Below are 281,345 nucleotides of genomic sequence, written 5' to 3'. Positions count from 1 at the left end.
AATATGATAAAGCTTTCTAGAAATAAGTCACCTTCACTACACTAATCCCCCCACACACAATGCACCCACTCACCTGCATGTGCTACATTTTTTTTTACTTTTGCCATGTCAATGTTTTAACAGCTTTGTATTACATTCACACACATTTATATGTAATCACAATTACAATAGACACACCTCACCATTGCTCTGTATGCTCTGCAGAGGCACCAAGGTTTGGATGAATAAGTATTCTGAACCCATTTAGGACCCACAAAGAGGCAGTATGAGATATTCTTACTTCAACTCCACAGTTCTCCACTGTGGTACACTCAAAGCCTGAAGTCACACAGCTGCATATGTGCAACTCTTAACACCAAGTTCTATACATGAGAAATATGTAGCATAAAAAATTATAGATACACCAAAAGCTATTACTGTTAGGGAACGCACAAATAAGTAAAACGTGAAATGCAAAACAGGAACAACATTGTTGTTCCCATGCTGGGATCGCACTGTCTCTTTTTGCTGGCTGTGGCTGTTGCTGGTGGTGTGTTAAAAAGTGGGGAGCAGAATATTTACGAATGGGGCACCAGCCACCTCAGCAATGACATTTTTGCAGTCTACAAAACAGACTGCCTGAGTCCATCACCAGAACCCGAAGGAACACGAATAGGATGATTCAACCACCTAGAAAAAGCCATGGTCCATCCAAAAAATGGCAACCCAGGAAAGCCCCAGAAAATGCACTGGTTGAAGTGAGCCACCCAAAGCCCTCTCTCTGTGTTACTTGGGGTAAATCACAGAACTGCCAAATAATGCTTATTCAACTGGCTAGAGCTCATGTTATTGGCCTCACACCATCGCACTCTGTGGTCTGTAGAGAGGCCAAAGTTTAGAGGTGCATGTAGTCTTATCACCTTTAGGTCCCATTGACAGACACTGAGGAAAACAGGCACTGCATTCTGCCTCAACTTCTGAGCTCTCAATCAAGTTCCATCATAAAAATGCACCACAATTTCTTCTCAAGACACCTGAATGCAACTCAGTTCATAGTATGCACTGTACATGTCATATGCTGCATAAAAAAATACATATTCACATCACGAGGAAAAGAAAATCCTTTTAGGAAACAGATGATGAAATAAAATGTGAAGCTTCCATGTGCCTCAGTGTATTTTGTTTTAAATGGACTGGTAATGGGGAGACAGACGTCATGCAGCTGCCTTGAAACCACAGTTGTTCCTATGGCGAACAGCAACATAATGAGCAAAAAATGCACAGTACAATGTGCTCAAGAAAATAAAACGCTTGGAGCTATTAAACAAAAAAAAAATTAATTCTCATGCTTGTGCCTTAGTAAACGTGTAAGGTAGCTCAGGCGGCTAACGCCACCCACTGCAGCGATCTGCAGCTTGAAGACTGATAATGTAAAGATATCTTTTAAAATGCAAACGATCCGGATCTTATTTTAGTAGAAGTGTCCCCTCCTCTTCCCAGAGAATCCTGAACATCACTTGGATTACAGTATAATGAATACAGGGTCTGGTTATTTTTAACATTTGATGTTGTGTTCTATTTTTGAAAAACTCATACATTTAAATAAGCACATATACTATACAGTGTTTTTAAACCCATACACATTAAAATCTACTGTTACTGCTACCTTTATAAAGCAAGCATCAATGCTAAAAGTGTCACTTTGCTCGAGTTTTTGCACCTTTTTTGTAAAGACCAGGATGCCGAGTGGTAATGAACAAAGTGCATCATCTCTTGCATAGTACATGAAAACAGTGAGGTAATGTGTTTTGAAGAAAGTGTGTGGGAAAACAAATTCCTTGGTAATTCAAACATAATGGTAGCGACAAATTAACAACCAGCCTTACCTCTTAAAACAAACTAGAAAAACAAGTTGGCACCAGTGAGGGAGACAGGTTAAATGTCTGTCTTAATCAGTAATGTGGAAATATTTTAAAGGGCTGTCACACCAGGGTTAAAGGACTGTAATTAGGGTAGTCACCTGACCTGACGTGTATTTTAATGCCATGGCTGCAATAACAAAATAGACTATCACAGAACCCTGATATCTTTCCACCATATCAGTAAACACTTCAGACAGCAAATATAAGAAGAAACACTATACAATGTGCTCTAGAGCTGCATAATGATCAGGGAGGTTCCTGCTAAAGAGTGGAGGAGCGTCACACACAAATAAAATGGCATAATCATGCCATTTTATTTTGCCACCAGCTTGTGCTGTGTACAGCGCGAGTGTGAGGGCAGGGGGCAGGGCTGAATCCTGCGATTGCAGGCTGACTGCTTCCCCTTTCAATGTGCATGTTGGGTTGGCCAGATGTCTTGCTACAGCCAGCCCGACAAGCTAGATCCAGCAATCCCAGGGCTTTCAAACAACCAGGGGATTGCTGACACAGGCCCCTAGCCTTGGAACGCCCTTCCCTTGGAGCTCCGCTATGAATCCTCAGAGCGACTCTTCAGGAAAAAGCTCAAAACTATTCTATTCCGTAATTAACGTTGATCCCCCTACCTATTCGTGTCTTTCGTTGCTTTAGCTCTGGGATGCCCTTGGGTCGCTATGCGCTCTATAAATTCTAAAAACTAAACTAAACTAGCCTCAAAATGAGTGTTGGGTTAGCTTGCTCCCTCCACTCCTGGATCTCCTCTTATGCTGAAAACAGCATGAGAGCAGCTCCAGGATTGGTTGAAATTGCGTTCCACTGAGCAGGAAGAAAGTCCTTCCATTCCTGCTCGTGGACCAGGGGAGAAGTCCTGCATACGGGGGGAGCCACAAATATGGTGAGTTTGGCCCCATTGTGCCCCACCATATTTTAGTCCTGCAGGCCGCCACTGATAATGATCCCTGATTGAAAAGTAAACAAAAGCAGAAAAGTCCTGTTACAAATTAACATGGACAGTTCAAATTACGTTTTTTTTAAACACCCCGTCCAGGCCTTTGCCGAATTGAACATGACAAGTTTCCAAATTGCTAAGAGATCCTTATTTCGCCAGGAGTGGAACAGAAGCCCTTGCTGCAGGAGTATCTGCTGTCTGCTCATAAATCACATACACTTAAAAAAAACAAAAAAAGGTAAAAAAATCAAATTAAAAAAAAGGACGTGGTCTGCAAGTCACTCGCTAAGCAATACAGATTGTGTGGCTTTTTAAATATATTCGTTCTCATGAAAGCGCCAGTCATGCTTCCAGACGGCGCTGCTGTTATGTGGCTTTTAAATATATTAGGGATCATGAAAGCACGTGCCATGCTTCGAGAACGAGTTGCTAGTGTGTCGCTTTTTAAATATATTAGTGCTCAAGAATGTGAGATAGCACCGCAGTATAGAGGCATGCTTTCATGATCTCAAAAAAATTTGAAAAGCCACAAATTAGCAGCGCCGTCTCAAAGCATGACATCCACTTTAATATTATGAATACTATTTTTTTTTTAAAGCCACATAATCTGCTTCACAAGCCCCACTCCTATTAATGAAAGGAATGCAGCAAGTGGCAATTGCAGGAGCCACATGCTTCTGAATTTATGATCACTTTAACCCCACAGGTTGCCTTGGAAGAGGAATGCGTATACCTGCTGCTCGTGTTGTCCTCTTCCGCGGTGGTCTCTTCCTCCTCCTGAGATTGCTGTGACTGTTTCCTCGTAGCCCGCACCAAGGAAATGACCGTTTTTCACACCCCTTGCATTTTAAAAGCAGCAGCGTGAAACCGTCTCTCGTGGGATGTGATGTGAGATGTGTGCGTGCTTCAGGCGAGATACTGTGCGATTGGGGTAGCATAGGTTCACACCTTACAGGGAACCGTGGTTAGGACCTAATTACGATAGATCAAGCACTTTTTGGAGCCATTTGCCAAATCTTCTTCATCCACCTCAGCTCCTTCCTGGAAAGTTTCAAGGTGATCTGTCATGTGCAGCACCAAGAAAAAAAGGAGGCCCCAAAATACAATTTCCCCATTCTTCTTCCCATAGGAAAACTGAATAGTGATACCACGAAAAGTTTGAACAGAATTACACTAAGGCCCATATTTATACTCTATTTGGGCCGAAAATGCATAAAAAATTTTGATGCAAATTCAGCGTAAACCTAACACCATATTTATACTTTGACGCCCGACCCCGCGAACGTCAAAATTCAGCAGTGTGCGTCATTTTCTGGATTAGTGAAACCGCCTTGCGTTCCCGTCCAAAAAATGACTTTAAGGCATGTGCGCCTTATTTATACTCCCGCGTCATTTTGACGCACAGGAGGGAGCGGGTCTTAAAAAATGGCGCACAGCCTGATTTGCGCTGCTTTTAACGCCTGGGTGACGGCAGGCGCTAAGGGACCTGTGGGCTCATTTCCATGGTCTCTGACCATGGAAGCAGTCCACATGTGCCCTTCCCTGCCCCCAGGGACACCCCCCTGCCACCCTCGTCCACCCCTGGGGAACACCCATGGATGAGGGGGACCCATCCCAGGTAAGTACAGGTAAGTCATTTTTTTTTTTGAGGTGGCATAGGGGGGCCTAATTTGGGCCCCCATACATGCCACTGTGCCCAATGACCATGCCCATGGGACAGAAGTCCCCTGGGCATGGCCATTGGGCAGGGGGACATTACTCCTGTCTTTGCTAAGACAGGAGTCATTTCAAAGGGGGTTGTGCATCAAAAAATGGCGCAAGTCCGGTTAGAGTCATGATTTCTGACTCTAACCTGACTTGCACTATTTTTGACGCACAACCCCCATTCTTCCCTACGCCTGCATTGCCCGGTTAGAGTCATTTTTTTTTTACTCTAACCAGGCCGCAGCGCCGGCTAACGTCAATCCATAAATAAGGCGCCCGCCTGGTGTGTAGGAATGGCATTAGCCAGCAGTAAATCTTTTGGCGCAAACCAGCACCCGCGCTGGTTTGCATCATAAAGTATAAATACGGGCCTAAGTTTGGAAGAAAGCTTGATCTTGGTCCAGAAGGGGTGCTTTCTAGGTCGAGCCTAGACAGCACCTGTGCTGTCGCTTAGCGACCTGTTGTATATGGTCTGTGAGGTTCAACTCCACCCATTGATTGTCATTTGTTGTCATTTGTCTATCAGTGTCCTTAAAAATCCTTGTTTGCTAATGGGTAACCCCCCTTCCTTGTCCCCATTTTTTTTCTTTTTGTGTCCTCCCATGGAGATTGGACCAAATATTATATAAATACACTGCCCACCATTTTAAGATGTGTTCAGGGACTACTTTACCCTTTCATCTAGAGTACTGAGAGGAGTGCTTGTCTTTCAGAGCTCTGCTGTAAACAGGACTGTAAATCCTATATGGCTGCATTTGCTGTGCATTCAAAGACTTCACTCCCTCCTCCATGCCCCCTCTATGGCTCCTGCAGCTTCAATCCCTTCACTTAAAGCCACACTAGACCATGCCCTCTCCCTCTCTTCTTGTACTTCCATTACTGCCCCACTGTTGCACTCCTTACTCTCTCCTCTCCAGCCCTCAGAGATGAACATTGCATGTGAATATGTGATCCTTTGCTTTCCTGGCACTGTGTTCACTCTTCTGCATTGTTCCTCATGTGTTCTTCTAGATACAACCATACCAGTAACACTTTGTAAGCAAGATTACTACAGCCTGTGGCTCTTGTACTGTACATTTTTAGTGGTACTCCTGGGAGAAAGCTGCCCCTGCATGGAGGCCTACTTGCGAGAAAATATTGAGTGTGGATGATCTCTTTACTTAACTTACTAAGCTTGTGCTTGCTGGTGCTATGTGAAAAGCCTTTACTGTTCAAAGAAAGCCTCACTTCACAAGCTCTTCCTTAATCCCCAAACATGGTTGAGTTCGTAGCAAATAGCACGAGTAATGACAGACCTTACTGAATCCATCTGATTATTTTATTCAAGCATAAATCTACCACTAGCTCCTGCCACAACATGTATAATAGGATGTATATACTGTGCCCACCGTCTCTTGCGTGTAAGCTGACACCCTATCCATCTGTAGTCGATACTTTAAGCTAGTGGTGTCCTCTCTTTATAACACAAGAGGAGCTGAATACACATCAGCCAGTTTATGTGTTGGTGAATGTCCAATTTCTCACTCCATGTATGTTGATACGTTGCCAATTGTCTAACAACTATCTTGGATACCATGGTCAATAACACCCCTCCAGCTCACAGGACCTTATGAGAAAGTTCACATCCTGGTGTTTAGGTCCTTAAGATTGACTGAAACAGCAAGACACACCGCATTCACATATTGACCACAGTAGATGCTATTATTATGCTTCCACTTGAAACACAGCTTTCTATAGGGGTGATTAGGCCTTGTGCTGTGTGCTTAATGCCTTTTATCTCCCCTCATGTTACCATTCTAGACATCACAGAAGCAGTCTTTCAGTCATAAACACATATTGATAGTTCAGGCCTCAATAATGCTCAGGGCACTCTAGAGATCTCATGTAACGTGCTGTTTGATGAGAGTTTCATCAATGTGATGGTCTGTATGTGAAATCTTGACGTACCAGATCTGCTGAGACCCCTGTCCCTCGTCATATATTGCACCGTGTTTTTTATGCATATTGCATTGATCAGTCGACATTTACAGTAGGCCTTCTGGACCAATGACTATTTCAGTTCAAAGAACGCTGTTTGTAAATCCAAACAGCAAAAACTGTAGAGCACAGGCTGCCCACCTTATAGGTCAATCCCAAAATCGGCCTGAAAGTTATGGAAAAAATAATAACAAACACTTCATAGGCCAATAATTCACTGGCGTTGCAGACCAGCAGACATTGCCATAGTAAAGCTATTTTACAGGTCATGAATTAATACTGGGTACAGAATTACGTTGTGCTAAGCTAATCGAATATATTAACTCCCTAACCTGATAAGTGGCATAAAATAGGCAGGAAGTGCTGCACGTTCCTGTGGCAAGTAGTGATAAATACTGTAAACTCTTGTTTGCCTAGCAAAGCTAGGGGCTCAGAGAGAGGAGGCGAGGTATTGGACTGACAAAGGTTCTTTAAGCAGCGGTTTGCCAAGTACTTAATGCTGGAGCACCAGGGCAGGCACATTGGGAAGTGCTTCCAATAATTAAACCAGCACAGGTTTTTTGTAACTGCTCTCCACAAAATGAAGGTCACCGAGAATTCAGTGTTTCAATCGTAGTTGGACAGGGGAGAAGAGACGTGTCAATCTCGCCTTCAACTCAACATAGGTAACTCATGAATGATCACACTAGGGCCCTGATTTATACTGTTTTTGCGCCACATTGCTGTAATTTATTGACGCAAGAGTGGCGCAAACTTACAGTGCCGCTTTTACGTCAAAAAATGACAGTAATGTAGCACAAACAAAAGTATAAATCAGGGCCTAGGTATTTTATGCCTTCTTATGGAATGCTGACTTGAGAGAAGACTATTTCCAAAAGGGAACAGTTACAACATGAAAACAGAAAAGGACTAAACATTTCTTTCCTGATTGGAGGATGGACCTGGTCACTTTTATTTTGAAAACTACATACGTACTGGACTTTAATACTTTTTAGGTCACAGCCTACCAGTCTGGCTTGTAAAAGACAATTTGGAGAGTTTTACAAAGTGGACCTGGGAATGCATTCTGCCCTTTGTCCCACTGGCTTTGGTGTTTGTAAATCATGTTTTCTTGCTTCTGATTTGGTGGCTGAGGGGTCTCCAGGTTCACTTCTTCCCTCTCATGCAAAAACAGCAGTTAAAATATCCTTCCAAGCGCGCCCTTTCTGTAAACAGGCTTGTAAATCTAGTTTCTTACCTGGCCACATTTCCTGTGCATTCAAAGACAAAGGACAAATGTCAAGCTCTGTCTTCCAGAGAGCTCGGTATTTACTTTGCCTTCAGCCGACTTCAAAGTGAGAGCGTTAAAAGAAATGCAGATCTTTTTTTTAAGGCATCGAGAGATAAGTGTCTTGTATTGTGGGCGCTACTTTTTAGGTCGAGCGTAAGCATTCAACGTGTGGTACACTTTTAAGTATACTTATATTGTGTTTTCCAGCGCTTTCATTTGTTCGTGGCAGTGTCCTTTAAAAATCCTTGCTTGCTAGTGATCAGTTCTGCCTCTTTGTCCTGCCCTTTTCACTTTGAGAGCAGCACCAAGTGTTGTATAATTACCCTATGTCCTGTTTATGTCTTCTGTAGGGAACTTTTTTCTTAGTATTTGCCTGTTTGTCTTACACTGTGGGTACATGTTCAGTCCCTCCTCCCCACCAGCTCCCTCTGCAAACATAAAACACCAGCAGAGGGAGGCTTTTCCAGGGCCAGCTCGCCCACATTTTAATTTGCAACAAGCACTTCCCACAAATGAGAGTGCTTTGTTTCCTTTGATCAGAGGGGCGACCGCTTAACGACCGCCACGCTTCCTCTGCTATCTGTGCATGTTTCCCTGCTTTGTTAGTCTCCTGCTCGTCTTAATGAGCTCTTGTTTTTTTTTTACCACTAGAACAAATAGGGGCATATTTATACTTGTTTTGCGCCGAATTTGCATTATTTTCTTTACGCAAATTCAGTGCAAAACCAACTCTATATTTATACTTTGGCGCTAGACCCATCTAGACCCAAATGTATGGAGTTAAAGCCATTTTTTGGATGTGGAAACCAACTTTGCGTCACTGAGATGCAAAGTAGGCGTTCCCCTGCAAAAAATGACTCTATGGCCTTAGTGCCATATTTATCCCCCGTGCTAAAATAATGCACGGGAGGGGTCAAAAAATGGAGCAAAGCTTACTTTGCCCTATTTTTTAATGCCTGGATCAGGGCAGGCGTTAAGGGACCTGTGGGCCTATTTCCATGGTGGAACACCATGGAATAAGCCCACAGGTGCTCTACCTAGGCCCCAGGGACACCCACACCACAGGGACAGCGGAAGATGGGGGACCACATCCCAGGTAGGTATAGGTAAGTATTTATTTTTTTAAGTGCCACTGGGTGCAATGGCCATGCCCAGGGGACCCTGGTCCCCTGTGCTGGCCATTGGGGTGGTGGGCATGACTCCTGTCTTTTCTAAGACAGGCGTCATGTGGTATGGATGGTTTTGCGTCAGAAAATGACTCTAGGCAGGTTAGAGTAATTTTTTTTACTCTAACCTGCCTAACATCATTTTTTGGTGCAAAACCTCCTTCTTCCATACCGCCAGCCCCACCCGACTAACGTCATTTTTTTTAATGCTAGCCTACACTTTGCACCGGCTTGCACTATTCCATAAATATGGTACCCGGCTGGTGCACAGAAATGGTGCAAGCCGGTGCTAAATTTTTGGGTGAAAAACTGCATTAGTGCAGTTTTGCATCAAAAAGTATAAATCCGGACCATAGTCTTTACGAAATGCCCTGCGCTGCGGATCTTATATTATCTCCTTGAAAGAGAGTGTTTATGTTGTCTTTTATCTCCTTAATGAATCAGAGCTTGTTCAAACCTGACAATAAAATGAGTGGATGGGGCTTGAATAATTAATAACCTGAAACAGAAGAGCAGCTCTGGGTCCCACAAGGCTATAGCTGGCATTGCCTCCTTAAGGGGTCCCTTGAAACCGCCCTCGCTCTCTACGTGTTGTCCTTCCTGTCCTCCAGTCCCTGCTGTTTATCTACACTATCCCACTCTGAAACATTCTTCCCAGTAAGCCCAGTTCTTGTACTGCACCTATTGCCCTTTTAATTTCCCTGATGACAGAGTTTATTCTGATTTAAAAAATGCTTTTTTACATCCATGTTTTTTGCTTTTCGGTGTTGACGAATATTACTGCATGTCCTTTGACAAAAATGAATTGCACATAGTTTTAATTTAACAGATGAACGTGCACCAATGCTTGGGTGCCTGTTGGATTTTACGATAAACAGGCGAATACTTAGTGCAGCATTGCATTCTTTAAAGCATCCGCATTGTAGTGGTGGCCGTCGGTTTGCTTATGTGAAACTGTTTTTCTTTTCATTTTCAATTTATGTGGCAAGAAAAGTCCGGCTATGAGTTTCCAACACTAATATCTTTTTTTTTTTTTTTTTTAATCAGCTGCTTTGCTTTCGGACGATGTTATGATGATGTTCAGTTCCTCTTTACTGATGTGATAACAAGGAGACACCACCCATTTTAGTTTTTACTTATCCTGAAAAGCAACGAGTGACTAAAGCGTGCTTGAGGGTGGTGTGCAGTGTTAACTGTTTAGAATTAGGTGCTAAACCAGCATGTAGGGATGCCAGACGTGCTTGCGCTTTCAGCTGTATTTGCCAGAAGCTACACTAATCCACTTATTAATGGGCACATGCAGCCGGACACAATCAGAGCCTATAGCCAAGTGTCTCAGCCATGCGTCAAACCGCATTCATAGATTCAGCTACTTTACATTCCATTGCAAAGTTTTTAAAGCCTAGGTTGCTTCATGGCACTTCTTGGAAGTTCTGAACGGGAATGGAGGGGGCAGAGTAGGTTAGTTCAGAGAAGTGATGCACTTTGGATGTGAAAAAGGTGCAATAAAATCTATGTGTGCGATGCAAGGTATGGTCAGAGAGCTGTAACTCTTGAGTTACTTATATAGTTTTTTTTAACCAACATTTAGCACGTTTCTGTGCGTACTCTCAATTTTCGGCTCTCGTAAATTGTCTTATCGGAGATAATGTATCACTTCCTCACATGGTCCTGTAGCCTCTTCCTGGCTCACAGCTCATTGCTCCCCTCTCGGACTTGTTCGCTGTTCCCTCTCCCCTGTATCGTTCATTGCCGGTGCCTTGGTTCTTTAATAAATACTGTTTTTTCTCAGTAAAGTTGTCTGTTACAAGTGACGCCTGTACCAGTGGCCTGCGCAGACCTATTCTGCTTTCACGTCTCTGGATATTTTTTTTCGTGTGAAAAATCAACAATATTTTAATGCAAATCATTTGAAAGTCACACGTCATGCTGCACTGTAGATATAACGTAGATGAAGCAATTATTTGAACCATTAGTTACTTTGTAAAGAAAAACATTCCGGTGCTCAGAACTTTCCTCTGAAACTTGCTGCTGCTGCTGCAATTAAATGTGCAAGCACAGAATACTGAGGCAGCGTAATCCTAAAGCCATTTTGAGACTCTAATCCATTTACAGCTACTCCCTGCCTCTTCAGCTCACTATTGCAGCTTTCTGCTTTTTCCCTTCGTGACACTTTTTTTTTATTTTTCTTTCCCTCTGTATTTCCCATACGTGTCTTTTGCTCAAAGAAATGCCTGATGCAAAAAAATAAGTGAGGGCCACCAAAAATAAGTGCCCCTGATCAGCATAAATTTAGCACTGAATTTTGAATGTAGCTTTGTCTATGGAGCTGTAGAGATAGGTTTGTATGAGTAACAGCATGTGTAGCTCACATAATTGCTAAAATAAATAGAGTTTTTGGTGGTTGTTTTGGCTAGGGATGCGTGCATTGCTAAATCTCACACCCCTAGTCCACTGGTGCTAAACGTGTAGCTGTTTCACACATACACATCTTCCATTTTCAGAATCTACAGCTGGAATGCAGTTGCATGCAGACATAATTGCCCTTGCCTAGTCACGCACACTTTTACACACGCACTCAGGGTACGACAGCATCTCAAATATTCAGAAGGGCAAATTGCTTCTAGAGAAGATGTGGCATAATGGCCAAAGCTGCAGACTAAGGAACTTCGAAGTCAGGTTTGAGTCTTGGTGTCCACTTACTATCCTGTGATTCTAAGCAAAACACTTTAATCTCCCCATATCTAAAGTCAACAAGCATTGCCAAAGTCAAAAAGTTTCACCTATGCAAAATCTGTAGTACAATTACTTATTCATTGCCCCGAGGGCAATGTCACCTGTACCAACTGCCAAGTAAATACTTTTTGCACCTGGCAGTAGTTTGTGTTTTAAGGGCCTTTGTTAAAAAAAATATTCCAGTAGGCCAATTAGCCCTTTAGTTATATACAGGGCTACTAAAATCATGCGGCAGAAAGGACCAAAATATGCAGCAGGGTTGATCTATTAACATGGCAAAAAAAAGTCCAGTTATGCATTTACAATGCCAATAGCTCAAAGTAACGCGAGACCTATTGCATTGCAAATGCTTGTTTTCTTTTGATTCTGCATCTGTTTGGGAATGCGGCGTGGACACCTTTCAATACGCAGGCAGCGTGTGATGGCTTTCTTTTGTATATTTAGTTCGGCATTTATTGGTTTATCTTTTCCGTGATTTCTACTGCTCCTCAATTATGATTCTACCTTTATTTATTTTCTTCTTTATGAGAAACAACACAGCATAGGCACCTTGGTTACTAGGACGGAGTTTATAGGGAGAGCACAAAGCTTGAAGAGGCTGTTATGAAAAATGTTTTCTTGAAAAGTAGCTTGCCTTCGCTGCAGGGAAAGAGGCGATTGTATTTCTCATTACAAAGGCAGCACAGTCACCTCTGCTAGCAGACGGGAATGTTTATTTTAAATCCGTGTCCTTTCACTGAAGGGAAAGGATAAGATTGCATTTGAAAGCAGTAAAGTAATTGCAAACTTTCAATAAAGTGCAGTTCGAGATTTCATCACTGTTAATTATCAGCATAAAAACTCTGAGGGCATAATTTAAAATTTATGTTGATGGCCCACCTCTCTTGCTGCATTAAATAATGTGTTATATGGTGCGTTATACCACACTTCTGAACCTACTATACACAGAAAATAATAAAAGAAAATATATCACCCAGATGGGCATTTTTAAAGATATTTTTAAAAATTACAATTAAAGGCAACAGCCACAACACATGCACAAAGAGGAGTTTGTGCTTTGCAATTAAGTGTGCTCAAGGTAGCCAAAAGGCTTGGTGTCATTCAAGGCTCCAATTCAACCTACAACCCCACCCCCTCCTTGCCAACTGCATCTACAAAATGCCAGTGTTCCAGCAATGGTAAACAGCAGCTACTTGATAAAACACGTTTTCATTGCATGAATAAGTCACAATGGTGTTTTCAATACATTCAGCTTCACTGTCTGCGAATCAGTTATAACTTTAATCTGGTGCCAATTCAATACAGGCACATTCCATTGTATCCAACACTCCTATGCAATTGGACTTTCATTTCCTGTGTATAACTGATTGATTTGTGCGCTTCTCGTTTAGGATATTGGGCATGGATGTTAATAAGGGCTCAATTGGTCCATTTCTGAAAATGTGAAAGCAAATTTCCAAGCATCTCATAATAGGCCACCCTGTGTGATCCTGGGCACATCTCTGTTTTTTCCTAGTGTCCTGTTTTGCAATCAAATAGGAGTAATAAAAAACAGATCCAATATAACTAGGTTTCTCAGACTAACAACAAAATATAATGTGGTATACAGGTCTCATCACTCAGTCACCCATCGGCCAATATATACAGGTCCCATGACTCATTCATCCATATTATATACAAACAAATATCCTGTTGCTTTTAGTAACCCACAACCCTTTTATGTCATTGTGTGCTTGATACTGAGAAAAAATGTATTTGTCGTGTGACATACCATATTTCTACACTTTCCACATACAGTATACAGAAAGCTAATCTAGTACACAATAAAACTCAAAATTCCGCTCCACATAATTCCACTCCATACCACATAACTCCACTACAATCTACGACAATTCCACTTCACATACTTCTGCTCAATCCATGCTACATATTTCCACTCCACTCAATGCAACACAATTCTATGCTACACAATTCATTGCCACATAAATCTACTCAACATCACATCATTTCATTCCATGCGACACCACATAATTTCACACCATTGCAGATAATTCCACTCCACACAATTTTACTCCAGGTCACTTGAAGCCAAACAATCCCACTTCACCCAATTTTATGTCTCACAAATCCATGCCACACAAAGTCATGCCACTCCCTACAATTCCATGCAAAATAATTCCACCCCATGGCAAGTAATTCCATGCCAAATAATTCCACTCTGCTCACAGAATTCCATTCCACTCCACATAAATCCACTCCACAAGATGACCGCTCTCTATTCTTTGAAACCGCAGATGCCACCTGGGAATGGCTAGAATGAACATACCCTTGGGCACAACACTGAGAGAAAGATATGGAAGCCCCACGCCATGCTAGCAGTAACCCTAGACATCGCAAGCGCCAGCAGAAAGGAGCAACAACATCAGCCCCCTCACCCCAGGAGGTTTGTGAGGGTAGGGCGGAGGCACTACAGTCGGTAGAGAACATAGAGGCCCGAATCAACTGGTTGCCATCACGACATTCTACTACATCCTTGTCAGATGAGGAGTCGGACTCCAGTACGGCCCTGATCCCCTCAATCCCCCCACAGACCTCTTACACTATTATCTGACGAGTCTGGGGCCCCGCTGTGAGATCCCCTGACTAATACATGGAGCTTCAAGACATGACGTCATTCCCAGGGAGCCGGGGAAAGACCTCTGAACACTTGCCTCGGAGTCCATGCTGGAGACGGTCAGAGAGCTCTAACTGATGTGGGCTCTCTGGTGGGGTGGCCAGGGAGCTGGCTTACGGTTAATCCCATCATGTGCACAGTGGAGCTCACAATGACCCTGCCCCCATGGGCAATTGCATCTATGTTTTCACTTGTGTGGTTATCGAAGTTTTGATAATGGTTTGGTCAAACAGATGGTCCATGTTAGACCTAAAAGTTGGGGTATACAAAATGTTGCTTTGCTGCAAAAAGATGCTCTGCCGCGATGGAGGGGGAAGAGGAGATCATAGCTGATCACTAAATAGTAAGATGGCATCAACGCCATACCAATATAAAATAGTGACATGGAATGTTAGGGGGTTGGGGTCCGCTCAAAAGAGGCATAGAGTTCTAGTCCAACTACATCGCCACAAAGCATCTACAGTCTGCCTACAAGAAACTCATTTGGAGAGGCCAAGTAATAGCCACCTCCTATTCAGGGTTTGCCAGGGGCACCGCCATCTGGATCAGAGCAGGAGTCTCTTTTTAGATTACACACCAGAATAGACACGCTTGGTAGATATGCTTTAGCACTGGGATGTTTGGATGGAATACAGGTGGTACTGGGGAGCATATACAGACCAAGATATCTTCTTGCAAGGCCTTTCCAAAGTACTAGCAGAATGGGCGCATGGGCCGTGGGTTATAGGGGGGAGACCTTTAACGCAGTTTTAGATATTACATTAGACCACTCACATCCACCACCTCCTCACAACAATCCAGTAAAGCAGGCGCAGGCCCTTACAGAATGGACGGTCCATTGGGCACTAGCAGATGTATTGGGAACACAACATGAGGGATTGAGGGAGTACTCCTTTTTCTCCCCACCACATGGCTTACACACCCGTCTTACCCTCATCCTCTGCTCAACCCAGTTGACGAAGTGATTCACAGACACTACATACTTTGCTAAAACTTTTTCAGATAACAACCCATTAGAGCTTTCGCTCCAATGAGGCAGCGTGCAGGCACTGATCCCCACATGGCGCAACCGACTCAACTTGAGGATGCGCCATTACGCAGAGCTTTGAACACTGCTATAACTGAGTATTTTACTATAAATGAGGGTACCGTCTCAACCAAAGTAGTAGAACGGGACACATTCAAAGTGGTTATCAGGGGCGTAGGCATTAAAACCATGGAGGAGGCTTGGAGCCAGATACTACATGAATTGATAGCTATAGAGGAGCGATTGAATAAGGTAGAACGAGAGACTATCACGGACCCTAGGCGCTCCCCTGAACTACTGGCAGCTAGAAAACGTCATGTAGAGTTCGTTGAGCAACTGGGTGTATATGACTATAGGACCTACACACACTGGATGCACACAGACGGGGATAGAGCGGTGGCTCTACTAGCACATATAATAAAACTGCCTAGGACCTCTGTACCTGTCCTTCAGGTGTTATCGCAAGCTGGTAGGATGAGTTCCACTCAATTAGAGGTAAATAAAACATTCCAAGAATATTAGGGGTCTTTGTATGCCGCTGCACCAGCTCTCCCCCCTGCGCTCTGTTCAGAGTTTCTCAAGGATCTCTGACTACCACACCTGTCGAGAGAGGATCGCACACAATTGGCAAGGCCCATGACAGAAGAGGAAATACGTCAGGCTATCAGGGAGATGCCACACAATAAGTCCTCAGGAATTGATGGGTTGCTAATTGAATTCTATTCTGCATTTGTATCACAGTTCACCCCAAAATTGGTAATAATGTACAAATCAGCACTAGAATGCAGGGAACTCCCTGTAACCTCGAGCCAAGCACTAGTCACTTCATTATTAAAACCTGGCCGAGAACCCACCAAGCTTACCTCTTATAGGCCGTTGTCAATATTAACCACTGATTATACAATACTCAGCAAAGTGCTCGCACGGACTTCTCCCATACCTTCCTCAGCTAATTGACAAGGATCAATGTGGTTTTATACCTTGCAGAAGTGCTTCATTAAACATTGGCCGCCTGTATCAGGTGATGGAGGGATCGCTAGTGGTCTATCCAAGAGCAGGATGCTATTCCCTAGATTTGCAGCAGACGTTCAATTCATTTGACTGGGAGTGCCTATTCGTTACTCTCAGGAAATGTAGTCTACCGGCTGGCTATTTAAGATAGATTAAAGTATTGTACTCTTGCTCTACAGCCAGGGCTAAGACAGGGGAGCATATCTTGCCACCCTGTCAGATCTCCCGGGGCACTTGACAGGGCTGCCCTCTGTCCCCATTACTGTTCGCTCTTGCGATGGAACCCCTGGCCCAGAGGCTGAGACAGGAGGTGGGAATTGGGGGATTCCCGACGGGGGTCAAATGCATACAGTGTCTCTGTATGCGGATGACATGTTGCTATCTATGTGTGCGTGACTTGAGCATGAGCTGATTGGCCACACCCTAGAACAATTTGGCGCTACCTCAGGCCTGAAAGTAAACCATTCAAAGTCAATTGCATTTTCATTCCGTGAAGGATTACTCACCACCGCCACAGTCCCACTGGGAGTGCTTGAGGTCTCCGTAGCCCAACAAACATTGAGATATCTTAGGTTCCAAATCTATCCCTTCCCAGATGACCTACTGGAAGGTAACCTGAACAAAGCGATAACAGCAATGAGGTCTCAGACCTAATTCTGGGGCTCCCTGCCCGTCAGTGGCTTGGTGCTTGACATTAGCCAAGATGGTAAAGCTTCCCAAATTATTGTATTTTTTTGTGAATCTCCCAGTTCGAATCCCAAGGTCAGTTTTCAAAACACTGAACACCTTACTGACCGAGTTAACATGGGCCACAGGGACTCGCCGATTCAGTCTTCAAAAACTTCAATTGCCCACAGGGGAAGGAGGGTTGTGGGGGCGCCTGATTTTCTGACATAGTGTATTGTGGCACAACTACAATGACTGGCCTACTGGTTAGTAGAATAAACCTACAGGAGATAAATTACACACAGGCACAATTAGAAAGTGGAGAACTTCAATCCCTGCTGTTGCCAGTGAGATGGCAACACACTAAGCAGCTATACCTTCTGTTGCAAAAGTGCTGCGGTATTGGCGGATGGCGCTCAGGTTGACCAAGACCACGGCCCCATACGCTCCCAACATCCCCCTGTGTGGCTTTCCCACCCCTGCTGGGGTACTATCTATGGCAAGGCTGAGGCAGTTAAAAGAGAGTGGTTTCTCGAGCTTGGGGACCTCTTCACCGAGGGCCACCCCTCTCCCATAGAGAGCTTATTGCCCAAACCCAACTACCAGGCACCCAATTTCTATTGCAAGCCAATTTATTACATTATATATGCCACCAATGGACTACCTCCGGGACGGAACCCCAGACTCATTAATATATAGACACTCTACGACATGGGGTCAGGGAGGCACTTGATGAAATGGGTATACAAAGCACAACGCACGCACTATGGTATAGAGCTGTCCCCTCTGCTAGAAAGATGGGAATCAGACTTAGCGTGCCCATTGCCTGAAAAGAAATGGACATTTCCTTAAGGAGCATGCATCCCAGATCCCCGGCAATACACAATTTAAATTTATCCAGTTTAGCATCTTTCATAGAGCCTACTTGACTCCTCAAAGAGTACACTCCCTTTTCCCAGCTGCCCCCGGTGTCAAATAGAGGATGCGGACCTACTCCATATGTTGTGTGCCTGCCCGTCCTTGAGACAATACTGGAGTGGCGTCAGCAGCAGACTCTGTGACACCACTGAGCTCTTTTACTGGGACACAGCCGACCTAGCTAAACGGTTAATTACAATTCGCTGTAATGTAAACTGAACTATTCCACTTGAATAGAGAGGAACACAGAGGACTAAGGAAACGCTCTGTATCAACGGAGTGGCAGATGTTACTGGAACAACTCCAACAGAATGAGTTGGGGGACACCCAGGAGCATTTAGAGGGCACATGCACCAACCGGCCAAACTGAGTTGGGACACTCTGGGAATTCTTCTAGCGGACCCCATAATCACCCCCACGCCATACCAATTCTAAGGTTTAAACGGGGAGGTCTCCCCACCAGTTGCATTCTCCCTCCTGTGCCCCCCCCCACCTCGCAAAACAACACAGATGTTGCCATTATTCTGGAAGGAGTACTAGGCAGGTAAGGCAAGTTTGGGGGAGGAGGGGGGTAGAGGGTTGTTTAACATAGAGGTAATTAGCTCAGATAATGTTCTATGTCATTATACCTGGGGTTGTAACATATCTAAACAGCAATGGGAAAATAATTGCTCAGTACTTAGCTACATATTGAACAGCAGAATGGAATCTTAGCACAGATTCACGCTTTATTGGCTAATGAAAAACATGGGAGTGGTCACGCATGGGGAAGCAGGTATAGGGTACACCGGTACTGACAACTGCTGGTAATTGTGTAAGAAGCAGAGACTATAATGTCAGTAGGACAGCCTCAGTCTCTGAGTCATGTACTTATTCTTAATACTCTCGCTTGCTTCAAACATGCTTAGCTGACAACTAAGTATACATATTTGAACAGCGTCTTTATAATAGCAAATATAACCTATGTACTGATGTATAGAACTGTTGTGACTACAATGTAATGAAGGTGCTCCTACAGGTTTTATAATAAAAGTGTTTGAAAAAGAAAAAAACAATCTACACCAGTCTGCACCACTCTACACTACTGAATTCTACACCACTGCAATGTATGCCACAGTACTTTATGGCACTATACTCAACACCACTATTGTCCACTCTGCACCATTCTACTCTGAACCACTGCACTCAATGACACTACACTCTGCACTCTACACCTCTGTGCCACTGCACCCCTGTACTCTACGGCATACACTTTGTGCCACTCTACCCTATGCCACTGTGCACTGCACTGCTCTGCAATGTACTCTACACCACTGCACTCTACACTTCTGCACTGTACACCACGCCACTCTACGGCACTCTTCAAATTTTGATTAACTCACACCATCACTCATGACTTAGTAATGAAACAATAATAGCCATTTCATAGCAGTTAATACATTTGTAAACATACTGTAAAACCACAGTGCTGTACAACATAGCTAAAACAGACTTAACCAATAACTCTTGCAGATGCAAGACTTACTGTCTTTGCCACAGCTGGTTGTGATTTGGTGTAAATTCATTCAGTAGTTTAAAAAAAAAACGAAGTTTAAAAAACTTTGTATATCTAGACTGTTAGGCTGAAAAAAAAAATGAAGATCAATGGTTAGGCTGAGTGGGCTTTTTCAGAGGCAGCACTGACTGGCTTGCCACAATTTCAGCCCGAGGCCCTACATTTCCTGGGGCCTGGTGTACTGAGGGGTGTGTGCCCCCCACCAAGTCGAGCTTCAGCCCTGGGGACCTCCTCCCTTTGGGTACCCCATACCCTGGGGCTCAGCTTTCTTTCAATGGAAAGTCTGACCTATTACTACACAGCAGTAAGATATATATATATATATATATATATATATATATACACACACATATATACACACACACACACATAGATTTAAAAAGCAAAGATTAAAGTGACATTATAGTTAGATGAATATGTCAGTGACAACACTAATTTTTTAACACAAAAAAAAAACCACGAAAATTCACCAGTTATATTTATCAGAGCTAACTATAACTTAGGGCCCCTGCCATGTACTGCTTATGACCTCACATATTACATCACGCATGGCATGTTCTATTACATCATTTATGACATCACTGATGTTATCTGAATCATGACAAAAAAGTGGTTGTTTTTTTTGTTTTGTTTTTTAACATGTGTCCCCAAGGCAGGTCCTCTAGGTCCCTACCACAAGGCCTTGGGTGGCAGGGTATCCCTCTCTTGTCCACTTATACTATTTAGTTTTTAACTTCAGGACAGGGAACTAATACCTAGAGTACTGTGATGGCTGACAGAAAAATGTTATCATGTTGCTAGCAGCCAGTCAGAGCGCTCACCCCCGTGGGAGTTTCTCTCCCATGAGAGCAACGTGGCCCAAGTGGGAAAAAAAAGGCTCCCTGGGCCAATCAAAATGGTTTCGAGGGATTCTTGCGAGAGTCCCTCAAACCCAAGAGTCCAGAGACACAAATATTTTTTTACCTTAATTTCCCAAGCACTAAAGATTGGATTTACACCAATTCTCAAAAAACACAATCTGTGGACTAAGATCTAGCTTCCTGGCAAATTTGGTAAAATTCCATTCAGCAGCTTTTGCAGTAGTGCTTCTTAACAACGTTTATGGAAAATGCACAGGGAAATATGCGTTTAAGACCCCCCTCTTCTCTTAGCTTTTTCTTGATGGATCACCCTGAAACTTTCCAAGGAGCAAAGCTTAATTTGCTTTCTTTTGAAAGTTTTGTAAAAATTCATCAAAATGTATTAGGAAACCAAAAACGCCATCTACGAAAAAGAAATCCTAACTATGGTGATTATATATAAATATATCATCAAAAACTCAAAGGTTAGTGGGACGTTATAGTTAGGTCCTGATTTTCTAGGCACAAAATTTGACTTATTTCAAGTAACTATAAATCAGCCCCCAATGTAAATATAACTCACGCCCCCGCCATGCAGTTTTTTCATCAATAATTTTATTGCAAATGTTGCAGTGATAATATCAATGATGGCTTAGGAGATGATATGAATGATGTAAAATGCGGGGTAATTAGCTGTGCATGGTGAGGGCGATAGCTGGAGTTTGGCAGTGGAACTTGGTGAGGTGACATTGAAGTTTGTATGTTTTGACTCAATAGATACCACGTTACTTCAGGATTCTACGTCTGTCTTCTTTAAAACACTGGCAATGAGGGTGGAATCACTAGCTGTGCAGAGGACAGTAAAAGACATCTCCACCCTTGTGTATCTTTATGGCCACTCACAGTGCAGCAAAGCACCTATGAGTTTGAAGACCTGTCAGTCATTGGGGGGGCTACCAGCTCAAGATATCATGGAGCACCAGAAGGGCTACTGTTGGCACTTCCTTACCAAAGAAGTATTGATAAGCTGTATGCATCACGCTGAGCAACTGTTTCCTCCAGTACACAGTACTGTAAAACTATGCCCGCTAGCATGTTGCTTAGTCAACTCCCACCCCCACCCTGAGTGTCATGTACCAAGAAGTGCAAGTTATTTCTCTGGAAGACTTACTTGTGCAGCACATTTCTATTTTTTCCCACTAGTTATAGTTGGATCACAAAGGCCTCAGAGACTACTGTATACATTTTGGAGTGGTCACTTTAGAGATTGTTTTTTCAGCTTCCAGCTGTGCTGAGACTTCTGCCTCCATCAACTGTTCTAACGTATCCAGATTATCTTTGCCAAATTTCTACCCTCATTTGCGCGGTCTGTCCCGGCCCGAGTACAGAATGCTGAGGAAACGGTGGCATCCTATCAACATTTTGCATAGAGGTCCCTGTCAGCGAGCATTCTATTACTTCTCCTGCCTGCCCGCCCTCTTTGCCTCATGCACACTCTCCCCAGTGGATAAAGTTGTCAAATAAAAGGAAAGACAGACTGAAATTTTGAGACCCACATTAGTAAACACAGGCGCTTCTCCCTTGCTCTTTGACAACCATATGAGGTTCCAGTGAGTGCTGTGCTGTGGTGTATTACAGCTATACACGTCTGTGCTTGTGGACACACTGGAGCTCCCCACTCTCTTTGCGACGACTGGAGGAGGATTAGGTGTTTGCTGTGCACACATGCAATCTGCTTGCTACAACGCCGCTCCACAGAATCATTGACACATACTGCACACAAGTTACAAATTTTTAATAAACTTTATTTACCAGGTTCGCAGTGAGAGATCCGCCCCAAGGAAATCCACCTCTTCAATCTGTGTTTCCTCCCTTCCTCAGAGTGTACTTCCTCCCTATTTAAGGGAGCACTGATATAAAAATAGGCTTGTCTACTTACCAAATTTAACAGCCTTTTCTGAGTAACTAAAGAATTTATATCTGATTTATATTTGTTTTACTTTCATAGTGTGTAACTTTTACAGGATATTACTTTATTTACAAGGTTCTTTAACATTTTTGTGGTACTGTATTACTTGAAAATGCCATTTCAATAAAACAATTAAAGGTTTTTTTGCAGGTTTAGTTGAATTCCTTTTAAACCTCCATATACTTACACATTTTTTTTCAGATTCCATATACATATGTTGTTTGCCAAGTGTACATATATGTAATAGTAAGGCTACAATTTTATTGTTCCAGTCAACATAATGGCAACAGTAAGCATGTGCCAAACCCCTTCCATTCTAATGACATAAATGATCCAATTTTACCAAGGAAAGAATGGGTGAAAATTGTTTGAGTTGTATCCTATAGCCATAGGAGGAGAAAGGTTTTCACCTTATCGGAAACAATACATTCTTTTAACAACATTTAGGGGTGCAAGGGAGGAAGATTCTTAAGACCTTGTGTGATCCAAATGCAGGCAATGAGGAAGATGATGTACAAGAATTAGATGTATACCAGATAACATTCAGGAAAATAGAAGAACATGTTGAACAAAAAAAAAATAATGTTTTATTGGAGAGGCATAAGTTTTTCAGTAGGCACCAGAGAAAAACTTGAAGATAACCAGTTACATTTAAGTACTTGGAAGGCTTTCTATCACATGTGACTTGGATGTGCTGTTTGTATGGAGCATACTGCTGAACGTATAAAAGCCATGAACCAACCAATACACAATAAGGAAATACATAAAACTAAAGAAAGTGAAACAAGTATAATGGAGATAAATAAAACAAATTCAGATACTAAAACTAAATATAAACCAAAAATGAGCAAGGAGAATTTGAAATTAAAATGTTTTAGGCGTGGAAATAGCAACTACATAGCTAATAGCCCTAATTGTGCAGTGCGATCATGTTTGTGCAAGAAATGTCACAAAAGGGGACATTATGGAGGAGTATTCAGGAACACAGAAAATAGAGAGTGGAAATCAGAACAGAGAAACACGTCTCTTAAATTGATCTGCTATTAGTAATGTATACAATTTGTAGCCTACATATAAAGTTACCATGGATGTGAAGGAGGTAAAGGTTTTTGCAGACCCTTTCTTATACATTGATGGAAAAGAATGTATTTGACAACCCATTTTCTAGTAAAGAATATAAGTTACAAGAAGCAGATATCAAACCAAGTGGGGACAACAGGGATCCTATTCCTTTATTGGGTATAACAACAATGTGTTTAAGTATTACTAAACAGTTGGAAAACGTTATGGTCCAGAACAAGGTTCTAATTTACTTGGATGGCGACACCAGAAGGAATAAGGGATAAAATTAGACCCCAATAATCCTTAACAAGTTCTGCTATGTGAAAGATCATACACCTTTCAAGAAGTGTGTAAGGAATTTCCTGAACTTTTTGATGACAAATTAGGCCTCCACATGATTACGTACACAAGATAAAATTGAAGTACAATGCCCGTCCTATAGTACATAAAGTTAGAACCATTCCTCATCTCATGGAACAGGAGGAAATTAAGATAAAAGAGAAAGGGGTAACCAAACCCATAGTAAGTTCAGAGTGTCTTGCTCCCACTGTGGTAACTAACAAAGCAGAAGGAAAATGGATATGCTTATGTGTAGACCTCAGAGATTTAAACTCGAACATATGGGTGGATTGTTTTCCCCTCCCCAGGATAAACGAAATGTTAAGTTGATAAGTATAATTGGTAAAGGGAGTTGCTTCAGTGAGATTGACCTATCCTCAGAGTACCATCAAGTGAAACTCCACCTGAATCAAGGTAGTACACATCTTTTATCAGACCATTCGATGTACTGCAGAATGCCTTTTGCGTTGGCCTCCGCTGCTGCAATATTTCAGAGAATTATGAAGAAAGTCTTGAATGGATTAAGCAGAGTTGTGTTTTCAAGACAATACCCTAGTTCATGGCGGCACTGAGGTAGAAAACACAAACTCTAAGAGCTGTCTTTTCAGCATTAAAGAAGGCTGGTTTAACTTTAAAGTTTGATAAATGCCAGATTGGGGTAGGATCCATAGAGTACTTAGGACACACGATTTCTAAAGATGGCATAAGCCCCAGATTGATCTAGTAGAGGCAGTTTGTAAAGCACCTCCGCCATCCACCAAATACGAACTTCGATTGTTCTTAGGGTTGATAGAATACATGTCCAAATTTCTAAAAAAAAAAAACTTTTCAGACAAACTATCACCCCCTGAGAGAATTGATGAACAAAAGGCTGTCCTTTTCAATGGAATTCACAGACCCAATCCAAATTCAATGACATCAAACATGCCATTATTACTGCACCCACATTAGGGAATTTTAACGTGAGACCCAAGACAATCTTGACTACAGAGGCTAGTACCAAAGGTATAGAAGCCAACCTAACCCAAATAGTTGACATTAAAGAAAAATTGATTGCTTTTGCCTCCTGTGCCCTTAAATGTTCATAATCGAATTACTCCACTGTTCAAAGAAAAGTGCTAGGTTGCAATTGGGCAGTACTGCATTCAAAATTGTTTTGTGGGGCTTACTGTTCCCCCTGTGAACTGATCAGAAACCTCTGATTCACCTGTTCATCCTAAGGAACAGAACAAACTACTCCACGCATTTCCAAATGGGTCTTAGGTAAAAAAAAGAAAATGCAATATGTCCCTGGAAATAGAAATTTAGCAGCGGACTGTTAGTCCAGGATGCCTCTTGTGAAAAATGAAACTTCCTTGAACAGCCAAGAGAAGTCTGTACTCTCAATTGATATCCCGGGTATAACAAACGAGGAATGGGAGGCAGGTACAAATGATGATGAAACATTAACCATGGTCGTGGAAAGAATAGTCCAGGGATGGCCCAACAGACAATCAGACCTTCCTGAGGAACTTCAAAGCTTTTGGGATATCAGACAAGAAGTAAACGTTGATGATCTGGTAAAAAGAGTATACAAATTACTTCCACCTAAACATTTGTGGGATAGAATTGCCAAATTAGCCCATTGGAGTCATCTGGGAAGAAATCTCAGTAAAAGTTAAACTAGGGCTCACTATTGGTTCCCCTGTACGGGCTCTTTGTTAGAAAACAAAGTAAAATATTGCATAAATTGTGCCCTCAGGGTTAAGGCTAAAATCACCAAAAAGGCTCTGATATCACCCACTTGTAGAAGTTCCCCGTAAACGCTGGGATAATCCTGCACTAGACATTATTGGGCCTTTCAAACACAACGCAGGGGAAGGAAGGTATGTGCTTGTTTAAGTGGACTATTGTTCCCACTGGATTGTAACCAAAGTTCTAAGTTCCATTGCCACAAACGTGCTTTTAGAATTCCTCACTGATACACTTTGTACTGAGGGTATTCCCAGTACGATAACAGACAATGGTGTATAATTTACATTACAAGAGATGAAGGGGGCTTGGCCAATCTAGCCATCAAACACCACAGAACAGCCTTATGCTGCCCTAGAGCAATAACCTTTTCTGATACGTCCTCAGATTCTGATCTAGATACACAAGGACCATCCTCTGCCGCACAACCTTTTTTAGGCAGAGGGGGCTGCAGAGGAACAAGAGGCGGTGGTCCCCTGAGAGGGCAATTCCAAGATCAAGGTTTTTTCCGTACCAGGAGGAGAGCTTACAGGAGATAAAAAAAACAGATCAAGGTTTTTTCCGTACAAGGAGGAGAGCTTACAGGAGATAAAAAAAACAGAAGAACTTATTCCTATTTACAACTTGTCAACATATCCACTTCTTCAAACAGAAAGACAAATACTGAGTAAAGGGCTTTCTTTTGTGCCTATTAGAAATCAATATCCGATTGACAGCAAAATAGAGGTTCTTAAATTTCTCCGTAAAGTTAGACTTAAAGCTTTCTTTAACTCAGTGCCCCTACAGGAAGAAGCTAACAAGAGTGGACTAAGACCTAAATCCACTTTCTTGCCAGAAAGAAATGACATGCCTTTAGAGGTAAAAGTCTTCGAAGATATAGTACTTAAAGAATTGGACTTACTTAATACTAAAAAGATCTACTTTAAGGATAATTGTTCTAAAGTAGAAAAAGAAGCCATAACCAACTTGGGCAAGAAAAAAGACATCATAATTAAACCAGCTGACAAAGGAGGTGGGATAGTCATTTGGGACCTAGAACAATATAATGTAGAAGTCATGAGACAACTCAGTAACATATTACACTATCGGGAAATTGAAGCTAGCACTCCTAAACAAGTCAGATCCCAAATTGAGGCTATTACATCTGAAGCCAGGGAACAGAGATGGATCAGTAAAAAAAAGAGTTCGCATAACTTAATCAGAATGAAGGTAGAACTCCATGTTTTTAAATCCTGCCCAAGATCCACAAGAATTTAGAGAAACCCCCAGGCAGACCAATAGTGTCGGCCTGCGGTTCTATTCTTGAACCCCTAGCACAATTTGTTGACGTTTTCCTAAAACCTTTTGTGACCAAGACTCTCTCCTATGTTCGTGACTCAATGGATATCATTAACAAACTAGAAAATCTGCCTTTTGATGAAGATAGACAACTATTGGTTACTTTTGACATGAAAGGTACATGTGCAACACGATTTCTCTAACTGTAATACAAAAAATTTAATTTATTGGATAAAGTGCCCTTGTGACAAAGCCTATATAGGACAAACTTCACAACCGGTTAAAACCCGCATTCTGCAACACCGGTCAAGAATTAAATGTGCTAAAAAGGGAGCCCCCTAGGTGGAACATTTCATGGAGTGCAAACACAAAGCAGAAGACATTCGATGGACAGTACTGGCTGTGGTTCAACCCAAATCAGATGGATTGTCAACAACAAATAAACTTCTGAAATTGGAAGCCAGGTTAATAGAAAAATATCAAACAGCCCGGGATGGGCTAAATGATATTGACGAAACTTGGTCATTGATTAGATGATGGTGAAATAACACGCCGATGGGAGCACCTAGTATTCTAATGATTCTGATGTAGAAAAGAGACTTTGTAACATGTACAAATATGTACCCAGTATGTGCTCGTTGGACAAAGCTGATGTAACCATCTTTGTGTCAAGGAAATCTTATATATTTGGGAGGCATCCAACTGAAGAGAATGAGGTTTTGAATGCGGGCAAATTGTGATACATGGTGATATACTGTACTGCTTCAATTGAAATGTGGGGTGTTTACATATATATACATCTAGCTTTTGATGCTGATTTTAAGGCACTACTTAATGATACGTAATAATGTGACACATCAAGTATACTCTGCACAATTAAATACTTAGAGCAGTGAGCAAACTGTAGCGTCTGGCGAGCAGGATTATATAGAGTGAGCCTAGAAATCCATATCCGGTTACTTTAAGATGGCCGCCGCTTAGCCCCTTGCACACACTTAGATTCGCCGGTCCAGTAGCCGGCCAGTTTCAAATAAACGCGAGTGACTGTGCGCGGCACTTGTTTGGGAAGATACATCGCCTCAGCTAAGGCGCGGTGTAGCACGGTCAAGGCAGAGACGAAAGCGGTATTTTTACTGTACAGCTGGATGAGAAGCACCCACTCTGGAATCTCCCCTATACGCTGAATCCACGCTAAGCAATTAAGTAAGTTCGGGACATAGCTGTGTTAGGACTATGTTTATTTGACGAGCTAGTAGTTGTTCCCTGTTTGAGTCCTATTATGCTTCTATTTTGGCAGCCTGCCCTTATTGCAAGCGTCACGGACGGGCGCATGGTCTATGTATAGAGGCACACAGTGCTTCCCGCACCTGGTGAGACACAGTGAGTCTCGAGTCTGATTAGCTCTCAGTACTTTCCATTAATTGGTATTCCAACACATGGTAATGAGGGCCTTGTGTTTGCTTTAATTTAGCACCGGTATTTGATAATACGCAGTGCCTTTTGACGGAGAAAATAGCCATTACCGTTAAAAGGTATCTATCAGAGTTTGTCTTCTGACGGTATCTTCATGCGCATGCTTGCACGTAACACGGGTTGATATTTTAAGTGGTTTACATCTACAGTGATGGACACAATTTTGGTGTCTTAGACATTAGATTGGAGCATTTGTGGGTGCCTCACTGTAATTAATAGTTCTGTGCACAGGGATTCGGTGGTGATAATCCAGCACTGCTGTACATAGTTTAGCTCTCTTGCGTAAGTCATTGTGTAAATACTTTTTTAGTTAGTCTCCTTGTTTTTAATCTTTGTAGAGGCGACGTTGCCCCTTGATAGTCCTGATGAGGGCCCGATTGAAGAGGCCGAAACGCGTTGACAGATATACCGGCGAGATTGTGTTCTCTAAATTGAAATCAACAGAAAAAATGTAGATAGGTATTTGACAGTTGTTTGTACGGGAACTATCAATCATCGCAACAGAGTGGATTACAATCATAACTTTGAAAGTGTGACCGCCAGTTTCTTATAAAGAAAGGTTGTCGGGCACAACCCTCTACTGACGGTACGGCCAGCCTCGAGGCTTTGAGCAGCTAGATGCTGGCCTGAGTTGAACCATGTAAAAAAAAAAATGTGTATTTGATTTCATGTGTGTAATGTTTTTTGTTGTAAATATTTGGTATCTTGTATAATTCACCAATGAGTCATTTTTTGCCTTGCATATAATTAGTTGAAATAAATATTGGAAAATAAGTAATCCATAAAGACAGTATTGAGCACTGTTTTTCTAAAATAGATATTTAATCTATCCCTACCTTTAGACCATTCCTTTGTTTATATATAGCCCTAGAGCAAATGGCCTAGTGGAGCGTGCAAATACAATGATTAGAGAATGTGTACAATTGGCTAATGTTTGTAGAGAACCACTGCAGAAATCCTTACGAAACATGTTATGGTCTTAACACACAACACATAGTGATGTCACAGGAGTCTCCCCATTGGTATCACTCAAAGGAATCACCTAATTGGTTGGGTGGTGGTCAATCAGTATGGGTGCAGAGAGAAGTGAGTGAATGCATTAAGCAGCACTAAGAAGATTACAAAATCCAATGTAACAAAAGACGTGGTGTAGCAAAGAAGAATTGGGGGGGATTGGAGGTATAGTGATGGTTAAACTTCCTAATCTCCCTAAGAGTAAAAATAGTTATTCTAATCCTAAGAAAATAACACAAGTACACAAAAAAGTCGTGGTTTTGGATGAGAACAGGACATGGACAGATTGTCCAGACAACACGAAATACCAGAAAAACAACGTAATTTTTTTGTACTGTTTGAAATTCCCAGGAACTCCTATGCAAAAAGATTTCTTGACAGAGTAAGGAGAGTACCACACTGGCACAAAGATTACATTGTTAAGTGATGTGAAAAGTGGGAAATGTTACTTACCCAGTAGACATGGTTTGTGGCATGATGTGTTGTAAATTCACATGCTTTGCATAGGTCCGCTATCTAGTGTTGGGCTCAAAGTGTTACAAGTTGCTTTTCTTCGAAGAAGGTTTTCGAGTCACAAGATCGCATCACTGTATAATTTGTGTGCTATAGTTAATTAAGCAAATTTATCAGTGTGTACTCCTTGAGGGTGTTGTTTCTTTTCTCTTTATATAGGAACATGTTGTGACCTAGTTTCTATATAAAAAGTTTTTTAAAAAAAAACATTTTTTGACTTGCCTATATCTTTGGCACCAGTTGAGGAATCTTCCCGAAACTTTCCAAACTGATTTGACTCTCACTTCAGCTGCTGTCTGGAAAGTTTTGGAGTGATCTGTCAAGTAGGGGCCCAGAAAAAAAAAGGGGGGGTCGCAAAATGTGTTTTCCCCATGTTAATTCCAATAGGGTTTTTGAACATTACTACAGCCCAAACAGCTGGATGGAATTACACCAAATTTGGCCGAAAGGTAGCTCTTGGTCCAGAAAGCGCCCTTTTTGTTATTTGGTTTAAATCCGTTCACTCATTTTTAAGTTATTAAAAGAAACACACATTTATTTTTCTAGGGATGCAGCTGCTCTGAAGATCCAACAGTCCCCCGCTCAAATGTGAGTGGCTGCCAACATTTCAACCAGGAAGTGTTGGCAGCCATCTTGGGACAAGGCTTCAGCTGAGCACCTGAAAAAACATTAAAATAAAAAAAAGAGCAGGGAGGGGGCAGGGTAGAAATACCCTTATCCTTTAGCTTTGGTACTGGTGTCCTAGAGGGATCCAGGACTCCAGTGAAAATTAAACAAACAAAAAAAAAAAAAAAGTGTGGGCTCCTGCACTTGTTTTGGAAAAAAAAAACCCAGCTGAGCCACGTTCCGGAGGCAGTAAAAAAAAAAAAAAAAAAAAAAAAAAAAAAAAAAAAAAAAAAAAAAGGAGGGCACTAGGGGCTCCCCTCCTGAGGCTCGTGGAGCCCTGAGGCCCATCACCTCACTGGGACTATATTAAAAAAAAGAAAAAAAAAAAATAGAAGAGAAGGTGGCTCTATAAGCCCCAGGGCTGAATCAGCAGTAATGTGGGGGGCGAGGGGCTGCGTAGACCCCCTCAGCCCCCCCACCAGCCCTGGGAACCACTATCTCCCAGGGGTCAAATACTTTTAAAAGAATGGGAGGGGAGGATGCATGCCTCCGCCTTGAGCCAATAATGGCCCTGAGGATCACCACCACCCCCCAGTGCCAGTTCCTACTATGTCCTGGGGTGCCCACCACCAGGACTTAGGTGTTTGCTTTTGCTTGGTAGGAGCGGAGAGCTCCCATCAAACAAAAGCAAACAAGCCGGTTCCAGCGGGTGGGAGCTGTCAATGTGCTCCACCCATTCCCTTCTGGAAGCAGAGGTTTCATCTCTTTTCCCTACCATGCGGGCAGGGAAAAAGATGATACTGTTGCTCTTGCACACAGGAAGCTACATGTTTAGCAGCTCCCTGTGTGCAATAGCAATGCTGACTCCCGCAGGAGGCAGGGAGCCAGCTGGGAACACAGAGGCCTTGATGTGGCCAAGCCCTGGACGAATGGGGTCCCCAGGGCTGAATTCAGCCCAGGAAGGGGGGCCATGCCTCCTCCCCCATTTGTTTTTGGCTGGGCCCCAAATCGCCCTGGGGACCCCCAGCCATGCAATTGTTCCGTTAAATTTTGAGTGCTAATGTTTCATTGATATTTTTATTGATGTTATAAAAGTTGTCATGAGTGCTGTAATCTAAGGTAATTAGCAGTGCATGGTGAGGACGCAAGTTATAGTTACATGCAATAACTAACTGCTGAATATCTATGGTTTTGTGCAAGCAGATTCAGAACCTAACTATATTCTGTAACCTTTGGTTTTATAGGGAAAAGGTCACTTACCCAGTGTACATCTGTTTGTGGCATGTAGTGCTGCCGATTCACATTCTATGCATATCCATTCCGACATCTAGTGTTGGGCTCGGAGTGTTACAAGTTGTTTTTCTTTGCTTCGGAGTCACAGGATCGAGTGACTCCTTCTCTTGGTTCCACTGCCCATGGGCATCGACTCCATTGTTAGATTGTTTTCCCGCAAAGGGTGAAGAAAGGAGTGAGAGTATAGAAATATAAAGAGATGTCCATGCAAATGTAAATGCATATACATATGTACAAATGTAAAACTTAAACGACTACAGGCTTCCGGGGAGAAGGGAGGGTGCATGTGAATCTGCAGCACTACATGCCACAAACAGATGTACACTGGGTAAGTGACATTTTCTGTTCGATGCCAAGTGTAGCTGCAGATACACATGCTATGCATAGACTAGAAAGCAGTTAGTCCTCCCAAAAAAGCGGTGGCTAGCCTGTAGGAGTTGAAGTTGTTTGAAATAACGTTTTTAAGACAGCCTGGCCAGCAGAGGCTTGTTGCTGTGAGAACACATCAACACAATAGTGTTTTGTAAATGTATGAGGGGCTGACCATGTAGCTGCTTTACATATATCAACCATTGGAATGTTTCCTAAAAAAAAGCCATTGTTGCACCCTTTTTCCTAGTGGAATGTGATTTGGGAGTGATCAAGAGTTACTTCTTTGCCTTGATAAAACATATTTGTATACATCTAACAATCCATCTTGCTAATCCTTGTTTTGATATAGGATTGCCTATATGTGGTTGTTGTAAAGCAACAAAGATTTGCTTTGTTTTCCTAAACGGTTTCGTTTTGTCTATGTAGTACATAAGAGCTCTTTTGAGATCTAGGGTATGAAGAGCTCTTTCTGCCACAGAATCTGGCTGTGGAAAGAAGACTGGCAATTCAACTGATTGATTGATGTGAAAAGGAGATACCACTTTTGGTAGAAATTTTGGATTTGGTCGTAGTACAACCTTATGTTTGTGCACTTGGAAAAAAGGTTCCTCAAGAGGGAATGCTTGTATTTTACTAACTCTTCTTAAAGAAGTAATAGCTACAAGGAAGGCAACCTTCCATGTTAAAAATTGAATTGGGCAAGAGTGCATGGGTTCAAAAGGTGGTCCCACGAGTCTGATAAATACAATATTTAAATTCCATGAAGGAACAGGTGGGGTTCTGGGTGGAATAATGCATTTTAATCCTTCCATGAAGGCTTTGATAACTGGAACTCTGAATAGAGAAGTATGTTGAATAGGTTGTAAGTATGCAGATATTGCACTAAGGTGGTTCAGATGCATTCCCTACCTGCTGTTTTTATTTTTCTTAGATATTTTTAAATAGAAATGTCCTTTTTATCTGATATGGTTTGCCAGGCTTGTATTTTATTCTTTTACCTATAATGTGTTTTTACATAACTATAAGGTGCGATTTTCCATGAGGGAACTGCTTATGTGTAAATATTTCTCTTTTCTTTTTTCTCTCCTTTTCAATCTTTTATGACTTAAATTGTTGATCATGTAGCTTGCCGTTCCTTTTTTGTGTGATGTGCTTTTATGGTATTTATATTTACCGAAATAAAGCTAATAATGAATGAATGAATAAGCCAAATTTGATTTTTGTAAATGAAGCAAATAGCATACAATATCTTGTAGAGATGCTGTAAGTGGATTAAGGGTTTTAGATTGACAATAGTAGACAAATCATTTCCACTTATTTGCGTAGCACTGTCTAGTAGTAGGTTTTCATGCTTATTTAATTACTTCCATACATTCTGATGGAAGATTTAAATAACCAAATTCTATGATTTCAGGATCCAAATCACTAGATGGAGAGCATTGGGGTTTGAATGCCTTATTTGATGTTTGTTTTGTGTTAACAAATCTGGTCTGTTTGGGAGTTTGGAGTGAGATACTACAGATAGATCTAATAGTGTTGTGTACCAAGGTTGGCATGCCCATGTTGGTGCAATGAGTATCATGTTGAGAGACTTTTGACATAATTTGTTGACTAGAAATGGAAGGAGTGGGAGAGGGGGAAAAGCGTAAGCAAATATCTCTGACCAATTGATCCATAGAGCATTGCCCTTGGATAGGTGATGTGGGTGTCTGGATGGAAAGCTTTGGCATTTTGCATTTTCGCTTGTTGCGAATAGATATATGTCTGGTGTTCCCCATTTTCGAAAGTACTTTTGAAGTACTTGTGAGTGAATCTCCCATTTGTTCCTTTGTTGGTGATTTCTGCTGAGGAGATCTGCCAACTGATTGTCTATTTCTGGAATGTGTTGTGCTAGTATATGAATTTGATTTTGACTAGCCCATTTCTAAATTGTTTGGGCTAGAAGAGACAACTGAGATGAATGTGTCCCTCCCTGTTTGTTGAGATAATACATGGTTGTCATGTCTGTTTTTATGAGAACATTCTTCTGTTTCAGAAGAGGTTGAAATGCCTTTAGGGCAAGGAACACAGCTAATAATTCACTGGTTTATGTGTAGCTGTTTCTGTTTGGCATCCCATTGACCTTGAATGGTTTGATTGTTTAGGTGAGCTCCCCAACCGATCATTGATGCATCTGTTGTAATTATGGTGTGAGGCGCAGGGTCTTGAAACGACCGCCCCTTCATTAAATTGCTGCGATTCCCCCATTGAAGGGACATATGTGTTTGGCGGTCCATCAACACTAGATCTTGTAGTTGACCGTGTGCTTGTGACCATTGTTGTGCTAGGCACTGTTGTAAGGGCCTCATGTTTAATCTTGCATGTGGTACTATTGCTATGCAAGGTACCATCGTTCCTAGAATCTTCATGATAAATCTTACAGTGTATTGTTGATTTGGCTGTATGAGAGGTATTAAGTTTTGGATAGCTTGTATTCTTTGTATATTTGGATACGCTAGAGCTAGTTGAGTATTTAGGATAGCACCTAGATATGCTTGTAGTTGTGCTGGTTGAAGGTGTGACTTTTGGTAGTTTATAGAAAGCCCTAGTGTGTGGAGAGTTTCTATCACATAATGAGTATGGTTTTGGCATTGTGTAAGATTGCTTGATTTTATTAGCCAATTGTCAAGATATGGAAAGACATGGATGTGTTGTCTTCTTAAGTATGCTGCTACTACTGCTAGACACTTTGTGAACACCCTTGGAGCCATTGTTATGCCAAATGGTAACACTTTGAACTGGTAGTGTTTTCCTGCTATGACAAACCTGAGGTATTTTTTGTGTGTTGGGTGGATGGGTATGTGAAAGTACGCATCTTTGAGGTCTACAGCAGTCATAAAATCTTGTTTTTGCAGTAGTGGAATAACATCTTGCATAGTTACCATGAGAAAATGCTCTGACAGAATGTATAGATTGAGGGGCCTGAGGTCTAATATGGGCCTGAGGGTGCCATCTTTTTGGGGAATTAGGAAGTATAGCGAGTATACTCCTGTTCCTTGTTGGGACTGTGGAACTAATTCTATTGCTTGTTTGAGTAGTAGAGATTGAACCTCTTGTTGTAACTACTGTATGTTCTGGGAACAACTTGTGATATCTTGGTGGAATGTTTGGAGGGGTGGTTATCAATTCTAGGCAATAGCCATTGTGGATAATTGATTATACCCAGTTGTCTTTGGTGATATTTTGACAATGAGAGTGGAACTGCTGTAGTCTTCCCCCCACAGGAGATGTGTGGAGTGGAAGGGAGGGAATTAAGTCACTGCTTAGGTTGTGTTGTTGTTTGTTTAGAGGTTTGGAATTTACCTCTATTCCTAAAGTATTGACCTCTATATGTTCCTCTAAACCCACCTCGTTGATACTGGGTTTGAGGTGGTTGCTTTGTTTGTGAGGTGGAAACCTCGGAGGATTGTGCTTTAAAACCTCCTCGAAACTGTGGTCTGCAAAGTGAACCTCTTTATGGTGTACAAAGTGCCCATTGCTTTTGCAGTATTAGAGTCCTTCCTCGGTTTTTCAATAGTGGTGTTTTTATCAAAAGGCATGTTAAGTACAGCCTGTTGAATTTCTGGTTTAAAACCAGAGGAACGCAGCCATGCATGTTTTTTTATTGTGATGGCAGTGTTTATGCTCCTTGCAGCTGTATCAGCAGCATCAAGGGCAGATCTTATTTGATTATTACTAATGGCTTGCCCCTCCTCTACCACTTGCTGTGCCCTCTTCTGGTGTTCTTTTGGGAGTTGCTGTATAATATCCTGCATTTCATCCCAATGGGCCCTATCAGTGTGCTAGCAGTGCTTGAGAATTGGCAATTCTCCATTGATTTGCTGCCTGTGAGGCAACTCTTTTCCCCGCTGCGTCAAATTTTCTGCTCTCTATCAGGAGGAGGTGCATCTCCTGAAGACTGGCTATTTGCCCTCTTTCGCGCTGCACTTATTGCCACTGAATCTGGAGGCACCTGATGAGTAATATAATCCGGGTCAGAGGGTGCAGGTTTATATTTTTTCTCTATTCTAGGTGTGATAATCCTAGATTTTACAGGCGCGCTAAAAATTTGGTCAGCGTGTTTTACCATGCTTGGTAACATTGGGAGACACTGGTACTTGGAATGTGTTGAAGATAGTGTACTAAATAAATAAAAAAAATCTACTTCCAATGGCTCTGAATGCATTGTTACCCCTTGGTAAGCTGCAGCCCTGGATATGACCTAGTTGTATACAGTGGTATCTTCTGGTGGAGATGGTTTTGATGGGTATCTGGGTCAATTATCTGAGATGGGATCAGGGTCAAAAAGATCCCATGGGTCTGCCATATCTCCTTGTGAATTAAATGAGTGTGTTGGAGAAGGAATTGGTGGAGGGCTGGTGTGAGATGAGACAGATAATTCTGGAGAATGAGGAGAAGTATGAAGAGGTATTGTCTTCTCCTTTTGCACCTTTGCTGGTGGCTGCACAGTGTCCAGTTCCTCTTGGAAAGCCAGCTTTCTTTTTGTTTTTAAAGGAGGTGCAGTAACAATCCTTCCTGTGTCTTTATGGATATGTGTCCTGAATTGTCTCATATCCATAATTTGTACAATGGGCTGAATGTCCGACTCTTCCTCAGAGGTTTTATGGGTTTCTCTCAATTTTTTTTGAAAGGCATTGTTCCTCTGTATATAGGATTTTTTCAGTTCCGAAGTTTTTTTTTTTTTTTTCCGGTACCAAAAATGTTGTGGAAGGTCTCGTCTCCGAAGCCGACTGCCGAATTTTCGACTCCGAAGATTGTTTTATTTTTTACTGGAGTCCAAAATGGAGCCTTTGATAGATTTACTCGACTCCGAAGTCGATGGAGGAGTGGCCTTTTTCGGCGCCGACCACGATGGACGGTCGCCGACAGCCTTTTTTCGGGCTGAACCAAGGCCTTCTGGCAGCGGTGTACCCAAAGCCTTAGAATGTTTTTTGTGCAGGAGTGTAGGGGCAGACGTGCTCACATGCTAGCCAGCTGTGATGGGTCTGTCGTCCTCGGATTCCTGTTCGGAGTCTGTGTCTCGGATGGAGGCTGCTGTCTGCGCCTGCTCTTCTTCAGCAACGTTAAGATGTTCACTGCTTTTCAACACCATTTCGAGTCTTCGGGCTCTGCGATCTCAGAGTCTTTTTTTAACGAAACGATCGACAGGCCTCACAGTTTTCCTCCCGATGGTCTGGAGAAAGGCACAAGTTACAAACGAAGTGCTGGTCTGTATAGGGATACTTCACATGGCACCGAGGGCAGAATCAGAATGAGTCCGATCCATCAGGCTTTCCATACGGTAGGCCCGAGCTGGGCGCACGTGCCCCGAAGGGCGAAAAAAAAAAAAGTTTCCGACTGTACTACCGGTTCGATGCTAGATGGAGAATGCGATTAAAACAATACTGACGAAAAGAAAGGTTTTCTAAGGTTTTCCGAATAGAAATCTCAGAGCGAGAGGAAACGCATCCGAACCCGACGGCGGAAATAAAACAATCTAACAATGGAGTCGATGCCCATGCGCAATGGAACCGAGAGGAGTCACTTGATTCCGTGACTCCAAAAAGACTTCTTCGAAGAAAAACAACTTGTAACACTCCGAGCCCAACACTAGATGTCGGAAAGGATATGCATAGCATGTGTATCTGCAGCTACACGTGCCATTGAATATATATATATGTATAGATATGGATAAAGACTTTAAAGCCAATGATATAACCTATTTCGTAACATGGTATCTTCCACCTCTCCTGCTCTCCCCGCATACCTCCCCAGCAGGAATGATCCAGGTATCCCTGACAATTGGAGTTTGTTAGTGGAGCTTGGTGAGGTGACATTGTTGGTTGTATGTTTTGACTCAATAAATACCAAGGTACTTCAGGACCCTGCATCTATCTTCTTTACAACAGTTTCCATCTGTATCAAACCAGAAGGGAGGCTGAGGGTTCCAGATAGTACAAGGAGACAAAAAAAATCATATCTCATCATGCCCTAGAATGAAATCACAATCTGGGGCAATAAGAGTGCGTGGGAAGGGAAAGTAGGAGGTAGGGTGGCAGGGAGGCAGTGGTGGTGGTGGTGGTCGTCGTCGTGGGGATGGGACATGTGAGGAAGGAACAAGTACTACAGTACACCAAGGATTTGTCTCAAACCTCTACAATAAGGGAAATTCCATGTGGGGAAACATATACATACTAGTCTTTGAAATACTCATTAAAACACCAAAATATTTGAAAAGATAGACTAGTGAAGGGCTGTCCCTTTTGAATGTAAACATGGATAGAACATAATACTGCTCGGGACATTGTAGGGCAGGTAGGAAAGGAAAATAAGAGTATAGGGACACCGTTTCTAAACTTAGTAGAGAACGGTATGAAACAATGTTATGCAACCGAAAGACACTGAAATCCCTCTACTATTTTGCGAGCCAATAAACACTATAATCGTGCACTGAAAATATGTTTTATTAAAAGACATTTGCATTTTTCAAAACAAAATGAAAAAAATATTTATTGAAATCTATTTTACATTTGGTTGTGCATCTGCGAAGAGTTGCAGCACCACGGTGCTTATCAGAAGTAGTCCCCAATTGTCAACTAAATTCAAAATGCCTCTCAGTAGCTGTCCCATGCATAATTACATCCGTGGACCATGTATCACTGACTGATACAACAGAATACAGCAGCTATAAAGTAAACTTGTGCACACTTAAAATACATTGACTTAAGCAGCCAGGTTCTCAAGAACTGTTAGGAAAAATCATAAAGGCAAAGTCAATAAATCCTTTAAGCAAAAATATTACCCAAAAAGTCCAAACTATGTTTTTCACAAACAAGTGAAGAACAAAACGTAGGAGCACATTAGCCAAAAGGACAGCATAATCAATAATCAATGCTCTTGGGCTCCTACAGGTGTTTTTTTTTGTCCTTGAAGGAGATAGGGCCAATACTGTAGAGAATATTAGCCTTCTGATAAGTAGGTTTTAAAACACAATAATTTATAATGCATGTATGAAATGATGTACCCGATGACAACTACATTTTGTCGCAGCTCACCCTGGCACCGAGGGATGCTAACAGATCTTTAGAAATAACAAGTTAGAAGTACTTCAGTGTCTACTTTTTGCCTGCCCCCTTGTGCATGTTTATTCTTATAGCTCTCCTGGGCTCTGAAGTCAGACCTATGGAATTGGGCGTGGCGATAATTTAAAAAAAAAAAAGAAAAAAAAAAAAGCACACTGAATCCGTTTCCAATTTCTTCAAATTCATCTTAATGTGGTGCCTGCAAGCGTTCACTCATGCAAAACCTCAAAAAGGGGTGATTGTGATGTGTCAACTGAAGATCCCTCCTCGGACGTGGACGGTCTCATTTAGTCCCTGTTCTGCAAGCTTAATGTCCTCTAAATCTTCTTTTATTATGCCAATCAGATGACTAAGACCTTCTTGCTGATGCTTCAAATGCTAAAGAAAAACAAACAAAAAAAAAACAGTTGATCAGGCAGGCAGGCATTTACAGGTGGAAATGTATATTATGTGTAATGGGGTTGTCAGTCAAAGGGGCTTATTGCCGTAGGTACAAGTATTCATTAGAAATTCACTTCAACAATCATTTATTTAAACACAATCTGGTAGCTTTAGACTTGTCTTCTGATAACAGACAAGCAGAAATACAAAACATTTCAGGGTCAAGGGGTAAAAATAAACATCTGGATTACTAATTTTAAAAAGCAAAGTGTTCAACTTGTATTTTAAATTCGAAACATGTCTGCAGAGAGAGAATACGTAATTGTGTGCAGCTGCTTGTATGATATAACCAGGCATGCCTAAACCAAGCATGCCTAAACTATGTGGTCAGAACCACGACTGCATCATTACCACGACTGCGTTTTTACCAGGTATACCTATACAACACATTTTGTTGTAAAAGCATGATTGTTAAAGGAATGTGTGTGGTAAATTGCAAACTGCCCTGACCCCTAAAACCAACCCTGCCCTACCCATTCCCCTCCCCCACCTGAGGCCTAAAACTCTTACAAAAACTACCCTGACCCCCAGCCCTGAGCACCAAGTCTGCCCCCACCACTAAAAATGGACCCTCCCCCCACCCTAAAGCCTTGCAACCTGCCAACAAATAACTACCCCGAATGCCCCTGCACTGAGCCCTAAAACCGACCCATCCCTAAAAACTACACCCACCACAAACCCACTTCATTTAAAAATTAGGATTGTGATAATTCTTACCCCATGAACCAGAAAAACATGGTTTGTGAACATTTTTCACTTTCCTAATGATTGCAACTGTAGTTTAGTGCCAGCCTCAACTAAAAAACTAAAAAAAGTCACTACAAACATGTAAGTGACACTTACATAATGCAAACACTTACATTGGAGACACAGAGGTAGACTCTTAGAGGCGTGAGGCTCAGGCCAACTCTCAGGTCTCTCAACATAGGCTGAAGTTCGGGCTTTTTCAATAATGTCAGTGTGTTACTAACGTGGCACTTGTTTAAGGCCTAATGGGCATACTGCACCGGCATACTGCACTTAGTACCGGTATTGTAAAGTTTCTATTGGGCTTCCACCTCAATTACGGAAAATGATTCAAGTATGCGGATCAATGAAAGATCCAGTGCTGGCAAAACACTAATTTCACTGTTACTTAAGCATGACGAGCTTGTCCATTTTATTGTTCCCTCTCAGTTATCAACTTTGACACTCAAATCCACACCAGTGTTTTTGCTCATCACTTACTCCCTCTCATGCACTTCTGGTTCTTTCTGATGAAGGTGGATTTATTTGTTGTACAACTTGCAGAGCCATTTCTGCTTGACAAGCGCCTTAGATAGTGATTGAGAAATAGAGCCCCATGTATACATTTTCCATCAATGTTTCCCACTCTGCTAGTCATTCCTTCCTGGTGAACTTTCCCACCTTCAAGTCAGTTTACTTCTCTGCATCATCTTCACTTGTTTCCTTTCATCACAAGCACCATATCCATCAACCTCTTCATCTTCTGTCTGCCTTCTCCAACTCAGTTGTCCCATTCTTCTCATAATTCAGTCTAGTTACCATCAGTCATCTCATGAGTCGTTCCTTTCCCACAACAGACTTTCATTCTTTTCTTTCTTGCCTTCTGTTGCTCACTCTACTTACCAAGTCTCTGAGCCCTTCACGCTCTAATGCAATTTTTCTCACATTCTCTCTCTCGCATTCGCTATCACTTACACCCACCCACACCCTACTTTGATATCTTTGCCCACATCTCCCTTTTGCTTTCTCTCCAAAGGATTGTTTCATTTCCTTCCAACTCTGCATCCCTTCTTTCTGTCGGCTCATCTCTTACTCTCTTACCCATGCCCCCTCCCTTTCTCCTGTCTCTCACCTTTTTACTCCCATCTCCCCACCTTTTTCTGTTCAACAATCTCAGATATTTCATGTCTCTCCTCATCTACTTCCAGTATTCCCTAACCTCCGCATCTCACCCTCTGTACCTTCTTCCACTCCATGTCCTGCTCACCTTTCTGGTCTTATTCTTGGCTGGAGCTGCAGTCATTCTTTGGCTGGAGTAGTATACTGCTGGAAGGTAGGGAATATTGAACTGGACACCAGGGAAACTTACCTTAGTTCATCAGGAAAGAAAGAATATCTACTAGCTCCTTCGTTTCGTGATGTAAATGGAATAAAGCTGTCATAGTGCGTTTTGGGGAAAAGGTAGCTTAACCCTGTAAAGGAATATTCCTGCAGCTATGATGCCGGTTTAATGCCGCGTTCATACACAATGAATTTGGTAAGGTAGTGGTGCAAACATGTCATTAAATACACTCCATTCCAATGTTCATTACCACATTATGCTACATTGTCCCAAATTAACAACAGAATACATCTTTTACCTGCTTTATTTCCCTCAAGAGATCGGCATCGACATAGTAACGCTCCTCTGATCTCACTGCTCCAAAGTGGTTCTGCATTCTGATCTGTGACATCAGCTCATTAAGTCTGCCCTGTAAAAAGGGCAAGTGGTTAGGTTCTATAGAGCGGACTAGAAAAAGGTCTGCATTAAGAAATAGGATAATACCCCTGAAAGTATCCCAGTAAAATGTAAATATGCTGTTCATCTGATGATATCCTATCCACCATGACTGTTGGCGTATATTGTATTTGGGGTAGCTGCATGTGAGATGCGTAGAACAGCTGTATATAGCAACAAGAATACAAGTCTTGCACTTAGGATAAAAAAAAGTAACACAAAAACGTTTAAAATGCAAAAAGGTGTAAATAAAATTGAATGTCAGCAGAGGTAAGCGAGGGGTGAGGAGGGAAATGTCTTTAGTTTACAAGAGATAGTAAGGTGATGAAGAGGGGAATCTTGACTTGATTTATGAAGCTCTTCAAGGACGAAGGAAATCTTAGTGGTGGGCTGGGATCACTGTGTAACGTAGGAACTTAGCCAGTTTGTGGATGTAGCCATGCTGAGGGGTACATGTTTATACAGTTGCTCTTGAGGTGTGGAGTTGATTTACTAGGTGGTAGTCTGTTTTATTTTAATCGACAGCTTTGCAAGCTACAGAGCACAATTTAAAGTGGAGGTGACCCGAATGTGGGAAACAGTGTAGCTGCTTTTAAGCTGGGACAAAGTGATAACATTTTCACTGGCTAGCGATCAAGCAGGCTTCTGAGTATTATATAGTAAAGCAGTGCAGGCAGTGTTGGGTAAGCCTATTAGTACGACACTTTGTCTTGCTGATGTGAAGTTGTTTTGGGGGAGAACACTCACCAATGGAAAATAATTTCATTGACATTTTCAGCTATGTTCAAATTAAGAAGTTTTGTGCAGGGTGTAGGGAAGGTGAAAAAACAATATCGGATAAAATTGGTAGATCTTATTTTATCTCCTTGATGCAGAGTATTGGTAACTGGTACCGAGAACTGTTCGAGCAAAAAATACGACTGGTTCTGCAACACCTTAAGCAGATAGCAAATGCCACAGGTTGTCAGATCAATTCCAAGCAGTGGCAATTTTATAATCAGATTAATTGTAAGGTAGTCAGAGCGGCCAATCTGAGGAGAATTGCATTATTCATTAAGTGGATGATATACTATACCTCAGAAAGCTCCATAGTATTTACCCTGCGGTGTCCCCACTATGTTTCAGTTGTGGTCAGTTTACAGGAGACTGGCAGCATGTGATCTTTACATGCCCTCTACTGAAAGAGTTTTGGGAGGATATCTTACAGGAATAAGAACTTAAACTGCAGTTCACCCTTCCTCCTGATGTCCAGTTTGCACCTTTCGGCTGGCCAAATGTTACCTTGGGGTTGACTATTGAACGACAGCAGCTAGTCTTGATTGCAGCCTTAGTGGCTACATCGTTGGTGCTAGGCAACTAGAAGTCAACCAAAATTCCATCAGCCACGGACTGGCAAACAAAAATTAATAGAGTGCACTTTTGAGAATCACTGCATGCTAAGAGAGTGGGATCAATTATTAGATTTAATAGGATTTGGAATGATTGGCTAAAATAATTCATTGATCTGGTCGGGAAAAACGGGAGGTATGGGTAGTTGCTATACAGCCTAGGATAAGGTTCGTCTCACCTTAAATTGAGTAGGTGCATTGAGTTCACACTGAATTGTGTCCAACTGTACTCGTAGCTGTTCCTCGTCTGCCTGAATGGCATAACCACTTTTTCTCTGAATCTCTTGTTTAATTAAAACCTGCAAATTATGAAAAACAAACAAATGGCCAAACGACCATGAGAGTTATCACACCGTTAATAGATCTTACGAGGCACATTTTACATAGTCAGGGATGGAATGACAATACAATTTGTAAATCAAAAACCGTCAACAAAGCAAAAGTTTAAGAAGAATATTTTCTTTAACAGATGTTGTAACTTCTTTTGCGATTGCACTTCAACACTTTCCATTCTCAATTAAAAATGTAATCACAAAGATTAACATGTAAAGCAAACTTCTAAAATATAAACACAATTGCTGTACTTACCAGAAGTGCTCTATGTGAAAGGTCCATCAGTTTCCTCTTATACTGTGCAATTTTTGCCATTGTTGTGGCCTGGTTTTTCTGCAACTCACTGATATCTTCGGATATAATCTGAAGAAAAAGATATTCATAACCTTGTATCATTTGTTTCAACATTAACCTCCTTCCTAATTATTTTCTAAAGGAACACCTTTCAAAAAATGTACACTATGCCATCCTAAGCTATAGATAGAGTAATGGAACACAAAAACCGACTGGAAGTGGCATCCACGTTTCCCATTTATGCAACAGGGGCTATTCTAAACTGTATGCATGCTTTCACCTGGTTTGTATAACCTATGTTTCGCCAAGTTAAATATCGTGCAGACCAACTTTCCGACCTCTTTAAAAAGGATTAATGTATCCCCCACCATCTCTGCTGAGCAGTCACTGCATGAATCAAACACCCTTTCCGGGAAAAAAAACAAAAAATGTTTTTTTTTTAAACTCCTGGCTTTGGTTCAAGGCCCCTAAAGTGGTCCAAAAGATTTTTCGTTGAAAGAATTGGTCTTGGAAGATATACATAGATGCATCATTAGGTGTCCAATGTCATCTTGCCTTTTTTTTATTTTTATTACCTGCTGCATCAACTGTACATCTCTGTGTAATGCATGTATATTCTTAATATGACTACACCTGATTATATATGCACATGCATTCCTTGTGGGGGGGGGGGGGAACCTTTTAAGGGGAGATGATATTAATGGGGGAGTAATTCTGGCAACAGTACAAAAATGAAAAGGATGTGAAATCCAAAAGGTATGATGATACTTTAATTTTAATCCCTAATCCCATTGTTGACACAGATATGCTAATTGGAAATTATTAATGAATGTTTATGTGTTCATAGAGAAACTAATTGTAGAGCAAAAATGCTTAAAATGATGAAAATGTGTAATAACAATGTAGTAATGTGCCATAATGAGATGTATAACCTATGTTTTGCATTATATCGTAGAGATAACTTAGCCGAAGTTGTGGCCTAGTTTTGCCAGGCTTCATGCAGAAGCTGAATTATTAGAACATGATGGAGTGAAGTTGAAATGCTAACCTGACCCTGAACCACCCAATGTTAAAGTTTGCTTAGCTAGAATTTTCTGCAATGTACCAACGGACAGGAGATGATGGAATCAAATTGCTACAATTATGTGTAGAGTAGGCAAGATGTACCTTCCCAGGACCCATAAAATAGAGACACTGACTGAAGAGGAAGATGCAACATTTTCGATACCTGAAGAGCCGGATGATGAGGACATCGTACAGTGAACCAATCAATGAACTGAGAATGACGAAATACTAGAACTCATAGATTTGTAGAATTAAATGTATTGGGTAGCGTCACATATGATGATTAATTGACCAATTAGGAATTAGGGGGATGGACTGAAAAACTCTGATGACGTCGAGAGACGCGGTTCGAGATTCTGTTATTGGGCTTATGCGCTGAGAGCCTGATGCGTTGCTGATCTACTGATAACCTGAAGACAAATATTGACTTTCTTGCTGTTCCATTCTGTGGATAGGTAGCTATGACAATGTGACTGATTAACTTTTGTGCTTTTTCTTCTAAGTACCAACTGCGCTGTTTTATAGCTTCTATTAATGCTTCTAGCTAGATGTTTTCCAAATTCATGTTTTCCTAAATTGTTTTCGCATGAAGTCCCACATGCTGATGCTAATCTGGGTTAGTTAGGGTTTCTCTGGGTGACGTTGACAGTGACAAATGATTGACAAACTGATTGCTGAACACTGCTAAGAATGTCAATATATTCTTCTTTTTTGGCTTATGCTGAAGCTTTTGAGCACGTTTTCTCAAGTTCTGATTTGATCGTGTTATTGGTAGTTGCTAATAAACTAATTCTGAGCTGATTGAATAAAGTTTGAGTTAACCTTATGCACTAGAATTGTTAACTAATAGGGAAATAAAAATTGTTAAAACGTATATTGAGTTGTGGTTATTCATGAGATGTTGCTAATGATTAATGATTCTCTTAGTGACTATTGATGAGTTATATTGAATATTGATAACATTGGTCACAAAATGGCTAGGATACTCCATGAGATCCAAAAGGTTCATCGGCTTATACGCGTCCCCTTGTAAGTTTACTTACTGAGGACCAGGCGCGCCAGCACCACCATACAATGTTGTAGCATGCAACATGTTTTCACTCATGTAAGTGGAAGGTTTGACAAGACCTTAATCGTAGATCCCACTCTTGGGGCATGGCTTGCCGTACGTCAAAATGGTTGCGTTCTGGTAAGACTCCTGCACCTACTGCCGATTCTTGCAATCTCCTGTAGAACGAAGGCTCCTTGGCTGACTGAAAAGGCAAGTCCCTAACCTGGGGACTGAGACTGTGCACGCAGGACAGTTAATCATGCTGCAGTGGGTATTGCAGCCTGTGTAGCGGGCCTTTTTTTCAGGTGCGGTGTGGCTTTCAAGTGGTGCTTGGCAGGCACAGGAGATAAGCCTCAATGCACCAGCAGACCTGGAGGATGGGAGATCCTGAAATTACTTCACACATTAAAGATGACAAGACCAGCCCAGGGGAAATGGAGAGTTAACATAGATAACCACGCTCCATTGTGAGGCATGGCCGACACAACAAGACTCCCCTGCTGAACACGCAGTGCAGCTCCGGTAAGGAAACGCCGAGGAACAGAGACACATCTTTTACTGCATGACAGGCTGAGCACCTATGTTCACATCGCAGGCCCAAGAGACAGTGGAATCCTGTTGGGTGATTGAGTGCCAGTTGTGGTATGCTGGGAAACCCTTGAGAAGACCAGATAGGACATGGGATGGGTTCTCCAGATTGTTGGGGAGCGCAGTGGCAGGCTCTGACGAGGTGCTGCCTCCCCTTTAGCTTGGGAATGGTGCAAGAGCTAAGCCACCTCTCTCCAGCCTGAGAGCAGCCGAGACTTGCACTCACCACTTCACGCGGTGCAGCTGGGGTGACCCAGGTATGGACACCCAGGTGCTACGGGTCGCACTAAAGCAACAAAGAATATCCTGGCAGAAGAGCGCCTAGGAACCTTTGGAGAGGAGCAAGGGGAGCGGGGGTAGATCCACTCCGCTGACCTGGCCCGCAAGATAAACAGGATTGGACTTTGAACTTTAAACGCTCCCTGGGATGGACTAGAGAGCAAAACTGACAAGGTCTCTGTCGACTTAGGCATCATCTGAGACCATCATTGCAAGCTCGCAGACAGGGTGAAGCAGAATGCAGAGACCCTTGAAGTGGTGGGCCCCACTGTCAAGGGCTTGCAGATTAAGAGGACAGAACAGCTTTGCATACAGACCTCCTAGAAAAGTGTGCTGAAGATGTGGAGGGGCAGAGATAACGAAACAATAGGTGGGGCTGCCTATGGAGACAGAGCGAGCAAACATGTTGGCTTATTTTGAGTCTTGGCTGGCGAAGGAGGTTGTGCCCTAAGGACTGTTGCAATTTTTTTGCCCTGGAAATGGCACACATGGTCCCCACGAGGCTGCCACCCATTACTCGATAGTAGCCCATCTACTACATTATCGGGACAAAGACCTGATACTACAGAAAGCATGGAAGGTGTGCAGCTTCCATGTTGAGAATGCCTCAGTGGTTATTTTCCAAGACTATATCATGATGGTTCAACAACAAGATTCGTTCCTTGCTGTTAAAAAAAAGAGACTAGAGGCTGGAAAATGATAAATGAGTATGTACGCTGAGCCCCCTCCCCTCTAAGGCCCTGTTTGGTAGCAACATGCTGTTCTTTAATGACCCACTGATGATGTTTTACTGGCTGGAGGCCTACAAAGCTGTACTAGAAGGAGGACATAGCTGAGAAGTGCTGAAACCGAAACACCATCACGTGGATGCCAGGGGCTAAAACCCAACTAAGAGACAAAAGGAGAGGGAAGCCGCAACTGTTGTGGCATCCTCCCCAAGGACCTCACTGAGACAGTCCCCGAAGGACCACTGCTCTATGGCTTCCTCTGAGAGGTTGGACTCTGACACTCTAACTGCTAGGGCAGGGCCTGTGTGCGCAGTTTTCTGCCACAGGGACCTGGCATCTAAACTTACTTGCCAGGCCCAGAACTCCCCTTTTACTACATGTAAGTCAACCCTGAGGTACGCCCTAGCTAGCCCTATGGGCAGGGTGCCATGTATGTAGAAAGGCAGGACATGTGCCATATTGCATGGCCTGTCCTAGTAGTGACAAACAGCCTAACTTGGTGTCTCACTGCTGTGAGTGCTGCCTTCTCATAGGATTGCATTAGAAATGCCCTGCCTTGTGTAAAGGGTATTGTCTGATTTATGAGGGGTAGTGTAGGCGTGTTTGGTATGGTTGTGATGGTGATAATAAATACTGCTTACTGGTGTGGGTGTATTTTTTATTACTATCACAGAAATGCCACTTCTAGAAAGTGCGCATTTATCTGTGCTTAGGACTCTGGTGTTTTGCAGCTTGACTCCAATCCACGTCTGGGCAGAGTGACAGTTGGGGCTTTGTGCATACTTTTCAGACAGCCTGTACACAGGGAGGGTGGAGGTGTCACAGAGGTGCATCTGCATACTGAATAGTCTTCCTGGGCTGAGAGAAGGGAGAGGCGGGGCACACCTGCATTTGTAAAGACTGTGCCCTGGCCTCACACAATAGGGTTGTTAACCCCCCACTGATGTTTGGAGCCTGTGCTGAAAGGAGAGAGGGGGCACTCCCAGAACCAGTTGTAACTGGCTGGAACCTCCTCTCCCTACCATTGTAAAACACTGTAAGAACTGACTAAGTACAGGGGAATTTTCCCCACAATTTGGAGACTCTTGGAATCATCTTGGAACTGGACACCAAAGGCTGAAAGGACTCACCAGGAACCGCCATGGACTGCTGCTGTTGTGCTGACCTGTGACCTGCCTGGTCACTGTGAAGGACTTGCCACTTGCTGCCTTTCCCTTGTGCTGGCCTGTAGCTGGGCCCTCCACCTGAGGACCTTGTCTTAAGATTCTGCTCCCCAGGGGCAGGGTGCTGTGGCCCCTGACCCCTGCATCCATTTCTTCACGAGGGGGGCTTCTCCGTGGTTGTGGTTGCGGTTGCCATAGCGCTGATTGCATCGCGCTTATGGAGCCTTGGGAGCTCGTAGGCTCCTTGCTGCATTGTGCCCCTTTAAATAAGATCACCGCAGCGGCCCGGGAAGCTGGAACAACACTCGCGCACCGCATCGGGTGCAGGCGAGTGTCTGCTCGGGCCCCAGGAGGGATCCGGTCTTCTTGTGGCTTCACGGCAGGACCAGGGGAAGGCGCGGGGAGTGCCCCCTTCCCCCTGGCCTCTGCGTTAGGAGCAGGACGCTCCTTTTCTGCTGTTAGGTAAAACGGGCATTATTGTGGCCCCCCACCTTGGTAGAAGGGCCAGTGGAGGCCCGGGGGGCCCCCCCAGAGATCGTGGGTCCCGGGAGGGGCCTGTCATTAAACCAGAGGGGGTGCGTGGTGCCCCCCTCCTGCCCTAAGTTGTTTTTGCTGGCTTTGGCCCCCCTCGTGAGGGCCGGTTGAGGCCCTGGGGGGCCCCAATAATCTCGGTCCCCGGAGGGGCCTGTCTATAAAAGAGAGTAGGTGCATGTCGCCCTCCTCTGACCCCAGAGTATAAGGGAGGCCCCCGTTTTGCACATAGGAGTGCCGGGGGCCCCATTGTTCGCCTTCTAGGCACTGGAGGTGCCTTCATCCAACCAGGTACTGTTTAAGGGACCAATATCGTTGCAATCCAAAGTTCTTTCTACAGACTTTTGTTTGATTCATATATTACCTACCTGCGTTTGATGTTTTTACAGATGTGTATGCAAATGTTCCTTTTATGGACATGCTTGCTAATATGTTTTTCTAACTTGCCATATGTTTTCTAATGTTCCTACTATTGGCATTTTATGATATTCTTATGACAAGTGCTGTGATGTAATACGTGTTTTCCTGACTACTGCTTATGTTGCAGAATACTGAGTAACCGGTGTGTTATGTGTGACTACTGCTAGTTTGCAGAGTAACTAATGTGTAAAGTTCTGACAACTGCTAAGGTGGCAGGACAGTACTGATATGTGATGTTTGGTCTGATAATTGCCTTGTGTACAATACAGTATATTTTCATATAATCTGGTGTTGTGTTTCCTTTGTGGTGGGGATATTGCGTCACGTGTGTTGTGCAAACGCTTTACACATTGCCTCCGGGTTAAGCCTGACTGCTCGTGCCACGCTACCAAGGGGGTGAGCAGGGGTTATCTTGGATGTGTAACTCCCTTGCCCTGACTAGAGTGGGTGGGTTCTGCCTGGCTGAGGTGCATACCTTAGCCAACCAGAAACCCCATTTCTAACAGTGGGTATGGGCTATCCCATGTAGTGCACGACTGATAGTGTACCTAGAAGCTCTTTTCTCATTTAGTATTTTTCTTCTCAGTCTATGGATTTTAGGATCAGATATATTGAATACATACAGATACCAATCCTGGTAAACTCTCCAAATGTTGTGTACTTTAAATATTACCATTACTTAATTCAAGAAGTAGTAAATTTTATACAAAAATGCACGTGTTCTCACAAAATATGGAATCACGCATACAGACAACATGTATTTTTATACATCCACCAGCCCAAGAGATATTGTTATTTAACTAATTCAAGATAACTGAACCTGTGAACTACATTCTGACTGGATGGGATATGTTTTTTTAACCCTTGAAGAAACTAATCTGGTCTACAAGTGTACCACTCAACATAAGTTGGTTGACAAAAGCAAACTAATTCTCCATAATAGGACTACACTAACGGAGTCACTGTACAGTGCAATTAGCCCTAAACAGAATGTGAGAACTAAATATTATGTATTGCTGGACACCATTAAATTAAAACTAAATCTGGAACAACTACAATGTCTTTTGGTGCTTATGCTAACTGTAACCAAAGGAAATTACAAAAAGGCAAGAAGAACTAAGATAAAGATATTGGGAGCCCAAAACATCTGTGGGACATGCAGCCCCATTTCTAACACTTTAAAAGGTAGTCACAATTTTTCAAGTTCAAAAAAATATACACACTTTTTCCAGTTTGAAAGAAAGACTGGTCAACTCATTACATCCAACAATGTCAATTTTGAATTTTACCTGCACTGATTTGGGTCTTTAAAACTAGGCCAATCTCATGATAACTGAAAGATATTAACTGACTGTTGCAAGGTCTATGTATTTACAATGTGTATGCAGGTCACCCACGGTAGATTTGAAATCCCTCCCACTCTTTATCCTAGTTTTGTGTGTTGTTATGGCTCTTACATCTAATCTAGTTTGATGCTGTTTCGTCATCTGATCTTGAACCTTCAGTCTTCTCAAAAGCTCACGGAAACCAACCATTGGGACTGGAATGAGCCTGAGTAAACAGATAAAGATGAAAACAGAATATTGAACAAGACTTTGTCACACAATTGCAACATAGGTGCTAGATTATTAATTTGTTGATCAATTTCACATTACTTACAATTTCAGTTCTGATTAACTGTCAAGCAACCACGAAAGCAATACAGAAAGGTCAACATTTAGAACGTAGTTATGAACAACTAAAGACCATTTTGTATCAAATGTGGGGATTGTAAACATTCTTGCTTCTGTGGACCCTAACCGAACCATTATTGGAATCTGGGAACCCCAAATGAGTTACAACTGAAAGATGGGGGCCCTGGATTAAGCAATATGGATGATTTGAATTTTAAAACAATACACAAAAACTGAGAAAAAAAGCATTAATCAAACAAAAACACAAATTACGAATATTTTATTTAATTCCCAAACAACAACAAAAAGAAACAAAAAAAATCAATTTTAATGGGAAGAATGTGTCTCTACTAAGTTAAATTCAGGCCACTCATTGTCCATGCCATGTTCTGTTTGATGCATTTGCACTGTCCTCACAAATGAAACTGAGGACACCAACGCAATTTTCAGCCTCCAATCATAAATTCCTTCACACACTGAATTAACTGTTCAAAATTTGTAATTTACATTTTGCTTTTTTATTTACATACTTTATTAATCTGTTAACATTTATTTTTAAGTAGTCGCAGACCCTTTAAATAAGTGTCGCGGAGCCCCAGGGGTCCCCCTATCACAGGTGAAAAACCACTGATCTAGGGCATCCTAATGATCTGACCGATTGTCCAATTTCAGTAACAAGCTCTAGATCCATTCAGTTTGACCCCCTGACATGTTCTTTACGGCATCACTAAGATTCAAAAGAATGCTAAAGAAACCAAACCTCTGTAGTGATATTTGTATTTTGACTACTTTGCACTTAGCTTAGCTGTCCACTGTCACATTTGTGATCATTTGTTACAGACTCCATTTTGTATTCAGCTTAGCCTTGGCCTCACTGCCATGTTAATGGTACAAGTAGTTTTCTGTACAAACGTGTTTTCTATTCTGCGTGTTGTCTTTCTCACCGAAGAGCTAGGACATATTATCGCCGAAGACATAATATGGAGGAGTCAGTCAGTTCGATAAGGATGTACTATACTGATGTTTATGGTACAGCAGGGAACGGCTTAGGCTTGGGAGACACACCTTGGAAAACTGGCCAGTTCCAACCGGTTTCTTTCAACCCTGACCTAAAATAGCCAGCATTTTTCAATACTTCTTGAGCAAGCATGAGAGCTTTTCCAGAATGCTCCTTCCTCATATGTTTAAAATATGTAAGAGATCCAGATCGACAGTGGGAGATTCAGAGACCTCAATCAGTATGTTAGACGTTGAATGCCTGATATATATTTCCTGTGAGGGTAGAGTTCTCTCTTTCTTGCAGTCAGGAGAAAGACGAAGTACCTGACAGGCCCTACGGTGATGCATTTTTGTTAATTATTTGCTTTTCATGGTGTATGAATATATATACATATCTCAATATAAGTATTTGTATCCTTGCATGTATATATTTGCTGTTTATAGATTGAAGATTGCTTGTACATTGTCTTACTTCATTGTTGCACACTTTAAAAGTACACTTTAGATTATTCAAGCCTTTCTTCCCGAGCCTTGTGAAAAGCTATAATAAATGAATTTGTCAGATTAAGAAGTGCACTCCAGAGAATCTTTTCGACTCCTTTCAGTGTGTGTATTTTGGCTCAGTCAAAAGTAAAGCAAAACAACCTCTGAAACATGAAGGCCAGTCTTTTATTTCAGCTTGAGAAGCTATACAATATTTTGAGAGCCTTTAACTCACGAGGAGAAGAATACAATGTGAAAATAAAAAGTGCACCAAACAAACTAGCAACCTCTCAAAAGGACAGCTGCCAGAACCACGCAATCAAGCAAAAACGTAGTCAAAGGAAACCTGAATACCCAATGGTGAATAAGCAGCTCCACAATGCCTCTTTCAACAGCACCAATCAAGATAAAACACAAAAGCATTGAAGGCATATATTTCTCTACTATCTGAGTAACTCAATTTTTACATTTTTACCCTGCTTTGCTCTGAACAGCTGGTATTTTGATCTCAGATATGGACGCAAACTTCCAATTAAAAACAGTCACATTTGATGTGTTTAAAGCTGTAAATTTTTAGGTCTTACGTATAGACATTAACAATTAGGACCAATCACATTTGATGTGTTTTAAGCTGTACATTTTAGGTATTACCTATAGACATTTACACTCTAGCAAAACCTCTTGCTGCCATTAAAAACACACAATTACGCATTCATAATTGGTTTTTCGACAACACCTGCCAGTCATTGACTACTGTGGTTCAGCTGCCTTTACCCACTGTGTTGACAGGGTTCTCCATCACCCTTATCATCAGCCCACGTATATCGCGGATGTGAACTACTGAGAAAAGTAGTTCATATGGCAAAATGCTAAGTTCACATCCACGATATCCCCTTTTGACCCCCAAACTCACATCTGCATGACTTGTTCCGGCTGTCTTTTACCCTTCAAATCTCACTCTTCTTTTTTTTTTTTTTACATGTTGTGTTTTTTTTTTTTTTTTTAAATTGAGAACACTCAAACTCAGGTGGGCTGGTGCATGCAGTAAGCAACCAAATAAACTGCCAGTGCTGCTACTGGTGTGAACAGCAAATAACCAGATCCAAGATAATTGCCACATCTGATGTCACACATTTAAAAGGAAAGTGCATACCGTAGACACACACATCCCATCCGTTTTGATTTAATGCCTCTTCAAACTCATACCTGTAGGAAAGTGCCCCTTTTGACAAGGTTACCCCTACTTTTTGCCACTGGTACTGGGGTGTTTCGAAAAAAGGGCACTGAGTTCCTGCTAACTAGGTCCCGAGTGTCAGTGCTCTTTCCCAAAAACAAGGTAAAAGGTCTAATAGTGTACAATTAGCACACACTTTAGCACTCCTGCAAGTCCCTAGTAAATGCCACCCCTGGTGCCTAGGGCTTGGGTAGTAATGAGGGTCTCTAAGGGCTGCAGCATGTATTGTGCCAATCTAAGAGACCCCCTCAAACCCCCCCCAACAAACTGCATGCAGCCTGCCATTGCAGACTGCGTGTCATGGTGCAAACCATGAGTGAAAACACAATATGACACACACTGTGCCATGCTTAAGTCACTGCATCTAATTTATTTAAGTCACTCCTACAGCAGGCCTTCGAGCCCTAAGGCAGGATGCATTATATTTTATATGAGGACGTATCTGCAGTCTTCACATAAAATATAATGCATCCTGTCTTAGGGCCCAAGTTGTGTTTGGCATCTAACACCTCATCTTAATAAATTAAGACTGATGCCAGTCTTGGATTGAATATAACATGCACCCAGAGGGCACCTTACAGGTGCACCTAAAACCTAGTAGCTCTATTGTGTGCTGGCTGACTGGTATGGACCACCCTGCCACCAGACAGGTTTCTGATCCCCTGAAGGTGAAAGCTCATGCTCTCAGAGGCCAGATTTAATGCCCGCTCTGGAGGAAGATGTTATCACCTCAGCCAGCAGGGTGAGTAAGGAATCTGCCTACCAAGGCTAGGGATTTCAAACACCCTGCTGCCTTTGGTATGTGACCCTGGCTTCCCCCAGACCTGGGAGTTACCAGCCCCTGCCCTGAGGCCCATTTAGCACCAAGACAGGCTGGAAATGAGCTATGCAGGTAGGCATGGTGCACTACCAGGTTTGTCACTCTCCTAGGGTGGGCAGCCTGATGTGCTCCACAAAAGAAGGTTTCCACCATCTTGTTTTTGGTTAAACTATGAATTCTGAGGCAGAGTTATGCTCACTGCCTAAATGAAGTGGTCATATAGATGGTGTAGTCACCCCAGAAGTAAGTAGCTTACTGGCTACTACCCTACACTCCTCTAAACACCCCTAAATTGAGTATTTAGGTGGCCCCCTGAGATCAGAAGAACAGCTACATCTGACAAAAGAAAGACTAAGAAGAGCTGAAGAAGCAAGAATGGCAGAGTGTTGGTGACTTTGGCCCGAAACTCTGCCTGCTTACCTGCTCTTGTACCAACAATTGCGGTAACCTAACTCGTTCTGCAGCTGTGCATCCTCCAAAAGCCTTGGAGGGCAACCAGCACTTCACAAAGCTGTTAGCATATCCCTTGCAGTCTAAGAGCCACTACCCTGCAAGCACCAACCACAACGTCCGGTTCACTGTTCTGTTCACCACAGGTCCACCGACGCACCAGCCGCCCAGGAGGACGTCACCAACTTCCAGAAGGACTGATCCACCTACCCACCAAATGAGATGACCCCAGGACCTACCGGAGCTATCCTGCACCAATACCCGGGGTACCGGACCCCTTGCAGCAACCAGTGCTTGTTTGAGTCCAGTCCAGACTCCAATGCAGCAACCAGACACCAGCTGCCGAGGGATGGCACCATCGCAAAGGCCAGCACCAAGAGTGGACTAGCTGCCCTGTTTTTGTCCTCTTCCTGCAGGTCCAACCAAGAACTGTATGCACCTTGACGGAGGAGCAACCAACAACGAAAACTCACTGCACCCGAGCTCCACGTTTTGGGCCCCATGACAACCAACGGTGTTCCCTTGGTCCACCAGCTTCCGAACTCGCCCCCAAAACTAGAAGCTCCCGGACTTGTCCCATAGTCCCCCTCTGCAGCGTATTTCCACATGGCCTTGCTTCAAGCCAACTGAACAGTGCATAAGGTACACAACCTATCCAGCACCTCTGCACCTGGACAACCCAGGACAGGTAAAACTGAACTGCTGATGTTTCTTGTGACCTGCTCCCCTAGTAACCTTTGACCTAAAGAGGACCCTGAGAACCAAATACAAAGACCCCTATGCAGTAAAAGCACATGACCCAAAGGAAGTCCTTTACTGTGTAAACCGCATTTGAGTGAATCTTTTACTTACTTGCCAAGAATTCATACACTGCAACAGTACTTACCTTCCTTGAAGTTACATTCTATAAAAATAACTATATTTTTCACAACATTGGTCTCAAGTTTATTTTTCAGTGTGGGTCACATTTATTGACTGTGTGTTCAACAATGCTGAGCACTGTCCTCTGATAAGCCTAAACTGCTCGCCCACACTACCACAAGAGAGCATTTGGGATTATTATTTTAATTCCAGTAAACTAATAAGGGTCATCTAGACTATCTGCATAGTGTCCACTTACATTCGGTACACTACATAGATATCCAACGTACTACATACCCTCTAACGGGGAACGTATTACCCTAGACTTCCCATGCCTGATGTTGGCTGGTCTGAGAGATTGGAGGGGGAGGGGTGGATTAGACATTAATAAAGCTACAAGCTGTTAAGAGGATTTTGCAATTATCTTTAAATATTTCAGACTTCAAGCTGTGGAGATCTTAAAGTTGAGCGATTACTTAAGCAAAGTCAGACCCACTGAAACTGCATAAGGCCACCAGAGTCCCTGCAACTAGTCAAAGACCTCAGTACAGCTTCACCTGGAGCCTCAAAAGCATGTGCACTTTTTGCACACTGAATTGATCCTGGCTGGACCTGAAAGGTAAACCTACTGTTCATTTTGCCTTCCCCGAGATTCAACCACATTTGAGTCACTTTGCACACAAGACACAGCAATTGCAACACTACCTTGGTTATTCATTTTTCTGCCAAAAGACTCAACAGTGAACTCTTCATCTCACTAAAAGACTCAAACATAGATTTGCCTTTTCGGAAATTCAAACAGGAGGAGTAAGAAACCTTACCATTCTGCAAAAATAAACAGTAAAAAAAAAAAAAAAAAAAAGGTACAGACTCCAAAAAAGCAGCTTCTTATACCCTCGAAGCCCTGCAATTGTTACATCTTCATTTTTCCTACTGATCTGTGTGTGGCTTCACAAGACAAGCTATTCCGTACTGCAAGGCACCCTTCCAGACCTTCCAAAAATTGGACAGCTAACCTTATCCACCATAATTCTTGATTTGATACCAGGAGTCCTAGCCAACTTACAGTCCACATCACTTTTCCCTGAAAGGCCATCAAAACATGGAGTCACCCATTCCATTAATCATTCACAAGGAGTCTTTTCTTTGCCCTCTATCAAACAAATATCCATATGGATCACAAAACTGAAACCACCACCTTCAATGTACCTTGGGATTTTAGGTGTACTTGGTAATGGGGTTCTTGCCCTTTCATCATTCTTCATCTCCTGATCTAACATATGATAGATCACTGAAGCCTGGCTCAGACACTCAATTTGCAGATGTACTTTAGTTGTATCCTTCCCAACCAACACATAACATCTGTCCAGGACAAGAAATGGCAACCATGCACTACCAGAATTGCTTAAAGCCTTTCCAAGAGCTTCATTATAGCTCCCAGTTGCCACTCTATTCATACAGTGTATCAGCTTTTTGGAGTACTAATGGATGCGACGAGAATTACTATTGTCCAAGATGCAGACGACACCCTCTTATTAATTGAGGGTATTACACATTAACAACCTGTACCATCAAAGGTCAAGTTTGAGTAAATCCATAACTGGAATTTCTCCAATCATCCTCATGCTCCGCTCTAACAAGAAAGAAAACACAGTTTTCCAAACTTGACAATATGTGGCTCAGAGTTCGAAATCAATAGCTTTTCCCAAACCTCGTTTGTCCCATCCAAAATCCTTTAACATCTACCCTGATGTGACAAAATCAACAATTAATTCCATCTAATGAAAACTATTAAGCTCCCGTCCCCTTTAATGAAGGCTGTACAGTAGTTCAAGCTCTGATGTTGTGAACTGGTTCTGGGAGTCCCCTACTAGCAGAATGACCTATATCCTTTGCTTCAGTACAAGAAAACGTAAATTCAGTCAGGCTCAAAATAAATCACTCACAATACTCTGATCCTCAAGGAAAAATGGGTACCTTCCGGTAGTCCTAGTTTTGCATTCAAGGAATCTTCACTGAAGGCTTAAACATCAGAATACCCAATGTGTGCTTGGACCCCAGATCGGCTTCTATCACCAAATATATCCTTACAGAGTTCAAACTCCAAATGTCTATACAGGCAAGGGTTTCTGAATTTTAGAATGTGTGCGCCACCAAAATACATTTCTTTAAACTATATTGAAGCACCCATAACCCAAAATGCTGCTCACGTTTCTAAGCATGGAGGAAAAATGTAGCCAGATAGACTTACATTTTAAGGATGAAAAAAGGCTCCAGGGGTTTCCATTACTTATGGTCCTCAGAATGACAGTTTCTTCAAAGAGTTGCATCTTTTTGAAGCAAAATGTGGACACTAGGTCAATAGGATCCTCACTGTCTTCATGTTTACGGGCAGCATCAGGTTGGATGACAAATCGTATGCTCCAACTTAATGGGGACAAAACAGAAATGATCTTAGGCCATCACTCGGATCCAGTTAACAATTCCCAACTACCTTCCCTTTTAGGGGAGTTGCCTCCCCACAAGAAGTACATTAAAAGTCCAGGAATCTAGTTAGATTCCCTTCTCACCCTAGAACATCATGCCAAGAAAACCTCGGCTGCCTGCTTTGGATCACTAAGACTTTTAAGAAAGGTATTCATAATACTCCCTCCTCTTGCGAAAAGGCTTATTGTTCAGGCAATTATGTCAAAACTTGACTATGGCAATAGTCTGTTTCTTGGTTCCCCCAAATATGTGATTAGGAAATTACAGGTGGTCTAGAATGCCGCGGGATGCCTCTTATTAGACATCCCAAGGCATACCTCGGCAAAACTGGCCTTGGCCTCTCTCCACTGGCTTCCGGTGGAGCAACGTATAAAATTTAAAACCTTATGCATCATCCATAGATCACTACATAATGGGGACCTCATTTGTTAAAAACCCTGGCTACTTTTTATAAGCCCACCAGAGTCCTCAGATCCGCTTCAACATCATTGGCTATACTATCTAAAATTTAAAAAGCCAGATGGGGCGTCGCTACGATGGGATACTTGGGGGCCAAACTGTGGAATTCCCTTCCTCTCTGCATCCGACTAATTAGCCATGAACTTGATTTCCGAAAGGCAATCAAAACCTGACTTTTTTTTAGGCCTTACTGTCCCCTCCATATAGCTTTTATTGTTGTCCTTTTAGCGCTGCGAGGTCTTCGGGTAGTTAGGCGCTTTATAAGTTCAATTAACAACATAACTAGAGTTACATTTAGGATGTTTTTATACCAGATGCACAAGCAAGGATTTGGTTGTGGGGAGGGCTGTTTAGGACTTCAATGAAGATTCCCAGGATACAGTAAAAGGACTAGGAAGCACCCATTTTTCCTCCGTCATAGGACCAACATTTATAATAATAAACATTCAAACAGAATAGCAAGCTTAAAAACAAAAGTCATAACTCACAGGTCTTGGTCATATAGGACATAAAAACTATCCATAAGAGAAACTGAAGGAACTTTGAAAACTGGCTCAAAAGAAATAGCTTTCTTTAGGTACCCTGAGCAAGACTAGAGTTACCTTTTGTATATACATCAAGGCAACAGTGCTCTAAGAAGTGCAACCTTCAAGAGAATAATTGTTTTGAAGGGGCTAGACCTTGGTGAACATGAACGTAGCTCATAAAAAGTTTTGTTTTGTGCGAGGGTACAGTCTTGTCTAAACAGATGCCAAGAACTCTCCTGAAGTCCTGAGTGTATGGCATACTCTACCGGTGAGGATAGATTACTAAGAAAAACTTGGGAGAATGACGGTCGAGGTTATAGGAAATTCTCTCATCACTGTAGGGAGGAATGAAGGATGGGTACTCAAATATTCAATTAAAATGGGAGACCATGTAGAGCTCAGCTGCTGAAAGGTCTTTTATCTCATTAACCCTACAAGAAAGAGAGAGAGAGAGCGAAAGAGAGAGAGAGAAAGAGCGAAAGAGAGAAAAAGCGAAAGAGACACACACAAGTGTAAACGGTCTTCTGTATAAATTTGTAGCTATTTATGGAAATCGTTAACCTCAGATTTAATAAATGTTTCAGGGTCCCGAAATGCAGGGCAAGGTAGTCAGTGTTTATGAATTTAATGACAATAGCCTTGATAGAGAACTAGGGTCCAAGCCCAGCTTCAGCACTTGACAAAGAAAATCATGCCATTATTGGCAAATAACTACCTCCATCAGTCCGTAAATGAGAGTATGCAGTATGTCCTCTGCTGCTTTCACTAAGTGAAGATGTATTAGTCTCTGAAATTTCCGACTTCCGATTCAGTGGTCAGCACTGGGGGCTTCTCCATTGCTGGAACAGCTGCTCGGGTATTTTAGCTATTGAAATTTTGCCATCATGCAAAGTCAGCCCTACCTAACAAGCTCCTTTGAAGAGCAATAATGAAAGTGGAAAGTCATGATGTCAGGAATTACATCACAGAAAATATACAAGTAGGAAGACAAATGAGAAAAGCAAGTTTTACATCAACCACAATGCAATGAGGCCTTAATATAAGTATATACCTGTGAAATATATTATGAAGCCTTAATCGAGGCCACAACTGTTTTGCCATCTCAAAAAAGCTAGAATATACTTTTTTTCAAATGATATGGTTTCAACCCTTCCCACTCACATTCAAGTTTCCTAACAGGATTTACTGAAAACCACCTACAGATAGATATACATATATATTAAGGTTCTATAAACAACACCGCACAATTGCAAAACATCTAATACAACAAAAATGTTCTTTGTAAAGTGTTCCACTCACTCTTCCTTGGCATTTGGGCAGCACAATAGCAAACAGCTAAAACTAAACAGGAAGAGTTATATTCTTTTGAGTACATGCTCTGTAAAACTAAGTAGGTGTCACATCCAAGTTGCCTTCTACAGCAAAAAGAGTAGATAGTGGGTTGGCTGGTCTTCTACAAGAGGTAAGCACTAACAGGATGCCAGCTGAATTGACAAAGGGCATTCACATGCATTTTCAGAGGAAAAAAGTGGTGCATAGCCGAGCTTTCATAAATCAGCTCCCGTAAGCAGTAGCCCACCTGTGACAAGACGGAAGAAGGCTGGCAAAATTATCTGCTGATTATCGAGGAGCAGAAGCAAATCCTCCAACTGTTGGAGGGCTTGCCCTTCTGCTAAAGTATGACGTAGAAGACACAGAAGAACATCTAATATCTGACAAATAGCAAATACTGTCCACAATGAAAATCAACTGCAAGTAATAACTGGTAAATGTCCAAGCACCAGAAGAGTCATCCTATCCCTATTCCTGAAACACTTTTCTCTTGTTAACGAGTGACTAACTCTGGGGGTGATAAAGCAAAATAGTAAGTGAATGCTGAGTGGTCATGGAAAGATGGCCAAAGGCAAAAAAAAAAAAAAGCAAGGAAACTGTTTTCTGGAAGTGGTTTTGGGGGGGGAGGAGTGAGGGGGCGTTACAAGCGAAAGATAAAGAGAGGCATATTGCTAGTTAAAGGTACAAGATGTAACCAATAAAGAAAAAGTGCTTTGTACATTCAGAAGTCCCTAAAGATACAATTATCAATGAAGGAAAATTTGAATCTTATGATCTACTATAAATGGTAAAGCAAGACAAGCACATAACCTAAAATGAAATGTTACATTTCCACCTGTAGACTAAACACAAATGTGACATAATTATGCTTGAAAATATAGCAGCCAATTAGGGGGCACAGTCTTACTTCTCTGCATCAGGGTTGTCCACTTTGGCCTGCTCCCAAATAATCGGATCAACTCCTGCAGATGAAATTAAAAACGTATTAAAACCGGATTGCTAGGAAGTACTGGTGAAAATAGACAGCCTTATTAAGCATCACTTTTTTTGTTTACTTTATTTATCACGTACAAAACAATGGTACCTAAACAGGTTACGTATAAGTAATCAGCAAGAAATACAAAAATATACATCATGAAAATCTGGCCAAATTAAAGTTCAGAACTGTTTACTTGACAAACTACCAGTTTACATCCATTCAGGTTTGACTCAGATTGACAAGTTGTCAGTTCGTTTGCTTATGTGTAGCAGTGAGGTTATCTTGCACAAGTTCCCGGCTGATTCTGCCACCTCGTTGTGCAGCTTGATGAAAATTCTAGCTGCTTTTTTTCAAGCCTCTGAAAGTGTTAATAGTAAAACCTCCAAGTCCATCCTGAAATTGTTTATTTCTCAGAGTGGCATTGAGTCTTCAGATAGCAGACATGCCACTACAATTTGTTCTTTGGTAAGACAACCATCTAAAACTTTTGCACCAGAGCAATCACATGATGTGGATTCTGGAATCAGTCTGGCTAAGTCCTTGCTGAGAAACCCTCCCATGTCTGAACTTCTCATGCCCACCCATAATAAGTGTGTAAAGAAACGTTTAAGGCCTGCTTAACTCTCACTCGCCCCACACTACGGAAAAAGGTTTTATTATTAGCAGCCAATGCGGATTAAAATCAGCTGCTTTGGCAACATGGCTGAGCTTAAGGTATAATATTAGAATAGCAGTGCCATCCATGACCAAGATCCCAATTCAATACGCAACATTAGAGGAAAGGATTTTGAAGAGACAAAGATTTACCCGTTTTCCCCATCACGAGATTCCTTCTGATATACATTTTTAAATTGAAAATGATATCACAAGAACACATGACAGGAGCAAATCGTTTTCAGACCTTTCTAAAGTACCTAAGCCAGTTAGCCAAATCAGTCCTAATAAAATGCATTAGCTGAAAACACGTAAACATCGGAAAAGATCTCGTATGTAGACTGAACACGTTTCCAAAAACAATTTCTGCCATTTCACTAGTAGCTGTCCTAATCTATCATGTAAAGTTGGGCGTCTGTCAGGATATTAGTTATTTTCGTTCACTTAGCAAGTATTAACCCCTTCTGTGCACAGTGCTCGTGTGCCCAGGACATAACAGAGCCCAGAGGGAGCGCTAGCACTCCCTCTGTGGGATTCTCCCCCACCCCCTGTAACGATTGTCAGCAAAATATTTTGGGAATAAGTTGCAAGGCATAATAACAAAACGCACTACAATATGCTGGTCAGTACATCGGAGAACTTATGATAAACAAGGAAACGCCCTCTACTGTTTTCATTTAAAAAATAAGAAATTAAACATGGTGAAAATCATGGTCCGGGCAACAATGAGTGCACTTTAACCTGTAAGACAAATCAATGGTTTGATACACCCACTGCAAAATCAGTGTGAAACTTACATACCACACGTGCAGATTCTGGTGAGTGACAATGAAGGCTTCCATTATTTCAAGATGTTAGGGAGTACCCTTGAGTTTTGCAATGGTAGCAACTGCCCTTCCTGCTGTTGGATCACTCAGTGTGATTTAAAACACTATATAAGAAACCAACATTGTTATTATCCAAGCTATTGCAGCCCCTCTAATATGCATGTCCCTCTTAAATATGATAACTCGTTGTTTTCTTCCCATAGGAATGGTAAAATAGTTGCAAGCAGGCAAGAATACCATACTCTGGATTCTCATTTTGGACAACAGGAAGGAATATGGAAGCCAATGGAAGACGACCTTTATATGAGAGAGCAGTTTGGTCTCACGTCTATGAAAAACAGCTGTGAAACAGTGCTCCTGCTTGTTCCTGCAGTTATGGGGCAAGTCAGAAAGTGAACTCCTGCCCAGGACATAACCATGCTACTGTCAATCAGTAAAACAGAACTTCGAACAAGCATGCAACATTTGCTCAGAGAGAACACCACAAATAGGGAAAAGAAAGAGGAAAAGAAAGACAGAATGATATTGACAAAGAAAAAAACGCAGGTATAAGAAAAAAAACCTGAACGTTTGTGATAACAGGGCAGGGTGTGTTGGATGGTGAATGAAAGGCATGAGGTGGAACCAAGACCACATGGCTTTCAATAGCACCACTGTTGGCTTCTAAGCAAAACGTTGGGCAACAGTACTCATTTTCTTTTACATATTAACCACATATTAAATAAAGCTTCAGAAAGGGAGTCGTCCCTCACATGGAGCTCCGACTGCCCAATAAAGTCTGCCACTGTAAAAGTTAAGTCTTCCATGAAGGTACTTAAAATAGTTATTGTAATTGATTCACTTTTTATAAAAGCCAATTCCTTAAAAATTACAACATTAGAAAGGTTCTTACCAGCAGGTGGATTCTGTAAAAGTTGTTTGATTTGTGCCGGAGAGAGCTCCGTCCTAGCCATGGAAGCTGTAACTCCGATCTGCTGCAGTGTATTCTTTACGTTGGCTTGCTCAAAGTAACTATACAGAGTACTGGATGGAACTCGTCTTGAAGTACCATTTGGGGAACGTTCTACTACATAGATGACAACCTCTGTCCTGAATTTAAAAAAGGAAAATGGTTGTCAATTATAGGTTCTCTTACATTATTCACTCTAACAGTCTTACACTGTGACGTACTGAGACAGAAAGAATGGAAGTTACTAATTCAATTGCTAATTAAGCTCATCTATCATCTGCAACTTCGCTCCGACTCACCTGTTGCCTAAATCTTGCTCTACCCCACCCTTCTATCCATAAAGTCTTCCAGTACAGAAGTACAAGGACAAATAAGGAAGAACATCCTTTGCAGCCAGTAGCCTCATGTATTGAACTGTGCTGTCTATTGACCCGAAGAATGGCATATTAGAAAGGCATGTGAGAAAAAGCTAAGCATAGACTTAGTTCTGTGGCATCATATTAAAGGCACAATCAGTTCAAGAGCTATAACAAGACATTTGGTGAATATGCTTCAGGTGAGGCAACTCCATAGCAAAAGGAATAAAAACAAGATCTAGAGTCGTGACATTTATGTGGAAATTCAGCTTTTTGAGTGTTCGCCCCCAAGTTTTGGGACTGATGCTGCTGTTTTTTTTACTTTGAGAGTGCACTGAGACCTGCTAACCAGACCTCAGTGCTAGCATTTGAATCCCACACAAAAGTGTGTTTAATTGGCTACCCCAACTGGTAAGCACTGCCTTACATGTAAGTGCCTACTATACAGTACCCAGAGCGTGTAGGGCAGTGTCCACACAGGACTGCAGCACTGGTTGTGTCATCCTGTGTGTACAAAATATGAAAGACACCTCAGCCTGCTAGAGAGAGAGTGTGAGTGAGTGAGAGTGTGTGTGTGTGTGTGTGTGTGACAGAGAGGGAGAGAGAGCGAGAGAAAGAGAGAGAGACTATCCTTGTAAGGACTTGGGTGTGATAACACACTCACGCTGTGGGGACTTGAACTCTGGTCCCCACAAGTTAATGTCTTCTAAATGATTTTTAAAAATGGCTTCAGGAGCACGTGTGCCAATTTTTACAACTTTTTTTAAAATCGCCTTGTGGGGACCGGTGTTTCATCAAGCGTGTTTATATTTTTGCTCAGCTCTGCACCTGTAGGCAGGAGGCGGTACTGCGGTCTTAAACACCCTGCATTTAAACACACTTTGCTCACCAGAAAGTCACACTGACAGCAGAAAGGACAGACATTTCAAAGCAAAAGCTGCATAACCTGGTCTTTGTAGATCTATTTTTTCATTCAAATTAACTTTTTCTCTTTTTATTAAAATAAAACTTTATTTACATGATGATTATTGAACTGGTTTCATCATTTTCGGCAAAAAAACTTAGTGGCATCAGTGCTCATTATTACATTTTAATGCTTGTACCAGGAAACCAGAGTCTTTATGTTGCTTTGCTTTTGTTTACATATTAACATGCATTATGTAATATGTTCTTTTAGATGATGGCTAGATGGGAATATGCCTTTACAATGTTACCTTTAACATGCAACGTCTTTTCTGCAAAGCCTTACTGTGCATGCATCTACCACACATGATATACAGTGGTAAAGGGTGGTAAGGGTTATTTTGGGGTTGGGATGGGTAGTGTTAAACGCTAAGAGTAATTTTAGGTGTTATGATAGGTAGTGGTAAAGAGTGGGTAGGGTATTTATAGGGTTTTTGGTTAGGTAGTGAGAAAAGATGGTAAGGATAATTTTAATTAATTTGTAGGGGTGTGGTAGTGGGAAGGTGTGAAAGGTAGTAAGGGTAATTTTAGTGTGTAGTGGTTTCTAGAGGTAAAGGAAGGTTGCACCTACTTAGAGGTGAAATATTTAAAAGTAACTGAGTTCGTTTTTTGAGGAAACTACATTTATCATGATGCAATGAGGCAGATTATTTGCTGGGATGTTAGGCAGGTGCGCTCCTATCTGTTTGTGACTTTAAAAAGGCTCCCTTGAGCCACTGGGCTGACGAGCTCTGGAGCAGGCACTGCATGCCAGTGAAGAGGTATTGAAACCGGATGATTAATGGCAGCATTTCCAGCACCCCGCAAATTTGTTCTCTGCTGAAGAAGGGATTAACCCAGAAACACATGTGTCCAGAGATGCACAGCAAAGGCTGCACCTACTTAGAGGTGAAATATTTAAAAGTAACTGAGTTCGTTTTTTGAGGAAACTACATTTATCATGATGCAATGGGGCAGATTATTTGCTGGGATGTTAGGCAGGTGCGCTCCTAACTGTTTGTGACTTTAAAAAGGCTCCCTTGAGCCACTGGGCTGACGAGCTCTGGAGCAGGCACTGCATGCCAGTGAAGAGGTATTGAAACCGGATGATTAATGGCAGCATTTCCAGCACCCCGCAAATTTGTTCTCTGCTGAAGAAGGGATTAACCCAGAAACACATGTGTCCAGAGATGCACAGCAAAGGCTGCACCTACTTAGAGGTGAAATATTTAAAAGTAACTGAGTTCGTTTTTTGAGGAAACTACATTTATCATGATGCAATGAGGCAGATTATTTGCTGGGATGTTAGGCAGGTGCGCTCCTAACTGTTTGTGACTTTAAAAAGGCTCCCTTGAGCCACTGGGCTGACGAGCTCTGGAGCAGGCACTGCATGCCAGTGAAGAGGTATTGAAACCGGATGATTAATGGCAGCATTTCCAGCACCCCGCAAATTTGTTCTCTGCTGAAGAAGGGATTAACCCAGAAACACATGTGTCCAGAGATGCACAGCAAAGGCTGCACCTACTTAGAGGTGAAATATTTAAAAGTAACTGAGTTCGTTTTTTGAGGAAACTACATTTATCATGATGCAATGGGGCAGATTATTTGCTGGGATATTAGGCAGGTGCGCTCCTAACTGTTTGTGCATTATGCAATATGTTCTTTTAGATGATGGCTAGATGGGAATATGCCTTTACAATGTTACCTTTAACATGCAACGTCTTTTCTGCAAAGCCTTACTATGCATGAATCTACCACACATGATATACAGTGGTAAAGGGTGGTAAGGGTTATTTTGGGGTTGGGATGGGTAGTGTTAAACGCTAAGAGTAATTTTAGGTGTTATGATAGGTAGTGGTAAAGAGTGGGTAGGGTACTTATAGGGTTTTTGGTTAGGTAGTGAGAAAAGATGGTAAGGATAATTTTAATTAATTTGTAGGGGTGTGGTAGTGGGAAGGTGTGAAAGGTAGTAAGGGTAATTTTAGTGGTTTCTAGAGGTAAAGGAAGGTTAAGACTAAAATAGAGAGATAGATAGATATAGATAGATATGTACAATGACAAAGCCAAATGGTTATGGAGAAGTTCTACTTATTAAAACTTTATTTATTGTTTCTATGCAAACACAACTTAAATGATACGAACAGTTGAAATTCTAGAGTTATATTTATAACTTGGATTTATAATTTACGCACCACCTTCAATTTATTAATTTACTGTAATTCATACACAGTCTTGTCACCTCGCTGGCCACACTGCATTACCTATAACTTGCGCCTTTTCCAGTCACTGTATATATCGTTACATATTACATGACTTCTAGCATGTGAAATCGTAGCATTCTCTACCACACATATGACATCTGAAATGAAAATTTCTGAGAACGGGAGTACATGGGAGTGGTGATTTATAGGTAATGTAGTGTGGTGAGTAAGGTGACAAGGCCGTCTTTGGAGGTGTGCGATTTATTGTAAATTGAAGGTGGTGCGCACATTATCAATTTAAGTTATACATGTTGTGGCATGTCAAAGTATCAGAGTGGAGTACAGTGGTGTGCTAAAGATTGGATTAGAATAGCCTACACTGGAGTAGCGTGGAGTAGAGGTGACTGTGTTACAGTATGGTCGAGTGGAGTGGCATGAAGTATTGTAGAGTTGAGTGGCATAGAGGAGTGTAGAGTGGCGTGGTGTAGACTGGAGTAGAAGAGTACAGGGGAGTAGTGTGTTGTAAAATAGAGAGCAGTAAATGAGGTAGATGGGGAAGAGAGGGAATGAGATAGAGTGTCACACAGTGGAGTGGTGTACTGTAGTGTACAGTGGAATAGCGTAGACTGTAGATGCATAGAATGGAGTGGAATAGAGTGGAATATCATAGAGTGGAGTGCCATAGAGTGGGGTGGCATGTCAGATTGCTGGAACGTGTCGGGGGGGGGGGGGGAAAGAGTGTTGTAGAGTGGCATATAGTGTTGTAGAGTTGAGTGGCACAGAATGGTGTGGAGTGGCATTCAGTGGTGGTAGAGTACAATGGAATAGAGTTTAGTAGTCTGTCAGAGTAGAGTGCAGTAAAGTGGTTTGTAGTGGCATACAAGGAGTTGGGTAGTGTGTTCTAGAGTGTTGTACAGTAGCATATAGTATAGAAAAGTGGAGTGGCATGTAATGGGGTAAAGTATCGTATAGTGGAGTGGAGTGGCATTGCATAAAGTTGAGTAAAGAGTCAGAGTGGAGTGGTGTAGAGAAGAGTGGGGTAGATTAGAGTGTAGTAAAGTGTCACAGAGAGGAGTGACTTTTTTGTTAAGTGGAATGGTGTGGCATGTCACAGAGTGTCAGAAACTGTTGTAAAGTGGAGTGGCATACACTGGAGTACAGTGTTGTAGAGTGAGAGTACACAAGAGTGTGGTAAGTGGAGTGGTACAAGTGGAGTAGTGTGTCAGAGTGTAGTGGACTAAATTGGGGTGTGGAGTGTTGTTGGGTAGAGCGTCATACAGTGGAATAAACTGTACTAGACTGCTGTACAGTGAACTAGACTTAAATACAGTGTTCTACAATTGAGTGGCATAGAGCGGTAGAGTATACTAGACTGGGGAGGAATACAGTGTAGTAGATTGACATACACTGCTGTAGGGAAGAGTAGAATGCAGTGACAAACTGGAGTAGCCTGCAGTGCCATGTCATACAGGGTTGTGTTGTGGAGAGTCGTCTAGTAGAGTATTGTGGTGTAGAGCGTCAATTGGTATTGTATTGTGGATCTATGGTCCTGGTGGCATTGGTGGTGTTGTGGCGGTCCCACCACCAGCATCCTAATCTGGCGGTCGGAGCACCAAGGATGCAGCACTCGCACCGCCACAGGAGGTACAGCGGTCTTATGGACAGCCATACTCTTAACCAGGCCCTTAGTTTGACCACTGAAAATGTGATTATCCATTTTAATATTACTAGCAAAAACATTTGGCTGAGCAATACCCCTTCTCATGCATTACTAGGTTTAAGTCATGCTTCCCGGCCGAACATCACTGCAAGCCTTCTCCATTGTTCATGCTAGCCACCATTCCCAGTATATGATGGTTCAATACTTGCAAGTTAGGTCATGGCAGCATCTGTGAGGTGGCTCATTGCTTTAATCATAATTTTTACAATTGCTCCTATCAACTAATTATTATTCCCACTGAAGCTGATTTTGACAGTGTCTTACCACATGCTGACACAGAGTTGCCACAATGTGTTTCTCAATTACCTTCTACTCACAGGCTTTAAGCAATTCAATTTACATACATCTTGTTACAAGGATATGCATTTATTTCTACAAAGCTTGTAGTCTTTCCTACCAAGGGTCTCATCACTGGAAATTCTCAACTAACCTAGGGGAGTCTGCAGAATTCATGGCATAATAAATGAGTGCCCAGTAGATTTTGAGCTGGTCACATAGATGTGTGATGATGCGGTTGTGATATTAAGCAGCTAGAATGCTGTTTTGATGTTAAGCTGCTGCTCCTCTGCCCAAAACAGCAAATTTCCAGCATTTTGCCAGAGTAACGTGGCATAAACTACAGAGCCTCTTTGGTGAATCTTCCTGCCTGAGACATGGGCAAAACGGATAATAAACAAAAGAAGATTGAACAGTTTGAACATTGCACAACAGTACCCACAACAGCTTGTAGCAGACAACATTGCTGATCGGGAAGCACAGCCTACCTCACAGCATATTTATGAACACCACTGGAATACATCACACTGCTGGGTCAAACGAGAGACATGAAAGCTATACCGGCTAACACTGTGGAAATAGTTGATGTAAACATGGACATAATGCAGACACATCAAGATTAGATGACCGGCAGAAGTATAAGTATGAACATGGAGGGCAAAATGTTTACAACTGAGCACAGAGTGCATGCTTTTAAAGAATGGGTTTTGTTGCTATCTCAGGACTTCAAGACCATGCATGATAATGTTTAAGACTCTCAGCAATAAGACACGAAGAGTCAACTGAAATAGCGTTTGATTGTTGGGAGTGTTGGCATCAGACCACATGGAACATTCTAGGCCTGATTCAACTTTCAGGGAACGGGCTACTCCGTCACAACAGTGACGGATATCCTGTAAGCCAAAATACAAATCCCATAGGAAATAATGGGATTTATATTTCAGCAGGCGGCATATCTGTCACTTTTGTGACAGAGTAACCCGTCTGCCAAAATCTAAATTAAGCACTTAGTGGAGAAAGCTGTTATCAGATCTTATTCCAGAAACTTCACTGTCTAACTTTTTTTGGTTGAAGGAGCAGACAGATTTCTCTGTTCCAAGATGAAGCATGGAGATAACCCCAGACCAAATATTGCAAGCATTCAGACCTATAGGAACCAGGACTCCATTTTAAAAGCTTAACAAGGAATATTTAGAGTTTAGAAAGAGGCCAAGAAATGAATTCTTTGTATCTAATTCATGAAATTATACTACACAGGCAAAAAATAGTTTTTAGAAACAGTTAATGTTTTACATGAATGGTAACGAGTAAGGAGATGTTCCACAATATAAAAATCTGTACAGTGGTGCAGTGCTCCTGAGGACTGAGAGATAAGTGGCCAGAAAGTGAAAGAGACAATCCTACCTAGTGAGATTTCAGTAGTATACTGGGCAAATTAAAACATTTTTACAGCTTTGCCAAATTACAAACAATACATCTAGGCATGAATACTATTACGTGTCAGCGTTTCAACTTGTAAAATATTCACAGCTTGGGAAATTTGTTTTTGCAAGGACTAAAATCTATCAGAGACACTCTCCAGAATGATAGGGATGGAAAAGGCAACAGAAATGACAGCCATGTGGGGACTCAGTAAGCTACACAATTTCTTTTTAAAAAGGGGCCTGCTTGGAAAAGAAGTCAATCGTTCTCCCAAATTCTGCCAAATGCAGTAGTGCATCTGCTTGGTTGAGAATGAAAGCTGCATCGTACTGCATGCCAGGCCTATTTACTTTGTTAACGCCTGTTAGCAGTACTGGAAAAATGAGTGACAATAATGACTTATGAATAATTAGAGTTGAAAATGTTTCAATTATAAAAAAATGAAAGCATGAATTAAAAAAAGTAAACATTTGTAAAATTTGTGGAAAGGGTAGTAATATTCAGAGTCTCTCATTCAGGCCCGTTCTCCCCTGAACACAACTTTCTTCTGTAGTCTCTCACTTTGTCAGACAACCTTTTTTTCTTACCACAAGTTTTTGAAACCATCCAGCCTGCCAATCTTGCGCATCATACTACCTTATTTCTCTTTTTCACTCATTCTTTCTGAATTTACTTCCTTCCGCCACCTCCCCTACTCAATGCCTTCTCACTCACACATATAGTCTCACTTTTCACTTGTAAACATAGCATGCCACTGGCAATACCTCAACATCAATGTACCTTCCTCACAGTTTCGTATAAAATGGTAATTACTCTTGTGACACCAGTTCCCATCGCACTGTGTGCTGTGCAGAGGTCAAGCATTAGATCAGCATGTAGTATGTACACTTGTATGACCCAGTGCCATGCAATGTGAGAAACTTAAACTGACTTCATCCTCAACCAATGAGCCATTAATAGTGCCCCATTATGAACTGCCACCCACAACATAAATTCACTCAGACACCTATAGTCGACTCAGTTCACAGTGTGACAAGAATTCTATGTTGCATGAAAAGAATCTACCGAAAAAAAACATCTGGTAAACTAAATTGCACTCGTGGGAATGCAGCATGAAGTAAATGTGAAATGTAAACTGGTACTGCATCGCTGACATAAAATACCGTATGAGTTTTATAAACATAATGGAAAAAACACCTGTAAAGTTACATATGAATATGGGGTCAGATAAGGGCCGGTTTCTAATTCAGTTTCAAAATTCTGACTTGGTCTAAGTATTGGCAGGATCCATCCACTTATAGCCCTAACAATGTATTTTTCCAAGTCATTGGCACCCTGGTATTGTAAAGACCTAACCAACAAGTGCACCATCTACAAAACGGAAGAAAAGCAGTTCCCGTGACAACCCCATACTGCTAAAATGCATGTGTGAACACCAACACCATCAATGAGGCAGCGCAGTAAAAACAAAAGGCTTTTGAAGATAATGCAACGTTCCACCAAACCATTACCATATCAACTATTCCTACACTCAGCAGGTAAACACAATACCCCAAACTTCTTTACTGAAAAAATACAAACGATCTGACAGCACACAGGCCACAACCGAAATCAATGCTGTAGAAAGTTGCTCTCCCCAGACTGAACCCAACTGTCGAGCCTACTAACCTGCTCACAAACTGTGAATATGTTCTTGCCTTTGGCCATGTACTTTGCTCTGTTGCCTCTAAATAAATATCCGTATTCATACAGCTCTGACGTTTTTAAAAAACAGCATGCACCACATATAATTTTTGCATGTTGGCATTTTTTGTCCTGTGTACATATGTTTTTTTTGCATGTTGCTGCTTTTAGTCCAGTGTTTGTAAGTGCAAAAATAAAGATTGCGGAATGAAAAGACCAAAGGTATAATTTGACAAACTACTGAAAGGTTTGCCTTTAGAGACTGGTCTACTTAATGAAGCAGAGTAGCTTGATAGGACACGATGTAGAGCAGTTATGCTTGCATTACTTAATGGAATATCTTCACAGTTTACCTATGGAACCTATATTAGGAGAAAAATCACACACACATTCAAACTCATCCACATTCTGTGTATTTCAATAATACCTTTTTGCTAATGCAGGTGTAGAAATAGCATTATTTTCAAATAACTTTAGAAACACGGAACCTTTTGCTTTACGTAGGAAGGTAATTTCATTTCATTTTTAAAAGTGTCTCACAGTTGCAAACCGATTGTTATACTTTTAAAGAAATCAAGGTGAGCAAAGGGCTATTTTTTTTATTTTTTATTATTATTTATTTATTTATTCATTTATTGTAACATCATACAACAAACGAACAAGGTTGCCTCTTCAGCCCACACAGCATGGGAACAAATGCATTGACAACCTAACTTAACCACGAAGTCTCGCCAGGCACAAACAGTGCCAAATGTCTCTAAGCATCCATGAGGTTCTAGCAGGCAGAGTCCAGCAGCGATATCAAATGTCCATGTATATACAGCCTACAGCCGAACCAGTCTCAGTAGACCGCCAAGCCCAAGGGGCGAACCCAGAAAAACAGTCAACAAAGGGAAAAAAAAAAAGAGAAGAGAAAAAACAAACTAGGAGGAGGCCGGAAGGAACCAGTCAGCACCACCAGCAAGCATCTCACTCAGTAACAATGCACAGAAGCGAGGACCTAAGCAATGTCTCAGGATATCCAGTCAGCAAAAAGGCTCCTCATTTAGACTCAGACGCAAGATAGGATCGGAGGGGCGCCCAAATATCTCGTGGTCTAGAGCCCTCCGGCGCCAGTTCCCAATAAATTGTCGATTGCTCCTGGCAAAACGCAGCATCCCACAGCCAGTCGGAAATTCGAGGAGGTCGACCCCGGCCCCAGCAAATTGCCACCCTGCGCTTTGCCAACAGTAGCAGCATACCGACTAATCGCCTCACCGTCAACGGCACTCCGCTCACCTTACCCAGCAACACCACCGCAGGAGACGGAGTAAGCTCCAGTCCAGTCATCTCGGCAAGCACACGAAAAACCTCCCTCCAGAAGTCATATACTTCCGCACAGTGCCACGCTAAATGAAGAAAATCAGCGTCCGGAGCCCGGCATCTTACACAGGCGTCCTCCGCTCGCAGCCCCATAACGCACAGGTTTCGAGGGGTATAATACAAGCGGTGCAGAAACTTAAAATGAATAAGGCGCAACCTATAGTTGGGCGATAACTCCTTCATATGCGCACAGCACGCCCTCCAGACATCCTCTGAAATGTCCTCCTGCACATCAGCCGCCCACTTCGCCCTTGCAGCCAGCCCCAGCCCGCCCCCCCTGCTCCTGTATACAGTCATACAATTTAGTAATAAGCTTCTTCGGCGACTGCACACTCCACAGCACCTCCAACGCACGGCAGGTCAGCGGAATATCAGAAAGACTAGGATACCGCGCACGCAGCATAGCACGTATCCGCAGCACAAACAAGTGATGCAGTGCATTCATAGGCCCATCCACCAGTAGCTCCCCCGGAGACATCAACCTCCCATCGACAAACCAGTCCCCCAAGGATACCAAGTCAGAAGTACGAAGAAAATTCTGCAGCTGCGAATCATGGAACATCGCCTCATCCGTCACGGACATAGACGGCGCAGCAAAGGCCTATTTTTAACAGGGTTTGGGAATGGAAGTTTCCCTTTTCGTCGTCTATGCTAAGTATAAAACATCCATTTAACCTACTGACTTGATTTAAATGAATGTAGATTGGCACATGCTTTTAATGTGCCAATATATAAGTGCTTTTTCATCTAAACAGAAAACTTTCCCTGTCCCAACCTTTGCTACATCCCTCCTTCCTCCATACTACGGCCCATATTTATGGAAGGTTAGCGCCGCCTTAGTGTCATTTATTTTGACGCTAAAATGGCGCTAACTTACCTCCATATTTATATTTTGACTCTAGACCCGTCTAGCGTCAAAATATTGGAGTTGGCACCATTTCTAGGAAGCACCAACCCACCTTGAGTCAATGAGATGCAAGGTAGGCGTTCCCTTCCTAAAAATTACGCTAGCCCCCCAGCGCCATATTTAACACCTGGCGCAGAAACGGTGCGCAGGGGGGAGGCAGACATAAATAATGGCGCTAAGCCTGCTTAGCGTCATTATTTAGAGCCTAGTCAGACCAGGCATTAAAGTGCAGGTAGGCCCATTTCCATGGGGAAATACCATGGAATGGGCACAAAGATGCCCACCCAATCCCCAGTGTTGGACTTTTGGCCATACGCATGGTCATCCCTAGTCTTTTTGCCTCCTTCCTCCTGGTTTTTCTGACCTTTCGCTGTTGGCTCTAGGACTCTGAGCACTTTATCACTGCTGACCAGTGTTAAAGTGCAGGTGCTCTCCCATCTAAAGTTGGTATGATTGGCTTATACCTGATTGGCATATTTAATTTACCTATAAGTCCCTTGTACAGTGGTATCTCTATACCCAGGGCCTGTAAATTAAATACTACTAGTGGGCCTGCAGCGCTGCTTGGCCCACCCACTGAAGTAGACTTTCAAACCTGTCTCAGGCCTGCTAGCGCAGGGCCTGTGTGCGCAGTTTTCTGCCACAGGGACCTGGCATCTAAATTTACTTGCCAGGCCCAGGACTCCCCTTTTACTACATGTAAGTCACCCCTAAAGTACGCCCTAGCTAGCCCTGTGGGCAGGGTGCCATGTATGTAGAAAGGCAGGACATGTGCCATATTGCATGGCCTGTCCTGGTAGTGACAAACAGCCTAACTTGGTGTCTCACTGCTGTGAGTGCTGCCTTCTCATAGGATTGCATTAGAAATGCCCTGCCTTATGTGTAAGGGGTATTGTCTGATTTATGAGGGGTAGCGTAGGCGTGTTTGGTATGGTTGTGATGGTGATAATAAATACTGCTTACTGGTGTGTGTGTATTTTTTATTACTATCACAGAAATGCCACTTCTAGAAAGTGCGCATTTATCTGTGCTTATGATTCTGGTGTTTTGCAGCTTGACTCCAATCCACGTCTGGGCAGAGTGACAGTTGGGGCTTTGTGCATACTTTTCAGACAGCCTGTACACAGGGAGGGTGGAGGTGTCACTGAGGTGCATCTACATACTGAATAGTCTTCCTGGGCTGAGAGAAGGGAGAGGCGGGGCCCACCTACATTTGTAAAGGCTGTGCCCTGGCCTCACACAATAGGGTCGTTAACCCCCCACTGATGTTTGGAGCCTGTGCTGAAAGGAGAGAGGGGGCACTCCCAGAACCAGTTGTAACTGGCTGGAACCTCCTCTCCCTACCACTGTAAAAACACTGTAAGAACTGACTATAAGTACAGGGGAATTTTCCCCACAATTTGAACATTCTTGGAACTTGAAACTGGACACAGAACGCTGATGAATGGACTCACCAGGAAACCGCCATGGACTGCTGCTGCTGTGCTGACCTGTGACCTGCCTGGTCACTAGGAGGAACTGCCACCATCTGCATCCTTTGTGCTGGCCTGTAGCTGGGCCCACCAGCCCTGTACCTTTTCCTTGATTATTGTTCCCAGGGGCAGGGTGCTGTGGCCCCTGACCCCTGCACCGATCTCCTACAGCATTGCCTTAGCGCTTAGGAAAAGCGCTCTTTCTTAAAGCTGCTGCAGAGGATCACCGCCGCAGCCCGGGCGTCAGATTTGGCCTTAGCGCTGTGCAGAGCGCTTTATTTTGAGCCCAGATCACCGCCGCAGCCCAGGCTGCATAATTTTCCTAAAGCGCTGTGAAAAGCGCTTCGATGAAAATCACCGCCGCAGCCCGGGGAAGTAAATTCTGTGAAGCGCGAGGATCGCGCTCAGCTCCGTGCCCTGGGGCGCGAGGAAACCACTTCAGAAGTAACGAGGAGCAAGCCTGCTCCTAGCGGTGCCCCCGGGGTAGGGATCGCTACGAGGAGCGCCCCCGGGGCACCGGCTGGCCGAACTGGTGCCGGCGTTGTGTTCGAGCAGGAGGGAGAGGAGGACGCCTCTCCCTCACCTGCTCCAGCCCCGGAGGGCTCTCCCCGAACGGTGCAAGCGGGGAAGCAGCCTCATCGGAGGCTTGCCCTTGCCGCCAGCTCTCTGGTGGGCCCCCTCGTGGGCCCAAGGCAATCGGGAAGGGGTCTCCCTTAGTGGAAGGGCCCCCGGAGGCCCAGGGAGACCCCAGAAGTTAGCGGGTCCCTGGAGGGGCCCGTGTTTCAATTAGGAGGGGGTGCGAGGCGCCCCCACCCCCTTTTGAGGTTTCCCAGACCTGGGCCCCCCTGGAGAGAGACGGTGGAGGCCCGGGGGCCCCCAGTGATCACGGGTCCCAGAAGGGGCCCGTCAAGAATTCAGAGAGGGTGCGTGCCGCCCCTCTCGGTCTGCCATGTTTAAGGAGGCCCCCATTTTGCGCAGAGGAGCGCCGGGGGCCCCATTATTCGTTTTAGGCACTGGAGGTGCCTTTTCATCATTTTCAGGTACTTTAAAAGGGACTAATGTAACGTTGATTTAAAGTTCTTTTTACAGACTTTGTAATTATGTTATATTGCCTGCCTGTCCTATGATGTGTTTACATATGTGTGCACATGTTCCTTTTATGGGCATGACTTGCTAATATGTTTGCTTAACTTGCCATAGGTTTTCTAATGTTCCTACTATGGGCGTTTTATGATATCCTTATGACAAGTGTTCTAATGTAATTACGTGTTTCCTGACTACTGCTTATGTTGCAGAATACTGAGTAACCTGTGTGTTATGTGTGACTACTGCTAGTTTGCAGAGTAATTAATGTGTAACGTGTTCTGACAACTGCTAAGGTAGCAGGATAGTACTGTTATGTGATGTTGGTCTAATAATTACGTTGTGTACAATACAGTGTATTTTCATATAATCTGGTGTTGTGTTTCCTTTGTGGTGGGGATATTGCGTCACATGTATGTGTGTGTTGTGCAAACGCTTTACGCATTGCCTCCGGGTTAAGCCTGACTGCTCGTGCCAAGCTACCAAGGGGGTGAGCAGGGGTTATCTTGGACGTGTAACTCCCTTGCCCTGACTAGAGTGGGTAAGTTCTGCCTGGCTGAGGTGCATACCCTAGCCAACCAGAAACCCCATTTCTAACACCCAGCAACACCACCACCCACACCACAGGGACACTACAGAAGGAGGAAGCCGATCCCAGGTAAGTTGCAGGCAAGTGTTTATGTGTGTGGTGTGCCATTGGGGCCACTTGAAGGGCGGCCCCTCCTGGCACTGGGTATGTAGGGCTTGCCCATGGGACTATGGTCCCCTGTGGTGGGCATTGGGCTGGGGTAATGACTCCTGTCTATACTTAGAGATGAGTCATTTTCTGGCTGCTTGTGAATTACAAAATGACACTAGCACAACTAGAGGCAGATATTTTGGTGATAACCAGCCTAACGTCATTTCTGACCCACTAACTCTATTTCCCCTACCACCATCCCTCACTGGCTAGCGTCTTGTTTTGAGACGCTAGCCATTCCTTAGGGCGTCCTGAGTCCCTCAGGGCTCAATGCTACCTCCTTTTTTTTTTTCAATACTTCATATAACTCCTCTAACCCATTTCACCCAATCTTTCGAATTCAACCTTTTCATGTGTGCAGACACTACATAAGTTGTATTGAAAATCTCATGGGACAAATCACTTGTTGCACCATCTGACTGTCTTACTATTTGTAAAAGGTTGATCTAAGGTGTAGCTTAGTCAGTGAGATTAGGGTTGTGATTCTCAAATTTCCCAACTACAAAAGCAGTGGGCCACGAGGTAAATGGGTGAATGACCAAGGTTCAGATGGAATGCTCCACGAGGAACAGTGTCAGTACAGATTTGAATTGGGCGGGGCTCTGAGGCTGAATTTGAGTATGAAAGACAGGAACTCAATTGCAATAACGATGGAGTACCCTATCAAACTCAAGGTCTGCCCACCTGATTTTGTGTCGGGCAGACCGCAAATAATACTTTGGTAGAGTGAAATTTACTACATCAGTGTAAAACTTTCTCTGACGGTCAGGCAGAGTAGGTGCCATTGGAGTAAAGCCACGTGGACAGCTGGATGTTTTTTAATTTTCACTGTCCATCTTCCCCAGGTATACCCTGGCAGTGAAGAAAGAAAAATAACCCTCCTTCCCCCACACCATGGGAGGGAACGCCTATAGTGTGAGGGTCATTAATTATTTTTCAAAAAGCAAATACCGCTTTGGGTGTTTGCTTTAGAAAAAACAAAAAACAATGGAATTGTTTCACCACAAGCCATGATGTTTGACAGAGCCGTATTTCAAACTTTTCCTACACTGACAGGATCTGCTATGATTGTGGTTCTTGCTGTTTACAGAGAGGTGCACAGGGTTGGCGAATATCTCGAAATTTAGTAGGAAAAGTAAAGGAAGGATGGTTGACGTAAAGTCCTCCATCACCCTCTATGTCTTTATTCCATCTGGCAAATCAGTTCCTCTGTCTAGACTGGCACAGTAGGCAAAAAATGGTTTGAGATTGGCACAGTTTACAAAGCCTACTACTGTAGATGTTTGCAAGTTCTAAAAAGTAGTAAACTTGAATCCAATCAAGGAGAGCTTCTATGAGTGCAGATCTGCTACTGTTGTTTTGTAAACTGGTCACTTGAAGCACCTGATCCCAAAAATGAACAAGTTAAAATGTGTTAGTGAAATCAAAAGAATTAGGAAAAACAAAACAGACTTAGCAGATCTGACTCAGCGTCCACAGACCCAACAACCAAACCATGTATGCATTTATTTAGAAGGAGTCACACCCCAAATAACCCCCCTGAAATTACACTCCTGAGGATGATACATGGATATGTTTCAACCATTTGAAGCTATATGGAGACAAACTGAGATCCTATGGCTCAACTACCTTTCTTGTTGAACCCGTCAAGTAAACTCTGCAGTCAACTTTGTTCATTGAAGCACCAATTCCAGTTCCTCTCCTTGCCACATAAATTACAGATTGTTAATGCCTTCAGATCAGATTGCCTGAACTACTACAAGCCACTGTACTTCGATTTACTGTCACGTAATGTTCACAAACAGTAGCTCATGAGAAATTACGCTGTATAGCATTCTGCAGCACCCATAGAAAGTGAAATATGCCTCCAAGGACTATGTGTGAGGGTACATATCCTTCCTTCACAAAAACAATCCTGCCAGTAACACAGGCACTCATGCACCATAGTGCAAGGTTGCCAGTGTTGGTGCTGGTGCTGGGCTGCACACAGTGTGCCAGCATTAGGAAACAGCAGGAATGTGCCATATCTTTGTAAATATGGCATATTTCTACTGGCTTCCTTCCATGCAGCATAGCACTGCACTGTGTGAAATGAAAGTACAGGGAGTGCAGAATTATTAGGCAAATGAGTATTTTGACCACATCATCCTCTTCCTGCATGTTGTCTTACTCCAAGCTGTATAGGCTCGAAAGCCTACTACCAATTAAGCATATTAGGTGATGTGCATCTCTGTAATGAGAAGGGGTGTGGTCTAATGACATCAACACCCTATATCAGGTGTGCATAATTATTAGGCAACTTCCTTTCCTTTGGCAAAATGGGTCAAAAGAAGGACTTGACAGGCTCAGGAAAGTCAAAAATAGAGAGATATCTTGCAGAGGGATGCAGCACTCTTAAAATTGCAAAGCTTCTGAAGCGTGATCATCGAACAATCAAGCGTTTCATTCAAAATAGTCAACAGGGTCGCAAGAAGCGTGTGGAAAAACCAAGGAGCAAAATAACTGCCCATGAACTGAGAAAAGTCAAGCGTGCAGCTGCCACGATGCCACTTGCCACCAGTTTGGCCATATTTCAGAGCTGCAACATCACTGGAGTGCCCAAAAGCACAAGGTGTGCAATACTCAGAGACATGGCCAAGGTAAGAAAGGCTGAAAGACGACCACCACTGAACAAGACACACAAGCTGAAACGTCAAGACTGGGCCAAGAAATATCTCAAGACTGATTTTTCTAAGGTTTTATGGACTGATGAAATGAGAGTGAGTCTTGATGGGCCAGATGGATGGGCCCGTGGCTGGATTGGTAAAGGGCAGAGAGCTCCAGTCCGACTCAGACGCCAGCAAGGTGGAGGTGGAGTACTGGTTTGGGCTGGTATCATCAAAGATAAGCTTGTGGGGCCTTTTCGGGTTGAGGATGGAGTCAAGCTCAACTCCCAGTCCTACTGCCAGTTCCTGGAAGACACCTTCTTCAAGCAGTGGTACAGGAAGAAGTCTGCATCCTTCAAGAAAAACATGATTTTCATGCAAGACAATGCTCCATCACACGCGTCCAAGTACTCCACAGCGTGGCTGGCAAGAAAGGGTATAAAAGAAGGAAATCTAATGACATGGCCTCCTTGTTCACCTGATCTGAACCCCATTGAGAACCTGTGGTCCATCATCAAATGTGAGATTTACAAGGAGGGAAAACAGTACACCTCTCTGAACAGTGTCTGGGAGGCTGTGGTTGCTGCTGCACGCAATGTTGATGGTGAACAGATCAAAACACTGACAGAATCCATGGATGGCAGGCTTTTGAGTGTCCTTGCAAAGAAAGGTGGCTATATTGGTCACTGATTTGTTTTTGTTTTGTTTTTGAATGTCAGAAATGTATATTTGTGAATGTTGAGATGTTATATTGGTTTCACTGGTAATAATAAATAATTGAAATGGGTATATATTTGTTTTTTGTTAAGTTGCCTAATAATTATGCACAGTAATAGTCACCTGCACACACAGATATCTCCCTAACATAGCTAAAACTAAAAACAAACTAAAAACTACTTCCAAGAATATTCAGCTTTGATATTTATGAGTTTTTTGGGTTCATTGAGAACATGGTTGTTGTTCAATAATAAAATTAATCCTCAAAAATACAACTTGCCTAATAATTCTGCACTCCCTGTATATATGCCCCCTGATACACTTCTCAGGCAGATCAAAATTGCCTTGGTGTCAGCTATTAATTAGCTCCCTACTGTACAAACCAAGAAAACCTTGATAAATCACACACAATTACCCATGTGCATCCATTAGATAGAGAAGTCTATCTAATGCGATGACCATATGTCCTCCTACCATGCTGACCGACAGGTTAAGTTGCATTTCAGACGGACACCTATGGTTGTTCACATGCCCTCACCATCCTGGGCATTCAAGTGTGTTGCTTTACTGCGTAAAGCTGTAATGTTGTACTCCTGGCATCTTAGGTGATGGACCGCTTCACTGGATGACTGCCAGTCAATCTTGACTGTCCATCTACTATCAACATTTGTAACTTTTTTTGCTCTCCTTTCCGTTTCCCCGCCCAAAGTGCTGATGGCGATATATGCAGCACTTGGCAAAAAACAAACAAATAAAATACATTTACATAGTTCTCCCTCAATTTTATTTATACATTAATTCATTGTTTTTGTGAAGCTCTGCAAATGATCTTGCAGTAGCCTCAAAGCGCCTTGGATGAGATACTTACAGGGGAGAATAGATCAGATTATGGTTAGTAGCAGACATCTGTTAGAACGGTATTATTCATCTACAATATTTGCTTATATGTAGGTGGCAAAGTACTGGTGAAGAGCGGATAGGGAACAGAGTCTGTGGGGGATTAAATGACAGATGCCTTTCTTAGTCATCTAAAGCACTCATTGCAACAGCATGGTTGTCGGTGTTTAGTATTGTGCTTTCTGTTTTGAGCTCATTGAAACCCATGCATATAGAATATCTGGGCAGCGTTATAGGTTTAGGGTTCTCTCCAGAGAGCTGTGTTGAGTGTTTGTTGTTATTGCTTAGAGGAGAATACCACACACTTGGTTCATGCATATAGTTTTCATGCACTGCACACAGGTGTTTCATGGCTGTTTTCATGCATCCATTACATTTGTGCACACTGGTTTTATGCACCGGTTCTGCCAAAGTACAGACTGCTTTCATGCTTACGTTCTGGCATATACACATCTATTTCATCGACAAACGCCTGTTATGCGCTAAAGTTGTTAATATAAACACTTCTTTCATGCACATACTCCAATCATAACTGCATATCATTAATGTACACATTCTTTCCTAGACATGCTCCATTCATCCACACACATCCAATGCACTCACTTTGTGAAGGGACACAATTGTCTCTTGAGCACACTCGTTTTATTCACACATACTCTTCATGCACACGCACTGGATTTGTGCACAAACTCCTTTGTCCCAAAGGCTTTTCAAGCAAACTGCATTTTCATCTGCACACTGCTTTATGCATACTCTCCTTTCAAACACACATTATGTGGTGTAGTTAAAAGGAATCTACACTATAGAGACACATTTATGGATTCCCAGAGAAAACTAAAGCTCACAAATGATTTCAAAAGGTTTAGTACAGCGTGCTTCTGCAAGGCGTAAACTTTACAACTGAGAATCAGATCTACTGCCTCACACAATCACACGGACCTTCCGATGGACGAAGCAAGAAGAAAGGATAGTACTGGTGGGAAACACCAAAATCTCAAGGAATAGTAGCGCACAAAAAAAAAAAAAAAAAAAAAAAAAAAAGAACAGCACAAAATCAATACCCTAGCTTCTTGTATACATTTTAAAGAAGACAGCAGCTTGAGGAAACCGAGATACGAAAGGCTCTCTCCCATCAGACCCTGGAGGCTGAAAGAGGCCCGACACGAGCTCAGTTTGGGAAATTCAAGGTCTTGGTGATGCAGGGCTGAATAGAGCGCTAATTCACACCTCTTTCTCGGCCACGGGCATTACAATAGAGGCTGTGTTAGTCTGTGGGGTCAACACCCTGCACGCTATGAGGGTGGGGGCTGCTAATCAGGTCATGTTAGGAAAAGCCTACTTTCCAATGAAGAAGAAACAAACATCTGCAAAGATACATTAATGATTTGCGTTGCCATCGTGAACCACAAATTACACATGCTATCCGTTATCAGTGAAAAGGGGGAAGTGAAACGCCATTCTCTGGCCTCAATAACCGGTATTTCTGCACATCTATACCCAGGCTTTAAATTCTGTTTCACTATCAAGCAGCATTTAATCAACAATATAGGTAAACAGTTACGGGTACATTATTAGAGGAATGTAAAATATTTAATTTCATAACTATAGAATTCTGTACTTGTGCATTAGAGAGAAAGTACTTTTGAAAAGCCCAGACTGCAAAATGCTCTGTATTTCTTTAGGTTTATCCCCAAAGTCGAATCTAGAGGTAAACTGTCCGAATTTGTTTACATTTGCCCTTGATGTGCTGCAGGACTTCTTAATGCTAAACAAAAGCAAGCCTCAACTTTGTATATTACGATTGATGGCACATAAAGGCTTCTTAAAGAGTAGTTCATTAAATCCTCTTTACTTTTGCATTCTCAAACTTGCAGAAAAAAGGCTTGGTTGGTACTTGATATTCACGATGACCACAAAACAAAAATGTAATATTCCACAATCATAGAAATAGAAGTATGATTTTGCATCAACAGAGGGGCACAGAATGCCTTAAATATCAGTGCTTACCAACGTAGAAAAAACATACCACATGGCACAAAAGGGAACTCAATGAAACTGGTAAATTGTATCTGTGTTAACTAATTTCTTTATACCAGGGGCTGCTCACCAATTTTGCACTGGAACACATGAACAATTGCACTCCTTGTGTTGTGGCCTTCTCAATACAAGGAAAACGCAAAATTTATTGAAATGTGATGGGGCAGATGGTGAATAATCAGGACTGTCCAGACAAAAATCAAGACGCCTGTTAACCCTATTAATATTGGATACGGTGATCTATGGGATAAACATGCTCGCTTAACTGATAATCTGACTCTCAGGTTAGAATGCCAGTAAGCATGACGTGTGTGCGTGTGTGCGTGTGTCCAGCCTTGGCCAGTGGTGACTGGTGACAATTGAAAGTGGTGGGGTGTAAAAGTTAGGTATGAGTTTTAGTTAGCGAGCAACCACTGCATTTTAGTTTATTTTCACCTTGTCGTTATTTTGAAAACTGTGTACCCCCATGATGGGGGCCTCATCGCACCCATTTTCATTGGATCCCAATTACAACCGAAATACATAACAACTGCCCTGTGCGCTCAGCAGACAGGCGACTGATTGGATGACCATGTATTCCAAACACCTTTTTGGTCCACTGACTGACCCTATGGAAAACTCACAGTACCTTCAACCACAGTCCCAGAGCTCTCAATCAAGCAAACAGGTCGGGCCACTCAGTTCAAAGTATGCACTGTACAAGAGTAATGTGCTACATGAAAAGTACAGAAATAACATCCTGGAAGTATCTAATATTAATTTACATTATCCTGCATTTTCAACTGGCACCCATGCAAAACTGATAGCGTACCTGAACTACAAAGTTATCCGGTTACTGCAGATACCTAGCTGTAGTCCAAAGTCACCTTCAGACACTCATGAAGATCACATGGCCAAGTAATGATGAATGCAAAAGAATCACTGTCGGCCACCTATGATCAGGTACCCAGGCTCTGCAATATAGAAGGTGAGAGAGCAGAGCCCCGCAGCAGGAGCACCTAAGTGCATTATAACAGCTATTGGTGTTATAAAGCAGGAATTCAGTTTGGTAGCTCTCGAGCTGATGACAATCTGGGATTTTTGTTCAGCTGAAATTCTCCCACAGAATGAGGGATTAGCCTAACAGTGAAAGAAGACCAACAAGGAAAAATCCAACCGCTGTTGCAATTTTTTGTGCTAATGGTATACACATTATAAAAGGAGCTGGCACATTTGCTGTGTTTTTTATTCTGAGCCCAGTGATTTAAAAAATATCAGTTAGCCCTGTCTATGGAAGACCTGCTGGAGAAGGTCAGTTTGTTTTTCTACAAGAAAAAGATTTATCAAACAATGTGGGGCTTTCACTAGACAGTAGTGATGTGAAACCTGAAGGTAGTACTTACGCTCATGCTCTGTCTTTGAAACACTTTCTCCAGGATGCTTTCCAGGTGCACATGTCCTTGTGGTGCAATGTCACTGGAAGGGAACTGGCATTGCAGGCTGAGCTGTGCTTACTGCAGCCAGCTAACGGTGGGCTGGGCTGGCAGAGCGCGGGGACTCGGAGTGTCGGGCACAGAGGTCGCGCCAGGGGCCAGGCCATGCACACCCTAGCACTCCTGTCTCTCTCAACGACGCATGTTACCATGAAGGACACCTACCATTGCCCAGTGGCTGCCTCTCTCCACCAGGGACCCCACCATCTTGCCTGCTGCACAGCAGTGGTGCCTGAGACGCGCTACTGGTTTTCCTTGAAAGGCCAGAACGGCTACGTTCTGGCTCAGTCGGGTTCTTACTGGACACTGTGAAACGTGTAAAAAAAAAAAAAAAAAAGTTTTTCCCTCTTTGCTAACCACTCTGGAACGCACCAGCCATATGTGCCCATGAGGTGAAACACTGGCTGCAGTGATAATAAAATGACACAACGATAAAAAGTCCATGGCGTGCATCAACCTGCTCTAAGCTCACAGAGTATAGCATGTGGCATCCGATCTAGCGCCACCATTTCTTATGCTGTAGAAATAGGCGCAGGCATGTAAAAGACTTATTTCTAATTATTATTCATAAAGTGAACCAATACATCATAACGCTAAAAACATTAGGCAACTAATGGAGCATAGTACACATGGAAACAATTGGAAACCAGAGGGATGGCGACTTTCAAAATGTAATCGGGTGAATTAACTTTGCTGATTGAATTGCAATGAAGACAGTATAACAGTTCTTAACCTAAAACAGCTGGCAAATCAGAGAGTAGGAGCGGACAGGTGTCTAGGAGGAACAGCAGTAGAAAATGCAATGGAAATACCTCTTGTCTGTTCTGAGAACAGCCGTCCAGCTGAGTCATTAAGTTGGAAATGAGGGGAAAATGAAGGAAGGAAGCCAAAGCAAACCAAACTAATCCTGGAGCAGCTCCAGGATTGGTTGGAGCAGGTTAACCTAGCATTGTTTTTGAGGCTAGGGGCCTGTGCCTCGGATTGATGTGATCTGAAGTGCGCATGTCGGGATGGCTGTGGAAAGGCAGCCAGATAATCAGACATGCACACTCTGCACTGGACAGTCCCAGCTGTGACTTCACAGTGCGAGTTGTTTCACATGATTTATTTACATTGCTATTGGTCATGCATTAAGAGGTGATGAATCACTCATGCATGAAACACTGGTTATATATTGCTGTCAATTTTCTTGATCTTTGGTTCTATATACTATTTGACAACATACCTATACCGTTTATGCTAACATTCTATATCAGGTTTGTTTGTAATGAGATCAATGCTCCAATATGGCGTTCACTGTTCGCATCGCTCTGCAGTCCTTTGTTTATTTTTATGTATTTTACTTTATTTCACTTTATGATCGCTTTCACTAGTCACAGTCACTCGTGAGTAAGACACGTGTTGTGTTTAAACACGTTGAGTGTGTTGTCTCAAATTAAGTTTACTGGATGTCACCTTCACCAGGAGTGCACATGATTATCTTCCTTATTTTGACGCCTGTTTTTAAAAAAAAAAAATATATATATATATATACACACACACACACACACACACACACACACACACTACCCTGACCCATCCCTAATCCCAAAAATACTAAAACCCCTTACATATCCCTAACTTAGAAAACATCTTTAAACCCCTTTGACATAATAATTATGATAGTTAAAGAAAAGTACTTACTTGCAGACTAAAGTAACAAAAAATGCCTGCTTGGTTCTTACCTGCACGATAAATAATGTGTGGTAATGTCCTACTGGGTAACGTACGCAGAGTAAAGGTTTGGTAACTCACTCACTGATTTTCTGGGGCTTGAACATACTATAAATATACTATACATCTGTGGTGATGTGAAAGACACCTGCATGACCACACACAATATTTGTGTGACATGTACATGCCTATAATCCCACATTATTTCTGGACTTCAATATCATATTCTTCACATACTATCTGTATGCGACACCTCTGCGTTATTATCTGTCTGAGACACACTCTGTGTGGTGACTTGAACATCAACGTAACCACACACTGTATCTCTTGGGACTTCAATATCGATATAATCACACACTATCTCTGTGGAGACCTGAACATCATTCTGTTCAAACACTATCTCTGTGGGGACATGAGCATCATTATAGTCACATACTAACTTTGTGGGGACTTGAACATTGCCTTTAAACTCTATTTCATTGGGGACCTGAACAAAATTATCTCTTCCCCCATGTTCAAGCACTATCTATTTGGGGACTTGGACATCCCCTGTAATTACACACTATGCCTCTGGGACTTTAACATCCCTATAACCACGCACTGCCACTGTGAGAACTTCAACAGCACATTACTCACACACTATCATTGAGGGGACTTGAACATGATTACCTTCACATACTATCTATGTAAGCACCTGAATGTTCATATAATCACACACTACCTCTGTTTGGACTTTAACATCCTTACCTTCTCACTTTATTTGTGAGTAGACTTGTACATTGTCTTTACATGCTATTTCAGCAGTAACATGACAACATAATCTTTACACACTTTGGAGGGATTTGAACATCACAATAACCATGCATCATCTTTGTGGGAAATTGAACATTGCTATAATACACTATATGTTAAAGGGATAGGTACAAGATTTCCTTCACACACCATGTCTGTGAGGGTTATAACATCCCTAAGAAAACACACAACATCTATGTCAAGGCCTGAACACACCTATAATCATTTTCTATTTCTGTTTGGATTTGTACATCCTTATCTTCATACACTCTCTGAATGGGACTTGAATAGTATATTTACTCACTATTCCAGTGGTCCGTGAAAATGCTTATCTTTATCCACTACCTCTGTGGGTACTTGATCATTCATATAATAACACACTATCTTTGTGCATATTTGAACATCAGTATTTCCACATACTCTCTCTGTAGAGACATGAGCATGGTCCTTTCATACTATTAAAGTGGTGGCATGAACATGATTCTCTTCACATTCCATCTCTCTGGGGACAGGAACACACCAATAACCATACGTGAACGTCACTATGATCACAAACTCTTTGTTGGGACTCAAACATCACCATAATAACACACCATCCCTGTGGGGACTTGAAAATCACTATAATCACACACTACCTGTGTGGGGACTTGAACATTCCTATGATTAAACAATCTTTGTTTGGACTTTAACACCATGATCTTCACACTCTCTGGTGGGGACATCAGAATAGTCTTCACACACCATTTCAGTGGAGACTCACGCACGGACATCTTCACACCATCTCTGTGGGGACTTCAACATTCCAATATTCACACACTATCTTTGTGGGGACCTGTACTACTTGATCACATTCCATCCCTGTGAGCGTTATCACACACCATCCATTCTAGTGACCACATACTACCTCTGCAGGCATCATCACTCACAATTCCTTTGTAGACATTTACCATTACATGCATTCCAAATAGTTACTATGACACTAATGCTAGCAATAACTGGGTTTCACTTCACCATATCGTTTGATTCTATCTGTTAATTTGTCTATGCCTTATTTCCCCTGCCACCCACGATTTTGAGTACTAAGCTAAAAGGTTAGATACAGTTTTATGTGCCTTTCTGTAATCATTATTTATAGTATTTTCTGACACATTAGTGTAGGAAGTTGGCTCTGTATGCACTGTAAGGAATAGTATGCACAGAGTCCAAGGGTTCCCCTTAGAGGTAAGATGATGGCAAAAAGAGATAATACTAATGCTCTATTTTGTGGTAGTGTGGTCGAGCAGGATGCTTATCAAAGGAGTAGTGTTAAGTATTTGTTGTACACACAGAGGCAATAAATGAGGAACACACACTCAGAGACAATTCCAGACCAAAAGGTTTTTTGTATAGAAAAATATATTTTCTTAGTTTATTTTAAGAACCACAGGTTCAAATTTTACATGTAATATCTCAATTGAAAGGTATTGCAGGTAAGTACTTTAGGAACTTTGAATAATCACAATAGCATATATACTTTTCAAATAAAACACATATAGCTATTTTAAAACTAGACAGTGCAATTTTCACAGTTCCTAGGGGAGGTAAGTAATTGTTAGTTCTTGCAGGTAAGTAAACCACCTACGGGGCTCAAGTTTGGGTCCAAGGTAGCCCACCGTTGGGGGTTCAGAGCAACCCCAAAGTTACCACACCAGCAGCTCAGGGCCGGTCAGGTGCAGAGTTCAAAGTGGTGCCCAAAACGCATAGGCTTCAATGGAGAAGGGGGTGCCCCAGTTCCAGTCTGCCAGCAGGTAAGTACCTGCGTCTTCGGAGGGCAGACCAGGGGGGTTTTGTAGGGCACCGGGGGGGGGACACAAGTTAGCACAGAAAGTACACCCTCAGCAGCACGGGGGCGGCCGGGTGCAGTGTGCAAACACACGTCGGGTTTTCAATTGGAATCAATGGGAGACCAAGGGGTCTCTTCAGCGATGCAGGCAGGCAAGGAGGGGGGGGGGGGGGGGAGGGGGCTCCTCGGGGTAGCCACCACCTGGGCAAGGGAGAGGGCCTCCTGGGGGGTCACTCCTGCACTGGAGTTCCGATCTTTCAGGTCCTGGGGGCTGCAGTGCAGAGTCTTTTCCAGGCGTCAGGATCTGGGAGTCAGGCAGTCGCGGTCAGGGGGAGCCTCGGGATTCCCTCTGCAGGCGTCGCTGTGGGGGCACAGGGGGGGGGGGGGGCAACTCTGGCTACTCACGGTCTCGTAGTCGCCGGGGAGTCCTCCCTGAAGTGTTTGTTCTCCACAAGTCGAGCCGGGGGCGTTGGGTGCAGAGTTGCAAGTCTCACGCTTCTGGCGGAAACGCAGTTGTCTTTAAGTTGCTTCTTTGGAAACAAAGTTGCAGTCTTGGGTGAACAGGGCCGCTGTTCTCAGGAGTTTCTTGGTCCTTTTAGAGGAGGGCAGTCCTCTGTGGATTCAGAGGTCGCTGGTCCTGGGGATAGCGTCGCTGGAGCAGTTTCTTCAGAATGGGGGGAGACAGGCCGGTAGAGCTGGGGCCAAAGCAGTTGGTGTCTCCGTCTTCTCTGCAGGGTTTTTCAGCTCAGCAGTCCTCTTCTTCTTAGGTTGCAGGAATCTCAGTTCCTCGGTTCAGGTGAGCCCCTAAATACAGAATTTAGGGGTGTGTTTAGGTCAGGGAGGGCAGTAGCCAATGGCTACTAGCCCTGAGGGTGGCTACACCCTCTTTGTGCCTCCTCCCAAGGGGAGGGGGTCACATTCCTATCCCTATTGGGGGGATCCTCCATCTGCAAGATGGAGGACTCCTAAAAGTCAGAGTCACTTCAGCTCAGGTTGCCTTAGGGGCTGTCCTGACTGGCCAGTGACTCCTCCTTGTTTTTCTCATTATCTCCTCTGGCCTTGCCGCCAAAAGTGGGGCCGTGGCCGGAGGGGGCGGGCAACTCCACTAGCTGGAATGCCCTGTGGTGCTGTAACAAAGGGGGTGAGCCTTTGAGGCTCACCGCCAGGTGTTACAGTCCTGCAAGGTGGAGGTGATAAGCATCTCCACCCAGTACAGGCTTTGTTACCAGCCACAGAGTGACAAAGGCACTCCCCCCATGTGGCCAGCAACATGTCTCGAGTGTGGCAGGCTGCTAAAACCAGTCAGCCTACACGGGTAGTTGGTTAAGGTTTCAGGGGGCACCTCTAAGGTGCCCTCTGGGGTGTATTTTACAATAAAATGTACACTGGCATCAGTGTGCATTTATTGTGCTGAGAAGTTTGATACCAAACTTCCCAGTTTTCAGTGTAGCCATTATGGTGCTGTGGAGTTCGTGTATGACAGACTCCCAGACCATATACTCTTATGGCTACCCTGCACTTACAATGTCTAAGGTTTTGCTTAGACACTGCAGGGGCACAGTGCTCATGCACTGGTGCCCTCACCTATGGTATAGTGCACCCTGCCTTAGGGCTGTAAGGCCTGCTAGAGGGGTGACTTATCTATACTGCATAGGCAGTGTGAGGTTGGCATGGCACCCTGAGGGGAGTGCCATGTCGACTTACTCGTTTTGTCCTCACCAGCACACACAAGCTGGCAAGCAGTGTGTCTGTGCTGAGTGAGGGGTCCCCAGGGTGGCATAAGATATGCTGCAGCCCTTAGAGACCTTCCCTGGCATCACGGCCCTTGGTACCAGTTACCAGGGACTTACCTGGATGCCAGGGTGTGCCAACTGTGTAAACAAAAGTACAGGTTAGGGAAAGAACACTGGTGCTGGGGCCTGGTTAGCAGGCCACAGCACACTTTCAAATTAAAACATAGCATCAGCAAAGGCAAAAAGTCAGGGGGTAACCATGCCAAGGAGGCATTTCCTTACAATTAGCATAATCCATATTTTGTATACTCCTAGGAGATGTGAAGCAATTAATATAGTAATAGATTGTTATTTGCGTATATTGTTAAGAAAATAAATATTTAGCCATTTGCCCTTGCCTGTTTTCAATCACAAATGGTATTTGTGAGTAGGTCCTCACAAGGACAGTTCTGTGCGCACAATTAAATAACAATACATTTGTAAATTTGAAGCAGGATCCTGTATCATGATTTTTTTCTTATATTTCTGTTATTAGTATACTTTAAAAACATTGGGAATGGTTGGTGCGCGTATACACACACACACACACACACACACACACACACACACACACGTGTTTTTATATGACCTTCCAGAAACACTTCCAAATGGTTATTTTGCTCCGGAAGGTTAGGGGCCCCATTGGCTAACACAAGGTTAAACAGTTTAAATGTAAACACGTCTAACTTCTGAATGGGACCACAACCAGGTCAAAAGTTATCAAATTAATGGGAATATTAAACCTGATCTGATAGGCAGATCGGATTCATGCAACCATTAATTCTGAACAACGTTTAGAAAGTTGTCACCTTGCATTTCCAGCTAGGACATTCCCACATACTGGTTTCTGACCGCTTGGGGAGACGTGTGAATGACTCCCAGGCCCTCGGACAAAAGCATTAGCCGTGGAGAGAGGTGTGACCTCCTCCCCCCAAGAAGGCAGCTGCAAAGGGCATTAGCCCAAAAGCCTGTGAAGGGGCGCTGGCAACACCACTCCTGAGCAGGAGGCCTTTTGTTCCTGCAGACACTTAGGAAACAGGGCCAAGAGTGGGGAAACAAGTCAGAACCAGTGGGCTTGTAGACCACTGGTAGCCACAACCAAAGGGTGGGCTACCTTGCTCCTCACGACCAAGGAAGGGATGTGTCATTTCATTTTGAAAGGTGGCAAGAGTGGGGCACTCTGGGGTAGCCAAGTGCCACACATCATAGGAACCTAATCACTAGAGAGCAGGGGACCCAGAAAGCCCACTGGCTACTGACCGCGTGGTCCCCTGAGGGAATGGTTCAGGGATAAATGGGCACCCCTGGCAACCTTACCCTTAGTAAACGGCATGTTTTGGGGGGGATAAATAAAGCACCCCTGGCACCATTACCTTTAGTTCAAGACTGGAGAAGAAGAGAGGACCGAAGAAGGCCTGTCCTGCTGGCTTTTGATTACACAAAGAGAGGCTGCACTGAAGAGAACACTGCACCTGCTGCACTTTTGGGCTAGTGAGCTGGGAACCTGCCTGTGGCTTCTGATCTCTGGAAAACTTGATTTCCCACCTTCACTAACTCCAGTGACTCTGAGGATCAAGAAGTTGATTTCCTGCAACCCCCTCAAGGGAACCGAGAGCGGAAAGAGCCCAAAAAGACAAAGTGGTAGCCACTGAGGAGGTTTTGCTGCTACCAGTCACTGGTCGTACCAACAAAGGAATCCGAGATAGCCAAAGGCTGCACCACAGTCTGCATGACCCAGGAGAGCTGTCAGAGACTGGATTAGTTGGACTGCAAGGCTACAAGCCTCCATCCAAGGTTTTCGTCCCACTGTGGTGTATTGTTGCCAGGAGCACAGCCACCACTGTGCATCTACTGTAACAAAGAGGACCTAGAGGGGAACATCAATCTGTGTGATAAGGATCGCCCCATATCACCTGTGGACCAAGGAAACCTCGCAGAGGCACCCCTGTTGACCGCATCACTAGAACAGCATCCTTGTGAGCATCTTTGCCGGTGTCCCTCAGCTTTAGAATCATTCTATCGTTTCCTGGGGAAGTTTTGTTGTACAGTTGGGAACTGGCCTTAAAAAAAAACAAAATCGCTCTAGTGGCCAGGTAACTGTGCACAGTATCCTTTCTGGCCCCCCAGAACTAGTCCCTGTCAGATTTGGTCGCCTAAGCGGAGCCGGAATACTCAAACTAACTTTTCAAACTTTACATTTACCAATGCTTGTTTGTGGTTGCATTTAAAAGTAGTTAAAAGTTCTAAAATCTGTAACTTGGGAACACTCAAGCCGATTTTTGATGAGCAGGTACTCTAAAAATTCATAAAAATACGCTCCATTTTAAGGTCATGCCTAAACAGTGCTTGTGCCATTGCCTCACGACCAGTTGTAGATGGTTTGTGAGATTCAGCTTAACCCAGTCATTGTGATTTGTGCATGCTAGCATCCGTTAAAAATCCTTGCTTGCTACTGGGTAACCTTACTCTTTGTCCCACCTTTTCCTTTTTTGTCTCCTCCCAGGTGATCGGACCAACTACTATCTAAATACACTGCTCACCATTGTTAGATGGGTTCAGGGACTACTTTAGATTTTTCATCTGGAACACTAGAGAGGAGTAAACATCTTTCCGAGGTCTGCTTTAAACAGGGTTGTAAATCTTATCTGGTCACATTTGCTGTGCATCCCAAGACTTTCCTCCCGCCTCTATTCAGCCTTACTTGTTTGTTTACATTGCAGGTCTAATTATTGTTTTACTTTGGAGGCTGTGCTAACATGTCTGCTTTCATTTTCACAATCGCTGGTTGCTTCCTGCTCGTGGCGCCTGCTCTCCCTGTGCAGTGTCTCATGTTTTGGTCGCCATTTGCAATGAGGGTTTTGCGCATTTTAAGAACACATCGCAAGTTGTTTCCTGATCATGACAGCCTGCTCTCCCTGTGCCCTCTCTCATTTTCTTGGTGTATTACATGTAATTGTTCCACCTTTGTGTGTCTTGTTCCCTCCCATGGCGATTTCACTTACAGTTCCTTTTAGTCATCCTTCAGGAGAAGGCAGTGCCTTGTGGGTGGGGGCCGGGCTTCACACACTGTTCTTCGGTGCTCTGTGCACTGCCCACCAGCTTGTTTACTTTTAGGAGCCGTGTTTGTGTTTTGGTGGCCATCCTCTCCCTGATAACTAGTGCAGCCATTTACCATGCCGTCACTTAATCTCCCTGTGCCATCCCCAACTGCCCCTTCAACCCTCCCACAACACTGCTTGCCTGCCCCCAGCACCCCTCTAGGGTCTCTGCTTGTTTTTTTTTCTTCTTTTAATTAAATATAAATTACTGCTTCATTTGCACTGCTGTCACTTAAACTCCCTGTGCTGTCCCCCCTCCCCCCACTCACCCCTCTCCCACAACACTGCTTGTTTTATGTATGTTTCTTTCTGTGCACTCTTTTAGGTTTGCTGCTTGAATCGTGTATCAGCACAGCACACGATTCCATGCTTAGGTGATGGGATTATTCCTCCTCACTTGCTGAAAACCATGACTTCAACAAACGTCTCTTAGCCTCTCTTTCCTCTCCTTTCCTTTATTTGTTCCCCTGGGAAATGGATCCTAAAAAGAAAGAACACTTTGCCTGCAAATGTCATCTTTATCTGACATTTTTTCTATTCCGATGAGCAGCCTTGGGGGAAAAAAAAAAAGGTTTAAAAATACCAAAAAAATAAACAAAGCAAGACAGAGTGGTTGCAAAGGGGGCAGATTGGTTATATTCACAAACACACACGTTGGCACCACTTTACAGTGTTTGCCAGTGAAGCGCTACTTTCGTTTTCTCGTCTTTCTTTGAACAACATGGTTTTCCCCGTCAAGGGACATGCACAGGCCTAGAGGTACTGCAATACCTGGATGATGCGTACAGTGGAAAACGTTTAACTTTGCTCCTCAGCTCACCTTTGGTCCACCAACAATAAATCCAACAGACTGCGTAGGGGCCCCTTCTGAATATGATGAATCCCACCACCTCCCTCTCGCCACACCCATTTCACACCGCCCACCTCTCTACAGTGTTCTAATCCAGCAACTGCCACCTCTACCCTCTTCCACTTATTCCCTCTTTGTCTCACTCCTCCTCCTCCTCACTTCCTGAAAACCATGACTTCAACAAACGTCTCCTACCCTCTCGTTCCTCTATTTGTTCCCCATGTGAAATAGATCCCAAAAAACAAAATAACACTTGGGCTACAATTGTCGGCTTTTTCTGACATTTTTCTATTCCGAAGAGCAGATTCCCCCTTATGAATATGATGAACCCCACCCACCCCCCCCTCACCACAGTCATCTCACACCACTCTCCTCCTCACAGTGTTCACTTATGCACTGCCACTGGCAGCTGCCCACCATCTTTCGTCCTCTTTCTCTTATTCCCACTCGTCTTTGTCTCGCTCCTTCTCACTTGCTGAAAACCATGACTTCAAGAAACGGCTCTTACCCTTGCTTTCCTCTCCTTTCCTTTATTTGTTCCTCTGTGAAATGGATACAAAAAAAGAAAGAAACACTTTGGCTGCAAAAGTCGTCTTTTTCTCAGGATGGACAGAAAAGAAAAAAAAAAAAAAAATACAGAGGGAAAAAAACGAAACAAAGCAAGATAGGGTGGTCACAAAGTGGACAGATTGTTTTTTGTTCACAACCACACACATTAGTGCCACTTGGAGAGTTTACCAGTGAAGTACTACTGTCTTTTACTCCTCTTTCTTTGAGCAACATTTAGGCCTACTTACATGTCCCATGCGCTGCTGGTAAGTCACTTTTTCCCATATCAAAAATTGACGCACCGGTGGGGCAAGGTGCTTGTACATAACCCCTACTGTTTTCCCCAGGTGGAGAATTGCACCACTCCTGGCGGTACTGCAATACCTGGTTGATGCGCAGAGTCAAAAACTATTAACATGATCCTTATCAGCTGTTTTCCTTATTTTAGTTCATAAAATGTGCACTGCGGCTCGGTGTTCCGGGATGTGGTCTTTTTAAACCTTACTGCTTGTGTTATGTCCGGATATAAGCAATGGACATTGAAACAGGTCCCTTCTGGGCCCTATAGTCATGTCCTTAAATTTTCTGACAAAAACACTCATTGATTTCTGAATAGTAAGTGTAAAAGCATTAAGGTAACCATGTTTTTCCTGCTTACATTTCAAATGCTTTACTTAATCCGGCATTCCCTATGAGTGTTTGCATTTTCCAGGTTGTTGTTATTTTTATTTTTCAAGCCAGCATGTTACTCGTCTCCCCTCCTTCATAACCTAATTCCAATTTTCTAGTTCTCCAGTGCAGCAAGGCCATACGAATGGCAATAGCGCTATGCAAATATCACCACCCCATAGAATATAAAAAACAAAAGTGGAAAACACTGTCATTTTCAACACCACATGCTCTAACTTTCACAAATGCAAGACTGATTGCACTGCAAATGCTTGTTATAAATTGGTATTGTGTCTTTTTATTAATGTCCAATTTTCTTATTTTGCTATGTGGTGCTGTTAAATGTTTTACATCAAGATTCTTTGCTAAGCCTTACTGACTGCAGCCGCAGCTACCCAGCGTTCAGCTAGAGGTTACGAAGACAATACTGTTCCTTCCCAAAAAGGTCCCTGGGAGTTTACTCCACAATAAGGCTACCCATCCCTATCATAGTACACCCACATCCTCACAATTTGCAAGTTATCTACAGTAATTCAGCTTCATTACCACTAATGAGCACAAGTAATCTGCTGAAAAATGGAAGGTGTAGTTAGTGAGTCAAAAGCAAAAAACATGCAGAGTTTGGGCAGAGAAATCTCGGACAATTGCCACCGTGGAAGGACAGCGGAATAGCTTTATAGGCTAAGTATCAGAACCTTGCAGAGGAGGTTTTACGATCCCACATAACAAAGGAAGGACTGTAAAGCAAATAAGGATAACTAAAATCGGGACAAAAGCATAAAGGTGCACTTGCAGGCTCATTTGTTGACTAGCTAAATTATTGGTTTCTAGGCACCTGAAAATGCATACCTTACTGAGTTATTCATCCAAGCTGATATTTTTGGGCAACTGTACCGAAACAGGAAAAAGTTTGGGTCCTGAAAGGTATTTTCCTTATCAACAGGAGAGGCAGTCTTTGGGGAAAAAAAAAGACAAACCTTTTTATTCCTTGATTTCCAATTTTATCCCACATGTCAACTCTGATTTTGCTCTGTTCATCCATTTTCTTTTTCTAAAGTCATAAAAATGAGAAAAGACTCCTACGGTAGTCTCCAGTGTGAAAGGAAGCACCACTTTAACAGATCCAAACGTTTTCAGAGTAATTAATATTAAAGTTCCGGTCCCACATACTTTCACCTCAGTGCAAAGAAACTTGTGATAGATCAGTTCAGTGTGTCTGAAGAGTTCAACTGCAGGCCTATGTGCCTCTTTGAGCTATTTGCCCCATAGAGTGTGATCTACTCCAGGATGTGCAATGACTTAAGCAGAGTTCCGACGTACGAGCACCCCTCAGCTGTATCTTCCAGATCAAGAGACGGTTACCCGGTACCGTAGGAGGCTAGGTGTTTCCAAAGCTTACTGCTAAAGAATTATGGCACAAGTCTTACTTGTACGGGCTTTGAAGACTCTGTCTCCACCCCATGTACATAATTACTAACTGTACATGAAAGCCTTTGCAGAAAACATGCCTGCACATCATCCAGACACGATTCTTCTGCGCCTACCTGAACACAAACAAGACAGAATTCCAGTTATTTGCCCAGAAAATGCCAAGAAAAACAAACAGTACAAACCAAGTTCAATTACATGAATCTTGATGGCTTTGAGTCACAACTTTTACGGACTGCAAAGTCCCTTGTATTCACCCTGGACAACCTCGTCGAAAGGAACACATTGCCAAAAAAACACATAGATAGCCAGGTACCAGTTCAATCTTCTCAAAGGAAAACAAAAAAAAAGTATTTCTTCCAGAAAACGACTTTAGAACTGCTGTTAAAGACGTTGTACATTCACATTTGGATGATGGATTCGCCCTGCTCCATGACTTCAGAATCCACAGTGGTACACAAGAGGGTTCTAAATGCCACATGTTGAAACTGCCATCCTTGGTGTGGCTTCCCTCTAATGTTTTACCTTCAGGCCTCCTGTTTTTGCTGACTTCGTTTTTGTTGACCTTGGATTCTGTGAACTTTACCACTGCTAACCAATGTTAAAGTGTATGTACTTTTTCCCTAAAACTTATTAATATTGGAATATACCCAATTGGCATATTTAACTTACTTACAAGTCCCTAGTGAAGTGCACTATATGCGCTCAAGGCCTGTAAATTAAATGAGACTGGTGGGCCTGCAGCACCGATTGTGCCACCCATTTAAGTAGCCCTATAAACATGTCTCAGGCCTGCCACTGCAGAACCTGTTTGTGCAGTTTTGAACTGCCCTTTTGACCGGGCAAAATAAACATTTTGCCAGGCCCAAACATTCCTTTTTAAAACACGTAAGTCACCTGTAGGGTAGGCCCTGGACAGCCTAGAGGGCACAGTGCAATGTAAAAAATAGAACATATACTTTTAAGACTTATAGGTCCTGGTGGGAAAAAAAACTCTTAAATTAGGTTTTCACCACTGGAAGACCTATATCTCCCATAGTTGGAATTGCCTTATTACACCTTATAAGCGTAATTTCTAAATGGGAAGATATGCCCCCTTCAAGTTTGGTGTCTCCGGAATCACAATTTAAAATCCTTGTAGTGTAGTCTGATTTTCAACTGCAATTCTGAAAATGCCACTTTTACCAAGTTGGAATTTTCTTGCCTTAACCATCTGGTGCCTGCAGCCTGTCTCTGGTCTCATGACTGGTTGCAGTTGGGCTTTGTGAACCACACAATGGTGGCTTTGGTGTGACTTGGTGGGTCATCCTGGGCAGGATGGGAGGGAGGAGCTGAACACAGCCTCACACCTGAATAGACTGTGTCCTGTTCCCACACAAAGGACTGCATATCCCTTGTAGTTAGCCTAGAGCCAGGGCAGGACATCTATGCACTTAAAAGGCAGGTCTTTAAAATATTCCAGGAGTCAAAGGCATCACTAGGTATAAGAACTGAACCACAAACACCACCACTTGAGTACACTTCTGGACCCGTAGATACTCTGCCAGGAAGAATGACTGCTGTGCTGCTGAAGGACTGCTACTCTGTTAAACTGCATTATCTTGGACTTGTGCTTTGCTGTGCTGACCTGATCCCTACTGCCCACTTGCCTGGGAGTGAAAAGGACTGGACCTGCATCTCTCAAACCTAGAAACCAGAGAGGCTCAAAGAGCCAACTAGCCAGCCTCCTGATCTGAAGTATCAGGAACATAAACGACCACCTTGCTTATGTACCTGGACTGTGACATTAGTGAGTGTACCCTGTCAAGTGGTGCTACCGCAGCACTGGACCCTTGGAATTGGGCCTAAGCTGCTTACCAGCTGAACCTACATACCCTCTTTGCTGAGCATTACACCCTCGAGCAGAACAGACACATCAGTACTACTGCATGGATGGGATCCAGCACAAGACTAGCATTGCCGTGGCACCCTGCATTTTTTGGTTCGATACATCACCTCTGGAACCGGTACACGACTTCCACAGAGTGGATCCTCGCATCTTTCGTCGATAGCAGCCTGGACGACGAAGCTCTGCATCCCAGCTTCATCGCTCACTGGAACCGATGCTTCACCTCAGCTGCGCAAAGCATCCCAAACGCCAGCCCTTGCAATCCAAGCCCAGTCAATGGGACCCCTGACGCAACAGAACCTTGCACTGTAGCTTCGCCACATCTCGGAACCTACGCATCTTTGACTCAGATCCACGCAATGCTCCACAACCAGGATTTAAGATACTTTGTTCAGTGGGGCTAACTGGATCCGGCCCGCGCTACATCTCAGTCTGCCTGAACTTTTGAAGGGTTGGCAAGGATGTCTGTACTCCTCCGAACACTATCTTATGTGAACAGGAGTACCCAAGTAAATTAAGTGCTAGGACTTAAAGATCAATATGCTTCTTTTGAGGTGGTTTTGTGGGAGCCAGACAAAGTTATAGCCTATGCTTGTCAAGCAAGAATCCCAGTTTCCACTTTAAAAAATGTAAAAAATAAACAGCGCTCTATACCATGTAAATTATGTTGTTATGTCGCGAGCTTTTCAGTGGAATTAACCAGTATGCACATGTGGCAAGCTGTTCTTGGCGCTGCAGGTAAACTTGGTGGAGCTTGCAAGTGCCAGCGGTGGGGTGGACGGAAAATTGGAGTGGAAACTGAAGAATATTTTTGTGATAGTGCTACATGCAGACACCGCTGGTTCTTTCTGAAGAGAGCACAGAGTTATGAAGAAATCAACATGAACAGGAGATTAAAATTTAGGAAAAGCAGGTTCTGGATGGTCTCGGTCAGTCCAATGAGACTTGAATTTTGACCTCACCTGGTGGTGTGAAGGTTTATTGTGATGCTACCTTACTTCTCATCTGTCAGATTTAAGATCTGAACGAAGCAGCAGGTATTCAAATGTTCCTGACTGCAGGTAGGCAGTTGCTTAGGTGTGAGGGGAGACTTTGTATAAGCAGCTTTCAGGTCAGCACTGCCAGGAGTAGCATACACACAGCCTACTTGAAAGTACAATGTGCAAAGCATTGTAACATTCACGTCATCTCCACAGGGATCAATGTGCATTATCGGCTTACATCCTCTTCACTGTGATCAGAGATTACGGACATTTAGTACAGTGAGTGCAAAGCATTCCAGTTCTTGCCTAGTAACTGGTATAGCATTTGAAGAAGCATTTCACAACATTCTGGAATTTTTGCTGAATAATGATTTCAGTGGCAACATTTAAAGAGTGGCAAGTGTGCAAAGAATAAAGATTATATGAACACCACATTGATGTAATCTTAAAAATAGGAACTAAAGGCAAATTAACTAACAGCCATCTATACCTTGCTGAAGTATAAAAAGTCAAAATATTGTAAACACAAAAATTGCACCTACTGATCATCAGGCATTGCTTTGACCCCATCGACATTCACACACAGAGTCTGGTTTCCTCCCAGAACTCTGTGCAGCGATTCTACTAACTGCTGTTGTTGGCTCCGGATATCAGACTCCTTTTTATTGAAAAGCAAAACCAGAAGGCCATCTTCATCTTTATTGTTAGGAATACAGCTGTAACCAACAGCCTGGAGAAAGACAAATGTTAACATTTTAAAAGTATACGCTGAAATCATCTTTAAAATACAACCATTATCCCCAACATTCTATACAAAAAACAGACTTACATTAGGCCGTAATGATCAATGGCTGACAATAATGGGAAGGCAAAGTTAAGAAAAGCTGGCACGTGTTTCTAAGTGCAAAACAAATACTGAGAAGCCTCTCTTTAAATTTACATGGCTGTTTAGTGCCTGTGAGTTCTGAACGGATGGGGAAAACGACTTACAAAAGCATAACAATGGTGAACTTTCACATAACAAATGGATGAAATGATTAGAATTCTCCCGAATGCAAGTGAGATGATGAAGCAAACAAAAATCTAAGTTTACAGTTGCTCCTTACGAACTGTTGTCTGTGAGCTGTCAAATTGTCTCTGACAGTAGGAATCAAAAGCACTGGGATAAAACATCAAAGATTTAAAGTTTTGAGTCTGGGTGTTATGAATGAATGCTCCACACAGGTCCAGATTAGCACAGGTTTTATTTCTTATAAAAGGGCTTAAGGACACGGCGTGTACAGATTCCATCAGCTACTCCAGCCGTCACAGAATACAACAAATTCACTAAAAATGGGGACCAAAAGACGTCAAAATGCAAAGGAACAGCGCTAATCTCAATGTAAGATGGCCACCTGAGGACTTCAATACGCTGTGATTCAGCGTCGTTACTAACCTGACTTAACATGGTCGTCAAATGCCAAGCGTCATAACATCACAGTTTTCAATGCAATTGTTCATAATTCACACAGAAGCTTGCGCACTTCATCCAACGTGCTTGCAGCGCTTGTTGAGCTTAAGCATTTTCTCACACGCTGTACTAAATGCACAAGTCTATCGCAGTCTCAAATATACGATCTTCTTGGTGGCAATACATATACAAGCATAAGTTACTTACAGCTTTCCACAACTCGTTTAAAGAAATAACTTGCATCTACAATATTCTCTAACTGCTCCTTTAAGTTTAAATGCTGGTTTCTACGATGTCCGCCACTCGTCGCCAATTTTGTTATGAATGAACGCTCCACACAATCAACGTAGGTTTAAAAGAGCAGACAGGTACTGGTGGCACAGATTCCATCAACGACTCTAGGCATCTGTCCCACCAGTCCTCCACGAGGTTCCAAGTTCTACCCTTCCCTCTCGCATTATATCAAGCAACATCACACATGCATTCCACATTCCACTCGTACAGAAGATTACTAATAACTTGACATAACACTGGATCCCGGAGTTTAATGTGGTAAACTGCATGGCTAAACAGACAATTTGCAAACTAGTAGGAAAGACTGTGCACAAGTGCAAGTACACTATCTTATGAGAATGTATTTGCCCAGTTGATAACACTTCAGCAAACTAGTATAATCAACTCAGTCCACACAGTGACTTTATAAAAAATAAATTAAAAAAAAAACGTATTTATTGATCATTTTAGTAGAGTTGAAGTCAGTACATGAAAGCACACATCAAGCACAGCTTGTCAAGACTGGTATAATGACATTATAGAATACTACAGTACACAAAGAAGCAAAATAACAGTACCAGTCCCATACAGCTTCAGCCACAACAAGAGGGGTAGAAGGAAGTGGGGGGGGTAGGCTGCCCATCATTGTGGGACCAGCAGAGGATGGTTATGACTCAATAAGGAAAGGTTTTGCTAGGTCCCAGTAGGAGGAGATTGATTATATGCCATTTGGAAAAATTTGGAGATTTATTTTACCAATGCTTGTTTGAAAATTTGAAATTTGGTTTTGCAAATGATTACTGGGATGGAATAGATTTTGCCAATGCTTGTTTGAAGATGTTCTCAGCGTTCCTAGTGTGATTTGTGATTGAGTTAGGGTTTTTGCGCTTGCACTGCTTAAGTAAATCGCAAGTGAATTGTGATGTTAGTGAGAATTAGGGAGTTGGCGTAGTCCAATGTAGTTTTTTAGGGAGTGTACGTACTCCAAAGGGAGCATGTAGGGAAGTCGTTGAACTTCAATTGTGTGTGGCGCCTTATGCTCACAAATTGCCCAAGTGGTTGTTGATGTCCGGACCCTGCATGGTCTAAAACTCTGGAGTATTGATACAAGTACACTTGGGTTTTTGTTGTAACTTGTCTGTTTTAGTAGGTCGATCGGGTGTGATTAACACATTCTCCAGGAATTTGGTCAAAGGGGAGTGTTAGTTTGACCAATACTGGCGATTCCTGAGTGCACAGGGAGGATCTACTATTTGGTCAAGGGTAGAATTTGCTGGTCGAAGTTTCCTTGCAAGTCAGAGAAATCTAAAGTTGAATGAGCAGTTGTTAGAGCTAAATGCCGCAATCGAAAATTCCGTGAGGCTTTTGAAGTGTTTGTGTCCTTTACCTGTAGCAAGCAGACAAGTTGGTATGTTGATTATTCTTTATTAGTGCTGGCAATATTTTGCATTTGTTTTGTCAGATTTTAATTTCGAGAGGACAAGACGCTATACTGTCAGCTTGTGTGCTTAAGAGTGACGTTACATGTGTCCGCACTGAGATAAGTCGACTGGCGAAAGGGAGCTCGTGAACAGATTGATGGACAACCGTGAAGGGCTATTGGTCGAGAGAGGCAAGTGAAGAGCATTTTGGGATTGAATTACTCGCGGTTTTTAATTTAATTGTAGTTTTGGGTCAAATCTGAGTAAAAATGAAAAATTTCAAAGTAATTAAGAGTGCGCTAAGGGGAGATGAATATATTCCAGCTAGAGTAGAATAAATTCGCCCGCCAGAGGCACTCCGGCATATATCATAATTGAGAAAGGTACAGGAGCATGTCTTTGGTTAAAACATTGGTGCAAAATTACAGAGATGGAAGAGAGTTTAGAGTTTCCTGTCCATGGAACTTTTAATATGAGAATTTTACAAATTCAGAAAAGTGCTTTAAGATTTAAAACCTCCTCCGAGACCAGCACAATTTGAAGCTCTAGCTATTTGGGAATTAGTGGCCAGACAACCAGAGAAATTAAAATTTGAGAGAAGAATGAGAAAAGCGAAGAACACATTAGCAGAAGCTAGATGGGACAATGAGCTAAAGTTTTGGAGCACAGAGACTTTACAGGGAATTAAAATGTTTCCTGCAATTACACAAGAGAAAGGGAGCGGTGTCAAACAAAAGACTAAAAAGAAAAATAAAGACTCTTCTGAAGAAGATGAGTCGAAGTCAGTTAAGGCTGGAAATCATAGACTTATGATGATGAATCAGATGATGAAGAATATATAATGCAGTAACTGAGAAATCGTCCTCCACCATATGCAGCACAAGAGATAAGTCCAAGTACTAGTACTGACTCAAGTGCTCCAGTAAAACAGAGTGAAGTACAGGTCACAACTAATGTCCCTGCTATTACTGTTACTCAGACACCTCTGATTCAGACTGTCGCACCTGTAATCTACCCTACTGTTCCTGTTGTGAGTTCCGCGCCGCGTATAACACGCACGTCTATTGTACAGTCATCACAGGCATATCAGAAACCACTGATGGTCCAGACAGTCTACACTTAGTTTAGTGTCTCCAGTACCGCTTCAGAATATTCAGGGGTACACACCTGTCGTAAGTTCACAGACGAGTTCTTCAACTTTGACAGGTCAAAATTCAGGAGTAATATACTCAAGAACTCAGAATGTTCAGACGGGTCCAAAAGCATTGACAGTACCTGTTACTATTGGGCCTGTTGTACCATTGTTTTCCCAGGGAAATAACGAGAAAAATGTACAGAATGTTTTCAATTCAAATGCAGAAATGGAGAGATTGAATGTTCACACGGGAGTCATGTCTCCAATGAACCAGATTTTCGACAAGACTAATTGATTTGAGTTGTTCCAGAAATTCACAGATTTCAGAGACTCCATGTATTATTTCACAGGGCACACCAAATGTAAAACAATAACATACCAAATGTAAATAATAATAATAATGTTTCATTACAAGGTTTGACAGCTCAGCAGTTAACAGACTGGCTACAAAAGACAAGTGGAACGAAGATGAAGGCAAATACTGAGAGGGAAAATTCACTAAACCTGGCAATGCTTGAATTAGAAATAAATGAAATAATTGAGGGAACAATTGATGTGAATAGAATAGATTCAGATAATGAAGATGAGTTACGCTTCACATGTAAAATTGTTACACACAGTGCAGGATTGGTACACCAGAAATTAGCAGACCTTGCAGAGAAATAGGATATAGATCTTAAGAAAACAAAGCAACTGAGAAGTTACAGGTTAGAAATTCATTCAAAAGATTTTGAGAACATGAGAATACCAGGAATGAAGATTCATATTAAAGAATTAATTCAGAATATCCAATTATGGGGAGCATTAGATAAATGGGAAGCAGATGGGTGAAGAAAGGAGATTAGAAGAAAAAGGAGTCTGCAAATTTGAGTACTAATGCACAAAAGACTGATAATACAGTAAAAGTATTCCAAGTAGAGAAATTCCAGGAGGGAATTTTGTGCATGTTCCTTGGAGCAGAAGTGATATTTTGTTGTTTACAAATGACTACCTGAGATTGAGAGAGAAACCACTGGAATGGTACCAGCAAACAGATGGGTTTGTAAAGCTTTCAAAATGCCAGTGGGAATTCTTGACTACCCTGCTAGAAATAGTGGTTCTGGCTGATTTATGGGTTGAATGCAAGAGGAGTGTAGACTGGCCAACAACAGAGCCTCCACAAGATCCAGTTACAGGTGCACCATCACCTGATGTAATGAAGTACTATTACAGAGTGATCGAATTTTTGAAAACAAGAATTCCACTCAAAATTATTGATTGCAGAGAACTGATAGGACAGCACAGGAAGCAAAATAGTTAATACATGCATACAAGAGATTACTGCAAGCGTTTAAACATTACATTGGCACAGAAACAATTGAGCCAAAAGACGAGATTCATTTTGTGTTTAGATTTGTTGAAGGTTTGAGGCCTGAAATTGGACAGATGCTTAAGAGTAATCTGATTTGTTTGCAAGCAAAACCGGTTGATGAAGTATTACAGTTTTGCGAAATACTGATAGTGATGAGGCTGAAATGAAGCAGAAGAAATTGAAGGAAAAGGCGATGGTGATGCAGATTAAAGCAGCACAATCAGGGATGCAGGGAAATTATTCTCAGCAACAGGGAGACCTGTTGTTTCAGAACCAAGCAAAAGGTAGAGGTCATGGTGGAAATGGAGGTGACAATCGCATCAATCCAAATCTGATGGTCAATTTGGATGATATGCAGGCAATAAAAAGGATGTTACCTTTTCACAGTTGCGTTTTTGGGGGCATTGAAAGTGTGCGTGTCCAATGTTGGTACAAGAAGGCATGGTTATGCAGATAAATGAAAACAATCAGTTTCCAAATTTGAGAGGTCCTAATTTGAATGTCCAAAATTATCAGATGCAGATTTCTCAGCAAATGCAAAGTCCTCAACCAATGCAGGAAATACAAATGCCACATTTCCAGGTGCCACAGTCACAGTTAATTCAGCCTCAGGTACAAAGGTACCAAAGCAACAAATGCAAATACCTCAAGCTCCAATGGTGGGCAGCAGATGAGGCTTTCTCAGCGGAACAGGTCAAAAGTTAAATCACAGTAATCATACAGTTCAACAGTTCACACTTCACAGCAAGGATGAATCGAATGATGAAGTGATAAATGATGGAATGATGGATGTGAGTGAAAGTTCGGATAAAGAAGAATGTATGTTAGCAGCTTCATTAGAGGTGGTTCAAAAGGATCCTTATGTAAATAGAAAGTTAATGAGTCATGATGTTTCATTCCTAGTTGATACAGGAGCTACACATTCAGTAGTGAGAAAAGAAGAAGTTCCTACTGTGCCACTTTCTAGGAAAACAATACAGATTGTAGGAGTTACAAATCAGCTTCTGACAATCCTGATTACTGAACCAGTCCCTGTTAAAATTAGAAACTTTACAGGACTACACAAATTTGTTTGATTACCTGTTCAAATGATGGAATTGCTCCAGATGAATAGTGATGATGATTCATCTATGCAAACTGAATGCGATTCAGTGAATGAAAAGTTAAACCTAATGTAGTTTTTCCACAGAATCTGCAATATCACATGACACCAGATATAACTGAAGGAGTAATTCCTTTAATTGAAGACTTTGTGAAACAGGTAGATCTTTCACAAGCATTTTTCTCTGTCCTTCTTTATGAGGACAGTCAGTTTCTTTTCGGTTTTAAATTCTGTAATAAGGTCTACAGTTGGTGTAGAATTGTACAAGGTTTTTCAGAATCACAGTCAATATTTAAATCAGGTGTTGGAAAAGAATTTGGAGCCACTGGAAATGCCTTTCCAACCAGCATTAGCTCAGCACGTTGATGATCTTTTGGTTGCTTCAATGACAAAAGACGTATGCAGGCAAGATACAATTGCTTTGTTGAATCATTTGGGAGAGAATAGAGATAGAGTGTCCCCAGCGAAATTACAGTACTGTCAGAAAGAAGTGAAATATTTGGGACACCAAATAGAAAAGGGTGTGAGACACGTTTTCAAAGAGAGGGTTACAGCTATTTTGCAGATGAATCCTCCAGTCACACAAAGAGATGTCAGGATGTTTCTGGGAATAGGGAGTTATTGTCACCAATGGATTCCCAATGTTTCTGTATTTCAAAGCCATTATAGAGACTGACCCACAAGGACATAACAGATCCAGTACCCGTCAATGGAGAGTGCATGAAAGCTTGTACCGAGTTGAGAGAGTTTGTGCAGAGCACCAGCTTTGGGAATGCCTGACTACATGAAACCATTTACACTGTTTTGTCATGAAAAAAATGTATGTGTATGATCTGTTCTTACACAGGTACATGGTGGCGTAAAACGCCCTGTAGCATATTTTTCTGCTACTTTGGATCCAGTCGCCGCAGCTTTACCTGGCTGTTTGCAAACTGTGGCAGAGGTTAGTACCTCCATATCACAATGTGAAGCTATTGTGTGTGACATCCTTTAACTGTTTTGGTCCCTCACTCTATTGAAATTTTGCTGACCTGTACGAAAATGTTGGTTTAATCCAAAGTTTAGACTGGTTGCAGTAGCAATTTGTCACAGGCTCATCACCTGCCAACACAACAACATGGGAAAAAGAACTATTGTCAATTTGAGTCACATTAGAAGAACAGGAGGGCCATTTAACAGAATGCAAATGGATATCATTGAGATGTCTGTGCGTGGTGGTTTGAGATATGTGTTGGTGATTGTTTGTATTTTTAGTCACTGGATTGAAGCTTACCCTACCCTTAGAAATGATAGTCTCACAGCTGCAAAGCTTTTGCTTAGAGAATTGATACTAAGGTTCGGATTTTCAGCTTCTTTAGAATCAGACAGAGGAAGCCACTTTAATAACGAAGTGATAAAATTACTATGTTCAGTCTTAAACATTGAGCAGAAGTTGCACTGTAGCTATCGACCTGAAGCATCTAGATAGGTAGAGCAAATAAATGGCACAATGAAAGCACATCTTGCAAAGATGTGCGCATCTACGAATCTGAAATGGCCAGATGAGTTGCCTTGGGTTTTGATGAGCATGAGAAACACACCTGATAGAATGACAGGACTGTCTCCCCATGAAATCCTCATGGGTACAGCAATGAGGATGCCAGCGGTTCCTGCAAATGCTCTTGTGAATATAACATATGATATGGTGCTGGATTACTGCAAGAATCTAGCTGATGTGGTTCGCTCTTTCTCTCATCAGGTGGAAGCGATAAGTGGGCAGCCATCCCAGGACCAGTGTCACAGTCTGCAGGCTCGCAACTGGGTGGTGGTCAAGAAGCATGTGAGAAAAACTTGTCTTGAACCTGGGTGGAAGGGTCTGTATCAAGTTGTACTTGTGACTATGACTGCTGTGAAGTGCACTGGGATGCTGAACTGGATTCATGCTAGTCACACGAGGAAAGTGCCCTATCCACTAGAAGATGAAAATGAGTTGTTGAGAGTACTGACAACTATTGAGCAGTGTCAAGAAGCAAGAAGAGACTGTGGAAACAAAAACAGAGACAGTGCAAACTGATGAAGATCCAGGAACAGCTCTGAGAGATGAAATAGTGGTTCCTGAAGTTGCTCAAGCATCAGCAAATGAAACAGGAGGGTGAAGTCGAAGGAGAGCTCTCCCAGAAGCAGACGAGTGGGAAGATCAGTTGAAACTAATTAAGTTTCCTGAAGAAGCAGCTGATGAAGGAGTTGAGTTGGATCAAAGTCATACAGATTTGACTCCTCCTGAGTTGGTGAATGGTGCAGGTACATCAAGTCAAAGGGAAAATCCTGCCGAAGCAAGAAGGGCTATAAGTCTAGTTTTGCAAAAGACGCTGTCAAAGAAACTTGTGAAGGGAGACAAGTGGTTTGAATTATAGACAAATGAAAAAGTTCCAGATGTACTGCAGACATTAAATGAAGAACCAGACAACAACAAGAGCTAGCACAGATGAAGATCTAAGTGAAGGAGAAATAAGTGCAAACCGAAGATCGAAAGGGAAGAGAGTTGCAAGTCGAAGATACTCTGGTCCTGAATGGGCATACTGTGCAGTAGATGAGTGGCAACGATAATTTTTGTCATTTTGTTTTGATCTTCAATTTCCAGATCAAGATTTTGGAACTTGAATTTGTTTTTGATTTGAAACTAAAGTGCCAGCTGAACAAGAAGAATATTACATGCTATAAGTGCATTTTACAATTGTTGTTTGTAAGGAAATGCCTCCTTGGCATGGTTACTCCCTGACTTTTTGCCTTTGCTGATGCTATGTTTTGATTTGAAAGTGTGTTGAGGCCTGCTAACCAGGCCCCAGCACCAGTGTTCTTTCCCTAACCTGTACTTTTGTTTACACAATTGGCACACCCTGGCATCCAGGTAAGTCCCTTGTAACTGGTACCCCTGGTACCAAGGGCCCTGATGCCAGGGAAGGTCTCAATCAGCACAGACACACTGCTTGCCAGCTTGTGTGTGCTGGTGAGGACAAAACAAGTAAGTTGACATGGCACTCCCCTCAGGGTGCCATGCCAACCTCACACTGCCTATGCAGTATAGATAAGTCACCCCTCTAGCAGGCCTTACAGCCCTAAGGCAGGGTGCACTATACCATAGGTGAGGGCACCAGTGCATGAGCACTGTGCCCCTGCAGTGTCTAAGCAAAACCTTAGACATTGTAAGTGCAGGGTAGCCATAAGAGTATATGGTCTGGGAGTCTGTCAAACACGAACTCCACAGCACCATAATGGCTACACTGAAAACTGGGAAGTTTGGTATCAAACTTCTCAGCACAATAAATGCACACTGATGCCAGTGTACAGTTTTTTGTAAAATACACCCCAGAGGGAACCTTAGAGGTGCCCCCTGAAACCTTAACCAACTACCTGTGTAGGCTGACTGGTTTTAGCAGCCTGCCACACTCGAGACATGTTGCTGGCCACATGCGGAGAGTGCCTTTGTCACTCTGTGGCTAGTAACAAAGCCTGCACTGGGTGGAGATGCTTATCACCTCCCCCTTGCAGGAGCTGTAACACCTGGCGGTGAGCCTCAAAGGCTCACCCCCTTTGTTCCAGCACCACAGGGCATTCCAGCTAGTGGAGTTGCCCGCCCCCTCCGGCCACGGCCCCACTTTTGGCGGCAAGACCGGAGGAGATAATGAGAAAAACAAGGAGGAGTCACTGACCAGTCAGGACGGCCCCTAAGGCAACCTGAGCTGAAGTGACTCTGACTTTTAGGAATCCTCCATCTTGCAGATGGAGGATCCCCCCAATAGGGATAGGAATGTGACCCCCTCCCCTTGGGAGGAGGCACAAAGAGGGTGTAGCCACCCTCAGGGCTAGTAGCCATTGGCTACTGCCCTCCCTGACCTAAACACACCCCTAAATTCTGTATTTAGGGGCTCCCCAGAACCTAGGAACTCAGATTCCTGCAACCTAAGAAGAAGAGGACTGCTGAGCTGAAAAACCCTGCAGAGAAGACAGAGACACCAACTGTTTTGGCCCCAGCCCTACCGGCCTGTCTCCCCCCTTCGGAAGAAAACTGCTCCAGCGACGCTTTCCCCAGGACCAGCGACCTATGAATCATCAGAGGACTGCCCTGCTCTAAAAGGACCAAGAAACTCCCGAGAACAGCGGCCCTGTTCACCCAAGACTGCAACTTTGTTTCCAAAGAAGTAACTTAAAGACAACAGCATTTCCCGCCAGCAGCGTGAGACTTGCAACTCTGCACCCGACACCCCCGGCTCGACTTGTGGAGAAACAACACTTCAGGGAGGACTCCCCGGCGACTCCGAGACTGTGAGTAACCAAAGTTGTCCCCCCTGAGCCCCCACAGCGACGCCTGCAAAGGGAATCCCGAGGCTCCCCCTGACCGCCTGACTACCAGATCCCGACGCCTGGAAAAGACCCTGCACCCGCAGCCCCCAGGACCTGAAAGATCGGAACTCCAGTGCAGGAGTGACCCCCAGGAGGCCCTCTCCCTTGCCCAGGTGGTGGCTACCCAGAGTATCCCCCCCCTTGCCTGCATCGCTGAAGAGACCCCTTGGTCTCCCATAGATTCCAATTGAAAACCGAACGTGTGTTTGCACACTGCACCCGCCCGCCCCCGTGCTGCTGAGGGTGTACTTTCTGTGCTAACTTGTGTCCCCCCCGGTGCCCTACAAAACCCCCCTGGTCTGCCCTGCGAAGACGCGGGTACTTACCTGCTGGCAGACTGGAACCGGGGCACCCCCTTCTCCATTGAAGCCTATGCGTTTTGGGCACCACTTTGAACTCTGCACCTGACCGGCCCTGAGCTGCTGGTGTGGTAACTTTGGGGTTGCTCTGAACCCCCAACGGTGGGCTACCTTGGACCCAAACTTGAACCCCGTAGGTGGTTTACTTACCTGCAAGAACTAACAATTACTTACCTCCCCTAGGAACTGTGAAAATTGCACTATCTAGTTTTAAAATAGCTATATGTGTTTTATTTGAAAAGTATATATGCTATTGTGATTATTCAAAGTTCCTAAAGTACTTACCTGTAATACCTTTCATGCAAAGTACTACATGTAGAATTTGAACCTGTGGTTCTTAAAATAAACTAAGAAAATATATTTTTCTATACAAAAACCTATTGGCCTGGAATTGTCTCTGAGTGTGTGTTCCTCATTTATTGCCTGTGTGTGTACAACAAATGCTTAACACTACTCCTTTGATAAGCCTACTGCTCGACCACACTACCACAAAATAGAGCATTAGTATGATCTCTTTTTGCCACTATCTTACCTCTAAGGGGAACCCTTGGACTCTGTGCATACTATTCCTTACTTTGAAATAGTGCATACAGAGCCAACTTCCTACATTGGTGGATCAGCGGTGGGGTACAAGACTTTGCATTTGCTGGACTACTCAGCCAATACCTGATCACACGACAAATTCCCAAAATTGTCATTAGAAATTGATTTTTGCAATTTGAACTATTTTTCTAAATTCTTAAAAGTCCTGCTAGGGCCTTGTGTTAGTCCCTGTTAGCTAGGGCCTTGTGTTAGTCCCTGTTAGCATTTCTTTTAGAGTTTAAAAGTTTTGTGAAAGTTTGAATTAGATTCTAGAACTAGTTTTAGATTCTTAAAAAGTATTCCAACTTTTAGAAACATAATGTCTAGTGCAGAGATGAATGTGGAGGAACTCGACCTCACACCTTACCTCCATCTTAAGATGAGGGAGCTAAGGTCACTCTACAAACTTAAAAAAATCACAATTGGCTCGAGACCCTCCAAGCAACAGCTCCAGGAGCTTTTGGCAGAGTTTGAAAAAGCCAACCCCTCTGAGGATGACAACCCAGAGGATGATGATAGTGACTTGGAGGAGAATTCCCCCCCTCCAGTCCTACTTAGGGAGAACAGGGCCACTCAAGCCCTGTCTCCAAATATACTAGTCAGAGATGCTGCTTCCCTCACAGGAGGGGCCAGCACCTCTGAAATCACTGAGGATAACCTCAGTGAAGAGGACCTCCTGCTAGCCAGGATGGCCAAAAGATTGGCTTTGGAAAGACAGATCCTAGCCATAGAAAGGGAAAGACAAGAGATGGGCCTAGTTCCCATCAATGGTGGCAGCAACATAAATAGGGTCAGAGATTCTCCTGACATGTTGAAAATCCCTAAAAAGATTGTAACTAAATATGAAGATGGTGATGACATCACCAAATGGTTCACAGCTTTTGAGAGGGCTTGTGTAACCATAAAAGTAAGCAGATCTCACTGGGGTGCTCTCCTTTGGGAAATGTTCACTGGAAAGTGTAGGGATAGACTCCTCACACTCTAGAAAAGATGCAGAATCTTATGACCTCATGAGGGGAACCCTGATTGAGGGCTTTGGATTCTCCACTGAGGAGTATAGAATTAGATTCAGGGGGGCTCAAAAATCCTCTAGCCAGACCTGGGTGGATTTTGTGGACTACTCAGTGAAAACACTGGATGGTTAGATTCAAGGCAGTGGTGTAAATGATTATGATGGGCTGTACAATTTATTTGAGAAAGAACACCTATTAAGTAATTGTTTCAATGATAAACTGCATCAGCATCTGGTAGACCTAGGACCAATTTCTCCCCAAGAATTGGGAAGGAAGGCGGACCATTGGGTCAAGACTAGGGTGACCAAGACTTCCACAGGGGGTGACCAAAAGAAAGGGGTCACAAAGCCTCCCCAGGGGAAGAGTGTTGAGACATCCAAAAACAAAAATAGTAAAGAGTCTTCTTCAGGCCCCCAAAAACCTGCACAGGAGGGTGGGCCCAGAGCCTCTTCACAAAACAATTTTGGGTACAAGGGTAAAAACTTTGATCCCAAAAAGGCCTGGTGTCGTGGCTGTAATCAGCCTGAACACCAAACTGGAGACAAGGCCTGTCCCAAGAAAAGTACCACTTCCAACTCCACTCCAGCTAACACTGGAATGGCTAGTATCCAAGTGGGATCAACAGTGTGCCCAGAGCAAATCAGGTGTCACACTGAAGCTACATTAGTCTCTGAGGGTGGGGTGGATTTAGCCACACTGGCTGCCTGGCCTCCTAACATGCAAAAATACAGGCAGCAGCTCTTAATTAATGGGACAAGTGTAGAAGGCCTGAGGGATTCAGGTGCCAGTGTCACCATGGTGACAGAGAAACTGGTTTCCCCTGGTCAATACCTGGCTGGACAAACTTATCCAGTCACCAATGCCGACAATCAAACTAAAGTACATCCCATGGCTATGGTAACTTTAGAGTGGGGAGGGGTCAATGGCCTGAAACAGGTGGTGGTCTCCTCAAATATCCCAGTAGACTGTTTGCTTGGAAATTACCTGGAGTCCTCAGCATGGGCTGAGGTAGAACTGAAAACCCATGCAACCATGCTGGGTATCCCTGAACTGATGTGTGTCAAGACAAGGGCACAGTGCAAGGCTCAGGGTGAAAAAGTAGAGCTGGAGCCTGGAAAAAAGGGCCCAGCCTACCAAGAGGAAAGGAAAGACAACTGGGAAACCAGCTGCAACACAACAACAACAAAAAGAGAACCTCTCTTCTCAGGAAGAAGTTCTGCCCTCTGAGGGAACTGAGCCTATGGAGTTGGAACCTTATCAGGTTGAGCTCTTAGGCCCAGGGGGACCCTCAAGGGAGCAGTTGTGTAAGGGGCAAGAAACCTGTCCCTCTCTTGAAGGCCTTAGGCAGCAAGCTGCTGAAGAGTCCAATGGCAAGAGAACTGGAACACATAGGGTCTATTGGGAAGATGGACTCCTGTACACTGAGGCAAGAGATCCCAAACCTGGTGCCACTAGGAGAGTGGTAGTGCCTCAGGAGTTCAGAGAGTTCATACTGACCTTAGCCCATGGTATTCCTCTTGCTGGGCATTTGGGACAAACCAAGACATGGGAGAGGCTAGTCAACCACTTCTACTGGCCCAACATGTCCCAGAAAGTCAAGGAGTTTTGTGTCTCCTGTACCACCTGTCAAGCCAGTGGTAAGACAGGTGGACATCCAAAGGCCCCCCTCATTCCACTTCCAGTGGTGGGGGTCCCCTTTGAAAGAGTGGGTGTGGACATAGTGGGTCCACTTGAACCTCCCAGAGCCTCAGGGAACATGTACATACTAGTAGCAGTGGATCATGCTACTAGATACCCTGAAGCTATTCCCCTTAGGTCGACTACTGCCCCTGCAGTAGCCAAGGCCCTCATTGGTATCTTTACCAGAGTGGGTTTCCCTAAGGAGGTGGTGTCTGACAGAGGTACCAACATCATGTCAGCATACCTGAAACACATGTGCAATGAGTGTGGAGTGACTTATAAATTCACTAAACCCTATCATCCACAAACTAATGGCCTTGTTGAGAGATTCAACAAGACATTAAAAGGCATGATCATGGGGCTCCCAGAAAAACTCAAAAGGAGGTGGGATGTCCTCTTCCCATGTCTGCTCTTTGCTTACAGAGAGGTGCCTCAGAAGGGAGTAGGGTTCTCACCCTTTGAACTTCTGTTTGGCCATCCTGTAAGGGGACCACTAGCTCTTGTGAAAGGAGGCTGGGAGAGACCTCTTCATGAGCCTAAACAAGACATAGTGGACTATGTACTTGGCCTACGTTCAAGGATGGCAGAGTACATGGAAAAGGCAAGTAAAAACCTTGAGGCCAGCCAACAGCTCCAGAAGTTTTGGTATGACCAAAAGGCTGCAATGGTTGAATTTCAACCAGGGCAGAAAGTCTGGGTTTTGGAGCCTGTGGCTCCCAGGGCACTTCAGGACAGATGGAGTGGCCCTTACACAGTGCTAGAGAAGAAGAGTCAGGTCACCTACCTGGTGGACCTAGGCACTAGCAGGAGCCCCAAGAGGGTGATCCATGTGAACCGCCTAAAGCTCTTCCATGATAGGTCTGATGTGAATCTGTTGATGGAAACAGATGAGGACCAGGAAGCTGAGAGTGAACCTCTCCTCGATCTCCTCTCATCAAACCCTAAAGATGGTTCAGTAGATGGAGTGATCTATTCACTCACCCTCTCTGGCCAACAGCAATCTGACTGCAGGAAGGTCCTGCAACAGTTTGCTGAGCTCTTTTCCCTAACCCCTGGTCAGACACACCTGTGTACCCATGATGTGGACACAGGATACAGCATGTCTGTCAAAAACAAAATATTCAGACAGTCTGACCAAGTTAAGGAAAGCATCAAGGTGGAAGTCCACAAGATGCTGGAATTGGGAGTAATTGAGCACTCTGACAGCCCCTGGGCTAGCCCAGTGGTCTTAGTCCCCAAACCTCACACCAAAGATGGAAAGAGAGAAATTAGGTTTTGTGTGGACTACAGAGGACTTAATTCTGTCACCAAGACAGATGCCCATCCCATTCCAAGGGCTGATGAACTGATTGATAAATTAGGTGCTGCCAAATTCTTAAGTACCTTTGACTTAACAGCAGGGTACTGGCAAATCAAAATGGCACCTGGAGCAAAAGAAAAGACAGCATTCTCCACTCCTGATGGGCATTATCAGTTTACTGTTATGCCCTTTGGTTTAAAGAATGCCCCTGCCACCTTCCAAAGGTTGGTGAATCAAGTCCTTGCTGGCTTGGAATCCTTTAGTGCAGCTTATCTTGATATTGCTGTCTTTAGCTCCAGCTGGCAGGATCACCTGGTCCACCTGAAGAAGGTTTTGAAGGCTCTGCAATCAGCAGGCCTCTCTATCAAAGCATCCAAATGCCAGATAGGGCGGGGAACTGTGGTTTACTTGGGACACCTTGTAGGTGGAGGCCAAGTTCAGCCACTCCAGCCTAAGATCCAGTCTATTCTGGACTGGGCAGCTCCAAAGACCCAGACTCAAGTCAGGGCATTCCTTGGCTTGACTGGGTATTCCAGGAGGTTTGTGAAGGGATATGGATCAATAGTGACAGCCCTCACAGAACTCACCTCCAAGAAAATGCCCAAGAAGGTAAACTGGACTGTAGAATGCCAACAGGCCTTTGACACCCTGAAACAAGCAATGTGCACAGCACCAGTTCTAAAAGCTCCAGATTACTCCAAGCAGTTCATTGTGCAGACAGATGCCTCTGAACATGGGATAGGGGCAGTTTTGTCCCAAACAAATGATGATGGCCTTGACCAGCCTGTTGCTTTCATTAGCAGGAGGTTACTCCCCAGGGAGCAGCGTTGGAGTGCCATTGAGAGGGAGGCCTTTGCTGTGATTTGGTCCCTGAAGAAGCTGAGACCATACCTCTTTGGTACTCACTTTGTAGTTCAAACTGACCACAGACCTCTCAGATGGCTGATGCAAATGAAAGGTGAAAATCCAAAACTGTTGAGGTGGTCCATCTCCCTACAGGGAATGGACTTTATAGTGGAACACAGACCTGGGACTGCCCATGCCAATGCAGATGGCCTTTCCAGATTCTTCCACTTAGAAAATGAAGACTCTCTTGGGAAAGGTTAGTCTCATCCTCTTTCGTTTGGGGGAGGGGTTGTGTAAGGAAATGCCTCCTTGGCATGGTTACCCCCTGACTTTTTGCCTTTGCTGATGCTATGTTTTGATTTGAAAGTGTGCTGAGGCCTGCTAACCAGGCCCCAGCACCAGTGTTCTTTCCCTAACCTGTACTTTTGTTTACACAATTGGCACACCCTGGCATCCAGGTAAGTCCCTTGTAACTGGTACCCCTGGTACCAAGGGCCCTGATGCCAGGGAAGGTCTCTAAGGGCTGCAGCATATCTTATGCCACCCTGGGGACCCCCCACTCAGCACAGACACACTGCTTGCCAGCTTGTGTGTGCTGGTGAGGACAAAACAAGTAAGTCGACATGGCACTCCCCTCAGGGTGCAATGCCAACCTCACACTGCCTATGCAGTATAGATAAGTCACCCCTCTAGCAGGCCTTACAGCCCTAAGGCAGGGTGCACTATACCATAGGTGAGGGCACCAGTGCATGAGCACTGGGCCCCTACAGTGTCTAAGCAAAACCTTAGACATTGTAAGTGCAGGGTAGCCATAAGAGCATATGGTCTGGGAGTCTGTCAAACACGAACTCCACAGCACCATAATGGCTACACTGAAAACTGGGAAGTTTGGTATCAAACTTCTCAGCACAATAAATGCACACTGATGCCAGTGTACAGTTTATTGTAAAATACACCCCAGAGGGCACCTTAGAGGTGCCCCCTGAAACCTTAACCAACTACCTGTGTAGGCTGACTGGTTTTAGCAGCCTGCCACACTCGAGACATGTTGCTGGCCACATGGGGAGAGTGCCTTTGTCACTCTGTGGCTAGTAACAAAGCCTGCACTGGGTGGAGATACTTATCACTTCCCCCTTGCAGGAGCTGTAACACCTGGCGGTGAGCCTCAAATGCTCACCCCCTTTGTTCCAGCACCACAGGGCATTCCAGCTAGTGGAGTTGCCCGCCCCCTCCGGCCACGGCCCCAGTTTTGGCAGCAAGACTGGAGGAGATAATGAGAAAAACAAGGAGGAGTCACTGACCAGTCAGGACGGCCCCTAAGGCAACCTGAGCTGAAGTGACTCTGACTTTTAGGAATCCTCCATCTTGCAGATGGAGGATCCCCCCAATAGGGATAGGAATGTGACCCCCTCCCCTTTGGAGGAGGCACAAAGAGGGTGTAGCCACCCTCAGGGCTAGTAGCCATTGGCTACTGCCCTCCCTGACCTAAACGCACCCCTAAATTCTGTATTTAGGGGCTCCCCAGAACCCAGGAACTCAGATTCCTGCAACCTAAGAAGAAGAGGACTGCTGAGCTGAAAAACCCTGCAGAGAAGACAGAGAAACCAACTGCTTTGGCCCCAGCCCTACCGGCCTGTCTCCCCCGTTTGGAAGAAAACTGCTCCAGCGACGCTTTCCCCAGGACCAGCGACCTCTGAATCCTCAGAGGACTGCCCTGCTCTAAAAAGGACCAAGAAACTCCTGAGAACAGCGGCCCTGTTCACCCAAGACTGCAACTTTGTTTCCAAAGAAGCAACTTAAAGACAACAGCATTTCCCGCCAGAAGCGTGAGACTTGCAACTCTGCACCCGACGCCCCCGGCTCGACTTGTGGAGAAACAACAACACTTCAGGGAGGATTCCCCGGCGACTCAGAGACTGTGAGTAACCAAAGTTGTCCCCCCTTAACCCCCCACAGCAACGCCTGCAGAGGGAATCCCGAGGCTCCCCCTGACCGCGACTGCCTGACTCCCAGATCCCGACGCCTGGAAAAGACCCTGCACCCGCAGCCCCCAGGACCTGAAAGATCGGAACTCCATTGCAGGAGTGACCCCCAGGAGGCCCTCTCCCTTGCCCAGGTGGTGGCTACCCCGAGGAGCCCCCCCCCCCTTGCCTGCATCGCTGAAGAGACCCCTTGGTCTCCCATTGATTCCAATTGAAAACCCGACGTGTGTTTGCACACTGCACCCGGCCGCCCCCGTGCTGCTGAGGGTGTACTTTCTGTGCTAACTAGTGTCCCCCCCGGTGCCCTACAAAACCCCCCTGGTCTGCCCTCCGAAGACGCGGGTACTTACCTGCTGGCAGACTGGAACCGGGGCACCCCCTTCTCCATTGAAGCCTATGCGTTTTGGGCACCACTTTGAACTCTGCACCTGACCCGACTCTTTTTGCCACGATCTTACCTCTAAGGGGAACCCTTGGACTCTGTGCATACTATTCCTTACTTTGAAATAGTGCATACAGAGCCAACTTCCTACATTGTTTAATAGACTATGACATGCTGAAAGAGACTTTGAAACAGATTAATGACAAACTGAACTGTTGAGAAGCTACTGAACAAACATTTTTGTCAACAGTTCTGAAGAAGAGTCTGAAAGCTGTAAATAACTGCAAAGAAAATTATTTTTGTTTTTGATTCTTTGCTTCATAGTTGAATATTTTTCTTTTCTTCTTCTTTCGGATTCATTACAGGATGGAAAACAATCACAACAGAGTGAAAACTAATAGGTGTTGTAAGTGGATGTGTATTGCTTTGGAAATTGTTTGTGCGCTAGTGTGTTTGTTGTTGACTGTGATCATAAGTATTCATCACACACCTGAAAATAGTTATATTAGTTCTCTAGAGACAACTACATTTTCAAAGTTAGAAAAGTTTAATAGTGATGATAAATACTTACATTTATACCACTGACAAGGAGATCCTTTTTCTAATGTTTTCTATTGCTTGTTATACGAATATGTTGAGACAATGAACGTGAGAGTGTTATGTTTGTACGCAAATTCCTTCATCAGTGCCAGAAGGAATAACTTATCATAGTTTGCCTTTAACCTATGGAATTAGTTGTAGTCTTCTACTAAAAAGGCTTTATAATCAGGAATACATTCAGTATTGCTATTGTAACCTAGATGTTGTATTTTCTTTAATTTCCATTAATTAGCATTTGAGGAACATTGCCAAAGAAAGAGATATTGACATTGTGAGAGGTTTCTTTGATCCTACACTAATCTTTGGGACTGCCTATGCACATAACCTTACATGTTTGCTTTCACATGTAAAAAAGTCCTTTTTAGATCAAACTGATGCCAGAAGAAAAACTTTTAAGAAGATAGAGAAAGGGTTAGTGAAGGAGACATTTAGAAACTACTACGCATTTAGTGAAACTAAAACATAAGGTAAATTAGCTTTCGATGCGCAACCTGTAGGAAAGCTTTGCATTTATAGACCACAATCCAGAACTGATACTAACTTTGTTGGAACAAGTGAATGCAGATATATGTATTTCAAGAATACATGGGACATTATGCTAAATGACCAGGACCCTGTTATTCCAGGAGTTTATTACATCTGTGGAAAGAATGCTTACTATTGTCTCTCATGGGGATGGTATGGGACTTGCTATTTGGGAGTTGTATTCCCACAAATTTACCAGATTGACAACATAGATGACACATATAATTCGAATGAATTGCAAAGACCAAGACCAAAAAGAAAAACCTATTCTGAAATAATTGAGGATATATTTGGGGCAATTATTCCTTCGTAGGAGTTCTTCTGAATGCTCTGAAAATTAGAAAGTTGTTTACTATTGTCGACAAAATGCTAACTGATTTTTCTGGAGCTGTAGTTTTAATGGATACTGAAATGACTGTGGTCCATTCAATGTTTTTCAGAACAGTCTTGCGTTAGATATCATTTTAGCAAAAGAAGGCAGACTCTTCCAGATGCTGAAATCAAAACATTGCTGTACATCTAGCCCTGAGAATAGTAAAGGAATTAGACATTTTATTAAGAACCTCACAAATTCAAATTCAGACCTAAAAGAACTGAAAGAACCAGGGTTATGGAAAATGTTGGAAAAAGTGTGACAAATGTGAGAAATTGGTTGGTCAATCTTGGCAAAGGATTGTTGTAAAAATTCTGAGACCATTATTGATTGTAATTACTTGTGTCATTTGTACTATTGGATTTTACAAACTTTATAAAATGATTAAGAGAAAACAAATGAAAAATGATCATAAGGAGGGAGGAATTGAGACTTGAGAAACTGAGAAGCAGACAAATTTATGATTTAAGACAAAAAGAAAATTGGAGAAATACAAGAAAGAATAGATGTATTTGAGAGACTAAGTTTTAGGTTAACAAAAAATGAATTAATAAATTAGTTAATATAGTTTTGTGATGACATATATAGTTATCAGAGGAGGGATTGTTAAAGTTTGAAAAATTCTAATAAAATTGCGTGATTAACTGAAAGAAAATGTGCGTTTAAAAAGTGTAAGGCTGAAATGAAAATGAGGCCTACACTGATAACTGACACAGAGATTTCAAAATTAAAAATAAATCACTGTCTAAATATATTTTATGCTTACTAACGGAGAGTAATGGAAAAAAAATAATTACATGTTTAGAAAATGAGTAGTTTGAGTTTTATGAAATGTTGTAGTGCACATTTTACTGCATTTTTAAGTAGGCTTATGTTAAGTTAATTCAGATGAAATAATGTGAAGCTTAGAAATGTTGATGGCAGTGGAACGTTTGTCCTTTCTGAAACATCCTATGTGATGATCTAATGTCCGAAAGAAATGTTCTTGTTCTGTAACATTTTATTTAACTTCCTAATAGATAATGTTCCACAGAAAACAATGGCTTTCAGTAGTTTTATGTAACTTGAAACATTTTATCTGTGTAACGGAAAACTGGTGACGACAGAAGAAGCCGCCGAACCAATAAGAGAGAAAAATGAAAACAAGAATGTAAGGAAGAAGCATTCTTTTAATGTAATTGGTTCTGTCCCAACCATCTCATAAACTGACCAAAGTTAGAGTAGCTATTTAATTTCTGTGGCTTTAATACAGCAATGTTTAGGTGCTGTTAGTTCAGACTTAATTTTCTTCTTGCCCAAGAGCAGATTTCTTCTTTCTTGCTTTTTTAGCCACAGTTACTGTCTGTGCTGTATTAAAATGTGCATTTATTTCTGCAAGTAAATAATGTGCTATGTGCCACTTACAGTTCTGATGCATTAAGGCCGAATATTACTGAACTGTTTCTCCATATGTAGCTGTACACTGAAGATGACCATAAGATGCTCAAATGAAGACCTTGCTGAACCCATTAAGGAGAGGTATACCAAAGATATCTTGTCTTTTTTTTTTTTTTGCAGGTTTACATGTTTTCATGTTTTTCTCTTCTAGAAACCCAACCGCTATTTTTGCAAATGCCATAGATAGATCTTTGCCAAATTAGCTTTTGTCTTCTTTTTCTCTTGTTGCATGAAGACCAACATGCTTATTCTAATTAGGGTAATAGTTAGAATGTCACATTCTGAATTTGGCTGCACACAATCACGGATTGTGAATAATAACTCTGTGTTAACTCAATGTATTCAATCTCAACTGTGCATTTGATATTGCTGTTATTCTGTATTGTGATTCTTGAGTACCTAATAATTCATATTCTGTCAAAGCCGAGATTCTTTAGAAGGTTTGGTCAACCTGTGTTATTCATGTATCTTTATAATAATTTGGTTTTGCTCTTGATTTACAGGATCTTAGAATTGTTAAATCTAAAGGGCAATAAATGTTTGAACTTTACTAAACTGGTGTGGGGAATCATGGCCAAATAGTTCACGGTGCGTACAAATTATTGACTCTAATGTTGATTAATGATGATATTGTTTGGTTTTGTTTATTGTTGATTTAGTTTTGTTCAGAGCCAAACACTCACACCTATCTGAGTCCAAAGGTTCATTCGAGCGCATGAGGGTAGATGGTTTTCTACCCTTACGTGGCCCCTTATCAACGAAATATCAAAACACATAAGGTAGGACGTGCCAGCAGCCCTACTCAGAATATTTGACATGTAGGTCCTACTCGTTCATCAATGAATAGTATTTATCTTTCACACACGTGGCCTAAACATCTATGCCATTGAATTAACAGTCATCAGCATCCGCCTCGCTGGGCCCTCCATATAGGGAAGAGAAATTCTTCCTCACCTGAATTTTTTTTTACTAAAATTAGATATGTGCAGCAACCATTTTTAGTTCCTAAAGCCCGCTCATGATTAAAAATAACATACCATGTGCAGACAATTTTAAGAAGAACAGCTGTTCTTTTTGAGATGTGTGCTATACACAATAGATAAAAGACAAATTTTTCAGATCCTGTTTGGGTGATGGTTCCTCTCTCTCTCTATATATATATATATATATATATATATATATATAGAAAAGTTGCAGATGATGACAAAGTAAGCAAATTGGTGAGAACCTGCCAATGGCTTCATTGTGGTTGCTTACGCGAGGCACTTCCCATATCTTTATGCATCTTTACATTTACCTTTTTTATGTATGGTTTATACTGAGGCGCAGGATTTGTCTTGTTAACTGTAAAACCCTTACTAGGGGCATTCCTAGATAGATACTAGAACTGTTTCTGCCCTAATGGAAAATCAAGGGATGCCATGTATTAAGAAATAGGTGTGTGAGACGTAGCAAGGGCTTTTGTAATGACCAATTAATAGTTATGTCCGCCATACCTTTCAACAGAAAAACATTCGCTGGTCACCTGGTTCAAATTGTCCAGAGGATTTTTTTATATAAAGGGTGACACCATCTGCATACATAGACACAAGCACTTAGCTGGGCATGAACGCAAGACTACACTGCGAGTGGTCATGTTGAAGCCGGGCCACCAAGAGTTCCATAGTTATGACAAATAGGTTGGTTGATACGGTACAGCCCTGCAGGGTGCCGGGTAATATTGGAAATGGGTGGGTAATCACTCAATTCAACAGCAGCCAGGTAACTGGCTGGGCGCAAAGAAGACCAATCAGGCAGATGAAATGGGACTCATTCCTAGACGTGACAGCGATGCAAAGATGTATGATCACTCGGGTGAGACAAATGCCACAGCCACATCTATAAAAAAAAAAAAAACTGAAACTGCTTGCAGAGCCGGGTCAATGGTGCGCAGGAGCACGAAGAAGGTGAACAGATTGTGTGCCGTCGACCTGCCTGGGACTAACCCAAATTGGGGCGAGTCAAGAGTGGTAGGAGCGGGAGCAATCTAGATGCTGTCAGCTTGGCCAGTATTGTGTTATCCATATTGATCATGGACAGCCGTCTGTACAACTTGCATCGCTGTGCGTCTTTATGCGGTTTTCGTATGTTAACAATGAGAGCCTCCTGTAAGGATGGGGGAAGCACACCTGTCACCAGGGATTCCTCATACATGGCAAGGAGTTTAGGGGCAAAGAGTTGAGTAAACTCTTTGTGGAAAGCAGCCGTGAGGCCGTGTAAACCGGATGAATGGCAGTGATAGCCTGCATGACCTCAACCGTAAAAATCTCATCTTAAAAACATTCAGCGTCCTCCTTCTAGCCCAAGCAGCTGCACCGTATCCAAGTGGGCCACAAAATTACAGTGTTGTTCAGGCATTCGGGACATATAAAGCGTAAAATAAAAATTGGCCATCTCTTTCTGTACTGCCCTGGTACCGACATGCGTGTTTGATGATCCTCACACAATTCGACTATGTAATTGCTCACCCACAGTCTACACAGCAGGGCAGCCAGCGTCCTCCAGGCTCTCTCGACTTCACCGTAATGGTGGGAATGGGCCTTTCTGCCCAAAAAATAAGTTTTGCCCTGCACCAAGTCTTCAAATTCTGTGAGCTTGCCGGGAATGGGCGCAAGCATTGATGCCTTACAATCCGCTAAGTACTGTAGTTCTAGAGATTGAATTTCATTCTCTATGCGACTAGGATCTTCCCGCAGGACGGCCAGCACATTTGCCTGCTTCGCGACACACACGCTGTGAATGACAATCTTCCCATAAATTGGACTGTGAGGTCACCAAGTGTACATTTAACTCAAAGTATTCTACAATGGCCGACTTGACCTCGTCTCTAAAGACCGGGTCGTGTAACGAGCTAGCTGGAAGTTGCCTCATAAAGGCCTGCATCTTATACTAAGGCGAGGCCATCTCCAACAGGACAGGCGTGTGGTCAGAAAGTGTGCAGGGCCGATCTATGATGCAGGTCATCCATGTATCAACATCGCATGTGGTCAGCCAATAATCTATTTGTGACCAAGTGGTATGTGTGGTGGTGATAAATGTGCCCTGTGTGCTGGCCACATGTCGGGAGTGCCAGATATCAATGAGATCATTGTCCATTATGAGTCGTAGATGCACAGCGGCTGTTGGGGGCAGAGTTGTCTAGTGTCACTGGGTCTGTCGGCAAAGAGGTCTAATGCTATACTGAAGTCACACCCCTCCATAGCTGCACCCCTCGTCCAAGCGTATGTGCAAGCCTCCAGTTTTCAGCAAAGAAATGGGGGTTGTCTACGCTAAGGCGTAGATAACAAGAAGCCTAAGAAGGTGACCCTGCAATGTCCCCGAGAACATGACGCATCATCCAGGGCCCACACAGTGACCTTAACTTTAATTATTAGATCCACAGTCTTACAAGTTCCACAGAGCAAATCTTGAACTATTTTCTTAGCGAGTCCAGCATTGTGACTATTAAAAATATTCTTCTTGCCGCCTTGTGTCGTTTTTCACTTACCTCACTCTAAACCTAGCTCAGATATTACGCTTGTAACTTGCAACTGTGCTCAACATAGTACTGACCAGCTGGGGTCCTTGGATTTATCAACAAGTCCTCTAGATAATAACTCTGGCTTGCATTTTCTTAAAAGCTTACCACATTCTGAGTAAGAAGGGCACGAACATTAATTACAGAAAGTATGATCTCTTGCACAAAATATTTTTGAATCTTCAACTTTTCCAGCACAGTGGAAGTTGTACCTTAACTAAGAATCCTTAGATAACTTTAAAGTAAATAAATAAAAAATAAAAATTACCTTCATACGTACAAATCGACTTTATGCCAGGCCTGAAATTAATTCTATTAAGACAGATGTGACTTGGCTTCTAACAAGTCAAATCTAACTTTCAAATTGCTCAGTGAAAATTTTTTTTAAAATGTTTTAACCACAAGTTTCTACCATCATAAGCCAAATGCACAAAGCATTGTGACTAGTGTCTCTATCTTCAATACATACAGCTGCCAACCCTTGCTCAGGAACCCATTATCACTTCATTTTAGACCGATATCATTTCTAACTTCTGGTGCTAAACTCAAGAAGTGCGTTGTATCAGACCAGCTAAGTAATTATGGTGAATAACATGCTAAATGGGGAGATTCCAAGTGGATTTCCGTTCCGACCAGTTCACTAATTCATTTATGATCTCTTTTCTGCCTGACCTACCTCTGACAAGAAATCTAGACACAGCCAAACTCCTACCTGCTGCTCGGGCTAGGCTTTTACTTGGTCTCCATGGGGTAGTACTCTGAATCAAGGTCCAAGCTAGCCATACCATTTTCAGACGTAAGGGATGAGCTGCAGTCACCCTTATTTAGGTCGCAGCAGCACAGTTTGAGTTGCAGTCACAGTTCGGGGTGTAGTGGCCCTGCTTAGCCATCATTCTGAAGTTCCTGCCCGGAATTGCAACCAGGAGATTATGATACCCACTAACAACAGGGGCACGCAATTAGCCCTCGTCCTTCCTTCTGGTAGAAACCACAAGCACCAGGGTCTTTGTTCTTCTGGCTGTTCCTGGATAGTCACACATTCCGCAGGTTCTTTCCCTCTCTCAGCAGAGAGTTTTGATTCGAGGCATCTCATATAACATGAAGATCTTCCAGCAAGACTTAAGGTGATATCCACTGATGCCAGGGAATCCGATTGTGATAGAGACACCATCCCTGATTGCACAGCAGTTCTCCGAGTGATCCACAGAGCACACCCTTCCTTGATCAGAGAACTCAGAACTGCAAAAATGTCAGTGTAGGAAGCTGCCTCTTTATATAGAGGACCAAAACTCGGTACAATGTGTAAAGAGTCCAGGCAAACCCCTACTAGTTTACAGAGGCACAAATGAGAATACTAAATGCTCTCTTTTGTGGTAGTGTGGTTGAGCAGTTTAGGCTTACCGGAAGGTAGTGTTAAACCTTTTTTTTCCACTCACAGAGGCAATACGTGAGACACACAATCAAGAATAAATCTGAGACCAATTTAAAAAAAAAAAAAAAACACGTATTTTTATGTAAATTTTCATAACAAGAGCTTCGCTATCAAGTAAGTACTTTTTTAAATATTGATTTTTACAAGTAGGTAAAATGTTTACTTAAGTGTCTTTAAGCAGCAATGCTCTGCAATGGGGAAAAGGGCATATGTTGCATACATTTGTTTACAGCTGGTTTCTGGGGGTTTCCTTCGGGACTTAGGGTCATAGGGGGCTGGCTAGGGAGCTGCAAGACAGTGGATTGGACTCTGCTGCTTCAGTGCATGCGGACTGAAGAGGAGTAGCTCCTCTACTCCAAGGGAGATTCTGGAGATTTTCAAAGGGCTGGCCGTCTACTAGGGTTCTTGGCAGATGCTCAGCTGCAGGAAGAGACAGTCACCATTGTCGAGAATGGTGCAGGCAGGGCTTGGTGCCAAACGCCCACAGCAAGTCTTCTGTTCTTGCGGCTCTTCTTGGTCTTCTTCTGGATCCATCGAATTTGAGTTCCTGGCATCAGGGGGTGCCTCCTAAATACTTAATTTAGGGCTCTAACGGGAGTGACATGTAGTAGCCAATGGGCTGCTTACCTTTAGGGTGATTACACCCACTATATGACCAGCTCTGTGGGAAGTGGGCATAACCTTGACCCAGTGAGCCCAATTCCACCAAACAGAAAAAATGGTGGAATTCTAAATTTCGTGTTCACATCAGGTAGCCCACCTTATGGGTGGAACTAGCCTGATAGGGAGCACGACTCCCCACTAGCTAATTTTCCCACCTGTCCTGATGCCAGTGGGCCCAGGGCGGGGGGGGTGAGAAGGGGGGGTTGGCATGTCCACTGACTGGGGAAGCCAGGGGTCACATAACAAAGGAAGCAGAGGCTTTTTAAGGTCTGCTGCTTGATATGCTGATAACTAGTGATCCTGCTTGTAGGAGGTGGTAAGATCTCTGCCTAGAACAGGCTTTGTTTCGGACCTCAGAGAGCGTGGGCTCTCAACTCCGTGGGGTCAGAAACTAGTCTGTGGTGGTAGGCTGGTCAGGACCAGTCAGCCAATACACTAGTAGATAGTAAGTTTTCAGGGGGGCACCTCCAAGGTGTCCTCTGGGTGCATGTGTTAAGAAATCCAACACTGGAATCAGTGTGGGCTTATTTATAAGAGATGTTTGATTTCAAACATCTTGGGTTTCAGTAAGCCACTGTGTAGCCGGGGAACTTGTAATTACCAGAGTACAGTACATGTACTTCCCTGTCCACTTGTAATTCCTAAGAATCGAATTAGACATCACTGGGGTATATCTGTTTTGAGCAGATATGTAAACACATGCAGTATAGTGACCCTGGTTAGCTGGAACCCAGTGCACTTTGGTCACAATTGCATCAAATACCAGACAGAAAGTGGAGGTGACCACATCCAAAAAGGGCACTTTCCTACAGGCAGTGAGTTCTACTTTTATACAGTCAAAGCAGACCAGACAGGAGAGGTAGAGCCACTATACAAATTCAGAACCAGTCTTTTCAGGGTCCTAAACAGGCTGCTCTCAAGGCAGTCTTTGTGTAGTGATGCCCCTCACGGAAGGTTTGTCTCCAGCCTGGATCGTCCACAATAGAGGCACATAAAAAGTGACTTTATGCAACTAAGAGTGAAGTTTCACCCTTAACTCCCATCATCTATCAAACAGAGTATTAGAGGATGGCCATTCAATAGCTCCTCTCAGAAGAGAAAGCCCAATTGAAGTTCTAAAGGGGCCTTGTTTCATCTGATCACTTGAGAGTCTGGATGGCTGCTCTCCAGCTTCAGACATGTTAACAGTACACTTTCACTATCTGGGAAAATATCTTGTGCACATGCCCAGGCCTCTGGCTTTCAAAGTAGGTCCCACAGGCCTCAATTACTCAGGCTTGCCTATATACACAATGAATGTAAACAGACCACAAACACACATAACATACAGTTGGGGTGTTAGCTCTAGGTTCTGGGGAAGCACACCTAAGTGAACTTTACACGAGTCAGCTAGTATGCTTCCCCTCCAGGGACACAGATAAAAGGATTTGGTCACAAGTGTGGACGCACAGAACATGAAATGTGTAATATGGAGGTTTGCCTGGTATGCACCTCAAGATGCAGAACCTCACTCAAGCTAAGGGACAGGCCTCGGTCTCTGCACAAATACTAAATTAATGTGAGGCTATGGCTCAAATTAAAAACCAGGATAACAGATGCATGCAGTTGGGCACTTATGGAAGCAGAACATGACTACATTGTTCTGACAATATTACTGTCCCAACATCTACTTTTAAATGTATGCATCTAACAGACACAATGTTTCTGTCCGTTGTAAAAACACCACCCATACATGTTGGAGGTCAGTGACAGAGGGGAACTTATGTTAAGTCAGACAAAAACCAACATTATGGGAGTAAACCCATTTTGAAAACACTATCTTGATGCTTACTGGTAGTATTTTGGCAGTAACAGAGCTGGTTTGTTCCCCTGATTGTTGCACTATTTTGCTCTCTGGTTTCTGCAAGGACCTACTACCAGCTACAACTGGTTGCTAATGGGACTGCAGTCAGTTGTTCACTGCCCACCAACATAACCATGCCCTTTCCTTTTTTAGCAAACCAAGAACAGGGGCTGCTTGTAAGCAACTGAAACCATGGACTAAAATGTAAACAGAGATTCCAAGCAGAACCAATTGCTTTGAACACACAATCTGTTGTTACTTTTTGTATAGTATAATATATATATATATACACATACATACACACACACTGCACAGCTTTTACCCTTCCACGGTGTGGACACTTGAGCACTGAGTACTTTATGGGGCAGTAAATATTTGTTATAAGCTTCGGTTTGTCTTTGTTCATTTAAGATGCACTGTAAAGTGACTGACATTTATTGGTGAGTTCAAAGCAATTGGTTCTGCTTGGAATCTCTGTACTTTGACTATTTTCTTTTTGGGGGTGGGCTCCCTGCTGTGGCCAATAACACTTTCAAGGCATTTTGTATGTTCTATAAAGCAATTTACAGAACTTCTCCTAACAAATGTATCCTCCACAAGCTGGGTTGACGGCTATAATGTAAGGCCTTATGTAGGGTGATGATGATAGTGGAGTCTAGAAGGGTCCTTAATAGTAGTTCCTAATCAGTTATTACCCTGCCGTTGTTGAACACCCGTCCTATCAACCACCAACTGATTATAAAAACTTTCTACAATTCTTGAAGTAATAAAAAAAAATCTCTGTTCACTGGAAAACTTTATCCTGATCTACTTAATAAAACTTATTACTGAAACTTATGTTGTGCTGAAAAACATCTCTCACCAGTGCAGGGAACCTGTGCTGGTGTATATGTGTCTTACAAAAACAATTCTTAACTACCCTCTGAAGTTGAATTCCGATCATGCTATACATCCCTTTCCTAAATTTTCATGGTCATCTTGCATAGAGGTGGACATCTCAATGCCTCTCTGTTTGTTTAAATAAGGTGTGCTGCAGTAGAAATGTGGACCTTTGGGTAACGAAGGAGAAAAAAGTTTCATACCAAGGGACACTGCTTTTCAAGCTAGGAAAATGATAAGAACAATCTCCTGGCTCCCATATAGCAACACCAGGAGTTTGCGCAAAACTGGAACAGACTAACTGTACTTTTATCATTCTATTATGAAAAGAGATCCGAGGAGATGCTATCTTCAAAGATGACCCTCATGCAATTGGAAGCATTAACAGTGTCAGGAGCTAGGGTCTAGTAGGCTGGGTGAAACCAGGTGCATGTGCTGGCAGATCTGTAGAACAAGGTGAGGAGACTTGGGCAAAATGTAATTAAATCAGTATACATTGTGTAAATCTAACATTAGTGGTCTTAGTTTTATTTAGGAACTGGTCCCTTAAAACAGAAAGAAAGACACACATTACAGAATCGCTGCAAATGAATCACACATTCTTTACATAATTTACACATTTTGCCAATTCAGAATTAAATCCATCCACTGCTATTACATTATAATCATCCTAAATACCACATTGATAATAAATGAGCCCATAAATAATCTATAGCCTTCCATATGATGCATATCCCAACCTCCAGGGACAATTAAAAACTTTGGCCACCACAGCCCTTAAAGGTCCTTCATATTGACTCATATTGCCTACACATACATTCAACTACATTTGCTTTTCATCCCAAATGTAACATAATAAACTAATCACACAAAAAATCCATCCAAATACTATTTCATCATAATAAAACTATCTAAAATGCCAAATCCGTTATGAATTTACCCTGGGATATCTTATTACTTTCTAAGTGGTTTATGCCTTACCCTCCATGTACAATGCAAATATTTGGGCACTGCAAACACAATAATCAACAGAGTCAGACTTTAAGCTCTTTAGTGCTACCGCATATTGTTGTACACTCAGCTTTATTCAAATAGGCAACAACCAGGATCTCCTAACACATGCTACTCACACTAGTCTCCATGAACCAGCTTTCATTGACATGCAGCCAATAATTGTTTTTCAGTTGTTTAGCACCCCCTTCTTAATGGATTCAGGATTGTTCCATGTCTCTCCCATGCCTAGTTTGTAAAACCATGATTGAACATAAAACCCAGGGAAATTTGGATCCCAGGTCCAGTTTTTTTATTTTAATAAATGCCATCTTACGGGGACCCAAGTCCTTGCTGGACCAAAGCCTTATGCAGTATAATAACTTGCAGACTTGCAAAACGAACAATGCTTTTTAGGGCCCAATCCTTATGTAATAGCCTCAGAGGGGCACTTTGCAAAAGGCTGGAAATGGATCTCATATCTATCTTCTGCTGTAGCTAGCTTTGTTAAGTTACATGATCCCCATATTGCAGACCCATCTAACGCAGCCTTAACTGCTTTGGCACAGTAATCTCCAAGCCAGGCAATATAGAGAGAATATAGGGCTCTTGTTATTGTAAATGCTCTATGCTATCTGTGCTGACAAGGACATAGAACTGGCCAGCTGTACCCTATAATAAACCGCTTAACTCCCTCCAAGGATGTTTTCCACAAATACATTTTTTCCCCTAAAGGATCCATGGGCATTAAAAGCCGTACTTTTTGTTTTGCCTGCATTCATTTCTAGTACATAGTGGCTACAGTAACTGGAAATTTATCAAGCAAAGTTTGCAAATCCACAGGGGTTCTGGATATTAATATTAATTTGTCTGCAGAAGATCTTTTGAACAGCATCAATTAAACGAATTGGTCTACAGTTGGCAGGTTGTCCCTATCCCCTTTCTCAAATATCGGCATAATTTCTGCTCCAGGTATCTGGGACATCTGCTCCTGCCACAACTGCATTTGCCAGCATCTTAATGTATGGCCCAAACTGAGACAGAACTGCAGCAATATTATCTAAGCCGGTGGTTTTTCCGACTTCATGGAATCTATAACTGACAAAATACTGTCCAATCTAAAATACACACAGTGTGTTCGATTTTCTTCATGTGCAGGAGGGCACTGGTTACTCTCATTAAGGAATCTGAAATTTGGATTTTGAGCCTTGTAGAGATCTTTGAAGTGTTTTGACCATACTCCGGGTTGCATATAAAATTCCTACCTAGGATTCCCTTGATTACCTTGGGGAAAAACCTGCCAAAATCCCCTACTTTCTTTGCTTTTTACTGTAATGACCAAATTCTTCCACTTGTCCTCCTCCCACTCGCTCTTGCTCACGTTTTGTACATGCGTGTATTCTTTCCCTGCGGCCACTAGTACATTTTTATTACCCCCTTTGACAGCCTTGATATACTTTGCCTTGGCATTTCTGCAAGAATTGTAGATCTAACAGTACATAATCAATATTACTTGTGGACTTACTCCTCTTAAAAGTATATTTGGCACCACAGACAGATGAGGAACATCCTTTGCATGCCCGCAACTCGTGCAAGAGAGAGGGATGCTATTTGTAGAGCCACCGAAGATACTTTTATTTTTTTTATTTTTAGGATAGTGGTGATTATTTTAGGGATATGCCATTCCTTGTACTCATCTCTCATTGATACATACATTGTTGTCTGAGGTTCAAAACTCTTATATAAATCTCCCGCAATTAGTAATGGGCAACTTACATTGTCCAGTTATTCGGCCAGGGTACAAATAGTTTTTTTAATCGTTTCCCTCAGTGCAGCGATTTTATAAGTGCTTCATAAATGGCTTCCTAGAGGAGGAAATAAGGAGCCCTAATTCATCAGGAGATGGTATATCATGAAGCTTAATTAGCCCCCGGGATAGGTGCTTTGATATAGACTGGACTGCTTCCACACTATAATTTAAATACCCTGCTCTATGAATGGGTGTTACTGCCTATATTTCTTGGAAAAGTCATACTTGATACTGATCAATACAATCGTCCCAATGGGAATCCGTAAACTTAGATCTCAAACCTCCCACGTTCTCAATAGTAACCTGATTATGTTAGAGTCTAGTACTGATACGATCTGGTTTGGAATGAACTCCAGATGTTGGGAAATCATCTATTTTAAGTCTAAAATACTAAACCCATTAACATTACTCCTAATACTTCTGACTTCCGGGCCCTCTCAATGAGTAACAAGAGGCTAATTTCCACAATTATGCTACTTGTGTAATTACGCCACAATCTGTGGTAAAGTTAGAGAACAGGAGCAGAACAAGACATCCTGTGGTTTGCAGCAATAGTTGTTTTCGCACTTTTTTTAGTTCACATAATTATATGTAATTTTCTGGAAATTTTGCAGAAGTGCATGAAAGCAAGTTACGCGAGTTTCAAGTAAACCTAATGGTGAATGTAGAAATTTAACAATATAGAAAAAAAAATCTTATCTACAGGATAAGATGCTACAGACACCCCTTTGAGAAACAATCCACGTGTTCTAAATAACACACTATGGCAATACTGTTGTTATATCAGAGCTCTCAGAATACCAGCCTACGATTTTAGCAAGGGGACATATTCTGCCTGTCTGATGATGCCACTTCCCGATTATACCAGACCCAGAATATGAAACAACTGTCAATGTCTCTAAAGAGGGTCTGTTGAGGCCAGAGTTTGATGTGAGATTATTTTTTTTTTTTTTTTAACTGTACTCATTTTAATAAAAACAAACTACTTCCACATTTGTAAAATACGTGATCACTTCGCAATTTATCTTATGAGTTACAATGTTTCTTCAGCCATCATCTGAACCTTGATATGCCTCCCTCTTCCCCTCCTCTTTTCCTCACTCCACCCACCGTCATCAACTAGTCTGACTGTTGTGTACTCTTTGGCAAACCCATTCAACTCACAATGTTCTCTTTTTGCCAAACTGTGAGGATTTACCAAGCAAGTGCAATGCTTGTAACAGTATTCTACTTTTTTAGATTGCTGGCCTGATTCAGTATCCAGAGGTGTGAGGTGAAGGTGGACTGTAGCCGAGGTGGCAGAATGGCAGGCTAAAGGATAAAGAAAGTGGCCCACTGAGTTGATAAGAGTGGCAGATCTTGGCAATTTTGAACTTGAAGTTGACGAGGGCTTCAGAATGTCATGGGGTTGCTCACAGGTAACTTTTCCGAGTACTGGGAAGAAGAAAACATTCAGCCATCACTCAATACTTCTACAAGAATATGGCAGACCTTTCACTCCAGTAAGCAATTATACCTCACCTAGGGACTGACTAACCTGGAAAAGATATCACAACCCATGAACATGAATCCCCCCCCCCCCCACTCCCTTCTGTTTCGTTTCATGTCTATTTACATTAGATTCATCCTAGATTCTGTATCTTCTCTTGATTTAAGGCTTTGGATGTCTATTAAATAAATCTACAAATTTCATTTTGCAACTGTAGGCAACAGAGAAGCAGCAGCATTCAAAGTTGTTGGGATATGGGAGATTGTTTTGTTTAGAACTCTTGGCCCATATTTTTCTTTTGTTGAGGACAAAAAGTGAAAACGTGGAATGGAGAATAGTATCTAAACAGAGACAAGAGATGTGAGAACACTTTTCAGCATTGTATTGTAGATATAATTAAGAACTTATCATCGTACCTTAAACCTACAAAATGGATTTTCCTGTGTGAAGTCCACTGGTGGGATGCTGTTGTTGAAGTATCCCTTGCCTGTCCCCCAGAAGGCTTGAAGCTGGTTCCATTTTGCTAGAATGGCATCTCTCTCATCTCCCAATAACGTGGGTGCCGACAGGGCACTAGCTGTGTTTATGAGCTGATTGGATTGGGCAGGATTACCACCCAGCTGATTGAATAAAGTGCCTAAACCTAAAAGAAACAGAAAACGGGTTTAAATAAGAACATAAATCTCTTCCTTTGAAATGGTTTAGTAACACTGTCAGACGAAACAAAGCTCCTATGTCATAAATGGAATGAAAACAAATCAAGCAGCTGGTGGGTCTTTAACCTATGGGTGCTAACCGCGCAGTAAAGTTTAGTAAATGGCCCATGCGATATAAACTCATCCAACTTGCTATCTTCTTAAACGCTGTCCCGCCAGCTATCCAATTTGAAATTGTGTGTGTTTTCAGGACTCATTGAAATCTGAATAATAATTTACACAAGTAATTTAAAAACCATAAGCCTCTGGACTTCCCACTTCTAACAAACTGTTTCTCAAGCTCTCATCTCTGCCCAAGTAGGCTAATTCTTCTTGCTTGAGCTCACAGGTCACCCATCGAAATTACCAATCTAGAAAACTTCTCTGCCCCAGTGCGTCATGCAATCTACATCCTGGGTAAGTGACTGCAGCTTTAACCTACTCAAAAATTCAAAACATATCACCATGCATCTATGCCATTTTACCCTACTTCAAGCCAGTTCTAACTACACGGTTGTGGATACCATTGCACACAAAACTGAAGATCCACCTGACTCATGTAGTCATTTGGATCGTCAAACACTTGTTACTTACCAGTAGCTACTCTGCCATATTCCAGATTGCACACACTCTTTGCCCATAAAGCTTCCCAGAGCGCTACCAACAACTTCGGCAGTTAGTAGAATTTTGAATTTTTAGCCCCACACGTCCCCTTTTTTTATATTTTCACTTTTTCTGAGCGTCCATGCTGCCTCAATTTTCTATGAGGCAGCTCCTTTCTCTGTAATGCACTTTCATACTTTTATGTATTATATAATTTACTGTGCCAAGATTGGCACCCACCATCTTGGACAGTTAATTCAGAAAAAAATATTCAAAAACTGCAGCTGCAGCATACTAATATATACAAGCATGTACTTCATCACTCTGGAGTGGCCATTTTGGCTTTTTTGCCAATGCTGTCCAGCATCAGCCACAACCTTTTATTCTTTTTTTCGGCAATGCTTCTCAGCTTCGGGAACACACACTGGCAAAGCCGAAAGACTAGTAGGCGCCTTTCGAAGGGGAGAACTACTAGTTTTGCTAATGCCTGTTGGGTTTTATGCTTACTTGCAATTTGTGGGTTTGTTGGGGTGAGAGGAAAGATACAGATTGCTGAAAAGTAGACAGAAATGTAGATTCAACTGGACGCATTTGTGTAACCTGCTTGAGGATGTCACAACAAAATCAATCTCATTCATATAGTAAATATAAGTGCAGAGAAAACAGAGCTATGGGTACCAAGTTTTTAACCTGTAAAGTTCTGCACAAAAGGCACAGTCACAAAAATATTATATCATTTTGTTTGCCAGAGTACTCCTTTCACAGCCATGTGCAGTGTTTGTAGTTTTCTTTTAAAACACTATATCCAGAGCCAGCAATCTATTTATGATTTTCAACCGATTTGATTGAACGTATCATATGCTAAAGAAAAATCTCATGAATATAGAAATTGGGAAAAAATAAACGACAGGCCTTTTTTAAAATGTACCAAAACCTCAGATTTTAGGGTTAAGGGGCATTTGCACCTATCTGCTCTCACGATTACCATAATTCCAGGCAACTCTGCAGAAGTTTTTTTTCCCCCAAAGAGTGTTTTCTGAAGACTGACTTATAAGACATCTAAAATGTAGAGAACTTCAATAAATGACCTCCTATTCTGCATTCCCACACTCTTCTTATTTAAACAGTACCACACAAGCATGAGTGACTACTGCAACCAGGAACATGGGAGTCCCAAATTTAAACTGTGGAAAGCACAAGGCAAAATCTTAGAGTTAGACTAGATTTTGTGATATGGATAGCTGCTATATTTAGGCTCGGAGTCAACAAGCAGCTAGGGAAGCCTACTAATCCCAGACATTTCTGAAAGCCAGAATCCCAGTGACTCCGGAGTAGGAGGCATGATAGGGCGCCACCACATTTTCTTCACCACAAAGCCTACAAAGGTTACATTTTGGTTAAAAACAGAACTACCTAATGTGTCTGTGAAAGAAAGTTGATGAATTTTATGGGAACCAGCGAATGTTTCACCACCTCATGTTTCCACATTCCTGAGTATTAAAGCAGTATCTTACGCATATGGGTGTACCCTTCTACAGAGAGGAGCATGCATAACCTGTGACCATGAGAGGCCAATTTACTGTCACTTTGGTCTTCACATGCTCAGTAAGCCCACACACAGCTGCATTACCATTTTTGTAAGAAGAAGTGTGAGAACATTGCATGGTAGGACTTTTGCTGTGTGAAGAAGGTCTGGAGTCTTCAGTCACAGAAAAGCGATTTTTTTTAACCCATATTTTGTTATCTCCAGGGGATTCTGTTTAATAAGTCATGTCGAAATTCATGCAAAATATGTTATCCTAAATTCACCCAGATCTCTAATTTTCATAAGTGTCTAGAGGTTTTAGGTTTACTCAGATGTCAGCCGACCTCTGGCAAAAATACTGCAGATCTCAACCAGAAAAGCTACCTTCAAACAAGGACATTCCTTGTTGTGCTGAATTCGGATGAAGCAGGAGAAGTAGGTGAGGCCATGGCAGGGATATGCTCTTGCCCGAGGAAGACTGAAAGAAACCACCATATGCAGAGAGATTTGTGGTCAGCCAATCAGGGTGAGAGAAGTCTGGCATCCAGCGAGAGAAAGATTCCATACATATGCACAGTAACCCCAAGCTCAGGAGACCCAGGAAAACACAGATCAGGGTCAAGTGTTGGCAGGGATAGGATCCTGTGTGAAGGAGACTGAAAATAATTTTCTTGGTTTGCAAAAAAAAATTGCGTTAAAAAACATAAATAAATTGAAAAAAAAAAAAAAAAAAAAAAAAAAAAGGTCATCACATTCTCCAGGCCATCAAAATATGACGATGGACGTCCAGATTGCATCATTATATTCCTTAAATTGAACAGAAAATGTCGTTTTTATACTTTGAATTCAGTCCAGAATGCGGCACTGTGCACCAGGAACAGCGATCCCGTTGCAAATGTATTACATAATTGTGCAACAATATTTTCTAGAAGACCAACATATATTTGGTATTGTCAGACTGCAGACATTTAGGGCAACAGATTCTTGGTTACTGTTTAGGTTTAATTCAGAAATGTAAAAGATTAATGAGCATGCCTATCAACAAATAAAAATATATCCTCATTTTCAAAGATCCAATGAGATATGGATGTAGAGTTTACATCAATATCTAGTCCTGAATGTACCTAAAAGAAAACATAAACAAACATAGTTTGTATAGGTCAATATGTTTGAAAAACCTAACACTGACTTCCTGAGAAACTGAGAGGCACAGACACAACAGCTTAAGGCACTATAACATTGCATTAATTTCCTATGGACCTACACTTCAGTTAAATAATGGTACACGAAGGAGAGCAAACATGACAATTATTTTTACATATTTTACATTGCTTGCTTTTTAAAAACACTTCAGCGAATTACACTTACCAGTTTGATGTTGCTGTTGTTGCTGCTGCTGCTGTGTGTTAAATCCTCCAAATTGTAAACCTCCTCCTAACGTACTGCCCAGACCAGTACTGGTACCTACTCCACCAAATCCACTACCAAGTGCAAAAGATTTATTTTGAGTTCCACCAAACAAACCTTGAAGCAACGCAAAAAAAACATGAATTAAAAGTAATACTATTTTCTCTTCTGAAAAACGTAAAACAAGCAGTTACTGATAAACGTGTATGCTACTCCCAGTCTTCCTTGATAATTTTTCAAAAGAAAGCAAAAAACACATTCAACACACATTGTAAAAGTCTCCAGGTGGCTACTTATTATGCATTATCATTAGATGTGAGAAGATGCAATTTATCCTCTTATGAGGCGTTTCGCACAGCGCTAAAAGTGTAAGAAGCAAGAGGTATGACACAAATTTACAGTTTTTAAGATTTTAATTGCCCCACCCAAAGGTTATCTGGGAAAAATTATTAAACTTAATCTATTTAGGATGCTGCAAGTATCGGCTTGAAGGTAACCTGATTCATTCGAGATCTAAGAGCAGGGTACACATTCCGTTCATCATTCAAAAAAGATCTGCAGAAAATAATTTTAGGTAAATTACTCCAGATTTGGGTGCAACTGGATTTAGTTTGACAACTAAATTAGTGTGCAAACATTATGCCGTCTTTGTTAAACAGGAGATGAGCCACTAATGCAGAACATAAATATTAAAAACAAAGAAATAAGGTCAGCAGATTTAGGATTTGGACATGTAATTTGTTCACCACATATGGTTGCCAAAATGATAACTGTGTGTCAGAATGTGACACAAATACTATGATTTTGTATCATAAAACATACTCTGGAGTACAACTTAATACAGATGGCATCAGAGTACTACATTAGAGAAAGAGTGGTAACTGGCAATGTGACATCAGGAAGAAAGATGAAGAACGGCATATTTATTGATGGAGGGTTGAGTGTGTTATATTTTTATGTTTTTATGTATTCCTTTAAATTTGCAAGTACGGTTATTTTATCATATTATCTTATGTTTAAGCCATGCTATGCCACCTTCGGTTCAGCCAGTTTGGATCTATACTGCTGATGGAATGTTGAGGATGGGGATTCTGAAATAGATGGGGAGAAATAGGATTGATGGATGTCAGGAAAAGAAAGAAGTTGGTTATATTTTCGGTATAAACCTATTGTTTTTCTCCCTGGATCTGTCTTCATTACATAGAGTTACGTGAGAGCCACATGTAATGTATCAAATTGTCTCAGGAGTACATTTTTAGGTCAAGCTTGCAAGAACTTTTCGAGCTGTTATCTATCTGTGGGCTTTTAACCACGCCCATCTCTTTCACTCGTTTGTGGGCTTGCCTTTAAAAAATCCCTTGATATCATTGGTAAATGCGTTACATTTGTTCCGCCTTGGGATGGTTTTATTACCCACTTGCAGACTGACCCTGTTGCATGGATTATTGCACAACTGCCCATGTACTTCAGCGTGGGTGAACTATATTTTTCTTTTCTCTCTCCAATCCGTACTTCGTTGGCGCTCACAGCACGAACTCCATCGGTGGTACTGAAATGCTGTTTTTTTTCCCCATTGGGAGGGGCAGGCCGCCACTCCTTTCTTTTTCATGTAAACAAACATGGCGTCCTGCCTTCTGGGAGGATTGGGGATATCCCCAATGCACAGGACTTACGAAGAGTCGCACACCAGGTTTTACAGTTGTGATGGTCTCCAAAATGGTCTATGCATGTGGGGCAGCCCACCTGCCATCACAAACACACGCAGACTTAGATAAAACACTGGGAAGATGTGGTTGTAAAGGCAGGCTGGGAGAGGGGCTTCGGTTACCTAAAGACTTTTCTTTACAATGCAAATGTATTATCTGTTCCTGGGTTTTCTAAATACCTCTCCTGTGATAACCTTCTCTCTGACCCTAGGTATGACTATAGGGGTGCAAACATGCAGCTGTCGGGCTGGGGGAGACATTTGTTCTTTAATGACTGCTCTTGAGATCGTATACTAACTGACCGGGGCCTTGTTGGTTTGGGGTGTGAACGTGCATCCGCTCAGGTGGTATTTCAGGAGTTAAAAACTTCAGCGACAGTGAGTACAGACAGTTTCTGGTTTTACCAATGTCTCGGAAGTCTGATTGGTTTAGCTGACAAGTTTCCAGGTCCACATGTGACTATGTCGTCCAGGCCTATTGTATCCTTGAGTTCTGGGACTTGTAGTCCTGGCTTTATACAGGTACTTTAAGAAAAAAAAGAAAAAAAAAGGAACTGGGCTAACCCAGCACACGCTGCCCTGGGAAACTTGGCATCTGTGGATTGAGGGGAGGGAGAGGGGCATTCTGTCTCCGGGAGAGAAGACACACTTTGCTTAAACTTTATTCAAGTATAACGTTGGTACGTTCTGCTTTGTACGTGCTGGCTGAGCACTTTGAAATAGCTCTCAGACTACGTTGCAACGCTACAAAAACATAAATAGTTCTTAGTATTTTATGTTCTGTATATTTGTGGAAGGGGCAACTAATTTCCCATGTTTTTGTTTTGACGGAGAGGTGACATGAGTCTTTAAGTCTCGGGATGCTGTAGTGGGCGGGAGAGCCGTGAGTGACATTACATTTAAAGTGTTGTGATGGCTCCATCCGCCCACCATCCCGAGAGACAGCTCTGGTTTCTGCTGCCCGGAGCCTAGTTAGGACACACATGGTCTTTGAAGATGATCTCGGATTCCAGCATGTACAACAGGTCCCGTACGTGTATCAGGCCTCAAGCCTGCCCTGTGGGCTCCCGCAACTTCTCCAATTACCGCCCTGCATAAGGGTCTCTCAGCGCTTTTGGTGTTTCTGTTGCAGCGGTGCTTTACAGCCGCACACCACCACCTATGTGTCACCTTGGCTTCAGGAAGGTTGAAGGCACAGCAATAGTTGCCTCACTGAAGGTGATGCCTCTTGTCCACAAAGGTGTCCAAGTGCATTATGGCTCTCAATGACCATTCTTTCCTTTTCTAAGTTAATATTTTTGGTACTCACTTTGCCCCCTTCAATCCTCTACGGTTGTCACATCTGTCTCCTCGGCTGAAAGATTTTGAGGTTTGTCAAACTGAACAAGGATTAAAAAGGTGTGGATTTCATTTTCAATTTTAACAAGCACAAACTCAGTAAAACCCGTATTGCAGAGACTGGTCACAAACCGGGCACCCTGGCTGCAGATGCTGGGCTCACAGTTGCCTGCAGCCTTCAGGGTAGTGACCATTGACCTATATCATGGACTGCCAGCACCTCTTCCCTGGCACTATTTCTGCAAGTTTCTGCAAGTTTACACCCGCAAACTGAGCAATGCTAAAGGAGACACGTATGTAAGCCAATTCATACATAAACACATACCCCATCCTCACTCCCAGTGCTGTGGAGCAACCATAGGTAAGGCTTCCGCGCACACCACAGGCACAGCGGTGCACCAGAGACATGCAGCGCAGCAGTATGGACAGAAGATTCAGTGCAAGCATCCTCCCTCACACACCATGGACAGCATGGACAGGAGCAGTACGTACACTTCATTCACTTCACAGAAAATCACCAGAAGCAGCAAAGCAACTAGGCTTTCCTCATACACTGAACAAGCAAGTTTTTTAAGTGAACTAATGTGGCGATACTGGTTTCTACCTAAGAGCATGAAAGGAAGTATATGTAGTAATATGAAAGTATTATTCTGTCCATCTGTGGATCCCAATTTGTAAAACATTGTGTACGATCTTTAGATACTCAAAAGATCATCTCTCTAAAGAAGGGAGGTAGGAGCAATTCAGCTCAAGCTGAACATTAGTTATGGTGCAGCCTTTTCTATTTTTTTAGGAGGTAGGGAGTACAACTGATGTAACACACTGGCAAAAAGCACATTTCTGTAATCTAGCATTGCATAAACCTCAGAAACGGCTATTGCGTCCCAGTGTTTTTTGTGAGGAATGACTGTGTTTTTAGGAAGATCAGTGTACCAAGTAACCAGAGCTTGCAACACCCCATGTATGGCTCTCATTTAACAGGAGGAGTCAAAAGATACTGTTGATTTTTACGTTTTGTGCGAAATCTTGTGGTTTGAATAGTGGTTGAGGGGCATGTGCAAGATGGTGATAACATTTGCTAAAAACTGTTCAGTAGCACAGAAAAAAGCTTAATGCAGCAGTGGCACTAAAGACAACAACTGATTTGAAAAATCTAATTAGCCACTGATTGTGCAAACACACAAGGGACGGCTTTATAGTGCACAATATGGAAAATCCTAAAAAAGGCAACTACCAACTCTTGAATCAGCCTGGCTCTACAACATGTCCTTAATTTTACTCCATTGAATCAGAATGTATACAAATATTTTATCAAACTTTTTTTTTTTTTTTTAACCTTTGGTGCAGCAGTGTCAGTGAAGGGATGGATGCCAAATATTAAAACAATTAAAACATTACCTTGAGAAATCATTGTTTTTTTTCTTCTTTTTTTAGTTCTGTTGTATGGTGCTTTGCACTCACTGTAGGATCCAAAGTCAAACAATTTTCACAAGGCAATGACATTTAAAGGGAAAAGGAGTTGGACTGTTATCTTTTAAATACAATCTGCACTATTTACAGCTCTTACATGAATTACTTCGGGAGAAAAATCAGCTGCTGAAGGAACCACATGAAGGTTTGAAACAATGAGTCCATGTGACACTTTCTTCTATTATCAGTTTACTGACGCAACCACGAGGTGCTAGCCAGAACATCTAAGATGGAAGAGCAAGGTGTTTTGCAAAATGGATGCTTGCAGTGTTGCATATAAAACCCAAATTACGGGAGCAATTCACAAAAAGTAAAAACATGTTAGGGTGCCTTAGTATTGGTTTACAGATATAGAAGTTCCCATCTGGTTGGGCAACTGCAAACACCCGTTTGCACATGTGAATGCATCTAGAAAGCTACTAGTTTTTTCAGGATCACACATGATATTGTCTACAATCACGTGAGAGATAGATCTGATTCACGCTTGGGAGCAATTCTGAAGGAACAAATGCCATACTTTTTTTTCAGAAGCCCCTATAACCTAGGCTGCACCATTAGTTAAAGATATAATGAGGAAGGAGAAGTGAAAGGCCAGTATATCAGTGCCGATGCCTTACCTGTGGTTCCCGTACTGGCAGGAGTAGAAAAACTAAATGCAGAACCAGATGGTGCTGTAGTAGTGGCTCCAAATCCTCCAAACCCACCTAGTAAACGAAATAGCAAATGCATAAAGTACAATGACATGGCGGATGTGGATGGAATTTTATGAACGAGACACAACTTTGTTAGCTAAAGGTCAAACGATTGATGTTTTTTGTGCAAAGTTTTTCCAAAGTAATATTCAGATGAGTAAGGTGAATGCTCTAAAGGTTGCATGGGTTGTGGACTACGAGTGCATCACGTTTCTTTCTTTTTTTCTTTCTCTCTTTCTCGTTAACAACTCCCACTGCACTACTACATCTCATGTGCCAGTATTCTTTTTGAGAGGCACTCAAGACAACACAGATTGTACAGAGTTGCACCTGCACTCACATATGTGCAGTTTTACACCTCAGTACATTTTCTTGTTCTAAAAGCACGTAATACATTAGGTAGCTTTGTAGGGAAGTTGAGGAGTGGGCACACAGCAATCAATGTGCAACCAGTTGACAAAACTCTATCATGATAGGGGTTCACAGTCACTACTTGATAGAATAGAGTCTTATCCCGATATGGGTTGCAAAGCCTAAGTACATACTAGAGAGAAAACAAGAAACAGCTAGAGGACATGGGCTTTACATTAAGGTTAGCTGGGTCTGATTGTAAGTAAGGGTTTAAATTGTGAGCATGGCCTAAGTGGAGGAGTTGTGTTATCACAGGTAATTAGTATTTGACAACAGGATCACATTTTGGCCTTTCATACTAACGCTAAATCAGTGTTCACTGCTTTTGTTTTACTACAAAACAACAGGATTTATTCTTCGTAACTGAGGTTATTGTTTGAACGAGAATTTTGCAAGTGTGCAGCTCCTATAATAATTTCCCAAAAAATAAGAAAAGACACAAGTCAATATCATGGCTGCCGGAAGCAATACCCACAACAAGATGATAAACAGCAAAAAAAACTCAATCTGGATAGTCACCTTATTTTGCACGCTCATCGTATTGCAAGGGCATCACCTGGCATTCCCATTCATACACAGGAGGACAGCATTTGTAACCTCTTGCCTTCACTACATAAAAAGCCATTGCCATTATATTCCACAACGACACACAGTTATGAAATGTTACACTATTGTATTAATGTTTAGGAAGACAACAGACAAGTGATATTCACTGCTTGAAATGAAAGGAGTGGGGTACATGCCAAGACAACAGGCATAATAGTTCTTGGTCTATGGTGTGCGCCATATAAAAAGCTAAATGTATGGTCTGAATCTCTGGAATAGGAATCTTGACTTGGCAACAATAAAGCTACCCACAGCCAAGTAGTGTGCTTGATGTGCCATTTCACCACGATCTGGCGACTTGATGCTACAAACCCAAACTTAACGTTCCAGATACAGCATATCTCAATAGGAATAAACAAAGATTTTAAATCTGCAATTATTTTGATAAGTGAACCAAAAGGAGCATCGAATGGGAACCTCCCTGTGCATGGTTTTAACCTCAATCAGAAATGAAGGACAGGCAAAGGTGCAGTAAATACGTGCAGTGGGGGAAAGCAGGTGTATTTAAATTTTTTTAAAACATGACTGTTCATGGTGAGGATATAGAGTTGTGTACTTGCCTTCACTCTTCGGTTGAAATTAAAATTATGTAAATATATCTACATACCCAGCTCTTTTTTTGCAATGTTGACAAATTATGTGTCTTTTTCTACACAGATAATTTGTGCTTCGTCACTGTGCAAACTGCACATTTTTATGTCTCCTAAGTTAGGGCCTAGTTATTCATTCTCCGAGCTTGCAGAGTTGAAGGTTGGCAGAAACATTACGCATTACAAATGTGTACATTTATGCATGCCTGTGTTTGTAGTTCTTATAATATTAAAATGCAGTGATGAGCTGATTTTATATTAAAAAAAAATAGTCCACATACTCATTGCATATGCTACTTGTTTATCTTTGATAGCCCTAATCAGGACCATCAACTGAAACGAGTCGTGTTCTAGTCCCCTGATGCTGCCTACGGTTGGGAACCTGACATTTGCTGACTGCCCTGGGGGTCCACATGGCCGTGTGGAAGAGTCAGTGTCTTGGCAGGAGTTAAAATAGGGGCCGGCTGATAGACTGACATTTATTTGTACCCCCATAAACAGTCATCCTTAGTTGGTCTTGCCGATTCTGATGAAGATAGAGCGGTTGAGTCCTGTGGCTTGGAGACCTAAGCAGAGGGTAACTGTCCCCACCAATGGAAGTGGACTGGCGGCTGTTGTGCGCTTATATTGTGGCCTACAATCATAATAGGAGCAAGTGCAAATCCACTGTGGAATCGTTCAGCTGAAGATTTCGGGCATGATCACTCCTCAGGATATACAATGTCACACAGAGGCTCGGCATGAAGATTTAGCTGTGAAGTCTACACTTGAATAATTTTGAGTCTGTTCTCTCAACTTGCCATTTTACAGCAAACCAAAGACGCTCTGGGAGAAAATAATGGAAAGACCAGCAGCAGTAGGCCCTTCAAAGGCAGCCACTATTAACAGAGATTACTGTTTTAGTCTCTTTCAGACAAAGTTGGCCTCTTAAGCAAGGCATTCTAATTATCCTCTGTGCATAATCTGGAACATGGGGGTATTTTAATTAGGAGTGAGTAGATTGTTTCATTCTGCACAAGTAATTAGCAGGAACTGGCGACTCCTCGTTACTTTTCTAGCCTGGAGTTTCAGGAACCAATCGCTGCACGGCAGAATTTGTTACCTGTTAGGCTCCAGAAATGTGAGTGCTATCTGGCATCTAGTAAGCAACTTTCAAACACAGGCAGTTGCAGTCAGAGGGCTGCCTCTCACACAGATTTGCTGCTGCTCTAGAACTTTTTCTACTCAAACAGCAGCAAAATCAACTCAAATGGCTACACGCTCTTGCACACTGCATGGTGCTGTTCACCCAGATTTTCAGCTCTGCTCGCATTATTGGTGCTAAATGGCAGTACGAGCAGCAAGACATGCATATTTTCTACCCATTGGTGTAACTCTGCAGAAACTTGCAGAGTTTTTAATATAACTCTGCGAGTTCCGCCTAGTCCTAATTTTAATTCTACATGTGGCCACCCACCTTCCATCCAATACTGGACTCTGATTTGTCTCCCCATTCATGGAGATGGCCATCCGAATGGCTTGCTTCTCTGCTGCCTCAGCTCCTGCAAAAGCAGAGGCTACCAAAATCATAGGTACTGTCAAGCCAGGATCTACAAGCAGAGAGAAAAGGTTGAGCAGTGTATTCGTGGGTAACTCAAACCTCACTAGAGGTCAAGACTAGGCCATGGCTGAAAGCAAAGAATGTTTTCCTTTGACAACCACAAGACCCATAGAGGTGCCTGCATTGCAGCTTCGTCCACCTAACTTACGACATTGAGGGGCCCATAAAGCTTGGAAGCAAATATATCTGGTAGAATCAAATCTAAAACACGTTGGGTTGTGGATCAGTCAGACACTGCCAGTACACTCCACTGTCTTCAGATGCTTCAGCGACAGATGAGATGCAACCCGCCCCATTGCAGCTTACCAAACAAGAACCTACTATAGCTTGGTGATTAGACAGAAAAGCAGAGCAAGGATCATCTACCCTTTCTACTCACGCCCAGACTATTACAATAAAACAGAAGATATTCCACCGTTATCCAAAATAATAAGCAATTATTTTCACTACTGCGTATCAAGCCTACAGATGCAATTAAATTTAAGTGCAAAAACAAATTTGTTTAAAGCATGTTTTAGAAGGCCACATAAAAAGCGCTACCAGCAACAGGACAAAGCATCTGAGCTTATACTTGGTATGGTTTAATTCCTTTCCATATGCTAGTGACATGTGGAGCTGTGAAACGTGGGCTTTGCACTAAGATTAATAATGTGTAAAGTGTTAACAAAATGTTTATCAGGTATATTTTGTATTCAATGAGTAAACGGTATGTGAACAACAACACATACCATTTTCAATTCAAAGAGAAGGTGCTGCCCTGAAATGACAGAGGGTAATTACAGGTGGTAAACTGTCTCAATTCTTGGAAATCATTTAAAAAAAATGATAGTAACCAATACATGGAAAGCGGTTTCACTCAACGGCAGAACGTAATGTACACGTGTGGCAGTATCAAGTAGTAGAATATATGGGCCAGAAAAAAAGGGAAGACTATGGATAAACTGAATAGTTACCAGTATGCCAGCAGGACTAAGGCGCCAGATCATTCTAGAGGTCTCCAACTTAAAGGAGCTGCACAGGATAATTGTTTACATAGTACAGATAACAGACTCAGCACTTCGATTGGAGAAACCTACTGTAAATTGCACATGCAGTTTTATCATGATTATTTCAGAATACAATATAATTCAGGAATGTCAACTTGAAAGTGAAACTAAAGGATTTCTAGAGTTACACCTGCAATAGGAAGTTGTTTGAAGGTAAAAATGTTTTGTTTTGGGGTAGGTACAGTAAAATAGCTCTGAACCCATGTGGAGTCAAATCATTCTATTCCCGCTTATCTAAATTAAGGAAGCAGCAAACTAATGATTCATAGTGTACCTTTCAATTGGCAAACAGTGGTAGTCTCATCTCAAACACGGGTTAGGTCTCACCTAGGCAACTCATATAACACATGCGCTGTCTCTTCAAGACATGCTGTATGTACTCTGTGGGCTTTCATCACGCCCATTGCTTTTTATATGTTCCTTTGTGTGCCTTTCTAAATTCATTTCTTTTCATTGGTGAAACGTTGCAGTTTGTCCCACCTTTGGGTGTAATTTTCACTTTCATGGCTATTGCCCCTATTACATGTCCCCGCACTCTTGTGTTTGTTTATAGTTTGTTGGGTGCACTCTCTCCTTGAATTAGTCTCCTGCCGTCTAAAGGATGTGTTCAGCTGATCCTCTACACATGCACCCGACAGGTGTTCAACCTTTACCACTATGGGCTGGCATTTGTAATTTCGTTTCTGTTCCGTATTTTGTTTAGATTCGCCAGAGATTAATTTTATTTATTCCAATCGGCATGTTTTTTGTATTTATTTGTTCTGATCGGTATGGTTTTTGTAGGCCTTGGGAGAGCAGAAGCCGAGACTCCAACACTGTTCACCAGCCCTAAAGTCAGCAGCTCTGTATGTTACCCCACACCCTGTCAGACCACTAACTTGTTTAGCTATCACAGTGTTTATACAGCACATGTGGACTAAACAGCCAATAGGCATGTCCCAATTCTGTGCAACGCATGTGGGTTGGCTGTGGTGACCCCAGTGATCCCATCCTACACTGCAGAACACATTAGGAGTCCATCCCCGCTCTTCGTTAACTACTAGCATTTGTTCACCCACCAGAATGTCTACAAAAGCTCCTGTGTGACCCAGAAGTTGACGCTATGAGTACTCGCACATTACAGTTATGACTGACTGAGTGCCAGGATAATGTGCTGCATTGCTAAACACTTACAAAGTCTAAAAGGTGAGACCTCTTGGCTATGCAAATGTTTGCTATAAGTAGGAGCTCTTCCCTCTCTCGAATGAGGAAAAGAAAATCATGCTCATGTTTTTGCACACTGTATACTGAATGGTTTGCCATACAAAATGGAACCTTCATCAGTAGAAATAAACAAGCTTACCATCCAAACCATCAATTAGGCTTGCCAGAGTTTGTATTGTTGAGTTCCACATGATGGTGCTGTTGAGAAAGCTATTAGAAACAATATTCACGCTCAAAGAACAGGGCGTGCAACAATTTTACCAGCTGCGCTGCTGCACTTTCCAACAAGCACCAAAAGAAACATATTGTTTTATGATATAATGTTCTGATAAATTTAGAAGGGATACAAGCACTTTAGTACTGTTCATATATTGTAGGATGTTTTTCCAGAGGTGGAAATGTGGTGGTATACATAAATCACAAGATGGGGACCATGGAACAATATGAGTGGTATGGAAAAATATGAGTGCAGCAGTCCAGGAAAGTAATTGGAATGAGTTGCAGATTATTCAATGGTGGAAAGGTCAGCAATTGCCAGTCTTTAAGGGAAGTTTACCAATACCTCTCCATAACCCTGTTAGATTGCAGTGAGCACTGTATAAAGTCAAAATTATCTTTATATTAATAATAATTCCCCCGTGCTATAACAAGCTGCAAGATCCAGATGAGCTGGATCAATTGGAAGCCACTCATGAAAGTTATGTCAAAAAACGTGCACAACTTAAGACATATTATATTTTAAAATAACTATAAATAAGTAGCTACATTTCATTATAAATGGGATGCAGATTCTATGTTTTAACATTTTTGTAAAATCAAAGGCATAAATGAGCTGCTTGGTATGACGTAATTTTAATGTGCCTAAAATTCTGTGAGCATATTCGTGGACTGCTGCGATTCATAGTGAATTTTAATGGAGCGCTTACTTCACATCATCTACCTGTACTCGCAAGGCCATTACCAAAATTGAATGGTGGTGCTGTAGTAGTGGAAACACCGAAACTTCCAATGTTAAAGTTCAGTGCTGGGTTGACGGTTAATCCAAAACCCCCAAAATTAAACCCACTCGTAGCAGAATTCGCACTTTCAAGCCCACCAAATCCTGGCGTGCGGCAAGCATTAAAAAAAATTAGCAAGAGTTAGAAAAATGTAAGGACCAGGAGAGAAAAGAGGACTTTGCATAAGATAGAAATGCAAGCAAGAAGATACAAGACATAAGAAAAGAGAAAAGTCAATATCAGCAAAAGTAGATCAGTATTCAGCAGAAGTAACGACCAGCAACTATTTAAAAAAATATCAGCTGTGTGAGTTTCAATCAAAAGGTTTTGACAGTGCATGTAAAAAAAACTAATAAAAATAACACAAAGAATCTCATTAATTAGATAAGCGAATTATATCAGAAGATAATGTCATGGTTCCATTTCCAATTAAACAGTGGTATGAGAATGGAGAAACAATCTGGTAACAAGCATAAATAAACTGCAAACAATGCTGAAAACCATTTTTTTTGTAAAGAAACTATAGGCATGACAATTGTCCTATAAGAAGCGGCATACAGTACAGAAGCAAAATTCAGCTTATCCTTTGCACAAAAATTACCCATTGGAATCTTCCTCTTGTCCATTAAAAAACTCAGAACACCAGCATTACATAAATATGGCAGAGGCTCCAGGTACCACTGTGCCTGGGATCCAGAAGGGGTGACCACCTCACTCCATTCCTAAGAGAGCTTACTCACTTCTAGAATTTTCACCTACAAATAATTACTACGAGATATGTTAGGGTAATTAAAAACAAGCTTTCAACTTTATTAGATTCTCATAAACGCCTTGGACTGGACACAGGGCTTGGAGTAATATGGGCACCCTACTTCCAGAGTTACAATTCCAGTAACTTGCTGACCTGCACTACCTTAACACTCACTACGGTTGAAGTTTTAGCTATAACAGTACTTATGTTTTAAAACTAGAAACTTTCTTCAGATTACCATGCAGCTAAGAAATGTTTATTTGAGGGATAGGGAAAAGTGTCATGCACCATCTCGAACAGACACAGCGTAAAATTAATTTGCTGTATTCACCTGCCATGGTCCTTTGGGAAAACACATGTGCACATTCAGGACTGGTGACAGCATACTGAAAAATTAGTAAGGCAAAATGTTCCCAAAGGCAAGAAGCATAGCAAGCTTCTGTTCTTGTTATTTTATGTTGCTCTCCTGTGCAGTTATATCCAGAAAGCCAATTTGTTAGACAACACAGGTCATGCTAACAGGAAGGAACGACTAGACTGCAGTTGAACATTCTGAAGCTGGTGGGCAATATCGTAGCTGTAGAAAGGTTTTGTGGTTTTTAGCAGGCTGTTTTGGCTCTAGCTCAACAAAGCAGATCTCAGCAGAAGAGCGGAATGCTATAAAGGGAAGACGAAAGCCTTTCTAAATGATCAGGATGCACTTCTCTTCAATGCCGCCTGGGACTCACTTTTAGTATCCTCATTTCATAACACCAGAACAGTTCTTAACGTCTAGTGTTTGTTTAAGCTCTCCGCAACCTTCGAGAAGTGGCAAACAGCAGCTTAGTGGAGCAGATCCCTCGTGGCACATCGAAAGGCGTACCTACAGTGTATTGTTCAGATGTAGCCTGTTCCGACAGTCAGTGCTTTTGCAAATATCACTGTATATGACTGTCGCCATTGGTGGTAGCGAGGAACATAACACAACTGATACTCTTGTTCATTCAAACCCCAATGTTAACCACAGAATGGCTTACAACCCCTGTACGTTTTGCTAAAAGGGAAATTCAAAACGGTGTACTTAACAGCAAGTGAACAGACCCAGATAACCGAAGATATAACAGAAAGCTAAAAAGCAGCAGTCTCCAACACCTGGAGTTCTCAACTCCTATTTTACTTTGGGAACAGCGGTATCTGAAAAAAAGCTGTGTGGCACAGTTAAAAATGACAACGTTACCTCCAAATGTTGATGCTGCAGTTGTTGTTGCTGCTCCAAATCCAAAGCCTGTAGTAGCTGTGGTTTTGGGGGTAAACGCACCCAGTGAAAACCCAGTAGCCGCTGTGGAGAGAAAAATAATTATGTAAATAAAAACCGAAGGACATACGCATCAAAGTAACTTTGTAAAAACAATGTTTGTAGTGCCAACACCAACCCGTCCATCGCAAATCAGTTTTATCACAGAGCATCAACCACCACCTCCAATACATTTTTGATGGGAGCCTTCTTTGGCAAAGTGTTGTTTAGCGGAGTTAAAGGCATTCATTTTTTTTTAACACATACCAAGACCTCCCCCCCCCAAACCCATCTCACTGCACAAATAAAATGGCATTGGTCTCAACATCCGTGCTTTAATAAAAAAATTACAAAAAAATTACAAAAAGTAAAATAATACAAAAAACAGACTTTAATACTAAGTCCACTGGAGAGTCAGGCGAACCACTGTAAAAGAAATTGAGTGTATGTGTGTCACACTCTAGTTGCTTGCTTGATGGTTTCAGAAGATTTTAGTAGTTTACTCTCCAAATACAAAACTACTGAACCGCTCCGAAAAAAGTGAACACTACTGAGTGTGCAAAATATAATGCCATATATATGAAGACCTGGACAGTAAATGACAGCACATTCTGCAAGGGAAGCTATGATGCAAGCCTTACCTACCCAACTTAACTCAGCACGTTTCTTCATGTACCCCCATGCAACAGATGACTGGGCCTGGGAAAAGGGTGTTTGGGAGCCATCTAAATCATTTCTTATTCCTCTCAATGTCATTTGAAATATTTTTAAAGGACTGTGTAATTAATCAAATTGTCAAAGAAAGGAAAATGTTGATCCCTTCACCTAAAACAATAGTACTCCTCTATCCATATATATATATATATATATGGTGTTAATTGTTAGCAGGGAAAAGTTGCCTAGGTGTGTAAAAAGGGATTCTGCGTGCAACGAGGTCACGCTTTGTTAGGTTTGGGGCATGCAAGGTACCAAACCACAATGCAGAAAAGTGACAGTGGAATCCAATTGCCAACCGCAATATCAAGACTGCAAGTCTCTGCAAGGCATAAGACAAAAAAGATGGCAACCTTTGTGCTTCACGAAGAAACGTATCAGAGCTTTGTCAGTCGGTTGCCATTCATAAAATGGAAGATGTCCACAATGGTCAGCATCCACTGTATGTAGCACAGCTACCAGCACTCAGGAGTGGTTGGTTCAGCGGTAGACAGCATTTTACAGTGTGTCATTTAGAGACAAAATGTCATCCCCAGGAGAAAACTGCATTTGCAGCTGATCACAAATATATATTATATATATATCAAGCTACCTAGGGAGCTTCATCAATATCTATCAACGCCCTGCAGGAATGCAGCAATCATGCTGCTAAGGAATCATGAATGTCTGCAGTGATAGAGTAAGTAATGCTAAAGGTTATAGCTAAAACGTTTTAAATGGTCTTAAATGTATATTTTTTTTGTATATTTGTTTGTATGGTATATTTAAACTGCTGGTAAACATTATTTTTAATAATAATAATAACTGGCCAATCACAAGTACATATATTAGTACCAACTCTTCTAGGGAGCAATGCAAGTCATCAATGAGACCTAGGAAGAGGATTCACGATCAGGTTAAAATCGTACAGATTTTTGGCCAATTGCTAAAGCGGAGATTAGAACCCAGGTCTCCAAATTTCAAAGTTGATTACTTAACAAGCAGGCTACATCTCATCCTAAATACTGCACACCACGTCCTTATGCATGACTAATAATGAGGCAGGATTTTGGAGACTCCTTGGGACATGCCTGATCTGCAAATCACAAACATATATACAAAGTGAAGCTAAGAAATACTTTCACTATCTGACAGACCTTAGGTTTTTCACCCACTAGGTCACTCTAGAAAGACTGCCAGTGGCAGTCCGGGACCAGTGTTAGTGACCTACAGCGTGCAATCTATCCATCCATCAAGCACTGTATAAAATATCAATAACCCCCAAACCACAGGCCATGGGTTTCAAATGGAGCTGATAAATAACATATCCCCAAGTGGAGCACGTGTAATGAGGGCCTTCATGTTTGATATTTAAATCATGACGAGGACAGATCAAACCAGAATACACCGTGACCATCACAGCGGGGTTGACAGTCACCGTAGTCAAAGAAAAAAACCTTGAAACTTGCATCTTTTGTATAAAACTCGGCCACCCATACTCAGATAGGCTACCTTTTTAGCCACAACATGTCAGAATTCTTAATCAAGCACAAGCATGAGCAATGGCTTTAGCTGTAGTGCTTGCATCGCCTCTCATTCCCTCTAAATGTTTCCCATACTAACCATACTCAGTTGGCCACAGGTAAAGGTATCTTCAGTTCAGGCCATGAAAGTGAAATACTAAACCACGATAATAAGAGCACAGATACTGAACCCATTCAACTATCAGAGAGTCTTTATTTTATTTTTTTTGTTAAATAAGATTTAATTTTTCTGGGATAAAAACAATTTCACTTAGACCAGCTGTGTTTAATCCGAGTAGGCTTTTTCCAAATCTGCATATGAAAAACTTTCTCTGACCTCTGAAACCAAAGTTAACCAAAGGAGCCCCTCAGGCAGGATTTTCGCCACCTTTAGTAATTTCACCCAACTTTTTCCGTAGCTAAATCAGGAGTTTCAGGCCAGGATTTCACATGCACATCCACCCTTACCAGTGCAGATAGGAAAAATCTTGAAAACAAAATCAACTTATTTTGAATCACCATCAATATTCCACTTTTACGTGTGTGTTTTGTACCTTCTTTACCGTTTTTTTTTAATTAGCTAGAACAGTCAAATGGCTCCAATCAGATGGTGCTAAATTAAGATGTGCTGTTTTACTTTCAACACGCACTATCGGAAACCAAACCATTCCATTTGGGTTTGAATATACACTTGCTGAAAGTTTGCTTTACTGGGGTAAAGTCACTCCTCTCTAGAATAACCACAACACACGCGGCATGTGAATGAAGGGCCAGGGAATTGTTCAGTAAACAATTCGTGCAAGCAGCGACTTTCAATAACAAACTGAACCCGAGCGCATAAGCATACAATGAAATGAAAACTACTTCCTCATTTTTGTTCAACAGCAAAGGTCACAGTTTGAATTTGCAATGAATGACATGTTTGAAGTGGAGCGAGTCGGTTTCAATGGGAAACTCTTGAGAAATACTGAAGAATCCCATGCTGGAAGATTACTTATGGCTAATGTTCACCAAAAACCCAAGACAGGTTTGTCATCGTTTAATTTCTTAAAATCATTTAGTGTGAACTATAGTTCAATCTAATTGTATTGTGAAGCAGCCAACACCAGACTTTCTAAACTTAGCCCATCTACCAACATGAGGATTTACATAGTAACTCGAGTATGAATTAAAGCCTGTTCTGAAGGATCTCTCGGGAAAGGCCAAGCCCCTGTAACACTACCTCAGGGTGATACTAAATTGGTCTTTGGCACTGGTGAAAGGCAGTCGACCTCTCATCCCAAATTTTCAGCCTTAAAATTACACCAGTTCTAGGAAATCAAGCCACAAACCCTTCACTGGAATGTGGACTGCGAAAGGTAGTAGGAGAGAGACTTTTTTCTTAAATAAAACTGTTTCATTTATCTTTGACAGTTACTTTTCCAGAACTAACCCACTCATCTTTTTATTCGTGTACATGTGACCCTTCGACCTTCGAAATCCCTTGCAGTCTCAGTGTAGTTGGTGTTGTACTTAATCCCCTAATTTTACTGTGGAGAAGGACACATATTACAGAGGAGAGATTATGTTAAACAGTGGACAAGCTGAGTCACTATCGCAGCTATAACCATTCCCAGCATATCCAAGTGCAAGAAGAGTCTTGAGGATTCTATACCAATCTGTCTGTGTGCATTTAGCCACCTCACTGAGGCTGGTGGAAGATCTAAGGCGAATCAAACAGATTTACCAAGTTCACACATTGCGGCTCCAGTAACAACTCCTCACTCAGTGTGTGTTGCAGGTGCTTGGCATTTGATTTGAATAACTCTTTTCCCTGCTATGTTTTAAACAAGTTGTAGAAATGATAAAATATCCTGCCACATTCCAATAATGAGCGACAGCAGTAAAATGAAGAAATTAGAAATGTGATTTCTACCTTGCTGTCAAATAACCAACCAATCCAAATGAAGCTGGACGTTTCAAAATCGGAACCGACCTGTTTATCTCCTCTTCTGCCGTCATGCTAGCACTGGCTGGTTCTGAAGTTACAATTGGGTATAGTAAGTGAACAGGTTTTTATTTTTTGATTGAGCAGGTAGAAAAAGTGAATTACAAATACCCATCATGATTCAAGAATTCACTCATACACAAGAAATTTTACATAAATCCAGCAGAAATATAGGAAAAGAAGAAAAATATAGCCTATTATTAGAAGCAGATCATCAAAGAAATTTAAAAAGACTGGCACAGCTAGAACACCAGTTAAAACCCAAATGCAAGATGTTCTGGCTAAATCGAACCTGTTGTACCAGATCTCCCTACATACACAAAGCACCCTTTCCTTGTGAATCTTTTGACGGTAACACACCCACTGTTTGTGAACTGATCACGATTTTAGCCTGAGTCTTCTTGTATAGATTTTCCAATAAATGTACATATATCAGGGGGAATCTGAAGTTCAGTAATATGACAAACAGGACCTCCCATTGTACTAGGTTGAATGTCTTTTCAGCATCAAGCATAATAATGGCCGGATTTACAATATGGTTTGAGTAATAATATCAATGGCCTTTTGCAGAGAATTGGATGTTAGATGAAGTCACCCTCGCAGGTAAAAGAACACTTTGGTCAAGGTGTACTAAAGTTTGTGCTACAGGGGCTAACCTGGCCGTAAAACATTTTGCAAAGTTTTTTTAAGTCACTGTTCAGCAGGCTAATTAGGTGATATGAGCCTGGTTTTTCAGGAGGCTTATCCTTTTTAAGGAAGCTATTAATCACTGCTTCCGTAAATGAGCCAGGTAAATCGCATCCTTCTAGAATTTAATTTAAAAGGATGGTAAACTGTGCTTGTTTTTCTGATTATTTCTCACCAAACAGTTAATCAGTCAGCACGATAAGAGTGTACCAGACTTATGTTTTCTTTTTTTTTTAAACAACTTTCAGTGCAAGGAACGGTTTGGCCTTGGGAGGAGAGCCTTGAGGTGTTAGCCAGTTCTCAAAACGCTTTTCCTTACAATTCTGACCTACAGTAGCCAGCATGTTTGAATATTGCTCTTTCATGGGAGGGGTTTTCTCCAGAAAGCCCTTTCGTTTCTTTAAGATATAAAAAGGTGGCCCTCCTCAGTAGCGGTGGAATTTCCTAGACTTCGGTCAGGATTAGACGTCAAAAGCTTGACATTTGTCCTGTGAGGGTGGATCTCTCTCCCACAGTTGAATGGGGTCATCTTCTTGCTGGCATGAGAAAGATGAAGAGCTTGGCAGGCCCTAGGGTGATGAATTTTTACTTTATTCTTTGCTTTGCAATTATGATATAATATAACCACATGTATTTGCTGTGCACATTGCAGTTGAGAATCATTTTGATATATTTTCCTTTAATTGCTGGGACTATTTTTTTTAAATGTGTGCTTTCGACCTACTAATCTCTTTTTTAGGAACCTCGTGGTGAAATAATAATAAATGTCTTCTTTGAACTGAGAAGTGCATTCCAGAGATTTCTGTCAGCTCGGTCATTAGTGAAAGCAAAACAGGTGCACAATTACCAAAATGTGCAGGATAAATACACTGGACAAGCTATATGAATTTACTTATTGTGCACTTATGTAAATGCTATTTGGAACTAAAATGTAATATTTGCATTGACCTAATTTAGTGATGTGTATATTCTTGTATTAAATAAATGGCTAAAACTGATAAACGACTGGTCCCTATGAAATGTGCTGCAAATTTACTTTACTTGGTAATGCACAAATGATATTCACTGAAACCCGATTTCAACACATTATCATTTGTATCTAATATAGCTTTATCAGTGAAGCAGAGTTTCTGTGCAAATTTAGTAGCCGTTTTTAAGGAGATTGTGCTGTTTGAAAACAACATTACATGATCACATGATACTTTAGTTACATTTTTTTTAAATTGCTATATCACGTCCATAAAAGCTTGTAGGTCACAAACGTTGGTTGTTCTGAAAATTGGATCATGGTTCCAAAAAGTTTAGGAAGCACTGTGTTAAAACATTACATGTTGGCATAAAACAAGGATGACCTAACTGAACATTGGCTCTTATTGTAGTAGAAAGCTGAAGAAGCAATAACAACACAAGAGACATAGGACTACACGTGTGATGTATAAATCTACTAAAAAGGCTACATGTAATAAACATAAAAATACTGTTTCAGAGGTTGTGCACCTCACTCCATTTCAAAAATGTAAGATGCCTCTCATCGCCTGATCATCTTTGCATTTAGAGACTTGTAATCTTTATATAATAGTAAAACAAGTTTACAAGCACCTGAAAGCAAATGAAACAAGCATTGGCAAAACCAATAGGTTTCACCTTTGGTTTTGTCAATTTTTTTTTTTGCACATCACACAGCAGCTAAAAAAATAAAAATAAAAAAAAAAACACACATACACACAAAAACGCTAGATTGCCACTTCTATGGGGTGTACAACATGGTCCAGGTGTTTGAAATCAAGGATGGCTATTTATTTAGTGACTATAACATTTTGCCATGTAGTAGGACCTGGGATCTGAAAAGGCATACAATACAAAAACGTGTGTGAAGAACCTGTGTTGAGTTAGCTACAACATAGAGTGTCACACAACTACATCTTAGCCCGCGTTGAGCATTGCCCCTATAACAACAAACCCAACAGCTGGTGTTAAAATCCTGCGCTACCTTCACCAGCATCTTGCGGTAGCTTGGCAGACTCAAATCCCTGTCGTCAGGCCCATAATATGTAACATTTGATGAAAACCAGAAGCCGCATACATTCAGTGGATCTTTTTTTCTGCATTTCTTATACTAACCTTGCCAAACATCTCTTGGGAAGTATTAGAAATTGGGTCTCTAGTTGGAGGTGGTTTTCAAGTAGGGACCCTCACTCTAGTCAGGGTAAGGGAGTCATACAGCTAAAACAACCTCTGTTCATCCCCTTGGTAGCTTGGCACAAGCAGTCCAGCTTATCTCAGAGGCAATGTGTAAAGTATTTGTACACACACACACACACACACACACACACAGTAACACAGTGAAAACACTACAAAAGAACTCCACACCAATTCAGAAAAATAGCCAATATTTATCTGAGTAAAACAAGACCAAACCAACAAACATCCAACATACACAAGTCAAAATATCTCTTTTTAAAAGTGTAAGCAAGTCTTAATACATAAGAATCAATGGGCATATATCTCTTTAGCAAAAAGTACCTGGGATGTGTCAAACATAATTTTAAAAAAAATAAGACGATGCAGGCAACAGGAGAGGTGAGGCGCCAGAAAAGCAAAGCGGTGTGCTGGTTCCTTACAGCGCAGGAATTGATGCGTTGATTCTTTCCTCACGGGTGAGACGATGCATAGATTTCCAGACATGCGGCCTCAGTTCCTTAATGCAGTGTCGATGAAAAATTGGTGCCCCGGGGTGATGCATGGAAAATCCAGATGCACTGTGTTGAAGGGACCACAGTGAAACAGGCACTGGTCGATTCTCCAACCTTGAGACAGCAGCTGTGTTGATTCCCCAGCCGCGTGGCAAGCGCTGCACTGATTCTCCAGCCGCGGGGCAAGCGCTGCACTGATTCTCCAGCCGCGGGACAAGCGCTGCACTGATTCTCCAGCCGCGGGACAAGCGCTGCACTGATTCTCCAGCCACAAGACAGGCACTGAGTCGATTCTTCAGGCACAAGACAGGCATTGAGTCGATTCTTCAGGCACAAGACAGGCCCTGAGTCGATTCTTCAGGCACAAGACAGGCCCTGAGTCGATTCTTCAGGCACAAGACAGGCCCTGAGTCAATTCTTCAGGCACAAGGCAGGCACTGAGTCGATTCTTCAGGCACAAGGCAGGCACTGAGTCGATTCTTCAGGCACAAGGCAGGCACTGAGTCGATTCTTCAGGCACAAGGCAGGCACTGAGTCGATTCTTCAGGCACAAGGCAGGCACTGAGTCGATTCTTCCAGCGCAGCGAGTTGATGCGTGATTTTCTACTTCAGATCACCAGCTTGCACTGCCAAGGGACAGGAGTTGGTACGACTTGACAAGTTAGGACCCTCAGCAGAAGAGCCCAGGCACTGGCAGATGAAGTCTTTGATGTCCCTGAGACTTCATAACAGAAGGCAAGCTCAGTCCAATCCCTTGGAGAACCTTTAGAAGCAGGAGGTAGAAAGCCAAGTCCAGTCTTTTCACTCCCAGGATAGAAGCAGCAGGCCAGCACACCAAAGCAATAGGCATAGTGGCAGTCTCTACAACAGAATCCAGCTCTTCTTCCTAGCAGAAATTCCTCAGTCCTGAAGGATTCTAACTATGTGGTGTCAGCAGTCAAGTACTTTTATCCATTTCCGTCTTTAAAGTAGGCAAACTTCAAAGAGAAGAGTTTTTAATGCACAAGACCCTGCTTCTCCCTGCTCTGGCCCCAGACACTTTTGGAGGGCGGGTGGATGGAGGGGGGGAGGTGACTGTTTTTTGTAAGGACAGACACAGCCATATTCGGGTACAAGTGTCAGCTCCTCCCACCACTCTAGCTCAGGAACACCCATCAGCCTGGTGATGGGCCATCTGGATATGCAGGGCACACCTTGACTCCCTTTGTGTGACTGTCTAGTTAATGCACAAACAGCCCAACTGTCATCCTGACCCAGACGTGTATGCAGCATGCAGGTGGACGCACAGATAGTTAAGCCAGAAAATGCCCACTTTCTAAAAGTGGCTTTTTCAAACTTACAGTTTAAAAGCCAACTTCCCCAACAAATGTATTTTCAAATTGTGAGTTTAGAGACCCCCAAACTCCATATCGCTATCTGCTCCCAAAAAGGGAAATTACACTTAAAAAACATTTCAAGGCAATCCCCATGTTACCCTATGGAAGAAATAGGTTTTGCAATAGTGAAAAACGAACTTAGCAGTATTTCACTGTCAGGACATGCAAAACTCACCAATACATGTTCTACCTTTTAAAGAAACTGCTCCCTGCCCATGGAGCCTCCTTAGGCCTTCTATAGGGGTGAATTAAATGTAGTAAAAGAGAAGGTTTAGGACTGGCAAGTGGGTTCACTTGCCAGGTTGACATGACAGTTTAATACTGCGCACAAAGACACTGCAATGGCAGGCCTGAGACGTTTGCAGGGCTACTCATGTGGATCGCACAATCAATGCTGCAGGCCCATAAACTGAGACACTTAAAGAAACATATGGGTCTTTGTCAATGCCAACCTGACTAGCAGATTATAACTTGGAAATTCATATGTATAACCACATGTGGACATTTTAGTCTGAAAACTATGTGTTTGTGATGCCATGAATAAATGAATAACAAAAGCTAAATATTACTGATACACGGAAAACAAATTTGTTTCTAATGAAAAGAAGACGGGTATATGTACCTACAAGGAAGCATTTTTGTGTTAAAATAAATGCAAAATTGAATACAAAGTGCACAATTGCTAAACTTTGCAATATTTAAAAAGGTGATTAATTCATTTCTTCATAAGCAAATTTATTGTTGCGTCTCAAACACATTTTACGGTGTTTGTTAGAGGAGTGATTATTTAAAAGGTATTGATCCTGTTTCTCAATCCCTGTTAGGTTGCAGTTTTTGCTCCAGAGAAGCAGAAAATGCAGGAGCACTCCTTAGATATTTGTTCCTTTGCAGGCCCATTGGTAGCATTTGATTTACAGGCAATACATTTTAGACAGAGAAATATGCACTTTAGGAATGGTTAGCAGTGGTAAAGTGCCAAAAGTCCGAAAGCCAAAAAAAAAGAAAAAAAAAAAAAAGAAAAAAGTAGCAGGAAGGAAGCAAAAAGTTTGGGGATAACTTTCCAGAAAGGGCCAGGTCCAATAGGAAACATTTCCATTCCCCCTTCCTGTCGCCATGCGTCCCTAGGTAATAACGCATTGGTAGCCCTAAAGAGATACATATCCCCATTGTTTAACTCTAATACATTTGTATTATCTGCTTGCTTCTTCTTGCTGCCGGAGCCTGCATTCCTCTATCTTCCCCTACAGCTTGGAGCATATGAGTTAAGGTTTCAATGGCAGCCCAAAGAGGTTTCTGCGGGTTCAACTTACAGCCACCAGCTAAGAGGGCTTTAATTATATAAATGACCCCTCCCTCTACTTGCATAGTGTACACAGAGCCAGCAACCTCTAGCATCCCCCCCCCTCCCCCCCCCCCCCCCCAAAACCAGCATTTTGCACAAGCATAGCACACTTTCAGCCATCACCGCCCCAGGCATCCTCGCAAGAATGAAGGCTGCAAGCAACACACACTTCAACCATCAGATTCCATTACCCTCTGTCATAGGAGGAACTACCAGCTAAGCGGGTGTACCAAGCCTCACTAACCTCAGATGCAAAGGTAAATGTAATGACGTGGGCTTACTCTAGGACTTGTATCATAAAGCTAAGTTGTAACAGCTATTAGAAATAAAGGGAGAACTACAGTGTGCATACCGCCGTCAAATTAAAAATATGCAGTGGTGTTTACATATTATGATGGCTCTCTTGGTGTTAAATAGATTTTAGTATCTTTTAGTGAAAGTTGGTCTGTCTTCTCCATGTATGAGCGTATTCATTTTAACCCCCTTCAAGATCCCTGTAATGCTCCATTGTAAAGAAAAACAAGCGCAAGGAAGGACACTGGTCATCAGCCAATAGCAAGTGACTGGAGCCGTACTTAGCCCAGGCTCCACTCAACAGCATTGACACAAAAGCAGCGCAGGAACTGAAAGCCGACGACGTGCTGGCCAATGAGAAGCAAGTAAACGAGATACACATTGGAATGAACAAATGGTAAGTTCAGGTAAGTAAGGGCCCAGTTCTAAACCCCTTTTAAGATTTTTTTTCCCTTCACAAAAGATTTCGCAAGCACAGCATGCTTGCAGGCGAAACCTAAAAAACAGGATGGGGTAGCTTTAATTTATGTCTTTAGATTATTCCTGCTCCCTGTCACCCTTGCCCCGCTACTGTCCGATATGCTTTTACTGTGCCAGACTGACGTTTACAACATCACATCACCATAATGGGAGGGTCTTGCTGTTGGAGCTGTGGATTCTGATTCACCCCGGTTTAATTCTTGCTGCGCTGCGTGAATGAGGCAGCACAGCAAGCGAGCCTTCCAACCACAGAACGTCTGTAGCTGGCGCCACACATGTACACGACCACCCGACCCTCATCAAAACCTAGACATGTATACATATTTACAAAAATGTGTCGATTCTCCCGAGCAGTCCTGGAAAAACCCTAGACTGACAAGTGAAATCCGTCTGGCCATCCCACCTTAAGCATTCTAAAATCCCCAGTTAATCGGTCTTTACCCGGGGTGGCGCTTGCTGCGGGAGCGGCGCCCCCGAAGTTGAAGGCCATGGGTACAGCAAGCGTCGCTGGCGGGAGAAGACCAGGTAGTACGGCAGAACCAGAGCACACTTGAGCAGCACAGACAAAATTCCGGATGGAAACAGTTGCCCGAAAACGAGAGTTCCGATCTTCAATAGGAAAGAGGATAGAAAGAGAAGAGGGACTACAGCTACACGCATCACATTTTGGAGAGCAGCGACAAAAAATATGGACGATAATTACACTCCTGCGTGAAGTCTCAAGACCAACGTGGCAGCCATCTTGAAATGAACAATGCCCTAGTCTGCATGTAGAACATGCTTAAATAATACAGTTTTCTCTTTTTTTTTATTTTTTAATCTAGAGCAGCGCGATACTTAGACACTGGGATAATAAAGATTGTAATACAGGCAGCCCGGTCAGAGTAGTATTTTCGTCAACGGTAATTGGCATTACAATGCTACCAGATTTAGGCGTGGAAGTACAAGTTCCGGAATGCGATACAACTTGGCTGTAGTAAAGACAGGAACGGCCGGTGGTTACGTATAACGTGAGCACCTAGCAGGCAATGCTATTCCTTGCTTCTGAATATGATTAAGAATATATCGTTTCGTTAATTTAAGCATTTATAAAAATGAAAGTAATATGTTTTAAGTATTATAAGATTTCCAAGATCTTGATTCTGACAAAACTGGCCAGGCCGATAAAAGCAGGTGAACATTGCACACCATCTACTAATTGTGTGGTTTTGGCCAGTTTGCAGGCACATAATTTGAGTCCATTAGCACAGACATAAGAAAAGTGCATGTTGTTCCTCCTCTTTGTATTTGGAAACAGTACGTGTGATGTTGGCTCTTTACTAAAACATTTACAAACTGTTAGTTGCTGGGCAAAACACCTACAATTTGCACAACAAACATGATACGCATCCTCGAACTGTCTTTCATTTAGCATATTTTCTCTTTTTAAACGCAATTCTGAAGAGAAAAGGGCATGTCTGTTCTGCTTAGTTAAGATCTCGTTAGACTTTGAGACTTATAGTAAGGTATTCTTGCCGAAGATCTCTACTTCTGTCTTGTAGTTGTCATACATGCCAACATTTTGGAAGACGAAAGTGAGAACTTTTCAAAAAGTAATCTGAAGAATGTGTTTCCCCCATTGACTTCTATTGAAGGAAAGGAAATTTCAACGAGGAGACAGACAATATAAAACCTTTTTTTGCTTCAAAACTCAGGAGTCTTCAGCCTGAATCTGGTTTATTGGCATGTATGTGGTGCTGGGCTTGAGACAGTTGGCCTTCCTCCAATTAGCAACTTCGTTCATGCAGGTGGTGAACTTGTTGGGGTTTTTTTTCCGGGAGGGAGAGTATGTATTGCGTCTTGTCGGCGTAGAAGAAAATGTCTTGCCGGAGTCAGACTCACACCTACACCCAGCATCCATGGTGGGAACTTTGGGTTAATTATTGACAGCAAACTGGATATGACCGCACAAGTCAACCCATTCACTACATCCTGTTTACATACCCTGAAGATACTGACGAGGATCTTCAAATGGCTCCCAAGCAACACTAGAAAATCTGTCACTCAAGTCCAAGTCACCAGCAGATTGGTCTACGGGAGCACCCTCTACACCGGGATCACCACACAACTCACTAGAAGGCTATATGTCATCTAGAACTTGGCAGACTGACTCTCCCTCAACCTCCCACACAGAACACACATCACACTACACCCCAGGGGAGCTCGATACACAAACGCTCTAATTAAATACTCTTCACACATGCATTCAAGGTACTATATAACTTAGGCCCCATCTATCTGAACAGTTGCATCTCCTTCCACCAACCACTGAGACACCTCCGCTCCGGAGGACTCCTACTCACACACATACACAGAACAGGAGGACGGGAGTTCTCTTACATTGCTCATAAAGCGTAGAACCACCCTCCCTCCACATCAGAGCCTACTTCTCTCATTTTGAATTCCACAAGAAGCTGAAGATCTGGCTTTTCAAATAACCAACCTACTATAGGCAGGGCTGCACACACACAACTGCTCATTTCCAGGATACACTGGTGGGTGATAGTGCAGTTTACAAATACACATAGCATAACAAATTTGAGTTTTGATAAGGGTGCGACTAAGCTACATTTCTGTCAATCTGGTACTGAGGTTGGTGAGATGCTACTGTCTAATGGGAGCCACAACATACCTTGTCCTGTTTTTTCCTGTCTTTGCCCACTGAGTGCTTCCTATGAGAACCATGCATCTGCAGGCCATGAGTCATTGATGCCTTGATCTCCCGGCTACTGCCAAATCTGCTGCAACATTGTCTTCCAGGGCCATTCCTCAATGCACTACCATGTCGACTGGCCGCCCTTGAAGCCAGCATCAGTTGTTCCTGCCTCGGGCCGCTTCTCAGGCACTGCAACCACACATCACAAGTCCTCATCGAACGTTGCCTCAGTCGCCTGCCTCCCACCTCCTGACAGTCTGTGCTGCCTCACACTCAGGACGCTTGGAGGTATGAGATCATACAGTAATCTCGCAGCGCACATGTGTGGTGCCAGCAGGGCAGTCTTTGCTTTCCATGTCTGCTGCTTGTCACCACCTTTTGACTTGATTCGCCTTACTATATCAGCCTTTTGAGGTGAATATGTTATACTTGTACAACCCTGCAGTGGGTTCATTGAGACACAGTTTTCGTACAATTGTTCTTCCAGGTGCACTGTGAGGTAGTAAACATTAATAGGGCTGATTTGCTCGTATTTTGTTTTTATCATCGTGTGCCCTGCTTACAAAATTTATAGAGTATTGTACTGTGTGCGCTATTGATGTACTACCACTTACCACCTTTTGCATTTCAGTGGCACATGCAGTTCATCCATCCACAAAACATTTAGCAAAGTAAAGGAGAACCTCCTGTGCCATGGAAACATTGGAAGGAAGAATTCCAAACCTATCTGGTAGCCTCTAGTAGCCACTGATGCCAATAAAATGGCTGTTGAATGTACAACTGGAATTTTGCTACATTTTCAAAGGGCCAGAGAGGCGGGGGCAGGGGTGCAGAGATTGCGGCCTGCAGCTGTAGAGAAGGTATCAAACGGGAGTCCCCTAAGGCACCTATTTCTCTGTGGCTTGTGCTGGGACCCCTTGTGCGTTTAACCACCATTCATTTATGATCATAAGGTATGAGGTAAATCTTTTGATTAATTTTTAACAGCATTGATAGGGTTATCTACAACTTGTACCTTTGGCCTATACACTAATGAGATGGTTTGTAATCCATTAATGGTAACACCAACAGTGAGTGCATACAGGCGAAATTGTGAGTCATAGGGGATCCCACACATAAAGTACTAGTTAAGTCTGCTAAAGTCATTGAACAATCCATCTCATGGGTACATGAAGTAAATGATGAAAAGTAAGCATATAAGTCTGAGATGTATAGTTTTACTAATACGAATAATAAATCTGGCACAAGTACAGAAGGAATGAATCTAGATTTTCTTGTTTCTGTTGTGGAAGTCTTATGCATGTTGCGTCATTCAGAAACTGCCCAGATATAGGCAAATACTGCTATATATGCAGGTGCACCAAGTATTTCAGCAGTTTGTCATCTGCATAGGTCCAGTGTAGCCCAGATTTCCACAGACATGCCACTTAATGAACGAGAAGCAGTTGTTGCACAAAATTAATCCCAAGGAATGGTTTTAATTATTTGGAAAGTGGAAGGCATGCATGAAAGATCCCTAGATAAGCCACCTGTACGTCCTGTACATGTAGTGAACAGTAACCTAGAAGTTATGGTGGACTCTGTGTCACCATATACTATCATCACAATGGAGGTCTTTGAGGTGAAATTTGCATCCATAATTAACAACTTAACTAAAGCTGTAGTGTGGTGGCATTTGATGGAACACAAATTGACTTTACGGAGTATTTTAGCGCTGATGCCCATTTCAAAGGTAGAAGTTCTAATATTAAAATTTATGTGACACAGAAAGGAGTCTGTTTTCTGGGTTGGCAGGACTAAAGATCATTTTAAAGCCTAATGCCCATGACCCAATCCTAGCCATTCAGGATGCTGATTTGGCTTCTACAATTGTGGAAGAATTTCCAAAGACTTTAAGTGAAAATTTGGGCAAATTGGCGGGTTTCATATACCATATCAAATTGAAGAATGAGATTGTGGTTGTCAGGGAGAAGTTAAGGAATGTGCCCTTACAGGCGAGAAAGGAACTGCAGCTTTCTTTACATGTTCTTCTTGCAAACGGTATTATTGTAGAAGCCGAGTCATCGCAGTGGGTGTCTTCTATTGTTTAAACTGCGAAGAGCAATGGTAGCCCATGCCTATGCATTAACTCGAAGGCCCTTATTATTTTTAAAGGCTTTTAATAATGCATTAAAAAAAGCGAATAAATACATCTTAAAGCAAATAAATCAGTTTCCATGTACAGCAGGATCAAAGCATATTAAAATATAGTTTGGTATCATTATGCACAAAGATTTTATTCTGGTTCACGATTGCTTCTTGATGCAGACTGGTCAGCACACAGGTGAAAAGTCGTCAATATGGTCCGTTATGGTAATACCTCCCTGCTTTTGGCCCCTCCAGCCTACGCATGCACCCCCTTCTTTCACGGCAATGTGCATGACCATTTTGTGATGCCATGCATGCACTGAAGGGGCTCCAGATGTCTTTGGGGTAAGGTTTTGCTGGCATTAGTTCCCAATAGTTTCAAGCTTCTGCTGGCAATAAGACACATCTGTGCACCAGTCCCTCACTTTTGGGTAGGTGTACTGACCTTAGTACATAGCCTAACTCCTTTTTGCTAGCAACAGCATCATTGCAGTCATTCAGTGGGTGCCAGACAGAATTTCATTTAGAAGTCAGAGTTGTGCAACAAGCAATGTTCTCATCACTGGGTTGCTGGTTAACTGGGCAGTACAATCTAGAACCCCATCCCAATAGTCAGCTATATTCTTACAGCTCAAAGCTAGATGCAGGAAGTCAGCATTCGTGTGACTACACCTCAAGTGGCATGATATAGAGCATAGGCCCATGTGGAGTAGACTAAGGGAAGTGTGATATACATGATGAAGGGATTTAACATTTATAAGTTGTAACCTGTAATTGGGCGAGAGCTGGGCTGTTATCGAGCAGCAGTAATTCAATTTCTCCTCAGTGAATTTTTCCTACAAATCAGCCCGCTTCTTATCCAGCACCTCAGGGTCTTTGTCTTGCCTAGTGGCATATAACTGTGTCATTATTTTGTTAGTGGAGGAGGAGCTAAGTATACTACCGAAGGCCGGCTGCTGTGGGAAGGAGCTATGCACAGCCTTGCAGGTGCTACGTTGTCGATAATAAAGGAAAACATCTAATAGCAAGCAAGTCTCGGTGGCCTGCACCTCTCAAATCGAGAGGAAATCATCCCTCTGGTGTATGTCTTCCAGATTTTCCAGCCCAAGGGTTGCCAGCTGCTGTTGCATTTTCTCCTCTTCAGTCGGGGGTAGCTCCGGGTAATTAGTAAAAACCAAGCCAGGAGAGCAGAGTCAGCCCAGCCAGCAATGCGGCATAGCTGGCCCCATGCCAGACCGTACACTAAACCGTATCAGGCGAGTCTCTATACAGGCGGCTCCTGAAAGATCATAACTGCAAGCAGGTACAGGTAGGCGTCGTCCGTCTCAGTGGCTGTGTGGGGTAAATGTGATGTGGGGAGGAACCAGGGTAAAGAATATTGAGCATATGCGTAATAATAATATAGCTCCACATTCAGAGCACTCAGTCTGCCCTTGTCCAAAAGGCAGGGTTAGAACTTTCCAAGGCAATTGTGGCTGTCGGCCAGCCCATGTTAAGTTTTCACGAACAAGTATAGAAACTTTGGTAAATCCATCATTATTGCAATGGACAGTCTTCCAGCGAGAAAGAGCAGTAGGACAATCTACACCAGGCCCACTCCTCCAACCATACAGTCACCCTGCCGTTGTTGTACAGCCAGAGCTGCAACATATCTCAACTGATCATTATCCCCAAATATTTTATTGTGTCTTCTGCCCACTGAAGGGGACAGTCCATGGGAAATCTACCAGTGACCTTGGCTAAAGGGAAAAACACAGATTTGGACCAATTTATCATCACTACAGTGAGAGCACCAAATAGCATTAATTCACACAGCATTGGCACTAGGTCCTGGGCAGGGTCTTGCACATATACAGTAATGTCGTCCGCATACATGGACACTACAAGCATGCAGGCGTGTAGTTGAGGCCTCGATCTGAATGATTATGCCCCAGGGAAGCAGCCAGCGGCTCCATAGCACCTGCATATGAGATAGGCGAGAGTGGGAAGCACTCTTGGTGCCTCTATGAATTTTCATGGATCAGAGCTAATGCTATTGACTTGGAGCCTGGCCATAGGAGATGTGTAGATGAGCATAATCCAGCAAAGGAAGTAGAGGCCACATCCAATTTGTTTTAATAGTGTGAAAAGGAATGACCATTCAAGTTAATCACAAGCCTTCGTGGCATCAAGAAAACCAGCCACTACTGATGTTGTAGTTACAAAGTGTTGACTAGGGCAAAGAGAATTTTGTAAATTATGAGCCATGGAGCACTACAAGGGAATGCCTGATTCATTTGCTCTAACAATAGCAGGGAGGAAGGGAAGCATACTGGTCACCAACATGCAAGCTAGTATTTCACTGTCCACGTTAATCATGGGGAGTGGCCTAAAGGAGTGACAGAGATCAGGTAATTTGCCAGGTTTTAAAATGGTAACTATGAGGGCCTTGCCGACTGACAGGTGCAGGCGACCAGTCTCTCCAACTTCCTCCCACATTGCCAATAGATGTGGGGCAAGATCCTTCACATATGTCTTGTAGAATCAGGCTGTTGGCCATCCAGGCCACAGGTCTCGTCTATCATGTTGCTGATGGCCTGTGGCTTATGGAGGTGAATGAAGTATCAAGAAATTGTCTATGGCAATTATCTAGCTGGAGTAACTGGATAGAATCAAAGCAGTCGGTAAGCCTGTCTGAAGGTGCCACTCCAGCAGATGTATTGAGGGCAGTGTGAAATTAGAGCATAGTTTACAGAACATCAGGTGTGGAGTGACATGCCTCCCCAGCGGGGTTCTGAAGTTCCACAATAAAGGAGCTGCATCATTTCTTTAGTAGAGCTGCTAGGGTCTTGCTTGCTCTGTCCCCCTCACCATAGTGACGGGCACGAGTCTCTTTGTGTAGGAACCTGACCTCACTCTCAGCACATTTTTAATATTCTGCTAGTTTGTCACAGAACTCTACCAGGGAACTCACATTCCAGGCAAAGTGATGGTTGGACAAAGTCAGAGTCAGTCATTGTTGCTGAGCAGCCGCCCAGCTCAGTCTCTGCTTGAGAGCCAGGGGTTGCCGATCCCTGGGCGTAATTGCAACAGAATTTTACATCAAGCTTAGGATCTGTGGAAAAAATGTCCTTTTCCTTTTAGGAGGATGTAGAGTTTGGCTGGGTAGAGGAGGGTGTATGGCAGATAAGTTTCCACCAGTTTGTACAGACAAAGTGAAATCGGGGTAGGAGTACAGTTTATTACCTTGGCTGTGGAGTTACCGCTCTGCTGTGCGAGGTGCAGTATTGCATGCGATTCTGTAATGCAGCAGGCAGGTGACTGTTAGGTTGGACCAACATCCCTGGTGGGTGTCTTGGCCCCAGAAATCGGTGACCTTGCTCCACAGAAAATAGAGCAGATAGGTGTCTGCCAAACAGATATTGGAGGAGCATTTCTATGTAGTCCTTAACCGAGATCATGGCGGTGGACTCAGGAAGGTCAAGGACTCAGATGCTGTTTCTCTTGAAGCGTGCCCCCAGGTCCTCTTTCTTAGCTTTGATAATCATGAGGGCTTTCTCCATTTGAAGGAGGCATTAGTTTTTGGTTGTTGTCGCATCCTCAGAGTCCGAGACTCGCTGCTCCAGTTAAACAAGGCAAGCGTCATGTTTGTCTAAGCTGTTTTTCCTTCGGTCCAGCTGGTTGGTAAGCACATCTATCTTGGAATCAACAGTTTTAAGGTGCATGCGAACATCAGCATGAAGCTTCTTGAGAGTGATGTCCTCCCTCAAGGCGGTCAGTCTGTCAGTGGAGGCACACTCCTCTACAGAGAGCCGCTACTTATTGTACATCAGTTTTGGTTTGGTGGCAGCCCGTCTCTCATTGGGGAGCCAGGCAGCACGTGCAGGCCTCAGGAGCAGCTAGCGTCATAGGTGAGAGCCGCCCCACAATCAGGTGTACATCTGGGACACCAGGGGACATGAGCCACAGGAGGGTTTCTAAGTAGACTGTGTGCTCAGGAAACCACATTCTCCAAACAATGAGGTGTGGCACCAGTGCTGTGCATCGGCCGATCTCTTGTGCTAATGATGCCTCCTTTGGCTTCCCAGCCAGATGCAACAGCTTCAGGGTCCCCTAGTAGGAGGCAGCGTGTCCAGTGCAACAGGCAGGTACCCCTTCCCCAACCTGCTCTCATTGCCCCCATCATCAAACTCCCCCAGTTCCTCAGGGGCCCTGCTTGCAGTCACTTGGAGTGCACCCAGCTGGAAGGAGGTTCCACTGTAGCCTAAGCCTCAGTGTCAGCGTTCAGGCAGGTGATGGTCCCCCGATGTGGGTGTGATTCCCACACTGGATTGCAGGCCCCCATGAGAGGTTGCTGTCCCCTGCAATGAGCTGCCTGATGCAGCAGCCCCAGCCGCTGGGGTCAGTCATTGCCGCAGGAGAAAGGGAAATGCAGGCAGCTTGTGGCCCTGATCAGCCTGCTAGGCCCAGTGAGACTCCAAGCTCCATGCCAGCTACGGGTCGGCTTTCAGCACAGTAGTTACGGCTCTCAGCACACCAAAATCCTCAAATATATGGCATTCCTGATCGACTTGACAGCCGCAACAGCACGGTGGCCAGGTGGCAGCCCAAATGCATGATTATGATCTTCCTGTGGAGCCTCTTGCAGCCCTGCTTGCTAGCACCTGAGGGCCCTAAATTTTAATATTATTATGAACGGACATCCTCTACCTAAGGCAAACTAGCTTATTTCCATCTTCAATGCTCCAACTGTTTTTCCCATGTTGGATTTACATCCGGCATACCACCAAGTTGAATTGACAAAATAATTGAGACATTTAATTGCCTTCATTAATCCTTTTGTCTTTTATCAATATAGATGGATGCCCTTCAGCCTGGAATCTTCTTCTGTTTTCCAAAGAACTATGTACCAGATGTTCAATGCCATGGATGATCATGTTAGGTGTTTCCAAGGCGATTTTCTTGTTTTTTCAAGGGATGTGCAAACACCATGAAATGGATTCCCTGGTTGATGCTATTAACCAAGCACCACATCCAACATATAAGCAGGGATGTGGAATTCCTATCTCCAGACGCCTGGGACATATTTTTTGGGGTCAAGGGTAACACGTTTTCATGTTTTCTTTGTCATTGGAATAAGTAGGCCAAACCCCCCTGCAGCGCAAACCCTTTGGCTGCTAGTTTACAGAGAGGGGACTGTCTGTAGTTGAGGTAATATGTGTGTCCATATGTTAATGGTGTTCAAACTTGTATTTATGGTTCATTATTGAAAAGCCTTTATTATTAGGGTGAGCGCTGTAAATAAACATTTTAAGGTTACACTGCACTACTGACAGTGAAAGTGTAAACACATTTGAAATGTTTAACAAAATGCTCCCAGAATGCTCTCTGATTAGATGCAAATGTTTGCAGAAGCTTGTAAGCAATAGTGATGATTATTTGCTTTCAAAATAAAATGCTCAGGAAACAAATGCAAGTAGGAAAAAAATGTTTAGCTACTATTAGATTAAGTGCTATTTCACTGAAGCGTCATTTAGTAAAATGTGTTGAAGCATGTTAGTATTCCCCCAAAAATATTCCTAATGGAAAATCAGTGTAACAATTTTCAAGAAGATTATGGAAAGCATGAAAATAAACAAGCACTGGCAAAGCCAACCGATCTGACATTTGTTGTGAGTCTTTTGGTTTCGTCAATACATGCCTTGTTTGACATGACTTTTGTAACATTTTATTGTTGTGGGAGCTGACAGGCCCTCACCATTGTAACGAACACTAGCAAAAAGCAAAAAAAAGTTTTTTGGTCTCAAAAAACACACATTGCCACCAGTGGTGTCACAAAGGCACCACAGCCCCTGTAGCGCAGGTACCCCTCAAGGGGCCCCCCTCAGCACAGTAGCTGTCCTGAGTGAGTCTGGAGAGGGGAGCCCCTCCATGTTCTTTGCAGAGGGGCCCTTTTCAGTTTCATTATGCCACTGATTGCCACAGTAGTTCCTTGCACTGAAAAAAACTACTTTGTGTGTTAATATGCTCCTTGAGAAAGCGCAGAATGCGATCACTCACAGTAAAGCCAGCCAATAGATAGAGAAATAGAATTTTAATAAAACAAAATGTCTTGGTTAACACCAGAAATAATTATTAAAAAAGTCACAAAAGTGCATCCATCCTATATGTCTTTGAATTAGTGGCTTTCATGCATGCACCAGACCTTACAAAAGTAGACCAAGAAATATTTGTGAACTGTATTTTAGCACAAGCAAATATGCATGTGTACATTTGCTCATTTGAAAATCTATTGAGCATTTACAAGTTCATGTTGACTCCAACCACTTTTTTCCCGATCATGGAAGTACTTCTACATCTGCCATTGTCAGGAGAAAACTTCCAACCTTTCTCAGTTTATAGAAAAGATTAGAGAAGAGCTAGTGAACATCCTTAAAACATGCAAGTTAGTAGGTTTGCAGACTCAACGGCATTCCAGCCCTGGAACTATTGCTTACTGCTTTCTCCAGCCCCTGTACGTAGATCCACAGAAAGGTAGCAAACTAAGGAAATTGCTATAGTAGGGATTGAAATTGCAAGTATTCAAGCTCTTCTATAGAATTAGCCTTAGCATGACCAGAGAGGCTATTATCAGAGCTCTTACATAATGAGAGTGCTGCCGTAATTTGTTGCCGCACTACATGGCGCCAGAGGTATAAGTAGAATTTTTTTACAGGACAAGTAGATTTAAGAAGCAACCTCTCCCATGGACAAGTAGATATTTTATTAAATTCCACACCTCTGATGCAAGGAACAGTTAATACCTTCTGTGGTCTATGTGAGTATTAACTCACTGTTCATCAAAAACATTGCTGCATTCATGGAAACATTAGGACTCTTATTCTGCAAGGATCAAAAGCATGAATGGGCAAGAATCAATAGGAAACATGTTAGCATTATAAAATAGAGCGTAGCAAATGCTCCCAATATATGACTTTTTACAATTGGAAAGCATTGCACAATGACCATAGATGCCAGTGCCTATGGAATTGGTGCTGTTTTGTAACAACATGGCATGATGAATGAGTGGTTATGTATGCTTCTAGAAGCCTTAGACTAACAGAGTGTGCCATGCTGTAATAGAGCATGAACTGTTGGTCTGTGCATGGGCCATGGACCATTTCCAACATTTCATTTGAGGCAGCAAATTAAATTTACAACCTGGTCACAAACTCTTGTCACATTGTGTTTCTGGGAGGTGGACTAAATTCAACTGTATTTATTGCAAGATTGAGTTAAACATTTTAAGAATACTGCTTTAAAGTTTTGCACGTTCCAGGCAAAAGTAATTAATGTGCAGATTATTTTATATTGTTCTTGTCCTGCAATTGAATCATGTTTAAGTGAGGAGTATGACCTGGATGTTGTGGTTAATGTAAGTGTGTTAACTAAAAAAAAGGTGGTTTGATGAGAATGCCAAAAAGGATGTGCTTTGTAAGGCAAAATAATAAACCTGATCAGGATCTTTGTCGATCAGTCAATTGCAAGTGTAGTTATACTCCTTTGCCCAGGTTGCAAAAGAACTGAGTGTGTCCAATAACATAGTTTTCAGAAATGACAAGGGTGTTCCAATGAGGAAATGTAAGGGAAGATATTATGGAAGCCAGCCGCCAAGGCAGTACTAAGAATATCATCTTAACAACAACTAACATGATCAGGTAAAGGTAGAGAAGGGCAATTCTTGATTTTCTAAATCTTTGAAGATGGTAAAGTTGAAAAAGGGAAGCGTTGTCACATAAGATAAGAAATGTTTGAAAGGGAAAACGGTTGTTAAATGTGTGAACACATTTCCTCGCTCTGAGGAGGAGCAAGAGTAAGATCATGACGGCATGTATTTTGGTCCTGACCCAGACTTTGATCTTACAAGAACGCACTGTAATAGAGCTAATTATGTCACTAGTTCTGATGTCAGTTCACACTCACCGGGAGTATTGTGGAAGAACAAGATTCTGCCACTCCGCTAACCAATGCTGTTGAAGGAAGTATTGCTGATCATGTTGAATTGTCTACTAGGACCTGAACCTAAGTATTTTGTTCCTCCTGAACTGGACCTGATCAACACATTTCAATGCAAATTACAAAGTAAATAGTAAACCACAATATTCATTACAATAAAAATAAGACACATATTAAAATAAAACCATGAAGGTTTATTATGGGCTTTTTTCATTATTGAAGGCAAACTAAATGGTTACTGTCAGACAATTAGGCCCTCATTATGAACACAGTGGTAAACACTGTCGACCGCCATGGTGACAGTGAATAGAAGACCGCCATTGGTGGTGAACAGAAATCCGCCATATGATGAAGAAAAAATCTGAATCCGACAAAAATCTCTCTGCCACCAGTCACCGCGGCGGAAATGCTGGACCTCCTGCCCGCCACCGCCGAGCACACAAACACCCGCCCTCCAAATAACAAAGCACAAATCACTGCGGCAGTCAGTGGAAGCTGAACGACCATTGGCGGTACAGACCGCCACGGGCGGGAAGTGGACCCAACAACAAGAAATGCATACATTGGCAAGTTTGAAACCCACACACCTGACACACATCCACAACACTATAAAACACTCACAGACATACCCCACAATCCTTTGCAATGATATTAGGCCAACTAATAGAGAGAGCCCCAGAAGCAGACACCGAACGCCACAATCCACAATACATACACCCAACCACACAAAAGCACCCTCACCTAGATCCACACAAGACACCATTCACAACACTCACCATGGCACCCCCCAAACACCCATGCTTCACAGAAAGGGAGCTAAGGACCAGGGTGGATGAGATTCTGAAGGTTGAGCCACAATTATTCGGGGCACAGGTCCAGCACACACCCATCGCCAGGAAGATGGAGCTATGGCAGACAATACTCAACAAGGTCAGTGCAGTGGGACACCATCCACGCCACCAGGGACGAGATCCGCAAGAGATGGAACGGCCTGCGGGGGAAGGTCAGGTCCATGGCATACAGGACCCACTTTGCAGTCCAGAAGACTGAGGGAGGACCTCCACCAACACCACCCAACTACACTGACTGGGAGGAAAGGGTGCTGGCCATCCTGCACCCTGAGGGACTCACTGGACTGACAGGAGGAATGGACTCGGATAAGTCATCTACAATTACCCCATATCCATCACACCTGGAATGCATGCACCACCTCACCCCTCCAACTAGCACCAGGACCACAACCCCACCCAGGCCACAATCACTACATCCAGTCACCCTGCATGCCCACAAACCCACTAACAGGCCCACATCCCTCCCCCTGTGCACAGCCACCCACCCCTGCAAGGAATCACAATGGCCCACAGCTCCCACAATGCACCTTAACATCCTAAGCAAAAAGCAATGCTAACCTCACATAAGCAACCTGCATGGCCCCAAAGTGTGAAAAGATGCACAAAACTGCCCAGTCCTGTGCACCCCATCCGATCATGATAATGTAACAGGCATGTCCATTCCCCCCAACAGCCACCACCACCCATGCTACCCTGATGGACAGGACAAGGAGTGGCAGTGCCCCATAGGGAGACAGAGGCACTTCCCAGGACACTGGGGATGGAACCCTGGGCACTGACGATCACTCTGGCCCCTCACACAGTCCTGGACTGTCACCATCTAGCAGCCAAATCCAGGATACCACTGACACCTCTACCACCCAGCCAACAACATCAACCCAGGGCAACCCACCCCACAGCTGTGTATCCAGGCCAAAGACTGATGAAACACAAGTAAAGAGGCCACTGTCACCCCCTACCAACAGGCAGGAAGATGGTGGCCCCAGTACAAGTGGTACCGCCAGACCTGTGCAGGGGACACAGGCACAGGAGGTCATCAGTGGCCCAGGGCGGAGGCCACAGGATGGATGCTGCAACCCAGGATGTGATCTCAGAGGTCCTGGAAGCATATCACCATACCCAGGACAGATTGGCCCAGATAGTATCCACCCTGGAGCAGAGTCAAAGGATGCAGCTAGCACACCACCAAGAGGCCATGGAGCAGTGGAAACTACACAATGCCACAGTGGCCAGCATAGCAGGTGCGCTGCTGCACCTTGTCCCAACACAGCCTGAGGCCCACACAGACCAGGAAGCCCCTACTACAGGCCAGGATACAGACCAGACAACAACAGCATCAGCAGCAACTGCACATGTACCACGCTCTCAAGACACACAGGGGACATCCATCTCAACCCGTACTGGCCAACACCAAGCACCCAAACGGACCCTCAGGCCCAGATATGGCACAGGAACACCTGCCAAGACCAAGGCCCCCTCAAAGAAGTGACTCTGGCAAGAACTATCCTCCAAGTGTCCCACTGAATCAACGACTAAACCTTGTGAAAACTACAACAAACTCTTGTAAACATTGATGGACCTACCATTACTGCCAACAAATGCTGCGACCATGTTGCCATATTGTACAACCACCAGTAGCCCACTCCCATCACTGTAATCTGCATAATTTAATCCCTGCACCAAATAAAACACCTTTTCACCTGTTACAATGTCCCGTAATTAAGTTTAAACAAAGTGAAGTATGGATGCAACTGTATGATAACTCTTTTATTATCTGAGTAGCAGGAAATGCACCACACGCATTACATAATGTTGTGCCTACAGATGTGTTGAACTTTCATACCATATTGTAACCTGTCCTATGCAGACCTGGTCACAGTGGCAATGAATACTGACCCAACACCCCCTAGATGACATGGCACACTGACAGTATGATGCACAGACAGCAATCTCATCCAATTGTCCCACAAAGTTACTGCAAGTCGAGTTGAATCAGTTGGGTCCTGGTATTTACATCTTCCCCCTCCTCATCATCACCATCACTGTCATCACCTCTCTGAGGAAGCTGGTCTGGATATACATCACCCTTCTCTTCCAAGAGGGGGATAGAATTTCTCACAGCCACATTGTGCAGCATGCAGCAGGCCACCACCATTCTACACACCTTTTCAGGCCCATAGGCCAGGGAACCGCCAGAGATATGTAGGCAACTAAATCTAGCCTTCAGGAGACCTATTGTGTGCACCCTCCTAGTACGTCCATGGGTCTCATTGTAATTCCTCTCTGCATCTGTTCCAGGATTCCTCACTGGTGTCAGGAGCCAACGCAAGTTGGGATAGCCAGAATCACCTATAAAATGGTGCAATACAGGACTGTCATTGACAACCATCAGATGCAGACAGCCTGACTGTGTGCTATGTGGCAAAGAGTGTCCGAAACACCTATCTATGATCCACCCTCTGTCCTATTGTAGTTGTTCCATCTTGTGTGGCACACTACTGTTCCTCAGCACAAAGGAATCATGGACTGATCCTGGGAACATGGCATTCACATGTGAGGTGTACTGGTCTGCAGTACACACCAATTGAATGTTCATTGAATTAAAGTTCTTCCTGTTTCTGTACACCTGTTCACTGAGTCTTGGGGGATGATAGCTATGTGGGTGCCATCGATGGCACCTATCAGATGGGGTATGTTGGCAAAGGCATAGAAGTCTGACTTGATGGCAGTGAGGTCAGCACTTTGGGGAAACCTCACGTAGGACTGCATGTGTCGTACAAATGCATTCAGGAATCTGGACAGTATAATGCTAAACATTGGCTGTGAAAAACCTGCACCCATGCCCACTGTCACTTGAAATGAGCCTGTGGCCAGGAAATGGAGTGCAGAGAGCACCTGCACTTCAGTTGGGATGGCAAGCTGATTACGATTTGCTGGTCTCAGTGCTGGATCCAGTAATGCACAAAGTTCATGAATAGTTGCACGAGTGAGTCTGTAATTGACAATGATGTGATGCTCCACCATGGTCTGCAAATCAGCAAGTGGTCTGTACACCGATGGGGCCTTCCCTCGCCACAAGGGTCTGTACCTAGAAGGAGTTAAAAACACATGTATGGAACACACATACATCTGCACACATTGTTTCTCATTCAGCACTGCTGGCATGATTGTCGACGACACAAATGCTTAGTGTGTGTGACATTACAGGAACATGACCACAATGATATATCAGGACTGGTCAGGTGAGGTAATGTATGTTGTTACATGCCTATGGGTGTTTAGGGGACTACAGGGCCTGCATTGTGCTGATGAGGATTTTACAACTGCGTAGTTAAGGCCAAAATGTCTGCCCCTTGTAATCCAGAAGTGTTGTGGTGAAAGTGACCTCATACCGCTAGCGGTTGTGTAATAGCATAAGGCAGTGTTTACCGCCATGCGCAAATTCATTGGTTAACATGGTTGTCAATGGGCATTCTTAGCGCATCATGAACGCGGCCAGCGGTGACGGTGCACACCGCCGCGGTGTGTACGCAAACTCATCACCCCAACTTCACTTGACTCCCTGATCTCGTGCATGCACGTACTCCACTGAGTGTACTGCCGTGACCTGCCTCTGGTCATGGAAATGGCATGTGTTGCAGGAGAAAAGGGCCCCGGCCTTCACCAATGAGGAATTGGAGAAGCTCGTGGACAGGGTCCTGCCCCTGTACGCCAAACTTTATGGTCAGCCAGAGGTACAGGTGAGCAGGAGGACTGGGGTGCATGGATGTGTGTAGTGGTGGGTGTTGGCTGCATACATGTGTGAACTTGTGACACTGTATGGTCCAGGGTTCCTGACATGCTGCGTGTGTGTGTGCTGTTAGGCTGTTTGAAATGTCTGTCCCATAGTGGGCGTATAGCCAGCTGTCTATGATTGGCCAGTGTCTGACCTCAGTGTTACCTTTCTGTGTGTCCCTTATAGGTAAGCGCCCACCAGAAGAGGGGACTTTGGCATGCTATCACCAAGGAGGTGCGGACCCTGGGGGTCTACAACCGGCGAAACATGCACTGCAGGAAGAGGTGGGAGGACCTGCGGCGCTGGGCGAGGAAGATCTGTGAGGCCCCGCTGGGGAAGTCCTCCCAATGAGGAAGGGGTGCCCGTCGGGCACTGACCCCCCTTATGCAACGCATCCTGGCGGTGGCGTACCCGGACCAGGATGAGCGCTTGAAGGCTGCACAGCAGCCTTCAAGGGTGTGAGTACATATACCATATTTTGGCCCCTTGATGGATGTGTGTGTGCTTTCGTATTTATGCTGTCTAGTGGCAGGGACTATGACTGATGTCCATCTACATAATGGCCCCGTGGGGAGTAGGGGTGTTTGGGTCAAGTCTGCAGTCTGCCAGGTTCTTAAGTTAGTTGGGGAATGGCTGTAGAGCAGGGTTCTGGCCACTAGTCAGGGGCATAGCCATGTGTATAGCAGTAGGTGCTGCCTGGTGGAAGATTTTCTGGGTGGCTGTATGTGTGAACCACTAATGTACCTCCATTCAGCTATGTACAAGTGTCTCTCCTGTTTTGTCTCCCCATCCCTTTTCTCTTGTGTTGTCTGTGTACATCAGCATCATCTGGTGAGGGAGCTGAGGCACCGGTGAGTGGGGAGGCAGCGGCCCACAGATCCTTGGAGGCAGAGTCGTCCGACGCCAAGGGGACCAGTGGGTTGGAGGGAGAGAGGAGTACCACAGGGGAGGCAACTACCACTGGAGGTAGTGACTCCGATACCTCCTCCGATGGGAGCTCCCTGGCAGTGGCGGACCCTAGTGGGCCCACCCCTACTGTGTCATCTTCCGCCACCCCCATACCATCAGCGCCCTCCCAGTTGCTCCCCACCGAGTTGCCCGTGCCCACTCACCTAGAAGGGTGGGCGTCTCCTTCACCCCAGGCACCTCCTCCCCTGCCCCAAACATCCCTGCTGCCCTCATAGAGGAGGCTATTGACCTCCTGAGAACCATTTCTGTAGGGCAGACAACCATCGTCAATCCCATCCAGGGGCTAGCATCAGTGGTGCAGCAGACCAATGCCTATCTTGATGGCATTCACTGTACTGTGTCTGGCCTACAGAGATCTTTTCAGGCTCTGGCCTCCTCTTGGACGGCAGCCAGTGTCCCTGGTCATTTCGTCCCCCCTCCAACCACCTCTACCCCTTCCAGCACCCCACTCTCTTCACCCGTCAAAAACACACATTCTGACACGCAGGCACACACCTCAACACACAAGAAGCACACTTCAAAACACAAGCACCACACCTCCCACCACAAGCATACACACAGCCAACATACACATGCACACACACCAACATCCACTTCCCCCAGTATGTCCACCTCTTCCGTCTCCCTGTCTGTCCCCTGTACATGCCCACCCACAGGCATTGCGCCCTCATTCAATGTTGCTCACCCTATTCCTGCAGTCACCACAATAGCACACATCCATTCATGCACCCCAGACACCACATCTGCACTCACCCCAATGACTTTAGTTGACACATGGAGCACACTCATCAGACGTGCTCACCTCCTTGCCCTGTCCACTCCTCCCACATCACAGCCAGCCCCTGTCCGCCCTTCCCGTGCTACCTCCCCTGTGAGGAAGAGATCCTGTGCTGGCCCAGGAACATCTGTCGCACCCCAGGCCAAGTCCGCTCCACCATCTGCTGTGACTAAACCTAAGCCCTCTCCACCTTCCAAACGGAAATCTAAGCCCCCCTCCCAGTCCTAAATCCCCACCCACACAACCTGCTCCTGTTCCCTGAGGTGCCTGGATGCCCCATTGTTGCCCCTATGAGGTGGAGTACTGTTGCACTTGTGGGAGTGAAGTTGGGGCATTGTGGCCCATCGGACATCTTTGACTATGGACTGGCCATTGGCCTTCTATGCACTTCTGTTGCTCAGTGAGCACAATAAAGGTTAATGTGTGGCCTGTGTTGTTTGAGGCACACTCTGGATCTGTGGTCTCTCGTTTCATTGTTTGGGGGTGTTGGGCACATGTATATACTTTGGGCAGGTTAGATTTGCCTTGTGTCGGGCATCTCTTGCTGTGGGGTTTATGGCTTCTGCTGTGAAGGGTTGTGGGAGCGTTGCAGGGTGGGTTGAGTGGGTGGGTATGCAACTGTGCCCTTTCTTCCCTAGCTTGCGGTACTTACCATGGCCGTCTTCGTCGGTGGTCTCGGTCATGGAGGTATATGGCAGGGAGCAGGGCCGGCATGATCTGCAACTCTCTCTCCATGTCTGCTTTGGCGTGTTGTGTGAGCCTCCACTGAGTGTTTGCTTATATTTGGTTCGTTTCCGCCTGGCTTAGAGTGCCGGTGGTTCCCGCCCCGGAACTGACGGGGGTCCAGTGCTTCATTATTTGATGGGTGGGAAGGGCCTTTCTGTCGGCCTGTGGGCGGGCTCTGCCATCGTTGTCGGCTCTCCTCTGCTGGCGGTGAGTGGTTTTCAGGATGCCTGTGTTTCAGATGGTTAATTATTTGGCGGTTCAGACCGCACGTCTGTTGGCGGTTGTTAACGCCACCGCCAGTGGTGCAGTGTTTACCACCATGTTCATAATGAGGGCCTTAGTCATTTTAAATCAAGATATAACATGTAGCTCAAACTAAAGTGCAAATAATAGAATAGCAGAACAAAATACAGTTGAGGCAAAAAAAGTGAAAAATCAGACTGACATAGTGTTGCCTCCTACAGATCAGGGAGAGTGAGCCCATCACCTTCAGGAAACCATTTCTTTTATAATGCAGAATACAATTAGAATCATACATTCAATACATGTTTGTGTAAGAGTCACACAGTTTGAACCAATAAGGTTAAAGAAAGAACAATACACTTTCTAAAACCACATTGCCCAGCTCAATCCCACAGATTCACATAATAGATTTCCCATCCCTTTTCGCCTTTCAGACACCTAAGCAGTTAATGGAAATGGCACTACTTAATAAACAAGGACATGTTCACATGTAGTACCAACCTGGTCCCAATAGATGAGGTACTACGGAATACTAAAGAAAACAAACATTATTCTGTACCTGGGAAAGTGGCATTACATCTCTGAGCAATGTTTACAAACATACAAACGTACTTGTGCATGGATAGTCGGTGTGGGGGGTGTGACAGGGACAAAAAGAATTGCGTGCTGAAAAGATGGCTGCAGACAACAACAACCATTTTGAAATCAAGACATACATGAGCTAATGTTAGCATAAGCACAGTTCCATTAACTTAAGGTATTTATTTTAACTACATGTTGATTTTCTTTTATAGTGTTAATGCTATTATGCATATAGTTATAAAACTGTTCACCAATCCTCCCTTTAATGATTTTCAAACTTCTGAAGAAATTCGGATGTTGAATGTATAAGTTTCCATTTTGGTCTGGTCTTCACAGAGAGCTTTTTTGCCTTTTTGTTGGGTGGATCAGGCAAGGAGTATGCCTGCGAGGTAGATGCTGCATCTGAATATGCCTCAAGACTTGATGTGAGCGTTGCCTCTGCAGCACCTTCACCTGAACTCATAATTAGACATTTGTTTTAAAGTGCTTTGTAAAATATATTGAGATGTAGATGCATACTGTCTTGAATGAATAAATAAAATATAATGCATCAGGTGCTTACGTTCCTCTCGCTAACTGGACCGGCCCACCTACTACTGGCCCCTAACGCTCATACACTCTGCCCACAGTAGAATAGAAGGAATTCTATACAGACCTATAACTCTTAAAGTCCTTGAAGTGCTTGGAATATGCCGCATTTGACACCTGATTGATACTTTCCCAATCATGCTGACTCGGGCACCTCTGAAAACTTCTAACTGCACCACAAAGTTGGAGGGACAAAGAAAACCACAGTCCAAGTTGGTGTGTGTACATCATTGTTGTGGTGGCGAGGGGGTGGTGCAGGCCAGGGGTGCCTGCGGGGGGAGAAGTGATGGCAGCTAACAGTATGCTGTCTTTGTTTTTTATCCTATGTGAAATGTGTTTCCATGTTGTTTGTGATGACCACTGAGATGTGGATATTATGTTAGAAGACATAGTGACTTACAATGTGGTGAAGAGGTGGGAGAGACAAACATGCACTGCACAGTTGTTCGGTATGCTGGCAGCTTTGAGCAACTGTGTAGGTCTTTTTGTGGTATTGTATATGATCATAGTCTAGTTATATTGTTACTGTCCTGGGTTGTCCAATTTGATGTTTTGTTTAAAGTTTATGGTCCTGCGTAGGCATGTTTGGTAGGAGAATTACTGAGGAGATCTGCTGGGATGGGCTTTTTTTTACTAGCATCTCATATCTGAATGTCATTGTGAGGTGTGAAGAAGTGATCATAGTATGTAGCTGTTTCAGACCTGCAGTGGTGGACTAGATTCAAGTCCTCCAATTGACCAGATTTATGTGTCAGATCTCTTCAGGCATTCCATGTCTGTTTAGTTGATGATGACTGATTTAGGGGCTGGTACAGTATTGTGTGATGGAAAAGACCCATAGCAGGTAGGTAATGTGTGAGATAACAGCATTATGCAGGGAAATGAAGTTATTAACCAGCCTTCATGAGCTATAATTGGCTGAAGACTGTTGAGTGGTATGGTGTTAATGTGGGCCAGAAGGGTCAGATAGGAGTTGACATTGGTATATAATACCCTGGGTAGCCATTTATCAGCCCTTCTTATTTTGCCTGTGTATGGGAAATAGTGTACTGATTGGTTATTTAATTGCTGTGACCTGCAAACTGCAGATTCCCATGGACGCACATAAGTGTGCTACAGATTAGAATTGTATATATTGTTGAGGCATTATTGTAAGTCAGATGGAGGCCCTGTCTTTTACATACAGAAACATTTCCATTGATATGGCGGTAACATTCCAACATGCAATTTTACTGATAAAACTATATAGCACACAAAAAATAATGTGTGGAAATCAGGTTTCAGCAAATAGGTGTCATTTGTGCACCACCAAGTGTTTTAATTGTTTTGATACTATTACAAACACGTGGTCCTTTTGTGCTTTTCTAACTACTGATATGTTTTGAAACATTTGCACAGTTCATTTGAAGGTATTTAAAAGTTGTTGTGTTACAAAAAAAACCTGGCAGCTTACAGACTTTGTTTTCACAATCCCTTCACCACCACAACAAGGATTGTCAACTTTACAAAATTCTTTAACTTTGCAATCAACTGCAGTTTTGTAAACACCAATTCATGTGTTAAGGGAATAAGCAGAAAGTTGTTAGAAGACACTGCCTGACATCTGACCTCTGTCCTTGAACACATAGCACTTGTAACAAGCAGAAAACTGAATTTAAAGGCATCATTATTGCCCACTCACCTTCTCAACTCAAACTCATGATAAGGCTGGGATGTAATTGTGATAGTTTGCTAGTGTTTGTGCACTTGGTCCTATGCTGGCTGTGGAAGGGAGTGATTTAGGTTGTTATGTGGGTGGGGCTGTAGAGGAGGGTATGGTGTTCTGTTGCTCGTTATTATCTTGTTAATTTTGTTAAAGAGGAACATTTTGCTGTTATCCGCACCCAATTTTGTGATGTCCGTAAAGACGAAGGCCAAAGGCGGCATTACCAGGATTGATACACATTTTACATTGAGAATCAGTGAATTAAGTACAAGGTTGCAGAGGTGGAAGGGGACGTACAGGATGGAAGCATGTGACCAAGTTTATATGCCTCTGTAAATACATTAAACTATCTTTGATTGTCTTGAGTGGTCTTACAGGTGAATCAGAACTTTGGCATCCTCTTTTAAGGGCATTACCCACCATAGCCAAGAAAGCAAGTGGTGACTTTCTTATGTGTCTCATATGTCCAATTTAAACATTCAGACATCTTATATTCAAACTGTATAAAGTTCCTCCAGCTATACAGTCATGTTTGAATGGGAAGGTAGAGCGGTTTAAACCTGGTGATGGTTAAGACATTTGTGTACTAGGCTATGTCTTCAGATCACAGTGTTTTTAAGAGGGCTTTCATCAATGACACTTCATGTATACTCATACACCACTGAAGGTTGAAAGTCCTCAAAAGGAGGACCCAGTTAACTCCTTATATAAGTTAGCACCTACTTGGAAAAGTAATGACAAACCCATGAGTATTCCACCATTCAATTATGTCCCACCTGAACCATTCCACTATATATTGCAGTACCTAGATCTTATTGTGTTCCTGTCACACTTGTCAGAGTACACATATCCTAGAAATGGTTAATTCACATGCCCCATCATGAAACTCTCCCAAATACTAATGGGCTTAAAGCCCTCCCTTCAATATCTATTTTTGTATTAACCATATGATTGTACTCCTTGCTAACCAGAGGCTTTCCTAATACACAAGACTTGGCACACAGGGAACATCAAACAACAGCCTACTTATTAAAATGGTCAGAGTGACAGAAGCATTGGCATGCAATAGCAGCCACATCACACTGTCAACCATCATACATTAGTCTGTTCAAATTTCACCATAAGACAGCACAATAAGATAAAGTGAGTCTTCAGACAAAAGCCAAGTCACACCATGAATAATCATAAAGTAGCCTGGATAGACAGAGAACCATCATATACCAGCCTGATTAAACTATGAATCATCATTCAGCAGCATAAACACACAGTGGACCATGTAAGCGCGGACCAGACTTGCAGGGACCCATGAGACAGCATGCTAGACAGAGCAAACCTCTGGACATCAACCTGGTCACTACCCCAACAATATGAGAGTAGCCGGGCAACACTATAGACCAAATGACCATCAGCAATCACCAGGCAAGAAAACTGGTGGCAGCGGGAGCCATGGAAAGAACAACATGAACACACAGTGGACATAATGAGGGAGGGCTCATTACCGTGCAGTTCAGGAAAGGTAGATTTATAGCCTGCTCCACGTATAATCTTTTAAAAAATGTACTTTTGCATCCATTGCAGAATACAGCAACATCACATAAACTCTGCTGAGGTTTCCTCTACGTTCGTGTGAACAGTAGTCTCAAAAACTGTTCCCAGTTTAAATCACTCTACCTGAAATGACTCTTTCAACCATGAGTCAGTCGTTGGGCATTTCCTAGAGCAAAATGGTTTGCAGAGTTTTCTGCAGGCTTGCAGACAAAATGACTCTGATCCCTGGTTCCAAGCTATCACTCATATTTAAAGAAACTGAAACTGGGACAACAACAACAAAAAGGCAATTTGCACATGTTTTAAGTCTGACAGTGCTAGGTTAACACAAGCAAAGTACTGGTATGCAGCTTAACATTCTCAGCCATTTTTGTGGCTCAGGGGACATGAACAGACTATAAAGCAGTATTTGTAGGAGAGTGAGGCAGAATTTGAAGGGGGAAAGGGCCTTTGGAGTAGGAACCAGGAGAGATTGAGAAGTAGGGCGAGAGAGTGAGAAAGATAAAGAGAGCAAAGGAACAAGTACACAAGCGGAAGGATAAACAACACCGTAAGCAAACTTCAGTATGTTGGAAATAAACACATGTGAAAGGAAGCAACATGAAAAGCACTTTGATGCAACCTACCCTTTAAGAAGTTGGTGCAGGGGGCAATGGAGCTCGCAGCTGACTCAGTGGTCTGGTACTTCTCGGACTAAGAGGGCCCGCTGGCATATGGCATCGCTCTTCCAAAACTGCAGGACATCACAAACAAGGTAGGAAAAGTCCTGCAGTGGAGCACTGAACACTAGGATTGGCTGATGGCTCACAAGCTAATCCTATGTAGCTTTATAGGTTCTTCACACAACTTCCTGGGTGACGTTTGGATTGTGAAACATGGCAAATCATTGGCTGGCACCAAAAATCATTAAAATTACAAACAAATGGTGTCCATTAACGACATTATCATGGACTGAAAGACAAAATTACAGACTGTCCTTGAAAAGTTGGTCACCCTACATGTGAACCAGGATATAGGCAGCAGACACCAAATGGTTTGAGACAAGAAAATGCAATCTTTCCTAAAGCAGCTTTTTCAGAATTGTGATAAAAAATCCTACTTCATCCTTAAAGAGGGCTTTTAATTACAATTCTTTAGACATCAAACATCTACCTATATTCCTTCTCCCAGTTGTAAGTTATAGCTTATTAAATTTAAAACACAACTCCAATGTTATCCTCTGGGAGAGGCAGGCCTTGCAGTAGTGAAAAACAAATGTATGACTTTTTCACTACCAGGACATGTAAAACTTAAAAGTATGTCCAACTTCTAAAATATACTGCACCCTGTCCACTGGGCTGTCTGGGGCCTACCTTAGGGGAGACATATTATTAAAAAGGAAGGTATGAGCCTGGCTACAGCTTTATCTTGGCGGGTCGAATTGGCAGTTTACAACTGCAGACATAGGGCACAGTGGCAGGCCTGAGATGTTTAAAAGGGCTACTTAAGTGGGTGGCACTATAAGTGCTGTGGCTCACTGCCATTTGTCACTGTCTAATCTGACTAACACTGTGTTACCTTATTACATTTAATAAGTGCTAACTTTAGATTGGGATCAGATAGAAATAGGCTGTTTACACTGAATTGAATTGTCATTTAAAATCCTTTTCAATGGTAAAGTGGATTTTAAGTCACAATTCTGAAAAGGCCACTTTTAGAATATTTGCATCTTCTTTTTCCAACCATTTATGTCCTGGTTACATGACTGTGAATGGCTCTGGTGTTGGGATTTGTATATTGCTCCCAGACAGAAACACAAAGGGGCCTAGTTTGGTGCAGGATGACAGGGAGGGGCTGTAACCCAGCTCCAGTTATACTTCAAAGGGAGTTGCCTCCCACACACAAAGGGTCCGGACACCAGGCCTGCCTGCCCTTTGTCATCCCCAGATGGTTTAGAGCCTTGACAGGGAAAGAAACTTTGAGAACGGCATGTTAGCGTAGGACAGGAGTTCCCTCATACAAATGCTGGCACCATATCTAAATAGTGGGCCTCCAGAGCTATACGTCAGAAAACATCTGGACCTGTGGACATTACAGAAGAAGGACTACCCTTCTGCCAGAGGACTACACTGCTGCTGAGGACTGCCTTGCTGTCTGAGAAGGAAGTTTTGGACCTGTTTACATTCATCCCAGTCTAACCCAGAATGGCTCCAAGGTCAGTTGGCTGACCTATGAGAACTACTGGAACAGAACAAGCTCCCCAGGTCCTTGACCCTTGGCTATCATCAGATTGTAGTCCTCTGCAAGAAAACATGAAAATCCAGAGTTTTGTGCTCCTCATGACTGTGAACAGGCCAGTTTGCACCAAGACTCTGCCGCCTGTGACAACAGCCAGTGCAAACCTCCCGTGAGACCTGCTGTTTGTGCTACATCAACCACTGGTTACCAGGTCCTTGTAGCTGACTTATGTTCCACTGCGGTGCTGAAAATGTGACTTTTCCCTGGTTCAGTGCGGCCAGATTACTACGAGTGGTGTTCTGGCTTTTAGGTGCTATTTTTACTAAAACCTCTAACATTTAATATATCTGGTTCTACTGATTAGATTGGTGTCTCTCTCGTATCATTTATCATCATCATCATTTTACTTTATTTCAGTAAGAAAAACATACCATAAAAGTGCAATACATAACAATGTGTAAAGAAAAGTTATAAAGACTGCACAGTAAAAATGGATAAAAAAATTCTTAAAAAGGAAATTAAAACCATAAAATGGTAGAGATAAAAGATTTCTTGCACCAGCAACACCTCTGGACCCAATAAATATCAGCTAATATCATACACCAAGGTGCAGTAAATATACATAAAAGAAATCTAAGTCTAAAAGACAGCCACCCAAACTTATTCTTTGAAATGCTAATCTAAAACGCCACAGATGGTTCCTAAAAATGTTTCCACAAGATGGAATATATAAGCAGATAAAGCCAGTTTGGGGAATTCTCTCAGCAGATGAACAGTTCCCAAAGACCATTTATATCCAATAGTATAAAAACTGCGCCTCATGTACCACAAAATACCAATTAATATCATGCACTAAGATACAATAAATATGCGTGGAAAAATCGAAATCTAAAAGGCAGCTACCCGGTCATGTTCTTTAGAGTCTCCAGTCTGAGACGCCAAATTGATTAAAATAATTTTGCCACTGGATAAACTTTATGAACCGATGGATCAGATTTATAAATTCTCTCGGTATGTAAACAGCTCCTGAAGCCCATTTGTATACATAGAGGATTAATCCAAGAGGCTCTCTGTTTGTCATATGCACGACATTGAAAAAGGACATGTAAGACAGACTCTTCGTTTTTACATCCCATCGAGCATGACTTAGACTTATTAATAGAATTAGACCATTTGTAGGTTAAAGAACAAAGAGGGAGGGACCCTATTCTAAATCTGATAAAAAGGGCACGCGCGGATGGGGAAAGTGCTGCATCCATGAAGGGCTCAAACTCATAGTGACATTTGAACTGCAAATAGGTATCAGACATGGACAACGGCACAACCTCAGCCAGTTGAGCAGTTTGGACTTTGAGACAAAAAGCGTTCTTCAATGACTGCACAGCATTTTTAGGAATGGAAAGGGGATCCTTCCAATAGGACCCCAAACCAAGGAGCATTAGAGACCGTTCGGCATAAACACACCAATTGATTTTAATCTTGGGGTTGTGGCCCACCAGATTGAGAAGCCCACATCTAAATGGAATGAGGGCATCTGAAGACCATAGCCGAATCCAAAACAGGAGAGGCCTTAAGGCAGCAATGTGAATAATTGGAAAGAGATTTAGATCCATTCGGATAGGCAAGGATGAAGTGCTAGAAGGAACTTTTAGCAGCATCTTAAAAAAATGGTTTTCCACCCTAGCCAGATTTACCAAGTTGCAATGGCCCCAAAGCTCCGCATCATACAAAGCCGCCCCGCCCCGGCTTGAGATTTATATATTTCAAGAGCAGGAGTCATGGCAAAACTAGGGGATCTGGTCGAAAATCACACAATGCCACCCACCCTTTGTTTCAGGCACATTAATGATTTCTGGCGATGGGCATGCCAGAAGTGTGAGTCTTCTAATTTTATACCTAGGTAATCAAAAGTGCCCACTCTTTCCAGGGAAACGCCTTCTGGATAAACAGGTCTCTTCATTTTCAGCTTTTTGTCCCCAAACACCATGTATTTCATTTTAGCTGAATTGATTTCCAAGCCATGGTCCTTGCAAAACTCTAAGAACCTTGCGAGCAGACTTGAGAGACCCATAGCTGTTCGAGAAAGTAGCAAGGTATCATCAGCAAATAGGAGGCATGGGAGCTTCTGCCCACCCATTCTGGGGGCATCACCAGGACAATCTAAAAGGTACGGAATGCAGGCATTGATAAACAGGAGGAACAGGGTAGGCGCAAGAACGCAACCCTGCCTCACACCACGAACAGTGGGAAATGCTGGAGTCAGATGACCTGCTGGGCCCCATCGTACTTTGGCATAGTTGCCAGAGTAAAGATCTTTAATTATATTAATCATAGAGCCTGGGACTCCAGCATTTCTCATAACCTCCCACAGCTTGGGGCGCTGGACAAGGTCCTGGAAGACTTTTCTCTCCTTTCTTATGAATAGGAACAATTGTTGCCTCCTTCCAGGAATCGGGGTAAGACCTTGTAGCCAAAGCATTGTTCAATATCCTATTGATATACCTGGTCCATGTGGGCAAATCTGATTTGTACAAATCCGAGGGGATGTCGTCTGGTCCTGGGGCCTTCCCTGATTTTTGGGCACTAATTGCCAATTCTGTTTCTTTTAAACTAAAGGGAGACACCGCAGGGCAACACGTTGGGGATTCTACAGAGCTGATGGCAACAATTTCCGGCGAGGAGCCATACAGTTCCCTAAAATGAGTAAGCCAAGTATCAGCAGTAATGTGGCATTCTGGAGTGAGTGGCTGATCTGTATCTCTGCGTGAAACCAAGAGCCAAAAGAGTTTAACATCACGGGTCCTGGCTGCCTCAGCCAAATCTCCCCATAGACTTTCCTCATACTTGAGTTTGCATAATTTGCAAGTGGAAACATAAGTTCTTCTCGCATTTACAATGGCTTCCCGATTCTTTGACTTTAACGCTTTGGTCAAAAGGCACTTGGCCTCACGATATCTCTTGTCAAACCATTTGCAGTTAGATGGAAGAGAAGAATTCCTTAGTTTCGAAGCAGAAAAAAGCTCCTTGAGAGCCATAAAAAGAACCACATGGGAAGACATGACTTCCAGTGAGGGTAGTACAATATTATCATCAAAAGCTGATGTCTAGAAACTAAGGCACGCAGTTTATCATTTAACAGGTTGGACTTCTGGAACGAAGCCCATCGCACAGTGCGCCTGTTGCTAGACAACTTCAAAAGATCATGAACATTAGGAGCAGAAAACGACGGAAGTCCTGCAAAAAGAGTTCCATTAAATACAATTTGTAAAGGAGCATGATCACTGGTAAGCCATGGACCCACTTCCACATCAATTATGGAAGGCCAAACCCGTATATCGAAAATGACATAATCCAAAATACTACTATAGAGACCCCTAAAAAAAGTTGGTCTAGCAGGAATGTCAGCAGGAAATCGGCCATTTCCGAAGCGAAGGCCATGAATTACTGTGAGATCTATTATTTGCATCGCCCTGCAAGAGGCAGTAGTCGACGCTGATTGACTTGGAAAAAGGGGAATATTCCACACTTCGTTTTCGGCCTGTATTGTCTCGGCGTAGGCCGAGTCAAGTTCGATTTGCGCGTTGAGATCACCTGCAATGATAATACGATATTTGGAGCGAAAGTCAGATATGAGATTGTGCAGGCGATCTATAGTGGCAGACTGATGGTTGGAGGGGCCTGGTCTGTTGTAAATATTAATACATAACACAGGAGTACCCAAATTTGGCAGTATTACTATTGCCAGAATGTCACAAGAATCTACAGCGATCTCCTTAACTTTGCCCACCTCTGTCGTCTTTACCCAGGTGCATAGACCCCCTATTGCCCTGCCCATAGAAGACTGTCTTGCATTTTTGGTGAAGGAACATAAGCCTTGCCTGTACACGGATTCCGTGGCCCATGTTTCTGTCACTAAAAAATTTGTCAAGTTCCTTCCTTGTCAAATTACGTGCTTCCATCTGGAGGAGGCCCATGACTAAAGAAGGGCTTGCACGATTGAGTTTAATAGTGTCCCGCCCGCCAAAGCGACCAAGCAGCCGTGAGGCCGATACAATATCTGAGTGGATGATTGAGCCACAGCCTCTGACATGGCCAATCCAATGCGAAGCCTTGTTCATTAAAGAGGGTATGTCTTCCCTCAATTGAGCTGTAAGAGGGGGAACATTGCACATGAAGATACAATTCCGATTAGACGTAAGGATTGGGTGGCCAGAGACTGATATAGGTTCCACATTCCGGTCAATAGTGAAAGGAGAGGATGTAGGTTTTGCCAAAGGAGGAGCAGGGTATTTATCGTGATGTTTATCGTGATGCAACCTGTAACTAGAAGTCTGGGCAGCCTCAAAAGTCGTTGGAAGATCTGCTGGCAAAGGAACAGAGGCCATCGAATGGATACATTGCTTTAGCACTGAATTCGAAACACACTGGGGAGTCGGTTCAGATTTTTTTAGAAGCTTAAGGACTTCAAGCAATAGGCACTTCAACTCCCCTACTTCACGCTTTAAACTGGAGACTAAAGCTGGAATATCTTCTCCAAGAGAATCGCGGTTAGGAAGCACAGGGGTCAAAGGAGTCTGATTGACGCTGGCCGAATCTAATTGATCCAAAGCAGAAAAACGATTTGAACAGGAAATCCCATGGAAAATAGGGTCTGTGGCTATAACTTCCAAGTTAGACACAGAGTCAAGCAAAGGTGAAGGGTCAGCCGTACAAGGCGGGCTTGAGAGAGCAACAGCTTAAACTGCAATTCTCGGGGGCAGAACATCAATAGAGGAGTTAGATCCAGATGTTAAAAACGGAAATAGGGTTACGGGTTTCAGCCTCTTCCGAGCATTGCTCTCTTTATCCTTAAGAATTTACTCCACTTCTTCAATTAAATTATCAATTTGTCTGGACACACAATTGGTATGAGGCTGCGTTGCTCTACTAGATTTGGAAATTTTCGTTTTGGCAGGGCCTAAATCTGGGCTGGATCTCCCCTTACGTTTCCCCATTCTGAGAGAGTAAAAGGACTCAGCACCAATATAGGTGCAACAAGGAAAAAAGGAACACAAGTATATCAAAGAGCCTTCAACCGTACCTTAGGTTCCAAAGGGAGGCCACAGTCCATCCCAAAGAACAAATGCAAGTAATCACAGCAAGTCAGACAATATTCTGTAGGACACAGCACGTGAGCCAATTTTCCTTGACCCTCTCAAAAAACCAATCGCCGCCAAATAGCAAATATGAAAGGGTATGGCCCAGCCCAGTCTCTTCCGGGCGCTGACGGGTGCAGGACGGGCCTGCCCTTGGCCCGGGCTTTGCCCGGGCACGTACCGCGAAGCGGGCGAGTGATGCAAATTTAAAGGGGCCTGGTCCCTGCCCCTTTCAGTCAGCTGATCTCTCCCGGCAATCCAAATGCACGACCCGCAAAGCGGGTGCGCGATGCAAGTTTAAAGGGGCCTGGTCCCCGCCCCTTTCAGTCAGCTGATTTCTCCTGGCAATCCAAGTGCGCAACCCGCGAAGTGGGCGCACAATGCAAGTTTAAAGGGGCCTGGTCCCCGCCCCTTTCAGTCAGCTGATCTCTCCCAGCAATCCAAATGCACGACCCGTCATATCATTTAATTTATTACAATTCACTCTGTGTTTCCAAATTAGTTATGGATTTTTCTTGTGTTGTATTTTTACTTTATTACAGTTGGAGTGCTGCATCAATACTTCACACATTACTTCTAAGTTAAGTCTGACTGATTTTTGCCAATCTGCCAAGGAGTTAAGCACAAGTTAATTTAGTGACCTTTGTGGTTCTTCCTGATGTTGTTGCCTGAGTGTAGAATCCATTACCCTTAAACAGTAATCCAGTTTCTACCCTTGGTGTTCAGTGATGGGATCCAGTACTGGTGTTTGTGCAAAATGAAAAATCCCATATAAATACTGGGGTGTGGAATTCAATAAAATATCTACTTGCCCATAGTGCAGGATGCTTCATAAATCTTCAGGCCCTACAAAACAATCTACTTGTCCTTTTGGTCCCGTGTAACACGGCGACAAATTATGGCAATAATCTAATTATATAAGTGCTCTGTCAATAGCATATCAGATTATGCCAGGGCTAATACTATTGTAGGGCTTTAATACTAGCAATTTCCTTTTTTTGCAACCTTTGTGCAGATCTACATACTGGGGCTGGAAGAAGTGGTAAGCAGTAGTTCAAAGTTTGGAATGCCATTTTTAGTCCGTGCAAACATACTAACTTGCATGTTTGGAAATTTACTCCTGACAAGGGCAGAAGTAAAGCTTTTTCCATGGTTGGGGAAAAAGTGGTTGGAGGGAAAGTGAACTTGTACACGCTTAACAGATTTTCACATGAGTAAATCTACACATGCATATTTGCTTGTTCTAAAATACAGTCCACAAATATTTTCTAGTAGTATGATTTTCTGGTCTAGTTCTGTAACTTCCTGTGAGTTCATGAAATAAGTCAATCTGCACTAATGCAAAGACATATACCATGGGTGCACGTTTGTGACTTTCTTTAAGAATTAGACCCCTAATTAGGTCTGGCATTAACCAAGACCTTTTGTTTCTATTAACATTCAATCTCTCTCACTCTGTCCATCTATTGGCTGGTTTCACTGTGAGTGATACACTGCTGCTGAGGACTGCCTTTCTGTCTGAGAAGGAAGTTTTGGACCTGTAAATTAAGTATGCCATTTGGGTGGGAACCAATGTTACCATGTTCAGGGAAGAGAGCATGCACTTTAGCACAGATCAGCAGTGGCAAAGTGTGCAGAGTCCGAAAACCAGCAAAAACAGGGTCATAAAAATGGAGAGAGGTAGACAAAAAGTTGGGAAGTGACCACCCTAAGCCTGTCAGGTCTAACATGTGTCTTCCCCCTAACTGAAAGTGGGGAGAGCTACCCATCCCCTTGGGAGCTCTCATCACTAAGGCAGAAGACTCTGGAGAGACCATCAGTATTGGTGTGGTCAGACACTGGGCGATGCTCCACCGTAAAGTCCATTCCCTGTAGAGAGATGGACCACCTCAATAGTTTAGAATTTTCTCCTCTCATCTGCATGAGCCATCTGAGGGGCCTGTGGCCTCTCTAAACACAGAAGGGAGTCCCAAACAGATATGGTCTCAGCTTCTTCAGTGCCCAGACCACAGCAAATGGTTCTCTTCCAATGGCACACCAACTCTGTTCCCGTGCAAGTAACCTCCTGCTAATGAAGGCTACCAGTTGTTCCAGACCCTCCTCATTCAGCTGGGCTAAGACTGCATCTATGCCATGCTCTGAAGCATCTGTCTGCAATATGAATTCCTTGGAATAATTAGGGGCACGGTGCCATGTCCTTTAACAAATCTCCTGTAGTAGCCAGTGAGGCCTAGGAAGGCTCACTTCAGTTTGGTTCTAGATGATTGCCAAGCCATGATTTTTTCAATCTTGGCCTGGAGGGGCTGTACCCTGCCACCACCTACCAGGTGTCCGAAATACACCACGGGACCCTGCCCAACCAGGCACTTAAGGGCCTTGATTGTCAGTCCTGCCTGTTGCAGGGCCTGAAGCCCCTCTTCGAGGTGAAGAAGGTGTTCCTTCCAACTGGCAATATAGACTGCAATGTCGTCTAAGTAGGTGGCACAGAACGCCTCTATACCAGCCATGACCCTGTTAACCAACTGTTGGAAAGTAGCAGGGGTATTCTTCAAGCTAAAGTACATCACCTGGAATTGGTAATGTCCATCTGGGGCTGAGAATGCTGACCTCTCTTTTGCCCCCTCAGTCAAGGCGATCTACCATTACCCTGATGTCAAATCAAAGGTACTGAGGAATTTGGCAGCGCCTAGTCTGTCAGTGAGCTCATCAACCCTGGAGATGGGGTGGGCATCAGTCTTGGTGATGGAATTGAGGCCTCAGTAGTCCACACAGAACCAAAGTTCTGGTTTGGCGCCCTGTGGGGCAGCCTTTGGCACCAATACCACTGGGCTGGATCAGGGACTGTTATAAGTTTCAATCACTCCTACAGCTAGCATCTTGGCAACTTCCTCCTTGACACTGGCTTTCACCCTATCTGTCAACCTGTAAATTTTGTTCTTCACAGGTGGACTATCTCCTGCCTCAATGGCACGGACACACAGATGTGTGAGTCCAGGGGTGACAGTGTCACAGCAACTGGCAGCAGTCACCCCTCTGCTCTAGGGTCAGGGATTAAGAGAGGTTGACACCCTCCACTGACCCATCACTTTCCTGTGCAGAGAGGAGGTCAGGGAGAGGTTCACTCTCCTCCTCCACACCCTCATCTGTCACAAGGAGCATGCTGACTTCAGACCTCTCAAAGTGACGCTTGAGTCTGTTTACATGAAGCACCCTTAGGGGGTTTCTAGCAGTCTGGAGGTCCACTAAGTAAGTGGCCTCCCCCTTATGCTCCTTTATTTTGTATGGGCCAGTCCGAGCCTGGAGAGCTTTGGGCTCTACTGGTTCTATGACCCATACTTTGTCACCAGGTTGAAACTCTACCAGAGTGGCCTTCTGGTCGTACCAGCATTTTACCACCTCTTGGCTGGCCTCAAGGTTGCTTTTGGCCTTTTTCCAGAAGCGGTGCATTAGTTTGTGGAGGGCCAGCATGTAGCTGACCACATCCTGAGGGGGGGTGTTCCTGGGAGCTTTCTCCCACCCCTCCTTGACAATACTTAGAGGTCCCCTAACAGGTTAGCCATAGAGAAGTTCAAAGGGGCTTAACCCTACCACTTTCTGGGGCACTTCTCTGTAAGTAAAGAGAAGGCATGGCAAAAGGATTTCCCACTTATGCCTCATGGCCCCAGGTAGGCCTGCAATCATGCCCTTCAAGGTCCTGTTAAACCTCTCAACTAGACCACTAAATTGAGGGTGATAGGGTGTGGTAAACTTGTAGGTTACACCACCTGCATCCAACATGGACTTCCTGTATGCAGGCATGAAGTTAGTGCTTCTGTAAGACACTTTCTCCTTGGGGAACCCTACATGGGTAAAGATCCCCATCAAAGTTCTGCTCACGACAGGTGCAGTCACCATCCTCAGAAGTATTGCCTCTGGGTACTGTATGGCGTGGTCCACCAAGACCAGGATGAACCTGTTGCCTAGGGCTGTCCTGGGATCTAATGGACCAATGCCTTTGATGCTCACCCTTTCAGAGGGGGGACCAACATCAGAAAGTGGGATCGGGAGCCCTCTGCTTTTTCCATGACTTCCCAGTTGTCTGGCAGGTGGGACAGGAACTGCAGAATTAATCTGAGGCTGTCTTCTTTTGGGGCGAATAGAAGTGGGTGACAAGTCTGGCAAAGGACTTGTCTTGCCCTAAAGGTCCTGCCAGGGGTATACTATGAGCCAAACCCAGAAGGAAGGCGCAGTAACATTGGGAGACCAGTAGCACATGTGCTGCTCCAGTACCCAGAGCTTTAGGCTCATACAGAAGAGATCATTCACCCAGTAAATCAGGTGATCCCCAGAGGCTTCACCTGTTGCATGGGCTGAGGCCTGCCGCCTCATGCCCTCAGGAGTGGGACACTCTTTCTGTGCTTTACAGAATTCCTCCCTGGTGGGCCCACCCTCAACGTGCCAGCTAGCAAGCTCAGTTAGGTCACCTAGGGTGGCAATGTCCTTGGTTGGCTCAGAGGCCTCCTCCTCAGGGACCCCGTCAACCTCCACGGTAGGAGCTTCTGGAACTGGTCTCCCATGCCCCTTGCCCCTCTCCTTGGTAGCTGTCTGAGCCATTCTTCCAGACGCCCCTTGATTTCCTTCCCAGGCAGCTATCGACCATGTGGTCATGCAGACCCACTCAGGCAATCCCATCATCTCCAAGTGAGACGTGAGCTCTACCTCATTCCAGGTAGTGTGCCCGAGTCATTGCCTAACTGACAATCTATGGGCATGGCAGGGCTCACAGCTACTTTCAGGGTACCACAGGCCCCCCCACCCAACTTAAAGGGAACCAGAGCCACCAGTACATGGCTCTCACAAATGTCAGTGACTATGACTTGGTGGAATGTGTTTGGTAGGACCTGCTCTGCTGACACCAGCTGACCCTTGACAGCAGTCATGCTGGCTCCTGTGTCACGCCACGCAGAGCCTCCACCCGTTGCCCATTAATGATGACCCACTGCATATACTTAGAAGTATTGGCAAGCATGTGGGCTTTTGGCACCATATCTGCATCCCCCAGGGACACTAGGATTACCTTTGTCTGTTCCCCAAAGCTATCTGGAACTACCTCCTCCCCAAGCGCTACAATAGCCAACCCAGGTGTCTGCCCACCAGTGGGGGGCTGTGCCCTCATTGGACATTTGGAGTCGCCTTTAGAGTGACCATACTTGGAGCACTCTGCACACTGGGGAACCCACCTCCCTGTCTTGTGATCAAACAACCCTTTCTTCTTAGGATCAGACTGGGACTGGTTACCACTACTCCTTTAGGAATTATTTTGGGGAACTTTAAAGAACTCCTTTTTTTAAAGTTTTTCTCCTCCCTCTTTCTTCTTTTGGGAACCTTGCCCACCTTTGTGGGTGTCTCCACCAGATACCTTTTAGGGCACTCTGATGCTAGCCCAGAGGTCCGCCTCCTCAGCAAGCTTCCTGGTATCAGTCAGTTTACTGTCAACTATGTGCTGGCGCAACTCTACAGAAGAAGTACTGATAATGTGCTCTCTCAGGGTTAAATTGTACAGCCCAACATAATCACTGACTTTGCTGCCCCCGCACCCAGCCATTCAGTGCCTTAATGGTGAAATCATTGACGTCTACCCAAGATTGGTTGGGGAGCTTGTTACGGTCCCTGAATCTTTGGCGATACTTCTCAGGGGTCAGTCCAAATGTAGCAATCAAAATGGCTTTCATGGGAATGTACTTGTTCTGGTCCCCAACCTCTAGTATCAGAAGTGTGTCTCTCCCATGTGTCAGCAAGTGTTTCCACAGACCCGCCCCCAGTGCTCTTGAGGAACCCCATGTGCCTTCCTTGCAGCCTCATAACCAGAAAAGCACTTGTCAATGTCATCTCCCACCAAATCCTTGGTTATACAAACCTTCTTGTCTCCAGTAGGTCCTGTGTGTATGCTGCCACCATCACTGCTAGACTCAGACTGCCTAACTTTGAGGTCCAGCTCTTTTAGATTCAGTTCATGGGCCAGAAGTAATTTATTTTCTGTCAAAGCTCTCTCAGTTTCTCTCTCAGCCTTCCTCTCCTCTGCCTCCATTTTTAATGTTGCCAACTGCAGCCTGAATTCCTCTCCTCTCTCCTTTCCTCTGCAGTCAGGCGTCACTTGAGGCACTGCTCTGTGGTCTCACAGGGGGAACAAATTCAGGGGTATCATCTCCCACTGCTGTTGGCAGCTCCTTGGGAGACCCATTCTCTTGCTTCCCAACTCATCATTCTCTTGGGCACAGGACTTTGCCCAGGCCCTCAGCGCCTTTTGAAACTCTCCCCTCTTGGAATCTCCATGGGCAGGTACCCCCATATCTTTGCCAAAGCCCTTCGGCTGGGAGACTGTGTAATACTCCAGCTTAGCCAGGTCCAACTCCTCAGCTCCACTTGTGGACCCAACCAGAGACATGATGTATAGATTAGTTAAAAATGTAAAGCAGGGAAATCTTGCAGAAGGAGAAAAAAAAATCAAAATTACCTTTACCTGTGGGTAGGTAGTGTACACATAGCTATTCTACGGCACTGCACAAACACAAGTCCTATCCTCACTGCTGATCACCAGTGTTAGAAATTGGGTCTCTAGTTGGCAGAGATATACACCCTTGTCCAAGTAGAGACCACAATCCTAGTCAGGGTTAGTCACAACACTATCCAAATTATCCTATGATCATCCTCTGGTAGCTTGGCACAGAGAAGGCAGGCTTAACTTAGAAGGCAATGTGTAAAGTATTTGTGAGATAACTAATACAGTAACATAGTGAAAACACCACAAGAAGTACTCCACGCCAGTTTAGGATAATTGATAATAATTATCTGAATAAAATAAGATCAAAATGACAAAAATCCAATATGTACAAGTCAAGATATCCCTTTTTAAAGGTTTAAAAGATTCTGAGTCCTTAAGAATCAGTGGTTGTATCCTTGTAACACACAGTACATGGAGTGCATTTAAAATGATGACGCACAGGGGCCGCAGAGGAGGAGATGCGTTAAAAAATAAGGCGCTGCGTCGGATTTTCCAGTGCTGCACAGACGATGCGTTGTTTCTTTCCAAGCTGCACAGTGATGCATCGATTTCCAGGAGCACAGCCCTAGTTCCTCACTGAGATGCGAGGATATTTTGACACCCAGGGACGATGTGTTCAAAATCCTTGACGCGCTGGTAAGAAAGAGCAGGCGCTGCCTCGAACTGGTAGGTGATGTAGTTAATTTTCAGCCGCGAGGCACGTGCTGCGTCAATTTCTGCAGGCGTTGTGTCAATTTTCTGATGCACAGGGACTTTATTCTCTGGGGCAAAGCCTTTGTGGCCCTGAGACATCAGAGCAGGAGGCAAGCTCAATCTAAGCCCTTGGAGAGCACTTGTGGGGAAGGCAGAGTCCTTCCAGCCAAGTCATAGACCAGCAGGCAGCAGGGCAGCAGTCCTTGTCAGCAAAGAGGTCCAGATGAGTCCTAAGGGCAGCCAGGCAGTCCCTTTGACAGAGTCCAAGATATAGATCCAGAAGAGTCTTATATGGGGGGGTCAGAGACCCAGTATATATATATACACCCAAAAGGGCCTTTGAAGTGGGGGAAACTTCAAAGAGCGGTTTTGAAGTGCACAAGTTTCCCTTTCAGCCCAGTCCTGTCTGCAAGGATCTCTGTGGGGGATATCAGTTCTTTGTGTGAGGGAAGGCCAGTGGCCTTTGAAGTGTAAGAGACAGCCCCTTCCACCCTTCCTGGCCAGGGTGACCCATTCAGTATGCAGATGAATAGTAATATTAAATCCTACTTCACCTTGACCTATGAGAGGAGCAGGCCTTAAATTAGTGGAAAACGAATTTGTGAGTTTCCCATACCAGGACGTGTAAAACACATAAGTACATGCCTTGCCTTTTACTTACATAGCACCCTGCCCTGTGGGTTACCTAGTGCCTACCTTAGGGGCAACTTATATGTGGAAAAAGGGGGGTTTAAGGCTTGGCAAGTAGTTTTAAATGCCAACTTGATGTGGCAGTGAAACTGCACCCACAGGCCATGCAATGGCAGGCCTGAGACATGGTTAACGGGGTACTTATGTGGGTGGCACAACCAGTGCTGCAGGCCCATTAGTAGCATTTAATGTACAGGCCCTCTGCACCTCTAGTGCATTTTGCCAGGGTAAATTAAATATGCCAGTTGGGTAGGAACCAATGTTACCATGTTTAGGGGAGAGAGTATATGCACTTTAGCACTTTAGCACTGGTCAGCAGTGGTAAAGTGCACAGAGTCCTAAAAGAGTTAGGCAAAAAGCTGGGGAATGACCACCCTAATGCTGTCAGGATGAAGAGGTGAACGTGGATAATGACGAAGAGGAGGAAAACTGTGTGGCCCTGAGCTTCAGCAACCAGAGGAGGAAGAGGGTAACTTGCCCACAAGAGTAAGGTCCACTGCCAAGGCATGAAGCAGTGTGTCCTCCTACAAGCTGTCCCCTCAGGAGCTGGAAGACATGAGAGCTGAGAGAGAGTTTAAGCTACACCTGACTAAATTACAACTGGAGTAAAAGGAAAGTGGTTCTGGAAGAAACAAAGGGCTGAGGCTGAGAGGGCCTCAGCAAAACAAAAGCTAAAAGTATGTCAAACAAAAATCAATAGAGTACACTGCTCCACAGAAAAGAGAATGGGTAAGAGCACGGGTCCTAAAGGCACTTCTACAATTAGAAGCAAGAGCCCTCACACATCCACTGGATGTCATGCTTCATCATAGGGCTACTCCTCGTCGGACTGGCGCTGCAATGTCTGACAGGCCCCATTAGGGGTCTCTTTGCCAGAGAGCTTAATTTGAAGTGTGTGCTGTGATTTTGAAGTAGGGATACATTTAAACCTACAGTCAAGAAAGAGCAGGAGAGGGGAGAAGTTAAAATTGGCTTGAGAGCCCCAAAACAGTGTGTTTTATTAAGCATTGAGGATCTCGGTCAAAATGAAAAACACAGGGGAGTGGGATGGAGGTAATGTTCCACCACTCTACCAATACAAAGGAGTTGACAGGGATAATTTCCCTTCAGCTGTTATATGAGGTCAACATGTTTCACACCTAAGAAGTCACTATGGATCAAGTGGCGTTTCATCAGGACCAAAAATATCTCCTAAGCTACACTACAAGCCCTAATAAATTTAGTCTGAAGGGCAAAAGTAACTTACATAGAGCGTTACACAATTTGTGACCTAAATAGGTGAGGACCTGTGGAAAGAAAAATTACAACACAAAGAGTATGTATTTAATACAGTACAATTGTCAAAATGCACTACACACATAATAGCGTCGTGACAATCCGTGTTGACATGCTACCATTCTGAATGTGACGAGAATCACAAGATAGAACTGCTTACTCTCCTATACTAAGGACCGGGTTCCTTGGGAAAGTGCGAGCCAGTGGACTGACGTCATTCTAAGTGAATCACAGAAGCATCAGTAATTACATTGCACAAACAGACAACAGGCAAAAGACAGGTAATTATGTCATCAATATCCAATACTTCATAGTAAATGGCATATATTAGGGAAAGCGTATGCCTATTGAGGGGAACATGTGGTCTCTCTTAAGAACCCCCATGCCTCGATCAAAGCGGTACCATGCATTCCTCAATTCTTAACTGGTGAGATCAATAACAGACCCACTGCCATGAAAGTATACAGAAACAAATGGCATAGTGAAGAGGATTAGAGCAGCGTCTTCGTCTACGACATACATAAGTGTTTGGAAGGCTTTGGGGTAGCCTTAGAAATGTACAGGGTCCCTAAGGGAAATTTCATAGCCAGCCTTTCGAAGCACATACCCAAGGAGGGAAGGAATGCTTTGTTGGCCCTAGGTAAGGGTGACAGAATGAAATGCCCCCTCATTATCAGGAAATATGGACTCACCCCAAAGAAGCAGAGGCTGAAGTTCAGTTACAACCATAAGCTGCCCCACCAGTCTTGGGTGGATTTTGTTGAATATTTCAGTAAGGCACTGGGTGGTTGGGTGAAGGGTAGTGAAGTGAACACCTATGAAGAGCAGTACCTTCTGCTTTCCAGAAAGCGCCTGTTCTGTCATTGTTTTTCAGAGTTATGCTAACACCTGATAGACAGTAAGCTTGTTTACCCTAGAGAGCTTGCAAAGGAGGTAAACTGCTGACTCAGCACCAAGCTCCAAAAGAAGGTACCGGGGAGTGACCCAAAGAAGGTTGGTTCAGGTTCCTAGAAGCAGAGTTAGGGGGAAGTTCAAGGTGCCACAGATAAGTCCTAGGGTAAGGTGGGGGAAAAGGTTCCCAAGCCCTTTCTGAGAAACACGGGTGAGGTTCTGATGAACAGTGCCCCAGGGTGCACATTTCCATTTCTGGTGCTTTGATTGCTCTAAGTTGGGACACAAGCAGGAAAATTCTCGGCATGATTTAGAAGTCAGCGGTGGAAATGCTCTGCCATAAATGTGATGGATATACCGTCCGCAGTATTATGATCCCCAGAGAATAGAATTAGATCTCAATACTGCGGATGGCATATCCGTCACGTTTGTGAAGGAGTATTCCCCTCCACCCAGGTCTAAAGCAGGCCCTATATCTGTCCTAAGAAACCATCAACTGATGTGAACTCTACAGGAGTGGCCAATGTGGTCTTAGGACACCCCAGAGCAGAGGGCAGAGCATGCACTAGTATCCCTCAGTTGAGAAATAGACTTTTGGAGAGTAAACTTGTGATCCCTAAGAGTGCGGGTCACCACTTTCTGGAGATCGCAGTGAATTGAATCCCTGTCACTGCTCTGAGGGATACCGATGTAAGCCAGACTATAGCAGTAGAAAGGCTATTTTCTTCTGATCAGTACCTCTCCGGAAAGGTGTGTATGGTAAGCCAAGCCCTTGGACTTTGAAAAGGAAACAAACATTAAAATCACACCATGAAGGTTTATTAAGGATTTTATAAAAGATAGAAAAAAATGGATGGGGCCTGTCAATTAGTCATTTTAAATCAAGAGATAGAATGTAGCCCAAACTAAAAGTTGAAATAATGAAATAGTAGAACCAAATACAGTTCAGCTCAAACAAAAAAGGTCATAAATTGGAGGTCAGACCAACATAGTATCGCCTCCTAGAAATTAGAGAGCATGAGCCCAACACTTTCAGGAACGGGCTTCTTATAATGTAGAATACAATTAGAGTCATACCTTCAATACATTTGTGTAAAAGTTACAGGGTTTGAACCAATCAGGTTAAGGAAAGAATGATAGAGTTTCTGAAATTACATTATTCAGGACTATCCCAAAAGATTAACATAATGTAATTCCGTTTTCTGGTGCCCTTCAGAGACCTAAACTGTTAAAACCAATGTTGCTACTTAATATACAAGGGCATGTTGTCATGAGAAAACATTGTGGTCACAATAGATTAAGCCTTGTGAACATCCACTCGCTGTGAAAAGTATGCTACAGAACTTTAAAGAAAAGAAACATCATTCTGTTCCTCTAAAAGTGACATTAGATCTCAAAGCGGTGTTTGCAAAATTGATGGTGTTTGAATATTCTGTGTGCAGGAGGAGACAGGCACAACAAGAATTACATGCTGAAAAGGTGGTTGCAGACAGCACCAACAATTTTGAAAACAAAGAGTACATGAACTAATGTTAACATAAGCACAGTTCCCTTAAAATTATATCTTTATTTCAGCTACATGTTAATTTTCATTTATTGTGTTACTGCTTTAGGGCATATAATTATAAAAGTCCTCACCACTGACACGGTCGGTATTTTGATGATCTGGCACAAACATTTGAAAAAAATCACCTAAAGCTAGTATTTTTCCCCTTATCAGTAGATGTGTTAAAAGGTTAATGTAAGAGAAATCACTTTCAAATTAGTTCTGCAACCGCCTTAATGAACCCTGTCTGATAGTTAAAGTAAACAAAGACAGAAAGGCCAGGTAAAATGAATACACCCAAGAAGTAACGCAATATTTAACGTCTTTGATATGACAGTGGTCCTACCCCAACACACCCTCAACATCTACACTTGGGCTTATTATATCCTCAAATAACTACTGAGTAGTTCCAACCTTTTGCCTGACTACCACACCAATGGCTAAAGAACAGTGACAGACTCAGAATTCATTGTTCAATCCCATAATACTGTTGGCTCTTCGATATTGATACAGACTTTTAAAATATAGGCTCTCATTACAACCCTGGCGGTTGGTGTTAAAGTAAATACCGCCAACAGGCTGGCGCTTACTACTACCAAATTATGACCATGGCGGAAAGATCTCTGAAAGACAGCCAATGTACAACACCGACCGCCAGGGCGGAAACAACAGCCACCACGGCAGGAGCCACCTACAGCCAGGCGGAAGTCAATGTTCCGCCCACCATATTAAGACACTGCAAACCGCCACCTTTTCCGCGGCGGTACCAACAACATCAAAAGCCTGGCGGAAACAGACCTTAGAAGTGAAAGGACTCACCATTGGAGACACAGGGAATAACCTCGCCGCCATGGAGCCTGAACTGCATGTCTTCCCCATGATCTTCTACGTTCTGCTCCACCACGAACACCAACGCCGGCGAAGAGGAGGGGCAACATGCCCTGTGCGTGGTCCTGGGGAGTGCAAGGCCACAGTCTCTTGAGTGGGTGACTTGCCCACTTGCTCTGGAGGGGCAGCGTGCTCTGTGCTTAGTCCTGGGGAGTGCAAGGCCACAGTCTCTCGAGTAGGTGACTTGCCCACTTGCTCTGGAGGGGGCAACATGCCCTGTGCTTGGTCTTGGGGAGTGCAAGGCTACATGGGTGACTTGCTCATTGGTTGTGGAGGGGCCCTTGTGCCCTGTGCTTGGTCCTGGGGAGTGCAAGGCCACAGTCTCTTGAGTGGGTGACTTGCCCACTGGTTCTGGAGGGGACCTCGTGCCCTGTGCTCTTGATCCTGGGGAGTGTTGGGCATGTGGGTGTCTTACCCACTGGTTCTGGAGGGGGCCTTGTGCCCTGTGCTCTTGGTCCTGGGTAGTGTTGGGCATGTGGGTGTCTTGCCCACTGGTTCTGGGGGGGGCCTCGTGCCCTGTGCTCTTGATCCTGAGGAGTGTTGGGCATGTGGGTGTCTTACCCACTGGTTCTGGAGGGGGCATCGTGCCCTGTGCTCTTGATTCTGGGTAGTGCAAGGTCACAGTCTCTCAGGTGGGTATTATACCCACTGGCTTTGCAGGGGGCAGGCCGCACAGTAGCCCATGGAGGCAGGATTACATACCGTCCGCCGGCAGTGACGGCTGCTCAGTGGTGGTGGTGCTGCTGCTGGGGGGAGGCTCCTGCCCATCCCCTGCAACCTGGGACGGCTGCTCAGTGGAGGTGGTGGTGCTGCTGGTGGGGGGAGGCTCCTGCCCATTCCCTGCAACCTCGGACGGCTGCTTAGTGGTGGTGCTGCTGCTGGTGGGGGGAGGCTCCTGACCATCCCCTGCAAACTCGGATGGCTGCTCAGTGGAGGTGGTGCTGCTGCTGGTGTGGGGAGGCTCCTGCCCATCCCCTGCAACCTCGACCGTCTGCTCAGTGGAGGTGGTGCTGCTGCTGGTGGGGCAAGGCTCCTGCCCATGCCCTGCAACCTTGGACAGCTGCTCAGTGGAGGTGGTGGTGCTGCTGGGGGTAGGCTCCTGCCCATTCCCTGCAGCCTGGGACTACTGCTCAGAAGAGTTGGTGGTGCTGCTAGGTGGGGGAGGCTCCTGCCCATCCCCTACAACCTCGGATGGCTGCGCAACCATGGATGGTGGTGGGGGCTCCGTCACAGTTTCTGCCCCAGGCCCCTTGGTCTTCTTGCCTGCTGGTGCTGGCTCTTTGCTCTTCCTGGCAGCTGGGGCAGGCTCCTTTCCATTCTTGCCTGCTGGGGTAGGCTCCTTGGTCTTTCTGGAAGCTGGGGCAGGCTCCTTTCCCTTGAGGCTGCCTGGTGCAGGCTCCTTCACCTTCAGGACATGTGGCCTGGATCCTTTTTCATCACGAGTGGGTGTGGTGACGACTGGACCCGTGGACTGGGTGGCTGAGGTGCTTGGCTAGGTACGTGCAGGACAGGGGGGTAGAGAAGAGGTCAATGGTGGATAGGAACAGTTTTTGTAGGGACATTGGGGCTGGAAGAGGGAGAAGGAATGGGAATGGATGAAGAGGGAGTGGTTGTTGGAGGTGTCTGCCTGCTGCTTTTGGGTGCAGGTGCATGGCCTGTATGCTGTTGTGAGGTGGATGGCTGTTGGGTGTCTGAGTGCTTGTGTTTGTGTACCATAGGAGGGGGCAGGACAGACACAGTGGGAGAGGACACATGGGATGTGTGCATGGCTGTTGTGAAGGTGTCTGCAGTGAGGTGTGTATTCTGCTTGGTGTGGTGATGATGCTGCTAGTGGATGATCATGTAGTGCATGCAGGTGTGAGTGTAGACGCAACTGGGAGGGAGGTGGAGGAGTAGGAGGAGGGGGAGACGGTGGAAATAGTGGATGTAGTCTTGTCTGCATTTGGAAGGTGTTTTTGTGAGTGCCTGTGGGATGAAGTATGTTTGCCTGTACCACTCTTGTGTGTTGTCTTATGTGCATGCTCGTCTGGCAGTGTGCTTGGGATGGGTTGGGGTTGAGGAGAATGGGATTGGGAAGAGGAAGTTGGAGGGGGGAGTGCAGAAACAGGGACAAGGGCTGCCATCAGAGAGGAGGCCAGATCCTGAATCGATCTCTGTTGGGCTGCCAATTCAGTGTGAATGCCCTCCAGGAATGCATTAGTCTGTTTCATCTGGGCTGCCAGTCCCTGGATGGCATTCACAATGGTTCACTGCCCTGCAGAGATGGATCTCAGGAGGTCAATAGCCTCCTCACTCAGGGCAGCAGGGCTCACTGGGGCATGGCCTGTGGTGCCTGGGGTGAAGGAGATGCCTACCCTTCTGGGTGAGCGGGCACGAGCAACTCAATGAGGGGATGCTGGGAGGGCGGTGCTGCTACGGGGGTTGGCGGTGGTACCTGTATCTGGGGTGGTCACAGAACTGTCCACCACCACCAGGGAGCTTCCATCGGAGAAGGTATCTGTATCAGAACTGTCCCCTCCAGTCTCCGCCGTGGTGCTCCCCTCACCCTCCGTTTCACTGGTGTCCTCAGCGTCGGTGGACTCTACCTCCTTGGTCCTGTGTGATGCAGCTCCCTCCATCGCCTGTGCCTCTCCTCTTCCGCCAGAAAATGCTAATGCACATAGTGACAGGATGACAAAACAAAAAGGGGGGGGGAGACAAAGGGTACTCTTGGTCAATGGCTGCACCAACACCACAGTTGGCGTATTCAGCACCCTCACACACAGGGACCAGGCCTCGCAATATGCCATAGCACTACCAGAGAAAAAGTTAGCAGTTGGGTGCTCTGCCTGCCATAGACCCCCAGGGTCCGCACCTCCTTGGCGATGGCACGTCATATATCCTTCTTTTGATGGGCGCTGACCTGCAGAGGCAATACACACAGGAAAATACCATTAGAAAAACAGTCCTGCCTGTTACACTTATGGCCCACCATACCCCTTCACATCACCATTTACACACAAGTGGCCCTGCACACAACCTATACGCCACCCAGAGGACATCCACCTACACCCCTTCACGAGGCCTTCACACACACCACTCCATGCATTCATGCCACATGCATTGTGCCCACAGTGTACTCACCTGTTGGTCTGGAGGCCCACACAGCAGTCCGTACTGGGGTAGGACCCCATCCACCAGTCTCTCCCACAGCTCTGAAGTGAAGGCAGGGGCCCTTTTCTCAGTCCCATGGGCCATGGTAGGTTCCAGACACAGGTCACAGCAGCACCTGCAGTGTAGGTCCTCGCCTGTGGAAGATCAGGTAGCAAGTGAGGGATCAGATAGAAAATGGCGGTCACGTCCGTGGCGGTGCATACCGTCACCGCCGGCGTAGATCACCATTGGCCACTGTACCCCATAGGGCCCAATGTTAACCAATGAGGAATTGCACAGCGGTTCTCGACCGCCTCCTGCAACGGTGCACAACGTCAGCGGAATTACCTCACTTCCACCTCCACACAGGACAGGCGGACGCCATTTCAGGGGGGGCAGGCCGTGGAAAATTTCTGCGTCACTGGTGGAATTAGGACATACTGGACAAGTCACACTTACCTATTACAAGTTAACAGCATGCAAAGTTCTGTTATAGCTCCAATGTCTAGTTTGTGACCGGCTCCTCACTCTTTTGCCCCATAGATTCCTACAGCTGTGTACAGATCCCTGGTGGACTTGGCAATAATGGAGGACAGGCACATTATCCTTACCTATAGACTGGGCAGGGCCACAATCACAGAGCTGTGTGCCCAATTGGAGCCTGACCTGATATCTGCTATCCGTCACCCCACTGGGAACCCCCCTCTTGCGCAAGTTCTATCAGTGCTCCATTTCCTGGCAACTGGTTCTTTCCAAGTGACAGTGGGCTTGGCAGCAGGAATGTCACAGCCAGTGTTCTCAATAGTGCTGACAAGAGTGTTGTCTGCCCTCATTAAACACATGTGCAGCTACTTTGTATTTTCCCAGGTTGATCTGGCCACAGTGAAGGCCGAGTTCTATGCAATGGGACATATCCCCAACATAATTGGGGCGATTGATGGAACACATATTGCATTTATCCCCCCGTCAGAATGACCACGTGTTCAGAAAGCATAAGAGTTTCCACTCTGTGAATGTACAGATTGTGTGCTTGGCGGACCAGTACATCACCCACGTCAATGCTAAGTATCCTGGGTCGGTGCATGATGCCTTTGTCCTGAGGAATAGCATCATCCCAAATGTGTTTGGCCAACTACAGAGGCACAGGGTGTGGCTAATAGGTGAGCCCTGGATCCCACCCAGTATATGTTGGTGTGTGGGTATGGAGTGGGCCATATGGGATGGTGTATGGCTAAATGTTGTCCCTCTATATTTGCAGGTGACTCTGGTTACCCAAACCTATAATGGCTGCTGGCCCCTGTGAGGAATGCCAGGACAAAGGCAGAAGAACGTTATAATGAGGCACATGGGCGAACCAGAAGGATTATTGAAAGAACTTTTACCCTTCTGAAGGCCAGGTTCCGGTGCCTCCATCTCACAGTTGGATCCTTGTGCTACTCACCCAAGAAGGTCTACCAGATAGTAGTGGCCATGCTGCATGTTGCACAACCTGGCCCTGAGAAGCCATGTGCCTTTTACGCAGGAGGAGGGGGCTGGAGATGCCTGTGTGCCAGCAGTGGACCCTGTGGACAGTGAGGGTGAGGAGGCAGAGGATAAGGACAACAGAACATCAGTGATCAGACAATATTTCCAATGACACACAGGTAGGACAGTGTTACTTCACATTTATATGACATTTGTTTGAATTTCTGTGGCACTGGCATGCTGATATTTCCCACTTCTATGCCCACTTACTGGTCCCTCGAGCAATTCATTTTGCAGATGTTGGTGACCTCACATATACTCCTGGTGTGATCACTGCAGCCAGCTACAGGTCATTAATCTATGCTCATTTTCTGTACAGTTGAATTGCAAAGTTTGTACCTGTTTCAATGAATACATAATTTAATGCACAATTGAAAAATATGACATACTCCAAACTTCTTTTTTTTTCCAAGGGTGTTTATTGAAGTGCTGAAATATTGAGAGGCAAGGGCAATGGGATGGGTTGATGATGGAGGAAAGTCCAGGGTACTGTTCCAGTCTGTTTGTAGCACAGGTGCTTTGTCCAGGGGGATATAGGAAGGGGAGCAATGGCAGTTCAAGGTGGACAGGGTGACTGAGTGGGACACAAAGGTGACAATCAAGAGAGTCTCATTTCCTGGCGGGAGTCTTGGCAAGTGTCTCTGGCTTCTGTCTGGATCACAGAGAACGTCTGTGGGGTGGTTCTCCTTCTGCAGGGGGAGGAGTGCTGGTGGCCTGTGCGTCCTGTGGCCGGGCCTCCTGGTCACTAGCAGCAGCAGAGGTGGAAGGCTGTTTAGATGTCTGGCTAGTGGCAGGGGCCTGCTGTTGTTTGACTGCCTCCCTCATAATGTTGGCCATGTCTGCCAGCACCCCTGCTATGGAGATCATGGTGTTCTTGATGGCCTGCAAGTCCTCCCTGATCCCCCGGTACTGTCCCTCCTGCAGCCGCCTGTTCTCCTGCACATTGTCCAGGATCTGGCCCATCGTGTCCTGGGAATGTTGGTAGGCTCCCATGATCTCTGCAAGTGCCTCCTCGAGAGTCGGTTCCCTGGGCCTGTCCTCCCCCGGTGCACAGCACTCCTCCCAGTTTCCCTGTTGTCCTGTGTCTCTGTCCCCTGAACCGTGTGCCTACTGCCACTGACCCCAGGTCCCTGATTGTTTTGTGTGCGAAGTGTGGCCTGGGGTCCCTGTGGAGGTGGACACACTGCTGATTGACGTGTCCTGGGGACAGAGGTGTGGATATGCTGGGTGGGTGTTTCCTGATGGGGGAGGCTCTGTGGTGGTGTGTGACTGGGCCTGGGTAACCGGCTGTCCAGAGGTCCCTGATGGGCAGGTTGGTCATCCAGATCCTGAAGACCAGAGTTGCTGTCATCACTGTGGGCCTCTTCAGTTGGGGGACTGGATATTGCTGGCACCTCCTCTCCACTGACATTGGCTGGGATACCTGTGGGGATGTAAAGGTTGTGTTATGGTTTCTGTGTCTGACATATTGTGCATCCGTGGCTTGCCCTCTTTGGTTGGATTTGCCCTGGCAGCTTTCACTTGTGTATGTTGGTGTATGGTAGGATTGTTAGTTCTCTATGGTGTGCATGCTTTAGTGATGAGTGTCCATGCAGGGCTGTGAGGGGTGTCCATGCATTGGTACAGCATGTAGGGCTTGGCATTGGGATAAGTGAGATGTGATGGTGGGGTGTGTGGGAGGTGGTGGAGTGATAGGAGTGAGGGGCGTGAGGGTGGGGGTATGTGATGGCATGTAGGGGGGGGAGTAGTAGTAGTAGAGAGTTGACTTACCAGAGTCCAGTCCTCCTCCTATTCCGGCCAGGCCCTCAGGATGCAGGATTGCCAAGACTTGCTCCTCCCATGCTGTTAGTTTTGGGGGAGGAGGTCCACCGCCAGTCCTCTGTACAACGAGCTGGTGTCTTGCTGCAGTGGAACGTACCTTCCCCGAAGGTCATTCCACCTCTTCCTGATGTCATCCCTAGCTCTTGGGTGCTGTCTCACGGCATTGACCCTGTCCACGATTCTCTGCCATAACTCCATCTTCCTAGCTATCGATATCTGCTGCACCTGTGTTCCAAATAGCTGTGGCTCTACCCTGATGATTTCCTCCACCATGACCCTTAGCTCCTCCTCTGTGAAGCAGGGGTGACTTTGTGGTGCCATGGGTGTTATGCGAGGTGTGTAGGCGAGGGTGTGTTGGGTAAAGTGTTAGGGTGTGTGATGTGGGGTGCGTGAGTGTTGTATAGGTGTGTATACTGTGTGGCTCTGGTTGTGTCTGTGGTCTTGATGTCTCTCTGCTGGCAATTGTTTGTAATGGTAAAGTGTTGTGGGTAATGTGGGGGGGTTTATAGTGGTGTGGGTGTGGTGTGTGCATGGGTGTCAGGTGTGTGTTGTTTGAATTGGCCAATGTGGTGTTGTTTTGTTTGTGTGTGCCAATTTTGACCGCAGCGGTATGTACCACCAATAGTTTACCGCAGTTGAATGTCTGCCGTGGTGATTCGTGGGTCATTATGTGATGGGCGTTGTTCTCTTGGCATAACTGTGTAGGTTTCGATACAACCAGTTTATCACTGACCTTTGGTGTGGTGGATTTGTGTCTCTGGCTGAATACTGACGGATTGGTGTGTGTGTGTGTCATAATGTGGTGAACGGATATCCGCTGCTGCGCCAGTAAGTTGGCAGAAGTTAGCTTGCCGTCAAGTGGGATTTACCACCAATGTCATAATGAGGGCCATAGTTCCGAAAAGATTTTTGGCCTACCAGCAAAAGTATCTTAATTTAGAACTCATTGCTTAATATACTGTGACCTAAAGAAATAAGGCAAGAGTGAGATTTTGTTTTTAGAGAGGAAGATATACTCTTAGAAAGACTACTATAAGCAGACCTAATAAAAATTGCAACTACACTCTATTTGCTATAACTTAGTGAGGACCCTGTTGGTCTTAAGCTTGCATGTTCTCACAACATTGAAAAATACTGATAATTTAAATGTGGGGGTGAAATATACTGCAATAAAGAAGATACATCAGATCACTTTTCAGTCAAGGGACATTTGAGAACCCCGTGCTAAATCTTGGAATACAATATTAGACAGGGGAAGCTAAAACAGCATCTGCTGAGGCCAATCTCAACTTCTCCCTAGAGCAAAACCTTACACATTGCAGGATGCAGCTTGGAGTGGTTAAATCTCTGACCTTGTTGTCAGATCCAGACATCACCTTAATGCAGAACCTCACGTGGAAATGTGCTTCTAAAGTGTGTTATGTCTGTCATGGAACTCGCTTTCACTTGCCAGCGAAAAGAAGACATTGTTCTAAAACAAATCATTCTTGGAGGAATTCCCATGTGAATTACTGACGTTCTAGCCATCTTAATGTTCTGTTATGAAAGCTCCTTTTTTTCTTGTTGTGAGGATGCTGTGCTCCTTGCACATTTCTTGCCTGCTGGGCAGCATTCGGTGCCTATAACAGGAGACCAATTAAAAGGCCAGATCGAGGCAACATTTGTAGCTTTGCTTGATGAGCGACTGTAGACTCTTACTGCATTTGACTTTCTAAGGTTAGATGGAAATCTGCCATCAGTGACTTAAAAGGATGAGGAAGATGAGGTGCACTCCTGTTGATACTTCTGGTAAGAATATAGGGTCGACAGCACTGTCTGAGATTTCAGCCCCTAAACAGGGTAAATTGGAGCTGTGGATGCCCCACCACCTTCCATTGTTCAGTGAAGTATAGATTTACTAGTCTTAACTCCTCATCTACGTAACTTGGAGATATATCCTCTCTGGAGATACATATGGGTATAGTAAAGTATATTAAATCTATATTCTGTACTATACATTACAAAACTTGATAGTTGATTGTTGGACCTGACTCTCTCTGTAGGGCTACATCCAAACTTTTTGCCTTCACTCCTCCTGTTTTGCAAAATTTTTGTTGGATTTAGGACTATGGGCCTGATTACAACCTTGGCGGAGGGGGTTAATCCGTCCCAAATGTGACGGATATCCCACCCGCCGTATTAGGAATTCCATAGGATATATTGGACTCGTAATACGACGGGCGGGATATCCGTCACATTTAGGACAGATTAACCCCTCCCCCGCCAAAGTTGTAATCAGGCCCTATGTACTTTACCACTGCTAACTAGTGCTGAAGTGCATGTGCTCCCTCCTCTAAACATGGTAAAACTGGCTTAACCCAAAGTGGCTTATTTAATTGACTTGTAAGTCCCTTGTAAAGTGGTACTGTTACACACTTCCTACAATTCAAGTAGAATTGAGTATCCAGCCAAGATAAACGTCAGAGACTAGGGTCTCAGTTCACATATACCATTAGGATATTTTGGCATGTCTCCTAGCTAGCTCACAGTGTCCTGTCTGAACCCCTAAACACACCACAGTAAAGATCAGTTCTGCAACCTCAAACACATCTTTTCAGATTCCCAAGGAAATTGTGGAAACAGATCTACCTTTTTGTTGTTGCTTAGAGTACCTAAGATTAGACACAAGAAAGATATGAGAATGTCTTTCAGAGCATTTACTGCAACAGTATTTTTCTTGGATAAAGAACATGAGCTGTGATTAGTAGGCAAACGAGACAGAGCATGGTAACTACCATTACAAAGATGGTGAAAAAATAAACAATTCAACCATGATTTTTTGATTGTGTTGGTACACTCCTATATTTGGCAGAGGGCGCTCTCACTATGCTCTCCGCAGTATAAGTAGATACAGATAGGAATGTAGCTATCTGTATCTACCTATGCTGCGGAGAGCACAGTGGGAGCACCCTCTGCCAAATCTAACAGAAAAGCCAGATCCCCCATACCTGGGTAAGATGTAGGAGGACTCAGGAAGCCGGTCTGGTGTAGTGCAGGCTATTGGTCCCCTCCAAAAACACTGGAAACCGAAGAGAGCAGAAGGGACGCTGTCACTCTAAAGTCAGTCTGGTATGTGCTTACAAACCCAGACCCAATCACTTTTAAAAAAGTGTACTAAACTAGAGGTATTTGAGGCATCAAATATCCAATGAATAAGTTCACAAAAATGCTGGGGCAAGTTAGCATGTAGTAGCGACTGTAATTCAGCAGAAGACCTTGCAACTTAGAGATGAAAGGTCTCTCTAGCAGATGTTAAAGCAACCTCCTTTGAAACAATAAGGCTTACATTCTGCTCAACTTATTCATATTCATACTAAAAATAGGGATGGAAGGCCAAATCATATTACCCCCTACTAAATACATGGGTGGAATTAGCACATTGCTACAGCAGGTTTCGACCCTAGAGACCATCACCACATACAGGACACCTGCTTTCATCCCATTACAACTTTGATCATTTAGAACCAAATAACCCCCATTCAAGAGTAATCAGAACGTAGGGTGAATCAAGGAGACTGGTACACCTTTCAGATAAAATGCTAAATTTGCCATGGATGTGAGAGAGCGTAGTTGAAATATTACATATGCTAAATGTGAAATGCTTAACAATGCTGCACATAGAAAACGACAATAATTAGTGATTTGCTTAACGTACATTTTAATTATGACTATGATAAAATGAACTAATGACAATAATGAGTAAATTTGTTTGTGATATGATTAATCAAGCTTTTATTAGTATTTACGATATTGCATTGAAAATCCTATAGGCCTTAAGTTAGCGTGAGTCGAAGATTTAGCCGTGTAGCTCTCATATTAAAGCATATTTTCTGTTTTCCAGTGTGCTGACTCGTAAAGGGCCATGACCCAGCATTTGTTCTTTTCCTTCGTTTCATGTATCCAACTTCATCCTGTTCCCATCCGCATGCTAGCTGCCTTAGTATAAGTTTTATACAGAATTGAAACAAAAGTATACCAAAGGAATGCGCAAGGACATTTGACCATGTATAAAGAAGCTCATGACCCGAGAGACGTGCCAAGATGATGACAAGACACCCCGGATGTGCCACCTACGAAGACGTCAATTATGAAGACCAATCAAAGTGTTATAAATTATCATGGGGTGACAATTTGGATTACCTAATGTATAATTTGATAGGTTGAAGATAGTGGGGTATAGCGAATATCCAATAGAATTTTGGGGGAAGGTATTGCGAAAAGGGCGTAAAAACTCATGACACAGAAGGGTTGTTAGAACTAGGTAGGGAATGATATCAATTGCATCCAGAAACTCTGTCACTCTGTTTGGTGATTTGAGACTTAAACAAACCATCCTCATCCATAGACTGCCCCTTTACACTTTTCCTCCTTATGAGGGAAGTGTCCCCTGTCCCTTAGATGAAGTAGATTGACGGCGATCTAACTGATGTCCTGAAGACGAAGACTGATCCTGTATGCTGACTTAATCCGAGGAGGGTAATTATGACAATGCTATTGTAATTTGTCTGTTTGCTTTTCCTTTCTAGGTACTAACTGCTGTATTTTTGAATAGAGACCTTAGTTAGATGTTTTCTAAATTGGTGTTCTAAATTATTTTGCATGAAGTCCAACATGCTGATGCTAATTAGTGGTTAGGCTAGGTGATCACCCTGACTGACACAAAATAGACGAGACTTACATTGTGCTGTGCTGAACTGAGACGTATATGATATTCTATGTATTCTGATCTATGTTTACCTTATGTTATGCTCTTATGTTTGTGATCTTTGCATTATTGAAGTCTTATCACAGTTGCCATATCGTGACTATGCTCCTTTGCTTCTTGGTTTTGAAATTGACACTTCTACTAGTAGATTGTAATCAATAGGGAATAAAATTCACAAAATTCCAACAAAGCTGTGGTTATTCATGGCTGAAAGGTCATGGTCGCGACGACAATTTGATTAATGTCTTTATCCAAAGTAAAGTATATTGTGGTGATACATATTGATGACGTCATTGATATATTGCTTGACATATTGATCAGTTATATCGTCCTGCGGTGTCTCACCACTGGTTCCAAAGATTCATTGGCCTAAAACGAGTCCTAATGTGTATAAATTGACATAAAAGGACACGTTACCAGATGCATCACATGCGCCATAAAGCCTGACCTCTTTACAAAGTCATAAGTGGCCAGACGAAGTTTCACATTAGTTTCCACTAAGGAACACTTCAGTTTGCCCACATGCACATTTGTAATCGAAAGGCAGAACCCAAGCCTCGTGAACAAAACTATTCCCCATAGTTTCATATCTGCCGACCTGATAGTGTTTAAAACAGGATGTGAACTGAAATGTAGAGATTGATTTCTTTTTTTATATTTCTTTATCGCATTTATATTTCAATAAACAACAGATAGCAGTACAAAGACACGTGTAGTCCACATGTTTGTATTTAACTTCAAGGTACAACAATGAACATATGGGGAGGGGCAAGGCAAGGGCAAAACATATGCATGTACTTACATTGCAGAGTTATATTTGCTGCAATTCATAGGTGCTGTGGAAGCTGTCCACACACATCCATACTACATGGCTGGCATCTGATGCGTCTACCTGCATTCCGGAGGGGGTGCCTCTATGAACTACTCATGCACACAGGTACACAATGCAATATATTGAATACACATTCTCACAAACATCCATTGCCTACCGCAGGAATCAGAGATGAGTGGCGCAAGTGCCAGTGGAGTGCTGAGGTCTGCTAACATTAGCTCCCATTGTGACGCGAGGGGGTACTTGCGCAGCCCCAACACCTCCTCTCAACGAAGAGCGGTGCACCCTGCTCTCGCCTAGACCATTAGTGACCGTATGCATGCTTTATAAGCTGGCAGCTCAGGGGACCGCCACCTGAGAGTTATGAGGCGCTTGGCCACCAACAGCCCCGGATCAAGAAAACGGCAAGTTGCTTTCCGCTTTTTTCCCCTGGGGAACAACCCCAGAATGCACGTCTCCCATGTCTGCAGCAAGGGTAGGTCAACAAAGCACTTTAAGCTTGCTAGGATCAAAGACCAGTAGTTGTCCAAATTGGGGCACAACCACATCATGGCCCTCATTCTGACCCTGGCGGTCGGTGATAAAGCGGCAGCCAACCCGCCAACACGCCGGCGGTCCGAAATATGCAATTCTGACCCTGGCGGGAACCGCCAACACAGCCCGCCGCATTAACACTCCGCCCGCCACGGTGGAACAAACAAACAGCGCGGCGGTCCCCGCCAACAGCCAGGCGGCAGACAATGTACCGCCCACCCTATCACGACCCACCAATCCGCCACCTTTTCCGGGGCGGGAGCACCGCCGATAAAAACACGGCGGAAACAGACTACGAACGGGAAAACGCTCACCTCCACATACTCCACGCGAGATTCCGGCAGTATGGAACCCGAGTTACAGGTCATCCCCGCACTCCTATACCTGCTCCTGTACCAGGAGCACGCCCGGCGGCGCGGAAGACATCGGTGAGTACTGCACCTACGACACAGGGGAGGGAAAAGATTACCGGCACACACCCACCCACCCACACCCACTACAACACACACATCAATGCATTCCCACAGATCACTGTCACAACCCACAAACCCCCCCCTTCCGAAATAATGCAAAGACCAAAAGAAGAGATCTCAAACGGGCAGATATATTGAAAAATGGACAGCAGTAATCCAAATAAATAAATAAACTATGTACAAAATATATACAGCTACTAAATGTAGTCCAACCACTGTCCGTGGACCACAGGGGTCCTGAGCAAAGGGGCAAGGCCCAGTCCCACGACAAGAACTCCACGGAGAGAACACTGCAGGGGCATCAGAAAGAAAAAAGGACAGGCACCTCAGGGGGAAGGGAAGGGGGGGCACCTCAGCCACTTGAGTACACGACGCCAGATCCACGAGGGGACTCCATGACCACTGGGCCATCCTGGGGAGAGCAAAGCCACAGTCCAAACAGTCCATACAGTGGGTGGCCTGCCCACTGGGCCATCCTGGGGAGAGCAAAGCCACAGTCCAAACAGTCCATACAGTGGGTGGCCTGCCCACTGGGCCATCCTGGGGAGAGCAAAGCCACAGTCCAAACAGTCCATACAGTGGGTGGCCTGCCCACTGGGCCATCCTGGGGAGAGCAAAGCCCCAGTCCAAACAGTCCATACAGTGGGTGGCCTGCCCACTGGGCCATCCTGGGGAGAACAAAGCCACAGTCCAAACAGTCCATAACAGACTCCACTGCCACTGGAGGAGGCATGTTGGCCAGAGGACATCCTGCAGCCCTGCCCGAGACAGATCCTGCCCTGCCACGTCTGCCAAAGGGCCAGCGGTTCCTGCCTGGAAGGGCCCAGTTCAGCGGTTCTTGCCTTGAAGGGCCCAGTTCAGCGGTTCTTGCCTTGAAGGGCCCAGTTCAGCGGTTCTTGAGACGGCGGTCCCCAGCGGAGCGGTGCTGGAGACGGCGGGGCCCAGTTCAGCGGTTCTTGCCTTGAAGGGCCCAGTTCAGCGGTTCTTGAGACGGCGGTCCCCAGCGGAGCGGTGCTGGAGACGGCGGCCATTCTATGGCCAACTGCTCATTGCCTGGTGGTGCCCTCCTGGGCAGCGGGGATGGTGCTCCTTCAATGCCCACCTGGGCTGTGGGTGGTGGGGCCCTCCTGGCCAGCTGGGCTGGGTCCTCCCTGGGCAGCGGCTATGGGGGTGGTGGGCTCTCCCGGGGCAGCTGTGCCGGTTCCTCCCGGGGCAGCGGCTATGGGGGTTGCGGGCTCCTCCTGGGCAGCTGTGACGGGTCCTCCATGGGCAGCAGGCCTGCTGCCTGACTTCTCCGCCTTGCTGCCCTTGCCCTCCTTAGTCGGGAGTCTGTGGCCCTTTCCTCCCTTTGGAGCTGTGGCTGTTGACGGTGGCTGGCTAGTGTCCTGGGGGGATATCGAATCCGGGCTCCGGCGGCGGCCCTTCCGCCTTCTGCTCCTCTTCCCAGGGGGTGGGCTGGCTGTCCCCTTGCTGCTGGGCGAAGATCCAGACCTGCGGGCTGGTGGGCTCCAATACCCCTGCACCCTTGTCAAGGGGGCTGCAGGGCTGGTGGTGGCTGAGGTGCTCTTTTTACCCCGACGAGAAAGAGGGGGGGGCTCAGGGTCAGGAAAGAAGGTAGTAGTAGAGAGATAGATTTTCTTGGGACAATGGAGAGTGGTAGGTACAGTGGGTATGGGAGTGGAGGGAGAGGATGTGGTTGTAGGCGAGACAAGTTTGCTGTCTTTGGGTGCAGGTGCAGGTGCAGGAGCGGGAGGCTGTCGTGAGGTGGATGGCTGTTGGGTGGGTGGGTGGCTGCGTTTGTGTGGTGTGGAAGAGGGGGTTACAGACACAGTGGGAGAGGACACGGGACATGTAAATGGCAGTGGGGGTGGTGACTGCACGTGTGCGGACTGTAGTGGAGGGTATGCTGGTGATGGAAACACTGGCTGATGGTGAGGTGAATGAAGGTGTGAGTGTAGACGTCACAGGGAGGGAGGAGGGAGACGAGGAGGTGGGGGTCACAGAGGTGGTAGTGACTGTTGGCATGTCTGCATCGGAATGTTGCTTGTGTGAATGTCTGCGTGATCTGTGGTGCTTATGTTTGGATGAGCTGCTCTTGGGTGTTGAGGTGTGTGCAGGCTGGTCTGATGGTGTGGGTGGGACAGGCAGAGGAACAGGAGACTGGGAGGAGGGAGTTAGTAGAGGGAGGCAGGAGACAGGGACAATGGCTGCCGTCAGTGCTGAGGCCAGAGCCTGGAACGATCGCTGATGGGCAGCCTGACCCGAATGAATGCCCTCCAGGTACGCATTGCTGCGATGAACCTCCCTCTCCACCCCCTGGATGGCATTCAAAAGGGTAGTCTGCCCAACAATGAGCGTTCGGAGGAGGTCAATGACCTCCTCACTGAGGGCAGCGTGGGTAACCGGGGCAGGGCCTGAGGTGCCTGGGGCGAAGGAGATGCCCGGCTTCCTGGCAGAGCGGGCACGGGGCGAACGCTGAGGGGCTGCTGGGAGGGCGGAGATGGTGCGCTGGGTGGCGGCTGTACCTGTAATGGCGGGGGGCACGGATGGTGCCACCCCGCAAGGGAGCTCCCTTCCGAGGACGTGTCCGTGTCGCTGCAGGGTCCAGTCGTCCCCGTTGTGGAGCTCCCCTCGCCCTCCGTCTCACTGGTCCAGTCAGACTCTGTGGCATGGCCCTCCTGGGCCATGTGAGATGCAGCTCCCTCCTGCCCCGATGCCACTTCTCCTCCGCCTGATGATGCTGATGCACACAAGCACAGAAAGACAAACAAAAAGGGGGGGGGAGAGAGAAATAAAGAGATTTTGAGTACATGGATCACCGGTACAGTTAGCGGACATGACAGACACAGATGCCCCCTGCACTAAGTTGCGCACTTGGGGTCCCCTACGCATTCCGTGGAACATGCCCTACACGCCTAGAGTTGACAACTGCACCCATGGATGACACGGCCCAGGGATGGCTGTACTGACACACTACTGAGGGTGGTGGCTGGGGACACAGGGGCTTACGGGGGTGCCCAGCCTACAGATATCGCCCTGGCCTAGGGGGACCCACAGCCCTCCTCCCCCACCCAGACACCTCCACTGCGCGACAACAGAGTAGATAATGCTTGTACTCACCCCCTTGTGTCTGCTGTGCTGCCCTTACGCGCCCATCCAAATCAGGGTAGGCCACCGCCAGGATCCGGAACATCAGGGGGGTCAGTTGACGGCAGGCACCCCGCCTACGTTGGGAGGCCATCCCCAGCAGAGACTCGGCGGTCTTCTTGGTCCTGCAGCGGATGTCCTCCCACCTCTTGCGGCAGTGGGTGCCCCGTCGATGGTGGACCCCCAGGGTCCGGACTTCCTTGGCGATGGCACGCCAAATCCCGATCTTCTCATGGGCGCGGACCTATGTGACACGTACAGGGAGGGAGAAATACCACGTTCAAGTTTGTCTGCATTTTCGTTGCCAGTGGCCCAACGCCCCCCATCCCCGCCAGGCCCCCCGCCAGGCCCCCCGCCAGGCCCAACATGCCCCCCATCCCCGCCAGGCCCCCCGCCAGGCCCAACATGCCCCCCATCCCCGCCAGGCCCCCCGCCAGGCCCCCCGCCAGACCCAACATGCCCCCCATCCCCGCCAGGCCCCCCGCCAGGCCCCCCGCCAGCCCCAACATGCCCCCCATCCCCGCCAGGCCCCCCGCCAGGCCCCCAAGCCAGCCAGTGGCCCCAAATCCATATTGAATTAAACTCACTTGTTGGTCTGGAGGACCGTAGAGCAGCGCATACTGGGGGAGGACCCCATCCACAAGTTTCTCCAACTCCTCTCCAGTGAAGGCAGGGGCCCTTTCCCCAGTCGCAGCAGCCATTGTCCCTTCCAGACCGAGGTCACAGCAACACTTGCAGTATAGGTCCTCTCCTGTGAAAGTTCAAGTCGCAAGTGGATAAGTAGATAGAAAATGGCGGTCACGTCCGCAGCGGTGCGTACCGCGGCGGTGCGTACCGCCACCGCCGGCGCCCTTCGCCATTGGCTCCTGAAACCCATAGGCTTCAATGTTAACCAATGCGGCTTCGCGCCGCGGTCTTCGACCGCCGACCGCCGCGGTGTGCCACGCCAGCGCATTGACCTCACATCCCATTGTCACACTTCACAGGTCAGGCAGCCGCCATTTCGAGGGTCCACATGGCTCAATTTCAACTGCGTCACACAGGCCTAGGCCTTGCATAGCCACTCAGACACGCCATTCACTGCATAGAGAATCGTTTACTGTGCAAGCTGTGAGTACGTACCTGTGGGTTGCTTGACTCTGTGCTCCATGTTGTCCTTCCTAGGCACCGTCCGCTGGGTTTGGCGAGGAGACGGATGAATCCTCGCGTGTACCGACCGCTGGTGGACCTGTCGACAATGGAAGAACGCCACATTATCCTGACCTACCGGCTTGACCGTGCCACTATACATGAACTGTGTGCCCAGCTGGAGCCCGACCTGATGTCCCCCATCCGCCAACCCACAGGGATTCCCCCTCTGGTGCAGGTCCTGTCAGTACTCCATTTCTTGGCAAGTGGGTCATTTCAGACAACAGTGGGAATTGCTTCTGGGATGTCTCAGCCCATGTTTTCGAAGGTGTTATCCAGAGTGTTGTCTGCCCTGATGAAATACGTGAGGAGCTACATCATTTTCCCTGAGGTGGGCGAATTGGCTACAGTGAAGGGTGATTTCTACGCCCTTGGACATATTCCCAACGTCATTGGTGCCATTGATGGGACCCATGTGGCTTTGGTTCCCCCAAGAGACAGGGAGCAGGTGTACAGGAACAGAAAAAGTTACCATTCCATGAACATCCAGGTGGTGTGTTTGGCTGACCAGTACATCTCGCATGTAAATGCCAAATTCCCAGGGTCAGTGCATGACGCCTACATCCTGAGGAATAGCAGCATCCCTTACGTGATGGAACAGCTAGAGAGACACCGTGTATGGCTATTGGGGGACTCTGGGTACCCCAACCTGTCGTGGCTACTGACCCCAGTAAGGAATCCCCGGACCAGGGCAGAGGAACGGTACAATGAGGCCCATGGGCGTACTAGGAGGGTGATCGAACGCACCTTTGGCCTCCTAAAGGCCAGGTTTAGGTGCCTGCATATGACAGGTGGATCCCTAATGTACTCACCTAAGAAGGTGTGTCACATCATCGTGGCCTGCTGCATGCTTCACAACCTGGCTTTGCGCCGCCAGGTGCCTTTCCTGCAGGAGGATGGTCGAGACGGTGGTGTTGTGGCAGCTGTGGAACCTGTGGAGAGTGACGAGGAGGAAGACGACGGGGCTGAAACAGACAACAGGGACAGAATCATTGAACAGTACTTCCAATAGGACACAGGTAACAATTCAAACATAATTTAGTAAATGTGAACTACTCTCCTGCATCTCTGCTGCCTGTCTATTTGCCCCAGTGTATGATGACTGAGTTGTGGCTTTTCCCTCCCTATTTCATATCTGGGGTCCCCACTACGAGTCCTGTGCTTCGTTTCCCCATGGACAACAGCTTTGTGGCAGCTGTTTGTTGACTTCACTATGTACAAGGACATATTTGCACTGTCATGTCAATTACAATATTTTGAAATCACAGCCAGACTCCAGATAGTTTTGTGCAAAATAGGTGTTTATTTCAGTGCTCAAAATGGGATGGGTGGTTTCAAGTGGGTGGGGGCTATGGTGAAGGAATGTCCATGGCAGAGTCCAGAGTAACAGTCACACAGGTGCATTGTCCAGAGGCCTGTGGAGAGATGGAGCATGGGCAGTTCAAGGATGGACAGGGTGACAATGTGGGACAGTGGGATGACATCAGGTGGTATCCTTTGCTGGCGGGGGTCTTGACATCCTACTCTGTCTTCTTGCGAGATCTCAGGGCCCTCTTGCGGGGTGGTTCTTCTCCTGCAGGAGGTGGGGGTCTGGTGGGCTGCTGTTGTGCGGGGGCCTCCTGTCCACTAGCGCCGGCGGAGGAGGTTGGCTGTTCTTGGTCCAGGCTAGTGGCAGGGGCCCTTTGTTGTTGTTGAGTGTCCGTCCTGGTGTTGATGAGGTCCTGCAGCAGCCCTACCATGGTAACCAGGGTGGAGGTGAGGGCTCTGATGTCCTCCCTGTACCCCCGATAGTGTTCCTCCTGCAGTACCTGGATCTCCTGGAACCGGGCCAGTACCGTCGCCATCGTCTCCTGGGAGCGGTTGTATGCTCCCATGATGGTGGTGAGGGCCTCGTGGAGAGTGGGTTCCCTGGGCCCGTCCCCCCCCTGTCGCACAGCTGCCCTCCGAGTTGCCCTGTTTCCCTGGGCCTCTGCCCCCTGGCCGGTGTGCCCACTACCACTGCCCCCAGGTCCCTGTTGTTGTTGGGGTGGTGGGTTATCCTGGGTGCCCTGTAGTGGTAGACACACCGCAGATTGACGCGCCCTGGAGACAGAGGCATGGGCCCGCTGGGTGGGAGCTGTGCTGGTGTTCCCAGAGGGGTTTGGGTCTGTAGTGGCCTGTGCTTGTGTGAGGGGAACCGACTGTCCAGAGGTCCCCGATGGTCCGGGCTGGTCATCGGTGTCCAGGTCGACAGAGCTGCTGTCATCGCTGACGGCCTCTTGGGTGGGGGGTGTGGAGAATTCTGGGCCCTCCGTGGCGGTGTGTTGACGGTCGGGTCCTGCAGGGGTATAGAGGTATGGTTATAGTTTCAATGTGTGGCATATGGGTGTATCTGTGGGTTCCTGTGTCCCCAAGTGCTGGCATTCGTGTGTGGGGGCTTTGGTGAGGGTGGCTTGTGGGGGGGATGTGTATATGCATTGGGCATGCTTTGGTGATGGGTGTCCATGCTTAGTGGACGCATGCAGGCCTAGGTTTTGGGATGTGTGGGTTGTGATGGTGAGACATTGGCAGGGAATAGGTGTGCTGGGGGTGAGGATGGTGGTGGGGGTGAGGATGGTGGTGGGGTGAGGGTGGGGGTGAGGATGGGGGTGGGGGTGATGGTGGGGTTCGAGGATGGGGGTGAGGGTTGGGGTATGATTTGGCATGCAGGTGGGGGGGAAGCAGTAGTGAAGCTTCAACTTACCAGTATCCATTCCTCCGCCGACTCCTGCGAGGCCGTCAGGATGCAGGATGTTCAAGACTTCCTCCTCCCATGTTGTAAATTGTGGGGGTTGAGGTGGGGGTCCTCCGCCAGTCTTCTGCACAGCGATGTTGTGCCTGGATACCATGGAACGCACCTTCCCCCGTAGGTCGTTCCATCGCTTCCTGATGTCTTCCCGATTTCTGGGGTGCTGTCCCACAGCGTTGACCCTGTCGACAATCCTCTGCCATAGCTCCGTCCTCCGGGCAATGCTGGTGTATTGGACCTGTGTGCCGAAGAGCTGGGGCTCTACCCGAACGATTTCCTCCACCATGACCCTGAGTTCTTCGTCTGAGAAGCGGGGGTGTCTTTGGGGTGCCATGGAGTGGTGTGTATGATGTGTGGGGTGGAGTATGTGTAGTTAAGTGTGGTGGTGTGTGTTGTTTTGTGTGTGGATATTATGTGGGTGATGGTGTAGTGTGCCTCTGTGTGATGGTATTCTGTGATCGCTGATGTGTCTCTCAGTGCTTCTTTCTGAATTTTTGGTCGTAGGGGTTTGTGGGTGATGTGGGTGTGTGTTTTATATTGTATTGTGTGTGTGGGAGTGGTGTGTGTATGTGTATCAGGTGTGTGGAATTCAAATCGGCCAATGTGGCTGAGTTTTGTTCGTTTGTGTGTATTCTGACCGCGGCGGGGTGTACCGCCAATGGAAAACCGCGTTTGAAAGACCGCCGCGTGGATTCGTGGGTCGTAATGGCATGGGCGTATTTCTGTTGGCGTGACGGTGGAGGTTTGGTCACCTCCACTTTTCCGCCGACCGCTGGTCTGGCGGTCTGTTGTGGCTGTCGGATTTTCGGAGGTTTGGCTGCTGCGGGTCAGAATGACCGTGGCGGGTTACCGCGACCGCGGCGGAATTATGGAGGATTTCTGACCGGCGGTAGGCGCCTTTTACCGCCGAGGTCAGAATGACCACCCATGTGTAGAAAGTCCGACCCCAAGCCCCCACAGCATGGACAAGTGGCGTCTGCACGGTTAAAGTATCTGTTAATTTTCTCCGGTCTGAGATAGGCTCTCTGGGAGACATAATATTGTATGAGGCGAAATCGCATGTTGCATGGGACATACCTGGGGGTTTCTAGTACAGTTGCCCATTTCTTATCCATAAAGGGTCCCCCCGTTCCCCTCCCATCGTCCCCGGAGGGTCTCAAGCTATCCTGATTTATGTTGACGCAGTGAGTCCGCCATCCAGTGTATTAAATGTCTCCCCTCCCCAAATACATGCAGATACTGTAGTGTGTAGTGTACCTGGGGTTCCCTCGTGAGGTCACCCCATGAATGTTGCAAGGCACGTTTAAGGGAGCTATTCAAGAGGAAGGTACCTGGGTGCAGACCTGTGGCTTCGATCAGTGTGTCATGTGTGTGGAGGGTGCCATCCCCGTAAAGATCCCCCATGGTGTATATGCCCACTTCATGCCAAGTGGCTAGTTCTGCAGACGACGTGACACATGCACCACGTGGTGTCCCCAATAATGGCATGGCCGGTGCATAGGGTGGGATGCCCCTGGTGCGGTAACAGCACCTACGATAGCAGCAGTATGCTAGGTTCAGTAACAGAGGTGCTGGTGCAGCAGATTTCACACAGGGATGAAATAAGTAAAGCAATTTATTACGTGACCACGCTGGGAGGTCATTAGCTGTGTCTGCCAGCTGTCTTGATGAGAACCAATGGGCCACCCACTGCAGCTGTGCAACCAGATAGTAATGCTCCAAACTTGGAAACGACAAGCCTCCCAGGTTCAATGGGCGATAAAGCTTAGCGAGGGCCACCCTACAGCTGAAGGTGTTCCAAATTAAATTACGCACATCTCGCTCAGGAGACCGGAAAATGGAGGCCGGGATGTATAAAGGTAGATTCACAAAATAATACAGTAACCGAGGCAGCACTATCATCTTAACAAGGGCTGCGGCAATGTCTTCCAGAATGCCATCTGATGGTGCAGTTGTGACACTGCACACACCAGATTCCCATCAAACAGATCAGACTCCGTATGATACACTTGAATACCAAGGTATCTAAATGTGCTAGGTTGCCACGTTAGGCCAGGGGCTATCGATGCAAGGCCAGGTTCGAGCATCGTAGGCGACAGCGAAAGAACACAAAACTTGGCCCAGTTGACTCGTAAGCCAGAGACCTTCGCATGCGCATCAAGTAATGGTATTATATCACTGGGTAAATCCACTAGATCTCTAATATACACTAAGAGGTCATCCACATATAGAACACCGCATGATTCCCATCTCCTAGTGATATGCCCCAGGAGTGTCCTGCCCTGTGAAGCGCGACCGCTAGTGGCTCCCCTGCAAGAACAAAAAGCAGGGGAGATAAAGGACACCCCTGCAGTGTGCCCTTCCTAATACAAATGGAGGGCGACATGTGGTGCCCCGTTTTGGCTTGGGCTGATGGAAGCGTGCATAATAATTTCACCAGTTGTATAAAACTCGAGCCAAAGCCGTACTTTGGTAAAAACTGCAAAAAGGTAAGGCTACTCCAGTGAGTTGAATGCTTTCTCCAGGTCTATCACTAAGCATCCCACTCATGGCCAGTAACAGTGGGCATAGCGCAGTGCACAAAAAAATCTATGCAAGTTGAGGGACGTTGTGCGGCCCGGTACAAATCCATTCTGATCTTCATGTACCAATGCAGGCACCAATGGGGCCATTGCGTTGCAACAAATTGGGCTAGTATTTTATAATCTGTGTTTAGAAGTGCCAACGGCCTGTAGGAATGCAGACTGGTGGGGTCCTTGTGCGGCTTTAACTGGGAGACCAAAGTGGCCTTTCACAATTTAGGGGGCAAGCATACTAGCGCCAAAGCCTCCTCATACAGAGCAAGCAACTTAGGTGCGAGCTGAGATCAGTATGCCTTATAGAATTCAGCCGGTAGCCCATCTGGGCCGGGAGCTTTGCCATTGGCAAGAGAACGGATGGCTTCCTGCACCTCGGACAATGACAGAGGGCCGTCCAGCTCCGAACACCGCTCGGCCGTGACCCGGGGCAGAGGTAAGTCTGCAAGAAATAGATCAACATCATTCAGGGGAGAGTGGGAGACAGCACTATATAGGGACTCATAATGAGCGTGAAATGCTGCATGAATTGAATCCTGCGTGTACAACAAGTCACCCGTCTGGGTCCGAATAGACATTACCGAGCTAGGGGAAGTCTCTTGACGTATCAACCGGGCAAGTAGAGTCTTGGTTCTATCCGCCCTTGCATGCGTGTTGGCTTGTTGGCTGAGTGTGCTGCATAGTTAAGGCACCTCAATCGTTCAAGGAGCTCCGAATGATTTTTACATCCGGCCTGCAGTTGAGGTAAGGCATCGGGATTCCGTACCACTTCTGCCTCATGCTGCAATACCTCCTGATCTAGCTGCCTATGCATACCTAAACTAAGCCCCATTGCAGTGGCCCCTCAGCGCAGCCTTAAACACGTCCCACTCTACTGAACGAGATGAGGCCGTGCTTACGCTGAGTTCAAAGTAACCAGCTATCTGCTGACCCACCGACTCACAAAACACAAGATCTTCCAACGTCACAGGCTGCAGCCTCCATGCGAGAGCAGAGGACTGGGTGGCCTCACCCCAATCGAGTTGAAGGTATTGGGGTTTGTGACCGGAGTGAGTATGGCCCAGATAATCAGTCCGCACAACCGCAGGGACCAGGCTTGCCATGCAGAGTAGCCTGTCGAGCTGGACATGCAACTCATGACGGGCCGAGTGAAAGGAATATAGTCTGGCCGCAGCATTATAATGACGACAGACATACATTAACTGCCCGTGGCACAGCCAGGTTAACAAAGAGTGGGCATTAGAGATAGCGGTGGTGCGTTCCCAGGGAAGGAAGGACCTGTCCAGGTACGTATCCAATACACAATTGAAATCTCCCCCAATCAGCCAAGGAACATCACTCCACTGTGCCAGCAATCGATTGAGTGCACTTAAAAAGGAAGCCTGGTCTACATTGGGAGCATATATATTACCAAGAACGATGTGGCGACCGCCTAGCCGACCTCGAATGAACACATACAGGCCATCAGCATCTGTGACCTGTTCTATCAGATCGAATGGGACCCCGGGCAGATCCATATTAACACCCCTGCGCATAGGACGAGTAGTTCGTGGAATATACCTGCCCTCGCCACTTTCTTCTAAGTGCGTCTACCTCTGAACACGTTAGGTGTGATTCCTGTAACATAGATATATGAGCATTACGCCGCTTCAAATAGGAGTATATTACGTATTATCGCGCTGGAGTGTGCATGCCATGAATATTCCATGTCATTACGTTAACGTGCGCCATCATGTGTAAGACTAGCGAATGGAGGTGTTGCGTCTATTTACCACACAGCTTAGAATATCAATGGCGTGTGTGAGGGTGCAGAGCGACATGTGGTGAGTAACTTCATGAGTTGCCTAGCGATGGACGGGTTATTGGGTGGAAAACAACAATCAGCATATTGGAACAATAACATAGTGAATACCAAAAGAGTAGTACACTAGAACCAGTGGCCACCCAAACCAAGTGACAACAACTAAGACGAAAGATGGTAGGCTTCACAGCAGGGGTGACCGGATGATGGTCAATGGTATGGAGCAACAGAAGAACTACTTTGTGCACTACCTTAAGAACAGTCCAGTATTCACGGCCATATAAGGAGCATCATACATTGGCAAGAGTCGCAATTACATAGAAAGAGACATGTGGATAAAGATGACTGAGCTCAAATGATAATGTCTGATGTCTGTGGGGTTATACCCGGAGGAGCATGTGGGCTTTGCACAGACGGCCATGTGACAACAGAACTCTCTCCATCGGAAGAGGGGGAGCCCGGGTCATCTGGGCTGGAGCAACTCCCTGCACTCGTGAGTGCGGCCGCCTGCTGTAAGTCACTACGCCGCACCTGAATTCTCTGTTCCAAATCTGGGACTGCGGGAAGGTCCCTGTCCATTCGGACCCTCATCTGAAGCTGCCCCCTGCAGCTCTGTTGAGGACTGCCCTCCCCTGTCTGCTCCAATCTTGCTGGCTGGGTGGCACCATTGTCGATGCCCTCGACCCAGTGCCATGCTTCCTCAGGGGTAGCGAAAAAGTGCCTGGTGTCAGCAGCTACCACACGAAGCCTAGCTGGGGATAGGAGAGAGTACGCAAGTCCCTATTTCACGAAGACGTTGCTTTACTGCCAGAAAATTGTTACGCTGTTTCTGCACAGCAACCATGTAATCGGGGAAGAACATCACTTTGGTGTGGCCCACTTGCACTTCCACCATTAAGCGGGTCTCCATTAACACTGTGGCCCTCATTTCAACTTTGGCGGTAACTGCCGCCTACCGCTACGGTGACGGCTGCCAACATACCATCGCTGTGGCTACCAGCCGCACACCCGCATTATGACCAGAAGGCTGGCGGAATTCCATTGACGGTCATGGCGGCAGACGGCAGTAAGGTGGCACTGCTGTCTGCAGCATCGTCACGCCAGCAAAACACGCCTACCATATCATGAACAATGATACGGCCTGGCGGTGTTTTGCTGGCGGACACTGCTGCTGACAGCAGCGCTGCATCCTGTCTCTAGCCGGAGGACCCCCTGCAAGCAAGTAAGTCGGGTTCTCCAAAAGGAGAGGGGTGTGGGGGTTGTTGTGTGCGTGTGTGGGGGTGTTGTGTGTGTGGGTGTGTGTGAGGGGGGTGTTGTGTGTGTGTGGGGGGGGGTGTCTGTTTTTATATGCGTGCATGCGGGTGTGAGTCGCTCTGAATGAGTGCGTTAATGACTGAATGTGAGTGAACGTGTATGTTGTGTGTTGTGAATGCGTGTGTGTGACAGCGTATGTTGGTGTGTGTTGCGGTGTGTGGGGTATGTATGTGTGCATGCGTGGGTGGATGTGGGTATGCATGTGTGTATGTGTGTATATGTGTGCGCGTGTGGGTGTGTAAATGTGAGGGAGAGGGAGGGGGAGGGTAGGGGAGGACTCTGCAAAGGGGGAAGGGGTAGGGGAGACCCCTATCAGTGTTGGGGAAGGAATTCCCTGGCACTGATAGTGCCTACCGCCATGGTTTTCGTGGCGGGACGCTTGCCACGAAAACCATGGCGGTAAGCGAGGTCATAATCCCGAGGGTGGGATTAGTGACAGCTGCTTGGATGGAGACCGAAGTCTCCAGCCCAGCGGCTGTTACCACCCTGGCGGACGGAGTGGTACATTGGCGGTTTGGCTAGTCAGCAGTGGAGGTCCCTGATAAGCCCATTGACCCGTACTCTCGAGGTCCCTGAGAGTCGGAGACCGATGTCACATCGATCACATAGATCTATTGAGTGCTGCTTCCATGGCTTTAACATCTTCCAAAATTCAAGAATCCTACGTTTAGGAAACACCACTATTTGCTTCAGGAATTCATTCATCCTTATGGTTATATTTGGATACGTCCCTTTTTTTTACAGTTTTGCCTTGAAAAAGTCCTGTTGGACAAAACACGTGTTGGCTGCATTCTGGATAAATGTGTGTTATGTTTAACATAAGGAATTAAAGTTCACTGCCATGTGAAAACTGTCTTCTGGAACGTCGGACTCTCATTTATTGCGAACTACTTTCTGGAGTGCCCTGGTGTCTTTGTGTTGATGGTAATGGGCGCCCCTGACATTGAGATGCAGGCGCTGGCCACCAGTTCGCTGACGACCCATGGCTTGCTGCACAGGGCCACTCAAGAAGCAATGAAGCAGCACAGCATGCCCTGCGCCCCCGCCAGTCCCTCGCGCTGCAGCGTATGTTCTTATCTGGGCTTAGGAACAGTAGGGCTGAACTGCTGTTAATGCACTTCGTTGAGTGGAGATGTAGATATAACAGTGTTGTTAGCCTGCCTCCACCCTCAGAATCAATCCGCTAGTTCATACCCCCAGTTCGGTGTCTCAAATCCCTGCTCGTCACGCCGCCAGGCCCTGTAGTGTGCTATTGGCAAAGGCAAGGAGGGCCCAGCCCATGCAGCCGCCGCAAATTGTACCTCTTCAGTTGGGGGCGTCCAATGGTTGCATTGTGGTGCCCAATGCCACGTCTGCTCATGCAGCCCACAGCGCAACTCCAATAGGATCGGCCAGAGCAGCAGTATCAGCCAAGCGTGCTGGTACAGGCTCCGAACCCAAGCTCTCTGAGTGGCAACATAGCATCCAGGGAGGCACAGTGACAGATCCAGCAGTGGGCCACGCCCATGCTCATCCGCTAACTAGAGAGCCGGTCCTCGGGGCTCAGGGACTTCAGAGAGCCTCCTGCCGCTACAACCGGGCTTCTCTCACCACCACAGCGCGCTCCCAGGTCCCACACAGATTGGCTTCTTTAAGGAGAACCCTGCTGTCTGCTCCGCACCTGCCAGATGACAGTTGCAGTTCTCCCCCTCACCCCTGTGTCTGGGGCACCGCCGCTCCTCACTGCCACCAGCTGCACCCAACCGGCCTACGGCAGGCGTCCAGTCACCAGGTGACCGCAATCCCGCTACCAGGTGGCCCGGTGCTCAGCACGCCATTTTGCCTCCCAGGCTGCGCTGCCGCCTCGGAACACCTCAATCGTCAGCAGCTGCCGGGAGAACGAGAGCTGCCACCTGCTGTTAAGGCTCCTCAGCTGTTCATACGCACTGGCGTTTGTCTGTGACTCCTCATGTGGTGCCCGGTTCAGTCAGGATAAATCCTTGGTGCTGCGGAGCTCCTCTAGTGAGCGTCTGCCATGCTTGCTCGTCAAGCCACACCCCTCCCCCCCGAAATGTAGAGATTGATAATGAGATAAACCTATGGATTAGCGACAAAGCTGATGGCGTTTTGGCTACTGAAAACAGTTCCATCTCTAAAACGTCAATGTTAATCATGGTGTAATCTGCATCTTTTTTTTGCTATAAACCTCTATATGCATGTTAAATTAAATGTCAAAAAGAAGTATGTTGTGTTCAGGTTTTTCCATGGTATGCGGTTTGATTTTAAAAACTTTAGTGTCCAACTCAATTGCATATTCTATCTCAGCTGGGTCTGTCCATTCTCCAACAAAGACATATCATTTCGTATAATAATGAATGCAGATGATAGGATGCAGGGATGGGTGTTCTTTCACTGCAGCCAATGTGGAATGTTCTAACCATTGTTGGCACAATTCCCCCACACTGTAAATGGTCACTACCACTGAATGTTGTGACTGCAAGTATTGGGGGTCTGGTCTCGAGCTTTAAAACCCAAAGTGGAGTTTAAAAAACGTGCATGACAACCATTTTGTGTCAACTGGCCACACTTGCAGTTGCGGCTCGCAGCGCTTAAAAGAGGAAGGGCGGGTGAGGGGGAGGGGAAGAGGGTGTAATATATTTTAGCCACTCTCCTTTCCAGCATTGCTGCAGACACAGACTCCCCGCCTTCCCTGGCCAATCCCGATGCTGCTCAAAACAGCGTCAGGATTGGCTGGGAGCACCCAGCCAGGGCACTCCCAGGCAGACTGGGAGCCTGTGCAGGCTCTCTCCAGCCCAGCAGCTGTTTTGCCGGGCTGGAGACAGCCTACTGCACAAGTGTGTTTGGCTGGCCCAAGATGGCCGGCCAAACACACATGCACTCTGAGGGGGAGCCTCAGTGCACGCCACCCCTGTGCCCCTACCCCTTTCAGAATGAAGGGATAATAAAAATAGTTTATCCTTTTGTTCTGAAAGGTTTGCTTCTGCTGCTGGCGGGCCGATGCTCCTCCGCCCTTATGGAGGAGGCGCCCCTGCACACTAACCACCTGTCTGAACCTGAACGTGAATAGGTATATGTGGCATTCTGTATCATGTCATTTAATATATCTTCAGAATAGTTTGCAAAGTGTTGCCAATTTTCAAAAACGTGCAATGGAGTGAACATGCATATTGTTTGTTGCACTATTTTGTTGAGTAAAATCATTTGTCCTGGTATTGGACAGGCTCTAAACAAAGTATCTGTATCCTGTACTTGCCAAGTATGTGTTAACAAACCTGACTTCATATCAATATTATTTTTCCAACATTCATAACCCTTTAGGGTTAATGCAGATAAACAAATCTGAATAAATCAATTTATTTAGTGTAAGCGTGTTCTTCTTTGCTGGTGAAGGGGTTAGTTTATAATAATAGGAAGTTAGGTCCAGGCGATTATGCCCTGAAAAATATGCAAACTTTCTCATGTATGTTTTTGAATTGTCTACTTGTGGTGTCAGGCAGTGTTCCCATTGTGTGTAGTTAAAAACTGCCTGGGGAGAACAAGCCCTCTGTAAATATTGGTGAGTATAATGAAGATAACAAATCATTTCACAATAATTAGCAGACGTCAGATACAAATCTTCAGTTTCAAATACAGAGTATCTGTCCAGTTCGGACACCATACTTCTCACTGTCTTTACATCCCATTTATCGGAGATAGCACCAGGGAAAATAATGTTGTCTAGTGATATTTTGAAAATGTATGGTATTTGCAGAGTTTCAGTAGGATCAAAAATATAAAACAGGACCTTATCCCAAACATTTCCATCAGAGATGGGAAATGCATAAATGTTCACAAGGGACAGGTCTCTTTTCACTGTAGGTGAGGAAGAATGAGGTTTCAGCACCTTGGTTATCATTTCAGGAGCAGTGCGTTTTGGAAGGTAATGTCCATTTTGAATCAAGAAGAATGCTTTGACAAATCCTATCCAAATAAAGAGAAAAATCAGTGCAATAGTAATAAATGCATGGGACCAAGGTAGCATCAGGTAAGTCTTTTTCAGCCAACAAGAAAGGCAAGTACTCCATGCACATAAGCATGTGAAGAATTTGAAGAAACATCATCAATATCAATAAAGTAACCAGAGACAGTTTGTGCAAAAACAGGTACCTCACGTGTTGAAAAGAAACTCATAGTCACTTTCAAGGGTAGTCAGTCAGTCAGTCAAAGATCCTTATTCAGCAATTGCCATAAAAGTACAGATAAAATCACATGTCCAAGTTAGCAGGCAACAGAATAAAGAACAAATTAAAACACAGCTCAAAAGATCATACATAGATTACAAAAAGATCACAAAATAGTCTAATCCAAATTCCCTTCAAAACATTTACTAGTATCATAAAATATAATACCAAAGATTTAAAATACCCTAAAATATAATAAAATCCTTACTCCATATAGAATAAGACTATCCTAAACCACATATGTAGTATAACATTTTAACAAAACAGATTTTAAAAATAGCATAAATAGATTAATAATTACAAAATGTTAATACCGGTTCCTAATAGCAATAGATGATCTAATAAAATGTAATACCTGAAAAAAAAAATTGACATTTGATAATTTCTGAAAATTTATCAAGGCTTCCTTATAATGGATGGGTCTTAATGTACGTAAAATTGGTAAAATAAAAACATTTCTAGGGGTAGCGTAAAGGGAACAAAAAAGAAAAAAGTGGGAAGTACTCTGCTTTGAACCAGCATCGCAGGGGCAAGGTGGTAAATCTTTTTGCCAGATACAATGACTGGGAAAGGTCACCTTAAAATGAATCAAATTCATTCTAAATAGAGTTAAAAGGGAATATATTTTTGGACATGAAAACCAAGTCAAATAGTGTTCTATATGGGGCGTGGTCACGAAGCCAAAGATGGCGCACGCTTGATCCGTCTGCTCCGGAGGGGCCTAAACTTCTCCTGTTATCCTGGGCCTCCCCCCGGGGCAAATTGACGGGGAGCGAGTGCGGGGACCCGTGTGGGCGACCCGAGCACCGGTGGAGCCCAGAACGAGCCCGTCGGAGGCGGCCGGCGAGCCCCTCGGCCTTGGGTCTGTCGCCGCGTTAATGTCGGAAGCCGGACTGAGCGAGTGAGCGGACACGCGGCTGGGCGTGGGACCGCGTGCCATTTCAGGGGGAGCCAGCCGACCGCGGCTGGGGAGACGGGGCGGCCCCCCTCCTGCCTGGGGGTTGCTGCAGGGCTGTTCGTGGAAAGCCTTGTGTTCCCGAGACCGCGGAGGACGGTGTGACGGCGACCGGAGGTGCGTGCGGGCCCTCCGGCCCCACCCTTGCAAGTAAGGAGAAACGACCGGAGCCCCTGGGCCTGACGGGGGGCCCGGCTGCCGGGAGCCTTGCTGTGGCGCCGCCCCTGCATGCGGCACGCTGTGTCTGGCGGAAGGGGCCTCTGGTGTAGCGGACACCCACTTTGAGCACCGGCACACTCCTGCGGAACGTGCCGGGCCCCGGGAGGGCCGCCCTTGAGGAAAATACCGGACCCTCGGCCGAGCGAGACAATCGGCGGATAGGGGGACCCCCTGTTGGATGGTCGTGCCCGTGGTGGCCTACTGCGCGTATGGGGCGCTGGCCCCTGAACTTAGAACTAGCATGGAGGGCCCCGGGCCACAGAGCATGAAGGATCGCCCAGCTGCATCTGGGGAGATGAGAATCCCGGGGTGACCCCGACTGGAGCATGCCAATCGAGGAACTGAGTAACGGCGGACGGCCGATGGCCCGGGGGTAAGGCACAGCAAAGCTGCGCTTTTCAGCACCTCCTTAAGAGTGGATGAACTGCCTGGCAGGGCTCGCCTGCCGAAACGGGTTGGGAGCGGTCCGCGGTACCCCGCGCGGTGGCCCACCGCGGGGGATGGTCGATAGTGGGCGTCCTGCCTGACCGGACCGGCCCGGCCCCTGAAGTGGCGACTACTGTGATCGAACTGGTGTGGCGCCTCGTGTCCTGGCGCAACGCGCCCCGAGTCCACGGGGATCCAGAGCGAGAAAGTTCGGGTCTCTGGTGCTGATGAGATTCTACCTGGCGGCCCCTGCAGGCCTTGAACTGCGCTTGAGACGGAAGTCCTAGATGGGGGATCCCCTGAGCTAACGCACTGTGGTCGGATTCGCCACTGGGGGGGGACGATCTCCTACGTAATCGATGTCCCCTAAGAACCGCCACAGGGCTAAAGTCATGGACGGCACAGCGGCCCCCGGGCGCGGGGGGGGGGACGTGCGGGGTCCATCGCAGGTCGATGTACAGGACACCCTGGACAAAATATTGGGTGCGATAGAAGACACTAAGTTAACACTGCAACACGACATCAATCAGGTCGCGGTTGAACTGGGCCTCTTGAGGGGTGACCATCACAAATTATCGGACAGAGTCAAAGAGACAGAAACCACACTGGCCGACATCGCACCAAAACAAAAAGACCTGCAGGCCGAAATGTTGCATCTCAGAGATAGAGTGATGCGACTAGAGCGAAGAGCTGAGGACGCAGAGGGGAGAAGCCGGCGGAATAACGTGCGAGTGGTGGGCCTCCCGGAGGGGGCAGAAGGATCAAATATGGTAGAATTCCTGGAAAAATGGTTGAGCACAGTAGTGGCACCGGGCCGGCTGACTTCATTCTACACTCTGGAGAGAGCGCACCGCGTGCCTGCGAGGCCCCTGGCGCCGGGCAGGCCCCCCCGAGTGGTGATCGCAAGATTACTGCACTATAGAGACAGGGACATCTTGCTACAAAGGGCGCGTGAAGAGGGCCCATTTAAGGTAGCAAATGGCGAAGTCACGCTGTTCCCGGACTTTACAGTAGAGGTACAGAGTAAGCGTGCCTCATACATGGCAGTCAAAAGGGCCCTAAGGGACGAAGGTATACAATATTCGTTGCTGTACCCGGCTAAGCTGAAAGTAATGCTTGACAGTAAAACAACATTTCTTCAATCCCCGGAGGAGGCATGGGAATGGCTGGAAACTCATGGGACCCAGACAGAGCGGCTCAGGAGGGGGGGCCCGACCGGGGGTGGACCGCGCCGGCCCCCCAGGGGAAGACGGACCCGAAGTCGCCCACGCTTGGCGCCATCCCGGAACCAAAAAGAAAGTGGCAGAAGAGCAGCTCTGGAGGCAGCGGCCCGTGTGAACGGAGAGGGAACCCCCCGGGAGGACTCAGGCAGTGAATCTGACGAGACTGTGATGTCATCGGCGGGGGGCTCGAGCAGCTCGGTGCAGGCCCCGGTAGTGACCCCACAGACTGCGGATGACCTCTGAGGCCCAGAGGCTTACCGGATACCCCGGGGCGGGCGCAAATGGTGCTCTAATGGCCCCTCCGTGCAGGGCCACCCCCCTACTGGAATCTCGCCTGTACAGGTGGACTGGCGAGAACTGCAACTAAAAGATGAAACATGCTGCACTGTTGCACGGGTGTTTTTTCTGTTTTTGGGCAGCCTACTGTTTGAGAGGTGCCCTGGGGAGGGGGAGTTGGGATAAGCAGTTACAAGTTAGGATGGCAAGGGGTGGTGAATGGTTGCGTAACAACAGTGCTTCACTAAGGATCAGGGGACAGCAGACGGTAAAAGTAGCAAAGAGTAGCCAATGTAAATTTAAAAATCACCAACATGGCAGAATACAATTTCTTAACGTGGAACGTTAGAGGGATGGGGTCACCGGCCAAGCGACACAAAATACTGGCTTATTTAAAAAGGAGGAATATACAGGTAGCAATGCTACAGGAGACCCACCTGGTGGCTGGTGAACCTGAGAGATTGAGACGTAGGTGGAGGGGGCGGGTGTTCGCAACAGAGTACTCAGCGTACGCAAGGGGAGTAATGATCTGGATCCGTGCAGGGGTTCCCCTAGAGATAGAAGCTTCCAACATAGATCGTGAGGGGAGGTTCGTGATTCTGGAGGGGCGGCTATCCGGCACACCGATTGTCCTGTGCTGCATGTATGCCCCAAATCAAGACCAGATCCCCTTTTTGACGAAATTATCGAGCCACCTCACCCGCCAGAGGAGAGGAGAGCTTTTGGTTGGAGGGGACTTCAATAGTATATTAGATGTAGACTTGGATAGATCCTCCCCCCCACTACAGGGTGCAATATCAAGTAAGATAGCTGGGAAACTTAGTGAATGGATTAGCTACTGGGGGCTAGTGGATATATGGCGGGAACAACACTTACACGACAGGGATTACTCATATTATTCGGGCCTTCATCGACTCCACACCAGAATCGACAGGGTGGGGTGTACGGCTGACCTTGCACGTGGGATGGTTCACTCAGAATATCTGGGCCGTACACTGTCCGACCACAGCCCCCTATTGGTAACATGGAGGGCAGCAGAGATTAGGCCCCCCATTCCGGCCTGGAGATTATCCCCTACAGCACTTGAGGACCCAGCATATAGAGACGCCCTGAGACAGCACCTGACTGACCATATTCAATTTAACAGTGGATCCACCACCTCTAGATCTACGGAATGGGAGGCCCTCAAGGTGGTGACAAGGGGTTTTTGTCTTGGACAATCGGCCGGAGTGAGACGCACACTTGAAAGGGAGCTGACTACGCTAGAGAAGATAATACATGAGAGAGAACTTACTCAGGGGACTGGCACACTAGTAAATGAGAAATATACTCAGGCAAAGAGGGACCATTCCCAGATTGAAGAACAACTTAGATGTCACAGCACACAAAAATACTTTGCCTCCCTACAATCTGAAGAGGGTAGGTCTGGGAAAATGTTAGCCTGGTTGGTGAGGCCGGGTGGAGAGGCTGAGCCCATCACGAATGTGCTGGATAAGGAAGGGTCATGCAGAAGTAGACCAGGCCCTGTAAATGATGCATTCAAGGAATATTACACCTTTTTATATGGAAAACCGGCTGAAATCAGTACGGAGGTGTTTGATAATTACCTACAACATATACCTATAACGAGCCTGATGGCCGGAGACAGGGATAGGCTGGGGGGCCCAGTGACGGTGGCGGAGGTCGGTGAAGCTATAGCTCAATTAGCCTCAGGGAAGACCCCGGGAACAGACGGCCTCCCCATGGACTTTTATAAAAAATTCGAGAAGCAACTGACCCCCCAGTTGGTAGAGATGTATACAGAATCGCTACAGAATGGGATAATGCCGTGCACCATGAGAGAGGCAATGGTAGTCCCACTCCCTAAGACAAAATCTAGGCAACCTTCGGTGACTGACTTCCGCCCCCTGTCAATGCTAAACAGTGATTTTAAAATACTAAGCAAGATCTTGGCCAACCGTCTACTCCCTCTTGTACCAACTCTGGTACATGTAGACCAGAATGGTTTCGTCCCGAATCGCAGCACCTCCTTAAACCTGAGACGTCTCTTTGCGGTCCTGAATATGCCTAGCGACATGAAACCTGCAGCAGGGGTGTTGCTCGCGGTGGATTTTGAGAAGGCATTTGACTCGATCAGATGGGACTACTTGAGAGCAGTGATGCTCCGTATGGGAATGGGTGAAGATTGGGTCAAATGGGTGGACTTGTTGTACACGTCACCGCTGGCAAGAGTGAGAACAGGTAAAACAGTATCCGGAACTTACCCAATTCACAGGGGAACCAGACAAGATTGCCCATTGTCCCCACTTTTATTCGCCCTGGCCATCGAGCCGCTGGCGTCCCAGATGCAGCGGGAGGGCGTGGGTAGAGGAGTGGAATGGGGACACCAAGAACATATCATCTTGCTATATGCTGATGATATACTTGTCTACCTTAGGGACGGAGAGAAGGATCTCCCATGGGCGCTGGGAGTGCTGGAGAACTATGGGAACATATCTGGACTTTGCCTCAACCGTAGCAAGACTTGCGTGTTCCCTATGGCTCCGGGCGGCGAACGCCCGACGACATGCCCTGGGGATATGATTTGGGCCCCTCGAACCTTTAAGTATTTGGGCATACAGGTGTTTCACGACAGGGCAGACTTGCGCGAGGGTAACCTGGGCAGAGCTCTACGATCTCTAAGATCCTCAGTGGGGTTCTGGCGGTCGCTGAAATTAACGATAATGGCCAGAGTAGCATTGTCCAAAATGGTCATGCTGCCCCGGCTTCTATACTACTTCGCTAACCTGCCCCTTCTGATTCCAACAGCGTGGTTTCGTGAACTAAACACCCTACTCAGGGAACTTATATGGGATGATGGCCGTAGACGCACCTCGCTCCAGATACTATGCAGGCCAACTAACAAGGGGGGTCTAGGAGCACCAGATTTTGAAGCCTACTACCTGGCATCCCAGCTGCAATGGGTTGCCGGGTGGCTCACAGGTAAGGGTCACCTGGAGAGATACGCCGACCAAGTAGTGGAGGACATAAATCAGTTCATTGCTCGAATGACAAATAGGAAGCTTAATCCCCACATGCACAGCCTGATGACAAAAGTGGCGTCAGCATGTTGGAAGAGGTGCGTGAAAAGGGATGGCACTGTCCCCCCGTACTCTCCGGCCCTACCCCTGGCGGTACTTACGATCGAGGCTGGTGAGAGGAACCTGGGAGGCATGAGCCTCGGAACCTGGAGAAGAGCAGGAATAGAAACGGTGGGAGACCTGTTTCAGGAGGGAGTGTTGAGGTCTTTCACTAATCTTGTTGACAGTGGAGTCTCCCCGGGTCAGTTCCTTATGTATCATAAACTGATACATGTGCTGAAAACGCACTGGATCACGGTCAATGCGGAACCAGCTACCCACAGGGTGCTGCATCTCCTATTGACGTCAGGAGACGAGTCCCATCTGATATCTAAATTATACCGAGTTCAAGTTGAGGATGCACTAGATTCCCTGCGGCCACTGAGAGAGAGATGGGGGAGGACAGTCGGTAGGGAACCGTCAGATGCGGAATGGAACAGAGCTTTGGCTTACCCCCGGACCGTAGCTCGCAGCACGCGCCTGAGATATATACAATATAATTACCTCCACAGAACGTACCTCACCCCACATCGGCTAACAGTAATCTATGGGGGAGTTCCTAGGGTGTGCCCCAGATGTAAAAATGTAGACGCAAATTTTGACCACATGGTATGGACCTGTCCAGAAATCCAACTGGGGTGTGAAGAGGTGATGTCCGACCTATCGAGACTCCTTAATATGAACCTGACTCCGACCCCTGACAGATGTTTGATGGGCTTTGGGAATGGGTTGCCGCGGGAAAGAGTGGAGACCCGATTTCTGAGTCTGGCACTGGTATTATATAGGAGACAGATCACAAAGAACTGGAAGGCACAGTTTCGGCCCCCCCGGGTTACAACATGGGCTAGAGCCGAACTCCAGGTCCTGAAGAGCGAGGAGGGGAGGGGACTGCGTCGCCACCCTATAGCACAGAAATGGGAAGTAGCAATGACAAGCTGGGACAATATATTGAGAACAGTGGACGCAGACACTCCAACAGGAGTGGAGACTGGATAAACATAGGAAGGGAGGAAATGTTGCCTCGCCCTCTAGGACATGATAAGGGAAGACACGATAAGGCCGAGATTGAACAAAAGGTGGACAACAGGGGACCGAGCCCATGACATTGGTTAACAGACAGGCTGAACCCGGTAGACGCCCCACCCACCTGAAACCAAACAAGTCTATGAGTAATGACACCATACATACTGGAAAAGCCAAGAAATGGCATCCCCCTGCATTATCAGCCTCCACCCCCTACTTTGCCATCGTGTTTAAGTTTAAGTTAATTAATGTTTGAAACGAGTTATAGGTGTTGTATAATAGCTAGCAAAACATGACTCTGCTACACTAGGCCAACTGGGCAACCCATACGAGAAGAAGCGCCACTGTTGTTCCATTCTTGCATACGTTTAAAGTATAAAGGTTATCGAATAATTAATGAAGTAGAACATTCAAACAATGTAGACAGTAGTGATATTAACACTGTTATGCACTAACACGAAGCAAACAAGATGGTGCTGTAAACATAATACTGTTTATTGAATGATAAAATGTTAATAAAAAAATATTTAAAAAAAAAAATAGGGTTCTATATGTGAGGCCGTAATAATCTGAGTATAGGAATCCAAAGATTTCAGTTTCAAACAACTATGAAGTCTTATGTCTAAAGTATGCTCAGAATGACATGATTTCAACAGAGACCTTGCAGTTGTGGTTAGCAATTGTGGTTCTTCAAACATATACCTAAGCCCCAACTTGTCAAAAGATGATCGTAAATACGAGAGCCAGGGAATCCTGTTCGAATTGGCCAACTGTATGCACTCAGTAATACATTCCTGCACAAGACTTGCCGCTGGATTCGTCCAACATCTAATCCACAACAAAAGGGGGGCAATAGAGACCGTGTCCTCTAAAAAGCATTAGCCCACCTCCTCATGGCTAATGATGTTTGCTATCCACTTGGGTACCATCAATAACCTGCGCATACATTTATTCTCGATACGTTGGAGAGTGTGTACTTTGATGTGACCCCAGACACCAGCCCCATATAGGGCTGCTGAGGCACACTTGAAATTATACAGCATCATGATCTGAGAAGACGGTCTATGACCAAGTTTACGAGTAAAACAAAAAATCGCTTCAATATTCCTTGCCATTTGTTGGGTCTTAAATTTAAGGCGAGTATTCCAAAGCATGGAAGAACTTATATGCATACCTAAGTAACAAAAATTCCTCACCTTCTTAATAATATTGCCCCCCATAGTAAATTGTTTAGATTTTGGGGGTCATTCCGACCCCGGCGGGCCGGGGATGCGGGAGCACCGCCAACAGGCTGGCGGTGCCCCGCAGGGCATTCTGACCGCGGCGGTTTGTCCGCGGTCAGAAGAGGAAAACCGGCGGTCTCTCGCCGGTTTTCCGCTGCCCTGGGAATCCCCCATGGGGGATTCCGACCCCCTCACCGCCATCCTGTTCCTGGCGGCTCCGACCGCCAGGAACAGGATGGCGGTGAGGGGTGTCGTGGGGCCCCTGGGGGCCCCTGCAGTGCCCATGCCCCCGTAAGAGGCCCCCACAAAGTATTTCAGTGTCTGCTTTGCAACTGCACCCGTCGCACCTTCCCACTCCGCCGGCTCCATTCGGAGCCGGCTTCCTCGAGGGAAGGGGTTTCCCGCTGGGCTGGCGGGCGGCCTCCTGGCGGTCGCCCGCCAGCCCAGCGGGAAAACCAGAATGGCCTCCGCGGTCGAGGCCATTTGGCGGTTCCAGCCAGGCGGGCGGCTACCGCCGCCCGCCAGCCTCAGAATGAGGCCCTTTGTCTTTCGGGGGCCGCATATCATAACAAATGTCTTGGAATAATTAACCTTCAAATCAAAGTCCAACATGAAGTTCAAAAAGAGGTCCAACAGGCCTTGTAAACCATTTGCAGTGCGGGCAATAAGTACAGCATCGTCTGCATATAATAAAACTGGGAGCAATCTCTGACCCACCTTTGGTACATCTTTCCCGTTTTTGATCAAAAAGTCATACAGCCCATTTATATATATCAAAAAAAGAAAGGGGGCTAGAATACATCCATGTCTTACTCCCCTAAATGAGGAAATGGGGGCGGTTCTCTGTCCCGATGGGCCAAACTGAACTAAAACCTTTAAATCCATTTGGAGACGCTTTATAAGTTCCAATAGGGTCGCATCGCACCCCAGGGTTTCCATGATTTGCCATAACTTCTCCCTATTTACCAAGTCAATGCTCTGGATAAATCAATTAAGGCCATATGAATTGACTCCCTTTTGCCAGTTACGTATTTACTAAGAATAAGATGCAAGTTTAATACTTGCTCAACTGTACCCAAACCGGGTCTAAAACCAAATTGAATGGGAGATAAAATCTGTGCCTTTAACACCCAATCCTCCAGGCGAGATAAAATCACACTGCCCAGAATCTTGGCAGTGGAATCAATCAAAGATATTGGTCTGTAACAAGAGGGGCCTTGTCTATTTCCCTTTTTGAATATAGGAATAATAATTGCCAGTTTCCAAGAAGAGGGTATATTACTTTTAACAGCGCTTCTTAGGACATTTGTAACTAGGGGACCCCAAAGATTAGGCACAGATTTAAAGATATCAACGGGAACACCGTCAGGGCCAGGAGCCTTCCCTTGCCTTGATCGATTAATGGCTCCAAGGATCTCATGTAAATCAAATGAAATATCTAGGGCATTTGTGTTAGGGTCTATGTTGATCCGATTGGTAATATTATTCTCCTTAGTCAGAAAGTCATTATCTGGATCAAATACTTTCCTAAAATGATTCAACCATACCTCTTCTGCAATAAGACAATCATCATCCTTAGTGTTACTATCCAAGAAATATGAATGATTTACCACCTTCCAAAATTTTGAAGTATCCTTCAGATCGGATGCAGCCTGTAACTCATCCCACGCCTTAGACCTTATTTCTGATTTCATTTTTTCCAAGGTGGCCTTATACTCAGCCCTAGCTAATTTAATTAAATAACAGGAAGGAGGAACTGTTTTAAGGGCATCTTTGAATTGTTTGTGAGCAGTTGAACAAACGGAATTAAACCATCTAGGGGCGGGCAAACCCATGGTAAGCCTATCCACCACAAGGGCATGCGAAATAGCATTACTTAATAGTTCAAATTCTTGAACTATATGATCATGGTCAAACTGCTGGGACAAACAAATATTAATGGAGTCAAACCTAGATCTTATAATTTCTTGATTAAAGGTCATTGGGTTTATTTTGTCCCATTTCAAACGTAGGCCAGATTTTGTATGAAAAGTGGTGTTTCTTCTCAATCCCTTATCCCTAGGGACCTGGTCAATGATTAAGTCTAAATTAATACAGAAGAGATTGTGGTCACTAGCACAGTGAGGGATTATCTTAAAATCACAGATTAAATGATGATCAGGGGAGCCAATAAGAATAAAATCAATAGTAGTCCCCTTCGAATTCCCTGTGAACATTTAAAGAATCTAGTGCCACTTTCTCCATTGCATGAACCAGATCGAAATTACATAAAAAGGAGTTCAGAGCTTCTCCTTCAGGTGTGTGAATAAAATGGGTTGACGACTCTCTGCCTTCAATGGGAATAGCACACAGTTCTAAATTTTTTCTGACAACATAGGGGAGTATTCAAATCACCGACCCGTAAAACTACTAAATCTTCATCCTGTAAATCGGTGGAAGAATCGATAAAATCCACTACGTCCTCTAGATTTCCTCTAAGGAGACCACGTGGTACATTGTTATGAAAATTTTAAATCAAAATACCTTTACACCCCCTAATAGATAGTAACACAATCATAAAATAAGGTGAAGACCAAATTAAAGATGCCTTCAATAATGGTAGTCGAAGGGATGCAAGGACTAAGAGACCTCCTCATGCTCTTCCCATTGAAGAAGTTAATGCCGGCTGGTAAAAAGTTGTGTACCCATCCAAAAGGAACGTATCTTTTGACCAAGTTTCTTGAAAACAAATTATGTCAAAAGATGATATAAAACTCGTCCAATCCGGGTTATTTATTTTAGATCGGAGCCCCGCAATGTTCTAACTGATCAAGGATAGGGGCTTTGATCCTAAGTACAACACCGATTTATCACTATTATTAAAATGGGAGGTATCAAAAATGTTCTCTCTTCCTGCATAAATTCATCATGATCATCGTCGGACGTTAATCTCAACAAGTTATTAGGACCTGGGCTTATGGTAGCCGTAAGTCAATCATTCTCGTCAAGAGAATTAAAGGCCAAAGAACAATTACTAATAGGGACATTTACCTGAACATATGGCCTGACTAGGACTGAACTATAATTGCTAGGAACAGCAGTAAAGCATTGTGGAAAAAGGGAATGGTCATAAAAATGGCACAGGGAGTGTATTTGGATCCCATTATCTGAATTGTTAGAATAATCTAAATTTGCCAGAAGGTAATCAAATGAAGACAGGTTGGCAAAATTAATTGCAACACAGTCTCCGTCATCCACTTTTCTTCGGTGGCCAACCTGCTTCACTCTACTTGCCATAAGAATCTTATTGTTTGAATGATAGTTGGATTTAAATTTAGATTTCAGCCAGTGAGCAGATTTCCTAATCAAAGCATGGGTGTCTTCTTTTTTATTACTGTCCAAAGGAGGCACGTTTGTTAACACCAAAACATAAGGAATACAGTCAGGAGGTAAGTGCAATAAATCTACTTGATTAATGGATTTATTTAATCGGGGAAAATTTGTGCCAAGGGAGTTAACTTCTTTGGGAATTACTTGCGGCAACTCATTCACAGCATTACCTTGACCAGATATGACCAGGGATTTGGCCAAGAGTGTGCCGGAACCTTGAGATGACGATATATTTAATGGATTTTCTTTTATTACCACATCACGGCTAGGTACCTTCCCCTCACTTGATACTCCTGAATTAAATAACTGGGCAAAAGTACTAAGCACATTGTTACAAAAACAGTCAAGTCTTTTTGTAATCATTGTAATAAGTTTCTCCTCTAGGGCAGCACAAAAGGATTTAAGTATGGAGTCTATTGTACTCAAGGAGTCACTGAAAGCATCATTGTTTTTTGGGTATTCGTTAGTTGAAACCAAAACAACTGATTAATTGGCACTAATTGCGGTGAAATGTGAATTCTCTTTTTAGGGCCCCAGGTCTTTTTTATATTCTTGGACCTTTTACCTGCTCTTCTCTTCTTTGATGGGGGGGGGGGGGGAGTGCCTGGGAGCATTCCAAGGATGAATTAACACTTTGAACAGGGGGTTTGGGTAAGTCTTGTGGAGGCATATCACAGTGAGCAGATTGTGGAATATTGGTAAACAAAGCCAGTGAAGATGACCCCTCCTTTGAAGTAGTGATTATATGAACAATAGGTTCCAGTGGGGGCTGCTGGGCAGATTTTCGAACAGCCCCAATCCTTTCTTCAACTTGCTCCAGTTCAGATTCAATAGCCCCAATTACGGAGGATAAATAGCTAGTATTAGAAGGTTGGGCTGAAGAGCCTGGCCCGCCTTCCCCCTTTTGGAGACTGTACTTTCTTTTCCCCATTTTAAGTAATAATCACACACGCCTCCTAAAAGAGAAAGGACAACAACAATACCTTCAAACCTCAACGTGTGTTTTGCGCAGCAAAAACAGAACAGCGCAAAAGTAAAGTTTCACCCCCACGAGGGCACAAAGGATCCTAGGTCAGAGAGCCAGAGAGCCCCCCACAACAAAGTACAAGTACCTTAAAGCGGCTTCCTGGACAACACACGTTCAATTAACTCCAGATGAAACAAAGTGAATGTTAGGGGGGGGGGCCCAGCCCGCCCCTTCCTCCAGGCACCAGCACCAAGCCAGCAACAGCGGTCCCCGTGTGTCCCGCGAGGCGGGAGCACAATGAAAAGTTTAAAGGGGCTCAGAGCCCACCCCTTCCTCCAGATACCAGCACCAAGCCAGCAACAGCGGTCCCCGTGCGTCCCGCGAGGCAGGAGCGCAATGAAAAGTCTAAAGGAGCTCAGAGCCCGCCCCTTCCTCCCGACACCAAGCCAGCAAAAGTGGTCACTTCCAAGGGTAGTTGGTAATACACAATTTAATTGCTGGAAACAGCAGTTGAAGACTGTAAAATCACATCTGGAGCTTGCCATGTAGTAGTATTGCTAATAGGAGCCAATGGAACTTCAGCAACTGTAGTCCCCAGCAGGGGAGCAGCATTACTTGTGTTACTTAATTCTTAAAGAGGGATCTCAGGCAGAGTAGTGAGAAGAGGCAGGTAACTACTCAGGAACCCTTGTGGCCTACTGTGCAGGACTGGCCACATAGTGTAGCTGTATCAAATATGTGGAGACAAAGCATTTGTCTTTAGTACCAGCAAAATCACAGTTCTTGTACCTAGAAAGCCTAGGACTGGTACCTGTTCTTAGAATGATGGTCCATATTCTTTCTTGTTGACAGTCGTCTCACAAACTAGATCCCCAACCTTTGGAATCTAGTAGGTGCTGGTTGCTCCTTCACTTCATCAGTGGCAAAACATTTGATAACTTAATTTGAGTGCTCGTCACAGAAGTCTTGTACTTTTTGTAAGATGGCGAAACGTTCATTAATGTAAAAAGGTGTGTCCACCGCCACTATGCCAATATTATTGAGATCTGGAACATACATCTGGATGCCGAAGAGAACCCCATGGGGATCCGGCCTCCCAAAGACCTTCTAGGCAGATTATTTAAATCTGTCTGTACTCCATAGACGTGAGGGAGCCAACTACGACCTGACTCTAATATTCTAGCTGTTAAGGACTGCTTTAAGTCACAGTTTTTCCTTTACACTATCAAATTTCCCTCAGGATGATAGGGAGAGGAATGTAACACCCAAGGTTTCCTTGGTATCCCTGTAAGCCTTAGAGACAAACACCATAAAACCTGGTCTGAGTGGAATTCCGCTACTGCATATGTCCCCACAAAGATTTTCACATTTTTTATAATAGTTTGAGTATCAGCTGATCACTGTGGTCACACCCATAGGGATCTAGAACATGAATCTACAGCAAGTAGAATGTATTTAAAAGCACCATCAGAATTTAAGGGCCCACAGTGGTCTCAATATAAACACTGGAGGGGTTTATTGGAGACTAAGAGGGGTGTCTGTGGTGGGCGTGCAGGGGTGGAACTTTTAATTTGTTCATAAATGTCACAGCTAAGGACATATGGTTTCATCTGTTTCTACAGGCCATGTCACCAGTAGCGTTTCTGAAGTAAAGAAGCTGTTGCCACCACACCAGCATGTGCAGATGGCAAACCCTCATGTGCAGCTATTAGCTCTAGCCTGCGGTCTTGGTTGGGTATCACTCGAACACCCACTGTGGGAATGCGGGCAAAAGGAATGTTTTGGGCACTCAACAGAGAGGAATATTTTGCTGGATAGTTTCTAGGCAAAGGAGTGCCACTGCACAAAGCAGTGATAGCAGCCATGATGTTATCATCTGCCCTTGTGTAAGAACAAGTAATTGCAGCTGCTGTAGCAGTCTGAACTGCTGCTTTTGCAGTTTCATAAGCCAGTGAATTCCTTGCAATGTGTACACCGACATTTTGATAACTCAGTGTATAAATTACATGTGCCCGTGGCAAGCAATCTTTAAGATGCACCACTTTTTCCCAAAGTAGTTTATGCTTGATAATATTCCCCTTGGAGTCTCTAAATCCCTTCAGGTGCCAATAATGCAAGTTTTTGTTATAAGACTGGGCACAGTAATCCGAATCGCACACCATCAGAGTGGGAAATATTCAAAGAATTCTTGAGTCTGGAATGTTGGATCAAAACCTTAGGGGGTCATTACGACCTCAACGGTCTTGCAAAAAGACCGCTGAGACCGTGGGAGCCAGAATACCGCCATTGCCGGCGGTATTCCTGGCTCCCTATTATGACATTTCCGCTGGGCCAGCGGACGGTAACAGTGTTACCGTCCGCTGGCCCAGCGGAAATGTCACATCAACATTGCTGCCGGCTCGTAATTCGGGCAGTGAAATGCGCGACAGGGCTATGCCTGGGGGCCCCTGCACTGCCCATGCCAAGTGCATGGGCAGTGCAGGGGCCCCCAGGGGCACCCCAAGTCCCCTTTCCGCCAACCTTTCAATGGCGGTGTTTACCGCCACGGACAGGCTGGCGGTCGTGGACTCATAATCCCCAGGGCAGCGGTGCTTGCACCGCTGCCCTGAGGATTATGACCGCCAGGCGGAATCCTGGCGGTCAATTGGAGGGGCCGGCGGTATGGCCGTGGCAATTCCGCCACGGTCATAATTGCTGGCGGAACACCACCAGCCTGTTGGCGGTGTTACCGCCACCTTACTGCCGGCCGCCAGGGTCGTAATGACCCCCATAGTGTACATCAGTAGCTGTCAGGGAAGTAGACCACTGTATCCCTCATGGATGTAAGGCTTTTGCGTTAGGAACGCTCGACTTGGTAACGGCCTCTAGGGCTGGGATGGGGGGCTACTACAGTGGTGCAAATTGAGCCAAATGTCTATATAATCTTATAAGATTATTGCATAAGGGGTGGAGTTCATTCCCATTTAATGCTGCTATATTGGGATATGGTGTTTAACCGGCTAGTACTAGCCTGGTCCCCCATCAATACTTAGGGGACCCAGTCTTGAGTTTTGTAATGCATGTGGAAGGGTGCCTTGGAACCAATCGTGATGTTTCTGAAATGTTAATGGTGTTTCTAAGTGTTGATATGGTCTGTATTGATTAGGTGCTGCCAACTTAGTGCATGTATGAAATGTTTGTATGTTTGCCTCTACTGCAGGAAAATCAACAAATGAATGAAAAACCTCCCATTCATAAGCTTTATGTGCCTCTATCACAAAGGTAACATCTCTGCCTGTGAGGGGGAGTCCCTGTTGTGCACATATGTTGTGACAGTCTGTCTACAATCAACTGGAATGTTAATTGCATTCGCCATTTTAAAGATTGGAATTCAGAGAGGGAACACTATAGTGGGGTGAACCTCTTAAAGGTTCAAGCTTGAACAACCTACAGACTAAAACAGGGGTTCTCTAATAAGCTGAGGAGGATAAATTCCTAAAACCACAGACGTCTCTCTAAAAGGTGAAATGGAAACACTTAGGTAAGTGGCAACTACTCAGGAGACCCATTCAATACGTACCTGGCCTAGAACGTTGGTGGCGCTATATTGTACGGTTTCTACAATTCAAGTAGGACTGTGTACCTGGTCCATGTAAATGACAGAATATAGGGACTCAGTTCACATATAACATCAAGAAATGTTAGCACGACCAGCTCACACTGCCCGGTCTGAACCCCTAAACACACCAGGGTACCTGGTGTGTATAGCAGCCTCGAACATGACTACTCAGATTCCTAAGGAAATTATGGGAAACAGATAACCCCTTTTAGAGTCACATAGAGTACCAAAGGTTAGAGACAAGAAAGATGTGAAAATGTCTTTCAGAGCATTTATTGCAACAGTCTTATTCCTGCATAAAAAACATGAGCTGCGATTACTAAGCAGACGATACAGAGCATGGTAATGAGCATTACAAAGATGGTGAAAAAGAGAAACAGCTCAACCATCATTTTGTGATCGGGTTGGTACTCTCCTCTCTGTATCTACCTGTAGGAAGTTGGCTCTGTATGTACTATTTCAAAGTAAGAAATAGCATGCACAGAGTCCAAGGGTTCCCCTTAGAGGTTAGATAGTGGCAAAAAGAGATAATTCTAATACTCTATTTTGTGCTAGTGTGGTCGAGCAGTAGGCTTATCAGAGGGTAGTGTTAAGCATTTGTTGTACACACACAGGCAATAAATGAGGAACACACACTGAAAGACAATTCCAGGCCAATAGGTTTTTATATGGAAAAAATATATTTTCTTAGTTTATTTTAAGAACCACAGGTTCAAGATTTACAAACAATACTTTAAATGAAAGGTATTTCACTCAGGTAACTTAGGAACTTTGAATTATCACAATATCATGTACAGTTTTGGCAAAAATGGCAATAAGCTATTTTAAAAGTGGACACTGCAAAAATCAACAGTTCATGGGGGAGGTAAGTAATTGTTAAGTTCACAGGTAAGTAAAACCCTTACAGGGTTGAAAGTTTGGTCCAAGGTAGCCCACTGTTGGGGGTTCAATGCAACCCCAAAGGTGCCACACCAGCAGCTCAGGGCCGGTCAGGTGCAGAGGTCAAAGTGGTGCCCAAAACACATAGGCTTCAATGGAGATAGGGGTGTCCCGGTTCCAGTCTGCCAGCAGGTAAGTACCCGTGACTTCGGAGGGCAGACCAGGGGGGTTGTGTAGGGCACCGGGGGGGGGACAAAAGCAGGCACAGAAAGTACACCCTCAGCGGCACAGGGGCGGCCGGGTGCAGAGTGCAAATAGGCATCGGGTTTTCAATAGGTTTCAATGGGGGACCCGGGGGTCTCTTCAGCGAGGCAGGCAGGCACGGGGGGCTCTTCGGGGTACCCACCAACTGGGCTAGGAAGAGGGTCGCCTGGGGGTCGCTCCTGCACTGGAGTTCGGTTCATTCAGGTCCTGGGGGCTGCGGGTGCAGTGTCTTTTCCAGGCGTCGGGTTCCTTGAAGCAGGCAGTCGCGTCAGGGGGGGCATCTGGATTCCCTCTGCAGGCGTCGCTGTGGGGGATCGGGGGGGTCAACTCTTGCTACTCACAGGCTTGCAGTCACCGGGGAGTCCTCCCTGTGGTGTTAGTTTTCTGCAGGTCGAGCCAGGGGCGTCGGGTGCAGAGTGGAAAGTCTCATGCTTCCGGGGGGAAACGTGTGGTCTTTAAAAGTTGCTTCTTTGTTGCAAAGTTGCAGTTTTGTGGAACAGGGCCCCTGTCCTCGGGAGCTTCTTGGTCCTTTTAGATGCAGTTTAGTCCTCTGAGGCTTCAGAGGTCACTGGACCTTGGGGGACACGTCGCTGTTGCAGTTTTTCTTGAAGTGGGGAGACAGGCCGGTAGGGCTGGGGCCAAAGCAGTTGGTGTCTCCGTCTTCTCTGCAGGGTTTCAGGTCAGCAGTCCTTCTTCATCTTCAGGTTGCAAGAATCTATCTTCCTCGGTTCTGAGGGCCCCTAAATACTCAATTTAGGGGTGTGTTTAGGTCTGGGAGGATAGTAGCCAATGGCTACTAGCCCTGAGGGTGGCTACACCCTCTTTGTGCCTCCTCCCTGTGGGGAGGGGGGCACATCTCTAATCCTATTGGGGGAATCCTCCATCTGCAAGATGGAGGATTTCTAAAAGTCTGAGTCACCTCAGCTCAGGACACCTTAGGGGCTGTCCTGACTGGGGAGTGACTCCTCCTTGTTTTTCTCATTATCTCCTCCAGCCTTGCTGCCAAAAATGGGGGCAGTGGCCGGAGGGGGGGGGGGGCATCTCCACTAGCTGGGATGCCCTGTGGTGCTGTAACAAAGGGGGTGAGCCTTTGAGGCTCACCGCCAGGTGTTACAGTTCCTGCAGGGGGAGGTGAGAAGCACCTCCACCCAGTACAGGCTTTGTTCCTGGCCACAGAGTGACAAGGGCACTCTCCCCATGTGGCCAGCAACATGTCTGGTGTGTGGCAGGCTGGCAAAACTAGTCAGCCCACACTGGAAGTCGGGTATGTTTTCATGGGGCATCTCTAAGATGCCCTCTGGGTGTATTTTTACAATAAAGTGCACACTGGCATCAGTGTGCATTTATTGTGCTGAGAAGTTTGATACCAAACTTCACAGTTTTCAGTGTAGCCATTATGGTGCTGTGGAGTTCGTGTTTGACAGACTCCCAGACCATATACTCTTATGGCTACCCTGCACTTAAAATGTCTAAGGTTTTGCTTAGACACTGTAGAGCCATAGTGCTTTTGCACCTATGCCCTCACCTGTGGTATAGTGCACCCTGCCTTAGGGCTGTAAGGCCTGCTAGAGGGGTGACTTACCTATGCCACAGGCAGAGTGAGGTTGGCATGGCACCCTGAGGGGAGTGCCATGTTGTCTTACTCATTTTCTCCCCACCAGCACACACAAGCTGGCAAGCAGTGTGTCTGTGCTGAGTTAGGGGTCTCTAGGGTGGCATAAGACATGCTGCAGCCCTTAGAGACCCTCCCTGGCATCAGGGCCCTTGGTACCAGGGGTACCAGTTACAAGGGACTTACCTGGATGTCAGGGTGTGCCAATTGTGGAGACAAAGGTACAGTTTAGGGAAAGAAAACTGGTGCTGGGGCCTGGGTAGCAGGCCTCAGCACACTTTCAAATCATAACTTGGCATCAGCAAAGGCAAAAAGTCAGGGGGTAATCATGCCAAGGGGGCATTTCCTTACACAAGCCCCCCACCCCAAACGAAAGAGGATGAGACTAACCTTTCCCAAGAGAGTCCTCATTTTCTAACTGGAAGAACTTGGAAAGGCCATCTGCATTGGCATGGGCAGTCCCAGGTCTGTGTTCCACTATAAAGTCCATTCCCTGTAGGGAGATGGACCACCTCAACAGTTTTGGATTTTCACCTTTCATTTGCAGCAGCCATCTGAGAGGTCTGTGGTCAGTTTGAACTACAAAGTGAGTACCAAAGAGGTATGGTCTCAGCTTCTTCAGGGACCAAACCACAGCAAAGGCCTCCCTCTCAATGGCACTCCAACGCTGCTCCCTGGGGAGTAACCACCTGCTAATGAAAGCAACAGGCTGGTCAAGGCCATCATCATTTGTTTTTGGGGAACAAAACTGCCTCATCCCATGTTCAGAGGCATCAGTCTGCACAATGAACTGCTTGGAGTAATCTGGAGCTTTGAGAACTGGTGCTGTGTACATAGCTTGTTTCAGGGTGTCAAAGGCCTGTTGGCATTCTATAGTCCAGTTTACCTTCTTAGGCATTTTCTTGGAGGTACGTTCTGTGAGGGGGGTCACTATGGATCCATATCCCTTCACAAACCTCCTGTAGTACCCAGTCAAGCCAAGGAATGCCCTGACTTAAGTCTGGGTTTTTGGAGCTACCCAGTCCAGAATAGTCTGGATCTTGGGTTGGAGTGGCTGAACTTGGCCTCCACCTACAAGGTGTCCCAAGTAAACCACAGTTCCCTGCCCTATCTGACATGTGGATGCCTTGATAGAGAGGCCTGCTGCTTGCAGGGCCTGCAGAACCTTCCTCAGGTGGACCAGGTGATCCTGCCAGCTGGAGCTAAAGACAGCAATATCATCAAGATAAGCTGCACTAAAGGACTCCAAGCCAGCAAGGACTTGATTCACCAACCTTTGGAAGGTGGCAGGGGCATTCTTTAAGCCAAAGGGCATAAAAGTAAACTGATAGTGCCCATCAGGTGTAGAGAATGCTGTATTTTCTTTTGCTCCTGGTGCCATTTTGATTTGCCAGTACCCTGCTGTCAAGTCAAAGGTACTTAAGTATCTGGCAGCACCTAGTTTGTCAATTAACTCATCTGCCCTTGGAATGGTATGGGCATCTGTCTTGGTGACAGAATTAAGTCCTCTGTAGTCCACACAAAACCTCACATCTCTCTTGTTATCTTTGGTGTGAGGTTTGGGGACTAAGACCACTGGGCTAGCCCAGGGGCTGTCAGAGTGCTCAATGACTCCCAATTCCAGCATCTTGTGGACTTCCACTTTGATGCTTTCCTTAACTTGGTCAGACTGTCTGAAAATCTTGTTTTTGACAGGCATGCTGTCTCCTGTGTCCACATCATGGGTACACAGGTGTGTCTGACCAGGGGTTAGAGAAAAGAGCTCAGCAAACTGTTGTAACACTTTCCTACAGTCAGCTTGCTGTTGGCCAGAGAGGGTGTCTGATTAGATTACTCAATCTGCTGAGCCATCTTTAGGGTCAGTGGAGAGGAGATCAGGGAGAGGTTCACTCTCAGCTTCCTGGTCCTCATCTGTAACCATCAACAGGTTCACATCTGCCCTGTCATGAAAGAGTTTGAGGCGGTTCACATGGATCACCCTTTTGGGGGTCCTGCTAGTGCCTAGGTCTACCAGGTAGGTGACATGACTCTTTCTCTCTAGCACTGGGTAAGGGCCTCTCCATCTATCCTGAAGTGCCCTGGGAGCCACAGGCTCCAGAACCCAGACTTTCTGCCCTGGCTGAAACTCAACCATAGCAGCCTTTTGGTCATATCACATCTTCTGGAGTTGTTGGCTGGCCTCAAGGTTTTTACTTGCCTTTTCCATGTACTCTGCCATCCTGGAACGTAGGCCTAGTACATAGTCCACTATATCTTGCTTAGGCTCATGGAGAGATCTTGCCCAGCCTTCTTTAACAAGAGCTAGTGGTCCCCTTACAGGATGGCCAAATAGAAGTTCAAAGGGGGAAAACCCTACTCCCTTCTGAAGCACCTCTCTGTAGGCGAAAAGCAGACATGGCAAAAGGACATCCCATCTCCTTTTGAGCTTTACAGGGAGCCCCATGATCATGCCCTCCAATGTCTTGTTGAACCTTTCCACAAGACCATTGGTTTGTGGATGGTATGGTGTGGTGAATTTGTAAGTCACCCCACACTCATTCCACATATGCTTCAGGTATGCTGACATGAAGTTGGTACCTCTGTTAGACACCACCTCCTTAGGAAATCCCACTCTGGTAAAAATACCAATGAGTGCTTTGGCTACTGCAGGGGCAGTAGTGGACCTAAGGGGAATTGCTTCAGGGTATCTAGTAGCATGATCCACTACTACTAGTATGTACTGGTTCCCTGAGGCTGTGGGAGGTTCAAGTGGACCCACTATGTCCACACCCACTCTTTCAAAGGGGACCCCCCACTACTGGAAGTGGAATGAGGGGGGCCTTTGGATGGCCACCTGTCTTACCACTGGCTTGACAGGTAGCACAGGAGACACAAAACTCCTTTACTTTCTGGGACATGTTGGGCCAATAGAAATGGTTGACTAACCTCTCCCAAGTCTTGATTTGTCCCAAATGCCCAGCAAGTGGAATATCATGGGCTAAGGTCAGAATGAACTTCCTAAACTCCTGAGGCACTACCACTCTCCTAGTGGCACCAGGTTTGGGATCTCTTGCCTCAGTGTAGAGGAGTCCATCTTCCCAATAGACCCTATGTGTTCCAGTAATGTTTCCTTTTGTTTCCTCTGCAGCTTGCTGCCTGAGGCCTTCAAGAGAGGGACAGGTTTCTTGCCCGTTACACAACTGTTCCCTTGTGGGTCCCCCTGGGCCTAAGAGTTCAACCTCATAATGTTCCAACTCCATGGGCTCAGTTCCCTCAGAGGGCAGAACTTCTTCCTGGTAAGAGAGGTTCTTTTTCTTTTGTTGTGTTGAAGCTGGTTCCCCAGTCTTCTTTCCGTTTCTCTTGGAGGGTTGGGCCATTATTCCAGACTCCAATACCTCTTTTTCACCCTGAGCCTTGAACTGTGTCCTTGTCTTGACACACACCAGTTCAGGGATACCCAGCATGGCTGCATGGGTTTTGAGTTTTACCTCAGCCCATGCTGAGGACTCCAGGTAATTTCCAAGCAAACAGTCTACCAGGATATTAGAGGAAACTACCACCTGTTTCAGGCAAGTGACCCCTCCCCATTCTAAAGTTACCATAGCCATGGGATTTACTTTAGTCTGATTGTCAGCGTTGGTGACTGGATACGTTGGTCCAGTCAGGTATTGGCCTGGGGAAACCAGTTTGTCTGTCACCATTGTGACACTGGCACCTGTATTCCTCAGGCCTTCTACACTAGTCCCATTAATCAAGAGTTGCTGCCTGTATTTTTGCATATTAGGGGCTCCAGGCAACAAGTGTGGCTATGTCCACCCCACCCTCAGAAACTAACGTAGCTTCTGTGTGAACCCCAATTTGCTCTGGGCACACTGTTGATCCCACCTGGAGACTGGCAATTCCAGTGCTAACTGGAGTAGAAGTTGAAGTGGAACCTTTCTTGGGACAGGCCTTTTCTCCAGTTTGGTGTCCCTGCTGATTACAGCTACGACACCAGGCCTTTTTGGGATCAAAGTTTTTACCCTTGTACCCAAAATTGGATTGTGAAGATGCTTTGGACCCTCCCTCCTGAGCAGGTTTTTGGGGCCCTGTAGAAGACTCTTTACTTTTTCCCTTGGATGTCTCAACACTCTTCCCCTGGGGAGTCTTTGTGACCTCTTTCTTTTGGTCACCCCCTGTGGAAGTCTCGGTCACCCTAGTCTTGACCCAATGGTCTGCCTTCTTTCCCAATTCTTGGGGAGAAATTGGACCTAGGTCTACCAGATACTGATGCAGTTTATCATTGAAACAATTACTTAAAAGGTGTTCTTTCATAAACAGATTGTACAGCCCATCATAATCATTTACACCACTGCCATTAATCCAACCATCCAGTGTTTTGACTGAGAAGTCAGCAAAATCAACCCAGGTCTGGCTTGAGGATTTTTGAGCCCCCCTGAACCTAATCCTGTACTCCTCAGTTGAGAATCCAAAGCCCTCAATCAGGGTAGCCTTCATGAGGTCATATGATTCTGCATCTTTTCCAGAGAGTGTGAGGAGTCTATCCCTACACTTCCCAGTGAACATTTCCCAAAGGAGAGCACCCCAGTGAGATTTGTTTACTTTTCTGGTTGCACAAGCCCTCTCAAAAGCTGTGAACCATTTGGTGATGTCATCACCATCTTTATATTTTGTTACAATCCCTTTGGGGATTTTTAGCATGTCAGGAGTATCTCTGACCCTATTTAAGTTGCTGCCACCATTGATGGGAGCTAAGCCCATCTCTTGTCTTTCCCTTTCTATGGCTAGGAGCTGTATCTCCAAAGCCAATCTTTTGGCCATCCTGGCTAACAGGAGGTCATCTTCATTGAGGCTGCCCTCAATGCTTTCAGAGTTGTTGGACTCTCCTGTGAGAGAAGCAACATCTCTGACTATTATTTCTGGAGTCAGGGTTGGAGAAACCCTGGTCTCCCTAACTAGGAGTGATATACAATATTAATTAATATTTATGAGGTGGGTCTTTGCGACCCCATAGCGAGTCGCAGACATGTCTGAGACACCGTTCTGCATCTGCATTTGCGATTCGGAAATTGCGAGTCGCACAGACTCGCAATTTCCGAATCTCAAATGCGGAAGTTGCTACATCTGGCTCTATGGCCCTCATTCTGACCCTGGCGGTTTGAAACCGCCAGGGCAGAGGGCAGAGGAAGCACCGCCAACAGGCTGGTGGTGCTTCCTGGGCCATTCTTACCGCCGCGGTCAGAAAAGGGGAACCAGAGGTTTCCCGCCGGTTTACCCCTGGCCCAGGGAATCCTCCATGGCGGCGCTGCTTGCAGCGCCGCCATGGGGATTCCGACCCCCTTCCCGCCATCCTGTTCCTGGCGGGAACGGGTGTCGTGGGGCCCCTGGGGGCCCCTGCACTGCCCATGCCACTGGCATGGGCAGTGCAGGGGCCCCCTAACAGGGCCCCATAATGATTTTCAGTGTCTGCTTTGCAGATACTGAAAATCGCGACGGGTGCCACTGCACCCGTCGCACCCCTACAACTCCGCCGGCTCCATTCGGAGCCGGCTTCATTGTTGAGGGGGGTTTCCCGCTGGGCCGGCGGGCGGCCTTCTGGCGGTCGCCCGCCGGCCCAGCGGGAAAGCTAGAATACCCGCCGCGGTCTGGCATGGGCAGTGCAGGGGCCCCCTAACAGGGCCTCATAATGATTTTCAGTGTCTGCTTTGCAGACACTGAAAATCGCAACGGGTGCCACTGCACCCGTCGCACCCCTACAACTCCGCCGGCTCCATTCGGAGCCGGCTTCATTGTTGAGGGGGGTTTCCCGCTGGGCCGGCGGGCGGCCTTCTGGCGGTCGCCCGCCGGCCCAGCGGAAAAACTAGAATGCCCGCCGCGGTCTTTTGACCGCGGTGCGGTCATTCGGCGGTTCCCTCCAGGCGGGCGGCTCCCGCCGCCCGCAGGGGTCAGAATGACCCCCTATGTCTCTAAAAGTTGGGATAATTTTTAAGAATCTAAAACTATCTCTAGACTTTAATCCAAACTTTTACACCACTTTTAAACTCTAAAAGAAATGCTAATAGGGACTAACACAAGGCCCAGCAGGACTTTTAAAAATTTAGAAAAATAGTCACATTTCAAAAATCAGTTCTTAATGACAATTTTTGGAATTTAGTTGTGTGATCAGGTATTGGCTGAGTAGTCCAGCAAATGCAAAGTCTTAGACCCCACCGCTGACCCACCAATGTAGGAAGTTGGCTCTGTATGTACTATTTCAAAGTAAGAAATAGCATGCACAGAGTCCAAGGGTTCCCCTTAGAGGTAAGATAGTGGCAAAAAGAGATAATTCTAATGCTCTATTTTGTGGTAGTGTGGTCGAGCAGTAGGCTTATCAGAGGGTAGTGTTAAGCATTTGTTGTACACACACACAGGCAATAAATGAGGAACATACTCAAAGACAATTCCAGGCCAATAGGTTTTTATATAGAAAAAATATATTTTCTTAGTTATTTTAAGAACCACAGGTTCAAGATTTACAAACAATACTTTAAATGAAAGGTATTTCACTCAGGTATCTTAGGAACTTTGAATTATCACAATAGCATGCACAGTTTTGGCACAAATGGCAATAAGCTATTTTAAAAGTGGGCAGAGTGCAAAAATCAACAGTTCCTGGGGGAGGTAAGTAATTGTTAAGTTCACAGGTAAGTAAAACCCTTACAGGGTACAATGTTGGGTCCAAGGTAGCCCACCGTTGGGGGTTCGAGGCAACCCCAAAGTTACCACACCAGCAGCTCAGGGCCTGTCAGATGCAGAGGTCAAAGTGGTGCCCAAAACACATAGGCTTCAATGGAAATAGGGGTGCCCCGGTTCCTGTCTGCCAGCAGGTAAGTACCCGCGACTTCAGAGGGCAGACCAGGGGGGTTGTGCAGGGCACCGGGGGGACACAAGCAGGCACAGAAAGTACACCCTCAGTGGCACAGGGGCGGCCGGGTGCAGAGTGCAAACAGGATTTGGGTTTTCAATAGGTTTCAATGGGGAGACCCGGGGGTCTCTTCAGTGATGCAGGCAGGCATAGGGGGGGGCTCCTCGGGGTAGCCACCACCTGGGCTAGGAAGAGGGTCGCCTCGGGCTTGCTCCTGCACTGGATTTCGGTTCCTTCAGGTCCTGGGGGCTGCAGGTGCAGTGTCTTTTCCAGGTGTCAGGTTCCTTGAATCAGGCAGTCGCTGTCAGGGGGAGCCTCTGGATTCCCTCTGCAGGCGTCGCTGTGGGGGCTCAGGGGGGTCAACTCTGGCTACTCACGGGCTCGCAGTCGCCGGGGAGTCCTCCCTGTGGTGTTAGTTTTCCGCAGGTTGAGCCGGGGCGTCGGGTACAAAGTGGAAAGTCTCACACTTCCGGTGGGAAACGTGTGGTCTTTAAAAGTTGCTTCTTTGTTTCAAAGTTGCAGTTTTGTGGAACAGGGCCACTGTCCTCTGGAGCTTCTTGGTTCTTGTAGATGGAGGGTAGTCCTCTGAGGCTTCAGAGGTTGCTGGACCCTGGGGAACGCGTCGCTGTTGCAGTTTTTCTTGAAGTGGGGAGACAGGCCGGTAGGGCTGGGGCCAAAGCAGTTGGTGTCTCCGTCTTCTCTGCAGGGCTTCAGGTCAGCAGTCCTTCTTCGTCTTCAGGTTGCAGGAATCTATCTTCCTCGGTTCTGGGGGCCCCTAAATACTCAATTTAGGGGTGTGTTTAGGTCTGGGAGGATAGTAGCCAATGGCTACTAGCCCTGAGGGTGGCTACACCCTCTTTGTGCCTCCTCTCTGTGGGGAGGGGGGCACATCCCTAATCCTATTGGGGGAATCCTCCATCTGCAAGATGGAGGATTTCTAAAAGTCAGAGTCACCTCAGCTCAGGACACCTTAGGGGCTGTCCTGACTGGGGAGTGACTCCTCCTTGTTTTTCTCATTATCTTCTCCAGCGTTGCCGCCAAAAGGGGGGGGCAGTGGCCGGAAGGGCGGGCATCTCCACTAGCTGGGATGCCCTGTTGCGCTGTAACAAAGGGGGTGAGCCTTTGAGGCTCACCGCCAGGTGTTACAGTTCCTGCAGGGGGAGGTGAGAAGCACCTCCACCCAGTACAGGCTTTGTTCCTGGTCACAGAGTGACAAAGGCACTCTCCCCCATGTGGCCAGCAACATGTCTGGTGTGTGGCAGGCTGGCAAAACTAGTCAGCCCACACTGGAAGTCTGTATGTTTTCAGGGGGCATCTCTAAGATGCCCTCTGGGTGTATTTTTACAATAAAGTGCACACTGGCATCAGTGTGCATTTATTGTGCTGAGAAGTTTGATACCAAAATTCACAGTTTTCATTGTAGCCATTATGGTGCTGTGGAGTTCGTGTTTGACAGACTCCCAGACCATATACTCTTATGGCTAGCCTGCACTTACAATGTCTAAGGTTTTGCTTAGACACTGTAGGGGCATAGTGCTCTTGCACCTATGCCCTCACCTGTGGTATAGTGCACCCTGCCTTAGGGCTGAAAGGCCTGCCAGAGGGGTGACGTACCTATGCCACAGGCAGTGTGAGATTGGCATGGCACCCTGAGGGGAGTGTGATGTCGACTTAGTCATTTTCTCCCCACCAGCACACACAAGCTGGCAAGCAGTGTGCGTGTGCTGAGTGAGGGGCCCCCAGGGTGGCATAAGACATGCTGCAGCCCTTAGAGACCTTCCCTGGCATCAGGGCCCATGGTACCAGGGGTACCAGTTACAAGAGACTTACCTGGATACCAGAGTGTGCCAATTGTGGAGACAAAGGTACAGTTTTAGGAAAAGAACACTGGTGCTGGGGCCTGGTTAGCAGGCCTCAGCACACTTTCAAATCATAACTTGGCATCAGCAAAGGCAAAAAGTCATGGGGTAACCATGCCAAGGAGGCATTTCCTTACACTACCTATACTGCGGAGAGCATAGTGGTAGCACATTCTACTAGATCTATTTGGAAAACAGCCCAATACCTGAGTAAGATGTACCAGGACTCCAAGAAGCTTGTCTGGTGTAATGCAGGCTATTGGTCCAGTGAAAGGAAGAGCTCAGATTCAGGATCTGCACCTGAGTCAGGCAAGCTGCATCTCGGACACTGCGTGCCAAGGGCCAGAAGAAACCCAGCAGAAGTGCTCCTCTGTCACATATAGCACAGAGTCAAATTTTATAATATAAGCACCCTCTGTGTCACACTGTGTCAGAGGTGCAAACTGAATGCTGTGATATAGCTACAAATGCAGAGCTCTGTCCCCGGACAACCAGAATGTTTAGGCATCGTGTTCTGTGTGTTCAGCCTTGGCAGGGTGTACAGACTATATGATATCAGTGCTTACAGAGAACAATCATCATGTACAAAGATTTTGCAGTATATCACATAAACGAGAAGCTATTTAAAAAGTTATCAACAGAAGAGAAAAGCTAAGTTCAAGACATGCATTTAAAAATAGAGGCTCTAAGCAGGCCCTAGCGCACTTTCACTACAGTACTACATGTACAGTGGGCCTGTAAAGTGAATGCTACTTGTGTGCCTGAAGAACTTTAAGCACTCTACGTTATGCGTGACTAATTTTGTGCCAAGCTACCAAAGGGTTAATCATGGGTTAATTTAGTGGCTTTTTAGGGTTCACCTTGACAAAGATTGTTGCTGTTGCTTGAAAAGGGTTTCACCCTTCAACCAACAACCCAATTTCTCTCATTGATATTCTGGCTATGACAGTTTTGTAGCACAATATTTAAAACTCAATTTTGTGATAGCGGACCAGTGGGGGTATGTAGATGCCAATGTCATCTGTTGATGAGTATACAACTACATTAAAACACTATCACCCAGTATTCATACCTGGTGTTGCACTGAGTCCTTCAATTTGCAATGTGAATGCATATTACGTGTTCACTTCTATTGGGGAAGATTATGCCAGATTCACTAATTCTATTCTCATAAGAGAAGACTCTTTTTTGTTACGACTGTAATGTCCATTGGTGGCCGCATTCCATTTACTCCAGTTATATTTATGTCAGGTATGTTTCCTATTCCAGTAATGTCATGTCTTCATCACTGTTTGCAACTGTAGTGCCTTACTATGTTCAGCATCTTTTCACCAAACCTTGCACTTCTCATCAGCAATACCTTCCAAGATAATTAAGAAAGTTTACCCATAGTGACACCACCTTTATTTGTTGCAGCGGGAATAGCCCTTATATATGCTCATCAGTGAACCAGTGTGGCATCTCTCAGGACATTGAGCTGCCTCTAACTTGCTCAAGGCAGAGGGTGAAAGAGACATAAGGGTGAATGTCCTATCATTTATTTAGCCTCAGGGGCTGTTTGAAGTTCCTCAATTCCTTCATGTCCAGAACGTGCTCCACAAAATCTTGTGGGAAGGGGCTATTCTGATTCTTTGGGCTTCCTGTTAGTCTCATAGGTCCTCGTTCCCCCTGTTTTTTCTCTATTGTTCCAGCCAGAATGGTCACTTCCTCTCTCTCCACCCACACCTGAGGCTGGTTCTGTTCCACTCTCAGCTGTCCCGGTTGAGTGTGAGAAGCCGGGGGGCTAAATGGGAATTTCTTCTGTAATTAGAGATTTCCTTTCGGGTTGCAGGGGCCTTACAGTTGTCAGCATGTCCTTCTATCCTTCAAGCTTATTTGAAGCATTGGAGATCTTTTTATTCATGGTGTTAGGTTCACCTTCTTTCTCCTCTGGCTTGTGATCCTTTGCATATACTGGATGTTCTGTGGGATGGGTTATAGCTGGATGCGGCTTCTCCTTCCAGCATGCCTGTTTGCCCACCATCCCAGGAAATCTGAGGAACTTTTGCTTCAGTGAAGGTTCTTGTCTCTTACCTGATAAGGGAATTTGAGTTTTCCCACCTACGGGTGTGACCAGTGGTGTATTAATTTGGTTTCCTCTGTAGTTTCTGGTGGTGAAGGTGGTATTTAGTTTAATTCGGTGCTTTAATAATTAGTGACCTTCCCCTGCATAGAACCCTAGATTAAATTCCTTCTGGATGGGTTAATTCTGTAGCCATTTCGACCTTTCATGCTGAAAGTTTTGTATCTTTCCCACCTGCCTCAGGATATTATGCTTCCTACTCTGGACTCTGATGCTCCCGGTTCAGGTGAGTTAGGTTGTCATTCGCTTGATGTAGAATGGGCAACGTGGGTGTATCTAGTGCGTTTAGAGACTTTTATGTAATAAGGCCCCCTTCTTTGTGTTTTGGATATGGCCATAATGGGACGGCGGAATTGGAGGGGGGGGGGGGGGCGCTTTTGTCCCCACAACAGTGGATGGATTTATCTGGTATTTCTTCAGACTACACAAGTTCATTGGTGCCCCCTTCTCTTGGCTGTGAGGGTTGCTGTATCGGGAGATGCTTCCTCCGAGGCTTCCGAGTGTGTAGGTGTTTGTTCCCATCTTCGATATATGCACACTGCTATTTGGATTTTTCCCAATGTCTTTATTTCCCATTACTGACATGATGTGTCTACTTCAGCAGTTAGCTGATTTGGATTCCGTGGGTTTAGTGTTGTTCTTTGTCCTTGTTTCAGCTGTTGTCACATTTGTGTGGGTGCCTTGGCTCAGTGTGTGCTTTATTGGCACCCTCTATTTGCTTGCGTACGTAAGGACCTTGGTGAGGAGGAGGGATGAGGGTTACCAGTATTCTTGCTCATTTTGAGTTCTGTTTTGCTTGTCACAATCATGGGCTCTTCCAGCTTTCCCTGATGGGTGGGTGCCTATGTGATGAGTCTGTTTGGTGCAGAATTTGCTATTAAACATGTGTTGCTCTCTGTCAGCTTCACTTACAGGCAACCACTGTCTGAAGAGCAACTTAAAATACATTTTAAAAAAACAATAAAAAAGTGGTTCGCTTGCTTGGCAGGGTTCGACTCATACATAAGGACTGTGTCAAACAAAAGAAGAACTCGGAGTAACGAAGATCGCTGGTAAGTGTGTTTATTGTATCTCCAGAGAGCCATCATCCACGGTCTGCCAGTTTCTCACACACAGGGAAGTGCGAGCCCTCTTCAAACCTGCTCTCAGAGCCCCTTTCATGTGTACTGCATTACCACAGATGAAATATCAGCCTACACCTATATCTGTACCATAATGTCGACTCCCAAATGTAGATGTAGTGGTTTCAAACCAGAATGAGACCCTTCTCCTGTCGAATCCATGACTTCTAAACATATGGAAATATAGGAGCATTAAATATATTGCAATTATAATATGGTCGTGCGCATCTATACCAGTAATAGCGCCGACCCCTACTCACCAGAACAATGCCGGGATGGCGTCTTTCCTTTCGTCCTCATTTTCGTATCTTCCTCTACGCGTGAATTCTGAGCAATGTAAGTGGTACACATAGGAGATGCAGATGTGCTGTGTTACTCCGGTACAGCACAACAGACACGTTCATGTTTCCTGTTGGCCTTGACAGCAAAACATGGAGCTGTATCTCTCGTGGTCTTCAGCAGTAAGTTGGCAATTTGCTTTTCTGTCATGGAAACAATCAATTACTCTTAAGAACTTTTCTTCAAACAAGTTTCACAACGTTCTAATTACTTCTTAGCAGCGCAGAGCATATACATTGTTTAAATGTAATCACATTTAAAAATACATCAGAAAACATTTTGTTTGTCAATGAAAGGAGTTTACATCACTGGCAGACGAAGTAGCCGTTTTCATTCTTTATGTTCAGCTAGAACAACTTGCTTTCCTGAAATATATTGAGACCCTTCCGGCTTGCACCGCTTTCGTGCATGCACACACGCACAGGCGAACAAACACAAACACATGTGGGTCCAAGCAACATGTAAACAAGTAAACGAAAAAAGGAAGGCGAAAGAGACCAAGCTCCTGATTCAGAAATGGGTAGTAAAGGGAAATCTACAGATTGTGGAGAAAGTGCTAAATCAGAGATACAATCCACTTCTTGAATTTCCCTCACCAAATTGAACAGCATATTAAGGGAAATTAGGCCGGCATATTCTCTTTCCGGTTTTAACGTCTTCCTCAAATGATAGGATTTTAACTCGGCATCCTCTAGCTGGCCCTAGGATTTTTCATGGAGACTTGTTCAGGTTAATGTTGTGCACATTCAGTTTGTTAATTTTATATAGCCCTCTTTCCGTACCACATGACCAAACAAGATTATATTTACGATGCAGAAGGGTTATTTCCTTTTTAAAAAAAAAAAAACATAGGGGTTCAATATTTTTTTAAAGTGCAAAATGTAGTTATTTATATATTTTAACAACCGGGGAAGGTACAGAGCACCGAATTGCGGACAAAGGAAATAACAAGAAAACCATGATTTCACCAGCACCAATATAAAGTAAAAGTGAAAGGTGAAAACATATTTTCTAAATGTGTGTTATTTATTTTTGTAAAAAAGGTTGCCTTCAATGGGGATTATTAGCCTGGTGCTACCATCAATGGGGCTGTATTCTGTTCCATCAGGGCAGCACAGGAATGCACTCCTCTGCTCTGGTGGACTACAGTCTGCGATATTTATGGGCCTCATTTACAAAGTTTTGGTGCAAGGCAGCATCGCAAGCTTTTTTGCTGTGCTGCCCTGCGTCAAAAAAAGGGAGGAATGCACCATATCTACGAGATATGGTGCATTCCTGTCTTCCCCTGCGCTGGTGCACAAATTGCTGCCATGTGCCAACGCAAGTACCATTGCACCATGGTGCAAGGATGCCTATGTTTCAGGGATAATTGTTTTTGTGGAGGAAGCGACACCTTCCTACACAAAAACAATCACAAGGGGCGGTTTCCTACTTCTGTGTGTGCAGCAGGATGCAGCACACATAGAAAGAGGAAAAATGGGGAGCAATAATGTTATTTCTCCCCCTTGCGCCACCCTTACACCACCCCTGGGTGGTGTAGGAAACTGAAGCATTCCCAGGTTTACAAAACCTTGTAAATCTGGAAATGTGTCAGATTCCATGGGTGTTGCATTGGAACGCCCACAGCAACACCCATGAAACACCCCTTTCACGCAGAGTATTACGTGAAAGGGGGCCATATCTACAAGGCCATATAAAGTCACGCAATATGGCCCTGCAGCCTGCACCGCTGGAGCGTCAAAAAAAGAGACGCTTGTAAATGAGGCCCCTAGAGTTCTTTGCCTATCTGGTGGAGAACTATGTGCATTCAGAGGACCCTCCCCCAATGTGGCTCCTTTGAAGGCACTGAAGCTTTGAAGTGCTGGTGTCCTATTTAGTATGTCCACACTCCAAAAAATAAATGTCCCTCACACCTGGAAGTTTTTTCTCACAGTATGTGAGAGTAATTTATTTGTTTTCCTGTTCTGGGCTGGCAGACCTTCCCTAGCAATCCCAAACACGAAAAAGTAAATCGGAACATCCACCCCAATAAGGTAGGCGTTCTGAGGTATTTTAACAAGCATAGTGTCTTTCGGGCTGTTGGTTTAAGCCCCAACATCTGTAACGTTGGAAAGCTAGTGCTTTAGATACACGCCCTTTGTGGGTTTTCAGCTTTACTGTTAGACAAACAAAGAGTTAGTACATTATAATAAAGCATGTTACACCCATCTCATTTTTAAATATCCTGCACTTTCAAAAAGTGGAGGCTTTTCACAGGAAAAACTCTTTCCAGTCTCCCCACGCACACTTCCACCTTACTCTGTTACCAGTATCCTACTCGTTCTCTGGTGAAAATCATCACCTTGTGCAAGTTACTGATGCTGATCTTTAAAGTTGCCATTAGTATATCTCATGCTCATCTTCACCACATTGACCTACCTAATGTCTGTCAATCACAACTTGCTGATCTCACCTAAATTACCTGATGCTTTAGTTACATTCAGGTCCTATCTATTTGGTCTTCTTCAGTGGAACTCGCTTTGTCCAGATGCCAAGACAGTATCTCGATTCAAGATTTTAAAAGTTGCCAGTCCTGGAGTAAAATACTGGAAGCAGACGTTCAAGACCGAACAGTAGTCACTCTCTTCACTATTCAGGCAGGTAGAAAGGAATTCTTCTGTGCAGTGACATTTATGGAAGTATTCCATTATCTTTTGTTTCCGACTTAGTTTATACTTGGAGTAGGTGAGGCAGGTGTAAACCAGTTAGTAGTTGGCGATGAGATTTTGTTGACTCTTAAAAGCATTTCATGGGTTCACACTTTAACTTCTGTGATGCAGTTCTTCTGCTAGATGTAGGTTTTGGGCAACAAAAGTACTGCAAAGATCCATGCACCCAAAATTTAAAATGGTCTGTCTCGGATTCAGCTTTGTCAGTCTCTTTCCAGATATGACTGGACTGAAAACCAAAATGATCTCTGGATTAAAAGTTGAAGAAGTCCCATTCTGCAGGAGGTCATGACTAGAATGTGGCTATTAGGGCATCTTTGGATCATGATAGCCTATTCAGAGCCGAAAAATGTCACAGTGGCATGATGTCCAGCCCGACACTGCACCCTGTCTCCCAATTCCAAATTTGAACTTCACAATCCAACCCAGTGAATTTCAAAGCCAAGAGACCTTTACCCACGCCGTCATTCTACTGAGCAGCACACATGGCTTCCCCTCTGCCATCCAACCATTGTGTTGCTAGCTTTTTAAAGTATGCAGATCATAAACCAGGACATTTTGAACCTTTTGAACGAGCGTCAGCTAACCTGAGGCAATATATATCATACTCTAAAACAGTGTAAGGGAAGTAAGTAATTTCACCATTTGTTTTTCTGGCCCAAAATAATGTATATATTTGCACATTTTGTGTTAATAGTAGTTTCCTGGCAAAAGTTACTAATTTAAGGTTCAATTTCATTTTACACAATAGCAGTTGGAGAATGTCCAAAGCACAGATTGTGAGGGCACATTTTCAATCTAAAGCCACATGTAATGTTGTATGAGTTAGCAAGACAAATATATACTTCACTCTCGTTCCCCATATCTTGAGATTATGCTACCGTGCAGGCATCCTGCAATAGATGGTTGTTTATCTCAGTGTCATTATGGTAACTTTGAGACACGTTGGCCTATCATTTTTTAATGGAGCCTGCTCAGTGTGCCACAGCCACTGCAGATATTTAAACACCAAAAGCCTAAACTTAAACAAAACTATGACACAGGCAGCAAAATGTGGATTTTCTGATGAAGGTGCACCAAAGAGAGGCCGTGGCAGCATCACACTGTGAGACTTGAGAGAGATGTACATGGATTCTAGGGAAATGATGTGAATCCGATCATTCCCCCTCCTAACTGGGTCTTCTCCTATCTACCTTGTTCACCATTAGTACTAGTCGTGAACGTTTAACTTAGTCATGTGCCTGAAATTGGTGAAGAGATTTGAGTTGGAATTTTTGTGGCTCAAGAGTATAATTGCTTTTACTGGGATCATATAATCTCGTATGGAAACAAAATATCTTTCACCAGACAAGTATTTCATTTCAACACTAAACTTCCTACACATTGATGCAGCATAATAACTTTATGTACCTACCTTTCTCCTCTGTCTTTGCTGGATGGACTACAACCTGTGTGGAGCCAATACATTTTATGATGTTTGGGAATTAATTTGTGCTGTAGGCGGTTGTCTTGGTTGCATTAATATTGGCGTGTGGTTTGCTGACCGGACAACTCAGATCTCATATTATTACTTTGTCTCTCATTTCCCAGAAGAAGACTCGAGGTTCATCACAATGCATGCAGCAAGTCAAAAAGAGGCAGGCAATTTTAACCACTCCAAATTTCAAGATGCACGGAGATGAAGCCAGCAGGACAAGCTACATGAGAGAAAAGGTGGGGTCCATTGTGGAAAGATTTGCCAGCCAGGAGGAAGACTGAAGATGCTGTAGATTCAGACTGATCTCAGGAGCCTGCTAATAGTGCAGAGAAACGAGAAGCACAACCCAGGAGAGACTGCTTTTGGATACCAGAGAAGACCAGCTATCTGGAGGAATCTGGATTAAATCTTGAACAGAAAAGAACCAGAAGCACTCTTGACTGCAACACCCGGGAGAAGTGAGATGCTGCTTCACTACACCCAAGGGCCACACACAGTATTGTGGTAAGTGTGGAGTTGCTGTTGGAGCAGCACCCACTGACGAGGGTCTCATTTTGGGTCACAATCCCTCCTTTACTCACTATGGCAATACTTGGGTACTGGGGCTATCACCCTCCATTTGATTAACCCTTAGGTGTCACCTGATGAATTCAGATACCCAGCAGTTTACCAGCAAAGGTACTCTACATAGACTGGGTACAGGTTATCGGGTGGCGGTAATGGAATAATCAGACTGCCTTCTTTTTCTTGTCTAAGGACTATTTTGGTTGTATTTATTTATTTTTGAGGTCCATTCCTCATTGGACCTGATAACCAGAAAGAATGATGAAACCTTCCTGAGGGAATGATAACAGGGCCGTCTAGGGCATTCCTCGCTATTTCGTTGTAATGGATAAACCCAGTTTGTGTATAATCAAAATAAATACTGACACCCTCATTATGAGTGACCTGGAAAATCGGCTGGTATTATCCTCTCCTTGTACTTGTACTGAGACCGTGAGCACTAGTAAATCCAGAGGTGGGAAAAATCAGACCCATTATGTGTTAGACCCTGTCATCCTCGAAAAAATCTTGTCTGCCCTCAAATAAATTACTAGGGGAATCTGCAATTCCATGTCCGATTCCCCCAGTAATTCCTTTTTGTGGGCTATACTTTCATCCGGGACTTTCGGGTACTTTCAGCAGCCAAAATCTCCAAGAGAAAGGTAACTAACACTTCCTCAATATTTCCTTGGTTTCCTTAATTCATATGGAGCTGGTAACAGCTTTCACTGACCCCTTCAGAAGTACGTGGCCCCTCATAATAACGGACTGAGTAATATTTTTTTTCTTCATTTTGCATTAGTGGCCCACAACTTTCTCTGGTGCCCGAAATGTTGTGGAATCATGCCCGAGGTATATATCAAATATATCAAATTATGCAGCAATTGGAAGAAAGACAGCATCATTTGTATTTGTTGTTGGAAAGGGAAGCAGAAGTAGCTCAGCAAGGAGAGGTAACCTCCCTGAGGCTGTTAAAGCTCAGGCAACGCAAATATTCAACAATCTGGAAGTACAAGACACTGCAACCCTCCAGTTAACAGCCGTCACAGCGCGCATCTACGCACACTCAAGAGGGCCTTGCTGTGTTCTAGAGACATTTATACCGGTAGAGGCTCCTGATCACTTTTTCACCAGTTTTCAGCTTGTCACGAAACCGTGGCATGGCCTATTGAGTGCCGGGGACAATAGGTTCTTAGCTTGACTGGCTGCATCCAAGATGGTATCAAGCTGCAGCCCCTCGGCATGGACGTCATTTAGGGATCGCAATTGCGACCCCTGGCTTGCCCTTTGCGACCCCAGGCTTCAGAGGTGGCAAATTCAGTGCCAGGAGCACAGTGGCAGCTCCTCCATTCGTCGACCTCAGTTGGGACCCAACTGACTTTGTTTCCTTTCCATTTTTATTAAACTAACTGCGAATAATAAAATATTATAAAATATAATTCACTATTAGTGTAATAAAAATGGGGTACTGTTAACTGGAAAATGCCCATCCATGGCAGTTGAGGTAAGTAAAAATGCTTTAAAATGTGTGGTGTGTGCGTGCTTGCGAGTGATAGTGTGTTTATGTGAGAGAGTGTGTGTTTAAGTGTGAATTTGAATGTATGTGTAAGTATGTGTGTATGAATGAAAGTGGGAGTTAAAGAGCGCGTGATGTCGCTTCAGCTACCCCTGGCATTTTGATTAATTTACGTCCATGACCCTAGGGACAGACGATCTATGAGGATAGTTAAGAAAGACATCCCAGGAAGATTAGGGATCCAGAACACAATTCGGAAACAAAAATGAATTCTAGGTGAAGGCACAGAAACTTTTTTTTTCTAACAATTTACAGGAATTAGTCAACAAATAGCTACAACCTTCCAATGCCACTGGGTGATGAATGCTATTCTACTGGAGCAATCCAAACCAACTCTTCTGGAGGCTGTAGAACTAGCTTGTGCCTTCACGTCGAACTCTTTCTGGTTTTCTGTTACACTTCAGGGAACCATTAAATATTAAAACAGCTGATGTGCGTTTTGTCCAAAAACTTACCTTCCTCCTTTGCCTAGTGAACAACAGAGCCCCGCCCCTCTCTCACCCTGACATGGCTGCAGAGAATGGGGTCATATTTCCAAGTCCTGCCCGAGAAAACAAAATCATGGCTATAGGACTTACGAGCAAAGTCACCAGTTCATTAAACCCATGGAGAAGGTAATAGAGTGGTTGTCAATGATATGTCAGTGGAGGAGTTACTGGACACTAAATGGCAATATACGATGTTGAAGGGAGACCTACTACAGAACATCAATATGAGAATGGAGAAGACATCTTGATCACCTGTACTTATCGTGTTACTGCAGTGGATTAAGCAAGGACTATTGTGCTCGTCAGAAACAATAGCTGCACATGTAGGCGTGATGCCGCACTTCCATGAAGATTTCATTTTAGGAAGTAATAGCAACAGATTCCAAGGCCATCTCAGAGAAAAGTGTTACCGCACAAACGGCTGAGGACCAATGGAAAGAAGATATCTTTGCTCAAGATCACTGTTACCCTCTTTGCACTCATGAGTAAAAGCAACAGCCATGGCATGAGGAAAACCAATCTATATAGGACAACATTTCATAAATTGCCAAATAACATTTCTTGTGGCCTACAACGGGCAACCCATAGAAATGTAGGGCTGCCAAACTCAAGGATTCCACTTTTGGAGGGAAGATAAAAAAGGCAAGATGGGACCAATTTATTTTAAAGCAGAAAGGATCCCACTTTTGGTGGTTTCATTTTTTCAGGCGTTGAGTGAAGATAAAAATAGGGAAGATGGGACCTATGTATTTTAAAGCAAGAAGTTTATCAGATTATGCCTATTACAAACGTATTGCATTTGCCTAATCCCTGACGAGTGGTTGTCCCATGGTGAGAGAAAAAAGTACAACAATACCTAGTGGAGCATTTTTGACATAGGTTATATAATCACATCCACAAGTATTATCAGGCTTGCCCAAAATGCTACTTATACACTCATTATCCAGAAAGTACCTCACAGACCTTAATGATAACCCCAGAACCTCCATGGGAAGTTGATCCCCCCTTTTTTGTCAATTCCTTTGTCCAGTGCATACCAGTGAGACATGTCACCAGACACCAGAAACCTGACATACATCAACTCCTTTACTCATTCCAACACACATCCTCAGAACTAGCAGGACTCACATGCCTCACCCAATATAACACACTTTTCCAAGCCCAGCTAATTGTCAAACAACATCCATATCATATACCAGAAACTAGAAGAGAAGCAGTAAAAGCTGAAATGAACAAAATGCGTCCATTATTTATTAATCGCGGCAATACCCCTAGTCCTGCTCCCTCACCTTCCTTCCTGTTCTCTCCCTGTGGTGGCCAGGGGGCTCTTGCTCTTCTGGTCCATACCTGATGTCTGCACTGGTTCCAGGGGTTTGGTTGGAACGGCTGGTGGGACGGAGTTTAGTGTCCTGAATTCTCTTTTTCCTCCAGCTTCGGTGTTGGTATCTGCAGACGCCGTTTTCTCCAGATGGGAGCTTGGCTCTTGTCTGTGCAGGTCCTGGTGTTTCTGGGCTCTTCTGGCCTCTCGGAGGTCTTCACCCTGGTGGGGGTTTCTGGCTGCTCTGCTGGCTCTGGGCTGTCAGGTCTGCCAGGTTTGGTGATGCTGATTCGGTCGGGCAGTCTTGTGATGGACTCTTTCGTCCCCTGGCATGGTGGTCCCTAGTCTTAATCCATGTCTGTGTTTGCTTGGGATTTTTTCTTCTGAGTTCTAACCTTGGTTCTGGTTCAAGTTGCTTTGTATTTTCAGTGGGTGGGGGCTGTTCCTTCGTCTGGGTTTTGTTCCTGCAGCCCGGCCTGCTCGGTGTGTTTTTCAGAGGTGAGGTGTTCCGGTGTTCGTCCTGTTTGCTTCTCCTTGGAATGCCATGTGGCCTCTGTCTTGTTCCGGGGGTGTTTTCCTCGGGTTTGGACAATGGGCAGGTTGCCTAGTCGATGGCCTCTTAGTCTGCTGCATGCTTTTTCCCTCTTTCCGGTGTGAGGCAACTGTGTAGGGGTTCGGTGAGTTTGGTTGCTCTGCAGTGACCCCGGGTGCCTGGGTTCCCTTTTCTGACATTCTGTGGATGCCGTCTCGTGTGGGTTTCCTCTGTTCTTTCTGGCTCTTACTCTTCCAGGGATTATATCGGTGCCTGCCCTTGATGGGCAGGTGATGGGACATTGCGTATTTGATGGTCCATGTGTCCCAGCATGGTTTGGCTCTGCCTTTCCAGGCTTCATGGAGTTCTTCTCTCTTGCATTATTATGCTATGCGTTGCATGGCATTTTCGGTCTGATGTTCGGGGTGGCCAGTGGATCCAACTATGGTCATTCTTTTTCTGTTCTCGCAGGTTGTGGCTTACATGGGTCCGTCAGTCCTTGCTTGGAGGGTTCACTGGGCAGTGTTTCCGGTGTTTCATGCTCTCATATGCTGGGTGATGTGGTTGACTGCTGCTTGGGTTTTTCCTGTGGTTGTCGCTTTTGTTTCCTGGGAGGGTGCGTTCTTTTCCTGGTTGGCATTTGCAGTTGGTGGCCTTGCCTAGTTTTCCGTTTGGGCTCCTTGTTCGGATTATTTGAATGCTTGTGGCTTTGCCTCCTTGTT

General features: G+C 44.6%; 1 protein-coding gene across 2 annotated transcripts; it reads right to left on the bottom strand.

Moving 5' to 3' along the window:
* Nucleotides 1-38,504: 38,504 nt before the first annotated feature.
* Nucleotides 38,505-166,629, bottom strand: NUP54 (nucleoporin 54). Of its 2 annotated transcripts, XM_069236842.1 has the most exons (13): nucleotides 166,436-166,629; nucleotides 154,863-154,964; nucleotides 146,367-146,453; nucleotides 141,198-141,353; nucleotides 137,423-137,649; nucleotides 102,696-102,883; nucleotides 64,602-64,798; nucleotides 62,157-62,211; nucleotides 51,382-51,475; nucleotides 44,061-44,168; nucleotides 43,652-43,771; nucleotides 41,948-42,058; nucleotides 38,505-39,518 (listed from the first exon to the last, which is right to left on the bottom strand). In XM_069236842.1, the coding sequence occupies exons 1-13, from the start codon at nucleotides 166,482-166,484 to the stop codon at nucleotides 39,390-39,392; spliced, it is 1,623 nt and encodes a 540-aa protein (XP_069092943.1). In that variant the 5' UTR covers nucleotides 166,485-166,629; the 3' UTR covers nucleotides 38,505-39,389. The 2 variants fall into 2 exon arrangements, with proteins under 2 accessions (XP_069092943.1, XP_069092942.1); XM_069236841.1 differs by lacking the exon at nucleotides 146,367-146,453 and having other exon boundaries at nucleotides 166,436-166,624.
* Between the last annotated feature and the right edge of the window lie 114,716 nt (nucleotides 166,630-281,345).

Source organism: Pleurodeles waltl, chromosome 1_2 (genome assembly GCF_031143425.1).
Source record: "Pleurodeles waltl isolate 20211129_DDA chromosome 1_2, aPleWal1.hap1.20221129, whole genome shotgun sequence".
Lineage (NCBI taxonomy): Eukaryota > Metazoa > Chordata > Amphibia > Caudata > Salamandridae > Pleurodeles > Pleurodeles waltl.
This window is presented reverse-complemented; position numbering and strand designations above follow the sequence as displayed.

Coding starts and splice junctions, on each gene's coding strand:
- NUP54 (XM_069236842.1), bottom strand. CDS start 166,484: ATGGCCTTCAACTTCGGGGGCGCCGCTCCCGCAGCAAGCGCCACCCCG. Junction 137,650..141,197: donor ACAACAGCAACATCAAACTG/GTAAGTGTAATT, acceptor TGTTTCTTTTAG/GTTTAGGCACTTTATTCAAT. Junction 43,772..44,060: donor TTTCACATAGAGCACTTCTG/GTAAGTACAGCA, acceptor CATAATTTGCAG/GTTTTAATTAAACAAGAGAT.